Genomic DNA, 288,358 nt, shown 5'->3' with positions numbered 1-288,358 from the left:
AACGTATTAATACAGAATTGTCAAAACTCGTAAACTTTTCAAAAAGACATCAGTTAATCATAAATCCCACTAAAACTCAAATGTTAGTGTTCGGAAAAAACAAAGACGTCATTTCAGAGCAACTATCAGTCTCAATTGATGGTGTTGATGTATTATCTGTTAATGTGGCACGAAATTTAGGTTTAGAATTAGATACAGATCTCAAATTTGGCAGTCATGTGAATAAGTGCATTAAACGGGCTTATACCAATCTAAAAATGCTTTTACCGCATCGTCATATTTTAGATCAAAAGACAAAAATTTTATTGTGTGATACAATGGTTCTCAGTCACTTTAATTATTGTGATACAGTATATGGTCCGTGCCTTGATAATATAGAAACAACACGTATTCAAAGGGCTCAAAACTCTTGTCTCCGGTACATCTACGGTATCAGAAAATTCGAAAGAATTAGCCATAAACTGATTGAAGCTAAATGGTTAAATATGAAGAGTAGAAGAGAGTTACATTTGACCACATTGTATCATAGAATAATATTATATAAGTCTCCACCATATTTATACAATAAAATTAGGTTTCGCAGTAATGTGCACAATATACATACTCGTTTCAGAGGCCAAATATCACCACCTGCTCACCGAACTACTAAATTTCAAGGATCATTCACATAATATGATTTTTAAAATATATAATAGTCCAGGGCGCATCTGTTTTGAGACGGACGTTGAGAGGTGACTCAAATTTTTTTGCAGAAATTGCTTGAAAATAAATCAAATAATAATATTTGAGTTATCCTCCCTCTCAAAAAGGTCCGGAACATTGTTTAAATAATCAAAATGTCAAAAATTGAAGGAAAAATTCGATTTTTTCTTGGTTTTTTGATTATAACTTTAAAAGTATTCATTTCCGAGAAAAGTTGTACTGACATAAAAGTTGCGTAATTAAATTTCCTATAATATAGAATTAGTTAAAAATTTAAAAAATAGTCACCCTAGTTGCAAAATAGCAATAATTGCGAAAAAACCATACAAAAACAAGTATTCGCATTTTACGTTTTTCAACCATTTATGCTACACTTAGGACCTTCATATTTCACCCAGAAAATTTTATGATACAGTAAAACAATACTGTAAATTTCATTAAGATCGGTTCAATAGATTTTGCAAAATAAATTTTGCAATCCAGCTTTCGCAAAAATAATTCATTTTTTCAAAATGTTACAGGACTGAAAATAAAGCAGATAGCAAGTTGATTTTTTTTTGCTTATAGAAGTGTACTGTACCTTTCATTTGCAATTTTCAAAATTAAAACCGATTGATTACCACGGCGTCAGAAAATTTTTGAAATAAACAATAATTTTTGGTGCTACGCGCAGGACAGCGGTGTTCGATTCACACAAGTTGATTCCCACCAAAATTTCTTCCAATCTTTATCTAATATATTATGTTCTTACTCTATATTTTGTTGTATTTTAATATTTGAATTCCACAAAAATCAAACTAATTTTATTATTGTTTGTGAAATATTGTTTAAACAATTGCATATGTTTAAAAATAATAAACTTTTATTATTTAAGTTAAAATATATTAACAAAGAAAGTTTTTGCTAATAAAAGTGTTATTTCAAAGGATAGAGTATGTGTTTTTATTTTGCAATAAACAATTTATTTATTTATATCAAAATGTAATAAAAATTAAAATGTATCAATCATTATCAAAGGTCATTGGAATGCCCAATCAAAACAAACTATCCGCTGTCCTGCGCGTAGCACCAATAATTAATGTTTATTTTAAAAAATTCCTGACGCCGTGGTGTTAATCGATTTTAATTTTGCAAAATTGCAAATGAAATGTACAGTACACTTCTATACGCCAAAAATTTTCAACTTGCTATCTGCTTTTTTTTCAGTCCTGTAACATTTTGAAAAAATGATTTTTTTTACGAAAGCTGGATTGCAAAATTTATTTTGCAAAATCTATTGAACCGATCTTAATGAAATATACAGTATTATTTTACTGTGTCATATAGTTTTTCAGGGTGAAATATGAAGTTCCTAAGTGTAGCATAAAAGGTTGAAAAACGTATAATGCGAATACTTGTTTTTGTATGTTTTTTTCACAATTATTGTTATTTTGCAGCAAGGGTGACTCTTTTTTAAACTTTTAACCAATTCTATATTGTAGGAAATTTAATTACGCAACTTTTATGTCAGTACAACTTTTCTCGAAAATGAATACTTTTAAAGTTGTAATCAAAAATCCAAGAAGAAAATCGAATTTTTCCTTTATTTTTTGACATTTTGATTATTTAAACAATGTTCCGGACCTTTTTGAGAGGGAGGATAACTCAAATATTATTATTTGATTTATTTTCAAGCAATTTCTGCAAAAAAATTTGAGTCACCTCTCAACGTCCAAATGTACTAATATTTTTACAGATGCGCCCTGGTCTATAACCAAGTACCCCAACATCTAAACTATCTACCAATAAGTACGTTTAAGACTAAGTACAAAAGTATTTTACAAGGAAGTAAATAGCAATTCTTTTTCTTTGTATTTTTTTTAATGTCATATATCATTTGTTTTTGTTTATACCTAGTAATAAAGGGATGACACTTCATTGTATCAACCTAGCTGTTTGTCATCTCTTTTTTACAGAAATGTATTATTAAATTTAATATGTAAGTATTATAATGTATTGTTACATATCCTTCTGCAAATAAAAACATATTATTATTATTATTATTACTTACAATCATAAAATATATAAAAAAATAAGAAAAATAAAAACTTGCATTGGGATTCGAACTCGCGTTTATTCGGGTGCTTAGGATTTGAAGTAGAAGCCTCTACTCATTTTGCCACCGACACGTACCTGTCATGTGCGAAGATAGGCCAACTGAACGTTTTACCGTTTGACAGTTCTGAATTTAATCAAATTAGTTTTAATTTTTGTGGAATTAAAATATTAATTAATATACAACAAAACATAGAGTAAGAAAACAATATATTAGAATTAGCGGTTCTCAACTTTGTTGAGTGATGTACCACCTACAATTATTTTTATTATTTTTGGTACCACCTATTTTTTAAATTGTATTATTGATGCTTACTAAGTACTACTATTTTAATTTTTTCTGTGTTTTGTGTACCACCGCCAATAATGATATGTACCACCAGTGGTACATGTACCACAGATTGAGAACCTCTTTATTAGATGAAGTTTGGTAGAAATTATGGTATGTAAATCAAAGCGTTACCTACTAGATAGGTACATATATTTTCCAAATAGGTAAGTACCTATGTAATTTTTTATTATAATACTGAAATATTTACAATAATTACGTACCTGTTGCTTTTTAAAACTATTTAAAAAGTCACTACAATTATTGTAAACTTGCTTTTGTCTGTGTTCTCAACAATTTGCTAAAAAATAATATACACAACATTTGTTTACCCATAACCGACATATTGAAAAATAATAATTGTTGACAGGTTATTGTAATTACCCGATCAAAGCCAGTATAACGTTTGAGCTGCGCTCAGGACCAAGACTTTTGATGAATTCGCGCACATATAAATTTACTCCCAACGCGCCTAAAGAAGTATAACTTCAAAAAACAAAATTAATACAAAGTGTGGCGTCCGCCCTGGTTTATTATGGCTCTGCATCTGTCGTTCATAGACAAAAAAATGAGATTGTTGATAGCATGGCGGGGTACGTTTGCTCATTCTGCTATCAGACGTTCTCGGAAAATAAACTGGGACATCTTGCTTATTAGTGCACCCTAATATGTCTGTGTAGATTTTGGCATTGGATCCGACATCACTTGTAACACCGTTGTCGTATCCTCTATTTTTTCATACTATAACGTTATAATGTTTTGTGATACATATTATATTTGTGTGTGAAATGTATCATTTGTGTATTTTAGGTATATTCTAATATGTTATGTATAGATAGATTTTTACTTAATTATTTTAAATCATTGTGAAGTTTAACTTGCTAGGAACCTTGTTTTATTGTGTAATGTGTTAAAAGTACGTAGTTATGAAACACCAATTAAGTAAAGTTTATTATATTGTTCACCAATTTTGAAAAAATGTGAAAACATTGAATTATCCACGTCCGTCTGTCCGTCCGTCCGTCTTGTCCGTCCGACCGCGAATATAACTCCTCCGTCACTATAGCAGGTAGAATGACCAATGAGGTGTCAAATAAAAGCTTATAATGCAAGGATGGTACTAAAGGTGAGAAATTTAACGTAGGCTGTCTGTCCCTCTGTATGTCCGACCGCGTATATAATTCCTTCGTCACTATTTCAGGTAAAACAACAAATGAGGTGTCAAATAAAAGCTTATAAAATTCCTCACCTTTAGTACCATCCTTGGATTATAAGCTTTCGTTTGGCACCTCATTTGTCATTCTACCTGGTATAGTGAGGAGTTATATTCGCGGTCAGACGGACAGGCGGACAGACAACCTATGTCAAATTTCTCACCTTTAGTACCATCCTTGAATTATAAGCTTTCATTTGACACCTCATTTGTCATTCTACCTGGTATAGTGACGGAGGAGTTATATTCGCGGTCAGACAGACAGACGGACAGACAACCTAGGTCTAATTTCTCACCTTTAGTACTATCCTTGGATTATAAGCTTTCATTTAACACCTCATTTGTCATTATACTTGGTATAGTGACGGATGAGTTATATTTGCGGTCAGACAGACAGACGGACAGACAACCTAGGTCTAATTTCTCACCTTTAGTACTATCCTTGGATTATAAGCTTTCATTTAACACCTCATTTGTCATTCTACTTGGTATAGTGACGGATGAGTTATATTCGCGGTCAGACAGACAGACGGACAGACAACCTAGGTCTAATTTCTCACCTTTAGTACCATCCTTGGATTATAAGCTTTCGTTTGGCACCTCATTTGTCATTCTACCTGGTATAGTGAGGAGTTATATTCGCGGTCAGACAGACAGACGGAAAGACAACCTAGGTCTAATTTCTCACCTTTAGTACTATCCTTGGATTATAAGCTTTCATTTAACACCTCATTTGTCATTCTACTTGGTGTAGTGACGGATGAGTTATATTCGCGGTCAGACAGACAGACGGACAGACAACCTAGGTCTAATTTCTCACCTTTTGTACTATCCTTGGATTATAAGCTTTCATTTAACACCTCATTTGTCATTATACTTGGTATAGTGACGGATGAGTTATATTCGCGGTCAGACAGACAGACGGACAGACAACCTAGGTCTAATTTCTCACCTTTAGTACTATCCTTGGATTATAAGCTTTCATTTAACACCTCATTTGTCATTCTACTTGGTATAGTGACGGATGAGTTATATTCGCGTTCAGACAGACAGACAATCTTGGTCTAATTTCTCGCCTTTAGTACTATCCTTGGATTATAAGCTTTCATTTGACACCTCATTTCTCATTCTACCTAGTATAACGACGGAGAAGTAAACGTTCTTATTCTATTATTCTTGTAGGTACATTTAACATTGATTGAAATTATGAAAAAAATATAAAAACAGTATGGCAACACTGTGACGGACAAACATAAGATTCAGCTGTGCGTTACATAGGGTGCACTAATGTACAAGATGTCCAGAAACTGCATGTATATGTTACTCATATGTGGAGTAATTCTTCGTTGAAGCATGCCCCATACATGCTCGATGGGATTCAGGTCGGGGGATTATGCTGGCCAAGGCAACACATCAATATCTTCGTTGGTAAGCTAGTCTGTCACTGACCGTGCGACATGTGGACGAGGATTATTATGAATGAGGTGGAAGTTTTGACCAATCGTATCAGCAAGCGGACGAAACATAGGCTGTAGAATAGTGTTGAGGTACTGTTGAGCTGGAAGGAAACGATTTCTACAAACGAGATCCGTTCTTCCACCGACTATTATTCCATTCCGTACCATTATTGTACCACGTCTACACGTATAAACGTCCTGGACATGATTTAAGCATCCTATATTTCAAGATCGTCTCCACACTCTTACTCGACGCGAATCGGGATGAAATCCAAATCTAGATTCGTCGGAGAATTAAACTGTAGCCCAATTATTTGCATTCCAATTTTGATATTCTTGACACCACTCTAATCTTGCAGCGCGATTACCTCTGGAGATAGGTAGACATTTGAATATCCTTCGATTGTGAAGATTGGCTTCATGGAGATGATTTCTTACAGTATCACGGCTTATGGTTATCTGGTGTGCTCGCTGCAAATCGCTAACCAATTAAGGTGCTGTAATTGTTTGTTGTCTTCTAGCGGTTAATACTAAAAATCGGTCTTAAACTGCAGTTGTAGCGCTCTCATGTCCTAGATGACGTTTGGCTGGACAGGTAAGCTGAATGGAACTGAACTGATTTTCTGTTGCTCCGCTCTCTATTAAATATACTAAGCAGCAAAATTAACGCACCGCCTTAAAAATGGTCTAAAATTTTATTGTCTCGAATTTCCTGAACCTCTTGTCTGATTTGAGTAATTTTTTAAATATGTTATAGCCTTATTCTTTAACAATATTCCTGTAATAATATTGTTGCTAGACAGATAAGTTGTCATTGTATACCGGGCGTACCAATCACACTGTGTTTTTTTTTTTCTGAAAGTTCGGAACACCCTGTGAAATATTCTAGCATTTATAAAATGTTAAAATTAAAACTCAATTGTAGCCTTAGACTTTCTTAAAATTTTGTTTTTTGATTAATTCGCTTATATTGGAAACTGAAAAAGTTAGGTACTTTACCAACCAGTCATGTTTTTCGTCGATAAATTCTCATTGTCTGCTTAGTTTAATAACCAAGCCTACAGTAAGCCATGAGAAATTAACAATTTGATAAATGTCAAATTGTTAATAGTCAAAAAGTGTCTGATTTGTTGTAAAAATTAGAAGATTAATTATTTAAAGTTTCAATAAGTCTGTATTTTTTTTTTTTTTAGTTGTTGATAAGTGTGTTCAAGTACTACCTTTACATAGCGAAGAACTTCCGCTTACAACGCTTCCATTCACCCCCGTATAATGCCATCCAAGCAAAAATGTTTTGTCACCGGAATAATAACAAACGACACCAATACATGTACCTACAAACTGATGCAAGAATCTTGAAAATCTGAGAACAAATAATAAAGTTTTAGATTGTCAAACTTAAACAAAAATTTTGGGTGGCGGAATTTTGTGCCGGTGAGTGTAGAAAGGCCATCGATGACTTTCAACGGACCTCTTAGGCAAATTTATACGTCAGAAACTAAACGATGAGGGGCAACGTTCATTTCCATACTACAAGGATAATATTCGTGAAAAACATAATCGTAAAATAAATATTATCTCTTAATAGTTTTACAACGTATGAAATATTCAAGGGCTTTATCAGAATATTGATCAAAATTTAATAGCACTAATTTCCGTAGTGGACCAATAACCTACATTTTTATGGTATGTAAAAAAACATTCTACATTTTCCACATTGAGAACAACAAAATTAACGATTCAAAAAGTTCGAATGTTCATATAATAGATTTTACTAGATTTTGAAAGTCAATAAAAAGGCCATGAAATCACTTATTTATGCGTAGTGAATATCACACTGAATAAGTTGATAGATATGGATTGACATTGCAGATATATTAGATTCTTATATTTCTTCTTTGTGTATAAACGTAATACTTTCCATTTAAAGGGTTTATATCCTGGTATTTTTTTGGTGGCTCAGCATGTGATTAACCAGTTCTAAATACTAATGATGATATTTTGTATATCGAAAACGTTCTGTGACTGATGTAGCCCTTAAAGGGGTTTTAACAAATTCTATAGGCATCTTTTATAAAGGATTTTTCAATTAAATTTTTTTGTGATGAATGTATACAGCTAGCTGTAGGCAAATTCTTTCCTTGTGGATTTTTTAATACTTTCCATTTTAATATTAAATTGAAACACTGGTATATTTATAAGAGTAGTTTCATACTTCTTATTCGTGTAAGAGATAGCCGCATGAATTCATCTAAAAAAGAGGATCAAGAACATGCTATTTCTTACTCTGAGTTTTTGACAACTATCAAATAATTATTTACAAATGTCATTCAAACTAAAATTACACAGTCATGCCACCTAAAACTATAAATAACTTAAAATAACTAAATGTGGTTTTATTGAAAATAAACATAGTTTTATTTTTACATCCCCCCCACCAACAGGTATGACAAACCATGAAAGTCTATGGTTGGTCACAAGGCAACAATTTTGAGATGTGAAAATAGTTCATATCGTTCCTTTTGTATCCGATATCTATTTCATATAAAGTATTTGAAATTTGTTTTTTCATTTGAAATGGGCCTAGTCTTACTTCATCAAGTTTTTTTCTATTTAGTTTGGATTTATTTTCTACATATGCCCAATCTCCTTCTTTAAATTCATGGAATTTTCTATTTTTGTCATACAGCTTTTTATTATATTCATGATGTCGTACTGAATTTTTATAAGCTATTTGCTTATCTTTTGATACATTTCTTGTTTCACAAAGTTCCTCGGGAACAATCGGATCCGCTTTTCCAAAAAGCAAATATTCTGGGCTGTATCCGGTTACGGAATGATCTGTTCTATTATATTCATCTATACATTCTTCAGCTATTTTTGTCCATGCTCTACTTCTAGTTTCATTTAGTTTACATCTTATCCTATTAACTAATGTTTGATTAAGTCTTTCATTTAAACCATTCGAAAATGGGCAGTCTACTGCTGTAAAAACCAGTTGAATATTTAATTGTTTCATATTATTTCTAAATATTTTGGAATTAATTCCCGGATACTTGTAACCAGAAAGAAGGAGATTTTCTGTTGGAGTGAATGCACAGAGAGTGATAAACTCCAACAGAAGTAGGAATAAGAAGATCTACTTAATGTAGCCAAAGGAACAACAATGTGGCTTCTGCGTTGAAGAAGCTGAAGTCTAAAATACTACTTTGCAGTAGTACTTGTATGGAAAGATGCCAAGTCGAAGAGTATAGAATTGATATAGGACTGAAGATGAAAATTATGAATAGATAGATGTAACTTGAATAGCTAGCTCAATATTCAAGAGAATGGCCACTTTACACTCAAGGAAGGATTCGGCCAATTTGCACGGCTATTTCTGGCTGGACAATAAATTAAAGGAAATGACAATGATGGCTAGAAAAAAGATATTAAGACAATGTTCACAAAATAGATAGAGTAAATATAGTAATATAATGAAAATAGAATAAATTTTTGGGCGCCAGAAGAAGTATAACTGGGTTAACTCTCTTCCAGGTATTCTACGCTGCTATAGAGTATATTAAATTTGTAATAAAAGTATATTAAATGTACAAATATAGAGGAGTAATATGAGAAAAAAAAATATGCACAATAAATATATATTTATTAAATTTAACTACTAGATGTTCACAATCTCCGAGTTAAGATAAGTAACTAGTCTGTGACTCTAACATGACAAAAAAATGATACTAGTGAAAGTCAATTAAAAAATTATCACACAAATGTGATCTAAGAATAATCTTAATAAGGTTAGAAAATCTGAATAAGGGTACCTCTAAAGCGTCGTTTAAACACAACGACAAGTCACAGCAACTAGTTGTGATGACAAGTTGAAACGCTGTTAAGACGCTGCGATTCAATGCGATACCACCTTCAACCCAACTCCAACTTTGATAAGTTGTGCGATGCACCGTTTACACACAATGATAAGTTGCAACAACTCGATTGACCTTGATAAGTTGTTTGATTTATCGCTGTGTTTAAACGATCCTTAATACAGAAAGTACAACTTACACCTAGATTAGTATGAACCCTTCACCAAATAACACTTGTACGATTTTAATACGTACACCCTAATTGAATACTACCTGATAATAGAATAAGGAAAATACCTAATGTAAATAATATATATTTTACAACTCTCAATGTGTTGACGGGTAACAAGTCCCTAAATGAACCAACTTAGTACTGGATACAAAAGATCCTTTTCTGACTAGTGGTTCTAAATAATAATCGCAAGTAAAACTAGTACCTTCCTGAGGGGATGGGTACTAGGGATTTATTCAAATATAATATAAAAAAAATTAATAGTTAACGTTAAATAATATTTACAAAAATCTAATACAAATTGAAAAATTATGAAATAAGTTGAATTATTTTAAATTTAGGTGAATTGAACTAATATTATTTTTAAATTAACTGAGAAAACAAGTCTAAAATTAATACGAACCAAGGGGAAAGAACATGTATGGGGAGAATCTTCGAGCTCGAAACTTCTACCAAGAATTATATAAATTTGGGGGAACAGTACTAACTGTTAGGCATGGTTATTATAACTAAAATGTACTTAAATTTGTAGAGAAAGAAAAAAATATTTATGTGTAATTAAATTATGAACTTATGTGTATCTAACTTAAATGTCCTGAATATTACAAAAAAAAACAGTATAAGTCTTTAACTAGTATGAATAATTGTCCCCCAAAACAAACCCTTTTTCACGCGTTCCAACACTGATCCTTGGTGTGTGGTACCAAATCCGTGGTACGAAGTTAACACCGAAGTGGTGCAACTGCCCAATAGCTAATGAACCTGTCCCTCGGAGGGTGCAGGATGATGAACCAAAACAAAACAAATGGGACTGTATCCTTAGACTTGTTCCCTGGTTGACTGAATCTTGGAAGTGTCTGCTCTCGGTGTTAGAGAGGGTTTACCAGCGGTAATAATAGATTTCTCCCGAATGGCTAAAAACAAAATATTCCCAGTTTATTCCTAATAAAACATGTCAGAAAAAGAAGTAAAAAAGAGAAGTTAATGACCCAATGACTTTCACTGACCCAAAAAAACCTATCTACCTTGACATTTTAACCATAGGTTTTGATCAGACTTTTAACAACTATGGCCTTGATTCGAATAGACAAGAAAACTTACAATAATAGGTTTTTTTCAAAAGAAGTTGTACATGTATGGTATAAAGAAATAGGTACTGTGAAAATATATGAACATATTAGATATGGGAAAAGAATTATGAAGTCTATGAAGTAAAATTTAGTAGGTTTCAAGAAGTAATGATATAATTGGCAATAGGTTTTCATAACTGGAAATTTTTTTATGAACATAACCCCATATTAAGAATGTTATTAAAGATCTTTTCTGGATACATGATAGACACTGCAACATTCTACATAAAAGCCAATCGATGACTTAATTTAAATTCAATCCATAATGAGAATAATATTATAATTGCCACAATTATGACACCATATTGAAAAAACTATTATAAAAAACATACCGGTGTGAGATCCTTTTTCTTACAGTTTCATTATTCCGTCACTTTAATTCACTCAACTTTCTATAACTTGCAACAACAATAATGGAACTATGCAACTGGAAATAACTTATTTTAATTATATAATTAGAAAACTCACGCCGCCATTCTTATTGACACTCCCAAGACCAATGCTTCCCTCTTCACCGTTCCGGCTTCGTGACAGCTAGCGGCCGGTGTTCAGTACCAACCTCAAGAAATATCAATGTGACCACCATACACCCAGTATGACGTCACCAAGGGAATTTTGTACGAACTGGTTTTTAATATTCTAAGAAAATACTTTTGACAATAATTAAATAAGGTGTTCCCATTAATAATTAATTAAATAAGTGATGGAACGTCACATTCCCCTCCTACTGGAAGAAAAAAAAATTTAATCCAAATTTTTTTTTATGCTCTAAATATTAAACTAAAGTAGTAGTAGTGTATTATTTATCGTTGATTCGCAAGATTACAAATAACCACAACTAAGGATCAAGGGAAAGCACTGCAGCAAATAACCTGAATTGCAGAAGATCACCCGAAGTCCTATTAAAAGCGACTGAGGTTTTGCCGTAAAAGACACACAAACTAAATATGAGACTAAATTTATAATGACAAATAAGTGTCGAATTGGCAGCAAATCCAAAGTTGGACTATCCATGGACATCAGATTTATAATGGGTATATCCAAGGACGAACAACCAGGCAAAGGTGTGAGCCAAATCGTACAATAACGCAAGTAAATATACTAAAGTTACCAAATAAATCAAGAAAATTAGTGAAGAATCGAACACTCAATCCAAAATTGGACCAACAATGGACACCAGATTCGTAATGGCATATCCAGAGAAGAACAATCAGGAAGATTTATGGAACAATTCTTACCAATACCGAATAATACAAATAGTAAACATACCAAAGGAATCCAAAACACATTAACCAAAATAAATGGGGAATCGGACACTCAATCCAAAGTCAGACTATCAATGGACACCAGATTCGCAAAATCATATCCAATGAAGAACGACCAGGAAGATTTATGGACCAATTCACATCAATACTAAATCATATAAATAAATAAGTGAAGAATCGGACACTTCATCCAAAATCGGACTATCAAAGGACACCAGATTCACAAAAGCATATCCAAAGAAGAACGATCAGGAAGGTTTATGGACCAATTCTCACTAATACTAAGTAAATAAACTAAATTAGCTCTACATCTACCCTCATCCGGTAATGTGAGCCTATCTGAACTAAATAATAGAAATAAAGGATGAACTTATAAGTTCTATGACTCTATGGCAACTACAAAATATGACGGGAACAAACTCCCAATTTTTTTTATAAGACTGTATATTCATTTGAACATACATAGGATTATCCAGGAGATATTCCTGAATCTAAGCAACAACTAATGCCTAAGGAAAGAAGGGGAATCTACTAAAAAGAAAATCAATAATTTGTCCCGATGGGTTAATCACTAACATTACGACTCTACGTATATGGATAGTCAAAGCATCAATATACTATGAAATAAGAGACATAAAATAAGCAAACTAAACTTCCCTATTATCGTGTGAAAATGTGTCTGGAATATTTGGACTAATTACACAAGAACGGCTAGGAAATGTTGCGCACCATTTCCCGACCGGAAATATTATCATGCATAAACATCCGCAAACTCAATCATGAAAGACATGGATTACGAAATCGGATAGCAGTGATCAGTTGCTGAATTTCGAACCCACGTATTCACCAACTTTGAGCATTAACAGACTAGTTCATAAGAAGAAATATGAAAGACTCAAGCACTCATCTATAAACCAAAATTCCAAACTCATTCCAAAATTATACTGTGGAGAAAATAAAGACCTGAATTATTGTAAAGTATCTAACATATCCGTGACAAATGTAATAGCGTAACCCAATAACAAATTAAAAACCACATCTTTCCAATATGGCAAATCCAATAACATTATATAAAAATAATATATAAAAAAAATAATAAGTAGGTAATCAAATATCCAACATATAACACATAATCTAAGATATGGTAGTGTAACATAGTTCCATCTATATTCAGCGAGAGTACTAATATGAGCCTACATATCCAAATATCTAAATATATAATAATCAACAGCTCTTTTATTGTAAGAGGTTGAGTAAGCAAACCGAAAATACAAGTGGAGGTTATCAAACTTGGTAATACTACTGCCTGGATTAATACTGAAGAGTATTGATCCCTAATGATTAAACTGCAATTCATAATACAAAAAAAATGATAAACTCGTATAAGCGGTATTACAGAATAATTCTTCGGTACCTAGTACTTAAGAAGTGAGAAGTCATTAAACCATGCCGAAGGATGAAAATTGAACTATGGACTTGCACTATCGAGTGATTAAAAAATTAAACCTAATTCTAATCCATAATTAAAACGGGCTAAAGGCAACCACAGGAAGGGATTAGCTCAACAACCCTGTTAAGCTAATCTTCTTCCGATGAAGTTGAATCAGCATCGTCCATGGTATTGTCAGGCAGTAAATCCTTTACATGAAATTGACCAATTCGCTTATTAGTCGAATTGTCCTTTAATTCATAAATCAAAGGAGATACTACCCTTAATACAGTACACGGAACATATTTCTGGCACAACTTTGCAGAAATGGCATCACCCTTACTGGATTTGACAAAATTGCGCTTTAAGACTCGATCACCAACAAAGAATCGCAGATCTCGTTTCCTCAAATTATAGTGCTGCTGGTTCCTTAGGTAAGAAGATTTTAACTTCTTCCTAATGTCTGAGAAAATATGAGGTAACGTCTGGAGATCATCTAAGCGATGAAGTTTCTCAGATATTTGAGGAAGGTTTTCGGAATTGTCTGAAATTAATCCAAAATAATCACCTGATAACGCAACATTCCTACCAAAATTCAGATATGCTGGGGAGCACTGGGTCACTTCATGGACAGAAGTCCTTATGGCCTGAGCTATGGAATGGATATATTGATCCCAAGCTCGGTGATCCGGGTAGATATAGGACCTTAGAGCTGTGACAATACTGCGATTTACTCTCTCAGTATGATTTGCTTGTGGATGGTAGGCAGCATTGTAAAAGGTCTTTTGAACCTTATATTTAGCTAAAAGATCTTTAAAGGCCTTTGATACAAACTGAGGACCATTGTCACACGACACAATTTGGGGAACACCATACACCAGAAAGACTTGTTCCTCCAAATATTTTAAAATTGCTGGAGTTGTGGCCTGACGAAGAGGACAAACCAAAGGAAATTTAGTGAAATAATCCACAACTACCAGGCAATAGGTATTACCCTTGTAGCTCCGAGGGTACGGTCCAATGAGATCCACTGAGATCATCTGCCAAGGAAAATTGATGTTTCTGAAGGAACCCATAAGTCCAGCTTGTGGTAGGTTACTTGGTTTACAAGTAGCACAAACCATGCATTTAGAAATGTGCCTTTTAATAGACTTCCGCATGCCAGGCCAATAATATAATTCAGCAATGCGGTGATATGTCTTATAAAACCCAAAATGACCAGCTGTAACTTCATCATGAAACATATGCAGAATATTTTCCCTATTTGGCGTAGGCACAACTATTTTCCACTCCGACATGTTGGATAAGGACTCTATCGGACTAAAGGTGTGTTTGTACAGAACATTATTCTCTACCTTAAAATCAGGATATTTTTGTGGGTCTTGAGTAACCCTATCAATCATATTCTGATACCCTATCCGCCCACGTTGGGCGCCAATGTAACCAGAAAGAAGGAGATTTTCTGTTGGAGTGAATGCACAGAGAGTGATAAACTCCAACAGAAGTAGGAATAAGAAGATCTACTTAATGTAGCCAAAGGAACAACAATGTGGCTTCTGCGTTGAAGAAGCTGAAGTCTAAAATACTACTTTGCAGTAGTACTTGTATGGAAAGATGCCAAGTCGAAGAGTATAGAATTGATATAGGACTGAAGATGAAAATTATGAATAGATAGATGTAACTTGAATAGCTAGCTCAATATTCAAGAGAATGGCCACTTTACACTCAAGGAAGGATTCGGCCAATTTGCACGGCTATTTCTGGCTGGACAATAAATTAAAGGAAATGACAATGATGGCTAGAAAAAAGATATTAAGACAATGTTCACAAAATAGATAGAGTAAATATAGTAATATAATGAAAATAGAATAAATTTTTGGGCGCCAGAAGAAGTATAACTGGGTTAACTCTCTTCCAGGTATTCTACGCTGCTATAGAGTATATTAAATTTGTAATAAAAGTATATTAAATGTACAAATATAGAGGAGTAATATGAGAAAAAAAAATATGCACAATAAATATATATTTATTAAATTTAACTACTAGATGTTCACAATCTCCGAGTTAAGATAAGTAACTAGTCTGTGACTCTAACATGACAAAAAAATGATACTAGTGAAAGTCAATTAAAAAATTATCACACAAATGTGATCTAAGAATAATCTTAATAAGGTTAGAAAATCTGAATAAGGGTACCTCTAAAGCGTCGTTTAAACACAACGACAAGTCACAGCAACTAGTTGTGATGACAAGTTGAAACGCTGTTAAGACGCTGCGATTCAATGCGATACCACCTTCAACCCAACTCCAACTTTGATAAGTTGTGCGATGCACCGTTTACACACAATGATAAGTTGCAACAACTCGATTGACCTTGATAAGTTGTTTGATTTATCGCTGTGTTTAAACGATCCTTAATACAGAAAGTACAACTTACACCTAGATTAGTATGAACCCTTCACCAAATAACACTTGTACGATTTTAATACGTACACCCTAATTGAATACTACCTGATAATAGAATAAGGAAAATACCTAATGTAAATAATATATATTTTACAACTCTCAATGTGTTGACGGGTAACAAGTCCCTAAATGAACCAACTTAGTACTGGATACAAAAGATCCTTTTCTGACTAGTGGTTCTAAATAATAATCGCAAGTAAAACTAGTACCTTCCTGAGGGGATGGGTACTAGGGATTTATTCAAATATAATATAAAAAAAATTAATAGTTAACGTTAAATAATATTTACAAAAATCTAATACAAATTGAAAAATTATGAAATAAGTTGAATTATTTTAAATTTAGGTGAATTGAACTAATATTATTTTTAAATTAACTGAGAAAACAAGTCTAAAATTAATACGAACCAAGGGGAACGAACATGTATGGGGAGAATCTTCGAGCTCGAAACTTCTACCAAGAATTATATAAATTTGGGGGAACAGTACTAACTGTTAGGCATGGTTATTATAACTAAAATGTACTTAAATTTGTAGAGAAAGAAAAAAATATTTATGTGTAATTAAATTATGAACTTATGTGTATCTAACTTAAATGTCCTGAATATTACAAAAAAAAACAGTATAAGTCTTTAACTAGTATGAATAATTGTCCCCCAAAACAAACCCTTTTTCACGCGTTCCAACACTGATCCTTGGTGTGTGGTACCAAATCCGTGGTACGAAGTTAACACCGAAGTGGTGCAACTGCCCAATAGCTAATGAACCTGTCCCTCGGAGGGTGCAGGATGATGAACCAAAACAAAACAAATGGGACTGTATCCTTAGACTTGTTCCCTGGTTGACTGAATCTTGGAAGTGTCTGCTCTCGGTGTTAGAGAGGGTTTACCAGCGGTAATAATAGATTTCTCCCGAATGGCTAAAAACAAAATATTCCCAGTTTATTCCTAATAAAACATGTCAGAAAAAGAAGTAAAAAAGAGAAGTTAATGACCCAATGACTTTCACTGACCCAAAAAAACCTATCTACCTTGACATTTTAACCATAGGTTTTGATCAGACTTTTAACAACTATGGCCTTGATTCGAATAGACAAGAAAACTTACAATAATAGGTTTTTTTCAAAAGAAGTTGTACATGTATGGTATAAAGAAATAGGTACTGTGAAAATATATGAACATATTAGATATGGGAAAAGAATTATGAAGTCTATGAAGTAAAATTTAGTAGGTTTCAAGAAGTAATGATATAATTGGCAATAGGTTTTCATAACTGGAAATTTTTTTATGAACATAACCCCATATTAAGAATGTTATTAAAGATCTTTTCTGGATACATGATAGACACTGCAACATTCTACATAAAAGCCAATCGATGACTTAATTTAAATTCAATCCATAATGAGAATAATATTATAATTGCCACAATTATGACACCATATTGAAAAAACTATTATAAAAAACATACCGGTGTGAGATCCTTTTTCTTACAGTTTCATTATTCCGTCACTTTAATTCACTCAACTTTCTATAACTTGCAACAACAATAATGGAACTATGCAACTGGAAATAACTTATTTTAATTATATAATTAGAAAACTCACGCCGCCATTCTTATTGACACTCCCAAGACCAATGCTTCCCTCTTCACCGTTCCGGCTTCGTGACAGCTAGCGGCCGGTGTTCAGTACCAACCTCAAGAAATATCAATGTGACCACCATACACCCAGTATGACGTCACCAAGGGAATTTTGTACGAACTGGTTTTTAATATTCTAAGAAAATACTTTTGACAATAATTAAATAAGGTGTTCCCATTAATAATTAATTAAATAAGTGATGGAACGTCACATTCCCCTCCTACTGGAAGAAAAAAAAATTTAATCCAAATTTTTTTTTATGCTCTAAATATTAAACTAAAGTAGTAGTAGTGTATTATTTATCGTTGATTCGCAAGATTACAAATAACCACAACTAAGGATCAAGGGAAAGCACTGCAGCAAATAACCTGAATTGCAGAAGATCACCCGAAGTCCTATTAAAAGCGACTGAGGTTTTGCCGTAAAAGACACACAAACTAAATATGAGACTAAATTTATAATGACAAATAAGTGTCGAATTGGCAGCAAATCCAAAGTTGGACTATCCATGGACATCAGATTTATAATGGGTATATCCAAGGACGAACAACCAGGCAAAGGTGTGAGCCAAATCGTACAATAACGCAAGTAAATATACTAAAGTTACCAAATAAATCAAGAAAATTAGTGAAGAATCGAACACTCAATCCAAAATTGGACCAACAATGGACACCAGATTCGTAATGGCATATCCAGAGAAGAACAATCAGGAAGATTTATGGAACAATTCTTACCAATACCGAATAATACAAATAGTAAACATACCAAAGGAATCCAAAACACATTAACCAAAATAAATGGGGAATCGGACACTCAATCCAAAGTCAGACTATCAATGGACACCAGATTCGCAAAATCATATCCAATGAAGAACGACCAGGAAGATTTATGGACCAATTCACATCAATACTAAATCATATAAATAAATAAGTGAAGAATCGGACACTTCATCCAAAATCGGACTATCAAAGGACACCAGATTCACAAAAGCATATCCAAAGAAGAACGATCAGGAAGGTTTATGGACCAATTCTCACTAATACTAAGTAAATAAACTAAATTAGCTCTACATCTACCCTCATCCGGTAATGTGAGCCTATCTGAACTAAATAATAGAAATAAAGGATGAACTTATAAGTTCTATGACTCTATGGCAACTACAAAATATGACGGGAACAAACTCCCAATTTTTTTTATAAGACTGTATATTCATTTGAACATACATAGGATTATCCAGGAGATATTCCTGAATCTAAGCAACAACTAATGCCTAAGGAAAGAAGGGGAATCTACTAAAAAGAAAATCAATAATTTGTCCCGATGGGTTAATCACTAACATTACGACTCTACGTATATGGATAGTCAAAGCATCAATATACTATGAAATAAGAGACATAAAATAAGCAAACTAAACTTCCCTATTATCGTGTGAAAATGTGTCTGGAATATTTGGACTAATTACACAAGAACGGCTAGGAAATGTTGCGCACCATTTCCCGACCGGAAATATTATCATGCATAAACATCCGCAAACTCAATCATGAAAGACATGGATTACGAAATCGGATAGCAGTGATCAGTTGCTGAATTTCGAACCCACGTATTCACCAACTTTGAGCATTAACAGACTAGTTCATAAGAAGAAATATGAAAGACTCAAGCACTCATCTATAAACCAAAATTCCAAACTCATTCCAAAATTATACTGTGGAGAAAATAAAGACCTGAATTATTGTAAAGTATCTAACATATCCGTGACAAATGTAATAGCGTAACCCAATAACAAATTAAAAACCACATCTTTCCAATATGGCAAATCCAATAACATTATATAAAAATAATATATAAAAAAAATAATAAGTAGGTAATCAAATATCCAACATATAACACATAATCTAAGATATGGTAGTGTAACATAGTTCCATCTATATTCAGCGAGAGTACTAATATGAGCCTACATATCCAAATATCTAAATATATAATAATCAACAGCTCTTTTATTGTAAGAGGTTGAGTAAGCAAACCGAAAATACAAGTGGAGGTTATCAAACTTGGTAATACTACTGCCTGGATTAATACTGAAGAGTATTGATCCCTAATGATTAAACTGCAATTCATAATACAAAAAAAATGATAAACTCGTATAAGCGGTATTACAGAATAATTCTTCGGTACCTAGTACTTAAGAAGTGAGAAGTCATTAAACCATGCCGAAGGATGAAAATTGAACTATGGACTTGCACTATCGAGTGATTAAAAAATTAAACCTAATTCTAATCCATAATTAAAACGGGCTAAAGGCAACCACAGGAAGGGATTAGCTCAACAACCCTGTTAAGCTAATCTTCTTCCGATGAAGTTGAATCAGCATCGTCCATGGTATTGTCAGGCAGTAAATCCTTTACATGAAATTGACCAATTCGCTTATTAGTCGAATTGTCCTTTAATTCATAAATCAAAGGAGATACTACCCTTAATACAGTACACGGAACATATTTCTGGCACAACTTTGCAGAAATGGCATCACCCTTACTGGATTTGACAAAATTGCGCTTTAAGACTCGATCACCAACAAAGAATCGCAGATCTCGTTTCCTCAAATTATAGTGCTGCTGGTTCCTTAGGTAAGAAGATTTTAACTTCTTCCTAATGTCTGAGAAAATATGAGGTAACGTCTGGAGATCATCTAAGCGATGAAGTTTCTCAGATATTTGAGGAAGGTTTTCGGAATTGTCTGAAATTAATCCAAAATAATCACCTGATAACGCAACATTCCTACCAAAATTCAGATATGCTGGGGAGCACTGGGTCACTTCATGGACAGAAGTCCTTATGGCCTGAGCTATGGAATGGATATATTGATCCCAAGCTCGGTGATCCGGGTAGGTATAGGACCTTAGAGCTGTGACAATACTGCGATTTACTCTCTCAGTATGATTTGCTTGTGGATGGTAGGCAGCATTGTAAAAGGTCTTTTGAACCTTATATTTAGCTAAAAGATCTTTAAAGGCCTTTGATACAAACTGAGGACCATTGTCACACGACACAATTTGGGGAACACCATACACCAGAAAGACTTATTCCTCCAAATATTTTAAAATTGCTGGAGTTGTGGCCTGACGAAGAGGACAAACCAAAGGAAATTTAGTGAAATAATCCACAACTACCAGGCAATAGGTATTACCCTTGTAGCTCCGAGGGTACGGTCCAATGAGATCCACTGAGATCATCTGCCAAGGAAAATTGATGTTTCTGAAGGAACCCATAAGTCCAGCTTGTGGTAGGTTACTTGGTTTACAAGTAGCACAAACCATGCATTTAGAAATGTGCCTTTTAATAGACTTCCGCATGCCAGGCCAATAATATAATTCAGCAATGCGGTGATATGTCTTATAAAACCCAAAATGACCAGCTGTAACTTCATCATGAAACATATGCAGAATATTTTCCCTATTTGGCGTAGGCACAACTATTTTCCACTCCGACATGTTGGATAAGGACTCTATCGGACTAAAGGTGTGTTTGTACAGAACATTATTCTCTACCTTAAAATCAGGATATTTTTGTGGGTCTTGAGTAACCCTATCAATCATATTCTGATACCCTATCCGCCCACGTTGGGCGCCAATGTAACCAGAAAGAAGGAGATTTTCTGTTGGAGTGAATGCACAGAGAGTGATAAACTCCAACAGAAGTAGGAATAAGAAGATCTACTTAATGTAGCCAAAGGAACAACAATGTGGCTTCTGCGTTGAAGAAGCTGAAGTCTAAAATACTACTTTGCAGTAGTACTTGTATGGAAAGATGCCAAGTCGAAGAGTATAGAATTGATATAGGACTGAAGATGAAAATTATGAATAGATAGATGTAACTTGAATAGCTAGCTCAATATTCAAGAGAATGGCCACTTTACACTCAAGGAAGGATTCGGCCAATTTGCACGGCTATTTCTGGCTGGACAATAAATTAAAGGAAATGACAATGATGGCTAGAAAAAAGATATTAAGACAATGTTCACAAAATAGATAGAGTAAATATAGTAATATAATGAAAATAGAATAAATTTTTGGGCGCCAGAAGAAGTATAACTGGGTTAACTCTCTTCCAGGTATTCTACGCTGCTATAGAGTATATTAAATTTGTAATAAAAGTATATTAAATGTACAAATATAGAGGAGTAATATGAGAAAAAAAAATATGCACAATAAATATATATTTATTAAATTTAACTACTAGATGTTCACAATCTCCGAGTTAAGATAAGTAACTAGTCTGTGACTCTAACATGACAAAAAAATGATACTAGTGAAAGTCAATTAAAAAATTATCACACAAATGTGATCTAAGAATAATCTTAATAAGGTTAGAAAATCTGAATAAGGGTACCTCTAATACAGAAAGTACAACTTACACCTAGATTAGTATGAACCCTTCACCAAATAACACTTGTACGATTTTAATACGTACACCCTAATTGAATACTACCTGATAATAGAATAAGGAAAATACCTAATGTAAATAATATATATTTTACAACTCTCAATGTGTTGACGGGTAACAAGTCCCTAAATGAACCAACTTAGTACTGGATACAAAAGATCCTTTTCTGACTAGTGGTTCTAAATAATAATCGCAAGTAAAACTAGTACCTTCCTGAGGGGATGGGTACTAGGGATTTATTCAAATATAATATAAAAAAAATTAATAGTTAACGTTAAATAATATTTACAAAAATCTAATACAAATTGAAAAATTATGAAATAAGTTGAATTATTTTAAATTTAGGTGAATTGAACTAATATTATTTTTAAATTAACTGAGAAAACAAGTCTAAAATTAATACGAACCAAGGGGAAAGAACATGTATGGGGAGAATCTTCGAGCTCGAAACTTCTACCAAGAATTATATAAATTTGGGGGAACAGTACTAACTGTTAGGCATGGTTATTATAACTAAAATGTACTTAAATTTGTAGAGAAAGAAAAAAATATTTATGTGTAATTAAATTATGAACTTATGTGTATCTAACTTAAATGTCCTGAATATTACAAAAAAAAACAGTATAAGTCTTTAACTAGTATGAATAATTGTCCCCCAAAACAAACCCCTTTTCACGCGTTCCAACACTGATCCTTGGTGTGTGGTACCAAATCCGTGGTACGAAGTTAACACCGAAGTGGTGCAACTGCCCAATAGCTAATGAACCTGTCCCTCGGAGGGTGCAGGATGATGAACCAAAACAAATGGGACTGTATCCTTAGACTTGTTCCCTGGTTGACTGAATCTTGGAAGTGTCTGCTCTCGGTGTTAGAGAGGGTTTACCAGCGGTAATAATAGATTTCTCCCGAATGGCTAAAAACAAAATATTCCCAGTTTATTCCTAATAAAACATGTCAGAAAAAGAAGTAAAAAAGAGAAGTTAATGAGGAGAGGTTTTTAGAAAAGAACTACAAAAAACCGACCTTTCACTGACCCAAAAAAACCTATCTACCTTGACATTTTAACCATAGGTTGTGATCAGACTTTTAACAACTATGGCCTTGATTCGAATAGACAAGAAAACTTACAATAATAGGTTTTTTTCAAAAGAAGTTGTACATGTATGGTATAAAGAAATAGGTACTGTGAAAATATATGAACATATTAGATATGGGAAAAGAATTATGAAGTCTATGAAGTAAAATTTAGTAGGTTTCAAGAAGTAATGATATAATTGGCAATAGGTTTTCATAACTGGAAATTTTTTTATGAACATAACCCCATATTAAGAATGTTATTAAAGATCTTTTCTGGATACATGATAGACACTGCAACATTCTACATAAAAGCCAATCGATGACTTAATTTAAATTCAATCCATAATGAGAATAATATTATAATTGCCACAATTATGACACCATATTGAAAAAACTATTATAAAAAACATACCGGTGTGAGATCCTTTTTCTTACAGTTTCATTATTCCGTCACTTTAATTCACTCAACTTTCTATAACTTGCAACAACAATAATGGAACTATGCAACTGGAAATAACTTATTTTAATTATATAATTAGAAAACTCACGCCGCCATTCTTATTGACACTCCCAAGACCAATGCTTCCCTCTTCACCGTTCCGGCTTCGTGACAGCTAGCGGCCGGTGTTCAGTACCAACCTCAAGAAATATCAATGTGACCACCATACACCCAGTATGACGTCACCAAGGGAATTTTGTACGAACTGGTTTTTAATATTCTAAGAAAATACTTTTGACAATAATTAAATAAGGTGTTCCCATTAATAATTAATTAAATAAGTGATGGAACGTCACATACTGATCTGTTAATAATGTTTTTATGGGGTGTTTATCTTGAATTTTAGAGATTAGTTTAATAAAATCACCTGTCATCTGATTTCTGGAAGTAACTACAAATGCATATCTGGTAAAATGATCTACAAGTAAGTGGAGGTATTTTTTTGTTGAACGATTGCCAGCAAATCCTCCTATTGTATCTAGGGACATTATCTGGAAGGGTTCTTTTGCCGGACCTAATTGTGACAAGAGACCATATTTTGGACCTACTCTTGTTTTATTTTTACAGCATATCTCGCATTTCTGGCAGATATCTTTTGCCAGTAAATCCAAATTATTAATGAAGTAAAAATTCCTAATTTTGTTAATTACTTTACCAGCACAAATATGACCATACAATTTGTGAATTTCTGTTATTAACTTCACTCCAAAATCTTTGGATAAAATTATTTTTTTCTGGTTCTTCCTTAATTTATAGAATACATCTTGGTTAAAAATTGTTCCTGTCATTTTATCTATAGCTTGTCGATTATTATTCTGGTCTTGTTTTATCTCAGTTAATGTCACTAGGTTCACTGTTTTTATAAATGTTTCTGCATTTTCTATATTTTCCAAAACTGGGTTTCTAGAAAGGCAGTCTGCTTCTACATTTTCTTTTCCAGGTTCATATTTAATGTCGAAATCAGATTGTGAAAGAAAATGAGTAACATCTCCTAATTCTTCATCTGGTCTTGTACGAAGTTCTCTTCCCTCAAGGGGCTTATGATCAGTAATAACGACAAATTTTCTTCCCATTAGCCAGTATTGCCAAAATTTTAATGCTTCTTTAATTGCCAGGCATTCTAAAAAAATTGCTTTTTTGTTTTTCTGATATGTGTTCAATTTTTTTGAAAAGTAAGCCACAGGTTTCATTTCTCCATCTTCTTGTTTTTGTTTGAGAACTGCACCAACTCCTAAAATACTAGCATCGGTATATATAATTGTAGGAGCATTTCGGTCAAAAATAGCTAGAATAGGTTCAGAGCAGAGGATACTCTTTACCATATCAAAGGCTGTTTGGCAGCTTAAAGACCAGTGAAATTTAATATCTTTTCTAAGTAAATTATGTAATGGCTCTAATAACCTAGCTGAGTCTTTTATATATTTGTGGTAAAAATTTACTTTTCCCAAAAACTGTCGTATTTTTTTTCTGGTATCTGGTGCTGGAAAATTTCTGATCGATATTAAATTATCATGTAAAGGACAAACTGAATTGTTTCCCACAATGTGCCCCAAATATTTTACCTCTTCTCTTGCAAAATTACATTTTAGAAGTTTGAGCCTAAATCCCTCTTCAAGAATGGCTTCTATGAGTCTTTCAATGTGCTCTAAGTGTTCTTCAAATGATACTGAAAATATTAAAATATCATCTATGTAATTTATACAAAATGGATTTAAATTATGTTTTCTGATAATATTACTTAAAATCCTTTGAAATATTGCTGGTGATGTTTTAAGCCCAAATGGTAAGCATTTCCATTGCCAATGACCATCTTGTGTAACAAAAGCTGTCTTATATTTATCTTTATTCCGAACTGGAATACACCAAAAAGCAGAATTTATATCTAAAGTAGTAAAGAATTTAGCATTCCTTGTTTTGGTCAAAATCTCGTCAATTAATGGAAAAGGTTGTGGTTCGGGAACAATTAATTTGTTTAATTCACGAAAATCAATGCATAATCTTGTTTTAGATCCTTCATCTTTTTTAAGAGCCAATGTAACAGGTGCTGCAAAGGGCGAAGATGATTCTTCTATTAAATTTGCTTTTAACAATTGTCCAATTTGAAATTCTATCTCTTTTTGGTCCTCTATTGAGCATCTATATGGCTTCTTTGCGACAAATTTATGTTCTAAAAGTTTAATTTGAGCTTCATAATTTTGAACTTGCCCAATATCAAATTTATGTTTTGCAAAAATATTGTCATATTTATTTAGTAATATTTCTATTTTACTTTTCTGCTCTGGCTGTAAATGTTCTAATTTTGCTTCAAAAAGCTCTGTGGGAATTCCTTCATTAAAGTTTATTGAATATTCTGTCAAATTAACATTGTGATTAAACTTTTCAATCTTCTCTTCAATATCTAGATCTAATCTTTGATAAATTTCTAAATCAAAATCTTGTTTCATTTGAAAATTCAAAATAGAATCCAATCCAAGTAGAATATCATACTCGAAATATTCATCATTAATTACAAAAAGATTAACATTTTTCTCAATTTTATTAATTTTCATTTTTGCAATTAGTTTTCCTGTAAAATTTGTTCTGCCATTTATCGTTTTAAACATATTCCTATCTTCATGAATAACTAATCCCAACTTACCTGCTACCTTCGAATTCAGAAGAGTAACATTCGAACCTGGGTCATAGATTCCACATAATTCTCTATTATTTAGGAATACTTTTAATTTGATCAATGGCAGCACATTCAGTTTTTTTGATCGGTTACCGTTTCATTTAATGTCTCCTGTAGCAATATTATTAACATAATATTGAATATCATTTGATTTGTTTTCTTGTATTGTCCTTCTATCTTTTTGCTTTAAACGACACATTGCCTCTGGATGAAACCTCCCAGGGAATCCTTTTTTATCACAATATTGACAACTATTTTTTTCTTTTGGTATTATTGTATTTAATTTGGTATTTATACAAAATTTGGGTTTGTCTCTGATTTTTTTTTCTTGCTTATAACCGAACTCTCCAACTTTCGTAACTCACCTATCAATTTTTCCATTGTTGTAACCTCAGGCTCTATTAATATTATTTTGTATATGAATTGGCAAATTTGTCACAATTAAATCGATTAATATATCAATAGGAAAATCATTACCACCTACATACTTAAAAGAATAAGCTTTTCTATGATTATCAAAAGCCTGTTTGACAAAAACTATCTAAAAAATTAACTTTCCATACCTCAAAACTGTTATTTAAGCCTAATGTTATTATTTTTGATTCAAACCATTCCTTTGCTATTCCATCAAGAAACAGACGTAGAATCAAAATCTTGTCTTTATCAGCATCCACCACCTCACATCGCGAACATTCTAATTCGAAGGTCTTGAGCCATGAATTCATTGGAACATTTTTACCATCAAAATTTCGAAGTACGAAATCATCTTTTATTTTTTTGTAATTTTTCTTTTCAACTTTAGGTATACTAGTATCACCAAGTTTCTGGAGCAACTCGACTAATGGTGGAGATTGTTCAATCGCTTTTTTCTTCTCATACACTGGTAATAAGGTCTGTTTTAGGTACTCATTTTGATAAACCACATCACCATCTGAATCAAAATAAATCACTTTCAAATTATCATCTAATGAAATGGTACATGTTCTAAAGCATCCTCTTGATTTCATGGATGCTAAAACATTTTTTACTTTTTTCAGACGAAATAGTTCAGAATGATAATCTTGAAGTTGCTTTTCAGCAGGCATTTCATAATAGAAAGGTGACTGTGTTGGCTGCAACCACTTAAATTTACATACATTATTCTTACTATCAGTACTGCTTGCTTCTATAGCAATACAAATTTTCATTGATGTAATATTCATCCTTAATTTGTACAAATAACAGTTTGAAAATCTATTTTTATCACTATTTTGGCTTGGTCAGCTTAAGTTCTTGATTTATAAGAGTAGTTTCATACTTCTTATTCGTGTAAGAGATAGCCGTATGAATTCATCTAAAAAAGAGAATCAAGAACATGCTATTTCTTACTCTGAGTTTTTGACAACTATCAAATAATTATTTACAAATGTCATTCAAACTAAAATTACACAGTCATGCCACCTAAAACTATAAATAACTTAAAATAACTAAATGTGGTTTTATTGAAAATAAACATAGTTTTATTTTTACATATTTAACTCTATTTGGGATTGGGACATTTGTAGGTATTACATATATCTCATTTGTTTGAATGTAGCTCAACCTAAACTTATTCTTCAGAGCATGTTTGGTTATCTCGTGTTAATCTTATTTGTGATAGTCTAGTCGCAACATAGGGGGTCCCGTGGGCACTTTTAGCTCACCGCGATTTGATAGTGATTTTATAGGTTTTTTGGATCGCTGAATCCAATGGAAGTGGTCTGGAAGCCCAAATGTGGTGCGTTTAATTGTTATTAACAAATTATGGTAAAATTAGGTGTTTTTCAGGAATTAGTCTTCTCTGGTGTATTTTTTGGTCGCTGAATCGAATGCGACTAGTCGCAGTTACTCAAAATGTGTTCTTATTTTATTAATAACAAAGTAATTGTTTATTTGTCGAAAAGCTCGAAATGCGTTATCTACCGCAAGTATGTAGTCTTTTTCATAGTATTTTTATACGCTAAATCGATTGTTACTAGTCGTGATAGCATAAACCACGTTCCGACTTTGCTATTAATAAATTATTGCAAAATAACGGTTTATAGTACGTTTACCCGCGGTTTTTGCTCTAAATTTTAAAAAACCACTTGGACTGACATGAAATTTGGCATGCACGTAGCTAACATGTCCAATAAAACAAGTGATATTGTGTCGATGTGTGCTTTTACCCTGGGGGTGAGTTTCACGTCGTTTCGGGGGGTGAAAAAAGAAACCTTTAAAATATGTCCGGAATTGGATAAACTGATTAATTCTAAGTAACTTTTGTTCTATACATTTTTTCACTACGTCCATACTTTTCAAATTATTTGCGAGTGAATATGTTCATTTTTCAACAAAAAAACCAAATATCTCGAAAAGTATTGACTTAGTGAAAAAACTGTATAGAACAAAAGTTGCTTAGAATTAATGAGTTTATCCGCTTCCGGACTTATTAAAGGTTTCTTTTTTCACCCCCGAAAAGTGGTGAAACTCACCTACAGTGTAAAAGCAGACATCGGCACAATACCACCTGTTTTGTTTGACATGTTAGCTACGAGCATGCCAAATTTCATGTCATTCCAAGTGGTTTTTTTTTTAATTTAGAGCAAAAAGTGAGTAAACGTACTATAAACCGTTATTTTTGCAATAATTTATTAATAACAAAGTCGGAACGTGGTTTAAGCTATCACGACTAGTGACAATTGATTTAGCGTATAAAAATACTATGAAAAAGACTACAAACTTGCTGTAGATAACGCATTTCGGGCATTTCAGCGAATAATCAATTATTTTGTTATTAACAATATAAGAACACATTTTGAGTAATCGCAACTAGTCATATTCGATTCAGCGACCAAAAATACACCAGAGAAGACCTTAACACTATCAATTTATTTACAGGGCTTCTAATAATTCCTGAAAAACACCTAATGTTACCATAATTTGTTAATAACAATTAAACGCACAGCATTTGGGCTTCCAAACCACTTCCATTGGATTCAGCGACCAAAAAAAAACCTACAATACCAGCATAAATCGCGGCGAGCTAAAAGTGCCCACGGGACCCCCTATGTTGCGACTAGGACTACACTATGAGGCAAATACACACATTTTCCCACAATTTCTATTAGCTCATTGGGGACGACATTCGTCAACATTTTTGTTTTTCCATAGTTTATCTTGAAGTGAGTATATGTATATAATTGAAGAAAATTTCTCAGTCATTTAAAAGGAGAAAATTCTATTTATATTATAGTCACATAAAACTAAGAACAACTTCATTTCATTCTGGAATAATTCTATAAAGCCAGTATATGAGAGTATTTTGAGTGTAGGCAATTATTTTCCATCCAACGCTAATTTGACAATTGTGGAGTTAAATATTCAGAGAATTGGGAGTTCAGGGTAAATTGAGATTGTTAACTGTGCCATATTTGTGGTGATGAAGTATATAAGAGGGAGGGTAATATAATTATGTATCTGCGTATGAGTGGCTTTCGCAGGCATAATCTGGCGGATACACTGAGGGCTGAGGAAGCGGAACATCCTTTCAAATTCCGGTCTTGGTTCTACAATGGAGAATATAAGTTGCCAGCGTTTCACCCTGATTTTAACTAGCTCTTGTAAATCGGTAACACGGCCCTTAGGAAAATAGCTTCATTTTCAGTCAAAATTATTTCTGAAATTTTATCACATTATTATTACATTTTTATTTAGAATACTTTATTGATAGATACCAGGTATCTTTAACATTTTTACCTGGCATTTTTTACTTCAGTATACTTTTAAACATAACAGTCATTGGCAGGGCTGGTGATAATTTTTTCAGGGGGGCGTTAAATGAAAAACAATGGGAATTAGTGGCACAGGACCGACAAACATGGAAGGCAATAGTAAACGAGGCAAAGACTCACGAAGAGTTGTAACGCCATTGATGATGATGATGATGATGATGATGATGATGATGCGTTAAATGAAAATCAATCATAATCTGGACCGGAGCAAAACAACAATGATGCCAAAATAAACAAACCATCAAATCAAGAGATAGAGAAAATAATAAAGCAGCTGAAGAATAACAAGAGTCTAAGAGAAAATAGTATCCGAGCAGAAATATTCAAGGAACCCGGATAACTATTAATCAAAAAATAACTAACGTCATCAGACCAATTTGCAATAAAAAAATATGAAAAAATATTTTTATGAAACGCTTTTCTTTAGTTACGAGTGACTAAAATTAAACATATTATAAAAAAATCAACTAAAAAGCCAAAAATAAAAAAATTGAAAAAACACATTCGTCAAAGAAAAGCGTGGCGCGTCTTCATCGAATAAACGGTTTTCGCACCGCGCTTTTCTTTAACGAATGTGTTAAGATTTTTTCAATTTTTTTATGTTTTCATGTTTATTAAAATATGTATAAAACATATGATACATACATATGGTACATATGTACAAACATGAAAATTAGTCGGAATGGGCAAAAAATTTGAAACTGTATTGTTTATTTATGAAACATAACGTAAACAATTAAAGTAAAAAGTGAAATTATGTATAGTTCATATAATTAGCTACAATCTGTAAAAGTTTCAAGTTCCTTCATTGTAAAAAACAAGAGAAATTAAGCATTTTCCGTTAAAATCGTTTTTTTTTTAAACAATTAATACATATACAAAAAAATTTGTTTTGACTATTCGTGTATTGTTCCGGAGAATGCATATGTCTGCAAGTTTTTAGTTATTTGCATTGAAGAAAAGGCAGTCAAATTAACGTCCAAAGATTTGACCCAAACGATTGAACTAAAGAAAAGCGTTTAATTAATTAATACGACAAAACGAATTCTAATGTTATTTGGAGTACAAAACGTCTCTGCCGGTGGTTTTTCTAAGACTACGATAAAAACACGAATTTTTTGAATTCGAGGTTTGGTTGAAGTTTTGTTTCGTATCGTATTGAAATTTGATACGAATAAACGCCGATTTATTGTTTAGTTATGAAGCATAACTTAAACAATTAGTGTCCCCATTCACCGTCAATTATTCTCATAATTCCTATTACTTACAACTTCCTCTTTTTCTATCCTACTCTCTCTCTTCTTTAACTTACTCACCCCCCCTTTCAAATTTTCCTCTTTCCTTCACTGCTTCCAAACTCCTTTACACAACTAATCATTACTAACTACATGAACCTTAACCTTAACCTTATTAATTCACCCTACTATCTTCTCACTTCTCTTTCATTTCATTACTTCATTCAGTTTCAATTCCACACCCTATCTTTTCTCAATCCCTCTCTTTCCCTTATTAGACTTGTCTTTCTACCTTACACCACAGTCCTCTACTTTTTGTCTTTGACTGATTCCAAATATTTTTATTTTTATTTCTCCAATTAACATTTCATCACTTAATTTCAGTTCTCACATTCAGACCCATTATTGTTACATTTAAATTATATCAATATTCTTTTTCTTACTTTGGTTTTACTAATATTATTTTATTCAGTACATTTTCAATATTAATTTCATTTTAATTTCATTCTTGTATCAACTGGACTCAGCTATAGTCATACATTTCTTTATCTTCCTTTTCACATACCCTCACTTTGTCACAAGAATTCTCTCAATTTAAAAAAAAACATCTCATAATAATTACAATCCTGTTCATTTGCATATTGCATACTATTAAGTATATTGACTGTATCCTAACTCATATCCATTATTAACAATTTCCATTTACATTTAATAACAATAATTTTCCTTTTACATATACAACCACCAATACAATTTAGATTTAAATAACTTGCCTACCTATTAATTCTTTTGTACAACAATATTCCAACTAATATTTATTCTTTTTTCTCTCTCACCATCATCTGTTTTTATCTTTTGTTTATCATTATTAATAGCAGCTCATACTTCCTGTTTATCAATTTGATCATAAGGGCCCGTTGTTCGAACGCTAATCAACATTGATCACTATCAAATATTTAATTACTGTCACAACTGTCAATGTCAACTTTGGTTGGGTTGCTGAAAACATAGTTAATTATAATTATGAGATTAGTTAGTCAATTAACATAACAATTATTAACATAATTGATTAACTAATTTCATAATTGTCATCAATAATTATGTTTTCGGCAACCCAACCAAAGTTGACATTGACAGTTGTGACAGTAATTAAGTATTTGATAGTGATCAATGTTGATTAGCATTCGAACAACCGGCCCTAAATGTTATAGTATACAGTCAACTTAAAATAATCTTATATTCTAAATAAATTTTGTAAATCACAATTTTCTTTTCAAAAAACAATAGATTTAAAATGTTAGACATTTTCAGATATTAAAATCATTATCATATTATCATTGTTTTGGATCATGACCTTTTGCTAATAACCATTGAAAATCGACTACCTTTTTCTCTACTGTCAATGTCACTCCAAACAGTTCCTTACACACTTTTGACACTTGGTAGTCAGCGTTGGCCTAAGATGGTTGATTAAGTTTCCTGGTAGGGTTTCACCATGTTCCCGGAGGTTATATCTTGTAACATCGGCGGTTAGCCTGTTTAATACTACTTTTAAATAATGTAAATCGAATTATAAATTCAACCATTGTTTGGTTCTGGGGCTATTTAGCAAGTATTCAAGTAAGTAATCTTAACCACACTTTTCTAACTTTCAAAATTTCAACCATGTTTCAATTTTAATAGTGGGATTACTTATTTTATTGTAGATTCACTGATGATGGACCGTTAGGTCTGAAAACGTTCTGAATTGGACACATTTTATTCAATCCATTGGGATTTTTTAGATTTTAATAAATATACCAAATGAATAGAAGTGGTTTTTACTTCATGTCAGAGTTTTTTTAAACAACTAACGTAAAAAGTGAAATTATGAATAGTTCATATCATTAGCTACAATCCGTAAAAGTTTCAAGTTTCTAGATTGTAAAAAACAAGAGAATTTAAGCATTCTCCATTAAATCTTTTTCTTTATTTAAACAATTAATAAACATATTTTTTTATTGACTCTTCGTGTATTGTTCCCGCGAATGCATATGTCTGAAAATTTTCATTCATTTGCATTGAAGAAAAGTCAGTCAAATTAACGTCTATAGATTTATCTAATAATAAATAGTCGGTCGTCATAGTCGCCAAGTAACGGTCGAATCCATCAATTGTCTATAGATTTGATGCAAACTATTGAAGTAAAGAAAAGCGTTTAAAAATAAGAAATTACCACAAGGCTGAAAAAATGTTAAAATTACCTACCAAATTATTTACAAGATAGTGGAAGTAGAATTTAATTTAACCTTATCTTAGAAGCTATACTACGACAAACTGGTATAGAGATACATAGTGTATCATAATAAAAAGTTGTCCATCCCTTTTGAAGATGATATAGCAGTATTGCCACTACCTTTTCATGTTTATCATTTACGTCTGTATTACCAGAATATATCATCCGCTGCCCTTCCATCGTATTTCGCTTAGTCCAACGGTGTCTAACTTGTACTTGTCGATCTCTTGGCTTACTTGCTCCAGCTCCAATTTGCCAGTTTGCTGGTAAAGGCTTCTTTCATTCCATGCTCCTATGAATATGTTCCCTCTTGTGTCTATTTCCGTTTTTTTTTATTCTCGCTGTTTTTCTGTTTTAAATCTTACTCAATTCCTTTTTCTTTGATAATTAGGTCTGTCATCATTTGTGCTTTTATTTGTGAATTTTCATCTTATAGTCCATTCTTTCACGGTTTTTGCTCTAAATTTTAAAGAACCGCTTGGATTGACATGAAATTTGGCATAATCATAGCTAACATGTCAAAGAAAAAAAGTGATATTGTGCCGATGTGTGCTTTTGCCCTGGGGGTGACTTTCATCCCCTCCTGGGGGTGAAAAAATATATGTCCAAAATAAGTCCGGAAATGGGTAAACTGACTAATTTTAAGTAACTTTTGTTCTATAGAGCTTTTTCGCCAAGTCAACACTTTTCGAGTTATTTGCGAGTGAGTATGTTCATTTTTCAACAAAATAACCACATTTTTAGACGGTTTTTCGCAAATAACTCAAAAAGTAAGTATTTTGTCGAAAAAACGTTCTTAGCAAAATATAGCCTATAAAAAAATTTAAAAAATGGTGTACGCGTTAGGTCTCTGGATCTCGTAGAACCAGAGTAGTTATAGCCAATGAAAAATAGATTCATATTCACCAAATTTCAAATAGAATATTTCGACGTAAAACATCCTAAAAATTAAGCACTTTATGGGAAAAGCTCATTATAACATTTTTAAAGTGTTTAAAAAAAGCTTTCTTTTTGTTTTTACAAAAAGTTTCTAGCTTTAAATTTAAGCAAGTTACGTTCAAAATAAAGTTGGTCCCTTTTGTTTTTACAAATAAAAATCGGGAAGACCACCCCCTAATTAGCAACTTAAATGAAATTAATCGTTACCGCTCCACAAATTATTTTAATTATGTTGTGTTTATATGATCTGTAAGTTTCATCCATTTAAAGTGCTTATTTTTGAAAATATTTGGTTTCAAATTAAAATTTTTAAAAATTTAAATTTTGAAAAATATGCTTTTTTTCAAAATAACTTAAAAATTGTTAGAGATACCAAAACTCTCGAAAAACAAAAAAAGTCAGATTTGCTTTTCTGAATATCATGTATTTTTTTGTTTTTCTGTTAGACAAAAATTGATTGAGATTTGGTGTTTCTAAATTTGCATACATTCCTGATCAGTGACTCGTTCAACCCCTTTTAAATACAGCCCTTTCAATAATAAGGACTTTGAACCGATGAAACTTACAGATCATATAAACAATATATACACGAGTCAAGAAATTTGTAAAGTCGTAACGATTAAGTTCATTTAAGATACTAACTAGGGGGTGATTTTCTCGATTTTTTTACGAAAACCAAAAGGGACTAACTTTATTTTGAGCGTAACTTGTTTAATTTTAATGCTAGAATTTTTTCTTATAAAACAAAAATGAAGCTTTTTTTAAACACTTTAAATAAGTTGTAATGAGCTTTCCCCGAAATGTGCTTCATTTTTGGTTATTTCACGTTAAAGTATTCCATTTGGAATTTGACGAATATGAACCTATTTTTCATTAGCTATAACTCTGCTTGTACTAGGTGTAGAGACGTGATATATACACCATTTTTTTTTAATTTCTGACAGGCTATATTTTTGCTAAGAATATTTTTTCGGAAAAATACTTACTATTTGAGTTATTTGCGAAAAACCGTCTAAAAGCGTGGTTATTTTGTTGAAAAAATGAACATATTCACTGCTAAATAACTCGAAAAGTATTGACTTAGTGAAAAAACTCTATACAACAAAAGTTACTTAAAATTAGCCAGTTTATCGATTTCCTGACTTTCTTTGGACGAATATTTTTTCACCCACAAGAGGGGGTGAAAACCACCCCCAGGGCAAAAGCACATATCAGCACAATATCACTTTTTTTCTTTGACTTGTTAGCTAGGTTTATGCCAAATTTCATGTCAATCCAAGCGGTTCTTTAAAATTTAGAGGTTTTGCAATATTTTACCGTTACAGAACGGACTATTATGTTAGTTTTTCGGGTATTCCGGGTTTCCTTCTAACTGGTTAGTGTACTTATAGACCAGGGCATTTAGCACTAAAAACACCGAAATAAATAAATGTTTAAATACAGCACCTAGAGACTTGCAGTTTTTTGCATTATGTTCAGGATGACGCCAGGAAAAAAGTCTACTATTCAAAAATGGGTGGAAATGGATAATTGCACTGTAAAGTGCATAAAACGCATTCAAAATTGCATAAATATAAAAATAAAGTCAAAATCAGTATACTAAGGAACAAAATTTATTATTTGGGGGGTTTTTGGGGTCACTGAATACGATTACGCCATCAGAACTGATCCCCGGATCACCTGGTGCCCAAGGTCACGGCAAGAGACGTCATCTTCTGGAGTTTCGATGGTTTTCGGCATTAAATTGATGCAAACGGATTACTCACGGGTTTTAGGGGTCGCTAAATACGAATATGATATCAGACTTGACCTCCGGAGTACCTGGTGCCCAGGGTTGCTACTAAGGCACGTCATCTTCTGGAATTTCGAGGGATTTCGGCACTAAATTGATGTATCTGGACTACTCGGGGGATTTTTGAGGTGGTTAAACACGAAGATGCCATCAGGACTTAGGACCTTAGGATCAGCTGGTGCCCAAGGCCACTGTAAGGGACGTCATCTTCTGGAGTTTCGAGGGCTTTCGGTATCAAATTGATACAAACGGACTACTTACGGGTTTTTGAGGTCGCTAAACACGAATATGCCATCAACACCGACTCCCTGTGCACCTGGAGTCCAAGCTCACTGCAAGGGCCGTCCTCTTTTGAAGTTTGAGAGATTTCGGCATTAAATTGATAAAAATGGATTACTCGGGGGTTTTTGAGACTTTAAACATGAATATGCCATCAGAACAGACCTCTCGGTCACCTGGTGCCCAAGGTCACTACAAAGGACGTCATCTTCTGGAGTTTCGATGGCTTTCGGTATTAAATTCATGCAAGCGGATTACTTAAGTGTTTTTGGAGTTGCTAAACACGAATATGATATCAGAATTGAACTACGGAGTATCTGGTGACCAGGATCGCTACTAGGGCACGTCATCTTCTGGAGTTTCGAAGGTTTTCGGCATAAAATGGATGCAAATGGATTACTCGGGGGGTTTTGGAGGTCGTTAAACACGAATATGACATTAAAACAGACCCACGGAGCACCTGGTGCCCAGGGTCACTGCAAGTGACCTCATCTTCTGGAGTTTCGAGAAATTTCGGCATTAAATTGATGCAAATGTATTACTAAGGGGTTCTTGAGTTCGCTAAATACGAATATACCATCAGAACCGAACCCCGGAGTACCTGGTGCCCAAGGTTATTGCTAGGGGCGTAATCTTCTGGTGCTTCGAGAGTCTTCGGTACTAAATTGACGCAAACGGATTACTCATAGGTTTTTGGGGTAATGAACGCGAATACGCCATCAGATCTCACCCTCGGAGCACCTGGTACCTAAGGCAGGTCATCTTCTGAAGTTCCGAGGGTTTTCGGCATTCAATTGATACAAACGCATTAATTACTAATGAGATTTTAGAGTTGTTGAAGACGATTGCGTCATCGAAACAGACACCAGAGCACCTGGTACCTAGGGCACGTCATCTTCTGGAGCTTCGACAGTTTTCGGTACTTAATTGATGCAAATGGATTACTCATGGGTTTTTGGGGTTTCTGAACATAAATACACCATCAGAACGGACACCGGAGCACCTGGTGCCTAAGGAACGTTATCTCCTGTAGTTTCGATAGTTTTCGGTACTAAATTAGTGCAAACGGATTACTCTTGAGTTATTGGGGTTGCTGAACATGCATATGCCCTCAGACCCAACCCACGCAGCATCTGGTGCCTAAGACAGGTCATCTTCTGGAATTTCGAGCGTTTCAGTACTAAATTGATGAAAATAGATTACTCATGGGTTTCTGAGATACCTGAACACGAAAACGCCATTAGAACAGATACCGAAGCACCTGGTGCCTAAAGCACGTTATCTTTTGCAGTTTCGAGGGTTTTGGGATTGTTAAACACGAATATGGCTTACATGAGGAATTCTGGAGTATCTTGTGATTGAGGTAATCACTAATAACGTCAACGCATAATAACACTCATATAAAAAAAATAAATAGATCAACATAGTAGAATTCGTATTCCGCAAACCCAAAAACCCATGAGCAATTTGTTTACATAAATTTAGTACCAAAATTTTTCCAAACTCCATAAGATGATATACCTAAGGCACCAGGTGCTCCGGTGTTTGTTCTGATGGGGTGTTCGTGTTCAGCATCCCCAAAAACCTATAAGTAATCTGTTTGCATCAATATAGTACCGAAAACCTCGCCTATCGGATGACACCCCATGCAGTGACCCTAGGTACCAGGTTCTACGATGGTCTGTTTTGTTGGCATGTTAGTGTTTACCGACCTCAAAAACCCTCGAGTAATTTATTTTCATCAAGTTAATGCCAAAATTCCTTAAAACTTCAGAAGATGACGTTCCTTGTAGTGACCTTGGGCCCCAGGTGCAGAGGAGGTCGGTTGTGATGGTATATTCGTGTTTAGCTACCTCAAAAACCCCCCAGTAGTTCATTTGCATCAATTAAATGCCGAAAGCACTCGAAACCCCAGAAGATGACGTGCCCTAGTAGCGACCCTGGGCACCAGGTATTCCGAAGTTCAATTATGATGGCATATTCGTGTTTAGCGACCCCAAAAACCCGTAAGTAATCCATTTGCAACAATTTAGTACCGAAATCTCCCTCGAAACTCCAGAAGATGATGTCCCTTGAAGTGACCTTGGGCACCAGGTGATTCGGTAGTCTGTTCTGGTGGCATATTCGTGTCTAACACCTCAAAAACCCCCGAATTACCCCTTTTTATCAATTTAATGCCAAAATCCCTCAAAACTCCAGAAGAGGACATTCCTTGAAGTGACTTTGGGCTCAGGTGTGCAGGGGTCGGTTCTGATGGCATATTCGTGTTTTGAATTGAAACAGACTGTATGACTTGTACACACTTCTAAATAGGTCAAACCGGCAAACAGGTGTATGTTCTCAAAGAAATTGAAAGTTTGTAAAAAAATTTTAATAATCAGCTAAGTACTTTCAACACATAACGTGCCATCATCAGAGCTTCGTCCTCTTATAAATCCTTCATAAAACAGCAATTGTTAAAATTCACATGATAAATCATGGGTACTGGGCAAAAGCCACAGATATCGGGTATAAAACCCTTAAAATTAAAATTTTGTCACATCTAAATTCTATTTTAGTTTTAAATTACAACATGGCTGCGTCAAACCATTGTGAGTTCACGTGAACAGCTCATTCGTGGACATTCGTGATTAGCGACCTCAAAAACCCTCCAGTAATCCATTTGCATCAATTAAATTAAACTGCACCAGGTACTCCGGAGTACAGTTCTTATATCTAATTCGTGTTTACCGACCCCAAAAACCTGTGAGTAATCCGTTTACATCAACTTAATGCCGAAAACACTCGAAACTCCAGAAGATTACGTGCCTTAGTAGCGATTCTGGGCACCAGGTACTCCGGAATAAATTCAATTCTGATGGTATATTCGTGTTTAGCTACCCCAAAAAACCCGTAGGTAATCCGTTTGCATAAATTTAATACCGAAAGCACTTGAAACTCCAGAAGATGACGTCCCTTGCAGTGACCTTGGGCACCAGGTAATCCGGTGGTCTATTCTGATGGCATATTCGTTTTTGGCGACCTCAAAAATCACCGAGTAATCCGTTTGCACCAATTTAATACCGAAATCCCTCGAAAGTCCAGAAGATGGCGTCCCTTGCAGTGACCTTTTGGGCACCAGGTGATCCAGAGGTCTATTCTGATAGCATAATCGTGTTTAATCACCTCAAAAACACCCCGAATAGTCCAGTTGCATCAATTTAGTGCCGAAATCCCTCGAAACTCAAGAAGATGACGTGCCTTAGTAGCGACCCTGGGCAACAGGTACTCTGGAGGTCAATTCTGATGGCATATTAGTACTTTAGTGACCCCTAAAACCCTCGAGTAATCCGTTTGTATCGATTTAATGCCGAAAACGGCATCGAAACTCCAGAAGATGACGTCTCTTGCACTGATCTTGGGCACCAGGTAATCCGGGGGTCAGTTCTGATTGCGTAATCGTATTCAGTGACCCCAAAAACCCTCCAAATAATAAATTTTATAATATTTCTTAATATACTGATTTTGACTTTATTTTTATATTTATGCAATTTTGGATGCATTTATGCACTTTGCAGTGCAATTATGCATTTCCACCCATTTTTGAATAGTACTTTTTTCCTGACGTCATCCTGAATATAATGCAAAAAACTGCAAGTCTCTAGGTGCTGTATTTAAAAATTTACTTATTTTGTGCTAAATGCCCTCGTCTATTATTCCATTTGTGTATTTTCCATGTATTAGTAATTTGTTGTATTTTATTTTAACAGTTTTGCCCTTATTAATTTCTTCATTGTCGACTTGTTTTATTTTTTTTTGTATTTGTAATTCTTCTTTGGTTATGTCATTACTTCTATACACAGTGTAGTCTTTTATGTGTTTTAGTTTAGCTTTATTTTGTATGACCTTTTTTTCAAGCTTATTCTTATCTTTTGTCTCCCAATTTAATTAATTCTTCTATTTGAACAATGATGCTCATTTCTTTTTTCATGAAGTTTCTTACAACTTATTATTTCTATCGACTGCATTCTATTGGTAAACTTGTTCAAATACTGTCATGACTGTACTTTATTATGACTATTAATTCTCTGTAGATTTTACTATCTTGTTTGTCTCTGTTCTTATATATTTCCCCTTTGGTCCAATATTTTTTATCATTTGTGTTTGTGCTCTATAAGTATCCTGGGTTTTCTTCATTGTTTGTTGTATTACTGTTTCTAATTATATCATGGTTATGTTTTCTTGGTTAGTGTCATTTTTGTATTGTTATGACAGTTCCGTAGACTGATCCTACATAGAAAAAGTCCCTCGATGTGAAAGAAGAAGTAGTCACTTACGAGAATGTTCTGAATGTCATGGAATAACCCAGAAATATCTGATGACGTCTAGAACGTCAGGAATCTATATAAACATATGTGTTTGACATTTTATAGTTTAGTTGTAATTCAGATTTCGAAGTTTGCAGTTATCAGTTTGTTAAAGTATTGTAATATTGTTCGAGATAAATAAAGATCTTTAGAAGAAGTGTAACATTGGCGACAGCGGTGGGATTAAGAAGAAATTAAGTAATATTGAATGGTAAATACAAGATCCACTGAATTCGACAAAGAAATGGATACGTCCGGACCCCCATCATGGTTTATTAAAATGAAACAAGAAGAGAAAGAGGAAAAGGATAAGCGTAGGGAGGTGAAGGAGAAGCATAGACAAGAAGAGGAGGAGAGGTGTAGAAAAGTAGAGGTAGAAATGATAAATAGTTTATCACAAATTAACGAAAATTTTCAGTTAGAGGTAAGTCAAATTAATAATAGAATAGATATATTAGAAGAAAAACAAATCTCTTTAGATAATAAAATAGAACAACAACAAAATTATTTAGATAACAAAATAGAGCAACAACAAAATTATTTCGACAGTAAAATAGAGCAGCAACAAAACGATTTGAAATCTAGTTTAGAAAAACAAATAATCGAGTTAGCAACAAAGATTAATACCCAAGCTTCCTTGCCTAAAATTATTTCAGTGACTAATATCGAATCAGAACAGACAGTTTCATCAAATTCCATAGTTGAACCAGCAATTAGAACAACCAAAATTTTAAAACCACCCACGTTCCATGGCCAAAAAGCGTGGGAAACTTATCGTTTTCAATTCGAAGCTGCAGCTAGATCAAATGGCTGGAATGAAAACGAAATGGCAGCTTCCTTGCTGGTGTCGCTTCGAGGACAAGCAGCGACTGTTTTGCAATTTGTTCCCCAGGGTGCACCCAGTTATACCTCTCTCGTACAAGCATTAGAGACAAGATATGGCCAGCAACATCTAAAACAGGTTTTCTAAAGTCAACTGAAAGTTCGATGTCAAAAACACAATGAAAGCCATCAAGAATTTAAGGCCGATATTAAAAGACTATTGCATTTGGCGTACCCTCAGGCACCTAAAGATTTTCTAGAACAAATCGGGATATAGGCATTCATAGATGGATTAGAGGATGTTGAAATGCAACTAGCTCTGCGATTACAACACCACAAATCGCTAGATAAAGCACTAATCTCCGCCCAGGAGTACGAAGTGGCGAAAAGTATTTCTAAATATCTTCCAAAGTTAAAAGAAATAACAGTTAAAGAAAATGATCAAGTCACTACCGTAGATAAACAACAATTAATTTTATCCCAGATGTTAAGTATACTACAAAATATTTAACAATCTCAAAATCAAAACAGAAGATGTTCTAATTGTGGAAGAACCGGAGATCAGAAGGTCGCTTAGTTCGACATCCAGAAACCTGTCGCAAAGTCCCACTAGAAATGATGGTAGATGGTCACTAAGAAACAGATTTCCTACAACTGACCATAGAAAGGAAGAAAATACACTGGAATTTGAAGTTAGTCATTTGAAGGAGCAACTAGCGATTAGTAAAAATGAAATAGAAAGATTAAGAGAACAGGTGACAATATTGCAAGAAGGGTGTAAGTTAATTCAAAATAATGCAAAAACTACTCAGTCCAATCTAGAAAACAAATGTCAAAAACTGATGAAAGAGAAGAATGTGTTAAATAAACAATTACAAGAATTCCAAAATGCATTAAATGAATTACAAGTTCAAAGCCAACGTCAGCTAGCGCAAAAAGAGAATGTAACCGAAGAAGTTAGTCTGCGGACGACCACGGTTGAACAGGAAGAAGATAATGATCAGACTCCTCTGGAAAAAATTAAGAAGAGTCAAAAGAAAGAGAATGAATTAAGAGTCTTACGAGAATGGGTTAAAAATGGAGTAAGACCTATTTGGCAGGAAATATCCAAATACAGTGGAACTATAAAGGCGTACTGGACTTAATGGGAATCTATATCTTTCGAATGGTCTGTTATATCGGAAGTGGGAAAGTACCGATGGAGTATGTATAGTTCAACAAGTGGTACTGCCAAAATCACACATTAAAAGTGTGTTGCCAGAACTTCATAGCAGCCTGTCTGAAGGATATTTTGGAGTAAAAAGGACACTGGCCAGAATTCGCGACAGATTTTATTGGATACATTGTCGCCGAGATGTAGGAGATTGGTGTAAGGAATGCGATTTATGTAACGGTAGAAAAGGCCCTAAAACAAGAAGTCGTGGTAAAATGGCACAATATCTTTCCGGAGAGCCTTTTGAACGACTTGCAGTTGATATTCTCGGTCCACTTCCAACAACAGAGAGAGGTAACAAGTACTTAATGGTTGCAATGGATTATTTTTCAAAATGGCCTGAAATTGCACCCCTTCCTAATCAAGAAGCGACTACAGTAGCCGAAGCATTTATAACACACGTCGTATCAAGATATGGAGTTCCTTTAGAATTGCATTCTGATCAAGGACGAAATTTTGAAACAGAATTATGGCAAGAATTAATGAAAACCTTGGGTATTAATAAAACTCGCACTACGCCTCTCCATCCACAATCAGACGGAATGATCGAAAAACACATTAGAACTATTTGTCCATATCTTTCTATGCTTGTTGCTGATAATCAAAAAGATTGGGATACTTTAATTCCTCTATTCCTCTTAGCCTACAGAAGTTCTGAACATGAAGCAACTGGTTATTTTCCATCTATGATGATCACCGGTAGAGAAATGAAGCTTCCTCAAGATCTTATTTTCGTAAGATTGCCCCCCTGCGAAGAAGAACGTTCATCCCTGACGTACATCGAAAATTTAAGAGAAAAATTAGAAAAGGTCTACGAATTTGCCCGTAAAAGTTTGAAGCTTCAAAGTGATAAGGCCAAGTTCAGGCTAGATATGCATGCTACGGGGACAAAATTCGAAAGAGGTGACCCAGTATGGTTATACAATCCCACACGTAAGAAAGGACTTTGTCCGAAACTTCAACGAAGCTGGGAAGGCCCGTACACTGTCCTGCAGAAGATAAACGATATTATCTACCGCATCCAGTTTTCAGCTAGAAGTAAACCCAAGGTAGTGAGAGATTAGCCCATATCATGGAACTGATCCACCCTGTTGCCTTCAACCAGACCCTGATAGACCAGTTATTCGAGGCGAATAACTATAAAGGAGGGAGCAGTGTTATGACAGTTCCGTAGACTGATCCTACATAGAAAAAGTCCCTCGGCGTGAAAGAAGAAGTAGTCACGTACGAGAATGTTCTTGATGTCATGGAATAACCCAGAAATGTCTGGTGACGTCTAAAACGTCAGGAATCTATATAAACATATGTGTTTGTCTTTTTATAGTTTAGTTGTAATTCAGAATTCGAAGTTTGCAGTTATCAGTTTGTTAAAGTATTGTAATATTGTTCGAGATAAATAAAGATCTTTAGAAGAAGTGTAACAGTATTCTCACTTTAGGCTATTCTTAATTAACTCCTTAAATATGAAAAAAACTTCATACACAGATGATACAGCTATACTGACAATTCTTCTTCTTCTTTTTTATAGACATGAATCTCTCTGTTTTTTCAATGTGCCTCCAGTAAGTTGTCGTTCCATGATTTTCGTGGTCTTCCTATTGATCGTGTTCCTATTAGAATCGTCTCTAGTTGTCCTTACGACTCTATTTATTATCATTCGGCTTATATGGTCATTCCATTCTACTCTTCTGTTTCGTACCCAGTTATTAATGCTCTCCATCTTGCATCTCCGTCGTATATCTGTACTTCTAGCTCTGTCCCATAGTGTCTTACCATCCATTTTTCGAAGGGTTTTCATCTCCGCTATTTCGAGCAATATTTTTGCCCTCTCTCTGTCAGGTCGTGTTTCTGCCGCGTATGTCAATATTGGTCTGATGACTGTTTTGTAAATTCTGCCTTTCATTTCTTTTCCAATATTTTTTTTATTACTGACAATTAGCAACAATATACAGGGTGTCCAGAAACTCTACCGACAAACGAAGACAGGAGATTCCTAAAAAAAATGCTTCCTAAGGGAGCTAGAGCTCTTTGAAGATGGCGTCTTGTAATTAGTTTTTCTTAAATAACTTCAGAACGCTTCTGTTGAGAAAAACAAAAATTGGTACACATATTTATTTTTCAGAGATAAATCGACTCCATGCATTGCGAATTTCTAGTACCGGTCATAGGCGTCCGTTTTGGGTAGGGCAACAGTTATTTTATCGCATATCTTTTTTATTTTTAATTTTTAGGCATTTTTGATTCTGGATTATTAAATTGTGAGGTATTCTACAACTAAAAGGTACTCTTGTGTTAGGTAGATAGGATACACCGTTTTCTACAAAAATCAATTTGAATTTTTTTTTATTTCCAAAAAAAATTTCAAAAGAAACTATTTTGAAATCGGAAAACTGATACGTTTATTTATATTTCAGAGATGAATCGATTTCATTAATGGCGAATTTCTATTACGGGTCATATGCGTCCGTTTTGGGTAGGTCAACGATTATTTTATCAAATAACATTTTTGTCTTTAATTTTTAAGCTTTTCTGACTCGAGTTTATTAAGTTATGAGGTGTTCTAGTACTAAAAGTTTCTCTTGCTTTAAGTTGGTAAAATACATAAAAAAATAATTTATTTTCAATTTTTATTCAAATTCAGGAAACGAAAAATTTTCAAATCGACTTTTCTAGAAAACCATGTGTCCTACCGACTTAAATCAAGAGTACCTCTTAGTACTAGAATACCTCCCAATTTATTAATCCAGTGTCAAAAAAGTTAAAGACAAAAAAGTTATGTGATAAAATAACCGTTGCCCTACCCAAAACGGATGCCTATGATCGGTACTAGAAATTGGCAATGGATGGAAACGATTTATCTCTGGAAGATAAATATACGTACCGATTTTCGTTTTTCTAAATTGAAGCGTCCTGGAGGTATTTAAGCAAAACTAATGACAAGACGCCATCTTCAAAGAGCTCTAGCAGCTAAATTGTCTTAAAATTATCTGAAGAATCTCCTATCTTCGTTTGTCGGTAGAGTATCTGGACACCCTGTATAAGTAGATATAATCTTCACAGAGGCGGCTCTAGCCCATGTAGCGCCCGTGTGCAGTCGATGCCCTGGGGCCCGTTGTTAGACGCGCAGTCAAAATAGAATAGTCGAATAGGTACCTACCTAGTACTAGTACATTGGGGTATTAGAGGGTCTTCTTCTTCTTCTTCGCCTGGCCATTCACGTCCACATCTGAACATAAGCCTCTTCAAGTCTTCCTTTCCATTGTTTTTTATTGTACGCTACTTGTAGCCAATTTTTCCCGGCAGTCAGTTTCAGATCATCTGTCTATCTCATAGGAGGTCTACCTCTGGGTCTTTTGTGTTGGTATGGTCTCCAGGTAAAGGTCTCCAGGTTGGTATGGTATGGTAAAAAATGAACTTTTTTTATCTATAAGATAAGGTTGAAAATTGGTTGAGGAAATTTGACAGGTTTGAGTACACGTGTAGATAGTACTTTTAGGAAGGTAATTTTTCATTAATCGTTTTAAAGCATATTTTATGTTGAAACAAAGTAAAGGGCCCGCTCTTTGGCGCTCGGCGCCCCCAACATCCCGGCGCCCGTGTGCACCGCACACCCTGCACAATAGGTAAATCCGCCTCTGAATCTTCAAAAAAAAACGAATGGATAAAACAGTGAAAAACAAAAATTAAGACGGCAAATTAATTTTACCTATTTGAAAAATAAGCAAGTAGACAACGTGATATCATGTCACAATTTAGCTAAGTACTTGAACATGAACTTGGATCCTCGTTTAAAGTGAAAGGAAATATTAGGAAAAAAAGGGAAAGGACTTGACCTCCATTTTAAAAAATGTATTGGCTCCTTGAACGAAAATCTAAACTGTCAATATACAATAAGTTCCTAAGTGATGGATTCTTCCTTTGCTCGATGGAAGTTCATTTTATCTAAGAATAAAATACTGAAAACTTTTGTATTCTACACTCCACTAAATTTTATTTATTTTCACTAAAGCCGTTTCGACAGGTGCTTTTCTCATGTATGTATTTCTATTATGCGTCAACACTTTAAGTCATTAATTGAAGCAATTGAGGAGGGGAGAGTTGTTTGTAGATAGATACAGGCTGTTTAGTTTTTGATTAGATATAAGACACTGAAGGAAGCGCTAAAATCGGCAACATTGCTGTATACATACTATAATAATTGTAATCTAATAAACGTAAAATTTGCTTGTAAAAAGTATATTTTAAAAAAATCCGTAAAAAGGGCTGCAACAAGACAACAAACAATAATAGGGTAATACTCTTTAAAGTATTATAATAATTAAAAGCCACTGTGAAATAACTGGAAATGAAATAGTAGATGAATTGGCTAAAAATGCGGTGACACAAAGAGTATAAGTTTTAAACGGTAACTGCTAAACTTTATAAATTAAACAAAAAGAATGTGGATAGGTGAATGTTTCTAACTGTGTAAGAGGCAAAACAAAAAAAAAACTTCTAACAACTACTACAATTCTACTGGGTGTGAAAATTGCTACGAAATTAATAAAAAAACGTAATTAGCTTTTAAACTACCCTGTATAACATTACAAAACCACATATTTTAAAAAAGAAGACATCGAGTAGAATCTAAAAATGTAAAAATATACAGGGTGTCCCATTTAAAAAACGAAATTTTAAGCAACTTCCGGTATAACCGGAAGTGGAAAATTTATGAAAATATTTTCATTAAATAGATCACCCTTCAAAACCCCTTCATTACAATTTTCATGATTCTGTTGCCTTTAGTTCTCTAAATATTTCTAATAGGGCAGTTATCTGCCTCACCCTATATAAAATATTGTAATACCTGAGTACATAGTTAGTGAAAAAATAATGGTATTAATTAAATGAATTAATAATTTAGGCGATTATGCAAGTAACGATTGTCCAAAAAAATTCAAAAACTAAACGAAATAGCCATCTCTATTTTGCGAGTGAAATTGATACTCCACGCCGTCGGCAACTAATACAACTAATAACACTTTTGCTAATGTTTACGTCTCCCGCATAGAGTGTTGCCATTTATAAGGTATATAATATCTAATTTAAATCTAAACAGTCTGTATATTTTCTATGAAGTTATTAAAAACAGAAATTGCATATCGATGATTTACCCTTGTTGGGATGCGTGTTGTCGCCAATTCTTTTTAATGCCTAGTCAGAAGAGATCTTGAAAAAAGCCGTTATGAAAAATATTTATTTTAACGTCATGAGCCCTTGTTTTCTAAAAACCGATCGATCACTTGTGTGACAGTATTATAGTAGCGTTTATCATTTTCGTTACATGATTCAAAACTAACTTTATTTTTAATATGTTTACAGATTTATTTTAATACATATTATATAAATGAATATGTTACCTGACTTTTTAATCATTTGGACGTACCTGAAAAAAAGAATACAAAAATTAGAAATATGGTAATTTCACAATATTTTAACAACATAAAAGAAAATCTACAGTTATTGGTGAGAAATAACATCCTTAAGAAGAAGTGTGTTATTCTTATTTCAATAGGATACGATTAGATTATTGACTATAATAAAGCATTCGACAAAGAAGGACATGAACAATTAATGCATGTAAGGAAATCAAAGAAGATAGAACCATGATTTCAGAATTATATCAAATTTATAGTATAACTAGCAAGCAAAAGTACGTGTTAACGAAAAGCTGTCAAATAATTGAAATTAGACGTGGGGTGAGACAAGGATGCATGTTGTTGCCAATTCTTTTAATGACAACTCGGAAGAGACCCGGAAAAAGCTTTTGAGGGTGAAACAGCTGGAATAAAGGTAAATGAAGTTCCGATTAACAACATTAGATATGCGGATCTTAGACGAAATTATTGAGGATCTTCAGAGGCTGGTGACCAGAATAGCGGAGTTTGGACCAAAATACGGTCTAGCAATAAACTTCAAGAAGACAAAATTTATGAGAATAGCGAAAACTCAAAGAAATAACGAGAATCTCTTTATAAACGGAACCAATATCGAACGAGTAGACCAATATGCATATCTTGGAACAATTATCTGGTGATTACTTCCAGGAAATAAAAGTCAGAATAGAAAAGGCTAGAGCAAATTTTAACAATATGAGAAAAGTGCACTGCACAAGAGATTTTAAGTTGGAGCTAAGACTTGGGTTGGCTAAATGCTACGTTAGCTCGACTTTGAGTTATAGAATGGATGCTTGGACCTTGAATGCGACATCAATGAAAAAACTAGAACCATTCGAGCTGTGGGTGTACAGAAGAATTGTGAAAATATTGTGGATAGAACATGTCACAAAAAAGAGGTTCTGAGAAAGATGAATAAAGAAATGGAAATCTTAAATACCTTCCAAACAAGGAAATCAGAATACCTTGGACATATCACACCTGGAGAGAGAGAGATTTTGCTCCAATTGATTATGCAGGGAAAGATTCAAGGAAAAAAAGCATAGGGAGACGAAGAACATCGTGGCTGCGCAACCAGAGAGAACGGTACCAATGTACATCAAGTGAACTTTTCAGAGCAGCCTTCTCTTATGTACGAATAGCTATGAAGATTGCCAACCTCCGTCGCGTCGTTGAGATGCCACTTAAAGAAGAAAAAGATTCGCCCGTATATAATAATACTGCTGGATTTGATGTAAAACATATCATATCTTAATACCGCGTGAACTAATGCGTGAACTTATTTTCCACTACCCCGTATAAATTAGAATTAAATCAGGGTTAATACTTCCTTATCACGAACTGAAACTGCAGAAACTATATAAGATAAAGCTAATTGTGTGTACAGCAATTTAAGCCGTTATTATTATCGTCAAAGCTGATTATAAAATTGACAACGATATCATTTCCAGAATAGCGTCACGGAAACATTTCAACTATAAAATAAATTACTAAATAGCTGGCCAGGAACCGTTATTTAGTTTGGGAGTTTATGTTTAAACAAGATACAAATCTAAGATCATACATAAAGATCGAATCGCAAATGTATTTTAATGAAAATATGGACGTATAAAGGAACTTACAGTGTGTTGCAATAATATAGACTGTTTGAGCAATGGAAACTTGAGAGATAGAGTTGCCATCAACCGTTCAAGATATGACGTAGCCAGGCCCCGGGCTATAAATGGGCAGACTGGGCATTTTCCCAGGGCGCCAAATTTTTGGGCGAGCAAAATAAAAGAGATAATAAAAATAAATTAGAGAAACAAATTACCCACTAAAAAATATCTGATACAAAAATTTCAAAAATATATAGAACAGAACAAGTAAATATAATACAGGCTACTGGAAATGTAAAATAAAAATAGTAAGAAACATAATAATGGTAAGTTAATAGCAAGCATTATTATTCATATATTAAATAATAATAATATTAGAGCTGGTAACATTGCAATCAGTTAATACGCTGTTGGCAGTACTTGTACCGTTGCGTTGGGTACATGGTACAAAGACGACAAGTACGATAGCCGGAATATCCGAAATTCGGATGAGTTCGCGCATGACGTCACAATGAGAGTGATTTTAAATATTCCCCATTTAAAACATTAGCGCTCGGAACACAATTAGTTTTAAATTGGTCATAAAGAGTCATTTTAATAGATTAATATAATTTCTGTTTAACTATTTCGGATTTATTGAAATGTATGTGTTTTATTATTTTGATTTAAAAAATTAATTAACAATACAATGAACAAAAATAAATTTCTAAAATAAATTTGTGAGTTATATCTAACAATTTTTTTGTATTCGCCGCATTTTAAATAAATTTTACGAGCTTGTTTTTGATTGGCTTGCCTTATTTTGCGCCAGTGTTAAGGAGGGGATCGAGCCATGGGCGTGCATATAAAAATTTGTAGGGGGATAGACGTGAAGATGTTGCACATTACATTTTGTATACTTTGGATGACAATATATATTTTAAAGCACCCGAAAAGCCATGGGGGGCCACGCCCCACCCCTACCCATATGTATGGGCGTCTATGAATCGAGCCTTCATTTAGTTGCACGTAAACAGATAAAAATAATTGATTATTAAGGGTCTGAAACAAAATCACAAAACAAATAAAACACAAGACTTTAAGTTACAATTTTCTTTAATTTTCTCTTATTTCTCATATTTTCTTTAAGTGTTTAATTTCCTAAAATACATGTACGACCGAAAGAACAGGTGTCTGGTTTTGTAATCACATTCATTATTTTCAGACAAAACAATCAGTCTTTGCAAATAATTTTTCCCTGACTTTAACTGAAGTCCAGACCCATTGAAATTATTAAATACAGGGTGTAACAAAAATACAGATCATAAATTAAATCACATATTCTGGGACCAAAAATAGTTCGAATTAACCTAACTTACCTTAGTACCAATATGCACATAAAAAAAGTTACAGCCCTTTGAAGTTATAAAATGAAAATCGATTTTTTCGAATATATCGAAAACTATTAGAGATTTTTTATTGAAAATGGACGTGTGGCACGCTTATGGCAGAAACATCTTAAAGAAAAATTATAGTGAAATTTGTTCACCCCATAAAAATTTTATGGGGGTTTGGTTCCTTAAACCCCCCCAAATTTTGTGTACGTTCCAATTAAATTATTATTGTGAAACCATTAATTAAATTCAATATTTTTAAAACTTTTTTGGCTCTTAGTATTTTTTCGATAAGGCAGTTGTTGCGGCTTCTTTTTTAATATGTTCACATAAAATTTTTATGGGGGTTTTTTTCCTTTAAACCCCCCAAATGTTTGTGTACGTTCCAATTAAACTATTACTGCGATACTATTAGTTAAACACAGTGTTTTTAAAACTTTTTTGCCTCTTTGTATTTTTACGATACCTTTTATCGAGATGTGGCTTCTTTTTTAATATGGTTCAAAACATACCTAGAAATGTAAATCATAAAAATAAATTTTCATATTATTACCAAGTCTCCATAATCGTACTTAACGTATACAAATATGTGGTGGATTTGACAAATATTCAAAATATCTCGATAAAAACTCGACTTTATGAAAAAGTACTAAGAGGCAAAAAAAAAAGTTTTTAAAACATTGTGTTTAACTAATGGTACTACAATAATAATTAAATTGGAACGTACACAAAAGTTTGGGGGGTTTAAAGGATCAAAATCCCCATAAAGATGTTATGGGGTGTCTAAAATTAACTATAGTTTTTTCTTAAGATACTACTGCCATAATAATGCCACATGTTCATTTTCAATAAAATATCTCAAGTAGTTTTCGATATATGGGAAAAAATCGATTTTTATTTTGTAATTCAAAGGGCTGTAACTTTTTTTGTGTGCATATTTGTACTAAGGTAAGTTAGGTTCAATCGAACTATTTTTGGTCCCAGAATATGTGATTAAATTTATGACCTGTATTTTTGTTACACCCTGTATAGTATCCAGTTTATGCATTTTTACCACCAATTCTTCTGGAGGTTTCTTTAGGCTCCCTTCGGAGACTTGGCCAATCCCCGTGTAAGTGGAAGAGTCCGTACTTTCAGGCAAATCTAACTTCTTGCAGATATACCCACTGACATATTCCAATGCATCACATTGTAATTGGTTTAATTCTTCGACGTCTGCATCCACTTCTTCTTTTTCTGCATCGTCAGATAAATCTGAGAAGTATGTTTTGCATAACGAAACTTCACCTAAATTATCGATTGGACCATCCCTGACCTCATCAGCTTCTGTGTTACCACCTTCGGATAAACTCCCTTCATTCCTTCCCAAAATATGGTTTTTTACGCGGTAGCGAAATTCCACCGCATCGAGATGGTCATGTAAGCCACGCCCTCCTCATGTTGCTAAAAAAATTCTCAAGTACATCTTGGTTTAGATTGTACGTAAGAATATATTTTATATCGACTTTGGATTTTATATCCTCAAATAAACCTTGTAATGCGTTGTTGGTTTGAATTATGCCTAAAAGTAACAACGGAATTAAATTTAGTCAAATGGGAAATAACATTAATTTATATTGATTATGAGCTCCAAAAAATAGTTTTACCTAAATGGCAGAACGTATACATGTGGCAGTATCTAAATATTTTAGGTATGGTTCAAGTGGAAATCGGTGGGACTGCGCACTTTACCAATGAAATTGGATATGTCTAAGACACTCCAGAAGCCGCTAAAGATTACATGTTTTAACATCGCATTAATCATTGTAAATTAGTCGACGGATATTAGTACAGTGAAAATAGTAAGACGATAACTGGACAATAATGATTACAAGGAATAAATTTAAAGTTTTCTCTACTCTAATGACCAAAAAAGAAAGCTCATTAGCAGAACTCAATTCAAAATTATTTTGCACATCATATTTGAAACATTATTTGGTTGAAAAATCTCATTTTTGTTGGCAAAAAATATATTAATTTGTCTGGACTAAATTACAGCTCGGTTTATCTTAAAAGGGATATGTTACTATTAACATTCACACAGTGTTGCCAAACTGAATTTTATTATTTTGAGTGTAATTTTTCCCACCGATCTCCGAGGGTACAATACCTTTTTTTTATTGCCCAATGTCAAGCCGGGGTTGAGTCACTGTAAGATGATATTTATTTTTTATCTAATAACGTCCAGTCGGAACTATTGATAACTGATACAAATTTATGTCAGAATTTGGTTTTGCGATAGGGCAAAATTTGATGAATAATTATTACTTTGGTCTTCAATATAAAATACTTACCGCAGCAATTTTGAAATTTGAACTATTTAGCATAGGAAAAATAGTGAGCAAAAGATATATACCGACATATGTAGCGTAAATTGTAATTAAGAACATTGGATATAATTTATATAGTATATCAAATCACCAATGTTATATATAATTATATAGTTATCCATCTTTAAATTTCAATCATTTCTGTTAAATTCAATAATTTGTCGACCGAATGAAATTTCAAAACTAATTTGTACTTTATTTATTTATTAACGGCATCCATTTACAAAAGTTTTAAGAAAGCTATACTTTATTAACAATAAATTTTAAACTATCAAACATCTCAGAATATTAAACTACAACAAACTTATTTTAAGATACCCTTCAGTTGTTTTTAAATAAACTAATTCTGGAGACAATACATTAAGAGGTAAATAATAATTCTTTCACACTAACAAGCTTACTAATCAACTTAAATCTCTCAAAAATCTCCCCAAAAGCTAAAAAATCGATAAAACTCCCATATAAACCTACAGTCCATCTAATTTACTTACCGTTGCACGTCATTATCTACGCCAGAGATCTAAGTTGACATAGTTGCCAAAGTATAAAAAAATCCTGAATCCATTTTAAATCAAATAGATCATATAATTATTTTAAACGCGAATTATACAACAAAACAAATTAATATTCAATGTAAATAAGTAAAAACTTAAGAAAGTAAAAACTTAGAAATAGAGAACAAGAATTAAGTTATAATCTTTTAAGATTTGCAGTGCAAGCGTTTTTGCACTGCATTGTTAATAATTAAAAAACGGATCCGAACTGTTGTCATGAAGCCGGTAGGTTTCTTTGTATATGTCTACAATAACAGATAAGTTGTCAGATATTTACCTCGATTATTCCAAGTCGTGAAAATTAGGTGAAATTTATATTTTTATAGTAGAGGATGTTTTTATAGTAAAGTAAATAATAAAAACAGTACCTAAATATAATAAAACACATACTTATAGTAAAGAATATAAACAAATATGAAGTGTCATCACCGCAACTGTCAAATAAATGTTACCAATTTATTCTAAAATGTCACCTTCGTTCGATTACAGTTACAGTGTGATTCGAGTAAATGTGCTTCATAGAAACGCTTTATAATCCATTTATACAAATTAAATGAAACATATTATTGTGTATTTCTTTAGGTTAACATTAATAGAAATCTGCAAATATTATTTCTACGCGTATATAATAAAATATGTCTAGTGGCTGTAATTCCAGTGTATTCGGCAACGTGATTCTAAAAAGGAACACACGTACCGCCTAAATATTTCGTGTTGGTATCATGCGACGTCACAGGCTATGACGCGGATGACGTGCAACGGTTAGTAAATTAGATGAAGTATATGTATTCCAACAGCGGCTACTCTCATTGTGACGTCGACAGAACGCGATCAGCTGATAGTCGCATGCGCGATATCGTACCTAGCGTCTTTGTACCATACGTTGGGTACAGCCGGTACCGGTGCATCCGTGCATGCGCTCATCTTCCGCTGTCTTACCAACAATCTTGTAACCTTAAACGTTGTTTGTTTATTGTTTGACAAGTGTAGTTATTGTTTGGGACAAAGTGAGTGATAATTTTGTTAAAAAATGAACAAAAAAGTGGTTCTGACAGGGGTTGTGAATTGCATCTTTTAGAATTCCCTCCCTTTGTCTTCACTGCAGCATCCATTTGGCTTGCAAATTTTAGAAGCCTTGGAGGTGTTACCAGGAAAATGGACCAATAAGTATTATTTAAAAATCTTTTAGTAATATTTTTAATCATTTTCAATATTATTAATGTTGCTATTAGGATTGAAAACTTTACCTTTCAATTGCCAGATGACGCTAGTCACCTAATCCATACACGAGTTATATCCATTGACCCCATATAGGCCAATACCCTGAATCCGATGTGTCAGCACCTGAACTATGGTCGACCTTATTTCCAAACTGCAACCTGTGTATTATTGCTTATTTTTAAAATGTGTAATGTATTTCATTTCATTGAATATAATTCAGTCTGATATATTTATTTGTAGAGTAAAGTCGCATTTTTATTTTGTAACTATTAGATCGCAATAAAGTAAATTCTCGCACTTGTATTTTTAAAAATTATTTTTAAAAATCGTTCCGAAAAGGCAGAATCTATCAGTGGCGCAGTCAGTAGGATTTTTCGTCGAATTCCATTGAGGATATTCGTGGGTTTTAACTCTTAAACGAAAAAAGAACCGGGTTTCCGTTTTTCATAAACTTTTAAACTGTCAGTGATTTTGGGCTCCATTCGGACATCCAGAATTCCAGGAACAAGCAGAAGTGCATAAATGTGGTAAGCTAAAAATTTTTTGTTCATTTTTATCAGACTCCTCTTGTCTATTGAATCCTTTTGCGAAAATAATAGTCAAGTGTAGTATTAGTTATTATTTTATTGTATTTTTTGATAGATTATTATATAGGAAAGAAAAGTAATAAATACAGATAGGATGACTTCACCAAGTACTTCAAATACTACTATTATTGTACCTAAATTAGATATTGCCAATTTGGCGATTATTCCTAGTTTTGATGGAAATATAAATAAACTCTACAGATTCATAAATGCAACTGAATCTATCTTAAGGCATTATTTCGATACAAATAACCCTAGTAGTTTTCAAAATTGTTTGCTATTGAACGGAATTTTAAATAAACTAGAAGGAAGAGCTGAAGAAATTATTGCTATTAGCGGCTATACTGATTGGGATGGTATAAAAAATACATTAATTTTAAATTTTGCCGACCAAAGAGATGGAAATTGCCTTAATCAAGATCTTGTTAATTTAAAACAAAAACCAAACGAATCACCTTATCAGTTTCATGAGAAGGTGCTCGATTTATTAAATTCCATATGTAATTATATTTATTTACACCATCTTGGTCAGGAGCGCACATATAAAAGAGAATTTTTTAATAAACAAGCACTAAAAACATTCTTAGCGGGTTTAAGAGAATCTTTAGGGCCCATAATTAGGGCAATGCGGCCGAAATCCATTGAACAAGCTGTTCAATTCATTAAAGAAGAAGATAACATTAAATACTACCAAAAGAGTCAAAATTTCAATAATAATAATAATAGTAACAGATCTAGAAACGCAAACTATAACTTTTATCCAAATTCTCAAACAGATCCTCGCAATGATAGACATTTTCAACCTTCGCAATCAAATCAGTATCAAAGGAACAATACCCAAAACTATCAGTCTAATTTCCAAAATAACACTCCCCAAAACTTTCAGCCTAATTTCCAAAATAATTCTAATAGGCCAGCTCAAAATGTTTGGCGACCAAACCCAAATTTTGTTCCTAACCGACCCACTCCAATGAGTACATCTACTAGAAATAGTACTCCCCAATTCAAAAATAATTTTCAAACCTTTAACAAGCCAGCTCAAAATAATACTTGGCGACCAAATCCCAATTTTGCCCCAAATACATCTACTCCTATGAGTACGAATACTAGAAATAGTACACCAGGATTCAGAAATAATTTCTACAACCCCAGAAATCCAAATCAAAACTTCACATTCGAAGAACTGTATAATACCGAGTACGAATCCATCGATATTGATCAAAATACCCAAAATACCCCTGATCAAGAAGCTTATGATGATGCTAACGAAGAGCATAATCAAAATTTATAAGACAGCCTCTTTCAAAATCAACAGACTTAATAGAATTAAATCTTTCCACAAATAAAAGAGAACTGCCTTATATCCAAATTCACGATCCTCCCTTAAAATTACTGGTAGATACCGGTTCCTCTAAATCTTTCTTAAATCCAGAAAAAGCTAACTTCTTTTATAAAAATTTTATCTATTACGAACCCTTTGTTGTCTCTGCAGTATTTCAGAGTACAAAAAAGGACTTTTGTGCAGAAATCCCCATCTTTTCACAATTCAATCAGGAAGGTAAGATTAAATTCCACCTTTTTGATTTTCATAGAAGTTTTGATGGTCTCTTAGGACTAGATAATATAAAATATCTAAACGCTAAGTTGGATTTCGTAAATTCCCAATTAACTACTCCATATTCCAGTATCCCGATAACATACTATAAATCTGATCTAAAGATAATCTTCAAACAAAAATTGGACCCCTTATCTTGTAGTGTAGCCAAAATTCCAGTTTCCCAAAAATCAGGATGTATATTTATCCCTGAGCAAACAATCCAAAAATGTGTAATCCCTGCATGTCTTTCGAATGCAATAGACGGTTTTGCCCTAGTAGAAATCTTTAACCGAACTCAAGATGAAATTTTTGTCACATTAGGTGCTCCAATCGATACTGTCCCTTTTGACGAAAATTGTACTTAATCCGTACCTCTCATATGAACTCTGAAGAAAAACAAAATATTCTAAGAATTTGCAATAAATACTCTAATCTTTTTCATAGCGAAGATAAACCCCTTACATTTACCAATAGAGTTAAACATGTTATTAAAACTAAGGATGAACTACCTATTTATAGTAAATCGTATAGATATCCTTTTGTTCATAAACCAGAAGTGAATAGTCAAATAAACAAAATGTTGGAACAAGGAATCATTAGACCCAGTAATTCAGCGTACAGTAGTCCCATTTGGGTTGTCCCAAAAAAAGCAGATGCGTCAGGAAAAAAGAAATGGAGAATTGTTGTAGACTATAGGAAGCTGAACGAAAAAACAATTCCAGATAAATATCCGTTACCAAATATCACCGATACACTTGATAAATTAGGCAGATGCAACTATTTTAGTACACTTGATCTAGCTAGTGGCTTTCACCAGATTGAGATGCACCCAGACGATATTCCCAAGACAGCATTCAATGTTGAGAATGGTCATTATGAATATGTTCGTATGCCATTTGGGCTCAAAAATGCTCCTGCAACTTTTCAGAGAGTTATGGACGATATTCTGCGAGGTCTTCAAGATGACATCTGTCTTGTCTACTTAGACGATATAATTATTTTTTCTACCTCACTTCAAGAGCATATTGTAAATTTAGACAAAGTTTTTAAACGTTTGCAAGAAAATAATTTTAAAATACAACTAGATAAGTGTGAATTTCTCAGAAAGGAAGTAGCCTATCTTGGCCACATTGTAACTACAGAAGGTGTGAAGCCAAACCCAGATAAAATTAATGCAATTGTCAAATACCCAATTCCAAAAACTGCACGCGAAATAAAAGGATTTTTAGGATTGCTAGGATATTATAGGAGATTTATAAAAGATTTTGCCAGATTAACTAAACCATTAACGAAATGCTTAAAAAAGGATGCTAAGATAGAACACACTCCAGAATTTGTAAAATGTTTCGAAGATTGTAAAAATCTATTAATTAATGAACCTATACTTCAATATCCAGATTTTGATAAAGATTTTATTTTAACTACAGATGCAAGTAATGTAGCAGTAGGAGCTGTATTATCTCAATTAGTAAATGGTCAAGATAAACCGGTAGCATATGCCTCGAGAACATTAAATGAGTCCGAGCAAAACTACAGTGTTATAGAAAAAGAACTTCTCGCGATAGTATGGGCAACTAAGTATTTTAGACCTTATCTTTTTGGAAGACAGTTTAAAATTATGACAGATCATAAACCCTTACAGTGGCTTATGTCTCTTAAAGAACCAAATTCACGATTAGTGAGATGGCGTTTAAAATTAGAGGAATTTGATTACATAATTGAATACAAGAAAGGAAGTTGCAATGCAAATGCAGACTCCCTATCTCGAATAGAGATTCATTGTAATGAATTTTTAAAATATATGGAAGAAATTAATAAAACTCCGAAAAACGACGATGATGATAGCAATTCGATGGCTGTAAATGTCGACGACAACATTAACGAAGAAAACACAGAACAAGGAAATAACCAAGAAAACAATATTGAAGAAGATGATGATGACGATGATGGAGAAACTGTACATACTAGTCTAGAAGATCCAATACTAGGAATGCTCATTTCTGATAAGCATCTTAATGCTTTTGATCACCAAATTGTAATTGATTTCGTTTTACACTCAGCCGTCAAACCAAAAACTGAAAAAATATTTCCTAACAGAAAAAGATTTTATATCCAAATTTCAAAAAATAATATTGTAGAAGAAACTATAAATATATTTAAAAATTACATTGACCCAAAATACAAATACGCTGTGTACTTCAAGGAAGACACTTTTATACCAGAAATATTAGAAACTTTAAAAAACACTTTTAAAAATTCTGCCTACAAGTTAATAAAATGTAACAGCATCTTAAAAGGTATAGTAAAAATTAATGAACTAAAGTCAATATTAACTCAAATTTTAGAATATCATTCAAGAAACGAACTAATTTATCCAATATCACATCAGACATACATAATTATTATAATATCTTAGAGACAGAAGCGTACTACTCTAACTTGACGATTGTTTTCATTGTCCATGTTCCAATAGCTTATCCCGACGAATGTTCCTACTATCATTATTTATACTCGATTCCTACTGTAAATCATACTACCATAGTGCCCCCTAACACTTATCTGATAATGAATGAAAATTTTTACCAATACACATCTGTACCATGCTCAAACCTGAAGCCCAAATTCTTCTGTCCCGAAAATCCTCTAAGAAGCAAAAGTGAAGAAGACTGTCTATTTCAACTCCTTCAACTAAAATCCAATCCTACGAGATGCCAAAGAATAGAAGTTCACATTTCAAGAAATATGATCCAGCAAATAGATGAGTCCCACTACATCGCTGTTTTGGTAACCAAAACCAAAATCCAAATGAACTGTACTAACACAGACCTTCAATTAATTTCTAGAAATTATCTCATCACAGTTCCTTTCCAATGCCAGTTTAGCACAGAAGATCAAACATTTAGCAATAATTGTCTCATTTCCGAAAGTCAGCCACTATTACTTCCGAATATAGTTATTCCTCATACCCACCAAGAAGAGATTCCCGAAGTCCATATCCAAGATGTTCAACTGGACAAGATTCATTTAATTAAGAAGAAACAAGAAGAAATTAAAACATTAATACTTAAAAACTCAAAAATCACTCATCCCTCATCACTTTTTGGAACCTAACAGTAATATTTTTGATTATAATAATTCTTGCATATTTTGTTATTAAATTTATAAAAAGAAGAACGAAATCACAAAGAAAAGACGATAGTCCCATGGAGAATGTTCACATCCAAGAAGATGATCCTGAAGAAAATCTACCAGAGGCCCAACCTAGGTCATTTTTCAATTCCATGAAAAATTCCAGAAACTAAGGGTGGAGGAGTTATATCCATTGACCCCATATAGGCCAATACCCTGAATCCGATATGTCAGCACCTGAACTATGGTCGACCTTATTTCCAAACTGCAACCTGTGTATTATTGCTTATTTTTCAAATGTGTAATGTATTTCATTTCATTGAATATAATTCAGTCTGATATATTTATTTGTAGAGTAAAGTCGCATTTTTATATTGTAACTATTAGATCGCAATAAAGTAAATTCTCGCATTTGTATTTTTAAAAATTGTTTTTAAAAATCGTTCCGAAAAGGCAGAAACTATCAGTCACGTCAGTTGCAGTGTGGGGATAAATTTTCATGGTTTGGTCACTTCGAGCAGAGAGCAGCAGACCTACGCCTCTCCGATGATGACTCCAATAAGAGTCGAAAATCGTCGATTCAGAGTGCTAGACTGCGCTCCCTGTTCTAAGTGAAAAATAAAATTAATTTGCCGTTGCATTGCAACTGAATAAAAATGGTACACATTTTTATTTTATAACCCAATGAAGTTTATTTTATATTAATGTTCTGTATATACTCTCCAACCACAAGGACAGGAAAGGGACAAAATATTTTAAATCTATTCATGAAAGTGGTTGGCTAATGATTAAGGGAGGTTTTAGTTAATTAAGTTATAACGTTAGGTATCCCCAGATAAATTGACCACGAAAGCATTAAGTTAGAAATGTGTTCTGAACTAATCACATGCTAGCTGCGTGTAATTGAGAAGTTTCAGGCGCCGTCCTCTAATGACTTTATTTACATTTTGACTGTACCTCACTGGCTCAAAATAAAGATCGTGGCTAAATTTTAGGGCTACTGACACATATTAGATTATTTCGCATCTTTATTCTAAATCCCAGGCTAAATGCATAAATAAACGGGTTGCTAGATGTTTATTTACCAGTTTATTTATAGATAAACTTCAAACGACTTTGAGAATAAGGATAAGTTTCGGTATTTAATTATGTTTTAAAAATATATTTTTTTATTTTATATAAAATAAACACAATATAGATTATAAATAGTCATCTTACAACCAACAGAGAGGAAGCCCTGAAAATAGTTGAAGACTTATACAAATTTCTGTACACAAGCCAACACAAAGTAAATAGCAAACAAGATCAAGTACCAGAAATATTAACAAGGAAAAACGGCATTGTCAGAACTACTACCGGAAATCACAATAGAGGAAATAAAACTATATCTAAGAAAAGCTAAGAATAACAAATCTCCAGGAGAAGATTGTGTAATTACTGCTGCAAGACTTGGCACCTGCCTACTTAAGAAAATAAAAAGTTTTTTAACATGTGCCTTTTGGACAGTAATATTTACCCGACAAATGGTACAATGCTGAGGTAATTCTAATGTAGAAAAAAGGAGATCCCCATGAATTAGAAAACTACAGACCTACAGTTGAGTCCGGGAATCTTTACCCGTGCGTCATCATTTAAAGCATACGAAATTAGTCCATGATAAGTCGGAAATTGAAATTTACTAAACGCAACAGCAACTCACTTACTGTCACTTGCTGTTGCGTTTAGTAAATTTCAATTTCCGACTTATCATCGACTTATTTTGTATGCTTTAAATGATGACGCACGGGTAAAGATTCCCAGACTCAACTGTATGTATAAGCCTTCTTAGTCACCTATATGTACCGGGTGTCAATATTTATAACAAAATTTGCCTCAGGAAAAGCCTGGAAATTATTTTCATAATTGTGGGTCCACCGCTAGAGGGCGTAATTGAATATCAAAAATAAAAAAATCTAAATTTTACAAAATTTTCCTAATGAAGGGGCACTGGAAATCCGATTATTGTATTCTTCATCAAATTCTGCGCATATTTGATTTAACAAGTTTAACTCTACCTTTGTAAATAAGAGGTGGGGGTGAGTGGGAACCTTGTTATGAAAAAATGGCTGTAAGTCCGGTTCTGCTAAATCAAGTTTTGAAAACTGGCTCTTGTTGAAGACAGATCTTTTTCTTCAATGTAAGCGTGATAATTTTGAACCATCCTAATAAGTAATAAGCCAGCTGGGAGGCGTTATTTAATTTTTTTCAGAAATCTAGTTTTCTTTGGAAAATATTAAATACAAGTATGCATTTTTAATCATACTTTATAAAATTAGATTAAATTAGCAATAGAATAGCGAAAACCGCATGTCGATACCTTTTTTATATCTCAAAATATCTCGAGAAACGTGTAAATTTTATACATAACTGTTACTATCACCGGTAAACTAAGTTAATAAAAAGTAGTGTGCTGTGGAAAAAAACAAAATAACATTTTCCAGATGTCAACGTATAAAAATATAATTAATTAAAACAACAATATAAAGAGAAACAATACTATTAAAATTAAATATAACACAGAACAAAAAGAACTAGTTAGTGACGACCTAAATATTCAAATTGTTGCCCATCATACACTACTCTAGAATACATTATCCAGAGAATACTAAACGCCATTCAAAGCATATCGAGAGCAGAAATTGTAAGATGAAAGAGCAGAAAGAGTAAATGTTTGCAACGAAAATGATGGGCAAAAATTTGAACGTTTATGTCATCACTAAATAGTTGTTTTTATTTCTTTGTAATAGGGCTTTTCAACGCTTCTCATTTGTTTCGAGCCTCTGTCATATGCCGTATAATCCGTGTATAATATTAATATACGAGATATGAACGAGGCTCCAAACAAATGAGAAGCGTTGAAAAGACCTAATATACGTTGACAGCTGGAAAATGTTTCTTTGTTGTTTCCATAGCACACTACTTTTAATGAATTTCGTTTACCGGTGACAGTAACAGTTATGTTTTTAAATTTACACGTTTTGTAAGATATCTCGAGATAGAAAAAAGGTATTAACATGCGGTTTTCGCTATTCTGTTGCTAATTTTGTCTAATTTTGTAATATGGTATTAAAAATGCATGTTTGTATTTAATATTTTCCCAGGAACACTAGATTTCTGAAAAAAATTAAATAACGCCTTCTAGCTGGCATATTACTCAGTAAGTTGGTTCGAAATCATAACTTTTACATTGACGAAAAAGATCTGTCTTTAACAAGACCAAGTTTGCAAAATTTGATTAAGCAGAACCGGACCCACAGCCAGTTTTTCATAACAAGGTTCCCACTCACCTTCACCTCTTATTTCTAAAGGTAGACCTAAACTTGTCAAATCAAATATGCGTAGAATTTTATGAAGAATACGACGATCGGATTTCCAGTGCCCCTTCATTAGGTAAATTTTGTAAAATTTAGATTTTTTAATTTTTGATATTTAATTACGCCCTCTAGCGGTGGTCCCACAATTATGAAAATAATTTCCAGTCTTTTCCTGAGGCAACTTTTGTTATAAAATTTTTTATTTCAAAGCTCTACTATAAACGGTTCCCGAGATATGGCCGAGAGCCATTCTTATTGGGACACCCGGTACAAACTTCTTAGTAGTAGTTCTAAAATAGTAACGAATCGTCTTAAGAAAAAACTTCATTTCTACCAGCGAATAGAGCAAGCGGGATTTTGTACAGGATTTGGAACAAATGATCACCTACAGAGCATTAAAATGGCAACAGAAAAGACTATCGAATACAGTCGACCACACGTTCTGGCTTTTGTAGTTTTCCATAAAGCTTTTAACACGGTAGAAGTTGACAAAATCCTGGAAGCACTACAAGCATGCCGCATTGACTACCAATACACAAGGTTAATTTACAATACATACAAGAACGCAACTATGTCGGTGAAACTACATAAAAACACGAATCATATCCCAATCCGCAGAGGAGTCCGACAGGGCGATACCTTATTGCCTAAACTGTTTACCGCAGTCTAGAATATGCTTGTAAAAAGCTTAACTGGGAAGAGAAAGGCCTGAACATTGACGGTAGAAGATTAAGAAATTTGAAATTTTCAGACGACATAGTTCTGTTCTCTGACAACCTCAAGGAGATATGTACAAAGCTACATGAACTTCAGTTAGCTTTTGTCAGTGTAGGTCTTAAAATAAACATCTCCAACACAAAATTCATGACAAACCTAGTATCTAGCGGAAATATCAATATTGGAGACAACGAAGTAGAGCTAGTGGAAAAATACATGTACCTTAGACATGGACACGAAATGAAGATCACAAGAGACAACCAAACATACGAACTACGAAGAAGAATAAACCTAGCATGGGCGGCCTATGGAAAACCCAAAGACATCTTTGAAAGCGATATGCCAATTTATTTAAAACATAAAACATTTGACCAATGTGTGTTGCTTGTGATGATCTATGGTGCCTAAACTTTGACATTGATTTGAAATTGAACTGGGGTGGACACGTCGACCGAATCAGTGATGAAAGGTGAACGAAGGTGGAGGCCGAGATTAGACAAAAGAAGTAGAAGAAGACTCGTTGGACTAACGATCTCAAGAAAATGTCAAAAAATTTGATGCAAAGTGCTCAAAATAGAGCACAATGGACAAAAATAAGGGAGGCCTATGTCCAGCAGTGGACGCAAATGGCTGGGGGGATGATGATAATGAAGTTATAAATTCCAATAAACACAACAGAAGCGCTGTCACTGTCACTGAAAATGATAAAACTCAAAATTCTTAAGGTACTAGTACACTTTAGAAGCCCAAAAATAGCTATTTGTATAACAAGGGAGGAAAGTGCTACTTTTCCTCCCTAGAATGAAGTTTACTGCCCGACGCGTAGCGGAGGGCAATAATCATTCAAGGGAGGAAAAGGCATTTTACTCCCATGTTATACATATGATTTTTCCACCTTCCTCAAATAACAAGTCATTTTTTCATTTTCACTTAATTTATTTATGTAACTAACCAACAAAATTTATTAGAACTAAAACTAACAAGTAGGTACAATATAACTGTCAGCTGTCAAATATACCTAAGTCAAAATATTAATGTAAACATTGTTAAATCAAAATAACAATTTACTGATTTTTACCATTCTGCAAAATACAGGGTGTTTTATAAATAAACGTTAAAATGTATAGATACTTACGTAATAGAAAATAGATATTGTACAGGGCGTCAATAAATTATATTTCATGAATGAAATACTATGACGTCACTTCTACTTTTCCTCCCTAGGGAGGAAAAATATTTTCCTCCCTAGGGAGGAAAAGTACAACTTTGCTCCCTATAATCAGGTCCGGAAAAGTATAATTTCGGTAGAGGTAATTGGAAAAAATTATTTTTTTCAAGAATTTTTTTCTCAAAGCCTTTATTACAAATGAACATAAAACTTTTTACATATTAATATCTAACTCTTGAGTACAAAAAATATATCTTTTTTACACACGTACACACTTTTCTATACACGTACAATAATATGATAGAGGGCGCAAAAGTCGAGGCCTCGAAAAGTGATGGCGGACAGTTAATTTCAGGATTGGGACATCTGAAACATGGGACATGCATGAATTTTTTTCTCAAAGCCTTTATTACAAATGAACATAAAACTTTTTACATATTAATATCTAACTCTTGAGTACAAAAAATATATCTTTTTTACACACGTACACACTTTTCTATACACGTACAATAATATGATAGAGGGCGCAAAAGTCGAGGCCTCGAAAAGTGATGGCGGACAATTAATTTCAGGATTGGGACATCTGAAACAAAAAAATCGTACTGCATTTGAAAATGGAAGGTTTCTTACGTGACAATTTACCACAATGTGACCAAAAAATAAAAAATAAATATTTTTTAACCATGAAAAACTGAAGAAAAACGTGCGATTTTTTCACAAAAAATTTTCAAATTTCCGTAAAATCTTTTTTTGTGTAATTTTTCAGTAACGATGGCAAATTATCACGTAAAAAACCTTTGTTTTTCAAATGCCTTACGATTTTTTTGTTTCAGAGGTCCCAATCCTGAGATTAATAATTAATCTCAGGACAATTATTGTCCGCCATCGGAACTACTCTTTTTCGAGGCCTCGACTTTTGCGCCCTCTACAATATTAGTCTACGTGCATAAATGAAAAAAGATATATTTTTTTTATTCTATAAGGCAGGCCGCACATCAAAGAAACATGAAACGTAAATTACGTTTCATGGAAATAAACCACTGCTAAACAAATATATGTCCGGCCATTTATGAAACTCTCCGAAAATAAAAATGTGTCATGAGCATGAATCACACTCGTTTCATTCGTAGGCGGACTTTGAGATTTGTTTAGCAGTGTTTTCTTTTCATGAAACATGTTTTTCGTTTCATGTTTCATGTTTTTCGTTTCATGTTTCTTTGGTGTGCGGCTTGGCTAAGAGTTACATATTAATAAGTAAAAAGTTTTATGTTAATTTTTAATAAATATTCTGAGAAAAAAATCTTGAAAAAATGCTTATTTTTGGTCATCTAAAGTGTACTAGTACCTTAATATAAATAAGGTAAAGAGATGCCGTATTGTTTATCCTTGTTTAACTTATTGTGGTTTCTATGGACCGTCGGCCTAATTTTGCGATACTAGTTTCTGTGAGTAAAAATAAAGACCTAGTATAAAAAGTAATTCGTGAATAATTTCATGCATGTGCAAAGATACAATGGAAGAACTGTAGCAATTAATGCCCATTCAGAAATTAAAATTGTCGTATAAGATTCTTTTAAAGGCATCTGTTTCTGAAATAATGAATTTATGTATGTATATATTTAAAGTCTGTAGCACTCTACACACTATAAAATGATAATAATATTAGTATACTTTATTTAGGCAAGTAGATGTATTTTCCTCTGTATAGATAAAACCCTTACTCTTTAGACCAACGATCTACGGTTTCTTCTTACGAGTAGAGCTTCTATTATTGCTTATACGAGATATGAAAATAATGAACTAGTTCATTTACGATAAGCCTTCGAGAAGAGATCTGAGTACCTGGAATATATTTACTATACGGGCTTACCTTTTTTGGATTATGTACTCCCGGATATATATTGCATAACAAAATTCTTTACCTTTTTCTTATTTTGTTCGTTACCTTTATAGTTTGCTATAGTTATAATATATTACAAGACTTTGAGGTGTATTTTCTTTTGAAAATATTTCGTTGGTTTTTGAAGTCTTTTTTAGAAATCATCTTTATAAATTAGTAACAAATCATACTTTAAAGATATTTTTAAAAATACTACATCAAATATTATACAAACAATGCGAATGGGACATCAGTGGTTCTTAGTTCGGGTTTAGACAAGGTTTGAGAACAAGAAAAGCAATAGTAGCAACACAGGTGCTGGTCCAAAATTGTTACGATCAGAGGAAGGACGTGTTTCTATGCATTTTAGATTACGAAAAAGCGTTTGGTCGTGTCTAACACCACAAGTTAATGCAGATCCTCAAGAAACTTGATATATACTGTTATATAATTTTTATGGGGAAAATTTAGCGAATTCATTTTATATCCAAGACCACAAGATCGTAACTTTTCATCGCCCTGTATATGGCCAAAATTTGTAAATATGTAATATATTTTAGTCGTTAAGCAGTTTTTGGTGGAAACTGAAAAACATTAGTGGTTAAGATTCTACGAACGGATTTAACAATTCAAGAACAATAATAGAACTAAATTACGATCAGTTTTAGAAAGTGGATGTATTTACGGTTGACGTGGAAAATGGAACGTTTCTAAATGCTTCCTAGAAAGTAAAGACGGTAATAAACAAAATTGTTTAGTTTTAGAATATAGGGTTTTTTCTAGCATGCAAGACAAAAATTAATTTTGGTCTCTCCTGGAATTTGACAAGACGGGAAATTTGTATAAAACACTATTTGTTTTCAAGAAAGGAAAGTAGGGATGTAATGTGTAGATAGAATGCTTGCGATTGGCGAGAAGAGATGGATGGAGGGAGAACAGAGTGTTTGAGTCTCAGATTGATGAAGGAAAAAGAGTAACTGTGTAATTAAGATCTGAAGAGAGCAGTCCAGTTCAAAAAGTAGTGATTTTGTGTGAAGTGGTTAAGTTGGTGGTCGTATAAGCAGATTTCTGTTGAGACGAAATCGTGATCGAGTCGAGAAGTAAAATTTCCTCGTGTCCAAATAGATTCCAGTTTCTGTCTGGAACGAGTAGCCGGTTTTTATCAATTTTGCACAAGATATCAAGCTGAGAAAAAAATCTTGGAAGTATAAAGATTTATATTGTTTGTATCGAGTCAGAGACTAAATTGAGGAGAGATTTCGACCGAGTGCTGTTTGTTGGTGAAGCAGTTGGAAGAGAAGGAGCGTCGCAGCATCCGAAGGAACACGTGTATATAAATGTATACAGGGTGTTTCATTGGGAAAGTAACATACGTTAACTGCAGAAAGAGGACACTTAGGCGGTCTCAAAAATACCATACTTAATTGGTCTTACTCCATTAATAACAAAGATACTGAGTGTTTTATCTATTTTGCCATTTTCTTAATTGGTTCATAACTTTTTAACCACACTGTATATTTATTTTATATTTGGCACGGAAACATCGTTTAAGGTGTAAAATAAATTAAATTATTTACAATTGTAAAAAATCCAGGTCCGGATTAAAAAAAATTGGAAAAATTTTCCAACCTAAAAACAACACCCTGTACATTAAATTTTTTTAAAATGGATTTTTCAGTTGAAAAGAGGATGAAAAACTAAATTTAGTGGTATACTTTAAATTTTTGGCAAAATGATTTTTCTGGTCAAATTTTGAATTTAAATTCTGAAATTATGTGAATTTCGAGAGCTCTAAGTAGAAAAAAATTGAAATACAGCTTACAACTTGTCAACTGCTCTGTATATTCATTTTATATTTAACACGCGAATATTCTTTTAGGTGTCTAATCAATTAATTTATTTATAAATAAAAAAAATCCAGGTCCGGATTAAAAAATATTGTATAAATGTTCCGACCCAGAAAAACACCCTGTATATTAAATCTTTTTAAAATGAATTTTGCATTTAAAAAGAGGCTGAAAAACTAAATTTAATGCTGTACTTTGAATTCTCGGCAAAATAACTTTTCTGGTAAAATTTTGAATTTGAATTCTGAAATTATGTGAATTGCGAAGCTCAAAGTAAAAAAAAAATTAAAATATGATTTAATTTTAATTAATACCATTATTTAATCTAAATTGGTAAAATATTAACATTTTGACACATAACAATAATTTTTGATGTTGGTAATTTTGAATAAGTACTTTAGTTTTGAATAGTTATGCTGCACATTTTCTCTGTTTTGTTATAATTTTTAGATACTTTGTTGATTAAAGTGATGCATTCTTTGTTGACTCTTTATTATTTATTCATTATTTAAAGATGAATATTCGCCATAAACTATTTGTTACAGATAATAAAAAACACTGAAATGTTTTAACATTTTACCAATTTAGATTAAATAATGGTATTAATTAAAATTAAGTCGCATTTTAATTTTTTCTACTTAGAGCTCTCGCAATTGACATAATTTCAGAATTCAAATTCAAAATTTTATCAGAAAAATCATTTTGCTGAAAATTCAAAGTATACCACTAAATTTAGTTTTTCACCTTTTTTTCAAATGCAAAATCCATTTTAAAAAAATTTAATATACAGGTCGAAAGGTTTTTGGGTCGAAACATTTTTACAACATTTTTTAATCCAGACCTGGATTTTTTATAATTGTAAATAAAATAATTGATTGGACACCTAAAAGAATATTCCCGTGTTAAATATAAAATAAATATACAGTGCGGTTAACAAGTTGTAAGTTGTATTTATTTTTTTTTCTACTTAGAGCTCTCGCAATTCACATACATAATTTCAGAATTCAAATTCAAAATTTGACCAGAAAAATCATTTTGCCGAAAATTCAACGTATACCACTAAATTCAGTTTTTCATCCTCTTTTTAACTAAAAACTCCATTTTAAAAAAATTGAATATACAGGGTGTTTTTTGGGGTCGGAACATTTTTACAATATTTTTTAATCCAGACCTGGATTTTTTATAATTGTAAATAAAATAATTGATTGGCCACCTAAAAGAATATTCGCGTGTTAAATATAAAATAAATATATAGTGCGGTTAACAAGTTGTAAGTTGTATTTAATTTTTTTTCTACTTAGAGCTCTCGGAATTCACATAATTCAGAATTCAAATTCAAAATTTGACCAGAAAAATCATTTTGCCGAAAATTCAAAGTATACCACTAAATTTAGTTTTCATCCTCTTTTCAATTAAAAATACATTTTAACAAAATTTAATGTACAGGGTGTTGTTTTTGGGTCGGAATATTTTTCTAATATTTTTTAATCCGGGCCTGGATTTTTTACATTTGTAAATAAATTAATTTATTGTACACGTTAAAGGATATTTACGTGCCAAATATAAAATAAATATACGGTGTGGTTAAAAAGTTATGAACCAAATAAAAAAATTGCAAAATAGATATAACACCCAGTATCTCTGTTATTAATGGAGTAAGACCCATTAAGTATGGTATTTTTGAGACCGCCTAAGTGTCGTCTTTCTACAGTTAACGTATGTTACTTTCCCAATGAAACACCCTATATAAATAATATTTGTAGAATTTACATGATTTTGAGTACATTTATTTTATTTGTTTTGTCCTGGATGAAGTGAGCAACGAGAAACACTAGAAACCAAAAAGTAAAGGTAATACACACTTTAAAATCAATTATCCCTGAGAAAAAATTTTATTGGAAAGTTTTATTAAATTTTGGTTTTGTTTCCATGAGTAGTAATTAAAATAATTAATTAATTAATCGAATTAATAAGATGCTGATCAATCTCATAACAGAGAGAAAATAGAGAGCATAATAATACAAGAAATACATAAGATACATTGAAAACTTGTACTAGTTTCAAACGGCACAATTAAAAATAGATAATTCTATATCCAAACCCATACATATAAGAAGGGGTGTTCGACAGGAATGTGTGCTTTTCCCTTTTTTACCCTTTTCCCTTTTTTGACCTGTTCAGAGTTCGATCTTCAAGTGAGACTAAGGTTTACTAAGTGCTACGTATGGTCGGTGCTGTTATATGGTATAGAGGGCTAGACACTCAAAAAAAGGGATATAAACAGATTAGAAGCCTTCTAAATGTGGCTGTATCACCGTATCCTAAAGATACCATGGACGGCGAAAGTCACAAATGTAGATGCTCGTAAGAGAATCAACCAAGAATGTCAACTTTTCGAAACCATCAAGAGAAGAAAAACGGCGTAGCTGGACCACATCATGCGAAATATAAAATACCAGTTCCGTCAACTAATAATCGAGGGTAAAATTGAAGGCAAGAGAGGAATAGGATGGAAGAAAACTTCCTGGATTTGCATCTGAAAAGGAAGAAGCACAAATCCGACATCATGTTTAATACGAAGCGTACGTATACGTTTTTCATATTTAATTTTTAAATATTTAAATTTTACAATAGGGGCGGCCAAAAGCAGGCACTGATGATAATACTTTTTTATAAACGAAAATAAATTCAAATCATTAAATAGTACCTAAAGTGAAAATAAATTCAGATAATTCTAATTCAAAACTCTAATATTCCAAACAATAATTATTATTATTACCGGTTAATACAAAAATGCGTTTCATTTATCATTTATCATTTATAGTGCTTTTTTCGCGAATCTAAATATTTTTCTATTATATTAGATTCTAACGGTCATTTCAAAATTTTGTCATCGAATCCAGAGAGATATCTACAAAAGCTGACATTACAGAAGATTTTCCTATTTCCTCTACCGAAAGAATTAGAAGAAGACAAGTGCATTTTGAGTATGAATGAACTTATGAACCTATTTGATCTCTAGAATTCTCATTTGAAATAAATTTTTATTTTAAGATTTTGGATGTTGCTATAACAGCAATTGAAGAATGGTTCCAATTACTTTAACGACACACAGACATTTTTAGTGTAATATATGGCATAACCAAATTTAAAAACAATCATGAACTTAAAAACCAATTGTGAGAAAGTGTATAAAGCCCTTACAGACATAAACAGCTCAGAGACTGACATTAGTGCAATCGATTTATATGAAGAAATTCAACCATATTTTACCACAGAAAAAAGTCCTAGTGATATTCTTGAATACATTTTCGAGAATAATCTTAAATCAACATTTCCAAACTTAACTATAATGGTACGTATATTCCTAACTCTACCCGTTACAGTAGCTATAGGTGAGCGGTCGTTTTCAAAACTTATGAAAAATTATTTGCGATCCTCAATGAAGCAAGATAGACTTTCTGCTTTAGCAATCTTATCTACCGAACATGAAGTGTGTGCGACATAAAATATTAAAGACAAAGACATTGTCAAAATGTTTCCCGAATTGAAAACCCGAAAAGTTCGTTTTTAGTTTTTTTATGTGTTTATGTTATATTATTCACGGTTTACTTTAATAAAATGGAAGTTTAAATTAGGTGTACATATAATGGGCGTTGGATCATGGATATTAATCTAACTGTTCAAGTATTTATCTATTTACAAATTATTACTGTAATGCATCTTCTGCCCATTTCTTTAAATTCTAGTATGTACATACTTCCTAAGTGTTGGAAGGGGGCGGCAAATATTAAGTTGCACACGGGCGGCCAACACCTTAGCGGCGGCCCTGCAAGTGTATTAATGTTCAGCGAGTCTATACTGAACAATAAACTGTATCTCAAACCACAAACTTGTGTTGTTCTTGTCGAACCGCAGAACTTATTGACCACCTTAGTATAACTGCCGAAAGTTAAGCGAATTTCTAAGTTTTGACATTGCTCATCGTAAACAAAATTGACAACTTTTTGTGGAAAAATGGAAATCCCGCGTGAAAATTTTCCTGCCGTGATTTTATACGTTTTTAAAGTTGGCCTAACTAAAAAAACAATGCATCGATTGACTTGATCTCAGTTTTCGTGATAAAAGACCAGACATAAAGCAGACGGCACGTTACCTATCACGAAAGTCATGCATCAGTTGGCGTGGCATAGGCATGAGTTAAATACAAACAATTGTGCATGACCGTTTAACTGTGAGAAAAATATCCATTCGTTTATCATTTGACTGTTGCCCACTTAGTCCAGTCAAGAAAAAGGCAGCTGACAGAATCTTGTACAGGGTTCTGAAACTCCTAAGAGGTACCTATAATATGAAGGATAGCTGATGACAAGTCGTTGAAGGCGTATTACTAATTTTTTTTTTTTCAAAAAATCATCAAAAGTGAAAAAATAATTTTTGAAGTTATACTTCTTTAGGCGCGATTGAGAGTAAAATTTCATAATTCTGCGCGCATGCGCACACAGACAGTATGGTATAAACGTTATACGGGATCTGATTGGGTGTTAAAATCATCTGTCAATAATTGTTCAATATGGAGATTTTGGATAAACAAATTAATGTTGTGTATATTAGTTTTTATTGTTGTGATGGCAGAGAAAAATGCAGGTTTATAATATTGTAGTGACTTTTTAAATTGTTTTTAAAAGCGACAGGTACGTAATAATTGTAAATGTTTCAGTATCCTAATAAAAAATTTCATAGGTAGGAGCTACCTATTTGGAAAATTTAAAAAGAACCTACTAAAATAGTATGTAACGCTTTGATTTACATAATTTGATTACCATCAAAATTTCTATCAATATTCACCTAATATATTGTTTTCTTACTCTATGTTTTGTTGTATTCTAATATTTCTTTCAATTCTAAATAATTTCAATTCAAAATCAAAATAATTTGGTTAAATTCAGAACCGTCAAAAGCTTAATCCGTTTAGTTAGTTGATCTCCGCACATGATGACACATGGTCTCCGTGGGTAAAAGTTTAAGGTGAATGAATTTCAATACTAACTGCGCTGATAAGCGGGTTCGAACCCCAATGGAAACTTTTATTTTTTTAATTTTTTTTATAGGTACATTTTATGATTGTAAGTTTATTATATAATATTTTTTCAGAAAATACGTATTTAGTTAAAAATTTTTCCTACATTGTTCAGAAATCATTTGTGGCATTTTTCAATGTGTTTGTTTGTGTGTGTTTTATTCTTTTGTTATTTTAATTTTTGGCACTGTCTTAATAAAAATTTTTGAGAAGTAGTAAGTATTAAAATTAGTTTAATATTTAAATAAAATATAAATAAACTGTTTAAAGTATATTAATTTCGTTGAAATCATATAATAGAAGTATAACTTCTTACGAGCGTACAAAGTACACACACATTCTTTTTTTTTGTCTATAAAACGTTACAGTTCTTATCATTTCTCTAGCAGACGATTAAAGATGATGCCAAAGAGGAAAATGACCACACTGATCTATGATCTATTTGGCAAGCACCTTAAAAACGTATTTACCTATGCCATATCCTTCCACATTCTGCGCAGAAGAATCGTGATATCGCTGTTTTAAATGGACTTGCCTTACACAAAATTTACTGCAGACCGAGTAAAACAAACGATAATGAAATAAATCACCAAGTCATCATCATCATTGGCTCTACAACCAATGGTGGGTCTTGGTCTGTTCCAGAATCTGCTTCAATTCCTTCCTATCCTTCGTCTTGGTTTTCCAATGTCGCACTCCAAACACTCGTAAGGCGTCTTCCACCTGGTCCTTAAATCGTGCTCTGGGCCTGCCCCTTCTCCTCACTCTATCCGGTCTCTGGCTATAAATATGTTTCGATGGTTCCGCCCCATTAATTCTCTCTAAGTGGCTTAGAGACCGCAGCCTGTTTATTTTGATAGACCTACTAGTACTAGCAGTGGCGTACTGAGCATGGCTCCGCGGAACCCGGGCCCGGGCCCCGCAGGGGCCCCCTCTAACACGCTTTTTGTTTCTATTTTTGCCAATTTGATGGAGACATTTTGAACTACACAAGTACAAACTGGGAAATGTAGGTATTTATAAATAAAAACGAAGAATACCTATTTGTCAAAAAATTTGAAAACAAAATTTATTAATAAACAAAGGAAAAGCTTTTGTAAGGTTCTGTACTCGTTTAACCTGCCTAAACCGAAGCGTTGGATTCAACACTTGTTTAAAGAATAACCGCCTATACCTACTAATCCAGGCACTTGTAGTTATATCAGCACGATCCATGAATAAGCTGTAAACTATGTATAAAATTGTAAAAATTCGGAAATTAACATATTCAATGTAAGTTTTATACGGAGTGTTATAAAAGTAATCCCAAGACAATAAAATCGACGCTCGATGCTCCTTTTGTTCGTATTTATAGCACCCTCATTCTCCAGACTTTAGTTTCAGGTAATTCTTAACAACTGAAATTATATTCTAATCATAGGCAAAATTAAGTACAACTGAACTAACTGGTACGTATCAGAACTTCCGCCCTCCTGTGTGGAAGCAGTCAGTAAGTTGAATCAGTACGGTTTGAAATATCTATGAGCTAAGACCGTGGTCTAAGACTCTTGAGTCCTCATAAATATATACCTCGTCCAATTTACTTACCGTTGCACGTCATCCGCGCCATAGCCTGTGACACGATACCAACACGAAATATTTAGGCGGTGGGTGTGTTCTTTTTTAGAATCAAAATGATTCTAAAGGGGAACACACCTACCGCCTAGATATTTCGTGTTGGTATCGTGTCACAGGCTATGGCGCGGATGACGTGCAACGGTAAGTAAATTGGACGAGGTATACACTAAGCAGAAAAATTAACGCACCTCCTTAAAAATGCGGAATTTTTGATGTCTCGAATTTCCTAAACCTCTTATCGGGTTTGAGTGATTTGTTTAATATGTTATAACTTTATTCTTTAACAATATCCCTGTAATAATATTGTTGCTAGACCGGTAAGTTGTCATTGTATACCAGGTGTACCAATCATACTGTGTTTTTTTCTAAAAGTTCGGAACACCCTGTGGAATATTATTCTTCTTCTTCTTGCAGTACCGCTTCCAATCGGAGGTTGGCTACCATGACAGCAATCTTAACTTTGTTGGCTGCAGCTCTGAACACTTGTATTGAACTGCACCCGTACCAACTGCACGAGAGTTTTCCTTGGATTATGAGTCTTAGCAGGGAGTACTTTTTCCCTCTCATTATGTGGCCTAGATATTCCGGTTTTTTTGTTTGCATGGTTTGAATGGAATATTCTAGCATTTATAAAATGTTGAAATTAAAATTGAATTGTAGGTTTAGGCTTTCTTAATATCCTTTTGTATAACAAATGAGGTTTGCTAGTTGGTCTTGAACAATATCATTCCAAATCTAGAGAGCTACTGTTTTTACCTCTGGTAAGGTTCTAGGAGGTGGCAAACGCTGTCGTAGTCTTCTGTCAATTATGTCCCACAAATATTTGATTGGGTTAAGATCTGCACTATGCGGTGGCCAATTCAAAAGTCCGAAGATTTACCTGTTGTAAATTTTCGGTTACAGTTGGTGTAAAGTAAGGTCTTGCAGTAACGTGTATTAACAAAAAATGTTACCACTATAAGGAACCGATAGCATGGTAGCTAAGTTCTTCTCTATGTAAGGTCACTGCTTGAACACACTCATTGTGGGTCAAATTGTTATTTTATCATAGCCTACTTTAGGCTTGTTTATTAAACTAAGCAGAAAATAAGGATTTATTACGAAAAACATGGCTAGTTGTTAAAATACCTAACTTTTTTATTTTTCAATATATGCAAAGAAATTAAAAATCAAAGTATTAAGAAAACATGAGGCTATAGTAAGGTTTTAATTTTAGTATTTTACAAATGCTAAAATTCTCCACAGGGTGTTTCAAACTTTGAGAAAACACCATTTTGATCGGTACACCCGGTATACAATGGCGATTTACCTGTCTAGCCACAATATTATTACAGCGATATTGTTAAAGAACCATATTAAAAAAAACACTGAAATCGGACAAGTTTAGGAAATACGAGACATCAAAAATGTACCATTTTTAAGGTGGTGCGTTAATTTTGCTGCTTAGTGTATGATGATTTATATTTAATGTTTATTAAAAATGTTTGATATACAACGTGTTTTTATTGAGCGGGGGGTCCGCATCCTAACTGGAACCAGGGCCCGCAGATCTATCGGTACGCTACTGAATACTAGGCTCACTATAAAGGTGGTAAAGTTCAAAATTATAGCGTCTACGCCATAATCCGTTTTCTTTCACGCCCTTATAAATTTGTCTGAGGATTTTACGTTCAAAACAGACTAACCGGTCTTCATCACTTTTTGTTATCGTCCACGTTTCTGACACGTAACTGAGGACAGGTTTGATTAGAGTTCTGAATATCAATATTTTTGTTCCTTTTGTGACTATGTTAAATGTTAAAAAATCACCAAGTTGTCATCGGAATTTGGCTACGCTGAATAGGCAGGAAGTAAGATGTAAATTATAGATCTCCCCAGGCCTTTTTTTATTTCAGCATTCGATCGGTTTGTAAATAATAGAAACCACGAAGACGTTACCTTACCAGAAAATTGGTCTCAATAAATGTTTTATTAAACGCTTTTCTTTAGTTCAAAAGTTTGCGTCAAATCTTGAGAAGTTAATTTGACTGCCTTTTCTTCAATGCAAATGTAAAACAATACACAAATAGTCAATATTTTTTTTATTAATTGTTTAAATAAAAAAACGATTTTAATGGAAAATGCTTAAATTCTCTTTTTTTTTACAATGAAGAAACTTGAAACTTTTACAGATTGTAGCTAATTATATGAACTATACATAATTTCACTTTTTACGTTAATTGTTTACGTTACAATAAAGTTTCAAATTTTAAACGCTCATATATTTGTTTATATAAAAATCGGCGCTTATTCGTGTCAAATTATATATATGTCAAAATAATACGACACGAAACAAAACTTCAACCAAAACGCGAATTAAAAAAATTCGTGTTTTTATCGTAGTCTTAGAAAAACCACCGGTAGAGACGTTTTGTGCTACAATTAACATTAGAATTCGTTTTGGCGTATTAACTAATTATTATTAAACGCTCTTTTGTTCAATCGTTTGGGTCAATTTGGACGTTAAATTGACTGCCTTTTCTTCAATGCAAACGACTAAAAATTTGCAGATATATTCATTAGCTGGAACAATACACAAATAGTCAATAAATTTTTTTTATGTTTATTAATTGTTTAAATAAAAAACGATTTTAACGGAAAATGCTTAAATTCTCTTGTTTTTCACAATGAAGAAACTTGAAACTTTTACAGATGGTAGCTAATTATATGAACTATACATAATTTCACTTTTTACGTTAATTGTTTACGTTATGCTTCACAAATAAACAATAAAATTTCAAATTTTTTGCCGCCGATTCCGACTACTTTTCATGTTTGTACATCATATGTTTTATACATATTTTAATAAACATGACGATATATTGTAAGAAAAGTGTAAGACTTAAAAATAAAAAATAAAAAAATATGAAAAAAAAAAATTAAGAAACGCTTTTCTTTAAGTACGACTGGTACGAGTGACTAAAATTAAAAATATTATAAAAAAAATTAACTAAAGAGCAAAAAATTTAAAAAAAAAAATGAAAAACTTTAACACATTCGTTAAAGAAAAGCGTGGGGCGAAAACCGTTTATTCGATGAAGACGCGCCACGCTTTTCTTTGACATAGTGTTAGATTTTTTTAATTTTTTTAATTTTTAATATTATTTTTAATTTTATTAAAGTAAAAGTTTGAATTATAAAATAAAGTATTTGAAATTTTTACATTTAAAATCGCTCAATAAATTTAAATTTATGTTTACCATTAGTATAATCTTCATCCTCATATAGCTTTTGTGTATTTGTATGTTTGCATACAACAAATAAACCATAAAAAGGATATATTGAAAGGATATTTCATATAAAACACGCAGAAGTGAGATTTGCCACTGATTTATCACGATAAAGAGGAAGCTGAGAACATGCGAATGGGAGTGTGCTTGGAGTGGGAATATATCATTGAAAACAGTGATCGAAAACGGTGGTTGTGAAAGAATGCAACATCTATTATACGAATTTACGATCAAATTCTTTGTATTGTGTTATTCAAACAACGAATTCAGTTTGTTAGGATTTTATTGCTGCTTTACCATTCTCCCCTAATCAATTTTTTCGGCAACGCTGCTTTCAATCGATGCGTAAAACTATTCTCTTTGCCATATTTGAAAAGCCCAAATGGATGCTACAAATTTATTGCATATTCTATTTCATTTGCGTAGTATAGTCCGTTTCAAGAGCTTCTTTTTATTTAAAATTATTCTTCTATCCACCAGAGGTAATTAGGGATGGTAAAATGTAATATTAAGGCTTTCGCCACACGGGCGTTTTTTTACGGCGCCATAAGAGCAGTAAGCGCCCTAAAATTACGCGGCAGTAAGCGCTGTAAAAAGCATGGCCACACGGGGATGTAAATTACGGTGTGTCGCGAGATAAAAATACAGGTTTTTGGTCGTTGTTGTGGCTAGATACTTGTTGTGGCACTAACATACTGTGGAAAATGAAAACAGGAATAGATGTAAATAAAAATTTTAATTCTCGTAACTGTTTTAAACTCATTCATACATACTTTTAATATTATGATAACTATAACCGCCAGAGTCCTGTTTATAGTACTGGTTGTAATTCAAAAAGTAAAATAATTTCATGAATATTTCTTTATTAAGAACAAGATTACTGATAATTATGTATAAGTAAAATTTTAAAATTTGAAAACAAAATAATTCCGGCGAAATGGGTTTAGTTAATTTTTTAACGAAAATGTAGCTCGCAGTCAAACACGCTTGTCTGACCACGCACTACGCGACGGCCAATAAAATGAATTCGTCCCTTCATTTGTGACACGACGCCAAAGATGGGCCGGTTCGATGTTGCTGCGCGATATTTTACAGCTCAGTCTGGCCATCTACTATTCTCACTGTGGGACCCATTTTCGCGCTTATTTTTACGGCTCTTACGGCGCCGTAAAAAATCGCCCGTGTCGCCAAAGCCTAAACGTTGTTATACGAGATGTGTCCCCAAATTAATGTTTATACCTTTTTCTTCCCAATTCCAATCTTTTAAAAATATCTTCCAGAGCCTGATTGAAAAATTGCGATGATATTTTTGTGACCCTGTCGCAGGCCTCTATTTATTTGTAGTGAGTTTGTTCCTTCATAAACTTTAATTGTTTTTTTTTGGCTTCCTTATATATTGGCCTGTATAGGTATGTATATCTGTGGTCAATTCTGCTGTTAATCAAAGAACTTTTCCCTGCCCAATATTCGACGCTGTCGAAAGCCTTTTCGAAATCTATGAACGCTATATTATATAGAGGAATACCTACTTAATAAATGGTCGCTCGTGGTGAATCTCTTTCTAAAACCGTTGCCAGCTTGTTCTTTCGACTGGTGTCCGCCGAATTTTGTCGTCAGTCGAAATTTTGCGTCTACGCTCTCAAGTAGGATTAAAGTGTTATATATTTTTGGAATCAGTATTTCAAAAGCTTTTAAATGAGGTGTCATATGATGTACTTTCCCATTTAAAAAAAATCAAAGTTATGCCTGTAACCTGAAGAGGGATCGAGCAAAGTTCGAAACATTGATGCTATAATATACTATAATTACTAGAGAGCGGAATATATGCAAAGTGCATATAGATGCATATATTGCATATTTTCAGACAACAAACACAACATTGCATATTTAAGCTAAACACGATTTATTTTGCATATTTTAAAAATAAATTATATAAAACTTTAAAATTTTCCTCTCTTAGTTGGAATTTTATAACTTCGATATGAACGAGCTCGTTATTTATCTATCTATCGCTCATTATTATCTATCTGGACTTTCCCATTACTACCTGAATTTAACAATTATGGGTGTTCCCAGAAAAATATTATTTTATTAGCGTAGCAAGTCGTAGGTACCTACCTGCTTTTAAGGGTCTAATATTTATTTTGTCAGTTTCCGGCCAATATTTGTTTAAAGTAAACGTTGTATCGTATTTAGTGTTTTTGAAGTGATTGGTATATATTAAATTTAAATATGTCTACCATTCAAAAAAGTGCTTGGATAAAGTGTTTTCCCGAGTTAAAGCTAAGTGGAGACAAAGTATTTTGCAAGGCCTGTTCCAAAATCGTAAGTTACATTCATTTTCACATTTCATTTTTTAAATGAGGAACTGACAAACAAAAGCATCATGTCCCACAAAAGAAATTTTTCTGGAAAGAGTGTTTTTATTCGACAAATTCGCTTTAACTTCTATAAAGACGGACATGGATTACAATTAGAAATAAATTAAAAAATGTTTTAGACAAAAATGAGGGCTTCGATTGTTTGAGGACAGTTGTACGTATTTTTGAAGGCAACTTTTCTGAAGATCTTACGACTTGGCAAATTAGTTTACTGCCTAAATTAAAATATTGTCCTATAACATCAGTAGATGTAGAACGAACTTTTTCTGTGTCCAAACACGTTTTTAGTGATAGAAGGCAAAAGTTGCTAGTTGAAAATTTTGAAAAATATTTGATTATAAATTTATACTATAATTTAGATTCTTAATTTAATTATAATATCAGTTTTTGTGTGTCATTTCCTTTGTTTTTATGTGAAAAATAAATATGTATTAAACATAAATGTAGGTTGAATTTTTTAAACATAAATGTTTATATTTAATATATTGTTTTATTTTTGAGTATTTTTAATATGCATTTGCATATTTAGACAAATTTAGAAAAAATACCTGCATATTTGTAGTAAAAGTAATGCATATATATGCGCATATTTTGGTAATGTTGTGTTGCATATATTCCGCTCTCTAATGATTATTTTAAAAATCGACTTTCCGAGCGTTTTGCTTATGTGCTAAAAATAAATAAGTTAATAAGGAGGGTAACACTTATTATAGCGCACTGTATATATCTGGGTCAAATTATAAAACTGAACAAGGAAAACCAAACAGCAGAGATCAAAAGATGAGTTAGACTGGCATTAGCGGCATTTGGTAAACTAAGCTACATCCTTAAAAATAAAGGAAATCCACAACATCTTAAGGCCAAGGTATACTCCAAGGTATAATCAATGCGTAGGGGAGACCGGGGCAAAACGAGGCTCGGGGCAGAACGGAAAATACATCTATGTGCATAACTTATAGTCGTCATAATATCGGCAATAGCGTCATTCGTACAAACGTGGGTTGACACACTTCAGTCATTAGAAAGAAATTTCTAGTCACGTAGTGTGCTTGTTTGCAGATATAAAATCCGTTTTCTTTTCTTTTGTTAAAAATTTTGGTGATATTTATAGAAGTGCTATAAGATGTGCAAGCAAGTTTTATCACGTTTTTCATTAAAATACGATAGATAAGTTACTAAATTTTAATATTGCATGCTATGAACCGTTTTATATCTTTTACGTTAGAAATTCCTAATTTTATTTGAAATGATGTCTGTTGGGGCAAAGCGGTCGGTGAAAGACGGGATATTATCCCATATTGCCACACTTTCCTAAATTTCCACTACTTTACAGCATTTAAACTTTGTAATAAGAATCTGACTAAAACTGAAACTAAGAAAAAAAAATCAAACAAAAGTAAGAAGAAAACGAGATCGGCACTGACTCATCAGAAGATGATGAAGGTTGTGGTTGCATCTACTGTGGATACTTATATTTGCAGTCAACTGAAGGATAGGTAGTGTGTATTGTCTGCTATGGATGGGCTCATAATTTCTGCGCAGGTGTTGAGAATGAAGACGAAGGTGCTCATATTTGTGAACTCTGCCAGCCTGACTAAAATACATTCCAATTTTGCCCCGTAGCATTTCCCATTTTGCCCCGTAACCGGGGCAAAATGGGAAATTCGGTCTGGCAAGTAAAGTTTCTTATAACCAAATAACTAAACAATTTGGATTATAAATAAAGCAAGATGTATGAAGTTTAATAGCAAGTGATCCTGTCTGATTTTGTTACTTTTTAATACACAGTTTAGTTTTCTTTGTATGATTTTTTCTTTCTTAAGTATTCTGTTCTGCCCCGGTCCCCCTACTCCCTGTTCTCACTTATCGTTTCCAAACTTGGACATTTACAAAACATGGACCAAATCATAAAAACTCAAAGAGAAATGGAAAGCCAAATGTTGCACAAAAGACTATTGTATAAACAAATAAACGAATGAATAAGAGAGAAAACAAAAGTTAGGTATGTTAGACAAGAAGTGGCAAAATTGAAATGGAGATTTGTCGGATACAATATAAGACAAAAAGAAGACCGATGGAACAAAATTCTTATAAATTGGAGACCGTGAGAATATAAAAGAAGCAGAGAAAGGCCTCAAATGAGATGGACAGATGATATCAAGAAGCACGTGGGCTCTAGGTAGATGAATGTAGCGACAGACAGAGAAGAATGGAAAAGGATTGGGTAGGCCTATGTTCAAAGATCAAGGGGACCAGGAAGAAGGCTCTTGACTTAAAAACCTACGATAATGAACGAATATGGCATCTACAGGTGCATCAAGTCAAACTAGTTTCAAAAAATTCTTATTTCATAATTCCAAGTTCCGTTTGCTTATTTTCCTTCATGTAAACAATCTATTTTCGTGTTAAACATGCAGGTCCTCAAACCGAGTGGGGTTCGAATTACCACCCTAAGCCTACCTCTTAGCATCATCACACACGACTTCGAGTGTTCAACCCTTAAGGCCAATCCCTATCTAGTTTGCATACATTTCTGAAAATTTTGCATGAGGCACCGAATTCTGTTGTCGCTCACGGTGGTTGTAAGTCACCCGAGTCCATTTTTTGGTTTTTCTTCCTTGTTGAGCTTGCTGTGCTCCTATGTTTCTCTGTTTTCTATTTTTATGATAAGTCCCTCTTTCATATGTTTCATGTTTCTTCATATTTGTATAGTTTCTATATTGATACCTCCTCGTATAATTTTCTCTTTCGTATTTATTTGTATTCTTGTAATTTTTCTTCTTGTTTTCCAATAAGTTCGATCTCGATACGTCCTTGTATCACGACGTCTATGTTCTTTTGTTTTTCTGTACGTTTTTTCATGGTACATCTTCGACTCCTGTGGTCCGTATTGCTTTGAATTTCTGTGATCACGATACGTCCTCGTGTCACGTCTTCCGTTTGCGTTAGCACTATTGTATTTGCTTGTGCATTCCCCTCTTCTTTCAGAGTTATTTTTGTAATTTTCCTGTATTATCTTTTCGCGTTCGTTCCGTCGATCGACGTTTTGGATTGAACTGTATTGTTTTGTGTGTGTATTCTTGTATTCGTGTCCGTTTGGTACAATTTTTCTTCTCCCTTTATACCTACTGCTTCTTCGGATTTTAGAGTTCTCTACGTTTTCTGTTTGGACAAGTGTTTCTTGATCCTTAACGTATGTAGTTGCCCCTGATAAGGAGCTGAAATTTCCTGCCTTTACAATTGTCGTAGTGTTATGATTTGTTTCCTGAGGACGGACTGGATTCTTTTCTTTGTGTCGTTCTTGACACTATCCATCCTAGTCTAGTGTTTTGGCTGAGTAGGCCGTTATTCGGTCTACACCCTCCATAAATATGTGGCTATATTCTTTGACCCCTAAAAGTAAATCTATCTTCCTTACCTTGTAGTATCTTGTGTCTGCCAGTAGTGCATTTTTCTCGTTATAGTCCTGTAGGATTATGTCCTGTTCCGGTAAATCCCTTGTTATTTTTGGTAATACCAGTGCCTCTATTTCCATCTCGAAGTCACTTTGGTAATGAGTTCCGATCAAAAGTTTCATACTCCAGTTGGCTGTCTTTTCCCCTGACGAGCCTATTCCGGATATGGTCGCCTGTATTGGCTGCCTTTTTGTTCCTAGCGCCGTCGCTGCTTGTTCTGTTATAAATGCGCATTGTGGCCCTTGGTCGATCAATGCTCTCATTATGTGAGAATCTCCTTTCGCATCTCTTATGCGTATCACTGCTGTGGCTAGTAATGCTTCACCTTCCTTATGGCTTGCACAGTTAACTGAGTTCTGTCCTCTTTGTTGTGTGTTGTTGCTTCTTTGCCCATTGTTCTCTTGCGTGTTTTCTCGTCTTCCGTTATTTTGTTCTCTGGCGTTGTTGGAATAATTATTTCCTCCTCTGTGCCTGTCCGATTGGTACCCGTTTCTTCTATTGTTCGATTCTCTTACATTTCTTTCTTGTGTTTGTTCTCCTTTTGTTTCATTTGAGCTTCTTCTATTGCCCGTGTTTCCTCTTTCATAATGCAACGTGGTGTGATGCTCTCCGCCAAAATGTTTGCACCTCATCTGGGTAAAACATTGGTTTTCTTTCTAATGAGCTAGGCAAATCACACACCATCTTTTTTCTCTTATTATTCTGTTTCGGTTTCTTATACTGAGTTCCTGAAATTCTCTACAGTATGCTACTCCGTGATCTCCGTTGCATATCACGCAACTTATTCTAGTTTTCCTACCAAATCCTCCTTGTTTCTCTTGTCGCTTTTCTGATTCCAGCAGCTCAAATGTCTGGAATCTTCGCTGTATGAATGTTTGTGTTGATTTGTACGTCGGTATCTCTCTACTGTCTCCGATGTGGTTCTCGTATAGTCTCCTTGTTTCATTATCCCATTTTTTTATGCTTATTCGAGCTATCAATGGGCTCCACGCTTCTGTGTCTGTTCCTAATCCTCCTATGGCTTCCAGACACTCATGTAAGGTGTCATGTAGTGATTTCAGTGCTCTAGCAGAAGATTCCTTTACTTCCTGCGCTAGTAGCATCCTGTCTATTAGTTTAAACAATATCATCCTCGGGTTTTCATATCTTTCTTTTAACATGTTCCATGCCACCTCGTAGTTGGCCTCGGATATGTGTAAGTGTTGTATCATTCTGTTGGCTTCCCCTCTTACTTGAGTTTTTAGGTACTGCATTTTTTCTGAGTTCGATAATTGATCGTTTCCATGTATTACTTTAGTAAACAGATCGTGGAAAGTTCTCCACGTTTCATATCTTCCTTCATACACAGGGGATTTTCACCTGCGGTAATGTCACACCATCTCTCCTCTGTGTGCTGTCTGGCCGTTGCATCCCTGGCCGTATTTTCTATAAAGTTTCCCTGACTTTCCTCCTTAGCTGATTTATTCTCTCTACTTCTCCATTATCTAACACGTCTAGCTCCTCATTTACTGTTGCTTCGATGACGAGTGTATTTATTTTTTCCATGTGTTCTTTTAACCCTACCTGCAGTTCTTCATCCTCCTGCAAGTCTTGTTCATATTCTTGTAATAATTCCTCGATTCTTTGTTTTCTTATCTGTATCTCCTTTACTTTTGGTGCTTTTCCTCTTTTCAGGTTTCTTCCATATTCTTCCAATAGGGTTTTCCCCTCAATGTATGTCTTAAGGACCTGATCGTAGTATTTTATTTTAAAGTATTTGTTTTTCGTTACTCCCGCCTCTAGTAATTTTTCGTGGTTATTCAAAAATCTTGTCCGATAATCCTCCAACCTATCCTGATGCTCTTTAATATATTGTTGATTCTTTCGAGAAGCAGAATCCGTTTTAAGATTCGATACCTGTTTACATATCTCTGCTCCGATCTCTGCCTGCTTGCCGTATACAGTTTCCATGTTTAAATTTACCTACTTTTATCCAGTAGTAAATGTTTTTATTGTATTTTTATAAAAATGTTGTTTATATTTTCAAGTACTATGATTCACGTTACCTGTAATAATGTGATGGGGAAATTTGATTCTGTTTGCCTTGCTGACAAGCCGTCAGTTTTACTGAAGGTCAGTTATAATATGTAGGTGAATGTTATATTATGTTACACAAATATAAATTGAAAACTGTTGGCTACGATGTTTTAGTAAAATTATGCAATATGAATGAACTACAAAATGAAATGTGTAAAATTATCAAAGTATACGTTTTTCTTAATCAAATTTTTAATTAAGGTAAATATGTAATAAATATTTTTTGGGATAAATACCGTTTATTATTATTATATAGAAAAAAAATCTATGTATAAGTTAAATAGTTTAGGGTTAAATGAAAAATATTGTATAGAGTGTACTAAAAAAATATATTTATATCTTTGTATAAGTTAAATAGTTTGGGGTTAAATGAAAAATATTGTATAGAGTGTACTAAAAAAATATATCTTTGTATAAGTTAAATAGTTTGGGGTTAAATGAAAAATATTTCGGTGTACGATACGTAAAAGTTGGAAAAATATTAACTCATTCAAAACTTACGGTTTTTTTTCTTGAGCGTTGAGTCGCTCCTCTGGTTGTGGTTTCTGCTCTGGATGCTCTCCGGCTCTCCTGTTTGTAGTTTCTCTCTGTTTGTCTCTGTTCTCCCGGGCCTAGCCTCGTCTATCTGCTACTGGGTTTGTCTAGTGTGGACTGTTGTCGTAGGTGTATCGAGTCTCGTTTCTACCTCGATGTCTCCTTTTTTCTCGATAAGGACCATGTATAATCCTAGGGCTCAATGGAGGCTGTTCTTCAGATAAGGGAAACACCAATAGCGATAAAAGAATTTATTTATAAAACCGACACTAGGGTAATTACCCCGGGAGAATTTTGAGTAATGACTTGTTACTTGTACACCTTTAGTTGAAGACTCTAATGATACTACATATTGATTGAAGTTAAAGGCACCTCTGGCCTGGTTGAAGTGATTCTTGAGAATGATTCTAAAATGTATTATTTCTTGTTGGCAATATGAATTGTGTCATGGGCCACACGGATTTTACTGTAAAATTCGCCGCTTTCCAGAATCCGAAAAATGATTTTTAGATGGTTTTGGAGGATTTTTCCTATTTTATAAACTTCAGAATAGATCAGATCAAGGTTTTTTAGATTATATATAAATTAAAGTAACTGGGTCCTTTAGAACATTCAAAAATGGGAGAAACTGGTTCAAACACCCAAAAACCTCATAAAAACAGTTTTTCGAATTTTTGAAGGTGACCATCCTTACGTAAAAATCTGAAAAAAATAGAAATATAATGTTTGATGAAATGCACAAAATAAAAAAAAATAGACCAGCAGCCATCTCAAAAAAAATGTATACGCTTTTTTCCAAAAAACAAAATAAATTTTTTTGTGTTTATGTACCTACACTGAATCTACGGGTCTATAAAAACAGGTGTCTTTTGTAAAAGCCTCAACTATGCCTGTAAATTTTTTGAAATCTTAAAACTGATTGCATCCCAGCTAAAAAAATAACGTTTTTGACGATAAATAAACGAAAAATGACGTTTTTTATGGTGGGGCGAGAAAAAGGGGGATGGTGGGATAAAATTGCGCTGAGTTTTATTATTGAATCACATAGAATTTTCTTCTTCTTCTTAAAGTTCCCTCTCCTACATAGGCGTAACCTGGGGGTGGTTTTGGGGGTTATAACCCCCCATTTGGATGTACTTTGAGCTCTATAGGCTTAACACCATTACTATTCCATACCCCCCAGAGACCATCAAGTAGTTGTAACCCCCACCCCTTAGGGTCATCTTGCTTACACCTCTGCTCTCCTATCGTAGGTTGGATATCATAATGCCTATGGTCACTTTGTTGGCTGCTGCTCTGAATAGTTGTAATGAAGTAAAGTTAAACCATTCTCTAAGGTTCCAAAGCCAGGAGATGCGTCTTCTTCCTATGTTTGTTCTTCCTTGGATCCTTCCTTGCATAATAATTCTCAGCAACTCAGTTTTTGCTCCTCTGCTAATGTGGCCCAAATATTCCAGTTTTCTAGTTTTTATACTCTTCATAATTTCTAACTTCCTTATTTATACGTCGTAGCACTTCAACGTTGGCAATCCTTTGAACCCACTGAATTTTCAATATTCCTCTCTAGCACCACATTTCGAACGCTTCAACATTCTTCTTATGTGTTGTCTCTTCAATGTCCAAGCTTCCATTCCGTATAGCAATATAGAAAATATGTAGCATCTTAGAGCCCTCAATCTGAAAGGCAACTGAAGGTCTTTGTTTGTAAGCAGGGTCTTCATTTTTATAAATGCTTGCCTTGCAGTTTCAATTCGGACTTTAATTTTTTTGCTTTAGTCATTTTTGTCATCAACTCAGATTGCCAGATATTTGTATGTCTTAACTTTTTCTATTTGGGTTTGCTCTATCATTAACCTTTCATTTCCATGTTCTGTTTTTGAGACAATCATAAATTCGAGACTGTACAGGTTAAACAGTAGCGGCGACAGAACACAACCCTGTCTTACTCCTCTCTTTATATCAATATTCTCGGATTCTTGTTCTTCTATCTTTATATTGGCCTTTTGATTCCAATACAGATTGATAATAATTCATAAATCTCGTCTGTATATATTTCTGTTTTTCAATAATTCTATTAGTTTTTCATGTCGGACCCTGTCGAACGCTTTTTCGAAGTCGATGAAACAGGAATAAATATCCAGGTTCATATCTAAGCATCTTTGAGAGAGGACATTAAACGCAAACAATGCCTCTCTTGTTCCAAGTCCGTTGCCGAACCCAAATTGGGTATCATCTATATCATATTCTAGCTTTCTGTATAATCTTCCATGAATCACCTTTAGAAATATTTTGAGGGTATGGTTATTAGTGATATTGTCCTATAGTCCGAACAATCTTTGGCATATATTGTTTTTGGTATTGTTACAAAGGTGGACACCAACCATTCCTGAGGGATTTGTCGGTTTTATATACTTCATTAAACAGATCCAGTAGTACCGGTAAAGTTTCATCGTCTAGACATTTAAGTAATTCCGCAGGTATTTCGTCTGGACCTACAGTTTTTCCGTTTTTTGCGTTTCGTATTGCTTGTTCGATTTCCTCCATTATGATCTTTGGTCCCGTCTCGCTGTCGATTTCTTCCGGTTCTTGTCTATTATCCTCAAACAGATCTAATATGTATGTCTTCCACTTTTTTAATTTCTCTTTGACTTCTATAATAATTTTTCCATTTATGTCTTTAAGAAGGCCATCTTCCTTTTTTCGCTGTATATTTGTCATTTCCTTTATTTTCTTGTGAATGTTAAACTATCATACTTTTTAGAATATTCTTCTATTTCACTACATTGATTTTCCAGCCAGGTGGATTTGGCCTCTTTTATTTTCTTTCCTATTAATCTCTAGATTTCCTTGGATTTTGCCTTATAGACCAGGGCATTTAGCACTAAAAACACCAGAATAAATAAATTTTTAAATACAGCACCCAGAGACTTGCAGTTTTTTGCATTATGTTCAGGATGACGTCAGGAAAAAAGTCTACTATTCAAAAATGGGTGGAAATGCATAATTGCACTGTAAAGTGCATAAAATGCGTCCAACATTGCATAAATATAAAAATAAAGCCAAAATCAGTATACTAAGGAACAAAATTTATAATTTGGGGAGTTTTGGGGTCACTGAATACAATTACGCTAGCAAAACCGATCCCGGGATCACCTGGTGCCCAAGGTCACTGCAAGAGACGTCATCTTCTGAAGTTTCGATGGATTTCGGCATTAAATCGATGCAAACGGATTACTCACTCATTTTAGGGGTCGCTAAATACGAACATGATATCAGAATTGACCTCCGGAGTACCTGGTGCCCAGGATCGCTACTAAGGCACGTCATATTCTGGAGTTTCGAGGGATTTCGCACTAAATTGATGTTACTGGACTACTCGGGGGGGATTTTGAGTTGGTTAAACAAGAAGAGGCCATCGGGACAGACCTTAGGATCACCTGGTGCCCAATGCCACTGTAAGGGACGTCATCTTCTGGAGTTTCGAGTGCTATCGGTATCAAATTGATGCAGACGGATTACTTACGGGTTTATGAGGTCGCTAAATATGAATATGCCATTAGAACAGACCCACGGAGCACCTGGTGACCAGGGTCACTGAAAAGGACGTCATCTTCTGGAATTTCGAGAAATTTCGGCATTAAATTGATGCCAATGGATTACTGAAGGGTTCTTGAGGTCGCTAATTACGAATATGCCATCAGAACCGAATCCCGGGAGAACCTGGTGCCCAAGGTTATTGCTAGGGGCGTCATCTTCTGGACCTTCGAGAGTCTTCGGTACTAAATTGATGCAAACGGATTACTTATATGTTTTTGGTATTGCTGAACGCAAACACGCCATCAGATCTCACCCTCGGAGCACCTGGTACCTAAGGCAGGTCATCTTCTGAAGTTCCAAGGGTTTTCGGCATTCAATTGATGCAAACGGATTACCTGCTAATCGGATTTTAGAGTTGTTGAAGACGATTGCGTCATCAGAACAGACACCAGAGCACCAGGGCCTCGATTTTCGATCCTTCAAATAAATAGATCAACATAGTAGAGTTCGTATTCCGCAAATCCAAAAACCCATGAGCAATTCGTTTACATCAATTTAGTACCAAAATTTTTCTAAACTCCATAAGATGATATACCTTAGGCACCAGGTGCTCCGGTGTTTGTTCTGACGGCGTATTTGTCTTCAGCAACCCCAAAAACCCATGAGTAATCCGTTTGAGTCTATTTAATGCCAAAAACCCAGAACTCCTGAGTATAAGGTGCTTTAGGGCCAGGTGCTCCGGTGTCTCTTCTGATGGCGAGTTTGTGTTTAGCAACCCCAAAAACCCGTGAGTAATCTGTTTGCATCAATTGAGTACCAAAACTTTCGAAACTCAAGAAGATGACGTGCCCTAGGCACCAGGTCCTCTGGTGTTTGTTCTGATGGAGTATTCGTGTTCAGCATCCCCAAAAACCTCTAAGTAATCTGTTTGTATCAATATAGTACCGAAAACCTCGCCTAGCGGATGACGCCCGTTGCAGTGACCCTGGGCACCAGGTTCTACGATGGTCTGTTTTGATGGCAAGTTAGTGTTTACCGACCTCAAAAACCCCAAGTAATTTATTTTCATCAATTTAATGCCGAAATTCTTTAAAACTTCAGAAGATGACGTACCTAGTAGCGGCCTTGGGCACCAGGTATTCCGAAGTTCAATTATAATGGCATATTCTTATTTAGCGACCCCAAAAACCCGTAAGTAATCCGTTTGCATCAATTTAATACCGAAGATGATATCCCTAGAGTGAGCTTGGCACTAGGTGATCCGGTGGTCTGTTCTGATGGCATATTCGTGTCTAACACCCCAAAAACCCCCGAGTAATCCATTTTTATCAATTTAATGCGAAAATCCCTCAAAACTCCAGAAGAGGAGTCCCTTGTAGTGACCTTGGGCAAGGTGATTCGGAGATCAGTTCTGATTGCGTAATCGTATTCAGTGACCCCAAAAACCCCCCAAATAATAAATTTTGTTCCTTAGTATACTGATTTTGACTTTATTTTTATATTTATGCAATTTTGGATGCATCTTATGCACTTCAGAGTGCAATTATGCATTTCCACCAATTTTTGAATAGTAGACTTTTTTCCTGACGTCATCCTGAACATAATGCAAAAAACTGCAAATCTCTAGGTGCTGTATCTAAAAATTTATTTATTTTGTGCTAAATGCCCTCGTCTATTAATCTTGCCTTTATGTTTCCTTCTTTCTTCCATTAGCTCTAGGATTTCTGAAGTCATCCATCTCTGTTTTTTATTATTTTTGTGGGTAATATCTTCTTTCCTGCCTCTACTAACGTTTCCTGTATCATGTTCCATTTGTCAATAACATCTGTTTCTATCACGTCTTGTTTGATTTTCTTTAAGTTATCATTTATTTCTTGAATTTTTATATTTCTTCATAGAATTTAAAAAAAAATAATTCTGGGATTGAGTGAGGTACCTTTTAATTTATTTATTCCGTCCATAAGTGGAAAGTTTGATGCGCCACTGTCGACGCACGTGCCACTGAAAAGTGACGGCATAGCACTCATACGTTTTCTTTTAGGCTCTATTATTTAAGTTATAGACTCTTACGGTGCCTAAGATTAGCAAATTTTACCTATCTCGGCTCCTAGCCTATAACTGCCTAGAGTCATTTTAAAGATGTCGGAGAATACTGAACCCTAAACGATGAAAACTGCAATATGATATAATGAAAAGTCCAAAATGGAAGTTTCTCCAGCCGATCGCTTAGCAAATATTTCAAATAAAGCGCTAAGATGAATAGGAATATCATGAATTTATTTTTGTTTAGGTAGACAGCTTTGACGATAAATCACTTTGGCTGTTGAGGACAATTACACATAAATTAAAAATCATTAATTAACTTTCGAAAGAAGTCAGCACAATAAGGAAAAGACAATTTCCAAAAATTAATTTAATCGTATTATCTATAGAATATACGACTCCAACTACACAACACTGACGAAATTAAATAAAGATATCCACCGATCAACCCGAAAAGACAAAAGAGAAAACAATACAAGAGAAATAACCCAAATAATTCAAGAAAACAAAAGTTTAAAAGTTTTGCGGCGAAATACGAATAACATTGGCAACAAAAATATGTACAGAATAAGAAACAAATACAACAACATTGCTACGGATAGAGCCGTAATCCTTAAGGTTGTCGAATCGTTATATCGCGAAATGTATGAAAGCACCAACGCAAGGCAAGATCAGCCCCTGCCCAAAATCACAAACCATGGATCAGAATTAATGCCAGAAGTAACACCATACGAAGTTAAAAAGAGACTTTCAGAAATGAAAAATAATAAATCCCCTGGCGATGACGGAGTAGTGATAGAGGCAATCAAACAAGGAAAAACCCCTTCTCAATGGAACAATGCAGTCATTGTTTTATTGCACAAGAAAGGTGCAATTTATTGCACAGTTCTAAAAAACTACCGTCATATCAGTCTGCTATCACACATAGGTATATTATAAACTTTTCACAAAAATTATCAAAAAAAAACTGGAGGTTAAGTTAGACTTCTGTCATCCTAGAGAACAAGCTGGGCTTAGATCCAGATATAGCACTAACGACCACTTACTGGTAATAAAAAACTTGATAGAGAAGTCGGCGGGATACAACAAACCATTGGCACTGATATTCGTGGACTACGAGAAAGCGTTCGATACCATAAACCCGCAGAAAATGTTTAAAGCATTGACAGAATGCCGAATAGACCATCGCTACACTAACATGATAAAATATTTCTACCACAATGCAACGGATAGCGTAAGACTCTCTGATCAACAAAATAATAAATCCTGTATGCAGCGAGGAGTACGGCAAGGAGACACCATCTCACCAAAGCTGTTCACAACCCTTTTAGAACACACTTTTAAGAAGGCAGATCTGAACGAATATGGAATCAATATAAATGGAGAGAAGCTCGCAGTCATTTGAGATTCGCAGATGACATCGTCGTTATAGCCGATCGTATGGATGATGCAATAATAAGGTTAAACAAGTTATATCACGCTTCCTTAAAGGTCGGACTAAAGATTAACATCAACAAGACGCAAATAGTGACTAATCTGGTGCTAATTCGTAATATTGTTGTTGATGGAATGGATATTGAGCAGATCTTATAAGTACTTGGGACATGAAATTTGGTTGGGAAGAGATAACCAGACCTGCGAGCTCCCACGTCGCATAGGATTAGTCTGGGCAGCTTTTGGTAAACTGGTCTATGTATTTAAATCGGACTTACCCATGTGCCTGAAAATGAAAATCTTTGACCAGTGTGTGTTGCCTGTACTCACTTATGGAGCGGAAACATCAACACTCACAAAAAAGGTAGTTAACAAGATTCACATAACTCAGAGGGCTATGGAGCCCTTTGATATTGTTGGGTGTCTCCCTGAGGGACATGAATATGTTGGGTGTCTCCCTGAGTGACCGAATCTCAAACGAAGAAATACGTCGTAGAACAAAAACAACGGACGCCGTCGAAAGAATCGCGTCGCTCAAATGGAATTGGGCAGGACACGTCGCCAGATTGTCAGACAACCGATGGACAAAACATATTGTCGAGTGGAGGCCACGAGAAGAAGCACTATGGAGCAGAAGACGACCACCAACCAGATGGGCTGACGACCTGAAGCGTATTGTCGGCAACTGAATGCAAGCCGCACAAAACAGAGAAAGATCGAAAGAGCTGAGGGAAACCTATATCCAGCAGTGGACTAGGACGGGTTGATCATGATGATTATCTATAGAGTGGCCGGAAAGTCCCTTTACACTATTAATAATAATAATGTTTCAACACCGCGCCAATGTGTATTTGCGTTCCAGAGCATGCGCATCGTCAAGAACACCTGTATGGTCCACAGATATAATAACCTGTAGATTAGGCTAGCTATGGGCCGCTCTGTGCATCGAGGTGTAACGCCGATATCAAGGACGCCGTTGGTCAATATTCATTTTGAGTGGTCTAGCCATCTTTGTCCGTCATATGAGCGGTATCGCTAAGTAAAAAGAGATAGATAGACCACCAATCGACTGCCGCACGTTACGCTTTTTTACTCAGTATGCCTTGTCTACGGTTAACATGTCTCTCGTCTGGTCAAGGAGATAGACTACGATAGTTGCGACTGAAATATGAAACATGACTGAAACATTTTTTTTTATTACAAAATATGAGGGTATCTAGAATGATATTAAAGTCAAATAAAAAAATCATGAGTTTAAAATTGAAAATAGTTCTGAATTTATTAAATAAAAACATACATTGGGGTCAAAATTTACCCCCTTTGTCATCCGAAGGTTAAAGAAAAGCAGAAGAGAGAGAGAGAGAGAGAGACGAATTTACATTGTTACAGCAAACCTTCATTAGTGGAGTCGGCACTAGAAGAAGAAGAAGAATTCTATCCAGCTCGTGGTGTATAAAGTCCGTATGAAATATTTGCCTTACTTACTTTACATACTTTTAATTTATCCACCAACGGTTGAATCTTGTAGAATCTTTAAAAGGATTTCAAAGTTTTAATGAAACTTTTATCAAACAAACAATTAGCAATCATAATTAATATCTTTTCATTCTTAATTAAACTTTTAAAACTAAATATATTTAACGGCAGTCCATCTTCATTAGTCTAAAATACGATTAATTAAAATATAGAAAGTGAAGTTAAACACTTGTGATTTTACAGTTCAAACTTTTTAGTTCAGAGAAATAAAGATCTTCTCAGGACACTCAAATATTCAGGTAGCTGAGTACTTTTTTTGTTATTGCAGACCTACAGGAAGAAAACCTACCTGTTTGCTGCCTAGAGTTCGCGTCCGTTGTTTGATCATTAACAATTTTGTGCAAAAACCGCGATTTTTTCGATTTTTTGCACCCTATTAAAAAGCTAAATAGTTGATATAAAGTTACAAAAATTGATTTTTTAGAACATTGAAAATTCAAAATGCCGATTTTAAATGTTAAAAAGTCAATTTGTTGCTTCGCAAATTGCAAAATAAATGAAAATCGATATTTGTTAATAGCTGTTACTATAGGGTTAAGATAGCCAAAATGCTCTCACTCCCAGAATTCAATTCTATTAATTTTTTTACGTTCTATGCAACTAAAAAATGAGATAAAGCGGATTTTTAGCTCGCCACTCCCCTTACCCCTCCACCCACAGCCAAAAACGTAGATTTTTAGATTTAATTTTTTTTAGTTGGGTTGCAATTGATTTAAAAAGTTTCAAAAAATTCACACGTGTAGCTGAGACTTTTACAAAACATGTCCATTTTTTATGGACCCATTGGTCGAGTGTAAATAACCTCAATTTTTTTTTAACTTTTTTAAAACCTACAACTTTTTTCGGAGGGGGCTGCAGGTCCAATTTTTTTGAATTTTGTGTATTTTATCGAAAGCTATCTCTCTGATTTTTTCAGATTTTTCCGTCTAGTGCGCCATCTTGAAAAATCAAGAAAACTGTTTTTTTAGGGGGTTTTTGGGGATTTTCTCCATTTTATAGACTGCAACATAGACTCAAGGTTTTGTTAATAGATTATTTATAATTTAAAATAACTGAGTATATTAGGATATTCAAAAATTGGGCGAAACACTTTTAAACCCCCCAAAAACCATGTTTTTTTTAAGTTTTGTAAGGATTTTTGCGGGTCTAATTATATTTTTTGTTGTCGATACAGCCTGTATTTTTTTTTATTTTTGTTACGTTCTATATGATTTTAAAAAATTAGGACTCACCGCAATTTTAGCCCACTTCCTCTATTCCCCCTCCCCCACAGCCAAAAATGTCAATTTTTCGATTTTATTTTTTTTAAGTTGGTTTGCAATTAAATTATGAGTGTTATTCTGAAGCTATTTCTCTGTGGCATTTTTGTAATTAACTATTCTAAATGGTAATTTTTTAGTTAAATTGTGGCTTATTTCCCATTTAGAATAGTTAATAAATATTAAATTATAAATTACAAAAAATTCACACGCACAGCTGAGGCTTTTACAGAATATCTACTTTTATGGACCCAAAGGTTGAGTGTACATATTATTATAACCTCTTTTTTTGTTTTTTAATAGGTACGTATAATTTTTTGGTGATGGATATATGTCTATTTTTTTGTGTTTTGTGTATTTTATCAAAAACTATATTTCTGACTTTTTTCAGGTTTTTCCGTAAGGTGCGCCATCTTCAAAAATCCGCAAGCAAAACTGGTTTGTTCGGTGGTTTTTAGGGATTTTCTCCATGTTATAGACTTTAAAATAGATTAACTCAAGGTTTTTTATAGGTTATGTAGGTATAATCTGAAATAACTGAGTTTTTAGGGATATTTTATATAATTTGCTATTGAATAAACTTAAAAACGACCTGCTAGTTTTCACAATCATAAACTTGTCAGGATGACACGTTCCACAATTAAAATTACGTTTCACAATTAAAACTTCCCCTGTTTCCATACCTACATCAAAGTTTGTCCGACTAGACACCGTTAAAATATTCACATATTTACAGCTTGCTATTAATAAACTTTTTTTGGTACGCGGGATCCAGGCCTAATATTTTTTGAGATCAATACAGCCTGAATATTTTTTTCATTTTTTTACGTTTGATGTGTTAAGCCTTAGACCAATTTTAGCCCTCCTCCCTCTTAACCTGCCCAATAAATCATCATTTTTTCGTTTTAATTTTTTTTCTCAGTATATCTGTTGCTCAGTTTGTCCTCAAGTAAACTACATTAACAAAATAATTTCAAATTTTTGCAATATTTTTATATAAAGTAAAGTAAAGTAAAGTTTTATGAAAGTCATAAAGTGTGGTATCTTCTGGGTAGGATACAAAAAACAAAAATAAAACAGAATAATTAATTTAAGAAAAATACATTATTTTAATATATCCTACTTCTTGTCGTTCTGTGAATCAAAACATTTTATTCTTTTATATTAATATTACCTTCCATTATACATATTCTAATTATTCAAACATGTGCTTGTACCATCTACATAACCTATATCTCTGCTCAGCCTATTATAATGTCATTTTGCTTCACGTTTACTGCCACGAAAAACACCATTAAAAGAATAAGGAAAGTATTACCAAAAATATAGCTCCGTATATACTCGTAGAATATTCGGAGAGTATATTCGTTGGTATTACACTTTACAGTTCTAAAGTCTTCATCGCTTTCTTCGTCTATTACAGGTATAACATCTGTATTGTCAAAGAGTTTTGTAAGATATTCGTCTGGCTTGATGATTTTGTAAAATATCTTCCATGCAATAAATATTATATTATGGCAGCTACATTCGAACAACATCCTATGCCTATGGTTATGTTGCCGTTTGCGCAACTCGCATCTACAACAGTATCTATCGTTTAATGTTTTCCAAACCATCTTCGTTTGGCTCATAATGCAAATAGTCCATGCTGTATGCTTGTCCCCATTAGGTAAATTATTCCGATTCATTTTTCTGCACAAACTTATTCAAAAACAGGTCCTTATAACAAATCCGCATGGTGCCAGGCCATGATACAAAGAATACAGGAGATATAATCATGCGCATGACGGTGAAGTGGGCGTGTTTATATGGTGTGATGTTGTGACGTAAGTGGAGAGTGAAAACGTAATCTGGCTTTAATTTAGCACGCTTATTGCCGTAAGAAGGTGTCATTTGCTTTTATTTTGAATGTTTTCTTGTGTTTTAAGAGGTTTAAATAGTGTAATTGTGTGTTTTTAAAACTTTAGATTATCGAACTAGTATTTATTAGTGAAGTGTAGGTTTACCATTGAATTTTTGTAAGCGAAAGATACTCTTTTCGTTATTTAAAGATGAGGTGTTCAATAGCTCTATGCAATAGTGACAACCAAAGTAAAATGGTTCACAAAAACATTATTGTTATGGATGTATTTTAGAAACTGAATAAAAACTTGCGAGATCAGACAGTCAGCAAAAAAAGAAAAATGTCAAAAATAATATTGTCATTTTTTTTAATAAATAGACGACTTTTTATTTTTTATATTAGCTACATATTTTAATTTACAATCTGCTTCATCGAAGCTATAAGTAAATAGTTTAAGTGATAAATACATGAGGAAGAAGCTGCCCTATGACATCCCTCCTATTTGGAGGGATGTCATAATCCCCTAATTTTTTACATTAGATAGTCTCCTTCTTCTTCTATTAGCTCTATAACTCTGTGAGTTTTTTCCTCTTTAACAATATTCTTCGATTCTGGCCTGTCAGATGCTTTCCTTCGCCACTGCCTAATGTTCATGGTTTTAAGATCTTTCCCTATGTTGTCTATCTATCTTTTATAGGGTCTTCCTCTTGTTCTATTTCCTTGGGCTTCCATTTCTTGATTACTTTTACAGATCGATTATCTAGCATTCTTTCCAAGTGACGAAACTAGTTTACTCTTTGTGACTTTACAAATCTTACAATATCTGGGCTTTGCATTAGTTTATCTAGCTGGTAGTTCATTTTAATTCTCCATGAACCATCGTTGCAATGGGTGGGCCCAAATACATTAGATCATAAATTTAATTGATTAGGTCTGTTGGTCAGTTGCAATCCGGGAAGAGCGTTTAGCAGTATTTCTTCATCATTTGGATGACTTCTCAGTCCATCAAAGTAGTTCTTTGTGATTCTTTGAATTTCTTCCTCTACCAAAGGTGTAGCTGAATCCTTGTGTAGGGTTTTATTGCTTACATACCAGGGCGCGTTGAATATATCATTCTCAATATTTTTGACTGGACTCTTTATTTTATCTTGATATTTGATGGCTTTGAACAACCCCAGAGAACACCATAGGTTCAAATTAGTTGTATCATAGATTTATGCAGATGCAGTTTATATTCAATGGCGAGTTTTGATTTTTGACCAATTTGTTTTCTTCGCTTAAATATTCTTGAAAATTCAATTTTTCCAATTAATAATTTTGCATTTAAAAAACAGCCAAAAGTACTAAATACCTCATTTGTTTTGAAGCACGAAAACATATATTAGTATAACAAGTGACCATATAATTATTGCAGACTTAAAAAAATGTTGTTACATATGTGACAAGGTTTTTGTTACATAGGCTGATTATATGTATCATTATAATCAGTGTTTTTACCCCTCATATTTTTGTGAATTGTATGGACTTATTTTAATAACGTATGTAGGTACCATTTAAAAATATTACGATGTTTAATTTCTAATTTTAAATGTCAATAAAATGTCAATATATGTACATGATACATAAAACTACTTTTATTTATTTGTATTATAATCGAAATAAAATCATGCTGTATCCGCTAATAAAAGAAGTTTTTAATAACCTCAGCAGACTTTTACATTAATTGGTTTTAAATACCAAAGCCTTGATTTAATATTACCAGTTCTGAATGAACGATGGGCTCCCTTGCTATTTAGTTCCCGGCCCCAAAAAATACTTAATCCGGCGTTTAATATCACATTCATCGTAAAAAAAATAATAAAAACATTTAAACTGACGAAATTAAAGCAGTCCTTCCTTGTATTTTAAGAACGCCACTCTCCACTGACGTCACTGCGTAGAACGGGCGAGACTTGGTCACGCTGTTGACCATATCTTCGTCCTCATTGTATCATGGTGCCAGGCAGTACAGCGGTCGAAAAATTGTTAAACAATTTTTTAAACGAATTCAAAAAATCAATTTTTTCATTTAGGACAAATTTGTTGTAGATACTCTGGATCAACCTGAGCAAAAAAGGTCTCTTGTGATTTTTCTATAAAATTACTGTTGTCGAGTTACACGCAATTTAAAATTTGAAAAATGCGAAAATGGCCATTTTTAAGGCTTAATAACTCGATTAAAAATTATTATTATGAAAGTCATAAAGTGACCAACTCAAAGTTTAAAGCCCCCCCCTCTGCAAGAGCCTGAAGAAATTTTTGTTATTATTTTATTACTATTATTTTTAATAATTAAAAATGAGCTCTAAGCACGTATTGAACCGACCGTCCGCGAGAGAGATGTACAATTCATTGGACGTTTTAAAAAATATTGATTGGAACTCAAAAATACGTTTTAAAAAAATAAAAAAGGTATTATTTGAGGTTATATGTATTGTACACTCGACCTACGGGTCTATAAAAAAGAGATATGTTTTGTAAAAGCCTCATAAAATTTTTAAATTAATTGCAACTTAACTAAACCAAAAAAATAGAAAAATTGGCGTTTTTGTGGGGGCTGGGGGAAAGGGTGGTGGGCTAAAAATGCAATTAGTCTTATTTTTTAATCACATATAACGTAAAAAAATGAAAAAAATATTCAGGCTGTATCGATCTCAAAAAATATAATTAGACCCGCAAAAATCCTTACAAAACTTTTAAAAAACATGGTTTTTGGGGGGTTTAAAAGTGTTTCGCCCAATTTTTAAATATCCTAATATACTCAGTTATTTTAAATTATACATAATCTATTAACAAAACCTTAAGTTGATCTATGTTGCAGTCTATAAAATGGAGAAAATCCCCAAAAACCCCTTAAAAAAACAGTTTTCTTGATTTTTCAAGATGGCGCACCTAACGGAAAAATCTGAAAAAATTCAGAGAGATAGCTTTTGATAAAATACACAAAATGCAAAAAAATTGGACCTGCCGCCCTCTCCAAAAAAAGTTATAGGTTTTAAATAGTTAAAAAAAATTTGAGGTTATGTATACTCGACCTATGGGTCCATAAAAAATGGACATGTTTTGTAAAGGCCTCAGCTACACGTGTGAATTTTTTGAAATTTTTAAATCAATTGAAACCTAACTAAAAAAATTAAATCTAAAAATCTACGTTTTTGGCTGTGGGGGGAGGGGTAAGGGGTGGCGAGCTAAAAATTCGCGTTATCTCATTTTTTAGTTGCATAGAACGTAAAAAAATTAATAAAATTGAATTCTGGGAGTGAGGGCATTTTGCCTATCTTAACGGGGGGTACCCTTTAACTAAGAACTTTAGTGTTCCCCCAAAGTTGGGTATTGGAGTACTTAACAAACCATCAACATTTGAGACCTATCCGTTAATTAGTTTAAAAGTTATTCTATTTGTTTATCCGAGAGAACTTTACTTTGCAATAAGATAAGACAGAAAATAATGAAATAGCAATTTTGCGTATGCCAAATAATAGCAGAAGAGTGAGACTTTACTATCAAAATGTATTAAAAAAAGATAAAAAATTATTTAATATTCTCAAAAATCCTAATGCCAAATTTTTGAAATTTTGTAGTTTATAAACATTTAGACAAAGGACATCTTAAACACCTGATAAGGTAGATATTAATTTATAAATGAAGTAAACTTTTGATATCCAGTAGGGCTTACAATACCGGAAAATACGGGATCCCGAATACCGGGATCCCGGACGATTTTTGTCCGGTACCTATTCGATACCGGTATTTTTAATTAAAATACCGGTATTTCGGTATTAGCTTAATTTATAAAATGTGAATTGATGCACAATATATTTTCTTCTAAGATATTTTTTGCTATTACAAGATATTATTTTTGAAGATAAACAACCAATATCATTGTAAAAAATATTTATTAAACACGTTTATTACACATACAAGTCAAGTATAGCGCTTTCTAAAAGCGTGAATGTCGTTAATTGAAGGCGAAGGGTTATATCAGCTTTTACAACCAAATTATTAAATCTCGTCTATACAAATACATAAAATGAGTTATATAAAAATTCTTCAATATTTAAAATTAGACTACTTTATTTTATAAATAAGCCGTAAGATTTATTTAATCAAAACTGTTTTTACATTTTCAGATCTATTTTTCATTTTTTGTGTATTGTGGTGTATAAATTAGGCTCACTTATTTTCTGAATTATTAATAATAATTGAAAATATATAGCGGTCTAAATACAGAGTAATCCATATAAACTATTTGTCACAATAAGTTAATCTTTGTTTTAAATATATTTTAAAGTTAAATTAATTTACAAATAGCAAATTTCATAAGTAAAAGTACTATCCTATTACATATATGCAAAATTTATCCTAGAATCAAATATTATAGTTTTTCTATTTGCACATTTTTTGTATCTATCTCTCCCTACTCTATGTAATGTTATAAATAAACAACATCTACTAATTTCAAAACAAAATTAATAGGTTTCATATATTATTTCATAACAAGTCGATATAACAACTGAGGATAGTATAAATATAACGTGTATATTTTTTATTCATAATACAATACCGGTTTTAATACCGGGATCCCGGTATTTAAAATTTTAAGTATCAAATACCGGTATTGAGATTTTGGCTCGGTATTGTAAGCCCTATTATCAAAGAAGGATGACATCAAGCAAAGAGGAAAGTACCGAGAAAACTTGAGGAGAATTAAAAATATATTAAAGACCGTTCAAGAAACAAAATTAAGTGCCTTTAAAACAAGAAGAAAACAAGGGTGGATCGCTGAAGAAACACTGAGCCTCATGGATGAAAGAACAGAAGTCAGAAATAAAGATAAAAACGAATACAAGATGATCCATGCAATAATCAGGCGGATGATAAGACATACGAACCATTTCATGGCACAGAATATAATGAAATTGAACAATATGAAAATAAACGAGAGATTTCATCTGTACAAGAAATTAAAAGATGTCGCCGGAAACAAACGAAAACAATTATATAAAAATTTAGAAGAGAAAACAACCACACCGGATTAGATCATTAAATAGATCAATGAACAGATAGAAGAATGGAAAAATTACAGTTCTGAATTATTTGAAGATGAGAGATTGGATCAATATACTCTGATTTCTATAACAGGTCCATATATAATAGAAAGTGAGGTTATATGGGCAATACAAACGGCAAAAAGTGGAAAAGCACTTGGTCCCGATGTGATATAAGTATGTACTGAAGTACTACCCACATAACAATGATCTTCGCATCATGTTCAAAGCATATACTACCAACATTCGTCGGAGTATATTCTTTTTAGTATATGCGTAGTACAAGCATAGCATGTACCTTAAGAAACATTCTAAATTTCATGTTCTTTGCATATACTTCAAAGAATATTCTTGTAGCGAATATACTGAGTACATACGTGTACGTAGTATCTCGGAATATTCGTAGAAGTTTATTCTTTATTTTACCTTTATCGAATACTCTTAACACATACTTATAAGTACCACCACCGATGTTGTTATTCCACACTACACAATACATATCCCCGTCTTATTCTGACCATTTCTTACCTGAATGGATCGGGGATAGGAAACTACGGTAAAATATGAAAACGAAAACAGACATTATTTGTATCTATGCAGTGTTAACGATAAAGACGAATGATAAAGTACTAGGACTAAAGAACATACATATCTTCATTTTGTTTGCGGTGCTTCAAAATATCTATTTTGGTAACTCAATATTACTTATATAGTAGGTTGTATCTAGGTAAGTACATATAAGTATATAAATTTTACTTGCTTATACATAGTTTAGTTTAGCTAAATCATCATCATCAGTTTAGCTAAATATTATATAATAATTTATATAAATAACTAAAACTTATAAATAATATGTACTTACTTTTTAAGTCATATTGTAGAATGTAGGTACTACATTCTCATTTGCAATTAAAATATGTAAATATAATGGGTATTTGGTAGAACTAGTAGAACCTAAGATGAGATTAGGTGATGCTGAAAACATACTTCTGATCAATATAGCACTTGATCTCACTTTCTTAGAATATCCTTAAAAATATATATTCTTCCCATACAAAGATGTGCGGTAGTACGTTCTAAGTATATAAATAGAAGGTTTATAGCACGTCCTTGGAATGTTCTAAAAAGTATATTCTTGGTATATACTGAAAAGAAGTGCGGTAGTACATTCTAAGTATATACATAGAACGTTTAAGTACTGTAATGTAGTATATACTCAGTATCTGCTCTGCCCATTCGCAATGGTAATTACACATATTCTCAGTATATGTATACTTTTTCTGAAAAGTATGTTCTATGAATCTACTAAGAACATGAAATTGTTATGTGGGTACAGTATTTGGAAAAAAATGGAATTAAAACACTGTGTGGTCTCTTTAATAGGATTTATGACACTGGAACATTACCAGCTGATTGGCTAAAATCGACATTTTTCACAATATCAAAGAAACATCGTGCAAAGACATGCAGTGATTATCGGACAATAAATCCGATGACTTATGTTTTCATGATCTTTCTACGAGTAATAAACAACAGAATATGCATGATATTAGAAGATAGAAGAATTATCAATACGCAATTTGGATTTAGGAGTCGCTGGGATACGAGAGAAGCCTTAGTCAGTATCCAAGTACTGATACAGAGATACATATTAAAATGTATACAACTGTGCAACCGATTTTGAAAATGCTTTTGTCAATGTCAAAATTGGTTTGGTGGGTATACTACAAGGACAAAGATCTAAACATTCTAGTCAAATGTCATGTCTAGGGAGCGGATTTATATGCGAGCAATTTTGATGAAATATGCGCATACATTAGCAGTAAAAATTACGAAATATGCGCAAGATATGCACAAAAATTTAAAAAAATGCGCATTTTGAGAAACCGAATATTTATCTACAATAAAATGAATGTATCGATTTTCCACTATCTTCTTGATTTTTTTATGGTATCGTTGTAAATTTCTGGTACGTAATTTTTTCAATGAACTTTCAGCGGTCACCCTTTTCTTGCAATATATTTCTAAAAAACCTTTAATCATAGAATTTTCCAGTTTTTTTTTTAAATCCGACTTAAATTTATATTGTTCATTGAATGAAGTCATCAACGATGGTCTACTGTCAATGGGTAACTGATCAAAACTACTTTCGATTTGCTCATCTCCTTGCATTTTGACTTATGTAGTTCTGTCACACATGTTGTGTAATCGAAAATTTTCGCAAAGGTGATATCTACGGCAATAACACATACTTTTTCAAACTGTTTAATCTTAAAATGTTGAGGAATCAGCCAAATATTATTTATTAAAGAAAAAAGAGGAAGTAAGCAATCTTAAACTCACCATTCTATTACATGCTTTGCAGAATAATTTCCATTGGTGTAAAGAAGCTGGGGATAGATTCTGATCTGGGAATAAACCAGGCTAGAATCTTTCGGCATATTGCACTATTCACAAACAAAAGTACTTTTAAACAAAAACTAAACATTCGCATTGACTGACTTCTTCTTCTTGTAGTTCCTTCTCCTATCGGAGGTTGGCTATCATCACAGCTATCCGTACCTTATTGGCGGCTGCTCTGAAAAGGTCTACTGAGCTGCAACTATGCCACTCTCTTAAGTTTCTCAGCCAGGAAATTCTTCTTCTACCTATAGATCTTTTACCCTTTATTTTACCTTGCATTATGAGCCTTAATTATGAGTAACTATGAGTAAGTAATGAGTAAGTTCTGAAAATTAATCGACTATTTAATTAATTTCCGTATATTGTCCATTTTTACGATAAGGATATACCATTTATTTACATCTATATTTTATTTAATTCGAGAACAAAAACAAGTCCTGATAAGAACTGTCGCTGACAGGGCAAACGCCAAAATACAGAGGCGGCTCCAGAATTATTCGAAATAAAGAAAAGTGAGAAAGAAGCAAGGTAAGCTAGCTCTCGTACGGGTTGGGGCTGGATTGAGCAGGTCTTTAACACGAACTGTACGGGAGACGCGGAACTTGTGGAAACTCTCACTAAGAAGAAATGGAGGAATTTATAAAGGAACTGCGGGAAAAACTAGATAGAATGGAAGATAGAGGAATGAGAATAGAAGAAAAATTAGATGGGATCCAAAGTGAGCTGGAACAACTAAAAAATACGAATCAGGAACTTAAAAATGAAAATGAACTTCTCAAACAAGAGCTGCATCAACATAAAAATAGAATAGAACAAATAGAAAGGGATATGAAGAGAAAAAACCTGATAATACACGGCATTGAAGAAACAAGCGATGAGGACACACAAATACTGGTAAACAAAGTACAAGACATCATCAACAAAATGGAAATACCTTGCAAAGCCAACCAAGAGGTCACAGAAATTAGAAGAATAGGAGACAAAACTAGAAATCCTGAAAGACCAGTCCTGGTAGAGCTAAGAAGTGGGAATACAAGAACGGAAATTCTTAAAGCTTCATGGAAATTAAAAGGCTCGAAATGGTTTGTTAACGAAGACTATCCAAAAACCGTAATCGAACAACGCAAAACACTTATAAAACACATGAAAGAGGCAAGGATGAAAGGGTACAACGCAAAGATAAAATATAATAAGTTAATAATTAACGGAGACGAGTACGATATAGACCAGGTCAAAAGATGGAACAGCGATTCCGAAGATTTGAGAGATGATAATATGACAGAAACTACAAAGAATAAAACTGGAACGAGAACAGTGAGTGAAAGATCACCAAACGGAGACACAGAACTAGATCCAAGAGAAAAAATAAAGAAAGTAGACGAAAATCAAACATTAAAAAACTAGAATTGGAACGGAAACACATTATGACGACAATGGCACGAAAAATGGACAAGGCAATGATACAAAAGGATATGAGAACAAGCAAGATTAGCAAAAAGAAAGAAAGAAAGGGTAATACAAAAAAGAAAAAAAGAGAGGGAGGTGTTATAAGAATAGCGTCATGGAATATAAGAACATTACTTAGAGGAGGAAAACTGGAAGAAATTACATCAGTTCTGATACAGTATAAGGTGGAAATAGCAGCACTGCAGAAAATTAGATGGAAAGGGAAAGGACAAATAGATCAACAGAATAGTACCTTCATATACTCAGGGGAAGAAAAGCAAGGACAACATGGGGTAGGATTCATAGTAATTGGAAATATGAGAGACAAAATAATGGAAGTCCGACTAATAAACAAAAGAATAGCTTACTTAAGGATTGAAGCTAAACAGGCAAACATATCCCTACTAAATGTTTATGCACCGACAGAAAATGCGAAAGAGGAGGAAAAAGATCATTTCTACGACACTATGGAAGAAGAGCTAGAAAAAATACCAAAAGAAGATGTGATATTAATATTGGGCGATTTTAATGCACAAATAGGAAAGGAGGATTATATACAGCAAATAGCAGGCAAACATACAATACATGAGAAAACGAATGACAACGGGCACAGAATATGCAATATGGCGACAGGAAATAATATGTCTATCACCAGTACAATGTTCAAGCATCAAAGAAAACACAAAGTCACATGGGTTTCTCCAGACCAAAAAACAGAGTCACAAATAGACCACATATTAATATCGAAAAGAAGACAATCAAGTATAATGGATGTGAGAAGCTACAGAGGTGCATGCGGAGACTCAGACCATTTCCTGGTGGTAGCAAAGCTGAGACAAAAGATGAAAGTAATGAGAAGGCAGAAAGAGAGGAACAAGAGGTGGAATATCGAAAAATTGAAGGAAGCAAAAGAGATACAAAAGTATGAACATGAAATAGGTAAAAGAATTGCCGCACTGAATAAGGAAAGAGATGATGTCGAAGAAATATGGGGTGATATTAAAAAAGCAATTAACCACACGGCTGAGACTACATTAGGGACGAAGCAAATTACAAGAAAGAAGGACTGGTTCAATACAGAATGTAAAGAAGCAGTTGAAGAAAAAGTAAAAGCACGAAATCAGTGGATGCGGACTCACAAAAATGAACATAGAGACATGTACGAGCAAAAAAGAAAGGCAAGCAACAAAGTAATAAGAGAACAAAAGAGAAAATTCATGGATAGTCAGTTGGAGGAAATTGAGGCGGAAAGTAAGACTCAGAACACCAAGAAATTCTACACAAAAATCAGAGAACAGAACAGAGGTTTCAAACCAAAAGTAAATGGAGTTAAAAATAAACAAGGGCAAATAGTAACACAAGATCAACCATATATGAAAGTCTGGATGGAACACTTCAAGGAGTTACTGGCAGAAAATGAAACAGAAGAGATTACAGAAATGGAGGAAGAGTGGGAAAATAATGGAATGAAGGAGCCAACACTCGAAGAAGTAATTGAAATAATTAAAAATAACAAAAACGGAAGAGCACCAGGAAAAGATAACATAAACAGCGAACTCATAAAACTAGGAGGGAAACCGTTGCATAGGGAAATACACAAACTGATAGTAAACATCTGGAAAGAAGAAAAAATGCCAAAAGAATGGCAAACAGGCCAAATAATAACGATACATAAAAAGGGAAACCAACAAGAATGTCAAAATTACAGGGGAATAACATTACTGAGTACAGTATATAAGGTATTGTCAACCATAATACAAAGAAGATTACAAGAAGCAGCAGAGAATAAGATTGGTCAATATCAGTGTGGATTCAGGAAAGGAAAATCCACAATAGATGCGATATACATACTAAAACAAATAAGGGAGAAGGCGAACGAAGCTAACATAAACTTAGAAATACTTTTCGTAGATTTTAAACAAGCTTTTGATTCCATCAAACGAAACCAACTATTGGAAATATTAAAAATGCTACAGGTACCGCTTAAATTAAGAAAACTTATAAAAATGACGATGAGCCATACCAGAGCGAGTGTAAAAACGCAAATAGGGGAAACAGAAGAGTTTGAAACAAACAAAGGAGTGAGGCAGGGTGATGGTTTATCCACAACACTATTCAACATGGCAATAGAATATATTACCAGAAAAATGAACAAAGGTACACTCAGAAATAGAGGAGGTCAAATTGTAGCATATGCCGATGACGTTGTGATAATGGCAAAGAGAAGAGATATATTAACGCAAATGGTAGAGGAACTCATTCAAGAAGGAAAAACAGTGGGTCTGAGTATTAACGAAAACAAAACAAAAATTTTAAGATTAGGGAAAAATCCTACTAATAGAGAGGTTAAAGTGGGAAGATACAAATTTGAAGAAGTAAGTAAATATAAGTACCTGGGAGTCATGCTGTCAAGTGATGGAACAAGAGAAAACGAAATAAAAGAGAAAACATTGGCAATAAATAGAGCATTCCAAGCCAACAAAAAAATGATAAAAAGCAAAATATTAACAAAAACTACTAAATTAAGGCTCTATGAAACGTTAATTAGACCGACATTAATGTATGGAGCAGAAGTGATGACAATGACCAAGACAGACGAAGAAAATTTGAGAAGAACTGAGAGAAAAATAATTCGGGCAATATTAGGACCAATAAAAACAGCAGAGGGTGAATACAGGAGTCGAAGAAATAACGAAATAAATGAGGAATTGAAGGGACAAGATATAGTCAGGAGAATAAAGAGACAAAGATTGAGATGGCTTGGGCATGTATGGAGAGCAGGAGAAGAAGCGATAATAAACATAGTGACAAAGTGGTCTCCGGCCGGAAGGAGACGAAGAGGAAGACCGAGGTCCAAATGGCTGGAAGAGGTGAAGCGAGATCTAGAGGGCATGGGTATTAGAAATGCAGAAGAAAAAGCAAGAGACAGAAGGAGCTGGAACCGGATATGTAATGCAGTTTAAGAAAGAGAAGAACGGAGGACTGATCCACCTCGAAAACATGGATCTAGAGAGCCTGTAAAGGCGGCGCTACCCCCACGGGGGTGTTTTAGCCACTATATATATTATGAGCCTTAATATCTCATATTTCGCACCTCTGGTAATGTGTCCTAAATATTATAGCTTTCTTGTTTTGATGTTCTTTATCACCTCGCAATCCTTTTGCAGCCTTCTTAACACTTCTGCATTTGTAACTCGTTGGATCCATTGTATTTTCAAAATCCTTCTATAGCACCACATCTCAAAAGCTTCCAACTTCTTTATATTTTCTACTTTTAGTGTCCAGCTTTCCACTCCATACAACAAAGTCGAAAACACGTAGCATCTTAAGGCTCTTATCCTCAGCTCCAGAGGAAGGTCTCGATTAACAAACATCTTTTTCATTTTTATAAATGCTTGTCTTGCAATTTCAATGCGTGTCCTGATCTGTCTACCCTGGTCATTGTTTTCATTTACCCAGGTTCCCATATATTTGTAGTTATTGACCCTTTCTACTTGTTTTCCCTCGATATCCAACCTTCCTACTCTATGTTGCTTAGAAATAATCATGAACTTGGTTTTCTTAACGTTCATTTGTAGTCCATAGTCCATACTGACTTGATGTAATCTATTTATTAATAGTTGCAGTGCCTATAGACCGTCTGCAAAAATAGCGGTGTCGTCTGCGAATCTTATGTTGTTCAAGATTTTTCCGTTTATTGATATACCCTGTTCTTCCTCTGATATTGCTTCCTTAAAAATAGCTTCGCTTTACAGATTGAATAACAATGGAGACAACAAGCAACCCTGTCTAACACCTCTCTTGATTTTTATGGCCTCTGTTTCGACATTTTCTGACATTGACTGACTAAAGATGACTAATTATACTGATTTACGGGATCTGATTTAAATCATATTTAAATTTCCGTTAGAGAATCGTAAAACGATGTTTAGAGGTGTAAATATTCTCTTAACAATAGGGTATTTAACATCCTACAATCATTTTATGACAGCGTACTAGACACACATTGTGGAAAAATGCGGTGTCATATTATGCGTTTTGACCGGATGAGGTGGAAACGCATCCGTTTCCACCTTAAAGCAATAAAGAAGACTTACGTTAAACCTTACCTTTACAACAAAATCTACGTAGAACTATATCTCCTATTCTGCTCGTCTGCATCAGCATCCATTACTCGTAGACAGACGCTGCTCTGCATCCTTTCAACGATAATTCGCTAGAATCACTCCGGATATCTTCTGATCCCGGCGGCGACCAACTCATTCTGACATTCTGGCATTCTGACAGATACACGCCATCACAAAACAGTTTCTTTTAGTTGTCCATTAAGTTGTCTAAAGAAAGAATTTTTGATGATTCCTAATCAATACTTCTCGTCGCTTAAGACGCAAAAGCTCACAACCCACAAATGGATTTTTGTACAGGAAAGTAACAAAACATGCTCTGCATGCGAAAATCGCTAAACCTAACTAATAGAGAATTATTGATTCAATAAAAGGTAATACTAATACCATTTGATTTTAAATCAACAACTCTCCATTTAGGTCTAATGACTTTCGCATGCAGAGCATGTTTTGTTACTTTCCTGTACAAAAACCCATTTGTGGGTCCCGAGCTTTTGTAATCTTCTTGCATTTTAGCGGTTGCATTGCTCGACTCCTCTTCGTTTATCTTTTTATTCCACTTCATTTCTACTTCGTTCTTCGTATAAAAATTCCTATTTTAGACAACTCTTTGGATTTACCTTGGTCAGCCTCGAACAACTTACCCTGGTCCTTACTGTTGACCGATCGTAAACTTCGCTGAGGGCCTCGATGAGGTAATTCTCTTATAAAATCTTTAAAGTCTTTTAAGTTTACGTACGGTCAACAATAGCGCCTCCGAAGATTAGTTACGCTTATTGACCCAGAACCTGTCTAATGATCCCATTTACCAATATCAAAATTGTACTCAACTCATACTCTGTGTGGAGCCCCTATATTTATTAAATATTTCAATATTTGATCTTAAACAATTATTATATTAGTAATTTTGTAAATAAATATTTGAATATTTGATCCTAAATAATTATATTACTGATTTTGTATTTAATAATTTTATAGATATTATTTAAACTTTTATACAGTGCGCTGGAATAAGTGTTACGCCCCCCTTCCCTTTAATAACTCATTTATTTCTAAGACATAAGCAATCGTTAGGATAAAACGATTAATGGTGACAAACGACGGATTATTGGTTTTTATTTTGTTAACTGGAATATTGTATTATACATATCTAAATTAATTTTTTTAGGGTTTTGTTAATTTTTTTTTCTAAATCTTAATTATTTTTAAATTCAATGAAAAAATTGGCTGCGTTGGGAAAGTAGACAGCAAATATAAACCGATATATTAATTATTAGTGATGTTGTGCCGTTCTTCTTTTTGGTGTCGGCGCACCTTGCGAACGGAGCATTTCCGGACAAGTCAAATTTGGGGTCACTTGCGGACAAGACAAAATATGCGAGATGCTGAGGTAAATAAATTATTAGGGAATAGAGGCATTTCCGTACAATGTTTTCGACTGCAATAATCAGTCAATATCAACAGGGCCTATTTTACCACTAGGCCCGTGAGGCCCCTGCCTCGAGCCCGCATTTTAATGGGGCCCGAAAAGATCACTAAAAGAATATTTCTATTGAAAAAACAAAATAAATTTTCAAAATTATTTCATTTTACGAACAGGAAATGATAGATGATAACAAATTAGGTTAAAGTTATATTCACAAACCATAGACCGTTCTTAAATAAATGCATAAATCATAAAACTGCAATAAAATTGAATAGGTTGCTTTGTCGATATCAATAACAATAACATTAAACACAATTTAGACACCACTCCGAAGGATTATTCTAGGTAGGATTATCAAGAGGTATCGGCACGTATTTTCATAATATTTATTGGAAATGCACTTTTTAATTTAATATTGAATTTGATGGTTAAACGCGTTTTCTGTAAGGTATTGCATTTTATTAAATCTATTTTAACACTTTTTTTCTTAACTAAGTAATCGTTTCGTTATTATCATGAGTTAAATATTTAAGTGGCAGTGAAAAACGAAAAAGGCAAAAATAGCCCGTCTGATACCCTTCAATAATATTTTCTGCTGGTGGTTGGAGCAGCTGGTTTATAATATACTTACGTGAGGACTTTATATGCTGTACCTACATAGTAGAGAAATTCCACGGTAGTTGTTGCACTTTCAGCAGTTAAACAATGTTTAATTGTTTAAATATAAATTTTATTTATTTTTAATAAAAATTTAAATTTCTGGTGCAACTGTATTCCTATTAAATAATTAATACATTTAAAAAAGTTATTATTATTACTAGATATTAAATTTTTGTTAGGGGCCCGAAAATTATGTAGTGCCTCGGGCCTGATTTGAAGTAAAATAGGCTCTGAAAATCAATAAAAAATAAAGAAATCGCGAGAATAAACTTCCCTTCACATTTTTCCAAGGCTTAGGACTGGCAATCTATAAAATATTTTTTTTATATGGTACAAAGAAACTAACTTATATATTGGGGTGTTTCGGCCATGTATTAGTCCCTTTGGATCTTTGTCAACGAAAAATCCATTCGATCAATTGTTCGTCGACGAATTGTACGAGTACATTCGATGAATTTTGCATTCGACCTACTGTTTGTCGACCAAATGTTGTCGACTAATTTTCCGTCGACGAAGTGCTCTCGACCAACTTTCCGACACCGAAGTACATCATGTGATAGCTCATTTAAACGCTCAAAATTTCGATTAAATTGTTTTTAAACGCATTCATTTTTTCGCATCCTGAGACAATTAGTAAGTAGTTTTTAAAAATTTAAACGCAGAATAAAAGATTACATTATTACCGAGGGCTGAAAGTCCCTTATAATAAACAAAAAATTCTTTTATTTGAAATTAAAATTCCGACTAAATTTTCTTTTTTTTTTTCACCCCTGTGACTTATTAAAATAATCAATAGAAGTTCTCATGGACTTTTGACCCTCGATAATACTGTAATATTTCATTCTGCGTTTAAAATTTTCAAAAATACTTACTAGTTTTCTCAGGATTCGAAAAAAATGAATACATTTCAAAATAATTCGACCGAAATTTTGCGCCTACGGTCTCAAAAAAGATTAAAGTATTATACATTTTTGTAATTAGTCTTAGTCTTTTAAAAGCTTTTAAATGAGGTGTCACATGATGTACTTTCCCTTTTAAAAAAATCAAAGTTATCACTTTCACCTGAAGATGGACCGCGTAAAGTTCGAAACATTGATGCTATAATATACTATGATTATTTTAAAAATCGACCTATCCGAGTGTTTTGCTTATGTGCTAAAAATAAATAAGTTATTAAGGAGGGATAACACTTACTCCAGCGCACTGTATACCTATTACTTATCTCATATCTCCACCAGACAATATACTCCTACCTTTACCGATAATAGCGACCCGACATTAACGACACGGCACTTGATGCTGTAACAAAGAGAGAAGATTTGTTAGAATATGGATATTTGCATTACTTGAATTTAAAAAATTTGGAGATGTGCATCCGTCATACATCTAAGACTTAAAAATGAGTAATACAAAAAATGGGTAGATCTTCATAAACAGAGATATTCTTATAGCCCGTGGTTCATAAAGTGAGTAATAAAAGATACAGAAAACTAATTCAAATAGTAAAATAGGAAGAGCAAAGAGAACTATTGAACTAAAAGATTCTAAAGGTAGAGCTTTGCTTTGTAAAGACAAAATAAATCATAAAAAAAAGAAAAATTGTTTAAAAAATTTTTTTAAACAAATTCACAAAAATAATTTTTTTATTTTGAACAATTTTTTTAGATAATTTGGGTCAATCTGAACAAAAAAACTATCTTGTTAATTTTCTATAAAATTGATTGTTGTCGAGTTATACGCGATTTAAAATTTGAAAAATGCAAAAATGGCCATTTTCAAGGCTTAATAACTCAATTAAAAATTATTATTATGAAAGACAAAAAGTGACCAAATCAAAATTTAAAACCATTAAAATCTTGGCCATTATTTTATTACAAAGCTGTTATTTTTAATTATGAACAATTAGCGCTATAGTCCAGATTGTATCGTCGCCCCCGTTAGGTAAATTATTCCGATTCGATTTTTTTGCACAAACGTTCTCAAAGAGAGGTCCTTATAACAAATCCACAGGGTGCCACCCGGTACCGTGGTCGAAAAATTCTTTAAACAATTTTTTTTAAACAAATTCACAAAAATAATTTTTTCACTTTAAAATTTTTTTTTGGATTTTTTGGGTTATTTTGAGCAAAAAAGGTATCTTGTGGTTTTTCTCTAAAATTGACTATTGTCGAGTAATACGCGGTTTTATGCAAAAGATGCGCAATAGCTACCTCTTAAAACCCACCAAATTTCATTTGCATATCTCAACCGGTTTTAGAGCAATAAATAAGACGTCAGTTTGTAAGAAAAATTTCAACACTTCGTATCTCGGAAACGAAGCATTTGAGGACATACGTTTATCAAGCAAACTGTCATTATTTTTTCATGCTGAATTGCCCCTTAAAGTTTGCAATACTTATTTAAAAAACATTCTGTATTGATGAAAAATAAGGCTAGTTGTTAAAGTAACTAACTTTTTTATTATCAATCATAAGCAAATGAATAAAAAAACAAAATGTTAAGAAAACATGAGGCTATAGTTGGGTTTTACTTTCAGTATTTTATAAATGCTAGAATATTCCACAGAGTGACACGAATTTTGAAAAAAAAATCACAGTTTGTTTGGTACACCCGGTATGTATACAATGACAATTTACCTGTCTACCAGAAATATTATTACAGCGATATTGTTAAAGAATAAGGTTATAACATATTAAAAAATCAATCACTTAAATCAGACAACAGGTTTAGGAAATTCGAGACATCAAAAATGACACATTTTTAAGGTGGTGCGTTAATTTCTTGGAGAAGTGTATAAAATATTACTTTTCAACCATCAAAACTAGACAAACGAACGAATAACTCTTCAAGAGGAACAACAAAGTTTTCCTACAGGAAGATCATGCACGGATGCAGTTTTTGAAATATGACAAATAAAAGAAAAGTCGCTGGAATACAACAAACCAGCATATATGTGCCTGATAGGTTTGAAACAAGCATTTGATAGAGTGAGAATTCGGGAAGCGATACATTTATTATACAAAAAGGGAATATCACTGGATTTAATAAAAACCATTAAGAATATAAAGATATCATAGCTATGGTAAGATGTAAGGGAAAACTATCGCAACCTGTCAAAGTATGAAACTGGCATTAGACAAGGAGATTCGTTGAGCCTTGAGCCCATTAGATAATATTTAATCTGATAATGGATTAAATCATAAAGAAAGTTAAGCAAGGAAGAGGATATAGAATGGAAGAAAAGGAAATACAGATAATCTGCTACGCCGACTACGCCATAATAACAGCCGAAAATGAAGATGACCTACAAAGATTAATTAAAGAATTCGAAGACACGGCGCTCATGTACAACATCGTGATCTCAACAGAGAAAACTAAATCGATAGTAATATTAGCCGAACCGAGACGATGTAAACTGGTCGTAAATAACAAAATAATAGAACAGGTGATGGAAACGGAATACTTGGGAATCAAACTTTCAAGCTACGAAAAAGTGGAAGAATAGGCGTAACCACACCGAGAGAACAATTTCTTTTCTCCTAAAACACCGATTTCTTTGAGCAATATTTCTTAAAAGTTAAAATATCCTATTAACTTAAACATACCGGTTCACATATAAAGGAACGAGTTTTTTAAACACAACTCAATAATTTCTTACAGATAATTTCTTCAATACCAAGAAATGCATTAATGGTTACATTTAATTTTCTTATCCTAAAGTTTTTATTTCTTAAATTGAAAACTACAAATATTTTGCAGTATAAGAAATATAATGTTAAGTTAATCCATATTTATATTTGTGAACAAGAAATTTTCTTGCAATCAAATAAATATTTTAAACCACAAGAAATAATTCTTCAGAAATACCCTCTGTAGTAACTGTGGTTATATAATAAAAACTTTGTCATTAATGCCAAAATGTTACTTGCAAAGAGATTTTCTTCCACAAAAGAATTGCGCAGATTAACTATTTACGATTTAGTCGTCAGTGTTTGTCAAGATGGCGTGATATTATGTTCATGTTCATATAGATGGATTTTGGATTTATTGGTGTACTTTAAAAATTAACGGATATTTTGAAGGTACGTACATATATAGGCATTAAATAAAAGTAAATTGAGTAATTTAAGATGTAATAATAATATTGTTGCGTATCCGAATGGTTAAAAAAAAACATAATAGTATCTTTATATGCTTTTTAGGTATAATGATGGACGACTCTGAAATAAAGGAGCTTATTATTCTAACTGGGAAATATGCCACAATTTAAAGCTGGGATAGAATGATATAATATATAGCTTCAGAACAATATTAAAAAAGGAGTTATTAACCAACTGCGGGGCCTTCCAGAAATGGTAGAACTTCATACATGTAAATACCTTTTTAAAAATGTGTATACTTATGTACCTATCAACTATAATAGGTTTCTTGAATGTATCGTCTTCTATAAAAATATACAATACAACGCTATATCAAACATGGTGGGTGCAACGCTGAGGATGTGTTCTGTTAATTTATTTGAGATAAAGAAATCAGTTAGTCTAAAAGAAATATATGTTTATGGTTAAGAAATGTTATTGCCGAAAACCGTGAATTAGTTAATATGTATTAAATGACTTAGATGTAAACTAATAATACTTTCCCGTAATAAAATTTCTTAATGATTAGGTATGCTGTCTCTTTTAGATTATAAAAATTAAGAAAATTATATATTATTATGTCTGCTTCAATGTTTTACATTGGTTGTATTTTTCCTCTTGTTTTAGCTAAACAATGTTTATTGTGTGAGTTAATATTATACAGATAAATAATTAATATTGCATTAACAAAAAGAAAAAAATAAACAAAGATGTGTAGGTTAAATAATGCCATGTTTGAACTAAATATGATTGATTATTATTAGTATTATTAGTTCTTATGTGGGGCCGTGTATTTGTTTTTTTTTTGTATTTCCTAAATTTGTCAAAATAAATATCTATATCTTTATAAAAAAATTTTTATTAAAGTAAGTTTACTCTTTCTACATAACGATTTTGTTTTAGTGAATTGCTGATATACAAAGTGCTATTAACAAAAGAAGGAAATTTTGAGGAAGTTGGATTTGCCTCTCCATCCTTTTATTGTTGTGTAGAAGCCAGTGGTTTAAGAGTGGAGAAATTATTTTTATGTAATAATAACGTTTTATATCTTGTTTTATTAATAAATAATGATTTTACCTTAACACAATGATTTATTTCGCCGTATGTAATATCACTTTATTTTCAAGAAATATTAACTTAACTCTAAATATACGTTTATCTCTGCGAAATATATTTCTTAACATTAAATAAATTAATTATTAATAGTAAAATAATAATATTCCTTACTAAGAAATATTATTGCTCAGAAAGAATAGTTTTCTAATGTGTAGAAAATATATTTTTATGACTAATAAAATTAATTAACATCAAGTGTAATTTCTTTCCCCCCCTTTCAGGTAGTTGTAACCCCTCCCCCCTTTAGAATGATCCTGGTTACGCCTATGAGAAGAAGTACAAAAGCAAGTGAACATGGCGAACAGAGCAGCAGAATGCCTCAACAACACAATCTGGAGAAACAAATACCTCACAATGGAAACGAAAACCAGGATATATAAATAAACAATAAGACCGATAATGACGTACACAGCGGAAACAAGATATACGGCGAAAACACAAAGACTGCTGGAAACAGCAGAATTGAAAGTCTTACGAAAAATAAGTTAATAGTAAAATAAGTCTTACAGAAAATAGAATAGTACGAATAGCAAGAGACAAATCTCCAAATGGAAGAAGATCATTGGGACGACCGAGGAAAAGATGGTCAGACAATGTCAGTTGAGGCTAAAAACCGAAGTAAAACAGGCAATTAGCCTATTTATAAAGTAGGAAGAAGAAGAAGAAGAAATCTAGACATATTTAGTAACAAACATAGGTAGAGATTTTTGTTTCAATAATAAATAGTGGTAAAGATAAATAAAAGCATACATGCAACTTACCATTTTGTATTCGTTTGTCTGTAGAAGAGGAACAGCCTGTATATTTCACCATAAATGTTCCGTTATTATCATTTTTCTTTAACTAAAAAGAGAAAAACAGAAAGAGATTAAGCCAGAACGCCAAGATCACAACTACAAAACGTCATAAAAAGTTTAACATAGTAGGTACCGATATTATGTCAATTGTCAGATTATTGGAATGAAACGAAAAAATAGAAATATTACAATTAAATAGAAGATTTGGATCTGATTAACACTATGGCAATCCCTGCAGTAACAATAAGAATTCAATATATTAAGCTTCAATAACTGGTTGAATAGTGATGAGATGTAATACCTATCTTACCAGACAGAATACCTTTGACAGAATATAAACTGGTCCATTATTTAAGCGGACAACGCTAACAAACTACTACTTTTTAGATGCAATTTTTCAAAAAATAATTAACTACAACTGCAAAAATATTGCATCAAAATGTTTATAAACATCTTGAATAACTTGAATTACCTGAATACTATTATGTTGATAATGTGGACCAGTCAAAATCTATTTGCAATAATTGCAAATATAAAATTCCAAAATCACTCCAATACAATATATGTTTGTATTATTTCAAATTTAGATTCAAAATGTTAAAGTAATCTAAACTCTATAACGTTAAAATATCAAAAATACCTCAAATATACCATTAGATGTATTTGTTTTCACTAATATTTAACTACTAAACACATAATATTATTCGATATTTTATTGAAAAGTTAAAAGAAACCGATGCGTTACCAGACATTATATTTTTATGAAAAAATGTCAAACCCGTTAGACTGCTTGCTAGATCCGCGAGGCCCTTTCACTCGCACAGAACATTAAAGTCGGGTTTGCATATATGATTTCCTAGAACACAAGAAAGAGTCATGACTGGTTTCAATTAAAATTATTTTTTAAATAAGATTTCAAATGATTTTATTAAAGTGAGATTAAAAGAAACTTTGTAAATTTATTATTTGATATAATATGATGGTTATTGGTTCTGTTAATCCTTTTTACTATAAACACCTATAAATTAAATTAATGGAAGGTATCAACTCACAAGTGTTGGCTGTGTTCACATACGGCCGTAGTAGACCAGGACGCATCTGTAAAAATATTAGTACATTTGGACGTTGAGAGGTGACTCAAATTTTTTTTGCAGAAATTTCCTGAAATTAACTCAAATAATAATATTTGAGTTATCCTCCCTCTCAGAAAGGTCCGGAACATTGTTTAAATAATCAAAATGTCAAAAAATGAAAGAAAAATTCGATGTTTTTCTTCGTTTTTTGATTATAACTTTAAAAGTATCCATTTCCGAGAAAAGTTGTACTGACATAAAAGTTGTGTAATTAAATTTCGTACAATATAGAATTAGTTGAAAATTTAAAAAATATTCACCCTTTTTGCAAAATTGCAATAATTGCGAAAAAACCATACAAAAACAAGTATTCGCATTTTACGTTTTTCAACCATTTATGCTTCACATAGGACCTTCATGTTTTACCCAGAAAAACTTTATGATACAATAAAACAACACTGTAAATTTTGTTAAGATCGGTTCAATAGATTTTGCAAAATAAATTTTACAATCCAGCTTTCGCGAAAAAATTCATTTTTTCAAAATATTACAGGACTGAAAATAAAGCAGATAGCAAGTTGAAATTTTTTTTGCTCTTAGAAGTGTACTGTACCTCTCATTTGCAACTTGCAAAACTAAAATCGAGATTAACTACCACGGCGTCAGGAATTTTTTTAAATAAACATTAATTATTGGTGCTACGCGCAGGACAGCGGATAGTTTGCTCTGATTGGGCATTCCAATGACCTTTGATAATGATTGATACATTTTAATTTTTATTACATTTCGATATAAATAAATAAATTTGTTTATTGCAAAATAAAAACACATACTCTATCTTTTGAAATAACAATTTTTTAGCAAAAACTTTCTCTGTTCATATATTTTAACTTAGAGAATAAAATTTTATTATTTTTAAACATATGCAATTGTTTAAACAATAATTCACAAACAATAATATAATTAGTTTGATTTTTGTGGAATTAAAATATTAAAATACAACTAACAAAATATTGAGTAAGAAAATAATATATTAGATAAAGGTTGGAAGAAATTTTGGTGGAAATCAACTTATGTGAATCGAACACAGCTGTCTTGCGCGTAACACCAAAAATTATTTTTTATTTTAAAAATTTCCTGACGCCGTGGTAATTAATCGATTTTAATTTTGCAAATTGCAAATGAAAGGTACAGTACAGTTCTATAAGCAAAAAAAAATAAACTTGCTGTCTGCTTTATTTTCAGCCCTGCAACATTTTAAAAAAATGAATTTTTTTGCGAAAGCTGAATTGCAAAATTTATTTTGCAAAATCTATTAAGCCGGTCTTAATGAAATTGACAGTGTTGTTTTAATATATCATATAGTTTTTCTGGGTAAAATATGAAGGTTCTAAGTGTAGCATAAATGGTTGAAAAATAAAATGCGAATATTTGTTTTTGTATGGTTTTTGTCGCAATTATTGCTATTTTGCAACAAGGGTGACTATTTTTTTAATTTTGAACTAATTCTATATTGTAGGAAATTTAATTACGCAATTTTTATATCTGTACAACTTTTCACAGAAATGAAAAGAAATCAAAAAACCAATAAAAAAATCGAATTTTTCCTTCATATTTTGACATTTTGATTATTTAAACAATGTTCCAGACCATTTTGAGTGGGAGGATAACTAAAATATTATTATTTGAGTTAGTTTCAAGCAATTTCTGCAAAAAAATTTGAGTCACCTCTCAACGTCCATCTCAAAACAGATGCGTCCTGGACTATAGTACTTGATTTCGTTTGACGTTTTGATTTTCGGAGAGTGTTGCCGGATTTTCAGGATGGTAGGGAATATAAAGAATAATGAATTATTATTATAAACTCATGTAATAATTAAACGAGATGAATGTAAAACACAAGTATTAAGTTTGTTACTGAAGGGGAGCTATAATATGTATTATATCTCACATTATTACATCTCATATCGCTCACTATAGTCTATAGTAATCAGTGAGCCTGCAAACACGGAACCATAATATACACACATCATAAAAGTCTATGAATTTTTTTATAATATAATAAAATTAATAAAAATAAATACATGAGGTCGTTTAATTTCAATTGAATTTGTATAATTGCTCATCCAATAGATTGTTGTGAGTAAAACATAATTACAAAAGTGATAACGAATATTTTATAAAGCTTTTTACAGTACTTAGAGGTTAAAAATATAAGTTTTATACTGAAGTAAATATTCTGATAGTTTCGATTTTGTTCATGCTATAAAGTCCTAGTTTACTTCTATCAAATTAGCCTACTTTCACTTTGGACCATCTTTGAACATTGCCTCCCCAATCCTTTTTCATTCTTCTCTGTCTGTTGCTACAGTTATCCATCTAAATCTAGAGTCCAAGTGCTAATTGATATATCTACCCATCTCATTTGGGACCTTCCTCTGCTTCGTTTATATACCCACGGTCTCCAATTTGTAAGAATTTTGTTCCATCGGTCTTCTTTTTGTCTTATATTGTGTTCGGCAACTCTCCACTTCAATTTTGCAACTTCTTGTCTAACATCCTTAAATTTAGTTCTCTCTCTTCCATTCGTCTCTCTTTTTATCCATTAGTCTTAAGGCGGAGACAGATATCCGCGCCGCGAACTCCGCGCCGTGTGAGCCCCGCGCGTTCGTGGCACGGTTAATGTTCGTTAAATTTTTTCATTTTGACGAACCTTCCGCGATCCAGAGGAAACTTACGAACGTTTATTAATTGTAGATAATCATGTCTCTGTCCTGTACTTCTACTACATATTATTTTGGTATTATTCTGAAACTATTTTCTTGTGTCATCTTATGCAATTTACTATTTTATGTGGAATAAGCCACAGTTTGCGAACATTTCGGGAACTACCTTTTTCGCTTCCCGGCGACACAATTATAATGGTAGGGGAGCCCAAGCGGGGATTTTTGCAGTTACTCGAGCGCGTCAGATTATCATATGGGGAGAAACGTTGTACCCTGCAGATGTACCTCCACCATATATTGGCTCTTAACACAGGGGGGTTTGTTCAGGGGGCCCGAAAAAAAATCTATCCTTAAAAATACTCGAAATTGTCAGATTAAGATTAGGTAAGTTAAATACATGCAAAAGAGTCTATATTTCAAAAATATGACGATTTGTGCGGGGCGTACGGAAATGGGTGAGTCAAAAAGTTTCACAAAACAAAAACCAATATTTTGCGAAATGAACGTCAGATTGAAAAACTAAAAACTACGTGTTCAATGTTTTTTAAAAATCTATCGAAAAATACCAAACATGACCCCCACGGAGGGAGGGGGGGTAAATTTAAAATTTTAAATACAAATCCCGCGATCTTTCGCAAAATAAACATTATATCGAAAAACTGCAAAATATATTTAATCAATATTTTTGATTAACAAGCAGAAACAAAATTAGAGAACTATAGGTTCTTCCAAGTTGTGCGTTACCTTTTTCGTTTTCCGGTGACACAATAATTGTAATGTATCTGCTTGTTTCAACTGCGTAGCTTCACCAGAAACGAAATTAGAAAACTATAGGTTCTTCCAAGCCCTGTGTTAACTTTTTCGCTTTCCGGTGACCCAATTAACTTTCAATAATATATCTGCTTGTTCCAACTCAGTTGCTTCACCAGAAGCGGAGTTAGAAAACTATAGGCTCTTCCAAGTTGTGCGTTACCTTTTTCGTTTTCCGGTGACCCAATTATAATATATCTGCTTTTTCCAACTCCGTTGCTTCACCAGAAGCGAAGTTAGGAAACTATGAGCTCTTCCAAGTTGTGCTTTACCTTTTTCGTTTTCTGGTGACCCAATTATAATATATCTGCTTGTTCCAACTCCGTTGCTTCACCAGAAGCGAAGTTAGGAAACTATAGGCTCTTCCAAGTTGTGCGGTACCTTTCTCGTTTTCCGGTGACCCAATTATAATGTATCTGCTTGTTCCAACTCCGTTGCTTCACCAGAAGCGAAGTTAGGAAACTATAGGCTCTTCCAAGTTGTGCCTTACCTTTTTCGCTTTCCGGTGACACAATTATAATATATCTGCCTGTTTCAACTGCGTTGCTTCACCAGACATGAAGTTAGAAAACTATAGGTTCTCCAAGTTGTGCCTTACCTATTTCGATTTCCGGTGACACAATTATAGCTTGTTTCAACTGCGTTGCTTCACCAGACATGAAGTTAGAAAACTATAGGTTCTCCAAGTTGTGCGTTACCTATTTCGCTTTCCGGTGACGCATAATATCTGCTTATGAATGTGTTTTTGATATTGATAACTATTCCGAAGTGAAAGTCGAAAGGTCAAGTAAACTTGATTTCAAACTCGAATTGTGGCTTATGCCCAAATAAAATAGTAAATCTTATTTTTAATACAACATGTTATTTTTAGTACAACAATGAACTAACCCTTTTTACATTGGTCCGCATGTATATTTTTTATTTCAGCTTCTATTTCCGTTCAGATCGGATTTAAGTTGTTTCTTTAAATTAAATGGTTCTTTATTGAGGATCCCACAATAATGATTTTCCACGGTAAACATCAATAAGTTAGATATTTCCTTCCGACAGTTCCGACCATTCCATTACTAACAAATATTCAACTCAGACGCGCCAAAACCAACAAACCACTCGCAAACCCGTCCAAATACGTACTGCGAACCATCAAAGCGTTTGTTGAAAAACCGACAGAAGTTAGATCGTGGTGCGCCGTGTGCCTGCCGTTTGTGCGTCACTTGAAAACACGTACTAATCTGACGAATACGCTGCGCGCGAGCGGCTCGCACACCGAGCAGAGCGCATATGTATATCCGCCTTTATGTGCAACATTTGCGTTTCCATTGCTCTTTGCGTTTTTATGATTTTGTCCATGTTTGCTTTTGTAAACGGCCACGTTTGGGAACCATAAGTGTGGACAGGAAGTACGCATTGATTGTATACTTTGCTCTTAAGATATTGTGGATATCTTTTGGTTTTAAGGATCTAGCTTAGTTTGCCAAATGCCGCCCATGCCAGTCTAACTCGTCTTTTGATCTCTACTGTTTGGTTTTCCTTGTTCAGTTTTATAATTTGACCCAGATATATATAATCGTGAAATTGTTCTATTTCATCTTGTCCGATCCTCCTTGTGATGTCCTCATCTGTATTTGTTAAGATTTTGGTCTTAATTCGCATTTTTAGCTGTAATTCATATTAATGCCTATCTTTCCAGCTTATATGTCCAATTCTTTCATCATTTCAAACAATTCTTCTTTTTTATTGGTTACCAATACGATGTCATCAGCGTACCTTAGGTGTTTCAAGCGTTGTCCATAAATTTTTATACCCTTTTCTTCCCATTCTAAAAAAATATCTTCCAGAGCCTGATTGAAATGTTTCGGTGTTATTGTGTCAACCTGACTCACGCCTCTATTTATTTGTATTGTTTGGGTTCCTTCATATATTTTAATTGTTGTTTTGGCTTCCTTATCTATATATTGGCTATTAGGTCTGTATATCTGTGGTCAGTTCTGCTGTTAATCAAAGAACTTTTCACTGCCCTATGTTCGACATTGTTGAAAGCCTTTTCGAAATATATGAACGCTATATATAGAGGAATGTGGTATTTATTCGTTCTATAAGGATTTTCACACTTAATAAATGGTCATTTGTGCTAAATCCCTTTCTAAAACCAGCTTGTTCTTTCGACTGTTTCCATCGAATTTTGTCGTCAACCTATTGGTTAAAACTTTTATCAGGATTGTCTTTGTTTACTCAGTCATCATCATCATCACACAGCCAAATTTTTCCACTATCGAACATAGGCCTCCTCAAGATGTATCCATCCTTTTCTGTCCTGAGCAGCTGCAATCCAGTTTGTCGCCATTCTTTTAATGTCGTCGGTCCATCTGGTAGGTGTTCTTCCACGACTTCGCTTGTCTGCCCTTGGCCGCCACTCTAAAATCTTCTTTGTCCATCTGTTGTCTCTTTGTCTTGCAACGTGTCCTGACCATTTCCACTTCAACTTCGTAATGCATTTTATGATGTATTCCACTCCAGTTCTTCGTCGTAACTTATCATTTCGTATTCTGTCTTTCAAAGTTAGGCCAAGCATGGATCTTTTCATTTTTCGTTGTGCTTTTCTTTTTAGCTTGTGGGATGTTTACCTTGAACAACGTCACCTTGAACGTCATTTATCTTTGGATGAGATAAATAGGGCTGTAGGCCTTATTCAATGTGGCATACGTCAAACTAATGTATCTGAGCGCCTAGGAGTCTCCTAAAGTGTAACAAGTCAATTGTGGCGGCATTTTTGTGACACTAGAAGTCCAGCTAGCTGAACGTCATCTAGGACGTAAGTGAGCTAAAACTGCTGCTCAAGGCCAATTTTTAAAGATAACAAACAATTACGGCACCTGAATGGTTAGCGACTTGCAGCGAGCACACCAGATAACCATAGACCGTGATACTGTAAAAAATCGTCAGTAATCGTATTGCTGAATAGAGAATTGAATAACCTTTCAAATGAGCTAGCACACGCTCCCTATTTTCATTTAAAAAATCATCGATTACGTCATCACGCCCAGATGAATGACGTCACTAGTACGTAGTATGTCAAAAAATCATAATTTAAAATTAAAAATCTACAGGTTTCAGGATTTTTCTTTAAAGTCGTTGGCACCATACTGTATATGAGTTATATAGTTCAGAGAAATACTTAAAATTTAGAAATGATATTACAAAAATTTCACAAAATATAGTTTAACAAGTCAATTTTGTCAGTTATTTCGCGAATTTATGATTTGAATTTAAAATTTTAAGGAAGTGTCTTATATCTATCTATCTACACGAAAATATAAAAATAAATTAGAATTAAGCTAAAAGCCCAACTCAGCAGGATTTTTAATTTACATATTTTTCAGGTCCGCCATTGGTAAGTTTCGCCATGACATCTTCTGGCTCTGGGTTTAACTCCCTCCCAGAGAGCGAAACTCTGCCTTCACTACCCATGGGACCACCTGCAATTCCACAAAATCGCTTCGATCCCTACTTCGATGCAATGACTCCTAGTAACGTCACTGCTCTCGTTGGGAAATCAGCCTATCTCAGTTGCCGAGTTAGAAATTTAGGGAATAAAACGGTAAGGAATTGTTTTATTTATTGAAAACCTTTAAGTTGGGGGAAATAAAAATACTGAGTGGGCAATATATACTAGCTTTATTTTTTATTGTTACTTTAATCGACAAATCATCAGACAAATGAAAGATGGAATGGCACCGGGACTTGATGAGATCCCTGCAGCACTGCTGAAACCATTAGATGCGGAACAAATAAAGGTAATAGCTAAAATATTTAATGACATATACAAGGCCGGAAAAATACCAGCAGATTGGCTTAAATCTGATTCGTACCGTTGCCCAAAAAACCAGGAGCAAAAGTTTGTGAAGACTGGACCATAAGCCTAATGAGCAGGGGCGGCTCGTGATAGTACAAGATGGTGAGGCACACTACACTTGAGGACTATTATTATTGCGGTTAGATTCTCTTTAATGAGCGAAAGGTCAATTTTGTGACGTCATAACGTGAGGCCGTCTACAGAACATTGCTGTATTTATTTTAACCCTTGCAAATTATATTAAATAAATATTTTATTGGCAAAAATAGCAACGAAAGCTCGGATACCATTTTACGTGGCAGACTGGTATTTAGAGAGAGACAAATTATTTTCTGGTCAAGTCTGTGATAGGTTCATACTCATAGTAGCAGTTTTTTTAGCTAATAATAATTACTAATAACACATATCAAAACAGTATGCATCAGAAAGAGACAGCTGACATGGTTCGGTCACGTTAAAAGAATGAATTAGTCTCGCTGGCCGAGAAAAATATTAGAATGGATCCCACCGGAGAGAAGAAGAAGAGGACGACCACGGAGAAGCTGGAGGGACAATATTCAGGAGGCAATGGATTCGAGGCAATTAGATGAAGATATGTGTTACGATAGAAAAAATTGGAAGCTGGGTATGGAGAGGCGGCGACAGCCGTAGAGATCCATTATATATATATATATATATATATATATATATATATATATATATATATATATATATATATATATATATATATATATATATATATATATATATATATATATATATATATATATATATATGAATTATTTGCAAACAATCTACCTACTTGTTTTGGTAATGAAACCTGTATGGCCTTCCACTTTGAAGGCACTAGATGGCGCCCGGTATTTAAAATAAAATACCTAGAACGCCGAAAACAAGAGGCAATAATTGCTGCTTTCTACTTTAACAAAAGTATGAAAATAATGTGTAAATAATATACGAAATTAATATTCACACCTCCGTCTCTCCTACCATTCGTAGACCGGTTTCTGCATTATTGCGTCATCAGTACGACTTTATAGGAAAGACGAAGATGAGAACATTCCTTTCGTATATCTGAGGCCGCGATGCAGCCAAAAAGTCATTCAAAGACTGGTGCAATCTGAATTATTTGCAAACAATCTACCTACTTGTTTTGGTAATGAAACCTGTATGGCCTTCCACTTTGAAGGCACTAGATGGCGCCCGGTATTTAAAATAAAATACCTAGAACGCCGAAAACAAGAGGCAATAATTGCTGCTTTCTACTTTAACAAAAGTATGAAAATAATGTGTAAATAAGTCTACGAAGTAGTAGTAGACTAGTAGTAGAAGAGTAAATAAGTCTAAGTAGGTCTACGAATGGTAGGAGAGACGGAGGTGTGAATATTAATTTCGTATATTATTTACATATATATATATATATATATATATATATATATATTAATTAAACGAAAAGATTTCTCTGGTATACAGAAGAAATCTTTTCCGTAGCGGACGCGAAAATGTAAATTTCAAAGTCTTCATAAAAGACGATGAACGACAAAGGACACCTCTTTGTGTCACAGATTTGTCTACAAAGCCACGTTATTCGCTACACATTCGTCAATAACGGAGAAGAACCGTGATATGAAAGGAAACGGCAATTGCATTTTATTTCACTTCGACCACCACCGATATTCTATACGACGTGTTTCGAGCTCATGGCTACGGAAAAGATTTCTTCTGTATACCAGAGAAATCTTTTCGTTTAATTAATATAGATGTCGTACCAAGTGTACTGAAGTCTGGTTATTTTATTATTACCAGAAAGGCCAAAAGCATTTTCTTACACCTCGACCATCCACCTAGATGTTCCTGACGAGAGCTTGACATGAGCTCGAAACACGTCGTGTAGAATATCGGTGGTGGTCGAAGTGAAATAAAATGCAATTGCCGTTTCCTTTCATATATATATATATATATATATATATATATATATATATATATATATATATATATATATATGTTATATGTGAAAATAGTCACCTTGAACCACTCAAGGGTTACCGACTCTTTGGTTTCGCAATATCAGTTCCTATTTCATCATCCTTCCAGCAAGCGTTCCCATAGAGATAGCTGACCATGCATGGACGTCAACCTCTGGCCAAAGCTGGCCTTTCGTGGGAAATGCCGACACCACAGTTTGTAGGAAGATTATAAATTTAGTACTTTAACATTATTGTATCACTCGTCATTTTAGTTTCTCGCTAGTAACATATTTGCATTATATAATTTTATTTACTTCAATTTATCATAGAACAAAGTATAAGTGTAATTTGTGAAATAAATCTTTTTTAAAAAGTCAATTAAGAAGTTAGTGATTTAACATTTGGCGCAGTCAGTAGGATCCGGTCAACGTTGTTAGAACAAGGAAACTCACTAGCAACGGCGGATCCTTATCCCTCAACGGAAAAAGAACCTAGAGTCGTCCTCATTCAACTGGATACTACGGAAGGAACACCTGGTGAAGCCCCTGGTAGCAGATCCCGTTAGAAAACAAGACGTCCTCGATGTTTCTGTTAATGTAAGTTATTGAATCATCTCGTTTTAATATTTTAACATTTGCAAGCATACCGTACATACATCAAACTATTTTTTTTTTTCAATTTTAATCTTGACTATACAGTAAGTCAAGCCAAGTTGATTATCTAATAAGGAAATATTTTTTATTACATACTTTTATTATTTTACCATTTTTATTTACGCATTTAATTGATTTCATATTATATTTTCGCCGATATTTTACTTTATTTTACCTGATTTTACCATATTTTACTTGATTTTTACTATATTTTACATGATTTTTACCATATCTACTTGATTTTACCATATTTTACTATATTTTACCTTATTTTATTTTACCATATTTTACTTTCCGTATTTTGTATATTTTGTTTTTATACTTCCACTGACATATTATTATCAAAATGCCTGAAACACGTTCACAAACCCAAGCTGAAATTGAACCCTACAAACTTTCAGAAATATTTTCCATAATTCCTGAATTCGAAGGAGACCCAATCTCTCTCCCCACATTTTTAGACGCATGTGATTGCGCAATTAGAATGGCTTCGGGAGACCAACGTATCTTATTAACGATTCACATTAAAAATAAACTAAGAGGTAAAGCAGCTCAATTAATAAACTCTAGAAAACCAAGTTCTTATACAGACATAAAAAATTTACTAAACCTTCATTTCGGAGATAGTAGAGATCTCACTTCTTTAATCCATGATCTACAAAGACTTCGACAGTTATCAAATGAATCACCCTTAACCTTTTTCAACAGACTACAAGTTCTAAATGCAAAAATGCACGCTTCAATCCAAAAATCAGACCTAACACAAGACCAAAAGAAAGCCCAATGCACTTTAATTGACTCTATGGCTTTGAATACTCTTTTAACTGGACTAGAACCCCGCTTAGGACAAATAATTAGGGCTAGCAACCCTCCTGATCTTATTGCAGCCAGTAACCGTATCAAACGTGAACTTCAGTTATCGTATTTCGAAACACAAAAATCAAATAAAGATAACCAAAATAATCCAAAACCTTCTCAACCGATGAGAAGAACCTCATCTAATTTTTCTAAATGCACAATTTGTGGACGAATTGGCCATCTAAGTAGCGAATGCCGCTCCTCACGTTTTCCTTCTTACCAAAATCAATATAATGGTAGACCACAAAACTACCAAAATAATCAAAATCAATACTCTTCTAACCAATATAACAATAGACCACAAAACTATCAAGGTAATCCAAACCAATACTCTTCCAATCAACAAAATTTAAACCCACAGAGATCGACTTTCCCTTCTCAAAATCAACCGCAAAATCGCCCCACTGTTATTCAGAGAAATCCAAATTTTCAAAATTTTCAGCAAAGAGCCCACGTCTTTAATGAATACCCTGATGATCTCGTAGAAGCTTATGGAGATTATTATACAGGAAATGATCTCCAAACTGACTATTTTTACGATTATACCAATGATACACCTGATTATACAAATGATACCCCTTATTACACCAATGATACACCTGATACAGAAAATTATCAGGATTTTCTTTCGCTACCCAATCAGAACCATCCTCCAGTACATACGAATCTTTCAACCGATATCATGAACGTACAACAACAAATCCAAGCCCTCAATTTGGACAATTTCGATCCAAATGTGAATTTCCCCGAACAGAAATTCCTGTAAGCCCCTTTCACACAATGAGCTCTAAAAACTTATATTATATCAATGACGCTACGAATACTTTTAAACTCCTAATTGACACCGGTGCAGGAATTACAGTTTTCAAAGAGAATACTGCACGGAACTATCATAACCGATCCCCAGAAAATGTTACCATTCAAGGCATAACCGACGAAAAACTCTTAATTACAGAATCTGTCCTTATTCCCTTTACCGATGATAATCCCCACAAAGTTTTCATTTTTAACTTAGACATTGACTTTGACGGAATAATAGGCCTAGATTTCCTAGACCATTACGAATGTGTAATAGACCTTAAAACCAGACAACTTCATACAAACTTCAAAACCATTACCCTGCATAAAGTTGGACAAGACACACATAAGCCCACAGAAAATACTCCGGTGACATTTCCTACAGAGATAATACCTCCAAATAATTTTCAAACATATCCGAAATTAAACACAAACATTAAAGCTCAACAAAAAAGTAACTCACTTCACGAAAACGCTCATGATCAACAAAAACACATCCCAAGACCAGAGAAAAAACGAATAAAAGAAAAAATAAACCAAATTTCGATTGATAGCCGAACAGAACAAATATTCAAATTAAACTGCAACCTATCGAATACAGACGCAATACTGTCATCCCAAGAAATCGAAAAAGTTCGAATTCCGCATGCACTAGTCCATGTAGACGAAAATGGAGACTTTTTAACTTCTGTCATTAATGCTAATGCAATGCCAAAGGTAATCGAATTTTCAAATATTTCCATCGAACCTATAGCAAACTTGGAGACAATCTTCACCTACGACGAAAATCACTTCGAACATCCAATTATAGACAGAGAACAAATAATTAGAGAACAACTGAGAATTGACCATTTAAACTCAGAAGAAAAGGAAGAAATTCTAAACATTTGTACGGAATTTTCAGATATATTTTACGTAGAAGGTGACAAGCTGACATTCACGAACGAAATTAAACATGCAATCGAAACGAACAACGCGAAACCGATATACACGAAATCTTACAGATATCCGCAGGTTCACAAAGAAGAAGTCAAGACACAAACCAAAAAAATGCTAGAACAAGGAATAATTCGGCATTCAGTAAGTGCCTGGTCGAGTCCAGTGTGGGTGGTACCCAAAAAACTTGACGCATCTGGCAAACAGAAATGGAGAGTCGTTATTGACTATCGTAAACTCAATGAAGTTACAACAGAAGACCGTTATCCGCTTCCACAAATTTCAGAATTGTTGGACCAACTTGGAAAATGTCAGTACTTTACAACATTAGATTTGGCGTCCGGATTCCACCAAATTGAAATTGATCCAAAAGATATCCAAAAAACAGCCTTTTCAGTTGACAACGGACATTACGAATTTGTTCGTATGCCTTTCGGATTAAGGAATGCTCCTTCCACATTTCAACGAGTAATGGATAACATCCTCTTAGGAATTCAGAACGAAAGATGTTTAGTATATATGGACGATATAATCATCTATTCAGCCACCATTCACGAGCACATATCACGACTGACAGAAGTATTTAAAAGATTAAGGAAGGCAAATCTGAAGATACAACCAGATAAATGTGAATTCTTAAGAAAAGAAGTCGCATACTTAGGACACATCGTAACAGAACATGGAGTAAAAACAAATCCTGACAAAGTATCATGCATAAAAAGTTTCCCAGAACCCAAGACAACTAAAGAAATTAAATCATTTTTAGGCTTAGTAGGCTACTACCGTAGATTTATACCGAATTTTGCCAAAATTTCGAAACCACTGACTAAATTACTTCAAAAAGATGTCCCTTTTGTTTTTAATACCGAATGTAAAGAAGCATTCAACGACCTAAAAAATATTCTAATGACAGACCCAATTCTCATATATCCAAATTTTGAAGAACCCTTTTTACTCACTACTGACGCTAGTGCTTTCGCAATTGGAGCCGTTTTGTCACAAGGCCCATTAGGAAAAGATCTGCCAATCGCTTATGCTTCACGAACATTATGCAGTGCAGAAACCAAATATTCCACAATAGAGAGAGAATTATTAGCTATAGTATGGGCAGTAAAACATTTCAGACCATACCTTTTCGGTCGAAAATTTACTCTTATCACTGATCATCGACCTCTTACATGGCTATTTTCAATTAAAGACCCAGGAAGTCGCCTAGCACGTTGGCGCCTAAAGCTTGAAGAATATAACTACAAGATAGAGCACCGTTCAGGAAAAATCAACAGAAATGCAGATGCACTCTCGCGAATAAAAATAAACCATTTTAAGGACTGTGCAGACTTTCAATCAAAACTTGCCCTGCACGCATCTAACAAAGATGAAACAGAGACCCAAGAAGACGAAGAAGAAAAAGAGGACACAGAAGAAGGAATAGAAAAGATGTCCGAAGAATTCGAAAAGTTTCTTGAATTATATAGAACAAAATCCATTATCGATTACTCCAAAATAGAAACGTCAAATGCAGAATTGTTAGACAAATCTCACAAGAATATCGTTACCTTTTTCTGGCAGAACAAACTTGAGGACCTGCACGAAAAAATAATGAGTGACATATTCGAGGAAAATATAGAATACAGTAATCGAAGGATCAATATCGTATCTAGTAAAACCGTAAAAGATCGAAAATATTTCATTATCCCATTACCTTTCGATCCACAAAAAGTAATGTCATACTTATTTCTCATACTTTATGCGAACAAGAACAATTTGACGAATCAAAGACCTATTGCATAGAAAATAATCTCGAACTTCCCATCTTAGAAATATTTTCCTATATATTTGCGGACAAAGAACTTAAATTAAAAATCTGCCAAAATGTAATTAAACAGGCAAGTGAAGACGAAACCCCACAAATCCTAGAACATTACCATTGTGGCAAGAATAACTTGCACAGAGGAATAAATGAAACTGTTAGACGTATAAAAGAAAAATATAATTGGAAGAACTTAGCAAAAGATGTCGAAAAATATATAAAAGCCTGTGAAATTTGCCAAAAGGTTAAAATTTACAGAAAAAATCTAAGTGGACCGTTAGTTATAACGGAAACTCCGAAAACGCCATTTGAAAGGATCAACATAGACATATTTGAATATCCCACTAGAAACTATGCATTAACCATTAGAGATGAACTAACTAAATTTACTCAAGCATACCCTTTAACCGATAAAAAAGCAGTTACCGTAGCAAGTACACTCCTTCTATTTTTCCAACATTACGGAACACCTTTAAGAATACATTGTGACTGTGGTCGAGAATTCGAAAATGCCATAATTAAAGATCTATGCAACCTCTATGATATAAAATTAACATTTTCTAGTGTAAGTCATCCACAATCCAATGGATCTGTAGAAAGATTCCATGCCACACTATCAGAAATGATCCGAGCAAATAAATCCGAAAATCCCAATGATCACCCATTCGTGATCCTCCCTTATGCAGTGATATGTTACAATAATACAAAAAACAAGACACACGGTTTCACGCCGTACGAACTAGTCTTTGGACACACTGCAGGACGACCACCAGAAACCCTATATAATCAAAAAAGCCTAATTAGCAAATATGTTAGAGACCTTAATAACCGTATGGAATACTTTTATAAAGTAGCCCGAGAGAAAACAGAAAGAGCAAAAGAAAAAGCTAAAGTAAGATTTGATGAAAATATTTCAACACAACGCCCCGATTTTAAAATTGGTGACAAGGTATATGTAAAAGAATCACAAATAAAATCAAAATCTGAAAATTTATTTAATGGACCTTTTCAAATTCAAGAATTATTTACAAATTCTGCCATTATCCTAAATCCCCAAACGAATCAAACTTCTAAAGTAAATTTTGACAGACTTAAACCATACTTTGAATAAATTTCTTCTTTACAGATTCTATGGACTACTTTCAGTCGCCTACTCCCAATTTCACCTCTCTCCCATAAATAATACAGTCGGAATCTTCTATCACGAAGAAGGTACCATTCGAATATCTAATGATAAATGGACATTACTTGTTTACAAGGAATTGCTCCCTATAAAAACTGCTATATCCAACAACGACAAAATCTTAGAAAACTTGCTAGATAAATTTACTAATGCCGATACACCAAGAAAACTTGCATTTCAATCCGAGGTACAAACACATATCAGTTTGATAAGACAAATTTCAAATTCCGTAAATTTAAAATATAGAGAAGTAATTGCCGATACACGAGCCTATAATCCACGCCAAAAACGAGGATTAATCAATGGTATTGGAACCTTATGGAAATCTATTAGTGGAAATTTAGACGCATCAGACGGTGAATATTTCAATCAATGTATAAATAGGATCACTAGAGATGAAAATCAAATAGAAGCACTCTTAAAAAATCAAATCTCTGTTACAACTTCTGTCATAAAATCTTTTAACACCACTATCCAAAAATTACAAATAGACGAACAAACTTTTAACAAAGACCTACACGATATCGAAACTACTCTTATAGACATTGCTGACGACATCTCATTTTACCGTGCACAATTACAAACCTTAAATTTGTGTGAATCGTTAATGGAAAGCTACATATTTTTAGAAAATTATCTCAATGACATTTTGAATGCCATCACTTTTTCTCGATTGCAAATTTTACACAGTTCAATTATTTCTCCCAATGATTTACTAGATTCATTGAAGATTATCTCACAATCTTTACAAAATAATGTATTACCATTGCCCATCTATACCTCAAATATAGCCCAGTATATTGATATAATAAAGCTTCAAGCATATCAACTGGATTCAAAAATTGTATTCGTCCTAGAAATCCCACTAGTCGACCCCGAAATCTATACCTTATACCACTTATATTCGATACCAATATTAGATAATCAAACTGGTCTTTTTCATACACTTTCTACAATACATAAGTATATAGCGCGAGATGATGATTCAATTTCGTATGTATTACCCCGAAACACAGAAGAATGCAAATCAATTAGTCCCAACCAAAAAATGTGCACAGATATTCTTCCCTATCCAATAGACAGCGATACTATCTGTGAAGCCCAGTTATTGAAACCAGTTAGCGTCCTACCAAAAACTTGTCAGATGTCAACGTTTTTAGCACAAGATTACAATGTGCAGGAAATTGACCGAAATTTATGGTTAATAACAGTATCCGATCCATTACCAATTACGATTAAGTGTGCAAGAAAAGACATCAGTACACAGACAATCAGAGTAAACACAATTCTAAGATTACTACCCGAATGTACAGCATTTATTGGAAGTACCAGAGTTCACGCCAGAGATCAAATCGATAAATATCCAAATATAACCTACAGAAGTCATCCAGTTAATGTCCCATACAGATGTTGTGACCATTTCGAAGGAAGAAACCACATACCAAATTTGAAACCATTAAAACTTAATAAGATCAATACAGACGATTTAAACATTGCACAACACAAGCTGGACCAATATTCAGAAGAACTCGACCGAATCATGAACCAACCATTCATCGAAGAACATTTGCCTTGGTTCACTATATTGTCTTTATCATTAATTATCATTCTAGTTTTTGCATACATCTTCTGCAAATGTAGACGCAAAAGATTTCCAAGACTTGCCATGAACTATCCGCAGGACTCACCTCCACCTTCACCACATCGCAGCAGTTCGATTAAAGAAAAACTTAAAGGATTAACCTTTAAAAGAAGACCAGATGTAAGCCCAGAAAATGAAGAAATATCAGAAACCCCAATTGAACTTTAAAAATCGAAGCAAGGCATCGACTTTTCACTAATGAGGGGAGCTGTTATATGTGAAAATAGTCACCTTGAACCACTCAAGGGTTACCGACTCTTTGGTTTCGCAATATCAGTTCCTATTTCATCATCCTTCCAGCAAGCGTTCCCATAGAGATAGCTGACCATGCATGGACGTCAACCTCTGGCCAAAGCTGGCCTTTCGTGGGAAATGCCGACACCACAGTTTGTAGGAAGATTATAAATTTAGTACTTTAACATTATTGTATCACTCGTCATTTTAGTTTCTCGCTAGTAACATATTTGCATTATATAATTTTATTTACTTCAATTTATCATAGAACAAAGTATAAGTGTAATTTGTGAAATAAATCTTTTTTAAAAAGTCAATTAAGAAGTTAGTGATTTAACATATATATATATATATATATATATATATATATATATATATATATATATATATATATATATATATATATATATATAAGCATCAGATATTTCGTCCTTCCTGGGTCTCATCAGCGTTGTACAGCCATATTAAGCAAAATTTATATCAGAAACTACATGAGAACAACGGACAACAACTGATTTTGTTTAGTCAGTTGCCAAAATGAAATTATTGTACGCAAACAATATACATACCTACAAACACGTGATAATTTAATTTTAGAATCAATCTTATATTGTAAATCCTATACAATCCTAACAATCAAGAAACAAATTACTGTTATATTATAAGATTGATTTTTATGTTAAATAAACTAAGGGTTAAATTTTGTTTTTTTATGTAAAAAGCGTAAAAGAAAATTAATTATTATGAAATTATAATAATATTATAATGAAAATAAATAAAATAAATTTATTTTTACGAAATAAAAGGTGGATATCGAGCAATGAGTTTTATTCAATCTTGTCCAAGTATACTTTCGCTCATAGAGCATCTACAGGGGCAGTTCGGCAAAAAAAGGAAGGTATCCTCGGATGTCATTAACTGTCTGAAGTGGTGGCAACTTAAATTAACATATATCTGACAAATATTTAACGTACACTACACGAAGGACGAACAGATAAATTTGAGTGCAGGTAATTTTGGTACTTATACATTTTGAAGATGGAGGTACAAACAGATAAATGTATCTGTTTGTACATTACAGTGTTGTGTAAGTTAAGTATTTGTTAGATATGTTAATTTAAGTTGCCACAACTTCAGACAATTAATGACATTCGAGGATCCCTTCCTTTTTTGACGAAATGCCCCTGAAGACGCTCTAGGAGCGAAAGGATACTTGAGCAAGATTAAATAAAACTCACTGCTTGATATCTGCCTTTTATTTCGTAAAATTCATATATTCGAACCACTTCCTATTTTGAAGTTATTTTAGTAAAAAACTTCATAAAATATAAATGGCAAATAGAAAACTGAGTTCTAAATTATTTTTTTTTTATTAATTAAAGAAACTTTGCGAGACTTCTGTTCTGAAAAATGATCTATTACCTCGTCTATAAAAGCGTTCTCATCCTGTCCTTTTATAAATGATTTTTCAATTGATATTTTTACCATATTACTCAATCGTGTCTATGCAGTTGTATTTCTGATATAATTTTTAACAACACAAATGTATAATATTTTAAAAACTGGCATACAAAGTTTTAAATCATTATCGCCAAAAAAGTCTCTCCCTATCGTGAAAAAACGCTATAGTAAAGGATCCGATATAAGATCGAACTGCACCGATCTGCTTAATGGATAAAAATTATTGGATAATGTCCATATATTATATTATGTAATTTAGTGGGTATGTTAATATTTATAAAAGACAAGTCGTGCGTATCTCATTTTGTTCTGACATAAGTAATTAATCAACATTTAAAAATGACTTTAAATGAATTAAATTAAAAAGAAATTTCGGCCTGGGCAGATATTATTTTAGATTTTTTGGATCATTCGAAACAAAAAAGGACTTTCGTAATTTTTCTCTAAGTTGATCGTTTTCAAGTTATAAACAGTTTAAAACTGAATAAATAACGAAAGATGGCGATTTTCATGGCTCAAAATAAAGAGTAAATAATATTAATTTTGTAATCATCGAATACCTAAATTCAAGTTCAAACCTTCTTATATCAGGTCCCGGTAAAAATTTTTGCCATGCTCTATTCTAAAATGTATTTCTTAAATTGTTAATGAGGAAGGTTCCTTGTTGGAAGACGGGAGATAGGGATGCATTAACAACTGAAACCAATGCTTTAAAATGAAATAACTCCAAAATACTTATCAAAAACTGATAGACTAATGTTTGAACTTGAATTTAGGTACTTTGTATTTTCAAAAACGATATTTTTTTCTTGTTTTCGAGCGTTGAAAATTTTAGTTTTAAATTATTAACTCGAAAACGATCAACTTAAGAGAAAAATTACAAAAGACGACGTTTTTGTTTAAAATGATCCAAAAAATCTAAAATAATATCTGCCTGGGCCGAAATGTTTTTTAATTTATAGAAAAAGTAATTTTTTAATAATTAAATGCTTACTATTAATTATTATAGTCAGGAGAAAATGAGATCGGACACCTCTTGCTTTTTTGCTTTTTATAATAATTATTGTTAGCATATCTACCAAATTACATATCCAATAATTTTTATCCATTAAACAGATCGGTTCAGTTCGACCCTATACGCTTATATATCGTATTTTACACTACTGAGGCATGCTTCAGGTAGGATATTTGAATCAGCGTTCGAAATTGTTTTCAGAGGTTGAATTTTGTTGCTGCTCGGTCTAGTCCCTTTTACGAAACCGTAAGCTAGATATAGAACCGATGAAAGGCTGGCCCAGGCATGCCTTTCCTGTAACCATTATTTGAGAAAGTGAAAATGAGATGCTTACTCGCACGTGGACTACAGAGGTCAGGGCCTTTCCTATTTTTGGGCCTAAATTGTATTTAATGAATTGGTGATGGGATAAAGAAATAACGTAAATAGTGGATTTATATACTGGTAAGGCACTGCCTCACTTACCTCATAGGACCAACCGCCAGTGCTAATGAGCCATCTGCTGAAGCCGTTTTTAAAAGTCATCCACAATAGAATCAGTTTGGATTTGTGAACGCCGTTGGTACGAGGGAGGCTTTATTTAGCGTGCAGGTGTTGTTTCAGAAATGTAGAGATGTCAGATGTGATGTTTTTGTATGCCAGCTTGAATACAAAAAGGCTTTCCATGAACAAATGATGGAAGTGCTGAAGAGAGCATGGATTGACTGAAGAGATCTGAAAATAATAGCTAACCTGTACTGGAATCAATCAACAGTGCTCCGAATAGATGGAGAATATACAGATCAGGTCAAAATCTTAAGGGGAGTGAGACAGGGATGCATAATTTCACCGCTGAGTTTCAATGTATACTCAGAGCACATTTTTTAAGAGGCTCTAAAAGATGTTGATGGAGGCATCTCAATAAATGAAGTCAAGCTCAGTATCGTCTGCGGTATGCAGACGATACAATAGTGTTTTCCAAAACCATCGAAGGGCTGCAAAACTTAATGAAAAAAATAACGGAAACAAGTAGAACATATGGACTAGATATAAAGACCAGCAATACCAAGCTCATGATCATCAGCAAGCAAAACATAACTGTAACAAATTTGTATGTCACCCAAATGAGAATTGAACGTATCTCACAAACTCACAATGCAACTACTTGGGAACTATAATCAATGAGTCATGGAACAATACTCAAGGGATTAGATGTCGCATCGGAAAGACAAACCTATACTCAGTGTATACGTCTACTCAGTGCTTCTATACGGGGTAGAAACGTGGACATTGAAGGCAGAAACTCTATCGAAACTTCAGGCTTCTGAGCTATGGTTGTACAGAAGGATCTTGAAGATACCATGGACAGACAAAGTCACCAATTAAGAAGTACTACGGAGGATAAACACAAGCGCAGATTTAGTCAACATCGTGAAGGCAGTAAGCTGCACTACTTCAGTACTTGGAACATATAATGAGAAATCAAGGTAGATACGAACTACTCCAATGCATTGTACAGGGTAAAATTGAAGGGTAAAGGGCCCCAGGACGAAGAAGAATATCCTGGCTTGCTAACCTGAGATCATGGTATAGAAAGACCTTATCAAAACTATTCCGTCTAGCAACCAACAAAGTTATCATAGCCAGAATGACCGCCAACGTTCGGAACAGACAGCCACTATAAGAAGAAGACTTTAGTCGAAGATTAGCATCACCTGAGAGAGGGTTTTATGTAGGTTTTAGAGAGAATTTAAAGAGTTCTATACAAACTTACAAATTAATACAAACAAAAAATAACAAATTGGTACCTATTTAATTACAGTGTTACAAAGAGGTTGCGCACTATCAATTATTTTTACTATATCATTTCTGTTTATTGACGTCAAAAGTGTTTAGTATATTGTACTTGCTTTAATTCTTCTACCTCCCCACCCAGAGAGTGTCCTTCTTTCCAGTTAAATCGTATCCTTGGGGCCAGTTCTTTGTGATCTCATTTGCGCAGGTCAATGATGGCACTCCTGCCTTAAATTAAAATAATCTTTCAAAGTGAGGAATACTCACTGTCCGAAGGAACGCATAAAGTGCTTTTAGCAACTTGATTTGTACGAAGTCTGCCTATTTTTGGTTCAAGGTGGACTTGGAACGGCGTTGGTGGATCACCGCCATTCTGATGCTCGTTGCTGCTTCGCTGTAGCTCACCTCTTTTAGAAGTCTTGATTTTCTTAGTTCCTCCAAGTCCCCTTTTCCATTTTCCTTTCCTTGGTCAGTTTCCTCCTCTAAGCCTCCAAAGCCTTTTGGTCTTGAGTCCGATTTTGCTAATCATCTCAGACAATTGCGCAGAAGCCTGGCTCTCCTCTGCTTCTTGTTTATCGGCAGGCTCTATGAGTTCCGTCTCCCTAAGTGTTGAAGCCGAGGAAACTGTGCCTGAGTGTTGAGGAATGTTTACTGGTTTTTCCCTCCTCTGTATTGGTGAAAAGTTTGTCAGTGATCTCAGACTACCTTTTCTCTTGGCCTCGTTTCTGTTGTTTCGTGTACATTTAATGTCCATGAGTAGCTAGCGAAATAGTTTCTACAGAGCCCTGGATACAGAAGTATAGCTGTACGAAATGGGGTTTCTTTCTGTTCCCCACTGAATTCGCTATTATACACAAAAGTATCATTTATCAAGTACATAATTTTGATTTAAAATTTCCCAATAAACTCATTGTAAATAGAGGAACATCCCAACACAACTTTTGGACAGCTATATGTTTCGCTTCAGGTTGTGTTGATCAGGCTTAATAAAATACTTTGTTCCACTTAATTTGTTCTTATTCGTCATGATAAACTTCCATTGTATTGATAGTTATTTTTGGTGTCCGTTTTCACTGATATTTTTGGTTTTCATCCATTGTACACAGGCCCGCCGAGAGGGGGGTACAGCCGGTACATTTTACCGGGGTCCGACGATGTAAGGGGCCCGGCGTCAACCAGAACAAAGACGAAATTTTTTCCGTTTTTTTTTGCTCCTCACTTTACGTGTGCATAATACGTTTAATTAATACTCAGCTATATTTAATATGACGTTTACCTCTATTTTGAAATATAGGGCCTATGATTGAGGCGACTGATAATTTTGAGCCCGACGCGATATTTCGCTCTGAAATATTTAATAGTGTCATAGATTGTACAGGGTGTAACAAAAATACAGGCCATAAATTAAATCACCTATTTTGGGACCAAAAATAGTAGGAATGAACCTAACTTACCTTAGTACAAATATGCACATAAAAAAAGTTACAGCCCTTTGAAGTTACAAAATGAAAATCGATTTTTTTTAATATATCGAAAACTATTAGAGATTTTTTATTGAAAATTGACATGTGGCATTTCTATGGCAGGAATATCTTAAAGAAAAATTATAGTGAAATTTGTGCACCCCATAAAAATTTTATGGGGGTTTTGTTCCCTTAAACCCCCCAAACTTTTGTGTACGTTCCAATTAAATTTTTATTGTGATACCGTTAGTTAAATTCAATATTTTTAAAACTTTTTTGGGACTTAGTATTTTTTCTACAAGGCAGTTTTTATCGAGTTGCGGCTTCTTTTCTAATATGTTTACATAAAGATTTTATGGGGGTTTTGTTCCTTTAAACCCCCCAAATGGTTGTGTACGTTCCAATTAAACTATTACTGCGATACCATTAGTTAAACACAGTGTTTTTAAAACTTTTTTGGTTCTTTGTATTTTTTCGATAAGGCACCTTTTATCGAGATGTGGCTTCTTTTTTAATATGGTTCAAAATACACCTAAAAATGTAAATCATAAATTATTTTCCTATTATTATCAAGTCTCCATATAGTCTAGGCGCCAGAGGGGTCACCGTGTCCTTTTCAATTCTGATGGACAAACTCAACGGTTTCTTATGGATTTTTGGCTGCTGATTACGAATTTCGAGGGTGGATTTCGATCCCAGTGGTCAAAAAATTGTTATAAACAATTTAATTGTTTATAAATTGTTTATAAGCCTCTGGCTCATAAACTAATAGAGATAAAAAGAATGTTTCAAATAAAATTTGTTAATTAATAAAAAACGAAGAAAAAACGTTTACTAAACTTAAATCCAATAATTACAACTCAAGATATTGTAAAATTAGTGCACAATGCAAATTGCAAATTGCAAAATAAGTATTTTTCGAAGCTTAATCGATCGTAACTCGACTTTTGCGAATGCAAATGAGCCTTAGAAGGTCTCATTTTAAAGTTTCATTAATAGGCTTCCAAACAGAGCTTGTTAAATTACTTGATCTTCATTTGTTTTAAAATTATACCCGTTTGAAGTTACAATTTTCTTTAAAAAATTGTACATTAATTTGTTTATAAGGGTTTCAAGTAAATTTGACCTGTAAACATTTACACTTTAACTACTAATAATGATAGAAGAACTCAAATGAAATAATTTGAGCTTAAGAAAATGTTCGTAAGTTTATTTTTGGTCAAGATATCGATATTCTAATGGCGCGCTATAAGGCGCGACATCACACAGTCAACTATTTTTCGACGCTTTATCAATCGTAACTCGGCTTCTACGCATGCAAATGATCCAATATGTGATATCCATATAAAAATGGATCGAGATATTTACCAGCATCATCATTGCATATAAAACGAGCATTTATGTTGTGGCGGCATACACACAATTGACGTGCCTTGATGATGCCTCAAAAGAACTAGATCCACTTTATATGGATACTATCCACTATCCACTGGATATCAATATGATATAGATTATATCTATATCAAATAGATAATTAGACTCTGAAGCACCAGAAAGTTTTAGTTTTACTGCGTACAAGAACAGACTTAGTACCACCCTGTAACTGTAAAAATTGCTCTAAGAACTTATGCAGATGTAAAAAAGCTGAGATTCCCTGTATATCTCGATTCAGATGCATGAAACAAAAAGTTTCTAAAAATAGTATTAATAAATAGTATCAACTAACTTTTTATTTCTATTTCTGAAATATTAGTTTTTAATGTTTTTTTCGCATTTACTACAAAAAATAGAAGACAAAGTAAATAGACTGAAAGGTGATACGAGGTTACAGTATGACGATTTAATTATAAGAATTATAGGATAAAATTTTATTAGGATCTTCAAATATGAAAAATGAAGATAACGTATATATACATACAAATTATAATTTGCATTGAGAAGTGAACTTTACGCGTTGAGCCGATTTTGCGCCTCAGAGCGCACTATTAAAATATCGATATCTTGACCAAAAATAAATTTAGAAACATTTTCTTAAGCTCAAAATGTTCCTTTTGAGTTTTTCTATCATTATTGTTAATTAAAGTATAAATGTTTATGGCTTAAATTTGCTTGAATCCCTTATAAACAAATTAATGTACAACTTTAAAACAAATGAAGATCAAGTAATTTAACAAACTCTGTTTGGAAACCTATTACTGAAGCTTTCAAATGAGACCTATTTATCTAATTATCTATTTGATATAGATATAATCTATATCATATAGATATCCAGTGGATAGTGGATAGTATCCATATAAAGTGGATCTAGTTCTTTTGAGGCATCATCAAGGCACGTCAATTGTGTGTATGCCGCCACAACATAAATGCTCGTTTTATATGCAATGATGATGCTGCTAAATATCTCGATCAATTTTTATATGGATATCACATATTGGATCATTTGCATGCGTAGAAGCCGAGTTACGATCGATAAAGCGTCGGAAAATAGTTGACTGTGTGATGTCGCGCCTCATAACGCGCCATTAGAATATCGATATCTTGACCAAAAATAAACTTACGAACATTTTCTGAAGCTGAAATTGTTTCTTTTGAGTTCTTCTATCATTATTGGTAATTAAAGTATAAATGTTTACTGCTCAAATTTACTTGAAACCCTTATAAACAAATTAATGTACAATTTTTTTAAGAAAATTGTAATTTCAAACGGGTATAATTTTAAAAGGAATGAAAACTAAGTAATTTAACAAACTCTGTTTGGAAGCCTATTAACGAAGCTTTAAAATGAGACCTTCTAGGGCTCATTTGCATGCGTAGAAGTCGAGTTACGATCGATAAAGCTTCGAAAAATACTTATTTTGCAATTTGCAATTTGCATTGTGCACTAATTTTACAATATCTTGAGTTATAATTGTTGGATTTAAGTTTGGTAAACGCGTTTTTCTTCGTTTTTTATTAGCGAACAAATTTTATTTGAAACATTCTTTTTTATCTCTTTTAGTTTATGAGCCAGAGCCTTATAAACAATTTATAAACAATTAAATTGTTTATAACAATTTTTTGACCACTCGGATTGAAATCCACCCTCGAAATTCGTAATCAGCAGTCAAAAATCCATAAGAAACCGTTGAGTTTGTCCATCAGAATTGAAAAGGATACGGTGATCTCTATTTGGCGCCTAGACTAATAATCGTACTTAGCCATATACAAATATGTGGTGGATTTGACAAATATGCAAAATATCTCGATAAACACTGGCTTATCGAAAAAGTATTAAGAGGTAAAAAAGTTTTAAAAACATTGTGTTTACTAATGGTGCCACAACAATAATTTAATTGGAACGTACACAAAAGTTTGGGGGGGGGGGGTTTAAGAGAACAAAACCCCCATCAAATTTTTATGGGGTGCACAAATTTCACTTTGTTTGTTGCTGCCATAAGAATGCCCCATGTCCATTTTCAATAAAAAATCTCTAATAGTTTTCGATATATGAAAATAAATCGATTTTCATTTTGTAACTTCACAGGCTATAACTTTTTTTATGTGCACATTTGTACTAAGGTAAGTTAGGTTCATCGAACTATTTTTGGTACCAGAATATGTGATTAAATTTATGACCTGTATTTTTGTTATACCCTGTATAATAAGCAACTTAACCATAAGATTTAATGCGGCAATTGAAATTCATTCGCTATTTAACATTTCATGGATATCCTGAGATGAAGTTAACGCAAATATGAAAAAAAAAATGATATATTGCGCGATTTTTTTAAAGCATACGATATAGCGATATACAATAGGGTGGGCCGTTCAGTAATGTGTTTTTATTTTGTTTTTTAATTAAGTTTCCTGATCCCAGAAAAGATGTATGATAAGATAACTTACTTCACAGTGTTTTGTTTTATAATTAATTTTATTTTTTTCCACTGCCACAGAGCTGTATAAGAATGAGATTTTTTCGAAAAAATCTAATCATCTAATAAATGTCAAATTCGTTTTTTTTTTAATTTATTATGGTCGCCTGAGCCAAAAAACCTGTTTGATAAGATAACTGCCATCATAGTATGTATTTTGGCCGAGAAATAATTTTTTACACTACGACAGAGCTATATAAAACTAAGGATTTTTCAAAAAAACTATATTTTTTTGTATGGTAGATTTTTTTGCATACAAAAAAAATAAATTGAGCTAAAGCTGACTTTGGTTTGAACACAAAAGGTAAACGAAAATACACAACCGCTTGTGTGTGACAATGGCAATACATATGCCAAAAGACTGGTGTCGGGATTGTCAACAACTTCCCTTAGTTGGTCTTTTGATAGCTTCGTAGCTACACAAGGCTCTGCTCATAAAACTTTCTGACAGTCGATAATCTCAAAGTATTCCTTAGCGCAAAAAAATAATTCTGCTACTATGAAATATCGCTTATCTTCGTAATTTAATTATTTCCTCTTAAAAATTGTTTAAAATCCCAGTTGTCTTATGTTTTTACGTTCACCAAATAATAGCATAATCAAAATAATATTCTCTGGACTGCCAAAGTATCCCTTTCCTTAAATATTTTTGTAGACCATACCTTTTAATTCTGGTATTAAGAAAAGGTCTGCTCGCAGAATCGTATTGTCTTCAATAGATGTCTTGCACCATAAAGTCATGATGGTTGAGTCTTAATGCAAAACCACATGGGCGCATACACTTTTATTCTAAAATGGCTTAGTATTTGTAAATTTTCCGAGAGGTTTCCGATTGCTACATATAACCGAAAGATGCGGGAACCAGTGGTAAACCAGCAAGAATGAACCATTTTCCCAGGGTGTCTCTTAGAAAGTTATTCTGAACAAACACCACTTTCTGTTTTAACAAAAATATCGTACAGAAATTCTTGATCTGTACTAAGATCGTCACTGCGGAAATCGTCAGCAGATGATTCTACTTTTGAAAATGAAGATAAGATAGAGTTTCGCAAACATACAGTCGTTCTCCAAGAGGCCCGAAAATGCACGTGGTGCACTGGTACTGCTATCCAGTTGTTCAAATAGATGTATTATAGGCAACTTGTTGGCAGCCAAACCATTGCAGGGACCTTTCGATTTTATTCTCCAGTAGGTAACAATATAATGCCTCCTTTACGCCTGTATTTATGACAGTACCGTTCAGTACAGAAGCGTTGACGTCCAAAGTTACGTTATTTTAGAAGTGAAATAACGATTGGTAATGTTAACTTTTTTACAATATCGTATATTTTATTTGAGTATATCAGAACATTTTTTGAAGTAGGTTTCTAAATTAATTTTTGTCTATTTATTATTTAGTGGCGAAGTATACGTTATTATATAACCATAACGTATACATGAACCAGCCACAACAATATAGATTTTATTTAAAGTTTTTTTGGGGTACAAAATAAATAACCCTTATGTTTCAAAAATTAGATAATAAAAAAATATGAAGATCTGTGTTTGAAAAAGTTAATTTTTTTTATTTTTTCCACTGCCACAAAGACGTTTTATATTAAAATAATATAGAGCCTTTGTGGCAGTGGAGAAAAATGTTTTTCCACCTACCTCTACCGAAAGTATACTTTTCCGGACCTGATTGTAGGGAGCAAAGTTGTACTTTTCCTCCCTAGAGAGTCATGGTATTTCATTCATGAAATATAACTTATTGACGCCCTGTACAATATCTATTTTCTATTACGTAACTATCTATACATTTTAACGTTTATTAAAAAACACTCAATGTTTACATTAATAATTTGACTTATATTTGACGGTTGACAGTTATATTGTACCTACTTGTTAGTTATAGTTCTAATAAATTTTGTTGGTTAGTTACATAAATCAATTAAGTAAAAATGAAAAAATGACTTGTTATTTGAGGAAGGTGGAAAAACCATATGTATAACATGGGAGTAAAGTGCCTTTTCCTCCCTTGAATGATTACTGCCCTCCGCTACGCGTCGGGCAGTATACTTCATTATCGGGAGGAAAAGTAGCACTTTCCCCCCTTGTTATACAAATAGCGATTTAGCTACTCATTTTGTGCTTAAAATTTGTGTTTTAGTACAACGCAACTTTTTTGACCTCAGGTGTTGTTATTTTACAGAAAAAAATTTTTCGGCCCACCCTAATATACAAGGAGAATATTTGTGAATCTCCTATTTGTGTTGCAACCGGAGTATTGTTTTAAAGTCGTCGAAATAGTACAAGCGATACATTATTCGGCACGCCTTAGCAAGATGTGAACAAATATTAACTTCCGGTATTCATAGTCATATTATAGTCACAGAAATATTACTTGTGATATATTAATCAATCAATCAATCAATCAATTGAAAAGTCGAGCTCGAACACTTAGTTCTAATTTTAAAGTTATTTTCAGTTAAAAAGTTATGACCGGAAGTTTGGCAAAATGACTCAAAATTAGTGAAATCGTCTATCAATCAATGCAAAGTTACTCGAAGAATTCAAATATCGACTTACGGTTTAACTTCTGGTCCCGTTGTACGAAAACCTAGGACAACGCTAGGACTTAGAAAATCCAATTGCTTGTTTAAACAGTCTTTTTTATATTGACATTTAGTTTGATTACAATAAAGATTTAAAATTGTGAATACCACCATCTTTCTAGTCTTATTTAGCTTTATGAAAAAACAAAAGATGTAGATCTTTGAAACACACTCAGTGATCAAAAGATCCACAGGTACTGGTTTGGACGACCACTCGTACGAAAACAAACAAATGAAATAGAGAATGCGGAAAAATCCCCTTACGAACAATTCACACATCCACTACTGCGGGCTGGGAAAAATTTTTTGAGTAGAATCGAAGATCCAAACACCAGCTCTTAGAAATGTGTTTCGCCCTCTTCAACCTCTATGGGCTCATCGGTGAAGATGAGAGGTTGAATATCTTCAGACACATTCCAATCAAAAAACAACATTCGAGACCTAGCCCGAAGTAGTGGATGTGTGAATTGTTCGTAAGGGGATTTTTCCGCATTCTCTATTTCATTTGTTTGTTTTCGTACGAGTGGTCGTCCAAACCAGTACCTGTGGATCTTTTGATCACTGAGTGTGTTTCAAAGATCTACATCTTTTGTTTTTTCATAAACATTATCTTATTTACTCTAAAGTAATTAGGGAATTAAAACTTGAGAATGGCATTGTCAGGTTGGGCGTAGATTTACGTTCCTGCTATGTCTAGGTCTCGAATGTTGTTTTTTGATTGGAATGTGTCTGAAGATATTCAACCTCTCATCTTCACCGATGAGCCCATAGAGGTTGAAGAGGGCGAAACACATTTCTAAGAGCTGGTGTTTGGATCTTCGATTTTATTCAAAAAATTTTTCCCAGCCCGAAGTAGTGGATGTGTGAATTGTTCGTAAGGGGATTTTTCCGCATTCTCTATTTCATTTGTTTGTTATTTAGCTTTGCCTATCCTAAAAGTTTTACAAAAATGAAAAATAAACAACCAAATGCACCGTAGCTAGCTCAATCCAACACTGTACGCAACCCATTAGTGTTCGTAATTTTGTATGCTGCGACTTGGAAATTGAGGTGCATCTCATGCTCACTCAAAGGTTTTGTGTTTTAAAGTACGCTAGTAGCTGTCGTTCATCTCAAACATTAAATGCATAAAACTCTATCAAATTTATGCCAAACATAACAAAAAAAGAAATCGAATTGATAGCCCGGAAAAATATATTAGAGCAACAAAACAATCCAAAATAGATGATTACTGGTTAAACTCACCAATATCGACCTCCAACAAATTCTCAGTATTACAAAAAGAACAAAACGATGCAAATCAGGCTACAGCTACAGAAGAACAAAACGATGCAATTCAGGATACAACTACAGAAGAAAATCAGAGCCAATATACAAATACAACTACTAAAACGCCACCAATATTTGTCTACAGTGTTAAAAATATTACTCCGCTTACCAAACTACTACAAACGATTGCAAAAGATGCTTATGTATTAAAATCTCTCTCTAATGACCAAGTAAAAATAATGCCTCAAAAGAATGAAGTCTACTCTGTCATAACAAAAGCACTAGAAGACAAAAGTACTGAATTTCATACCTACCAACTCAAAGAAGATCGCTCATTCAGAGTTGTACTAAGAAATGTACATCCATCTACAGATATCAACGAAATTAAGGCGGAAATCCAAAGCGTACGGCACGAAGCCATAAATATCAATAACATTCGTCAATCAGGTGCTAAAAAGCCATTACCACTGTTCTACGTTGAACTAAAACAAGCCGAGAATATCAAAGATATATATGAGATCGCAGATATGCAGATATGCAGACGATGTAGTAGTCATAGCATCAAGTTTTGAAGAACTACAAACCATGCTAACCGAACTAGCAAATGAATCCGAACAAATAGGTCTAAAAATGAATTTTGCCAAAACAAGAACAATGACAAACACACAAGACAATAGAAACGTAATACTAAACGACACCACAATAGAAGCGGTTAATGATTATATATATTTGGGAGAGATGATAAAAATAAATAAGGAAAACCAAACAGCGGAGGTAAAAAGAAGTGTCAGATTGGCCTGGGCAGGATTTGGAAAATTAAAATGGGTCCTAAAGAATAAAAAAATACAACAATACTTAAAAACAAGAGTGTTTGACCAGTGCATACTCCCAATTCTCACATACGCATGCCAAACATGGACCTTGACAAAGGCAAACATGGATAAAATAATGAAGACACAAAGAGCCATGGAGAGAGCAATGTTAGGAGTAAAATTGACAGACAAAAAGCAAAACAACTGGGCCAGAAATAAAACAAAAGTCAAAGACACAGGCCAACATATAGCCAGGCTAAAATGGAGCTTCGCAGGAGGTCATAACGCTAGACAAACGGACAATAGGTGGAATAGCACGATACAACAATGGAGACCATGGACAGGAAAGAGAGCAAGAGGACGACCCCAGATGAGATGGGGAGACGACATTAAAAAGATAGGAGGAACGCACTGGAAACAGAAAGCACTAAACAGAAGCGAATGGAGGAAACTGGGGGAAGCCTATGTTCAAAATGGGACGAATTAAAGGGCAAAAGAAGAAGAATATGAGATCGATTCATTGTTGAACTATAAAGTAATTTTTGAACCTCCACATAAAAAGCGTGTAGTACCTCAGTGCATAAAATGCCAACGCTACGGCCACACCAAAAATTTTTACTACCTTTCTCCAAGATGTGTTAAATGCGCGGGTAACCACCGATCTGATCAGTGCTCTTACAAAGAAAGAAACAACCAGGTGAAATGCGTGCTGTGTGAAGGAAATCACCTAGCAAACTATCGTGGGTGCTTAGTCCGCAAAGAGCTGCAAAAAAGAGCATTTCCACAACTGAAAAGCAAACCAACAAGTCAACCTGTCCAATCAAACCAACACTTAGTGGTCCCGAATGTAACGTATGCTCAGGTAGCAACCGCTGGTAATCAAATGCCATCAAATACAGCTCCCAGGCTTCAACAATCCACTGACATGCTCGAACTTAAAAATATGATCAAACAATTGGTAGAACAAATGAGCGCAATGTTAAACCTCTTAACCGCTCTCGTTGCTAAAAAACCCTAAGATGGAGGCGTTTCTAAAACTAGCTTCATGGAACGCCAATGGCTTATCACAACATACACAGAAAATCAAATACTTTCTACACCTTCATAAAATAGATATATTGCTAGTATCCGAAACTCACTTTACACAAAAAGTTACCTTAAAATTCCAAACTATACTATATATACTACTAATTATCCAGATGGATCAGCACATGGAGGCTCTGCTATTATAGTTAGAAATACAATAAAACATCATAATGCTGGCGAGTACCAAACAAATCATATTCAAGCGACCAATATTGTGGTTGAAGACTGGAATGGACCACTTACAGTATCTGCGCTGTATTGCCCCCCACGACACTCTATCACAAATGAACAATTTAAAGATTATTCCAATTCTCTTGGGAGCCGCTTCAGAGCAGCAGGGGACTATAATGCCAAACATACCAGGTGGGGATCAAGACTAATCACTCCGAGAGGTAGAGTTCTCTTAAATATCATAGAGTCAAATAATATGGATTATTCATCAACCGGCGAACCAACATACTGGCCCTCGGACAGAAATAAAATCCCCGATTTGGTCTAGGTCCCTAGGTCTAATATAAAACCTACTTCATGCTACGAATTATCTTCTGATCACTCGCCTATACTATTCACAGTTGGAACCCAGGTACTTATTAAAGAAATATCCCCCTCACTTCATAACAGACGCACACACTGGCCAAAATTCAGATCTATCCTGGAGAACAAAGTGTCTCTAGACATTCCACTAAAAACCAAAGAGGACCTTTTTCTTGCTGTGGAACAACTAACTACAAATATCTAATCAGCTGCCTGGCAAGCAACGCCAACAATACAAAATAAATGCATAATAAATGACTGCCCACAAGTTGTCAAAGAAAAAATTTTGTTAAGAGAAGATTGAGGAAAAGATGGCAACAGACCAGAGATCCTGCTGATAAGCGTAGATTCAATAGTGCATCAAGGGAATTAAAAAAGCTCTTCGAACATCTCAAAAACCAATCACTTCAGTACTACTTGGAAAATTTAGATTCCACTAAAGATAGCGATTATTCGCTATGAAAAGCCACGAGAAAACTGAAGCAACCCCAGAAACCGTCACCTCCAATCAGAAAATCAGACAGAGAATGGGCTCGTAGTGCACAAGAAAAATCAAGTTATTTTGCAGAGTATTTCTCCGAAGTATTTACTCCCAATCAAATGAATTCACCTGTGGAAGTAGACGTATTCTCATTTCTTCAAAGTCCATATCAAATGAGTTTGCCTATTCCGAAATTTAAATCGTCCGAAGTCATCTTAGCTATTAATAATTTAAACGATAGAAAATCTCCAGGGTACAATTTCATCAGTGGAAAAGTGTTGAAAGAATTAACTATCAAATGCATAAAACTCATAACGTTTATATTCAATGCCATATTAAACTTAGGTTACTTTCCTGATCAGTGGAAAATGTCTCAGATAATAACCATTCTAAAACCGGGGAAACCTCAAAACGAAACTACATCGTACAGGCCAATCAGCCTCTTGCCAATCACGTCTAAAGTTTTCGAAAAACTATTAGTTAAAAAACTCGAACCCTGGATCAAAAATCTAATTCCAGACCACCAGTTTGGATTTCGGTCCCATCATTCAACAATCCAACAAGTTCACAGAGTGGTAAAACATATAAATGCTGATTTTGAGGCCAAAAGGTACTGCTCAGCGGCATTTCTTGACGTTAGGCAGGCATTTGACAAGGTATGGCATGAAGGCCTCCTATACAAGCTAAAAAGGACATTACCGCACAGCTTTTACATTCTTCTATTACATTACTAATATACAAGGAGAATATTTGTGAATCTCCTATTTGTGTTGCAACCGGAGTACTGTTTTAAAGTCGTCGAAATAGTACAAGCGATACATTATTCGGCACGCCTTAGCAAGATGTGAACAAATATTAACTTCCGGTATTCATAGTCATATTATAGTCACAGAAATATTACTTGTGATATATTAATCCATCAATCAATCAATTGAAAAGTCGACCTCGAACATTTAGTTCTAATTTTGATGTTATTTTCAGTTAAAAAGTTATGACCGGAAGTTTGGCAAAATGACTCAAAATTAGTGAAATCGTATATCAATCAATGCAAAGTTACTCGAAGAGTTCAAATATCGACTTGCGGTTTAACTTCTGGTCCCGTTGTATGAAAACCTAGGACAACGCTAGGACTTAGAAAATCCAATTGCTTGTTTAAACAGTCTTTTTTATATTGACATTTAGTTTGATTACAATAAAGATTTAAAATTGTGAATACCGCCATCTTTCTAGTCTTATTTAGCTTTGCCTATCCTAAAAGTTTTACAAAAATTAAAAATAAACAACCAAATGCACCGTAGCTAGCTCAATCCAACACTGTACGCAACCCATTAGTGTTCGTAATTTTGTATGCTGCGACTTGGAAATTGAGGTGCATCTCATGCCCACTCAAAGGTTTTGTGTTTCAAAGTACGTTAGTAGCTGTCGTTCATCTCAAACATTAAATGCATAAAACTCTATCAAATTTATGCATAGCGACTTAGTCGATGATTTCAAAACTTTTCCATATTAGGTCAGAAATCGATTTACAGGAACAAATTGTTTTTTCTGAATTTTTTTTGTTGAAAGAAGAGTGAGTCATTTTCTTCGTGCATATTATTTGCGTGTTGCATACGAATAGTTACATCGTATTTTAGTCTTCAGAAAATCTCCGAAAAGTCCTCAGAAAATTGAAGAAGTGCGATAGAAAATGTGCTGCTAGAGCGACTTAAGAATTATCAAGTCTTCATGAATGCTTCACATTTTTATCCAATACCAGCATAGCTGCAGTTCCGCCTTATCTTCAGAAAAATACTGAACAGTGGCTGATCTACTTGGGGGTAGGGGAATTCTCCCCGTAACAAGGTCCAGAATCAAAGAAAAAATTTTTGGACCTAAAAAATACATTAACTGACATAAAACTTAAACTATAGACAGACAAGTTCAACTAATAAACTCGATAGTTAGGAAAATTAAGATAACTTATTGCATATAAGTTATTATCTGGTTTATCTATTTTATGTCTTCTAGTTGGTGTCTTATTGGAAGTCCTCCCCGGTCCCCCATGGCAAATGGAGGCAAATGTTCCGCCACTGCTACTGAAGTACCTTCAGAAAACTAAGGAACAACTACAACAAGTACTGCTCAAGCGGCACAAGGCATCTCTGGTTTTCACGCATGCAGAATAGAGTGCGTCTAAAAAATATTAAAAATATACCAACGAAGCAGAAATTTTTTCAAATAGCTAAGATGGTTTGCAACGAACAAGGTCCCGCATATCAGATATAAGTAGAGAATATGGACTTGATCTCAATACGAAAAAAAACAAAGTACGTGGTAGTCTTGTCTTGTGCAGCATTTGTTAGAATATAATAGAATAGAAATATGCTTTATTGTCATGAAAAATTGTACAATTTTATCGACAAAGGTTATAAAAAATCAAGAAAACAAAACAATAACAATCCAATTTACTAAAATTACATAAATCGTCAATATATTTACAATAATAACAATAATAATGAAGTTAAACAGAAATAATCAATTGCAAAATTAAAGTAAATTGCAAATGCATAGTCTACCTAGTAATTAATAAGTTTAAAAGTTAAGCTGCTGCATATGACACCCAAATATAGACAAAAAATGATAATAAAAATACTACTTGTGCAAAGGGTACTGTAATTTCTTAGTTATTGATTAAGAAAATCTTCTACTGAATAATATGGTCTTTCAGATAGGTAGGCTTTTGTCAGTTTACGGAATTTGGGGAAAGATGCTGCAGATTTAAGTTGTAGAGGGAGATGGTTGTAAAGTTTTTTTGCGGAATATAATATAGATTCATTTACTAACTCAGAGGACGGGGTCGGCATATAAACGTCAAACGTAGAATTCTTCGTGAAGTAGTCATGATTAATTCTTGGTGGAAAGACATGTAGATCTTTACGAATTAAGCAAACAGTTTCTAAAATATACAAAAATGGAAGGGTTAAAATTCCGTGATCTTTGAAGTAACTTCTGCAATGTGTTGTTCTTCTGAGGCCAAACAGATATCTAATTGCTCTTTTTTGTAATTTGAAAATAACATCGAATTGGGCAGCTGTACCAGAACCCCAAAAAGGAAGACCATAACGAAGATGTGACTCGAACAAAGAAAAATATGTTATTTTGGAAGATGCTAAAATGAGTTCATTCGAAACAGATCTTATAGCATAACAAGCTGAGGATAGTTTCTTCCTTAACAATCGATATGGTGGGACCATTTAAGGTTGCTGTCTAAAAAAATACCAAGAAATTTTACAGAATCAACGGTACTGACCTGGCTGTTATTAAGAGGTAAGTGTTGAAGAGCTCCTTTATAAGACAATGCTACTGTTTTATCTACGTTAAACGAGAGTAAATTAGAGTCAGACCAGGTTTTTATTGTAAGTAGATCAGAAGTTATAGTAGCATGAAGAGTTGCAATATTTGAGTTGCTCCAAGTGATACTGGTATCATCAGCAAAAAGAAAGATTTTTCCATCGATTTTTAAATTAGTGGTGTCATTAATAAAGATAAGGAAAAGTAGAGGACCCAATACTGAACCTTGAGGTACCCCACATACAATGTTTTTGAGACTAGAGTCTGTATCATTTGTCCTAACCAGTTGTTTCCTATCATCCAAGAAAGATTGGAACCAATCTAAAGAAATAAAAATCCACTAGGAAGAATTTCCTGTAGCTGGCTGTATACCATTAATTACAAGTAAAATTTAATAAAAAATTTTGGTCTTGGTAAAAGGTATATTATTTTAAAAAGCCCTATAGGGCTACAAACATCGAACAGAACGTTTTCGCTCTAAAAAGAGCATCATCAGTGTTGCCTAAAATAAGTATAACCATATTAATTATCAAAATGTTGAACTTAAAGTGATGACCAAGGTAGAATCAAAGTTTGGTTATACTTACAAGAACATGGTGAGCCAACCAAAAAAATACGAAGGTCAAAGCCTTTCAAAAATGGACTAAAAGTCACATCAAAATGCTAACATAGCAAATTCCAAAGGATGGATATAATCCCTAAGGATATGGCCCTAGGATAACATATGACTCCCACATGTTGTAAGTGGGTCAAAGGTAACAAATTAGGTCATTATGTTACAAGAGCTGACAGGCAACTAAGATGTGAGATATCAAAAGCGAATCTGTCTGATGTCAAGACAACAATTGTCAATGGAACTTGAAGTATCATGAAAAATTGGTTACACAGCTACTAAATTTATAGTTGTTTATAGTACAAGCAATGATAACAGCTAACATCAGTGTGTTGGAATTATAAAAATAAAGAGTTAGTGAGAATAGATTATCTAGATGTAAAATAGAAGGGGGGAATTTGAGTACCCACAATCATCAATGAAGTGTACGTAAATTGATGAAGAAAGGTAGGCAAAACAACATACAGATAATGTAATGTATGGTTTATGTTTTGAAATTAGATAATTTATATTTGTGAACTAACACAAATGATGGCTGAGAGACTGGCTGAAAAACTAGAGACAAAATAGGGGTCGTGATATCAAATGCTGAAAAAGTTGTAAATGCAAAATCTTATTTATAAATTAATAAAATATAGATGGGTTCATCAACACAAATTTACAAGACTGAAAAGGTTGTATTACAAGCTTAGTCCAAATTTCTTTATTATGTCCTTTTATGTTAAATAACATCTAGGGCAAAGAAAAATTAATAACTTGGATAAAAGTGTCTAAGCTACAACTAAAGTGGGGTCAGATGAAGATAAGTGTTGAGTAAGATTATTGAGTATATGAGAAAATTAAAAATTGTGTTTATTTCAGATAGATGAGTTTGTGGTATATAAAGTAAATTTGACATCACTATTGAGACTAATGAACATTATTGAGAGACTGGGGACTCCAGAGACCAGGCAACCAAACAAACCAAATGATGAATGAAAGGTTGGCTGAATGGAATAACTACTAGATGTGTGAAACTTGAAAGATATATTGTACAGTATTATTGGTTGATTTAGTTTAGAATGAAATAGTTATGATTGGACACTAAACGAAAAACGGTTTGAAAAGATGATGTGGAGAGAATGGGATATATATTGAATAGATATAGTTGTGTACAAGTTGTGACAAATGGATGTTGCGGATATAGTTGAAATTGCTTTGTTTGGGAGAAGAAAAATTTTTTGAAGAAAGGATTAGATGATTATCGAAAATTGAGTGAACATGTGGATGTGTGTGAATAAGAAGAGAAAAGAAAGAAATAGAACAATATTGGTAGATGCGAATAATTAGGAGAAATAAAGTAATATAAGAAACAGATTTATAATGTAATTTATGAGAAAAGTTGACGATGTAACGGTTGAAAGTCACGATTGAAAGACACATGGCGATTAACACAATTTGGACTTCTCTATTTCTCTTTGACTATTTCAAGATCCTCGTTTAGGTCCAATCTCAGAAAGTTTTTATCGGGAATGTTATGTATTAGGGATACGTTATCAGGGATATTGAGAGTATGGTTGTTTTGTTTAAGATGTTGAGAGAAGGTTGATGTATTCTCTCTTTTAGTATGTTCAAGTGAACGGGAGGCAAGTGACCTACAAGTTCTCCCTATATATGTGGCATCACAATCAGAGCATTGCAATTTATAGACACCGCTACGATTCATGTAGTTAATAGGGTCTTTGGAGTTGGAAAGGCACTGTCCTAAATTACTTGATACCTTAAATGAAATTTGAATGTTATCAACTGATCTTTTAATAATATCTCTAATATCTCCAGACAAACGTTCATGATGATATGGTAAGGAAGTGTAAATGGGTTTGGTGGTCGAATCTCTGGGGAACGCAGCCTCTCTCAAGACTCTCAGTTGTCTCTTATGGATAAACTTGTCTATGATGTTAGGTTCGTAACCATTATTGAAGGCTATTTGTTTGAGAATGTTCAATTCTTTGTTGTAATTGGATTGTGATAGAGGGGTAGTTTCTAAACGGTGTATGAAACTGTGAAATGCTGAATATTTGTGTGAAATGGGGTGATTAGATGATAGGGGTATGACATGGTCCGTCTGTGTTGGTTTCCTATAGATACTGAAATCGAAATGGTCATTTAATCTGGTGATAGTGAGGTCAAGAAAGTTAATGGATTGGGATGATTCTAGTTCCATGGTGAACTTAATATTAGGATGGATTTGGTTGATTTTAGAAAGAAGTGAATCAGCTAAATTAGAATTCCCGGCTATGAATAACAAACAGTCATCCACATAACGAAACCAGTGTAGAATCTCCGGATTTTTCATGATCTGTGTGGATTCTAGATGATCCATGAAAATATCAGCTAAGAGAGGGGATAGGCAACTACCCATGGCTAAGCCATCAGGTTGTCTGTAAAATTTGTTATTGAAAACAAAAAAGTCTTGAGCTAGACAAAATTGTAATAATTGGATGATGGAATCTGTAGTAGACATGGTGATTGAACTGGCTCTAAGAAGAGAGTGTACCAGATTAATAGTTTCTTGTTTAGGGACAGAAGTGAAAAGATTGCTAACATCAAATGAAAGCATAGTAATGTTAGGACGAAGATTTATTTGTTGGAGTTTATTGACTAGATGACTAGTGTTTTTGACTGAAAAACGAGGGGTGAAGTTCGTCAAAGTATTAATGAGGTTCAATATAAATTTGGAAAGAATAGAAACAGGAGTGTTAATGAAGCTCACAACTGGACGAATAGGAATGCCCTCTTTATGTATCTTAGGTAAACCATACAGTCTAGGTGTCAACGGGTTACTTGGTATTTTGTAATAAGGAGCAAACTGTTCTGAAAAAAATTCTGTAAAAGGCTTCAAGTTGTCTTTAAGTTTATTGATGAACTTTTTAGTGGGATCTTCAGACAGCAGTGTGAAGTTGTTGTTAGAGAGGAAGGTAATGACTTTGTCATTATAGAGTGTGTGGTCCATAATGACCAAGCAGTTTCCTTTATCTGCCTTGCTGATGATCAGATTGTTGGATTTAATTTTGTTTTTAATGGATTTGAGTGTGTTAAGATGATCAGAACGTTTCTTGTCTGAAAAATTAGGGAAAGAAATTGTAGATGATGTATTTTGAGAAGAAGATGGGAGATTAATAGAAGATATATTGTTAGATAGATTTAGTGAAAATTGGGAATTGGAAAGGTTAATTGAAGAAGATGATGAGTTGTGTTTATTTTTGAATTTATTAATGGTATTAAAACATGAATTTCTGATAGAAGTTTTTTGATTCAGAGGGACAGAAAGGTTTTGTATTATGATATCTAGCTCAATGGAGAGACTCTGAAGGTCCTTTACAGAAACCTTCTTAGGGATGGAGTATTTGAGGCCTAGATTTAAGAGATCAATTTCTTTCTTGTTAAATACAACTGAAGATAGGTTTTTTAGTCTAGGGTGAAAAACAAAGTTAGAAAAAGTGGTGTTACTGTTATTATTGTGTAAAATGACTTTGTTTCTGATGAGATTATTAAGTTTTGATTTGAGTCTGTTAAATTTAATAGAAGTTACATTGTCCAATTTGTCCTGAACATCATTCAAAAAGCTACTTAAATTGTCAAAACCAATAGTATCTAATAATGAGTCATATATTGCCTTGAGCCAGTGTAACAAAAATGAAAAGAAAACTTCTGTTGGAGTGAAAGTAAAAAGATAGATATACTCCAACAGAAGTAAGTAAAAAAAAATAGACTAAGTAATAAAAAGGAAGAGAGAGTGGGATGTAGTAAGAAAAGGGTGAAGTGGCTTCAGCGTTGAAGCCGAAGTAGGAAAAATACTACTAAAGTGCAGTAGTACTGAAGAAAGGGGAATTAGAAGGGATAGAAGTAGAAGTGGGAAGAGACAGAGGCAAACTGAATAGAGTTGGCTAGCAAGAGATGCAAGAAAACCACTTGACACTCAAGGATGGATACGGCTCGTTTGCATGCCTGTCGAAGAACAGTAGCTCTATATAAATAGTAATGATGACTAGAAGATGAAATAATAAAATAAGAATAATATACTGAAAATGAATGGAGATGAATAATGACTAAAAACGAACAAAATAAATAAGACTAACTAATCATGGGCGCCATGAAAATGATCTTCGATCATTTTCCCAGGTATCTTACACTGCTTTCAAATATTAAATATATTAAATCTGTAATAATGAACATAAAGGAGTAATAAAATAATTGATATACAAAATAAATAAATATTTATTAAAAATAACTACTAGATTTTTGACAATCTCTGAGTTACACAAAGTGTATATCATGTGACTCTAAAATGACATAAGTTATACAGAAGTTAAGTTAAACCTGATATATCATATAACAACAGTCCTGCTATATGTATGTACAAAAAATATACCTCTTACTTACATATAGGGTACAAAATTACATAAGTCTTCTACCAAATGTTTATAGTACGCCTGCTACGTACAACCAAATGAAACCGATGAATATTAAAAGTAATATAAATAAATAGGCCCAAGCCTCACTAAGGGAAAATACAATAATGAAGGAAGCATGTTAAATTTACAAGGAATGAAATAGAAATGAAGTTGAGATAAATACCTACGATGACCTAAATTAACCGAACAAATGGAATAAAGCGAATAACAATAAAATATTTGGGAAACAAGCAAGTAATATTACAAAATAAATTTACCCGAATTACATAAACCAATATCAAAGCAATAATAAAGTACAAAACCTAATTTTCTAGGCTTATTACCTTGTGCACAAGAAGTTACCGTAGATACAAAGTTTGGGAACCAAATAATCTAATATACAAATATGTCATATTAAAAAAAAAACCAGAGGTAAACTAAATCTGGAAAAAAAACATGGTGTATTTAATCAAATGTCTGAAATATAAAAAAACCCAATAGTTACTAAACACCTCACTGAATGTTCCCAAACGAGGTTGCGGTTGCATCCTAGAAAATGATGCACCAGGATGGTGCGACTAGGCCCAGGTGCCAAGACGAAAATTGAGCTGGAACGCTCCCATAGCTTGTTCCCAAAATTACTACCCAATGATGACTTGACTGTGGCTGTAGTGGTTTCCCAAGGTGGTCAAATAAGGTCTAGGACTTCATGGTAGGGTTTCTCCCAAATGGCTAAAAACATTCCCAGTTTTATTTCCCATTTTAAACATTAGCAAAAAGTAAAGGGAAGAAGAAATAATTGAGGAAACTTTTTAGAAGCATTAACATAGAAAAACCGATCATTAAGATGGAACAAAAACTAATCTCAGGTAACCTTGAACTGTTTTGAGTGTGAATACATGGACAAATGACATTGAAATGATTTATTTGAGGAAATATCTGTAAAAATATATTGAATTTATAAACTATTGGATGTTGAATAATTTAAAACCTACAGAGAAATGGTAATTATTTTCAATATTAATTTGAGGACTTCAAAAATGTTTGGTTATGTAAAACCAAAAACCACATTAATATAAAAGATCGAGATAAAGATAATATAAAGATCGAAATAATCTACATCCTTCCCTTAATAGATTGACTAAGAAAGTTTAAAAATGGGACTAATATTTTAAATATTCCACAACAAAAAACACATGACAATGGCTAATTAAAAATTATTACAAAAAAATAAATCTCACCGAATGATTCCTATTTATACTCCAACAGGAGTTGTCACCCACATGTCTCCTCACTCCAGACAATCCCTGGTGGTAACTTTTTACTTTACGTTAAATTTCTTATGTGATAAAATAAGTTGGAGGAAATCATCCGCCATTCTATATGGTACCTCTATTCGACACAACAGCCAACAGTCAAGTAAAGAACGAGAGGCGTTTCTCCGCCAAGGTAAACGTCAAATTCTCTCAGAACCCGAATAATTCTCGATAGGTAGAGTACGTTCCATCACCGAGGTATGACGTCACCTCAGTGGTCCTATACGAGAATTTAAATGAGAGACCGAGGGAAAATAATAATAATAATTATTAAAGAGCTACTTTCGTAACGTGACCGTTACAATCCCCTTCTACTTGGGAAAAAAAAATTTTATCCATAAAATTTTTTTTTCTAAACTTCAAAATAATAACAACTAACTTTGCAATACATAGTCTAACAATCCACGTTGATTCGCAAGATTACCACTAAGCATAAACTAAGGTTCAAGGAAAAATAAATACATATATAACTCAAACTCATGCTAAAATGTTACTATGTTACTCTCTGCTACCAAATATTAACATAATATTGCTTAAAAGCCAAACAAAATTAATATTGCACTAAAGTTCATAATAATGCTAAGTGTCGAATTGGGCACCAAACCAAAATTGAACCATCCATGGACATCAGATTTATAAAGGGTATATCCAAGGACGGAACAACCAGGAAAAGGTGTGAGCCAATTCGCACAATATCACAAGTAAATGTATCAAAGTGAATAAAAAAAAATCAGTAACTAAAATAAGTAAAGAATTGAACACTTAATCCAAAATTGGACTAACAATGGACACCAGATTCATAATAGTATATCCAGAGAAGAACAATCAGGAAGATTTATGGAACAATTCTCACTAATGCCAAATAATACTAATAATAAACATACCAAAGGAATCCAAAATCCAATAACCAAAATAAATGTGGAATCGGACACTCAATCCAAAGTCGAACTATCAGTGGACACCAGATTCATAAAAGGCATATCCAAAGAGGAACGACCAGGCAAATTTATGGACCAATTCACACCAATACTAAACCACATAAACAGATCAGGTCTACGTACACCCACATCCGGTGATACGAACCTATCCAACTAAATACACCAAATAAATGAAGAATCGGACACTTATCCAGAATCGGACTATCAATGGACACCAGATTTATATAAGAGTATATCCAAAGAAGAACGATCAGGCAAATTTATGGACCAATTCTTACTAATACTAAATAAACTAAATTATTGGATCCAATGGTAACTAATACTGAACAAAATAAATAAATTAGGTCTACATACACCCTCATCCGGTAATATGAACCTATCCAAACTAAGTAATCAAAATAAGTCAGAATAAATATTGCTAACAGACTAAGTAACAGAGAGGTAACCAAATTAAATCAAAGGTAAGATAAATACCTAAAAGTCTATTGACTAAAGTGGTCTAGAAACTTAATAAACTTAATTCGTGCTGGTATTCACTTATAGCATGTGGCTCATGGCATATGACTCATTATTAGATACTATTGGTTTTGACAATTTAAGTAGCTTTTTGAATGATGTTCAGGACAAATTGGACAATGTAACTTCTATTAAATTTAACAGACTCAAATCAAAACTTAATAATCTCATCAGAAACAAAGTCATTTTACACAATAATAACAGTAACACCACTTTTTCTAACTTTGTTTTTCACCCTAGACTAAAAAACCTATCTTCAGTTGTATTTAACAAGAAAGAAATTGATCTCTTAAATCTAGGCCTCAAATACTCCATCCCTAAGAAGGTTTCTGTAAAGGACCTTCAGAGTCTCTCCATTGAGCTAGATATCATAATACAAAACCTTTCTGTCCCTCTGAATCAAAAAACTTCTATCAGAAATTCATGTTTTAATACCATTAATAAATTCAAAAATAAACACAACTCATCATCTTCTTCAATTAACCTTTCCAATTCCCAATTTTCACTAAATCTATCTAACAATATATCTTCTATTAATCTCCCATCTTCTTCTCAAAATACATCATCTACAATTTCTTTCCCTAATTTTTCAGACAAGAAACGTTCTGATCATCTTAACACACTCAAATCCATTAAAAACAAAATTAAATCCAACAATCTGATCATCAGCAAGGCAGATAAAGGAAACTGCTTGGTCATTATGGACCACACACTCTATAATGACAAAGTCATTACCTTCCTCTCTAACAACAACTTCACACTGCTGTCTGAAGATCCCACTAAAAAGTTCATCAATAAACTTAAAGACAACTTGAAGCCTTTTACAGAATTTTTTTCAGAACAGTTTGCTCCTTATTACAAAATACCAAGTAACCCGTTGACACCTAGACTGTATGGTTTACCTAAGATACATAAAGAGGGCATTCCTATTCGTCCAGTTGTGAGCTTCATTAACACTCCTGTTTCTATTCTTTCCAAATTTATATTGAACCTCATTAATACTTTGACGAACTTCACCCCTCGTTTTTCAGTCAAAAACACTAGTCATCTAGTCAATAAACTCCAACAAATAAATCTTCGTCCTAACATTACTATGCTTTCATTTGATGTTAGCAATCTTTTCACTTCTGTCCCTAAACAAGAAACTATTAATCTGGTACACTCTCTTCTTAGAGCCAGTTCAATCACCATGTCTACTACAGATTCCATCATCCAATTATTACAATTTTGTCTAGCTCAAGACTTTTTTGTTTTCAATAACAAATTTTACAGACAACCTGATGGCTTAGCCATGGGTAGTTGCCTATCCCCTCTCTTAGCTGATATTTTCATGGATCATCTAGAATCCACACAGATCATGAAAAATCCGGAGATTCTACACTGGTTTCGTTATGTGGATGACTGTTTGTTATTCATAGCCGGGAATTCTAATTTAGCTGATTCACTTCTTTCTAAAATCAACCAAATCCATCCTAATATTAAGTTCACCATGGAACTAGAATCATCCCAATCCATTAACTTTCTTGACCTCACTATCACCAGATTAAATGACCATTTCGATTTCAGTATCTATAGGAAACCAACACAGACGGACCATGTCATACCCCTATCATCTAATCACCCCATTTCACACAAATATTCAGCATTTCACAGTTTCATACACCGTTTAGAAACTACCCCTCTATCACAATCCAATTACAACAAAGAATTGAACATTCTCAAACAAATAGCCTTCAATAATGGTTACGAACCTAACATCATAGACAAGTTTATCCATAAGAGACAACTGAGAGTCTTGAGAGAGGCTGCGTTCCCCAGAGATTCGACCACCAAACCCATTTACACTTCCTTACCATATCATCATGAACGTTTGTCTGGAGATATTAGAGATATTATTAAAAGATAAGTTGATAACATTCAAATTTCATTTAAGGTATCAAGTAATTTAGGACAGTGCCTTTCCAACTCCAAAGACCCTATTAACTACATGAATCGTAGCGGTGTCTATAAATTGCAATGCTCTGATTGTGATGCCACATATATAGGGAGAACTTGTAGGTCACTTGCCTCCCGTTCACTTGAACATACTAAAAGAGAGAATACATCAACCTTCTCTCAACATCTTAAACAAAACAACCATACTCTCAATATCCCGGATAACGTATCCCTAATACATAACATTCCCGATAAAAACTTTCTGAGATTGGACCTATACGAGGATCTTGAAATAGTCAAAGAGAAACAGAGAAGTCCAAATTGTGTTAATCGCCATGTGTCTTTCAATCGTGACTTTCAACCGTTACATCGTCAACTTTTCTCATAAATTACATTATAAATCTGTTTCTTATATTACTTTATTTCTCCTAATTATTCGCATCTACCAATATTGTTCTATTTCTTTCTTTTCTCTTCCTATTCACACACATCCACATGTTCACTCAATTTTCGATAATCATCTAATCCTTTCTTCAAAAAATTTTTCTTCTCCCAAACAAAGCAATTTCAACTATATCCGCAACATCCATTTGTCACAACTTGTACACAACTATATCTATTCAATATATATCCCATTCTCTCCACATCATCTTTTCAAACCGTTTTTCGTTTAGTGTCCAATCATAACTATTTCATTCTAAACTAAATCAACCAATAATACTGTACAATATATCTTTCAAGTTTCACACATCTAGTAGCTATTCCATTCAGCCAACCTTTCATTCATCATTTGGTTTGTTTGGTTGCCTGGTCTCTGGAGTCCCCAGTCTCTCAATAATGTTCATTAGTCTCAATAGTGATGTCAAATTTACTTTATATACCACAAACTCATCTATCTGAAATAAACACAATTTTTAATTTTCTCATATACTCAATAATCTTACTCAACACTTATCTTCATCTGACCCCACTTTAGTTGTAGCTTTGACACTTTTATCCAAGTTATTAATTTTTCTTTGCCCTAGATGTTATTTAACATAAAAGGACATAATAAAGAAATTTGGACTAAGCTTGTAATACAACCTTTTCAGTCTTGTAAATTTGTGTTGATGAACCCATCTATATTTTATTAATTCATAAATAAGATTTTGCATTTACAACTTTTTCAGCATTTGATATCACGACCCCTATTTTGTCTCTAGTTTTTCAGCCAGTCTCTCAGCCATCATTTGTGTTGGTTCACAAATATAAATTATCTAATTTCAAAACATAAACCATACATTACATTATCTGTATGTTGTTTTGCCTACCTTTCTTCATCAATTTACGTACACTTCATTGATGATTGTGGGTACTCAAATTCCCCCCTTCTATTTTACATCTAGATAATCTATTCTCACTAACTCTTTATTTTTATAATTCCAACACACTGATGTTAGCTGTTATCATTGCTTGTACTATAAACAACTATAAATTTAGTAGCTGTGTAACCAATTTTTCATGATACTTCAAGTTCCATTGACAATTGTTGTCTTGACATCAGACAGATTCGCTTTTGATATCTCACATCTTAGTTGCCTGTCAGCTCTTGTAACATAATGACCTAATTTGTTACCTTTGACCCACTTACAACGTGTGGGAGTCATATGTTATCCTAGGGCCATATCCTTAGGGATTATATCCATCCTTTGGAATTTGCTATGTTAGCATTTTGATGTGACTTTTAGTCCATTTTTGAAAGGCTTTGACCTTCGTATTTTTTTGGTTGGCTCACCATGTTCTTGTAAGTATAACCAAACTTTGATTCTACCTTGGTCATCACTTTAAGTTCAACATTTTGATAATTAATATGGTTATACTTATTTTAGGCAACACTGATGATGCTCTTTTTAGAGCGAAAACGTTCTGTTCGATGTTTGTAGCCCTATAGGGCTTTTTAAAATAATATACCTTTTACCAAGACCAAAATTTTTTATTAAATTTTACTTAAAGAAATAACTCGAATTCCGTAGAAATTTAGTTTTTTTATCAAAATGTTATGATTTACACAATCAAAAGCTTTGGCGTAGTCACAAAAAACGGTGGCAGTGTGAAGATTATTGTTCAGTGCTTGATAAACCTCATGTAGTACAGAAAATATCGCATCAGTGGTGCATTTATTATTTAAAAAGCCGAACTGATTTTGTGATAAAATGTTGTTTTCAACTAGAAAGGACATAAGTCGGGCTTTTATGAGTCTCTTAATAATTTTGGAGAGTACCGGTAGTAGTGCAATAGGTCTATAATTGCAGGTGGAACCCACCTTATGAAGAGGAATAATGATGGCTGTCTTCGGGCACTCTGGAAATTTACCTTTCTCAAAGGAATCATTAATTAGTGAGATGAGGACTTCTAACACATTTTCTGGGAGATTAGAAAAAATTTTTATCGATAGGCCATCCATACTACATGAATATTTGCTTTTGATACTATTGATTGTTTGGATCAGTTCAGATTTATCGACTGGTTTTATAAAGAATGAATTCGAGACCGTTCTTGAATTAGGGAGATAGGCAATGCGATCTTGTTGTGGCAAAATATTTGATGTAATATTTTTACTCACATTAACAAATTATTCATTTTTAGATTTTCAGGGTCTGGAAGGAAAATTGTTTGAGCAGTGTGGGTTTTATTTCGAAGATCGTTTATTATGGACCAAGTTTCTTTTGCAACACTCCTTGAGCTTCCCAGACGGTTATGGTAGTAGTCTTTTTTAGCTGATTTTATAAGTTTAAGATAGGTTGCCCTGTACTTGGTGATATATTCAGTGATAGAGACGTTGGTATTAAATTTCCTGATATAAAGAAGAGAACGCATATTCTTGGAAGATATTCGGATACCTTTAGTAGTCCAGGGTTTGCGATGTTTTGGCTTAATTGCAATTAAAGGAAATGCTTTATTGAAGATACAGACAAGCTTATCTAAAAAAGCACTGAAATTATTATCTACGTCCATAGCAGGAAAGCGCCACTCAGAGGTTAAGCATAAATTTTGGAAATTACGAAAGTTCCGGGTGGAAAAAATCCTGCCTAAACGTCGGGTTTTCGAGGAGGGTTTGCTTAAGATATTAAACTTCGTATAAACTGCTTCATGATCAGATAGTCCAGCATTAATAATTGTAGAGTGGACATCAAGGGGTGAAAAATCTGAGACAGTATAATCAATTATGGTAGATGAAATTTTTGTAATCCTTGTAGGAGAATGAACGTGCATTGTTAGACCATACGATTCAAATATGTTGACCAAGGATATTTGTGTAGCACTAGCAGCAGCATAATCAATGTTAAAGTCCCCGCATAAAATTTTTCTACTTTTATGGGGCAGGTCATCTAACAAATTTAGCAGGTTCTGAAAAAATAGTTCCACGGAAGAGTTAGGTGATCTATAAATGCAAATAATATAAAGTTTAAGATTCTTATTGTAAATTAACGAAAACTCAAAGAAGGCTTCACTTAGCAGAAAGTCATATTTTGTTACCGAAGAAAAATCATTGCTCGTAGACGGAATTAGGGTGCCTCCGTAAGCTGAGCTTGGACGATCATACCTAGCAATTGTGGTGTATTTTTCTACAAAAAAAGGCTCGTTGACTTCAAGCCAGTGCTCTGTAACCGCAACTACCGGGGGAAATCCTAATTCCTCTGGGAACAAAAATAATTCATCAGTTTTGTATCTTATAGAACGAATATTAATCAGAACCATGCTAAAGTTGTTATCACTAAATCAATTTGAGGATTCTAGTCCCTCAGAATACGTCGTGATGTTTAAAAATTTCATTTGGAGAGGCAGCGGGATAGTAATTTCGATGACATGCCCTTGATTTTTGCAGGTGTATAATTCTTTCAAAAGTGAGAAACGATCTGTAATCATCAAGATCAGCTTCCACCTCATCTGGACCAATCCCATAGGCATTGTTAAATTCCAGCAGAATTCGTCGTAGATCTTCAGTCTTAGTGGGAAGTCCCTCGGAAGCCAAAAAGAGTTTAACGCTTGTGTTGGTAAATCCATCGTAAAACACTGAAGCTGGTTGGTCGTGTAGATAAGCAAGATGAAGTTTAATGGCTTTTAAGATATTCGGTTCCCTTAATCTGGCTAGAAGATATCGACTATTCGAGTTATTAGTTAATCTAACTCTTGGTGGGGTCAAAGGATCAATATTTATCGAAGGTTCTAAAGTATCCTTCTTAATGAAATTTATAGGCGAATGGAACGGATTCTTAGATTTACAAACTTCGATGGCCTCCTTGTCTGTACGTATGTTTGTGTTTTCTACTTCATCTTTGTTCTTGAGAGAATTGGTAATTGGATTTTCCAAGGTGACAGGACTTCTGAGATTCTTCGGATTCTTATGTGACTAAGATGAAAGCGTTGGTTCAGAATTGGAAGATTCTATAGACCATTTAATGTTAACACCAGGTGGCCAAGTTTCCTTATTAAATAATAGGTTAATAGATGTTCTAGATTTTATACCTATTTTGAACGAAGAGCCAGTTGTTGTGTCGGCACCTGTAAGGAGTGCGTAACATCTAATATATTCCTTAATGCCTAGCTTCTCTTTGATATAGTGAACAACTTGTATAGGGGTGCCCGTTGGGGTCAAGTTACTAATAACTACAAAGTGACATTTATCTTCTGTAATTTTTGGCTTTTGCTCTGGACTTGGTTCGAGATGTCGGGGCTCTTCAGTTTGGGTACTTGCGGTGGCATAAGATGTATTTTTCTTCAATATCTCTTTTTTAGTTGGTATAGTAGATAGATTTTTTGTAAGACTGCTCATTTGATTTGAAATTTCACCGATATTTAAAGAGAGCCTTTCTAATCCCAACTTAATCTCAGTTGAATTTGTGTCTTGGATTTTAACCTTGATAGTCTCATCTGAAGAAGAGCCGAAAAAACTGACGATATATTAAAAATGTCGTGTTCCATCTGCCTTACAGATTTTAAAACCTTTTCAGGATTCAGCAGGTTGTTTAGTTTTTGGATCTCGTCAATTTTTTTCGTAAGGTAATCCAGTTTGCCGTCATTTTTAGTTAATAGGTCATAGGTCTCGATGAAAACAGGCAAATTGTTATTTAGTTTTTTAGTAACTTGAATTAAGGCCTCAAAGTTCTCTAAAGGTATTTGATTTTTTGATAAATTTGTAATTTTTCATTTAAATATCTCAAGCTTGGAGAGTCACATACGGTACAAAAGAATCTAAGATGAGAAGACTTTTGGTCCAATAGGGCTTTAGTGATGGTCTTGTTTAATCTCGTACATTCCATACAGAAGTTTCTTTGGCGATCTCCATTACATCTTAACTGGTTGTATTTATCCGAGTCAGAATATTGTGTAAGACAATGTTCACAAGTATACGTCATTTTCAAGGTTAGATATGCAAAAATTAACTAGGTCGATGTGATGATGGTAACAAAAATTGAAACACTTACAGCTAGTATTCACAACACATAAATTGTCCAATTCTTCTTCTTTGCTATCAAACCATAAACTCGCCTCATCTTTAATATGGTTCCTTATCGTTTCTTTGGCTGTTTCGAAGTTACCGATGTATTGTACTTTCTTTTTTAAATTATTTATGAAAATTACTGGGTGTAATTTTTTTACATCCCCGCCAAATCTTATTTTTACATCCTCTGTACTATGGATAATCGTTTCCCTTCTTTCTCCGAAATTCTGTTGCGTCTTGTTTTCGGTGACTTGTTTTTCTATTTCTGTGATTGTTTTTTCCACTTCTCCTCTGTCTACTTGAATAGCATTTTCCAACTTATTTTCCAAATTTTCTAGTTTCTTTTTCTGGCAATTTGTTAACTCCTCCATTTTATTTTGAATTTTCATTTCTTGTTCTTTCATGTGATCCTTCATTCTCATTTCTTGTTCTTGCATGTGATCTTTAATTTTCATTTCTTGTTGTTCTATCTCGTTTTCCATTGTTGTCGAACATCCTTTTATTTCCTTTTCATACTTTTCTATGCGTTCCTCTATTTTCTTATTGTTCTCTTCTATTGCTTGTTTTGTTTCCTGTTGATTGTCATCCATTTTTTGTTGTGTTTCCTTCATGGCTCGTTTTGTTTCTTCCTGATTTTTATCCATTTTTTGTTGTGATTCATCCATTTTTTTACCCATATTTTGTTGTGTTTCATCCATTTTTCGTTGTGTTTCCCTTTGATTTTCTTCCATTTTTTGTGACTGGCGTTGCATCAGTTGTAATAATTTATCTATTCCTGATAATTCCTGTTTTCCTGATGCCATGATTGTTGTTTCGAAAATGTCTTCTTGTTCTATATGTTCTTCTTGTTCTAAATGTTCTTCTTGTTTCAAATGTTCCTCTTGTTTTTTGTTTTCTTTGCTTTTGCTTCTGGTGGTCTGCATGTAGTTAAATTTTATCCCCGCCTGATACGAAATTCGAAAATACCCTGTATGCTGTAGATACGAAAATTTTTCTCTCCCCAAATGTAATCAATTTATCACACAAATTTTTATATTTATCAAAATTTAAATCAATCAAAAATAAAATAAATATGTAAAATTGTACCTAGATAAAAAAATAACTCAAACAAATATTTTACAAATTTTAAAAATATCAACCTTTTCCGACGGGCAAATAAATTTTCCTTCACCTGTTTTTCCGTTTCCTATCCTGTCAAATTCACAACCAGAGATACTTTAATGCCACACGTTGGCTCGCCATGTTGTTATGATCTGCTTTCTATTACTTTTATAACAATTAGTATTTATTTGATTAATTCTTTAATTAACGCAAATCATACATAAAAAATTAAGAAAAAATCTCAGGGTGCCTTTTGCCATAAAAAATTTAATTAATTTCTCTTAGGTTATACTTATCCTTTCTCGTGGCTTCAGTATCTCTTAGTTGATCCTTATCGGGATAAAATAGGAAATGGAAATAAATAGAAAAATCATAAATAAGCATATACAATTACCTTTATTATCAAAAGCAATGTTCTGTAAATTTATCAATTAAGTTCTGTGGGCATAACTGTCCAAAAGAAACTTTTACCATATAAATTAATCTAATTCAAACAAATATTTTTCGCTTTGTTCTTGATACCATTAATAAAACCAGCTAAATAAACAAATTTGGTATTCGCAAAATTAATTATACTTCCTATTAAATTTTTGAAATGTTGGAATCTTAAATTCATATGCTTTTACGTAAAAAAATTATCTTCTGATTATACAAAAAATCTATCACATATGTTATTGACTGACCTTTTTGATTCACACACAATGATGTCTCCTCTTGACCCAAACAGCTCCTCCTTGTTGCTTATGCTAGGCTACCAATCAAAGCCCTCTCCGTTCTCAGCAAACAATCTAGCAGGATACCAGCAACTCTTTCTCCAAAAACACAAGCCAGGCCTCTTTTTTGCCAGTACTCGTTCAATAAACTCCAAAACTCTCTCCTCTCTTTCTCTCAGCAATAATCTCCTGAGACCCAAGTATCTTTTTACTTGGTGTCACAAATAATTTTAATAATGATAATTCTTGTAACTTACTCTCTTGGACTTTACAGAATCAAAGAGGTATTTCTTCTCGATTTGATTTGTCTCTCGTTCCACTTTTTAGCTACTCTCACTATCAAAACAAAACACTAGTACTTGCTTCTGAACTACTCACGAAAACTTTTGACTGCTCCTTTCGGATGCCGGTAACACAATGATCACCTTTTTCCAAACTATCTGAAAATTCAACCTTCTCTCCTTCCCATTCCAAATTGCCAAACCAATCACAGACATTTCTTCTTCCCCATTCTTTTTTTCATTCGAAACACCCACTCATACTTTCAAAAATATTCCTACCATCATAATAATTACTTTCGGGAAATTCTACAAAATTTACTCGGGGTTAAACAAAAAGAGATTAAAATTCCAAACTTTCTTTACCTTAATTTTCTAAGAACTAATTACCTATGGCTTCTACCTTTCCCGTAATAAACAATCGGTTTAAAATAATAATCCTAAATAACTTTCACTTCACTTTTATTTACAAATGTTTTTAATATTCTTCATGGAAAAATTCATTAAGGAGAAACCACCTTGCGTGAAAGCTAACTTCTAATAAATATTTACAAATCAATATACAGGGTGTATCAAATTTATGTGCCCGCGTTATATTAAAAAAAATAAAAAATTTTATTCTATCTTTGATTGATAAATTGAAACACAACAATATATATAAACTGCGCGTCATAGAAAACGGGCACCCTAAAAAATGGGTCATTTTTGATGTCGCGTATCTCCTAAACCTGTTGTCCGATTTAAGTATTTTTTTTAATATGTTATAGCCCTATTCTTTTTCAATATCCCTGTATTAATATTTTTGCAAAACAGGTAAATTTTCATTATATACCGGGTGTACGAATCAAACTGTGTTTTTTCTCAAAGTTCGCAACACCCTGTGGCATATTCTAGCATTTATAAAATACTGAAATTAAAACCCAACTATAGCCTCAGGTTTTCTTAACATTCTGTTTTTTGGTTCATTCATTTATGATGGATAATAAAAAAGTTATGTACTTTAACAACTAGGCATGCTCTTTATCAGTACAGGGTGTTTCTAAAGAAGTACGACAAACTTTAAGGGTAATTCTGCATGAAAACATAATGACCGGTTGCTTCATAAACATATGTCCGCAAATGCTTCGTTTCCGACATACAGGATGTTGAATTTTTGCTTAAAAACTGACGATTTATTTATTGCCCTAAAACCGGTTGAGATATGCAAATGAAATTTGGTGGGTTTTAAGACGTAATTTTTGAACATTTTTTGATATACAATTAAGAATTTTTTATTCACCATTGGCGTACATACGAATAATATGATCGGTCATATTACCCGCATGCGCTCCAATAGTGAATATAAAATTCTTAGTTGAATGTCAAAAAATACGCAATAACTATTTCTTAAAACCTACCAAATTTCATTTGCATATCTCAACTGGTTTTAAAGCAATAAATAAATCATCAGTTTGTAAGAAAAAATTTAACATCCCGTATCTCGGAAGCGAAGCTTTTGCGGATATATGATTATAAAGCAAACTGTCATTATTTTTAATGAAGAATTACCCCTTAAAGTTTGTCGAACTTATTTAGTCCCTAAAACACTTTAGACTTATAACACCCTGTACTGATGAAGAACATGGCTAGTTGTTAAAGTACATAACTTTTGTATTATCCAACATAAGCGAATGAATCAAAAAACAGAATATTAAGAAAATCTGAGGCTATAGTTGAATTTTAATTTCAGTATTTTATAAATGCTAGAATAATCCACAGGGCGTTGCGAACTTTGAGAAAAAAACACAGTTTGATTCGTACACCCGGTATACAATGAAAATTTACCTGTTTTCCAGAAATATTAGTTCAAAGATATTAACAAAGAATAGGGCTATAATATATTCAAAAAATCATTTAAATCGGACAACAGGTTTAGGAGATACGCGACATCAAAAATGACCCATTTTTTAGGGTGCCCGTTTTCTATGACGCGCAGTTTATATATATATATATATATATATATATATATGTATATATATATATATATATATATATATATATATATATATATATATATACAGAACTGGATTCGAAATCCGATGTATTTATCGACCGTGCAAGTATATTCTATAACACTATAAAACAGTGTTGAAATTATCGGGAATTGCGGTCTGTGGCTTAGATTAAAACTACATTTAATTCTGTTGAATTCGATATTTCGATGAGTATTTATTAATTTTTCATCTTCATCAGGAACAAACTACAAAATTAACTAACAGTTAGGTACAACATAATATTACAATGATATAACTTACGAATTATTGTAGGTATGTTATATAAAGCAATTTAACTTAAAGCTATGCATGTCGTTTCACGAGAACGTCGAGGGCGGCACTGAGTCAGGTATCTTTTCTCACATGTGTTAAGGGTCAAAAGTTCCAATATCGAGCCATCTGTTTAATATTCTGCTATTTTTCGAATTTTAAAACATTGCAGTAAATTTCGCTTAATCTACTTGTGTCTGATTTGTAATTAATTGAACGTTTATTACTGTTTATGTGGTACATCTCGAGGAACAATCTTTTCTTATAATTGCTTTCTGAATCTAAGATCTTGATATCTGACAAATTAAATTGGTGTCCTGTTGTTATGGAATGGTGTGCTGCTGCACAAGTATTTTTGTGTGTTTTACAATCACTTTTGTGCTGCGTTATTCTTTGTTTCAGCCATTGCGATGTTTGTCCTATATACTGCCCATCACATTCGAGACAAGAAAGTTGATAGTGTCTGGTCTTTAAGCTTCGAGAATAAGCTGTAGTGGGATATGCTATTGTATTTCTCTATTTTGATTTTAGGAATTCCGTTCATCAGCTTGATTATATTGTTGGTTAAGCCATTTATGAAGGGCAACTTTTTGTAAATCACGGGATCTGATGGTCTGTTGTCACGTTGCCCGTCATATAAGTCTGAGTTATATATCAGTTGCTTAAGAATTTTACTTGGATAGCCGTTGTTCAAGAATATGTTGTAGAGTGTTTTTAAATTCTTTTGTGTGAACAGGTCATTGCTGATGTGTAAAATTCTGTTTTTCATTGCCACAACAGTGTTGTGTTTTTGGAACTTTTGACCCTTAACACATGTGAGAAAAGATACCTGACTCAGTGCCGCCCTCGACGTTCTCGTGAAACGACATGCATAGCTTTAAGTTAAATTCCTTTATATAACATACCTACAACAATTCGTAAGTTATATCACTGTAATATTATGTTTGTACCTAACTGTTAGTTAATTTTGTAGTTTGTTCCTGATGAAGATGAAAAATTAATAAATACTCATCGAAATATCGAATTCAACAGAATTAAATGTAGTTTCAATCTAAGCCACAGACCGCAATTCCCGATAATTTCAATATATATATATATATATATATATATATATATATATATATATATATATATATACAGCGTGTCTACTTGAGTTGGAAACATATGGGAAACTTTTTTATTATTAATTTTACGAAAAAAAGTTATTCTTTATAAAAAGTTCTGCATGCCCCAAAACCTAAGATTCAATTATCAGATATCAAATTTTCTCAATATTATACGAGGTATGTCAAAAAATATGAATTTCGGCTAAGGGTAAAGTACCTTTATTTCTCTCAATATCGAAAATTCTTATTATGAAAAGTTGTTTGGAAATAAAAACCAAGCTCAAATATGTAATTACATGCTTCTAATTGGAAAAAAATATTTTCCAAATTTTTCTCAAATTTATTGATACTAACTTCGTTTTTATTCATTACACATACGATAACTCTGTTATTATTAGTTTTACGAAAAAAACGTATTCTTTATAAAAATCTCTGTATGTCCTAAGACCGAAGATTCAACCAACAGATATGACATTTTATTAATTTTATACGAGTTATGTCAAAAAATATGAATTTCACTCAAGAGTAAAGTACCTTTATTTTTCACAATATTGAAAACGGTTATTAAAAAAGCTGTTTAGAATTAAAAACTATGTGTCAATATGCAATTACATCCTTCTAATTGAAATACTGTGAAATATAAAGGTGCTATAATATTGAGCGAATTTCATATTTTTTGACACACCTCGTATAAAATTAATAAAAGTTGATATATTATGGTTGTATCTTAGATTTTAGACCATGCAAAGTTTTTTATGAAGAATAACTTTTTTTCGTAAAATGAATAATAAACGAGTTATGATATTTGTAATAATTAAAAACGATGTTGGGTATCCATAAATTTGAGAAAAATATTTTTTTTTCAATAAGAAGCATGTAATTGCATATTTCATCTTAGTTTTTAATTCCAAACAACTTTTTATCATAAGAATTTTCGATCTTGAGAGAAATAAAGGTACTTTACCCTTAGCCGAAATTCATATTTTTTGACATACCTCTTATAATATTGAGAAAATTTGATATCTGATAATTGAATCTTAGGTTTTGGGGCATGCAGAACTTTTTATAAAGAATAACTTTTTTTCGTAAAATTAATAATAAAAAAGTTTCCCATATGTTTCCCACTCAAGTAGACACGCTGTATATATATATACTTTCAATATATATATTGTTATATTTCTATTTGATATGAAAATTAAATTTTGATAATTATAAACAGAATTCAATTTAATATAAAATATTTTCAATTTTCTCAACCACGGGCATATAAATTTAGAACAACCTGTATACAACAAATTGTTATATTTAATTTTAAGAAGTGATTAGGAGAAGCATACGAAACTCGGGACAATGCGCTTAGAATAAACAAAGTGAATGGCGCGTACCATTATCGTTGTTCGCGGAAGGTTCGACCATTAGGCTATGCTAAATAAGACTCATTTGAAATAGATAATAGTTCATTATCGTTGTTCGCGGAAGGTTCGATCATTAGCCTATGCTAAATAAGACTCAGTTGAAGTAGATAATAGGTCATTAAATTTTGTAAATAGTAGAAAGTAATTTTAGAATGGGAATTAACTATTTTTTTTTGGAAATCCATTAAGCATATTTAGAAAGATTAAAAATGGGTTTTGAGGAATACTGCGAATGAGAGTTGGTGGTGGAAGGTTGATTTGTGAATCTGGAAGGGATATTTAGAAAGTAGGTGAATGACTGAAAAGAGAGATCAGAATGTTTTGAGCTGTCGAGAAGTGAAGTCCAGTAGTAGACGGTAGTGTACGGAGAGTGAGAAAGCCGGTGTAGTTCCGTGAGTGTGGAGTATTTTATCGTGGAACGAGAGGTAGGCCAGGTTGAGAGTAAAGAACCTCCTTGAGCCAAGAGTGTCCCGGTAGCTGATTGGAGTTTCGAAAAAGGTAGAACACAGCATCACGACAGAAGCAGGAACGAGAGCTATACGAGCTAGTTTTCAAAGGAGAACATTACTGAAAGCCAGGACGAGGTTTGATCGCAGCCAAGGATAGCAGGAAGCGGGTCTTGTGTGAAGACATTCTCAGTTCACCAGAAAAAGGTCAGTCTCATTTGTTTGGACATGAATGCATGGGTTTTTCGTATTAAATACCACATTATAAATTGAAGAACATAAACAATAATATCAGAAAAGCTTCATCAAACTTAAATAGAATTGTTGCTAATAAATCCTAATAGTTAAATGTTAATAAAAACTTTCAATTGGAAACCAAAAGGAAATAAGATTCCCATTTGTAAATGTTATGTTTAAGAATAATAAGATCTAGCAAATATTAAGCAGTGATTGCCATTTAAATAAAATAAACAATATTTTGATTATAATTGTAACCCATATGTGTGTATTATTTTACTCTTTTCTTTCCTATCCCGATTAGGAACCATTGAGAAATACTTAGAAGCTACGTAAGTAAGTAATTAAATTTATAAAAAGCCCTGAGATTGAAAACATATTGATATGTGATCTGGTAAATTAATTAGATTATTATTAATGCATTGATTAAATTAAATGACATATAAGAATATTATCTCATATCAATAATCAAGATCACATCAATATATATATATATATATAATATATATATATATATATATATATATATATATATATATAGCTTCCGCGTTATATAACTCAAGTCGTCATGATCCTGAGCAATCAGAATTTGGTCATCAGCGAAACATAAAGTGTATAGTGTTATTCGTCATTAAAAGGGATTCCCATGCCATTACATTTTCTTTTTCACAGCTTGAGTGCTTGTTCCAGATAAATTTAATTTTTTTTTAAAGTTGTCGCAATATAAGGGATCAAAGTCACATTATTAAAATACAGATGAATGTCTTGATGTAATGAAAGAATACTGTTTTGATAAATAATAAGTACCTATTCATGTTTACAAATACAACAAAGTTACAAATAAGTTAAAACTTAATACATGTTTCACGTTTCTCTAGTTTCCTGTATATGCGGGAGCAATTCGGTCTCACGGATAAGGTGTAAGCCTTCGAGACTGCTGCCACCTTATCCTACATAACTTTACAAATAATTTGCACTTGTAGAGGCACTAAACTATTCCAAGATTAAATACTACTATAAGTTGGGAGCATAGCTATTTGGGGTGGTTTTGCTAAAATATTTATTTATTTTTATTTGGATTTTCCAAGAACAGATACAGATTAAAATTCATAATATTTGGGATTATTTTATTTGGGTTATGATTGTGAAAGCATAGTAGGTAAATACCAATGTGAGTTTCGCAAAGAAAAGTCTATTATCCATCAAGTATTCCTTCTAAGACAAGCTTTGGAAAAAACATATGAGTATGGAATTGCACCATTTATTTTTAGATTTTAGATGTGCCTTTGATAGTGTAGACAGAAACGCATACAAAGCCATTGCAGAAAGAGAATCCACATACCTATATATATATATATATATATATATATATATATATATATATATATATATATATATATATATATATATATATATATATAAGAGTAGTTTCATACTTCTTATTCGTGTAAGAGATAGCCGTATGAATTCATCTAAAAAAGAGTTTATTTACAATATGTACAATAAAGATTATAAACATTAATACAACAATACTAAAATAACTTAAAAATACAAACCTAAAAAAGAGAATCAAGAACATGCTATTTCTTACTCTGAGTTTTTGACAACTGTCAAATAATTATTTACAAATGTCATTCAAACTAAAATTCCACAGTCATGCCACCTAAAACTATAAATAACTTAAAATAAGTAAATGTGGTTTTATTGAAAATAAACATAGTTTTATTTTTACATCCCCCCACCAACAGGTATGACAAACCATGAAAGTCTATGGTTGGTCACAAGGCAACAATTTTGAGATGTGAAAATAGTTCATATCGTTCCTTTTGTATCCGATATCTATTTCATATAAAGTATTTGAAATTTGTTTTTTTATTTGAAATGGACCTAGTCTTACTTCATCAAGTTTTTTTCTATTTAGTTTGGATTTATTTTCTACATATGCCCAATCTCCTTCTTTAAATTCATGGAATTTTCTATTTTTGTCATACAGCTTTTTATTATATTCATGATGTCGTACTGAATTTTTATAAGCCATTTGCTTATCTTTTGATACATTTCTTGTTTCACAAAGTTCCTCGGGAACAATCGGATCCGCTTTTCCAAAAAGCAAATATTCTGGGCTGTATCCGGTTACGGAATGATCTGTTCTATTATATTCATCTATACATTCTTCAGCTATTTTTGTCCATGCTCTACTTCTAGTTTCATTTAGTTTACATCTTATCCTATTAACTAATGTTTGATTAAGTCTTTCATTTAAACCATTCGAAAATGGGCAGTCTACTGCTGTAAAAACCAGTTGAATATTTAACTCTTTCATATTATTTCTAAATATTTTGGAATTAATTCCCGGATACTGATCTGTTAATAATGTTTTTATGGGGTGTTTATCTTGAATTTTAGAGATTAGTTTAATAACATCACCTGTCATCTGATTTTTGGAAGTAACTGCAAATGCATATCTGGTAAAATGATTTACAAATAAGTGGAGGTATTTTTTTGTTGACCGATTGCCAGCAAATCCTCCTACTGTATCTAGGGACATTATCTCGAAGGGTTCTTTTGCCGGACCTAATTGTGACAAGAGACCATATTTTGGACCTACTCTTGTTTTATTTTTACAGCAGATCTCGCATTTCTGGCAGATATCTTTTGCCAGTAAATCCAAATTATTAATGTAGTAAAAATTCCTAATTTTGTTAATTACTTTACCAGCACAAATATGACCATAAAATTTGTGAATTTTTGTTATTAACTTCACTCCAAAATCTTTGGATAAAATTATTTTTTTCTGGTTCTTCCTTAATTTATAGAATACATCTTGGTTAAAAATTGTTCCTATCATTTTATCTATAGCTTGTCGATTATTATTCTGGTCTTGTTTTATCTCAGTTAATGTCACTAGGTTCACTGTTTTTATAAATGTTTCTGCATTTTCTATATTTTCCAAAACTGGGTTTCTAGAAAGGCAGTCTGCTTCTACATTTTCTTTTTCAGGTTCATATTTAATGTCGAAATCAAATTGTGAAAGAAAATGAGTCATATCTCCTAATTCTTCATCTGGCCTTGTACGAAGTTCTCTTCCCTCAAGGGGCTTATGATCAGTAATAACGACAAATTTCTTTCCCATTAGCCAGTATTGCCAAAATTTTAATGCTTCTTTAATTGCCAGGCATTCTAAAAAAATTGCTTTTTTGTTTTTCTGATATTTGTTCAATTTTTTTGAAAAGTAAACAGGTTTCATTTCTCCATCTTCTTGTTTTTGTTTGAGAACTGCACCAACTCCTAAAATACTAGCATCGGTATATATAATTGTAGGAGAATTTGGGTCCAAAATAGCGAGAATAGGTTCAGAGCACAGGATACTCTTTACCATATCAAAGGCTGTTTGGCAGCTTAAAGACCAGTGAAATTTAATATCTTTTCTAAGTAAATTATGTAATGGCTCTAATAACCTAGCTGAGTCTTTTATATATTTGTGGTAAAAATTTACTTTTCCCAAAAACTGTCGTATTTTTTTTCTTGTATCTGGTGCTGGAAAATTTCTGATCGATATTAAATTATCATGTAAAGGACGAACTGAATCGTTTCCCACAATGTGCCCCAAATATTTTACCTCTTCTCTTGCAAAATTACATTTTAGAAGTTTGAGCCTAAATCCCTCTTCAAGAATGGCTTCCATGAGTCTTTCGATGTGCTCTAAGTGTTCTTCAAATGATACTGAAAATATTAAAATATCATCTATGTAATTTATACAAAATGGATTTAAATTATGTTTTCTGATAATATTACTTAAAATCCTTTGAAATATTGCTGGTGATGTTTTAAGCCCAAAAGGTAAGCATTTCCATTGCCAATGACCATCTTGTGTAACAAAAGCTGTCTTATATTTATCTTTATTCCGAACTGGAATACACCAAAAAGCAGAATTTATATCTAAAGTAGTAAAGAATTTAGCATTCCTTGTTTTGGTCAAAATCTCGTCAATTAATGGAAAGGTTGTGGTTCGGGAACAATTAATTTGTTTAATTCACGAAAATCAATGCATAATCTTGTTTTAGATCCTTCATCTTTTTTAAGAGCCAATGTAACAGGTGCTGCAAAGGGCGAAGATGATTCTTCTATTAAATTTGCTTTTAACAATTGTCCAATTTGAAATTCTATCTCTTTTTGGTCCTCTATTGAGCATCTATATGGCTTCCTTGCGACAAATTTATGTTCTAAAAGTTTAATTTGAGCTTCATTATTTTGAACTTGCCCAATATCAAATTTATGTTTTGCAAAAATATTGTCATATTTATTTAGTAATATTTCTATTTTACTTTTCTGCTCTGGCTGTAAATGTTCTAATTTTGCTTCAAAAAGCTCTGTGGGAATTCCTTCATTAAAGTTTATTGAATATTCTGTCAAATTAACATTGTGATTAAACTTTTCAATCTTCTCTTCAATATCTAGATCTAATCTTTGATAAATTTCTAAATCAAAATCTTGTTTCATTTGAAAATTCAAAATAGAATCCAATCCAAGTAGAATATCATACTCGAAATATTCATCATTAATTACAAAAAGATTAACATTTTTCTCAATTTTATTAATTTTCATTTTTGCAATTAGTTTTCCTGTAAAATTTGTTCTGCCATTTATCGTTTTAAACATATTCCTATCTTCATGAATAACTAATCCCAACTTACCTGCTACCTTCGAATTCAGAAGAGTAACATTCGAACCTGGGTCATAGATTCCACATAATTCTCTATTATTTAGGAATACTTTTAATTTGATCAATGGCAGCAAATTCAGTTTTTTTGGTCGGTTACCGTTTCATTTAATGTCTCCTGTATAGCAATATTATTAACATATTGAATATCATTTGATTTGTTTTCTTGTATTGTCCTTCTATCTTTTTGCTTTAAACGACACATTGCCTCTGGATGAAACCTCCCAGGGAATCCTTTTTTATCACAATATTGACAACTATTTTTTTCTTTTGGTATTATTGTATTTAATTTGGTAGGTATTTGTACAAAATTTGGGTTTGTCTCTGATTTTTTTTGCTTATAACTGAACTCTCCAACTTTCGTAACTCACCTATCAATTTTTCCATTGTTGTAACCTCAGCTCTATTAATATTATTTTGTATATGAATTGGCAAATTTGTCACAATTAAATCGATTAATATATCAATAGGAAAATCATTTTTGATATTTAGCAATAAATTTTCTTTGCGAAATGCATAATCAACAAGACTACCACCTACATACTTAAAAGAATAAGCTTTTCTATGATTATCCCAACCTGTTTGACAAAAACTATCTAAAAAATTAACTTTCCATACCTCAAAACTGTTATCTAAGCCTAATGTTATTATTTTTGATTCAAACCATTCCTTTGCTATTCCATCAAGAAACAGACGTAGAATCAAAATCTTGTCTTTATCAGCATCCACCTCACATCGCGAACATTCTGATTCGAAGGTCTTGAGCCATGAATTCATTGGAACATTTTTACCATCAAAATTTCGAAGTACGAAATCATCTTTTATTTTTTTGTAATTTTTCTTTTCAAATTTAGGTATACTAGTATCACCAAGTTTCTGGAGCAACTCGACTAATGATGGAGATTGTTCAATCGCTTCTTTCTCCTCATACACTGGTAATAAGATCTGTTGTAGGTACTCATTTTGATAAACCGCATCACCATCTGAATCAAAATAAATCACTTTCAAATTATCATCTAATGAAATGGTACATGTTCTAAAGCATCCTCTTGATTTCATGGATGCTAAAACATTTTTTACTTTTTTCAGACGAAATAGTTCAGAATGATAATCTTGAAGTTGCTTTTCAGCAGGCATTTCATAATAGAAAGGTGACTGTGTTGGCTGCAACCACTTAAATTTACATACATTATTCTTACTATCAGTACTGCTTGCTTCTATAGCAATACAAATTTTCATTGATGTAATATTCATCCTTAATTTGTACAAATAACGGTTTGAAAATCTATTTTTATCACTATTTTGGCTTGGTCAGCTTAAGTTCTTGATTTATAAGAGTAGTTTCATACTTCTTATTCGTGTAAGAGATAGCCGTATGAATTCATCTAAAAAAGAGTTTATTTACAATATGTACAATAAAGATTATAAACATTAATACAACAATACTAAAATAACTTAAAAATACAAACCTAAAAAAGAGAATCAGGAACATGCTATTTCTTACTCTGAGTTTTTGACAACTGTCAAATAATTATTTACAAATGTCATTCAAACTAAAATTACACAGTCATGCCACCTAAAACTATAAATAACTTAAAATAACTAAATGTGGTTTTATTGAAAATAAACATAATTTTATTTTTACATATATTATACATACATATAGGTATATGGATTTACATTCAATGTTCTGATAAGGAGCCTTGCCTGTCTGCCCAAGACAGTATGTACAAGGTCACAAACACATCAGAACTGGCTCTTTCTCTTGTTGACTCAAAATTTGTGTTTTCAGGTGTCGTGGATCAGACACAGAGACATTCATATCCTCACAGTGTCCAGCTACACCTATACCAGCGATCAGCGTTTTCAAGCAAACCACCATCCTGAAACGGACGACTGGACCTTGCAGATCAAATGGGCTCAAAAGAGAGACGCTGGTACTTATGAATGTCAGATTAGTACTCAACCAGTAAAAAGTTATTTCGTCGTCTTAAATGTAGTCGGTAAGTTGCTATTAAATTTTATTAAAAATTTTCTTATAGCTATTTCTTCGTCAATGGTCATGATTCAGATCATTTTCTTGTACAAACCACAGAAGGGAGTTTTTCCACCAAAATAAAAAGTAACCAAATATTTATTTCATTAAACACGTGAATGAACAATGGTAACCTAATAATAAGTTTAAAAAATATATAAGAGGACCAAAGTGCGGAAATTACTAGAAGAGTGAGACTGAAATGGACAGTATTTAGAAAACTCAGTCACTAACCAAAGGAAATATGAAAAAACTAACCACAACAGAAAGAGCAATGAAAAGGGCAATAATGTTAGTTATACGACTGTCAGATATAAAAAGGAACGACTGCGCAAGATCAAAAAGAAAATTCGAAGGTATCACAGCAAAAATTGCCAAACTCGAATGGAGCTTTGCAAGTCACACTGCTAGGCAAAAAGACCAACATTCAAATGCCGCAACGCAGACATTATAGAGACCTTACAAAGGTAGTTAACCAAAAAAAAAGATCACAGATGAGATAGGTAGATGAGATCAAGGATATAGCCGGAACAAATTGGAAGTATGTTTCTGACGATAAAGATCCCATGGGAGGAATTGGGTTAGGCCTATATCCAAAAATTTACGATAGAAGGCTAAGAAGAAGAAGATATATGTGAGCATCCAATATTAAAGTAAAACCTCTAGGAATAATTAAAACGATCGATAACGTCAACCAGAACAAAGCAGTAAAAGTAAAAGTAGAGGATGAACTAACTGTCCCAATTGAAGCTGGCAATGTGATAAGACAGGGAGATTCCTTGAGTCCTTTTCTGTTCAACCTGATCATGGATGAAATAATAAAAAAATTAAGAACTAAAAAAGGATACCAAATGGGAGAAAAACAACTTAAAATAATCTACTATGCAGACGATACAATACTACTCTCTCAAAGTGAAGATGATTTACAACGTATGATGCACCAATTTAGTATAACCGCCAGAAAATTTAACATATTCTTTTTCCCAAAAAGACAAAATGCTTGATTATAACAGCAAATCCAATTAGATGTAAATTGGAGTGGAGAGTCAGATAATAGAACAAGTGATGGAGTTTAAATATATAGGCATCACACTATCTAGCTACGGAAGGTTCGAAACATCAAGTGGAAGATCAAGTGAATAGTGCAAACAGAGCTGAATGACACAATATGGAGAAATAAAAATGTCGGAAAAGAAATGTAAAGCAGAATTTACAAAACAATCATCACACCAATAATGGCTTATGAAGCAGAAATACGACCTGACACAGACAGGACAAAAAGATTGCTCAAAACAGCGGAGATGAAAATCCTTCGAAATATCGATGGTAAGACACTGTGGGACAGAGCTAGAAGTATGTACAGATATAAGAAGGAGATGCAAGGTGGAGAACATTAATAACTGGGTAAGAAACAGAAGAGTAGAATGGAATGACGACATAAGCCGAATGACAACAAATAGAGTAGTAAGGACAGCGAGAGACGGTTCCCCAATAGGAAGACGATCAGTGGGAAGACCACGAAAACGATGGAACCAAAGTTATTGAAGGCACATTGAAAAACAGAGTAATGTCTATACAAGAAGAAGAATCGGAAGAAGAAGATTTCTATCTTTCTATATGAAGATACGCCTAATTAGTCCTTGGATTCGTTTATTTCTGTTTTTAAATTTTAAACTAAATTAGGAAAATCTAGATGAACTATTGAAAACATTTATTACAACCAAAATAGCTAATAGGCCTGGATCCCGCGTACCAAAAAGAAGTTTACTAATAGAAGCTGAAAATTTGTTAATAGCGTAAGGCGGCACACATAGTGGAAGCGGGTTCCTGCTTACGGGCAAACCGCGCGGTTCTCGCGCGGTATGGTAACATAGTGAAGTCGGGTAAAAGCGAGAGAGATCGTTCAAATTTGTTAGTTGCCTCTACTACTTGTGGCAAAATGTCGTCTTCCGATGACGATATAATTGCTTTAGATTCTATTTTGACTAAACTGAAAAGAAAGAGAGTTGGTGTACATCCTATTAATCGAGAAAGATTACTTTATGGAGAATATCATCATCTAGTTCAAAAATTAAAAGAAGATAATGAACGATTATTCCAGTATATGAGAATGACTCAAGAGACTTTTAATTATATTTTGGAGAAAGTGGAGTATCGTTTAACTAAAAACTGATGTAATTTACATAAATACATATTTACATTACATATTCATTGCAAAATCAATGAACTCGCGCGACAAAAAGAGGGAATAAACATTCTCATTCGAGTAAACATTAAAACCGCGCGGAAAAAACTAAATTCTCATTCTAGTAAAAGCGGTCAGGCGGGTTGAAGCGGTTGGCCCGCGCGGACCTGCTTTGACTATGTTCGTGTACATTTAAAGACGTGCATTCTTTTTGAAAACGTTAAAAAGCAGGTCCGCGCGGTTTAACCGTAAGCGGAAACCGCCTCCACTGTGTTTGCCGACTTAGTCGGCGCACACAGTGGAGGCGGTTTCCGCTAGCGGGCAACGCTAGCGGGACCCGCTTTTAAACGTTTTCAAAAAGAATGCACGTCTTTAAATGTACACGAACATAGTCAAAGCAGGTCCGCGCGGGCCAACCGCCTCAACCCGCCTGACCGCTTTTGCTAGAATGAGAATTTAGTTTTCTCCGCGCGGTTTTAATGTTTACTGCAATGATAATTTAGTTTATTCGCTCTTTTATAATAAGAATTAATAGTTCTCCATGGATTAATTTTATAAATAATTGTACATTATAATAAACAAAAGTAATAAAGTCAATCTTATTGAAACCGTAATTTTGTGTGACTTAGGTATTTCTAAAACCATTCCAGTGTTAACTATTAACTAAATCAGTATTTGAAAAATAAATTTACAACAAAACTATGTACTTATCTCAATGTTATAACAAGCCTTTCTTCCGGAAGAATAGCCTGCTTATGTAAATTACACCAGTTTTTAATTAAACGATACTCCTTCTTCTTCTTAAAGTGCCTATCCGTTCCGGATGTTGGCGATCATCATGGCTATCTTGACTTTGTCTACCGCAGCGCGGAACAGTTCAGTGGTAGTGGTATTATACCACTTTTGTAAATTTTGAAGCCAGGAAATGCGTCTTCTTCCCGGTCCTCTTTCACCATTTACATACCTTCCCTTGGAGAATCAGTTGGAGAAGGCCGTAACGTTCTTGATTTCTCATTACATGTCCTAGATATTCTAATTTTTTTGTTTTGATGGTTATGAGAAATTCACACTCTTTCCCTATTCTATGCAGGAATTCCACGTTAGTAATTCGGTCAACGCAGGATATACGTAAGATGCTCCTATAACACCACATTTCGAAAGCTTCGAGCCGATTCATAGATGTAACAGTTAGTGTCCAAGCTTCCATTCCGTAGAGCAGAACTGTGAATATATAGCATTTCAACAGACGGTATTTTGTTTTTAATGATATGTCTCGACTGTTGAAAATGGGTCTCATTCTAAAGTATGCTGCTTTCGCTTTTATTATTCGCTGTTTAATTTCTGAGTAGTCCCATTCGCTATTTAAATTCGTACCCAGATATGTATCTTCTCAACTCTTTCGATATTCTGTTGGTTGACTGTAAGTTGAGCGTTTAATATTGTTTTTAACGATACTCCACTTTCTCCAAAATATATTTAAAAGTCTCTTTAGTCATTCTCATATACTGGAAGAATCTTTCATTATCTTTTAATTTTTGAAATAGATGATGATATTCTCCATAAATTAATCTTTCTCGATTAATAGGATGTACATCAACTCTCTTTCTTTTCAGTTTAGTCAAAACAGAATCTAAAGCAATTATATCATCATCGGAAGACGACATTTTGCTACAAGTAGTAGACGCAACTGCCAGATTTGAACGACCTCTGTCGCTTTTACCCGTCTTCACTGTGTTACCATACCTGCGCGCGAGAACCGCGTGGTTTGCCGGCTAGCGGAAACCGCTTTCACTATGTGTGCCGCCTCAGTCGGCGCACACAGTGGAGGCGGTTTCCGCTAGCGGGCAACGCTAGCGGGACCCGCTTTTAAACGTTTTCAAAAAGAATGCACGTCTTTAAATGTACACGAACATAGTCAAAGCAGGTCCGCGCGGGCCAACCGCCTCAACCCGCCTGACCGCTTTTGCTAGAATGAGAATTTAGTTTTTTCCGCGCGGTTTTAATGTTTACTGCAATGATAATTTAGTTTATTCACTCTTTTATAATAAGAATTAATAATTCTCCATGGATTAATTTTATAAATAATTGTACATTATAATAAACAAAAGTAATAAAGTCAATCTTATTGAAACCGTAATTTTGTGTGACTTAGGTATTTCTAAAACCATTCCAGTATTAACTATTAACTAAATCAGTATTTGAAAAATAAATTTACAACAAAACTATGTACTTACCTCAATGTTATAACAAGCCTTTCTTCCGGAAGGGTAGCCTGCTTATGTAAATTACACCAGTTTTTAATTAAACGATACTCCTTCTTCTTCTTAAAGTGCCTATCCGTTCCGGATGTTGGCGATCATCATGGCTATCTTGACTTTGTCTACCGCAACGCGGAACAGTTCAGTGGTAGTGGTATTACACCACTTTTGTAAATTTTGAAGCCAGGAAATGCGTCTTCTTTCCGGTCCTCTTTCACCATTTACATACCTTCCCTTGGAGAATCAGTTGGAGAAGGCCGTAACGTTCTTGATTTCTCATTACATGTCCTAGATATTCTAATTTTTTTGTTTTGATGGTTATGAGAAATTCACAATCTTTCCCCATTCTATGCAGGAATTCCACGTTAGTAATTCGGTCAACGCAGGATATACGTAAGATGCTCCTATAACACCACATTTCGAAAGCTTCGAGCCGATTCATAGATGTAACAGTTAGTGTCCAAGCTTCCATTCCGTAGAGCAGAACTGTGAATATATAGCATTTCAACAGACGGTATTTTGTTTTTAATGATATGTCTCGACTGTTGAAAATGGGTCTCATTCTAAAGTATGCTGCTTTCGCTTTTATTAGTCGCTGTTTAATTTCTGAGTAGTCCCATTCGCTATTTAAATTCGTACCCAGATATGTATATTCTCAACACTTTCGATATTCTGTTGGTTGACTGTAAGTTGAGCGTTTAATATTGTTTTTAACGATACTCCACTTTCTCCAAAATATATTTAAAAGTCTCTTGAGTCATTCTCATATACTGGAAGAATCTTTCATTATCTTTTAATTTTTGAAATAGATGATGATATTCTCCATAAATTAATCTTTCTCGAATAATAGGATGTACATCAACTCTCTTTCTTTTCAGTTTAGTCAAAACAGAATCTAAAGCAATTATATCATCATCGGAAGACGACATTTTGCTACAAGTAGTAGACGCAACTGCCAGATTTGAACGACCTCTGTCGCTTTTACCCGTCTTCACTGTGTTACCATACCCGCGCGCGAGAACCGCGCGGTTTGCCCGCTAGCGGAAACCGCTTTTACTATGTGTGCCGCCTTACGGTCTCTAGTCGGTCAGTATAATATTGATTGGTATATTTCTTCTATGCAGTAAGTGTAAGACGTCTTCGACTTGGATCCGATCGAATATCTTTGTCAGGTCTATAAAACATTGATATGCTGGTTTATTTTACTAGATGGCTTTTCTGTGATTTGTCTTAGTACAAATACAGCGTCTATGCAGGATCTTCCGGATCTGAATCGTTGTTGTTCATCTGATAAAGTTTATTGATTTTGTCGGGTAGGAATTTTATGGTTAGCTTAAGTGCGGTGTTCAATAGATTTATACCTATACGTCGGACCCCGACGGAACCTAAGATGGCCGTTAAGCTATTAACAAATTTTCAGCTTACTATGAATAAACTTTTTTTTTGGTACGCGGGATCCAATCCTATAAATGTAATAGCAGAAACTACTACATAAATAAAATAGTTCTACACAAAAATCGACAGAAACCTGTCTGGGTAAACAGAGAGAAAAATTGGCCGTTGAGCTTCAGATTTAATGATACAATTTATTTTTGATGTTTTATACAACACTTTGTGTTGCGATTTAAAGAGGATATAAAAGAAAAATATATTTCGAATCAGCGATCAAAGACATAACATATTGGGAAACTGTGAGTCGAATTAGAAATTTTCGGAAATACGTAGCAACATTTTTCTACGTTATTCATTTATTTTTATAAGAGTATGTGAATGATTTACACAAAATGGACCTGATAAGGTTCCTACTGTATTGCTAAAGCTCTTAAATGATGAATAAATAGGTATAATATTGCACTTATTTAACACAATATACAATACTGGTAGGTAATCTCAATAGTGGATGTTGTCTACATTCGCTACACTGCCAAAGAAATTCAATGTAAAAGAATGTTCAGAGCATCAAACAATATTTTTAATGAGCCATCTACTAAAGATATTTCTAAAAATCATTCACAACCGAGTTTATCAAAAGTTGGAGTCAGATATTAGTAATACACAGATGGGGTTCAGAAAAGGACTAGGTACTCGAGAAGCTCTCTTCGATGTTCTTACACAAAGATGCCTAGACGTTAACTAAGAAGTACATGCATGTTTTATCGATTTTGGAAAAGTATTTGACAGAGTATGCCATGATAAAGTAAGAAACATTCTTGGAAGAAAAGACATAGATAATAAAAATCTGCGAATAATTCTCAATCTATATTGGAATCAGAAAGTAAACATCAAACTAGAAAATGAGACGTCACAAGCAATAGAAATACGTAGAGGAGTACGACAGGGATGCATTTTGTCACCACTGCTGTTTAATGTATAATATATGCAGTGAAAGCATCTGCCAGCAAGCCATTTTACAAACAAACGAAGGAATCGTAATCAATGGAGAGGTTGTAAATAATATTCGAAACGCGAACGACACTGTACTAGTTGCAAGAACCGTAGCTTAAATAAATACTGCTTGCAACAATTATGGCATAAATATCAATATAAAAAAAAACAAGTAGGTATATGGTCTTCAGTAAAAACATGACACCACCAGCACATATTAGTATAAACGGCATACAAACTGAAAAAGTATCAAGTTACAAATACTTGGGAACTTTAATAAACGAAACTGGAGACCAAAACAATGAAAAAAAAAGACGTATTGAAATTGCCAGGGCCATCTGCATAAAGATGAGAAACTTCGTCTACAACAGAAATATAAGCATCCCTCTACGATTAAGAATACTAAGAGGCTACGTATTTAACACGCTATTATACGGTGTAGATGTTTTGGCTTTTAGGAAAACCAAATGGAAAAAATTTAATAATAATAACTTACCGAGATTTTCTTAGATTTTCTTCGTGTTGTTAAATGTTGAAGCACTATTTTCGGTGGCATTAAGGAAAATGAAGGATGGGATAAAAGAAGGGAACTTACCGAAAATATGTTGTCTGGTATCGTCAATTTGTCTCACGGAAAACACACACAAAATCAAATTAAAATTGTCAAAGTGTACTATACGTTCCGACCGTGTGTCTGTTAACGACTGACTGACTTAACATAAAGGACAGAAGATTATGCTTACTTAGAACTGTGTTGCCAAGACGTTCCCGAATTAAAATAAATGAAATATATATTCATATTGGCGCAAACATAGCCCCCCGCCCTGAAAAACCCATTTTTCAGCCAAATCTGTATGCAATTTGTGCCGAAAACACAATAAAAAAAACTAGTCCCAAATAAATACTCAAAGGACCAGGCATAAATTAATATACCAAAATTTTCAGAGTTAATTACCGTAACTCAAAAAAAATAATCGAAAAAAAATAAATAAATTCTAATGAAAAATACCTATAACTATATACAAAAGATATTACTGTAAATTTATTGATTAGGAAGAGGGCATAACTTCAAAACTGGTCGTGTAAATGTCCCTTTCGAAGTTTTTACAGTAACATTTCTAACAACTCCGTCTTTACCCGGATGAACCTCAGTAACAATGGCCAACGGCCAACAAAGTGTAGGTACATTGTCTACCTTTAAAATAACAACCGTTCCGATTTTAACATTAGGCAAATCTATATTCCATTTTTCTCTAGTTTGTAAGGTAGACAAATATTCCAAACGCCACCTTTTCCAGAAATCTTGCACCATTCGATCGATTAACTGGAACCTATCTAACCGGTTTATATTTAAATCTGTTAAATCGTCGGCCGGCAAACTTCCTAACGGTGTTAAATTTAAAAAATGTGATGGAGTTAATACCGATATTTGAGATGAATCAGTTGGTCGACGACAAAGAGGTCTCGAATTTAAGATTGCCTCTATTTGAATTAATAGAGTATTTAACTCTTCATATGTTAACAACTGATCCCCTATGACCTTATAGAGATGCGACTTAGCGCTCTTTACATTACTTTCCCAAAGACCCCCGTGACTCGGACTTTGTGGACTTATAAATTTCCATTCCACACCGTTCAAATTTAATTCACATAACAGTGCATTTTGATATTCTTCCGAACTAGCAAACCGATTAATTTCACTTAAAACCGTTTTCGCAGAAACAAAAGATGATCCCTGATCAGAATACAAAACCTTGCATGGGCCCCTTCTTGCTAAAAGTCTTTTAAATGCTTGCATAAAATGTGGTGTGCTTAATGAACTCACCAATTCTAAATGAACCGCTTTTGTGCTTAAACAAACCGCTAATAAACAATACGATTTATGAACCGCCGCATTACGTTTTTTACCTAATGTAATATTTATTGGCCCAAAATAGTCAACCCCTACGTGTAAAAAGGGTTTAGTAGCAGTAACCCTCGATACCGGTAAATCTGCCATGAGCGGTGTCAAAATTTTCGGTTTATTTCTAAAACAACGATTGCATTTAAAAACCCGATTTCTTATAAGATTTCTTGCCCCAAGAATCCAATACTTTTGACGCAATAAAGCTTCAAGCAAATATGCCCCCGTATGCATATAAATTATATGATAAAAATCAACAATCCGTTCAACTAACGTTTCTTTTCGCGGTAAAATTAGTGGATGTTTTCCCGAAAAACTAAGGGATGAATTATTAAGTCGTCCCCCCACCATAAGTAAACCGTCTTGTAAAAATGGCCGTAATTTCTTAAGCTGTGTTTTACATTGTTTGTTTTCTTTTATCATTTTTATTTCAGTTTCAAAATGTTTTAACTGAATTAACTGAATTAAATAACATTCTGCTGTTCTTAGCGCAGTAGCCGTAATTAATTTTTGCACAGGAATTAATTTTAACAACATTAAAACCCGAACCGTAATCCGTAAAATTTTATGCCAGCTAGAATGACGTTCAACCAATTCAAGTAAGGGATGAATTTTTTCACCCTGCTTCTCCTCCTCAATAACCAAAACCTTAACCTCCGAAGTATCCGATTCTAATATTGAAGAAGGCCAGTCCGATTCCCGTAATTTTATCCAACTAGGACCTTGTAACCAAAGTTCATGATTTATTAATTGTGAGGGTGTCAACCCTCTTGACAAGCAGTCCGCGGGATTATTTTTACCTTCAATATGTTGCCATGAAATATTAGGAAGGTTTTCTTTAATTTGCTGCACTCGATTAGCTACAAAAATATCTTTGGTATTTGCCGAAGTTAACCAACTCACCACCGTGGTCGAATCAGAATACGCAACTAGTTGTGAAATATGAGTAAGTTTGCTATAATTTTCAAATATTAATTTCAGCAAAGATGATAACAACAAAGCCGCGCATAATTCTAGCTTCGGAATGGTCATGGTCTTTTTTAAAGGTGCACATCTCGATTTTGCAGCAACCAGTCTCACACTCACTTCACCGCTAGAATTTACAACCCTTAAATAAACTACCCCACCGTAACCGTCTTGACTTGCATCCGCAAACCCCAAAATCATAATCGGAACATCCCTCATGGCTCCTACATGTCTAGGGACCTCAAATTTTGAAAAGTCTTGCCATTCATTGCATACCTTTTCCCATGATTTTTTAATCGTATCCGGGGGTGAGTCATCCCAACCCAATTTTAGTTGCCATAACTCCCTGATCATTAACTTTAAATGCAAAATAAATGAAGCAATCAGACCAATAGGATCATAACATTTTGCAGTAAGAGATAAAATCTTACGTTTTGTACAATTTTTATCGGGGGTGGTTAACCTATAGTTCAAAACATCCCTCTGCGGATCCCATTGCATCCCTAAAACTTTAGTCTCCGATTTAAATGTAACCGAATTTTGTAAACGTTTTTCCAGCGGAATTTCTGATAACAAATTGTCCAAATTAGTCGACCATTTAACTAAGTCAAAACAACCACCTTTGAAGAGCTTTACCGATTGATTATATAATTCTTTAGCTTCAATTTCGTCCGGAACACTCGTTAAAAAATCATCCATATATAGCCCCGAAGAAATATATTTTTTAGCTAAAGGATAATCTTTGCCATCTTCATTTATCAATTGCTGAACCGTCCGTAGCGCTAAAAAAGGTGACGACCTTAAACCGAACGCAACCACCGTAAATTCATACGTTTTTATTTCCTCGTTTGGATCAAATCTCCAAAATATTCTTTGAAACCGCCAGTGATCTTGTACTAATTTTATTTGTAAAAACATCTTTTTTAAATCCGAACTCAATGCTACTGGAAAAAGCCGAAAATTTATTAATAAAGTGCATATGTCCGCCTGCAGTTTAGGCCCGCTATGCAATAAATCATTCAAGGAGACATCACTGTCTGAAGGGCAAGATGCATCCAATACGATACGTATAGGTGTACTTAAACTCTCTAATTTTATTACAGGGTGATGACTAATATAATAGGATAAGTCACAATCTTCTTTTTCCAATAATTTTAAGTATCCTTGATCCAAAAAATCCTGCATAATTTTATTGTAATCCGCACGCAAGCTGTCCGATTTTGTTAACCGTTTTTCCAAGGTTTTTAACCGATTTTCCGCCGAAACCCTTGAATTTCCCAAATTTTTTGGTGAACTTTTAAAAGGTAATGCAACAGTAAACCGGCCCGATATATCCCTGGAAACCGTGGTTTTATAAATATTTTCACATTCTATAGCGTCTAAATCCGGAATTTCCCGTTTTGGAACCTGCTCTAATTCCCAAAATTTTGTCAAAATTTGTTCAATCGATGTTTCTTCCCTTAAAGTGAGCAAGTTTATGGGAGTGGAATATTCCGTATCCACCTGACCCATAATAACATACCCGAACGTTGTTTCTAAAGCCGCCCCTAAACCTGAAGAACTCAAAATCCGATTACCGCCGAAAAGAATAGGAAAAAACTGCGCACCGATTATGCCATCGATTGATTTAGGTTCAAAAAACTTATCGTCCGCTAATTGTAAATTTTTAAATTCCGATAAAGTTTGCAAATTTAATTTCGTTTTTGGCAATTTATCTGTAATATGATCAATAACTAAAGCTTGAACATCGTATTTTTTAGTCTGATCAAAACGCGAAGCGATAATAATGTCCGTTACTCCCCTTACCGACTGAGAGTTTTGTCCCAAACCTTGTACCGAAGAATTAATTTTTGTATATCTAAGACCTAGTTTTTTACAACATTCCGTGGTCAAAAGATTACACTGACTACCGTTGTCCAAAATAAACCGCGCCGTTGCATTTTGTAAAGGACTATTTAACACACATGCCGTTACCGTTGCTAATAGAACCGTTTTTTCCTGATTTCTACTCAAAAAACTAGAATTTTGAAACGCACAATTAACTGAACCCGAATTGTGGTTATTGGAACCCGTTTCTGGAATACCGACACCAGAATTTGGTTGATTATTTTGATTATTTTCCTTCGCACCCCTTATTTCCGGTTTTCCTGCGCATAAAAGAAAATGATGATTCTTGGCACACTGGGCACACGGTCTTTTTAAGCACTGTCTTACACCATGTGACTGGGAAAAACACAGAAAGCATAAATTATTAATTTTTACCAAATCGTACCTTTGTGTAGGATTCATAGCCTTAAATTTATCACACCTACCCAAAAAATGTGACGATTTTTTACATAAAACACAAAAAGGCATTCTGTTATTGTTTTTATTCTCATGCTGGCTTACAAAAAATGATTTCGAATTTTTATTTTTATGATAGCCACCGGAGCTAGCCTCTTGTGAGTCACTATTATGCAAAATTTTTGTTTGATCCTTAACAAATTTAATTAAATCCGTGTAAGTAGGAATAACCGTTCCGCGCATGTGATTTTCAAAAGATTTTACCATTTCCCTGTCCAGTTTTGAGAGTGCATGATAAAGTAAAATAAAATCCGTTAAATCCGGGACATCCAACTTTTTTAAGGCATTAACCGAGGCGTCAAAGATTTCTAAAAAACTGTTTAGATTTTTTTCAGATTCCGATTGCAAGGATTTAAAATTAAAAATTTGTTGTAAATAAGTGTTTGCTAACAACCTTTTATTATGATATTTTTCTAAAAGTGCTTTCCATAACGTGTCATAATTATCCCCAGAAGTAGCTATTCCCGCACAAATACTAAGGGCCGATCCCTTTAAATGTGAAACCAAAAGCCGAGCCTTATCTGCATCCGTCAGCTGGAAATTATCGTGTACCAATGGTTTGTAAATCGAATAAAAGTTTCCCATTCCTTTGGTTCTCCGTGGAAATCTGGAATAGTGATTTTTGGCAAAAGACTGTGTACATTACACTGTTGTTGTGTACTTTGCTGTAAAGTTGGATTTACAATATTGGTGCTTGGTTTTAATTTTGTATAAGCCGCCCTTGCTTCACAACACATTTCGTTAATAACAGACATCACCTGAAAATCTGGTTTATAGTTTTCATCAACGTCAAACCCGACTGCGTTGATTTCATCCAAAATTTTGAGAATTTCTGTCCTTGTCGAATCCATCGACTGATACAAGTTTGTGAATTTTTTAATGGTTTTATCCGTAGTTAAGTTTTTCGATAAGTCATATAAAGTCTGAATGATTGTATAAAGCGTTTCTTTTTTAGCCGTTAATATTTTAAATTGCCTTTCGTAAGTAGTCATTGTCACTGAAATCAATCCGCAAAATCAGAAAAAAAACAAAGTCTACTTTAAGAAAACTGTAGCATATAACAAACCAGGTCTGAGTATAAATTTTGAATAAAATTAATTAATTATAGAGATTTGTTAAAAAACAAGCCTTCCGGGCAGTTATTATGCAAACTCTTTATTTTGTTTAGAACCGTGAATCAAATTTAGTATTTGTTTACAAAATAATTTTTATTCATACATCCGAATTTTTCCGTAACCGATTGAGTCGAAAAATATTCACGTTTGACAACACCGCAAATATTTAAAAACCTAACTTCTTTCACGCCCGAAGCCCAAGTTGTTCCGAGAAACAAAAACGATACAAATACAAAAATCAGCAAAAAGTTATCACAGAGTTTTTTTTTTCCGATACGTGCCGACATTAAATTTTACCGAACAATTTGTTTCTAAATAAGAATATTATTATTTAATAATACAAAACTAAGCAAAGCAAACTGTAAACCTACGCTGAATATCCGAGCTCGAAATTGACCAATTATGTTTTGGCTTTTAGGAAAACCAAATGGAAAAAATTTAATAATAATAACTTACCGAGATTTTCTTAGATTTTCTTCGTGTTGTTAAATGTTGAAGAACTATTTTCGGTGGCATTAAGGAAAATGAAGGATGGGATAAAAGAAGGGAAAACACACACAAAATCAAATTAAAATTGTCAAAGTGTACTATACGTTCCGACCGTATGTCTGTTAACGACTGACTGACTTAACATAAAGGACAGAAGATTATGCTTACTTAGAACTGTGTTGCCAAGATGTTCCCGAATTAAAATAAATGAAATATATATTCATATTGGCGCAAACAGTAGAGACCTGGACTCTCAAACAGAACAACATCAAAAATATTGAAAATTTAGAGATGTGGTGCTCTCCTGCTGGAAAGTATGTAATACGAAAGATACGAAAAGACCCAGAAATTTTGTTAACGATAAAACGAAGAAAACTCGAATATTTGGGTCATCTGATGAGAGGACATAAACAAGCATTACTTCAAAATATAATGCGAGGAAAATAGAAGGAAAACGGAATCCAGGCTGTAGAAAAATGTCGTGGTTGCAGAATTTGGGAGAGTGGTTTGGCTCCACCACTAATGAAATCTTTAGGTTAGCTGTAAACACGGTCAAGATAGCCTTGATGTTTCCAATCTCTGATAGAAGTGGCACAAAAAGAAGAAGAAGAAACTATTTTTGCGTACAACTTAAAATCAATTGCCAAATAAAAGAAATAGCTTCAGAACAATGCCAAGTAAAAATCAACATTTTCAACAAAATGAAATTATAGTCTGTAAGTATAATAATATACTTACCTACTAGTATACTAATGTATAGTACACACATCGAAAAAATCTGTAAGAAATCGTCTCCACGATGCCAGTCTCCACAGTCGAAAGCCATTGAGATGTCCACCTATCTACAGAGGCAATAACGCTGCAATATTAGAGTGGTGTCAAGAATATCAAAACTGGGATGCAAATGATTGAGGATTGAGCTACAGTTTTATTCTCCGACGAATCTAGATTTGGATTTCATCCAGATTTCCGTCGAGTATATAAGAGTGTGGAGACTATCTGGAAATTTAAAACGCTTAAAATATGTCTAGGACGTTTATACATACAGAAGTGGTACAATAATGGTATGGAATTGGATAATAGTCGGTGGCAGAACGGAACTCGTTTTTCCAAACCACTTCCTTACAGCTCAGCAGTACCTTGACACAATTCTACGACCTGTCCGTTTGCTGATGCGGTTGATCAAAACTTTCACTTCGTGCACAACGGCGGATCCAGCAACCTTGCAAGGTGGGGGCAATGAAATACAAATTTTCTCGTGACTGGCGTACGCAGGATTTTTTTTCGGGATGGGCTGTTATTTTCTTATTCTTCATGTACCATGTCCCTTCAGAACGTTGGTTACCATCATAGGTATCTTAATTTTATTTATTGCCACCCTAAATTAACCATGAAGTTCTTCTTCGTTCTGGACTGCGTTTGCCTGCTATTTCCACTTGAGTAATATTTTGTAGCAACCTATATTTAGGACCTCTCATTAAACGTCAGAAATAATCCAGCTATCTCTTCTTGATGCTTTCTATAATCGCAGTAGTCTTGCTGAGACATTCTAGTATTGTGGTTTCGAATCTTCTCCATCCAAAAAGCTCTTAAAATTCTTCTATTGCACCACATTTCGAGAGCCTCAAGACCATTTAGATCGATTTTATTCACAGTCCAAAACTCGACACCATACAGTAAGACCGAGAACACGTAGCAGCGAAGTAGTCGGATCCTTAATGCCAATTTTAGGTCTCTGTTAGATAATACTTTGGACATCCTACTAAAATCGGCTCTTATTCGGGGGGTTTTAGCACTAGCAATTACTATTTTTATCTAGTCTCTGGCATTGAATTGAATAAATGGCAATAAACAGATTTATCAACAGCAATAACAATTGAATAGATAGCAATAACAGATTTTTTCATTTATTATGTTCCAAAGACTTTTATAATTTTCGATTTCAAGGAATTCTGGCATATTTATGTTTCAGTTATCAACAGGACACAAAATTTACTATTTTTGTTCAATCGTAATTTCTTTCTTAAAAACTGTGTCAGTAGACACCAGGCGAGGTCTCAAGGAGGGGGCAATCGACTCTGTTGACCCCCCCTTGGATCCGCGTCTGTTCATGCATGATAATGCTCGTCCAAATGTCGCACGCCCAATGACAGACTGACTTACCAACGAAGGTATTGATGTGCTGCCTTGGCTAGCAGAATCCCCCGACCTGAATCCCATCGACCATGTATGAAAGATGCTTCAACGAATAATTACTCCCTATACACGTCGTTTTGTTTCCGAAAACGTCTGATAGAAGGATGGGCAAAACAGAATATCGACAATCTTATTTTATATATGAAAGACAGATGTAGAGCCGTAATAAACCAGGGTGGACTCCATACTCCGTATTAACTTTGTTTTTTTTATTAGGATCATATTTTGTGAGGACCTATTTTTCTTAATTGTAGTTCTCGATATTTTTGACATTTATGAAAGGTATTCTCATTATTTTTGACATTTTAACAAATTTTGTTGTATATTAAACACTACTGGTCATTAAAAATCGGTTATTATTTATTAAAAACAATAATTAAAGAAGAAATTTGTCTATTTTTATAATATCCCTAGACTTTTCTAATTTTGTATTATATGACTTATTTTTATCCATACTTCACAAATTAAAACTAAAAATGACAATAGTAAAAATTAAAAAATCCTACATAGAATTTATTACTTTATAAATTCATCTGTTAAAAAAACCACTGTACAATACAAACCTTCAATAATATACTCACGTCCAATAAATTCTTAATGAATCATAAGGTTGTTGTACCTTTTTACAAAGTGTGACAAATCAAATATAAAGTAAAAAGGATGTACTTAAAAATCAATTAGTAAGTAACAAACCAGTCCCACCGTCTTTAACAAACGAATTAAAATAATAGTACAGTACTCCTAGTGGGATGATACTATTAGTACCGCCTTTATGATTGATTTCGTCTATTACTGCCAATTTAGTATAATATAAAGAACTGAAAAAATTTATGATTTTTAACAAATCATAAATTCGGTAATCATACTGATGATGAAATAGGTACTATGTTAGAGGGCGAAGACTATGACGGAACTATTAGTGAAGACGATCTATGAACACCATTCACATCAAAATAAATGCCACTTATGCGAAAACGGAACTTCGAGGATCAACAAATGTCTCAAAATTCATAAGAGTCGAATGATTGAAATAATATCAAACAAAACAGTACAAAACCCGTACAAACATAAACAGTGCAAAATTTCATATTCCAATTTATTATTTTTAAATTCTTTGGTTTTTACAGTACCCACCGCTCAAATTCTGGGAGGACCAGATTTACATGTAGATAAAGGTAGTACCATCAACTTAACCTGCTCCATAAGATTTAGTCCTGAGCCACCAGCCTATATTTTTTGGTACCATCATGATGATGTAAGTATAAACATTGGATTTTTGACCATTGCCCCTATAGCTTTAGAATGTTGTGACAGTTTTAAAAAAATATGGGTTACAATAATCAAACCTGTCATTAATCTAAACTTTAAGTTTAGTATCGTGTAACTATGGTATTATGTGCAAAAACTCTACCAACAAACGAAGACAGGAGATTCGTTAGATAATTTTGAGACAATTTAACCCAATTCACATAGTCCGAAAATGCTTCGAGCTATTTGAAGATGGCGTCTGGTAATTAGTTTTTCTTAAATATCTCTAAAACGCTTCTATTCAGAAAAACGAAAATTGGTACACTTATTTATCTTCCAAAGATAAATCGATTTCGTCCATTGCAAATTTCTAGTACCTGTCATAGGTGTCCGTTTTGGATAGGGCAACAGATATATTATTGCATAACTTTTTTGTTTTTAATTTTTAAGCATTTTTTAGTCTGGATTATTAAAATGTAAGGTATTATAGTAATAAAAGGTACTTTTACTTTAAGTCGATAGAATACACCGTTTTCGAGAAAAATCGATTTGAAAATTTTTCGTCTTCTAAAAATAAAAAAAAATTTTTAAAAAAACAACTATTTAAAAAAACGAAAACTGGTACGTTTATTTATATTCCAGAGGTGAATCGATTTAATTATTTCATTAATTACGAATTTCCACTACCGGTCATATGCGTCCGTTTTGGGTAGGTCAACGGTTACTTTATCACATAACTTTTTGCCTTTATAGTCCAGGGTCGAAAAATAACAACGGGAAAAAAATCAATACAGGTATTTGAAGGTGCTAAATCGTAGGGGGGATATAGTTAATTAAAATATATACAGAATTACTCCTAACTCGACCTCATTTTTTTATAAACAAATGCCAAAGTCAGAAAATATTGTTTTTTGCCCATAGCATTTTTAGTGTCATATTTACAGCAAAAGTTGTTTTACAAAAGTTGTGTATCATCAAAAAACAATTAATTTGAATTTTTATAAGTGAAAATCCATAAAGAATTAACCGAGATAATTGCAAAAAAACCACGTTTTTGCACTATTTTGTAAATGTTAATAACTTTTAAAAAATAGGCCGTAAGGAACTTATTATATCTTGATCATAAGGTAATTAGGTGCCTTTATTAGTGTACAAAATTTCATTAAGATCTGTTTGTTAGTTTATGAGTTATGTTAAATGTTTATCCCAGATATCGAATGTTTAAACAATCATTGTTGCCCTAGGAGTATTTTCAGAGCTTTTTGGCAAAGTACAATGGATTCTTAAAAAGTAAAATTACTAAGAAAGTTAAAAAAATAATAAATTTGTTTTTGAAATGTTGTTAAACAAGTCGATAAAAAAATGGTGAGTTTTTTCCTTATAAACAATTAGAATATCTTTGTTATTTTTTCTGATAAATAATTATAATTGATTGTATCAAAAAGCTGGTAAAAGAACACACATTAAAAAAAGAAAAAACAACTTTCTAGGACCGATAATAGCCAAGTTATACTTTTTTTTTTAAATCACATCTCGATTGTTTATAAATATTAAGAGTTGAAATTTTTACAAAATGATAATAAATATCTATATATGATATTTCAATTGATAAGTACGGAATATCTTCTATTTAAAACGAGTAATATCCCTTTAAAGTGAAGTTACTCACGCTGACTGAGCTGGTACCATGCGATTGGGAAGATTGCCGGAGTCCAGTTTCGCGCGTCGAGATTTTGTTATGAAAGTTCAATTTGGAGCGCTTGAAAAATTTTATAATATCTTAGCTTCCAGAAAACGTAGAGCCTTCATTTTTTTTTAATTAGGGTAACTCGACGAAGGAATAACAACTAGCTAATTTTCATTTACCGGAAAATTCTGGAAAATGGACTTTTTATTCAACATTCATTTTTCATTTACAATATTAACAATAATATATTTTGATAAATATTTTCATAAAATAATATAAATTTGTGAATAAATATTAAAATACAATTATAATATATATCTATTTATATACAGGGTGGTTCATTTTATCCGCCTCGGTGTCTGTACGGAAAACGAATTGATTTAAAAAAATTTCTTTTAAGACATATACAGGGCAATTAATACTACAATTTAAAGATAATGTGAATTAATTTTTAAATTGCCTTAAAAAATAAGCTAGACTATACCTAAGTACAGGTATTTTGAATTATTTCAATTTTTACAAAAATATAAAATTTTAGAAAAAAATAAATATTTACGAATCTAAGAATCGGTGACAAATTTTTTCTTAGATCTTCATAATAGACTATTCAGCATTTTTAAACAGATGTTGTTTGTAACAAAATTTATAATTAGTTAATCGTACATTTTTAGATTTAAAAACTAATTGAAAACAAAAAATATTCTCAAATTTGAAAAAAAAAGTGTGTATTGATTATAATTATTGATCTTCGTTAACTCTACACAGTTTATGTACAGGTTCATTAATTTTTTATTTCTTCAACATTATCCCTCATTTTTTGAAACAAATCTTCTTCAACTTCACTTTTGTCATCTATAATAACTGTCAAAAGGTTGTAGCATTTTTTTCGTCAGTGGCATCTTTGCAATTTATGCAACGCTCGGTACAATTCATTTTTTTCAAGAAATTATGGATAATGTGGAAGAAATTAATGAACCTGTACAAAAACTGTGTATAATTTACGAAGATCAATGATTGTTATAATTTATACATACATTTTTTTTAATTTGAGAACGTTTTTGTTTTCAATTAATTTTTAAATCTGAAAATGTACGATTAAGTAATTATAAATTTTGTTAGAATAAACATCTGTTTAAGTAGGATGCTCCATAAAAAAATATATCTTTCTTTTTTGAAGCACCCTGTATAATTTACATTATTTTTAGATTGTAGTGTTAATGGCCCGGAATATTTCTATCAAAATTTTTTTTTAAATCAAGTCGTTTTCCGTACAGACACCGAGGCGAATAAAATGAAACACCCTGTATATAAATAGATACATACTATAATTTTATTTTAATATTTATTCACAAATTTGTAATATTTTATAAAAATATTTATGAAATTATATATGTGTTAACGTTGTAAATGAATGTTGAAAAAAAAAGTCTATTTTTCAGAATTTTCCGATTTTTCCGGTAAATGAAAATTAGCTAGTTGCTATTCTTTCATCGATTTACTCCAAATAAAAAAAAATTGAAGGCTCTACGTTCTCTGGAAGCTGAGATATTTTAAATTTTTCAAGCGCTCCAAATTGAACTTTCTATAGCAAAATCTCGACTGGCGAAACTGGACTCCGACAATCTTCTCCATCACACGGTACCAGCTCAGTCAGCGTGTGTAACTTCACTTTAAAAGGTTATTACTCATTTTAAATAGAAGATATTCTGTACTTATCAATTGCAATGTAAAATATAGATATTTATTTTTATTTTTTAAAAATTTCAACTCTTAATATTTATAAACAATACAGATGTGATTTAAAATAAAAAGTATAACTTGGCTATTATTGGTCCTAGAAAGTTATTTTTTATTTTTTAATGTGTGTTTTTTACCGGCTTTTTGATACAGCCAATTATAATTATGTATCAGAAAAAATAACAAAGATATTCTAATTTTGTATAAGGAAAAATCTCACCATTTTTTTATCGACTTGTTTAACAACATTTAAAAAAACAAATATATTGTTTTTTAACTTTCTTAGTACTTTGAGTCTTTAAGAACCCATTGCACTTTGCCAAAAAGCTCTGAAAATACTCCTAGGGCAACAATGATTGTTTAAACATCCTATGTCTGGGATAAACATTTAACATAGGGTAACGGGTACAGTTGTTGGCCGGTCACTAGTGATTGGCCACTTTCACAAAAATCCGAAATATTAAGATTTTTAGAAAGTATAAGGAAATAAATGTATTTGCATTGCAATTCGGCAACATTGCTATATATTTGGTCTAGCCATTATCTCTCTGAGTTAATATTGTCTATTTGTGACAGCGTGTGTTGTTCGAAGCTTAACAGGAGCATCCAGTTTTAAGAGTTTTTTAAAGAATTTGTTAAGGAAGGCCATTCATGAGGTGAGTTATCTTGGCTAATAATATTGTGTATCTGCTTATATTAATGTTTTGTGATGATTTAGTGGGGTACATCTTACGTTATCGGTGGTTTTAATAGTAAGGTTATAATTTTTTGGCGGTAAATTTTAGTGGCCAAGCACTGTATCTTAAATATGTCCGCATTATTATGATTGGCCTACCGGCCAATTACTGTACCTACTTTAAATTAAAACATTTATTATAATTTAGGCTCTTTTAGCTCAGTTTGGCCCAACACAACATATTTCAAGCATTTTTTCTTATTTTTTAAGGCAATAACTAGTGGTTGGCCGACTGCCAATCACTAAACCACAGGGTGGCCAATAACTGTAATGTGTAATAAGAATATATTTTTTGTCCGGATTCGTTTTTATAAAATTACAATTATTTTAGTTATAGAATTAATGCCAATGCGGGCAATCTGAATCAAATTTGAAACGTCCGTATTGTAGATAACATTATTAGATACTATTAAGTGATTTTATTTTTAGAATAAAAAATGCCAAATATCCGGAAAGATAAAACGTATCACAAAAAATATACAGAACAAGATCTTCAGTCTGCTTTTCAGGCCATAGAAAATGGCATGAGCCAACGGAAAGCCGCTGAACAATTTAATGTGCCAAGAGCAACACTGCAGTTTAGAGCAAGCGAAAAATTTAATGAAAAAACTAACCTTGGTCCCAATCCTATTCTTTCTTTGGAGGAAGAGAATCGTTTAAAGAATTGGATCGTAACATGCCAAGACAAAGGTTTTCCAGTAAGAGTGGAAAATATACAAGACTCGATTAAAGGTTTTCTTGATGCAAATCCACGTGCTAATCCTTTTACTGACAATCGGCCCGGAAGAGGTTGGTATAGATCCTTCTTAAAGAGACATCCAGATTTAAGCGAGCGAACTCCAGAAGCGGTAACAGCAGCAAGTTCAGTTGTGTCTGAAAAAGATATAAGAAAATGGTTCACCGGTGTTCAAGAATATTTACACCGTAAACGTTACATTGATATTCTTCAAGACACTTCACGTGTTTTTAATGGGGATGAAACCTGCTTCCTCTTGTGCGCCAAAAATAAACGAGTGTTGGCTGTAAAGGGAAGCAAAAATGTATATCAAATAGAACATCACTCCAAAGTTAATTTGACGGTTATGTTTAGGTTTGCAGCATCTGAAGAAATAACAGCACCGATGATTATTTACCCATACAAACGACTTCCTAGCAATGTTATAAATTCAGTTCCTCGAGAATGGGGCATAGGCTGTAGCGATACGGGATGGATGAAGAAATAAAACTTCTATGAATACATAGGAAACGTCTTATATAAGTACCTAGTTGCAAAAAAACACTAAATTTCCAGTCATTTTGTTCGTTGATGGACATAAAACTCAGTTAACCATTCAAACCAGTGAATTATGCTCAAAGTTACAAATTATTTTAGTGGCATTATATCCCAATGCGCCCAGAATTATACAGCCTGCAGATGTTGCTGCATTTAAACCGTTAAAGGCAAATTGGAACCGGGCAGTATTAAAGTTTAGACGAGAAAACCCAAACAAAAAGATACTATTGTCACAGAAGATACAATGACTTTAGATATTCAATCGACATCCGATAATCTGCCTTTAGTAAATCAAGATAACTCATTATGTAAAGAAATTGACACCTCAATTGACAAATTCTTTTTTGGCCAAAAACCCCAGAAAGAAAGGGTAAAAAGCAAACAGAACGGTTGCCTTTCGTGCTCACTTTTTCAGATCGTCAAAATGCAGAGAGGCGTAAAATTGAAGAGAAAGACGAACAAGAAAAAATAAAATTAGAACGAAAACAAAAGCGAATAGACGCAAAAGCAAACAATAAAGGTAAACAAAATAAAGAAACCAAGAAGAAAGTAATAAAAAAAATTGCCACAAGAGCCAATTCCGAGAGCAAGAAATGTCAAAATGTTGTGAAGAATAAAGAAAATGTTACACTAAATACAGGTGATATTGTAGATACAAATACTTTTAAATCAGACACACTTCTTGATCATACAATTAAAAGCACTACTTTGAGAAGTGGAGTTAGAGTACATATACCAGAAGTAATTAACGCCAAAGAAAACCACGAACTGCTACGGAACCAATTTTCTGATTCTGTAGAGGAAAACGCTATTCTGTCCTCAATTGATAACGTATCTTTTGATGTCTCTAACAATAAGAATTCATCAAATTTGAGGAATACTTCCCAAAGCAAATGTACAAATTTGGAAACCAGCAAAGAAAAACGTGCTGGTGAGTCGGCTAAAAGAAAGTTGTTTTTAGAAACAGAGGGATATCCAGAACATGAAGAAATACAAATTCTCTCAGATATATTGGTGAGACAACCAGACAACACCAACATACCTGTAAATAATAGTCTTTTGTATACAGGATTGTGCTATTCTTGTCCCTAAAATATTTCTAAATCAAAAGTTGGAATAAAATGTTTATTTTGTGTCAGAGGCTCCCATATTGGTAGTTGTGTTAAAAAACAACAAGAAATTGAAAATCTAAATAGTTTTGTTTGCCCTAACTGCACAAACAAAAAAAGAAAATTAGGAATTTTATGAGTGGCCAATAACTGTAATTCTATATGCCAATAACTATGTTTGCATGGCCAATAACTGTGTAATTTTGTATGTTTTTAAATTTGTGTTAATTTTTTATGTACATTATTATTTTTACTAAAATAACCTGAGTTTTTATAAAATTTGATGTTTCATTGTTATTAAAAAACCCTTACCAAATATTTCACATTAAAATATACCAATTTACAATTTTAATTCAATTTGAAATCCCTTAAGTGGCCAATCACTGTACCCGTTACCCTAACTGGTAAATTAACAAACAGATGTTCTTGAAATTTTGTACCCTAATAAAGGCACTTAATTGCCTCATGATCAAGATATAATAAGTTCCTTACGGCCTATTTGCTAAAAGGTATTAACATTTACAAAATAGTGCAAAAAACTTGGTTTTTTGCAATTATCTCAGTTTTTTTTATGAATTCACTTATTTACTTATAAGAATTCAAATTAATTGTTCTTTCATGATATACAACTTTTGTAAAACAACTTTTGCTGTAAATATGATACTAAAAATGCTATGGGCAAAAAACAATATTTTCTGACTTTGGCCTTTGTTTATAAAAAAATGAGGTCGATGTACGAGTACATCTGTATATATTTTTAATTAACTATATCCCCCCTACGATTTAGCACCTTCAAATACCTGTATTGATTTTTACCCTGAAATCGCTCATATTTATTTTTCTACCCTGGTCTATTAATCTTTAAGAATTTTTGACACTAGATTATTAAATTATGAGGCATTCTAGCACTAAAAGTTACTCTTGCTTTAAGTTGGTAGATTACACCGTTTTTTTTTTGAAAATTTTTTTAAATTTTTTTTATTCAGGAAACGAACAATTTTCAAATTGATTTTTCTAGAAAACGGTGTGTCCTACCGACTTAAAGCAAGAGCACCTTTTAGTACTGTAATACCTCACAATTTGATAATGCAGTATCAAAAATGCTAAAAGCTAAAGACAAAAAAGTTATGCGGTAAAATAACCTTTGCCCCACCCAAAACGGACGCCTATGACTGGTACTAGAAATTCATAATAGATGAAATCGATTAAACTCTGGAAGATGAATACGTGTATCAATTTTTGTTTTTCTAACTAGAAGCGTTCTGGAGGTATTTAAGAAAAACTAGTTAAAAGACGCTATCTTCAAAGAGCTTTCTAGCTCCCTTAGGAAGCATTTTCGAACTAGGTGAATTTGGTTAAATTGTCTTAAAATTATCTCAGAAATCCCCTGCCTTCGTTTGGTGGAGTTTCTGGACACTCTGTATAATGATGATATGGTATTTTAGCCCATGTGCCTTTTACATTTTCTCCCATTGTTACCGAGTTTGTCTAAAAAATTTTCTTCTAAGCTTTTTTTGTACAACCGTTTTATAATCTGGTCTTCAGAGACTCTATGTTTAGTTTTTAGAGTATTTGGAGGGTTTTTCCTTAATTACTGGCATTTTTACTTAAAAATTTTCCGGTACTAGGTTATGTTTGAAGGGTGTCGGGAGAAAATCATGGATGTCATCAAGAAATGATTTTGAGAAAAACGAATTTTAAAGTTATAAGTAGGGAGCGGATTTTATGCTAAATGCATATTGCATGCATATTTCGCATATTTAAGAACTTTACTAAATTTTGCATATTTTTAAAGAAACATGCATATTTTGTGCATATTTAAAAACATTTAAGTCCAAAAAAAATTTTAATTTTTTAATTCGACACAAAATATTTTCCCGCACAGGCTGTCATATTTATTCTTCGAGAACTACCTGAAGAGAGACGGTACATTCACTGCCTTTTCATTTTTTCTTAGAAAATATAGATCAGGAAGGATCTGCGAAAAAACGTCTATTTTTGCATGTGAGAGGTGGCATTCGGATTTTTGCAGATAAAGTTAGGTGACCTTTCAGTAATAATAATTGACTTATGCTCCTTCTCAAATATGCCCGGAACATTAATAAAAAAATTAAAATATTTAAAAATTTCGAAAAACATCGATTTTTTTCTGATTTCTTTGCTTATAACTTTAAAACGATTCGTTTTGGAACAAAGTCGTAGAGAAATAAAATAAAGATAATTGAATTTTGTATGATATACGACTGGTAAAAAATGTCTTAAGGTATTACCTTTTCTGCAATATAGCAATAAATACAAAATAAGGGGGCAAAATAAGTCTGTTGTTATTCAATATTTTTTAACCACTTTGGTGGCACTTAGAACCTTAGTAATTCACTTAGGAAATTCTTTGTAACATACTTAAATCGTGTACCAAATTTCATTAAAATTGACCTAATAAATTTTGCATAATAAATTTGCAATCTAAATGTTTTTAAAAAAGTTCAAATTTTTTAAAATCTTTCTGAACAAAAAGTAGACCATTTAGAAGTTGGCTATTTTTTTATATATAAAGAGGTGCTTTACCTATCTAATACACTTTACAGAATTAAAATGGGATTATTTAAGGGGCCCCAGCAATGTTTTAAATTTATAAACAATTTTTTGGCTTATAAAAAATAGCTTTGTTTAATAATAAAAAAATTAATTTTTAGCAATGCAAATAATTAAAACCGGTATAATTTGACTTAAACTTTCAGATGCTGTCAGCAGAATTGCTATTTTATTTTTGAATCAAACGTTATTCGCGTTCAAAAATTGCAATTTCTCGATTTTTTTTTAAAGTTCCACCGCGATTATCTCGAAAACTATGCATCCTACGAAAAAACTTGTAAGAACATTTTTTGCTTAGGATTACCCAAGAAATACAAAAAAAATACAAAATGTTTTATTTTGCGAAAAATCGATGTTATGTAATTCCTCAAGTTCTTTGTTTATAACAATCTTATCGACATCCGGATCAACTGTTACCCAAAAAATTCGTGTTCTACGGGTCAAAATACATAAAAAACTTGGGTGAGTCCATCTAAATAAAGGAGCCCATAGCACCCCCTCCTGGCCACAGCACTAATTTGTTTATAAGCCAAAAAATTGTTTATAACTTTAAAACATTGCTGAGGCTGCTTAAATAATCCGATTTCAATTCTGTAAAGTGCATTAGATAGGTGGAGTACTTCTTTATATGTAAAAAATTGATAAATTTTTGTATGTTCTAGTTTTTGTTGTGCAAGATTTTAAAAATTTTAATCTTTTAAAAAAAGTTTAGATTGCAAAATTATTATGCAAAATCTAGTAAGTCAATTTTAATGAAATTTGGTGTACAGTTTTAGCACATTATAAAATTTTCTAAGCGAATTAGGAAGGTTCCAAGTGTAACTTAAGTGATGAAAAATCATTGAATAAAGACAGGCTTGTTTTGCCCCCTTATTTTATATTTATTGCTATTTTGAAGCAAGGGTGATAAATGAAGACATTTTTAACCAATCGCATCTGATAGAAAATATAATTATCTTTGTTTTATTCCTATAGGACTTTGTTGTAAAATGAATAGTTTTTAAGTTATAAGCAAAAAAAGTAGAAAAAAAACGAAATTTTTTGAAATTTTTAAATATTTTATTTTTTTTTATTAATGTTCCGGGCATATTTGAGAAGGAGCATAAATCAATTATTATTAACGAAGTTATCACCTAACTTTATCCGCAAAAATCTGAATGCCACCTCTCATATCCACCTAAAAACAGATCCTTACTCGTCTAATACCCGATCTTTACACAAAGTACTTATAGGTGCTTATTTTTTATAGTACGCCGTTATAAAATGATTGTAGGATGTTAAAATGATGAAGGATGGTTTACCGGAAAATCCGAATTTTATTTACTTTTATTATATTTAGTTAAATTTGTATCCCAATTTAGTAGGTACCTATAATTCTGGTGATTCTTTTAAATCCCCTATTGTTAAGAGCATTTACACCTTTAACCATTACGATTTTCTAACGGAAATTGAAATATTCATGCTTTAGATCAGATCCCGTCTTTAAACGGCTTTAAAACTTTGGAGGACATATGCGAAATTTTTAATGGAAATTTTGAAATTGATTTTGGTGCAGAATTTTCGGCTTTAACAAGTTATTTTAAATACGCCCCAATTACTTCTGTTGATGTTGAAGAAAGAAATTATAAAAATATTTTATCTGATCAAAGAAAATGTTTCCTCGTAAAAAATTTGGAAAAATATATTGTAGTGAATTATAATCGAAGATATAATAGTGATTTGTTGTTTTATTTTAAATAGGTAACTATTGGTATCAATTTTTGTAGAAAATGTGAATAAATTGCATATTATAAAAAATAATGATTTTATTTGAAAGATAATAAATAAGATTGCCGCCCCGCCCCTATAAAAGAACCCCTTAGAATAGAATTGAACATAAAATTTGTGGTTTCTCGAAATGTGCATTTTTTTGAATTTTTGTGCATATCTTGCGCATATTTCGTAATTTTTTACTGCATATATATGCGCATATTTCATCAAAATTTATCGCATATAAATCCGCTCCCTAGCTATAAGACTATTTACGAAAAAAAAATCAGTTGGGTGGTATTAAAGATGAACATATTGATAGAAAAATTGATTGATAATACGAACTAATGTAAACAAAGAACAAAAGTCAAATTGTTTTTAAAAAAATAAAAAATTAGTGGCGTAATGTCCACTTTTTAACGAAGAAAACAATGGATGTCACCAAAAGCAGGTGTTTAGTCACAGTATTGTTCCTGCTTTGTTTTTGTTTCTGATTTGTTTTTTGATTCTCTGTTTTTCATCAAAAACAGAATAAAACATTTTAGTTAAAAAATTGGTTTTAGCAATAAAATATTTTAGTTTTATTTGATTTTCTGCTTCCTTTAGTTGTGTTACATTTTCTTAGAGACTTCATTACTGAAGGGCCTGGCGTTAGTTGGTCTCCATTTTCTTCTTTTGAAAATTAATATTTTTTTGATATCGTAAAGCATAATTTTATAAAAATGCATCATGTGTTGCCTTGTTTTTGCCAATCATATTTTTTACATGGCGTCTTTTCATGAGAATTTGAAACATACATCTCTTTTGCATCTCGAGACTCGCAGAACTTAATCTTTATGTTTTTCATTGTTGAAATACGACTGGTTAGGCAAATGGAATTCCGATTCTTTAAGACTTTAAAATTTTTTTGACTGAGCGGAAGAATGAATTGTATCTTCAAGCCTTTACCCATGATATGCATCTCAATGCAACATAGTGAGGGAGTTAGAACTGATGCACAATATTTCCTTTATCTTTTGTATTACGACAAAGCATTTTTTCAGATATCTATTAGTAAAAAATTTGGTCCACTCTTTAACAAGATCTTGTAAACTGAGATGACAAACAATGGGAATGGTGTTACGCGAGAATTGGATATATTTTCTTCCCAATCTGAAGGGATTTCCGTTCTATTTTTGAGGTTGATCAGTCCCATATTTTTGTCCCTCTCATAGATTAAGTTACGGCAATGGACCGCAAACGTTTAACAATAGTTACCATGTAGTGAATAAATCTTATAACGGTATAGTTTTTATTTTGTCCACCAGCTCCATCACAATAAATATGCCAAAGAATATGCACGCGGCGCGCAGTGCTTGGGTGACAATCATTGTTTTCACCCAATTACGCGTGGACAGATATCGTTTTCTCCCGACATGTTCAATTTAAAAGGCTTAAAATCTCTGAACATTCATCTTTTTCTACCGATTTAAAGGAATGGTGCAATAGTATTTGTTAAAATCTATAAGACTACGTATTTAACTAAATTTCACCCATTTAGTGACATCCACGGTTTTCTCCCAACCCTCTTCGTTTTAAGCCCATGGCAATGTTAAAAGTCTTTGGTAATATTTGGAATTTAAGCTGATTAAAGTAATATTATGTGAGTTTCTGTTTTCCACAGTGAAGGTGGTTTTCAGGATTCTGCGGATTGGGTATCTTCCATGTCTTCCACTCATGAGCTTGCATAAACTTCTTTGTCCTTTTAATATTCGGTACAATACTTTTTCATTTCTTCCACGTTTCTGAGAGTACACATCTTTTGATCTCTTTTTGTCCACGGTTTAGTATTCCAGCATGCTAATCTTAACTCGGCTTAGATAGCATATTTAACAAATAGAGGATTTGAGAAACTTTGGGATTGAAGAAACTTTTAACATCAAACATAGCAACAAAAAGAAAAACTATTGATATGCAGAACTCTAATCCAGCCTGTCGTCACTTATGCATCAGAAACGTGGACGATGACAAAATTGATCCTCAGAAAGAATGTATAAAGGCCTGCAAGAAAACGTATTATGGCGTAGACCCTATAATATTGAGCTTGCCCGCCTTTATAGCGAGACCAGTAATGGTAGGTCTATCAAAATACACAGACTGCAGTGGCTAGGCCACTTCTAAACCCGTTTATAACCAAAGACCGGATGGAATGAGAAGAAGAGGCAGGCCCAGGGCACGATTTAAGGACCAGATGGAAGACGACTTGCGAGTGTTAGGAGTGCGGAATTGGAAAACCAAGGCGAAGGATAGGAAGGAATGGAAGCTAATTCTAGAACAGGCTAAGACCCTCCATCAGTTGTAGACCCAAAGATGATGATAAACCTTAATTCGGTATTCTTTCTCGTAATCTTTACATTAAAGTCTTATTATAAAATGTCTCCTTTGTTCGAAGCTTTTCCTTAGATTCTAACCCAGTCGAACTTTGGGGGCCTAAAGATACACCATGATCAGTGCTCCTTTATCATACCCTGCAATCAGGATAAGCTGCTCTATGAATACCTAGTAATCATATTTGTCTAACAGGTTATCAGCTATGATTCTAGCCGAGGTGGAGTAAGCGTAATCACCGAAAAAGGCGATGTGACTACAAGTTTCTTACTAATCCAGAATGCTGACCTATCGGATTCTGGAAAATATTCCTGCAGCCCTTCAAATGCTGACGTCGCAAGTATACGAGTTTTTGTATTAAATGGTAAGTTTTTAATTTTCTGACTTCCAACTTTTTAACTAAAATGCTTACTTACTTATCCTTTGGGACTAACAGGATAAACAGATCATTCTGTTGAAATACCAACTATAGTAGACGTGCTCAAAATAGTCATTCCTTGGTCAAAATGTAGGTATTGGTTTAAACACAGATGAAGCAAAAGCTGTGTCAGGAAAATTGACAGGACTATAGGAAAGATAAAGAAGATTGCTGTTAAATACTGAAATGTTCATTGAGTAATCTACTGAGAAATATTAACTTCTAAAGGCATGCCTGAAAATCCCCTGCTCAAAAAAAGGATATTAGGTTCCTACGGGAGATCTACAGCCAACTACCAATATACATCAATAAATTTTTGTCGATAATAAGCAAATCATCCATAATTCTAAATGCAAGCTTCAGGATGTAGGCTACACTATCTAATAGTGTGTCAGAATTACAATATAAGAACAACAATTACAACGAGATAATTGTCAGATATAATTGACTTGGAGAAAGCATATGATGGCGTGTCCAGGAAACAACTGTGGGAAGCAATGAGAAGAATGCACGTTAAAGATAAATGGGTAGAGATTAATATAAGTATTTAGTTATTTATACAGGGCGTCCAAAATTTATTTGAAATTTATTGACATAATAAGAAGAATGTATGTAATTTATTTAATTCAAAATACATTTTACTGCTCTCAGAAAACAGAAAAAAATGTTTATTTGTTAAATAAACATTTTTTTTTCTGTTTTCTGAGAGCAGTAAAATGTATTTTGAATTAAATAAATTACATACATTCTTCTTATGTCAATAAATTTAATTCAAAAAAAATTTTTCGACACCCTGTATAAATAATTATGTCAATGTTTATACAACTGCATAGAGAATTTAATTGCCTTCCAAATGAGCTATCACACGACTCCTATTATCATTTAAAAAAATCATCGATGACGTCATCAAGCCCAGATGGGTGACGTCACTAGTATGATATATATGCCAAAAAGTCGTAATTTAAAAATAAAAATTGACCTGTTTCCGGATTTTTTTCCAAAATCGTCCATTCTCGAGAAAATGAATTTATTCCAATCTTTACTTGCTCACTGTATGATAAAGCAATTAAAGGAAGAGATAAATATGTGTAAGACCAAATACTTCGGTATTGGATCCGAGGTTGCAGAGATGGTACTTGCATGAAAGATATAGAAATGAAAGGACGGCGAAAACAATCCACGAAAGCACTCCATGAAGTGATACTCTAACCAAACAAAACAAAAAAAGGATCGTTCAGAGTATAATGATGAATAGTACCCTACATGGAGCGGAAGTACAGCCAACGACAACAACAATACGAAATAAAATACATACAGTTGAATTGAACTTTATGAGAAGTCTACAAATCATTAGAGAGGACATAATTAGAACAGAGGAAATATGGAACAAACTAAACTATATATTGGCTGAATTGGCAATACCACACAAGCTAATAAGACTCATTAAAGCCACAATGGATGAAACTCAGGCATGTGTACGAATACAAAACCACCGGAGAGACTTTTTCAAACTTTCGCAGGGATTAAAGCAGGGAGAGAGGCTGGCCACAACATCGTTTAACCTGGCACTGGACTATGCGGTTAGGCAAATGCACACTGGACGAGGAAACTTACTGACCAACCGAAGGGTTCAACGCGCCACTTATGCCGATGATATTAATATTATGAGTAAAACATCAACAGGAGCACAGGAAACATATGCAGAGTTAAAAACACAAACAAAATGCTAGGTCTGGAAATTAACACAGAAAAAACAAAAATAATGATTCAGACGAGAAGAAATATAGTCCCACAAAACATTATGCATGAGGATGACATTGAAACGGTTGGAAAGTTTACATACCTGGGAGTAGAAATATATGCCGACTGATCAGAAGACGGAGAAATACGGAAGATAATAACGCAGGCAAACAGAGCTTATTTTGCCTTCTCCCATATATTTCTGTCTAAAAGTGTCCACCGAAATACAAAGATGAGAATATATAAAACCTTAATTCGACCAATAACATGCTATGGCAGTGAAGCCTGGGTCCTGAAAGAAACGTCCAAAAACAAAGTCGATACATTCGAAAGGAAAGTACTGAGGAGAATACTAAGACCTGTGAGGGAAACCGGAATCTTTAGAAGTCGATACAACAACGAACTTCATCAACTTTATAAGGAAGCACCCCTGTCAGACTTCATTAGAATATAAAGATTTCAATGGGCCGGACATGTGATAAGAATGGGAGAGGATAGGCTACCAAAAAAAGCACTGAATGCTAGAATTCAGGGAAAGACACCGGTTGGAAAGCCAAGAAAGCGCTGGGAAGACACAGTAAACAGCGACGCACAAGCCCTTTTAGGAGTCCGTGTATGGAGAAGAGCAGCCAAAGATCAATCAAGGGTGGAGGCAAAAAATAAAGGAGGCTAAGCTCAATTTGGGCTGTAGTGCCGTAGAAAAAGAAGAAGAAGAAATATGGAACACAATGGAAGTGAAATGCTTAATTACAAAAAATTTGGAAAACAGCCCTGCAGAGGTACGATCATGTGCAAAGAATGCCAGATCACAGGTGGCCGAAAAGAATATTGGACTAGGAACCGCCAAGAAGAATACGGAAAGGAAGACTTTCTATGAGATGGAAAATTTACATAGGAAATAATGCTATAATGGCTGAGAGAATAAAGTGCTCTGAAGGACGAAAACGGCAAACTCATAATGGGAAAAGTCGAAGAAGAAGAAGAAGAAGAAAAACTACAAAAATGCAATATAGTTACTAAAAGAAATAAATTATTAATTTAAGAGTATTTATACAAACACATATTTTTCTAGGTGAAATGCCAGCTGCAATGCAAACAGGTTCTGATGGATTGTCCAATAGCTCATTCAACATCTTCGCTCTCATCATAGTTTCTTACCTATACACATCCTACTATTTCAGCAATCTTGACCTGAACCAAGGAAGTTGGAGGTAGCTATGTTTTGGAAGTATGGATTTGTAAACTACATATTTGGTAGTGGTCTAACTGTTAGTTAAGTCATGGTTGATGTAATCTATTTTTTTTTTTTCGGAATGTCTCTTAAGTGAAATATTAGTGGGTATATTTTAGGGGATTCTTGTTAACAGGGTAAACGTTGTTGTACGTAAATACAAACATTTGATTAATTCTAAAATATTCTTATTTAACACGTTGAAGGCATAAGAATTTTTTTTACAAATACAAAAGACACCGCACACATCTTACGGAAAATGTAATACAATACAATTTACATGAATAGATTTGTCGCGAAATTACAGTCATTTCATATCATTGCGACAACTCTGAACTTTGATCAATAACGGCGTAAATTGATATAAATAAATCTAAATGGGTATGTACCTACATAAGATAGAGAAGAAAAAGATTGTGAAAAGGCACTTCATCAATCTTTCTGCAGGTATTAAGGTCTCTTATCTTCTTCCACTTCTTTTTCCTTCTTGTATGTAGGCAGCCAAAATACCAGGCAACTAATGCAGAAAAGAAGAGAAATGAGAAGCGACACGGAAATTAAAGCTGACGAACTACAAAAATTAAATTAGACACTCGAAAATACAACCAAGAACAAATCGAACATACCATTGAGAACAATAGAAGTATGAAAGTATTGAAAAGAAGACTAAGAACGGGAACAAGGCAGATAATAAATATTAAAGATAGAAATGGTCATCTTACAACCAACAGAGAGGAAACCCTTAAAATAGTTGAAGACTTCTACAAATTGCTGTACACAAGCCAACACAAAGTAAATAGCAAAGAAGATAAAGTACCAGAAATATTAACAAGGAAAAAAGGGCATTGTCAACCAAGGATCAGAACTGCTACCGGAAATCACAATAGACGAAATAAAACTAGCCCTAAGAAATGCTAAGAATAACAAATCTCCAGTTGCAGATGCAATCAAAATCGGAGGCACTTATCTTCTTAAGAAAATAAAAAACCTTTTTAACATGTGCCTTTTGGATAGTAATATACCCGACAAATGGCACAATGCTGAAGTAATTCTAGTGTACAAAAAAGGAGATCCCTATGAATTAGAAAACTACAGACCTATAAGCCTTCTTAGTCACTTATACAAAGTCGTTACAAGAAAAATAACGAATCGTCTTCAGAAAAAACTTGATTTCTACCAGCCAATGGAGCAAGCGGGATTTCGTACCGGATTTGAAACAAATGATCACCTACAGAGCATTACAACGGTAATAGAAAAGACTATCGAATACAATCGACCGCTCGTTTTGGCTTTTGTAGATTTCCATAAAGCCTTTGACACAATAGAATTTGACAGAATTCTGGAAGCACTACAAGCATGCCACATTGACTACCGGTACACAAGGGTAATTTACAATACATACAAGAACACAACTATGTCGGTGAAACTACATAAAAACACGGACCTTATCCCAATATATCCCAATCGGCAGAGGAGTCCGACAGGGCGATACCTTATCGCATAAACTGTTTACCGCAGTACTAGGACTGCTTGTAAAAAACTTAACTGGGAAGAGCGAGGCCTGAATATTGACGGTAGAAGATTAACAAATTTGAAATTCGCAGACGACATAGTTTTATTCTCTGACAACCTCAAGGAGATATGTACCGGATGTCCCAATAAGAATGGCTCTCGGCCATATCTCAGGAACCGTTTATACTACAGCTTTAGGAAAAAAAATTTATAACAAAAGTTTCTCCGAGAAAAGCCTGGAAATTATTTTCATAATTGTAAGTCCACCGCTAGAGGGCGTAATTGAATATCAAAAATTAAAAAATCAAAATTTTACAAAATTTGCCCAATGAAGGGGCACTGGAAATCAAATCATCGTATTCTTCATACAATTCTGTGCATATTTTATTTCACAAGTTTAAGTCTACCTGTGCAAATAAGAGGTGGGGGTGAGTGGGAACCTTGTTATGAAATAATCGCTGTAAGTCCGGTTCTGCTTAATCGATTTTTACAAACTTGGTCTTTTTGAAAACAGCTCTTTTTCGTCAATGTAATAATTATAATTTGGAAACAGCCTATTACGTAATATGCCGGCTAGAAGGCGCTATTTATTTATTTTTAGAAATCTACTTTTCTTTGGAAAATATTAAATACAAGTATGATTTTTTTCCTTTATTACAAAATTAGACCAAATTAGAAACAGAATACCGAAAACCGCATGTCGATACCTTTTTTCTATCTCGAGATATCTTAAGAAACGTGTAAATTTTACACATAAATGTTGCTGTCATATAAGTGGAAATATATATAGAAGCACGTAGTGTGCTATAGACAAAAACAAAGGAACATTATCCAGATGTCACCGTATATAATGAATCAAAACAACAATTAGACAAATAACACTATAAAATATAACAAAAAAAGAGTGTGTGCTTTGTACGCCAGGAAGAAGTTATACTTCTATTATTATGATTTTAACAAAATAAATATATTTTAAACAGTTTAATTTTATTTTTATTTAAATATTACACTAATTTTCATTTGCTTTTCTCTCGATGAATCGTAGAAAATGTAAAAACGTCAGATTTTCTACATAAATTTTTAATTTTTATTTCATTATATTTTAATATCAATTATCCTATTCCCAACTAAGATAAATACATAAATGTTATTGTCACCGGTAAACTAAGTTAAGGAAGTCAAAGTGGAAACAAGTAGTGTGCTATGGAAAAAATAGAACTATTAGAAGTATTAACTTCAAAAAGTTATCATCTGTCAAATTATGTATCAAATCAGCAAATCATAAAAATTTGTTCATTGATGGTTTGTTGCGGTTTGTTTCAATTAAATTTTATATAAAATTTATACAGAGTGAAATTCAAGATGATTCTTACAAACTAAGAAGCATTTGACGTGATAGCCACATTCTTTGAATGCATAAGAAATGCAACTGTTGCGGCTAGAATATATGCAATGAAATATCTCCAAAGACGTCACCCCAGTAGTAGAGTTTTTCATATTTTGTTTTGATTTATTATATACGGTGACATCTGGAAGATGTTTCTTTGTTTTTTTCCAAAGCACACTACTTGCTTCTATATATTTCCACTTATATGACAGCAACAGTTATGTTTAAAATTTACACGTTTCTTAAGATATCTCGAGATAGGAAAAGGTATAGACATGCGGTTTTCGGTATTCTGTTGCTAATTTGGTCTAATTTTGTAATACAGGAAAAAAAATCATACTTGTATTTAATATTTTCCAAAGAAAACTAGATTTCTAAAAAGAAAATAAATAGCGCCTCCTAGCCGGCATATTACGTAATAGGCTGTTTCCAAATTATAACTATAACATTGACGAAAAAGAGCTGAGGTGGGATTACGAACACTCGATACGAATCGTATCCGCCATGTTTTACCATAGCGTCTTATGGTAAAACATGGTGAATACGATTCGTATCGAGTGTTCGTAATCCCTATGCTGTTTTCAACAAGACCAAGTTTGCAAAAATCGATTAAGCAGAACCGGACTTGCAGCGATTTTTTAATAACAAGGTTCCCACTCGCCCCCACCTCTTATTTGCACAGGTAGACTTAAACTTGTGAAATAAAATATGCGCAGAATTTTATGAAGAATACGATAATCGGATTTCCAGTGCCCTTTCATTAGGCAAATTTTGTAAAACTTCGATTTTTTAATTTTTGATATTCAATTACGCCCTCTAGCGGTGGACTTACAATTATGAAAATAATTTCCAGGCTTTTCTCGAGGCAACTTTTGTTATAAAATTTATTTTCCCAAAGCTGTACTATAAACGATTCCTGAGATATTCCTGAGAAATTCATGAAAAACCTAGTACCTAACGGAAATATCAATATTGGAGACAACGAAGTAGAGCTAGTGGAAAAATACATATACCTTGGACACGAAATAAAGATCACAAGAGACAACCAAACATGAGAACTACGAAGAAGAATAAACCTACCTTGGACACGAAATAAAGATCCCAAGAGACAACCAAACATGCAAACTACGAAGAAGAATAAACCTAGCATGGACAGCCTATAGAAAACTCAAAGACATCTTTAAAAGCGATATACCAATTTCTTTAAAACGTAAAACATTTGACCAATGTGTGTTGGACTGAGGCTGGATGATGATGATGTAGGCTTTAAAGTGTGTTTCTTCTTCAATTTTAGCCTCCTAAATTGTTTAAATTATCGCACCATCTTTTTCTTGGTAATTTCTTCTGGTCAATACTTCTTCGTCCATTTGGTGACTTATCTCGTTCTATTCGTACTATCTTATCCTCTGCCATTCTATTAATGTATTCGTTTCACTCCTGTTTCTGTTTTATCACCCATCCATTTATGTCTTCTACATTGCATGTTCTTCTTATGTTTTCGGTTCTCTCCCTATCCAACAGACTTTTCTCTGATATTCGTCGAAGTATTTTCATCTCTGTTGTTTCTGGTACATGTCTCGTTTTAGAGGTGTCAGGACTTGTCTCCGCCGTGTATATCAATATAGGTCTAATTGCTGCTTTATACAACAAATGACCATCTGCAGGCAGTCAAGTTACTAATTGAGAAGTCAATAGAATATAATAAACCCCTTGTCGTAGCATTCGTGGATTTTCATAAAGCCTTTGACACGATAGAGCTGGATAGCATTTTAGAAGCTCTAAATGAATGCCGCATTGACTACCGTTACAGTACACTCATCTATAATATTTATAAAGAGGCAACAATGAGTGTTAAGTTACATGATAAAACCAAACAAATAAGCATAGAACGCGGCGTAAGACAAGGCGACACACTCTCGCCAAAACTATTCATAACTGTTCTGGAATATGCCTTTAAGATGCTCAACTGGGACAATAAAGGGATCAAAATAGATGGAGAAAAGTTAAATCATCTTCGTTTTGCAGATGACATAGTCCTTATAACTGATGACCTAGGAGAAGTAAAGAAAATGCTAAATGAGTTAGACGCTATCTGCTGGAAAATAGGCCTGAAAATGAACTTTTCTAAAACTAAATTTATGACTAATCTGATTCCTAGCGGGCAGCTGATTATACGCGAACAAGAAGTAGAACTAGTGGAAAAGTACATTTACTTGGGTCATGAAATTAGAATTGGCAGAGATAACCAAACATGCGAAATAAAAAGAAGATTAACTCTTGCTTGGGCAGCCTACGGAGCTCTGAGAGACATATTTAGGAGCAGTATACCGATCGGTTTAAAAAGACAAGTGTTTGACCAATCTGTGCTACCGGTAATGACATATGGAGCAGAGACACTGACTCTAACCAAGGCAACAGCGTCGAAAATGCGGGTTGCTCAAAGGCGCATGGAAAGATCCATGCTGGGCGTAACTCTACGGGATAAAATAAGAAATGAAGATCTCAGACAAACAACCGGTATCGCAGATGTTATAGAACGTATCACCAGGCTCAAATGGAACTGGGCAGGACACGTCGCCAGGCTGAAAGATTCAAGATGGGCACGAAAGCTGATGGAGTGGAGACCAAGAGAAGATAAACGAAGTAGAGGAAGGCCGCCTACACGATGGACAGATGATATCAGGCGGATTAGTAAAAACTGGCAAAAATCAGCACAAAATCGTGAAGTGTGGAAACAATTGGGGGAGACCTATGTCCAGCAGTTGATGTGAATTGGTTGGATGATGATGATGATGATGATGCTGCTTTATAGATTCTTGTTTTTGTGTCTTGTCTTAGGTGTTTGTTCTTCCAGATTGTGTCATTAAGAGACACCGCCGCTTTACTTGCTTTTAAGCTTTGTTGTACTTCTTCTTCAACATCTCCGTAACTAGTTATATCTATTCTGAGATATCTAAACCTTGGTGCCTGCTTTATTATTTTCCCATCAATTTCGATTTTACATCGTAGTGGGTATGAAAATGTTGTCATACATTTGGTTTTTTCGGCTGATATTATCATATTGTATTTCTTGGCTGTTGTATTAAAGATGTGTGTTAATTTTTAGAGATCGTTATGCCACATTTATACTCAGCTATTGCCACTGCTGCTGCCGTTGACGGAAATATTGCCCGAAATTCGATATCAACGCGAGTGAGGTGTTCACATCAGTTCCTCGCCAATGCCCCCACAACTCATTACCGAACGACTCACAAGAAAGGAATGTGACAACAACATCGTCTTGCTCCCTTACTCACTTGCCGCTTTGCCGGCGGCAAACCCGCCTTTGACTTCTCTCCTTTGACTTCCGCCACTATAACCGACTCTTTGGGCATGTAGGTGCAATGGCAGTAGCATGACGAGTAACAGCGCGAGTGAGCTATTTACACATTCACGCTGCCCACTTCCCTGTCCAATTCCCTGTCGAACAGGGCTGAGTATAAATCCGGTATTATCTTATAGATAATAAATGATGCACGGCAAAATAAGGTTACGCTGGGTTAAGCTGTTTATAATAGAGATAATATATTTTATACTAATAGTATTTATGACAGTTTTATGGACTTCAAATATGTTATCTCGATATGATTTCATGACAATTTACTCCATTATTAATCAAAATTCAGAGTTAGAGCAATGATATGAAATGATAGCATAAATGATGTGTTAAGAATATTTTAGAAATGTTCATTTTACTGTATAAACATACTTATATTTTGTTGTTGAGGGACCCTCTGTATGAAATTTTTTGTAGGTATGTCATTGTATCGAAATTTTTATCGATAATTTTCAGTGAAATCTATGTATCAACTTAAAGTATGATAAACTCAAATTAATATGTAATAAATGTTGATTGTTAATGTTTAAGATTTTTATATGTATACAAGGTGGTCCTTAGGTAATTGTACAAAAAGGAACAGTAGATTGTATATTTTAAAATATCAGGATTTAAGCCAACTTGATTTAATAAAATATTGATAAAAGACACAGGGTGTTTTTTTTTCGTTATAACTTAATGTGATGTAGAATCTACTGTATCATTTTTTACAATTACTTAAGAACCACCCTGTATACATAAATATGTGTACATACATAAATATATAGGCATATTTATATACAGTAAGCACCACACTAGTAGACTTATGGGTACCTAATTTCTATCTATGGGCTAATCCGGCCCGTTCTGATTAATACTATTGTTACTCAGCTTTAAAAAAAATTTATTCAAACACTATACTAACAATATACTAACAATATTACAATACTTTGTAAGTTCTACAACTTTAATATAATGACAACTATAAATTTCAAATATAACTGTAAACTGTCAACTTTCTATGTTTATATTGATTTTTATAAATTTTCTGACGTTTAGACGTCACTAGACATAAAAATAAACAGTGAAGCAAGTTAAGGGTCCAGACTGTATTACCTCAATGTACACGTGTGTCTAGTAGCGTGGCGCTTACTGTTTATATGTATATATATAGAAGAAATTGTTTGGCTAATTTTCTTTTGGGAATTTTATTGTGGTCAATAATAACCAATGGATCTAAGTCAGTACACTATTATAGAGACATAAAATGCATGTCAATAAAAATCTTCGTAACATCACAATTTTTGGCCAACATATATTAAATGCTAAAAATAAGAAAAATGAAATAATTAAGTAGGTAAACTTTACTCAAACAATATAGCCAAGTATGCAGTTAAAAAAAATAACAATATTTTTCAACAGCTCTAAAGGAACACTGTTTACACTTACCTTATAAATAATCTCAGGCAGTGTTTAGGAGCAAACCTATAGGTTTTATTTGTATATAAGTACCTCTACTACCAAAATCACTTATTACCTTTTAGAATTGGTGTCCTATCGAAAACTTGATATCCCTGAACTTATGCAATTGGTCCATTGTCGACAACCTATAGTTGAGACGCAATAAAAACCTATGTCCAACAGTTCTGATGTTCTTAACACTTTTATTGCAATTTTTGTTACTGTGTCCATTATGCTTGGGCACCGTGCACTCAATGCTTTTTATTAAACGTTTTTATTTAGTTCAATAGTTGGCGTCAGATTTTTAGACGTTAATTTGACTGCCTTTTCTCCAATGCAAATGAATGAACATTTGAAGACATATGCATTCGCGGGAACAATACACGAATAATCATTAAAAAAATTTTTATGTTTATTAATTGTTTAAATAAAAAAACGATTTTAATGGAAAATGCTTAAATTCTCTTGTTTTTTACAATGTAAAAACTTGAAACTTTTACGGATTGTAGCTAATGATATGAGCTATACATAATTCCACCTTTTACGTTAATTGTTTACGTTATTATGCTTCATAAATCATAGGCGTAACCAGGATGATCCTAAGGGGGGGGGGTTACATCTACCTGAAAGGGGGGGGTTACAACTACTGGAAATATCTGAGGGATATGATGTTAAGCGTATAGAGCTGAAAGTACATCCCAATGGGGGGGGGGGGTTACAACCCCCAAAACCCCCCCCTGGTTACGCCTATGTCATAAATAAACAATAAAGTTTCAAATTGTTTGCCGATTCCGACTACTTTTCATGTTAGTACCTACATCATATGTTTTATACATATTTTAATAAACATGACAATATATTTTAATGTTTGAAAAGTGTAAAACTAAAAAGTAAAAAATAAAAAATATGAAAAAAAATTTTTAAGAAACGCTTTTCTTTAGTTACGAGTGACTAAAATTTAAAATATTATAAAAAATCAACTAAAAGCAAAAAATAAAAAAAAATTGAACAAATCTAACACATTCGTTAAAGAAAAGCGTGGGGCGAAAACCGTTTATTCGATGAAGACGCGCCACGCTGTTCTTTGACGAATGTGTTAGATTTTTTCACTTTTTTTTATTTTATGCTTTTTAGTTGATTTTTTTATAATATTTTTATTTTAGTCACTCGTAACTAAAGAAAAGCGTTTCTTAAAAAAAATTTTTCATATTTTTTATTTCATGTTGACGACTCTTGTTACATCTTTTGTACATAAGCTGAAGGAGATAAAAGTGTTAAAAAGCTGGTCAATCATATACTGGATTTAGTGCCCCTAGTTATTGCTAACCAATGCCCAAAAGAAAATATAATGTAAAATAATACACTCACGGACAAAAATATTGAATATTTTGAAATTAACGTCTGAAATAAAACTATTTGTGCTGCCCCCAGTGTCATAGAAATAGGATTTCTTTTCCGAATGCGATGTTTTATTGTATCATATAAATAGTATAATCGGATTTAAATTTAATAATATGGGCTTTATGGTGGCCAATATAATTTTTAAATTGAATCTCATCAAGGTAAGTATTCACTATTCTACCGATATGAAGACCTGCGCCATGGTGCATTAACACGAATTTGTTATCCAATATGGCTGGCAAATAGCAAAACATGATCTTCGAAAATGTTTTAATGTATTACAGTAACGATCATTGAACAGTTTACACGCTTAAGTATCTACACTAGGTTCGCTTACAAGATGCAGTAAAAATAAACAAACCAAGACACGTTAAATGCCACTAGGAGCACAATTGAATCATAATTTACAATGTATATACATTGTGAATCTCAAATCATGATTTCCAAAGTTTATACATTGTAAATTATGATTTGGGAGTGCTCCTAGTAGCATTTAACGTGTCTTGGGATTTTTCTAACGTGTCTTAAATGGGATTTACTTTTTCGCACTGTTTTTTGGCACACTTTCATATAATCAAATATCCTTAACTTTCGCGTTGTCATGGTGATGACATAATGAGCAATAAATTACAACAAATGTTTTGACAGTTTTGTGGTTTGAAAGAAGTTAAAATTTTTAAATGTCAAAATTCTAAAAATTGTAGAATAAAAATGAATTCCAGTGACGAAGAGTTAAAGTTTTTTTATTTGTTTATCGTAGATAAAATATTGTATGAAACTGTGCGTGAAGTACTTTTTGCGAACTTACGCGATGTCTAAACATCGCGTGCGTTCGCAAAAAGCATACTTCACGAACTGTTTCATAAATAACTATTACAAAATTTAACAAAATGGGATAGTATAGAAAGAAGTTTTTTTAATAAAATGGATTATGGTCTTAATAGGTAACGAAAATAGGGAAGTATGGTTTCAAAATATCCATTTTATTTTAAATCTATTTCATATTAAATTATGATAAACAATGTTAAATAATAAACAATAATTTGTGTAATTCTTCTACGTGCAATGCAAATACTGACCAAAAACGCCGTCTCTTCGTTAGCTTTTTGGGCTCTGGCAAAAGGAGATTCTCTAAAATATTCACTAACAACTCATCATGTTGATCTCTGAAGATCTTTTGTCCTCTTGAACCGCCCAACCTTGCTATAGAGTGATAATTATCCCATCTTTCTTTGATTTTCCATATTATGCACATCACATATTATGGCTTACATAAAAATCTGTAGCAACTCTCCTTAGTGAACAACAGTCTTCGAGTTTGGCAATTGCTCTTGCTTTTTGCATATCACTCAAATGCATTCTAACCATTTTGGAGGAGTCTGATCGTTTTATTTTATTTTATTTTATTTTTCAACACTAGCGAAATTTTTGACAAGCATTGACTTTTTGAAATTTTTTGACTTTGACATTTATCAAATCCGTACGACACTGCAATTGTAGAGTATTACAATATAAACAATAAGGTGTAAACTATTCTGTGATCGTAACTGTATATATCAGCTGTCATTCGCCCAATCACTTCCACAAGTTCGGTATCTTCTTTCCAAAAATACCACTGCATAGCACTATGCCGCCACCACCAAAATTAACACTTTGTATGAGGTTAAATCTGGCATACCGTTCACCATATGGAAGCAAGATTTAAAAAACTTCGTCTAAAGAAGAGTTGACGAACAGTATGTCAGTTACAATCTCACAATTAGTTTTGGTGGTGGCGGCATAGTGCTACGCTACAGAGGACAGAGCGGTATTGCTTTGAAAGGACATACCGAACACGTGAAGGTGATTATGCGAAGCCAACTGATATGTACATTAAAAACATTTTAGAAGATTATGTTTTGCCACTTGAAAGCCATATTGGATATGACATATTGGTGCTAATGCACGTCTTCTTGTCGCTAGCATAGTGAATACTTGCCTTGATGACATTCAATTTAAAAATTATACTGGCCAGTATATAGCTCAGATCAGATTTAAATCAGGTTATACCATTTATGTGATAGGACTTACTTTAAAACATCGCATTCGGAAAATAAATCCTATTCCTATGATACAGGGGAGATAAGGATAGCAGCACAAGAAGTTTTATTCCACATGCAAATGCAATATTTTTGTTCGTGAGTATACAGGGTGTTTGGTAAAGAATGGGCCGTAGCTTAACCCTAGATTCCTGAGGTTAAAATAAGTCGGTTTAAGCTAACTTACCTTAGTACGAAAGTTGATAATAATCGAAATACAGGGTGTCAAAGTTAAACTTTTGTTTTATTTATTCTTCTGACAGGCATAGGATAACAACACGAAATTTCGTAAGCGGAGGTTATTAGGGATGAGAAGTCTAAATTCGCCACCAAAAATGATGTATTACCCAGAGGGCGCCACATACGCCTTTCAGCGCTCATTTAATAGATTCAATTTTTTTATTATCCACCCTATATACTTTTTGAATTGAAACTTGCATTCTCTTAATATTTTTACTTAAAAAAGGTATAATATATTAATTTCGCTAAACTCAACCATTTTAAGATAAACGCATTTTAAAACTGCGAGGCACCATAATTTTTTGCATAATATCATTGTAGTTGCAACCGAAAAATATCTTAAAACTATAAAATTTTACAAAAATGTATGGCAAATTTCTTCAAATGGAATTTGCGATGCAATGACAAATATGGCAACTGGCACAGTGATTATGGTTTTAAGTTTATTTTTCGGGTCTAACTACAATGATATTATGCAAAAAATTATGTTGTATCGCAGATTTAAAATGCGTTAATCTCGAAAACTGTTGAGTTTAGCGAGATGAATGTAGTATACCTTTGTTAAGTAAAAATATTAAAGGAATAAAAATTTTGCTTCAAAAAGTATGTAGAGGGGGAGATAAAAAAAATGAACGAATTAAATGACCGCTGAAAGACGTATGTGACGCCCTCTGAGCAACATATCATTTTTGGTGGCGAACTTAGATTTCTCATCCCTAAAAACCTCCGCTTACCAAATTTCGTGTTATTATCCTATGCCTGTCAGGAAATATTCAAGAATAAATAAAATAAAAGTTTAACTTTGACACCCTGTGTTTCGATTATTATCAACTTTCGTACTAAGGTAAGTTAGCTTAAATCGACTTATTCTAACTTCGGGAATCTAAGGTTAAGCTATGGCCCATTCTTTACCAAACAACCCGTATATATAATTAAGTACTAATGTAATTTAACTTACATTTATATTGAATGATGTTTAGGTAATAAAGTCAATCACATTTTGTACATGTTCCTTAAACTGATGGTAATATTGAAAGCGTTGCAATTAAAGTAAATAAGAACCTTTTTTGTATATTTGGTACTATAACTGTAAGTTTACGTCTAGAGGATATGAAGACAGTTCTATCGATACCATACAGTTCTTCAACTATATCAAGCGTCGTTATTCTATTGGCTGAGCTTTCGACGTTCTCTCTGACGTCATCTTCAGGGTTTCTGGGGTCTCAGTCTCCTGAGTGCCCGGACAGTACTGAACTGTACACTGGATGATGCAATACATCTTTAAGTACTAACACACCATCTCACAGATAGTATCACACCGCTGGATTTAGAATATTTTCCTGCCTCATTAATTCTCACCGTGTTGCGCTTCTGTAATTTCATCAGCAGGTACCGTCTACTAGACGGGGTCGTAGCGTCAACATTAATTTTGGATTTATTTGCATACCATACATGAAGAACCCCATTTTCCAAGACCAGTAAGTATGACGACAAAACTTTTGGACCAGACGATCTTCTAAAGTGATTTGAAGAGGCTGACGGTGATATACAATCAGAATGTGATGACGTTTTGTTACGGAGATTGATCACGACAGAATTTACGTTTCAAGTTAATAAATATTTCTAAATTTCATCAATAATTTGTGTTTAGATTTGCTTTTTACATATAGATTCTAACTAACTGTGTTAGAATAGAAAAGACCAGAAGTGTATTCAATAATATGAAACAAATTTACATTTTTATAATTATTTTCAATATTTCTACTTCTCTTTGCTTCACTGAGAGAAGAAGGCAAATCCAAATAGTAGCACATATAATAACAACGATATGTTTCCAACAAGATATATTTTGAACCTTGGAATGGGCAAATAAAGGAGACGGCGAAAACATAAACCATCTGAGATTTACCGATGATGTTACGCTAATAGCAAAAGACAGAAAAGAATTGCTGGAAATGCTATTAGACCTAAATACCAAATCAAAAGAAATAAGATTAAAAATAAATCTAGCAAAAACTAAATATCTAACCAACGAATGTCTAAATATAACTGAGAAAGTAACTCTTGACAATAATAACATAGAAAGGGTTGAGGCGTATTTATACTAAGGTCAAAAAATGGGGCCTTCTGCAGAAGGTCCCGGCGGAATACCAAATGAATTGATAAAGAGCGGATCGGAAAAGCTATTCCGCATGATACACAAAATGTTTGAGAGAGTACTGAATGGAGAAGACTTACCGGCAGAATGGACTCAAGCATATATGACATCAATATATAAGAAAGGAAATAGAAAAAACTGCGAAAACTATCGAGGAATCAGCATTATATCATCTATAGGCAGACTGTATGGAAAGGCAATAAAGGAAAAATTAGAAATATATATACAGGATAAAATCGGAGAAGACCAGGCAGGATTCACAGCGGGGAAAGCATGCTTGGATCACATCTATACGGTCGAACAACTAATAGAAAAACGAATGGCCAAAAATAGATCCGTCCATCTGGCATTTGTAGACCTTAAGAAGGCGTATGACTCGATACCTAGAACCAAGCTATGGGAAGCAATGGAAGACATCGAAATCCCACGAAGATTAATAAAAGCAGTAAAGGCACTCTACAAAAATAACACGGTAGCTATCAAAATGGGCAATCGAATATGCAGTCCATTTAAGACGACAAAGGTACTACTACAGGGCTGCTCCACGTCCCCTACCCCATTCAAAATATTCCTGGAAAAGACCCTGAAACCATGGAAAAGAAAGTGCGAAGGAATGGGTATACCAGTAAGGAATGAGTATCTATATACCCTAAGTTTTGCTGACGACCAAATAGTGATCGCACAAGACGAAGATGACCTCAGTTTTATGATGAGGAAACTGGAACAGGAATATACAAAGAATGGGATGGAAATAAACCTAAAGAAAACTGAATACCTAACAAAGGAGAATACAGAAATAAAACAACTGGAAATAGACGAAGGTAAACAAATCAGAGGAACAGATCAGTACAAGCATTTAGGTTTTATAATATCAAACAAAGGAACAACTGAGGAAGATATAAAAAATAGACTAGGACAAACAAGAGACTGCATACGAAAATTTAACCCGATACTGTGGGATAAGAACATCAGCATAAAAACAAAAAGAAGAATATATAATACCATGACAAGAAGTATCCTCACTTATGGGTGTGAAAATTGGACAATAAATAAGAAAACCAAAAATAAAATAAGAGCGACAGTGATGGACTTTCTAAGGAGAAGCTGCAGAGTAACAAGGAGAGATAGAATAAATAACATAGAGATTAAGCGAAGAATGGGAGTGAACTCAGACATAATAGACTACATCGAACAGAATAGATTAACCTGGTACGGACATGTTAGAAGAGCAGACCAAAATCGGTGGATAAACCGAATAACAGAGTGGAGCCCGATAGGAAAAAGGAAGAGAGGCAGACCCCGAAGATCCTTTAGAGATGAAGTAAACGAAGCAATGGAGAGAAGAAATCTAGAGGAAGGGGACTGGCAAGACAGAAAGAGCTGGAGAGAACGGTTGAGTGAAGGAATACAGTGAAAACTGTGGAAATCCTTAGTATATATATAGGTATACAAAAAACGGAACTGTCAAAGCTCTAAAGGTTAATTTAAATAGAAGATGTTTCTTAACATGGGCAGAATTTGGTCGTTTGCAAACAGTATTTAAATCAAACTTACCAAATAATTTAAAGTCAAAAACCTTCGATCAGTACCTACGTATTGCCGGTTCTGACATATGGAATGGCACATAGACTTTTAGTAGTAGTGAACAGCTTAGTCCACAAACTTCAAGTGATTTAGAAAGCTATAGAATGGAGAATAAGAAACAGGAGACACAGAAGAATGGAAGACAACCGTTGGACGAAGCGAATTCTCGAACGGCGCCCAAGGGCAAGCTACAAACCAAATTTAGATGCAGAGTTAACAGGGAAAGAAACCAAAGAAAACAAAGGACAAACAAACTGGACCTGGAAAAACTGAAGATCCAGGAATGTAAAGAGAAGTTCGAACAAGAAGTCGCAAATGAGTTAAGGACGCTAGAACTGCACTCCATGGAGGGCAAATGGAGTAATATCAAAACAGCAGTACTGACAGCAGCAACGTCCACCCTGGGAAACAAGAAAAAGGAGAGAAGGGGAGCATGGTTTGATGACGAGTGCAGACAAGCAATAGAGAAAAGAAATGAAGTACACAAAATGTACATAACAGGAAGAACACGGGGAAGACGAACATCATTTGAAGTCGCAAGACGGAAAGCAGACAACATATGTAGAAAGAAAAAGAGAGCCTACGCAAATAGACAAATAGAAAAAATGGAAGAAAATTTCAAAATCAACGAAATTAGAGGGGCTTACGAACATCTAGAAGAGATAAAAAGTGGGTATAAACCTCAAACAAGTCTATGTAAAGATGAAAGTGGACAAATAATCAGTGACCAACAGAAAGTCACAGAAACCTGGAAGCATTATTTTCAGACCCTACTTGGAACACAAGTAGACATGGAAGATGAAATGGGTCTGAACTACGCAGAAGAGAATGGAGTAGAAGCTTCAACTATAGAGGAAGTTCTCGAAGCTATTAAGGCTCAGAAAAACAATAAAGCTCCGGGAGTGGACGAAACACTAGCAGAACTGTATAAGGTAGGTGGCGACCACCTAGCAAGTCTCATCAAAGAGATATGGCAAGAAGGGAAAATACCCGACGACTGGAAGAAAAGTATAGTATGCCCGATCTATAAAAAAGGAGACAAACTCCAGTGCAAACACTACCGTGGAATCTCTCTACTATGTACAGCATATAAAGTCCTCACGTATATTATAAACCAGCGGCTCCAACCAATAGCAGAAGATATTATTGGAGAGTATCAGACGGGCTTCCGACGGGGAAGATCGACACTGGATCAATTATTTACAGTCAAACAGATCTTGAGCAAATCATGGGAACACGATATTGATGTTCACAACGTGGTTATAGACTTCAAACAGGCATACGACTCAGTCAAAATGAACAAACTGTACTAAATATATTGGCTGAAATGGCAATACCACACAAGCTAATAAGACTCATTAAAGCCACAATGGATGAAACTCAGGCATGTGTACGAATACAAAACCACCGGACAGACTTTTTCAAAATTTCGCAGGGACTAAAGCAGGGACAATGATGGGCTGGCATCAACATTGTTTAAACCTGGCACTGGAGTATGCGGTTAGGCAAATTCAAACTGGACGAGGAAACCTACTGACCAACCTAACGGTTCAACTGGCCGCTTATACCAATGATATTCATATTATGAGTAGAACATCAACAGGAGCACAGGAAACATACTCAGAGTTAAAAGCACAAACAAAAATGGAAATTATCACAGAAAAAACAAAAATAATGACTCGGACCAGAAGAAATATAGTCCCACAAAACATTATACATGAAGATGACATTGAAACGGTTGGAAAGTTTACATACCTGGGAATAGAAATATATGCCGACGGATCAGAAGATGGGGAAATACGGAAGAAAATTATTGCAGGCAAACACAGCTTATTTTGCCTTCTCTTATATATTTCGGCCTAAAAGTGTCCACCGAAATACAAAGATGAGAATATATAAAATTTTAATTCGACCAATAACATGCTATGGCAGTGAAGCCTGGGTCCTGAAAGAAACTTCCAAAAACATACTCGACACATTCGAAAGTAAAATACTGAGGAGAATACTAGGACCTGTGAGGGAAAACGGAATCTTCAGAAGTCGATACAACAACGAACTTTATCAACTTTATAGGGAAGCAGCCCTGGCAGACTTCATTAGAGTACAAAAATTGCAATGGGCCGGACATGTGATAAGAATGGGAGAGGATAGGCTACCAAAAAGAGCACTGAATGCTAGAATGCAGCGAAGAGACCGGTTGGAAAGCCAAGAAAGCGCTAGATAGACACAGTAAACAGCGACGCACAAGCTCTTTTAGGAGTCCGTGTATGGAGAAGAGCAGTCACAGACAAACAAGGGTAGAGGCAAAAAATAAAGGAGGCCAAGGCTCAATTTGGACTGTAGTGCCGTAGAAGAAGAATAGCAAGGGTAAGCAAAAGAATTAGAGGCAGATCTCAAACCAGATGGACTGATGACACCAAGCGAATGGATGCAAAAACAGCAAACAGAAATGAATGGACAATGGACATATGCACCTCAAAGGAGGCTTACATCCGACTAAGATGGAATAGGCATTGATGATGATCATAATAATAACAGATACTAACAAAGTCGAGGTACATTGAAGTAGCTTCTGGGTAATATCTAAAAAAAATAATTGGCTCCAAATTTTGGAGAATTTTTTGTGAGAGTTCAAATTTTTAAACGGCATCGAAAAAGAATTTCTCTAATTTTAAGCTTCGAGTATTCCATCAGTTTGAGTATTTATTGCTAATTTAGTTATATGTAAGTATATCATTCTAAAAACTTTTTAGATAATAAATTTTAGTGGAGCAGTGATTGTACTACTTAAAGTGGCGATATGTGATAGAAATGGTCATGGACTTGTTTTTATTTAAGTTATGTACAATTGACACTAGTTATAAAATATTTATAAACCAATAATGGCTTAGTCTAAATGGAAGTGTATAGTGTAACACCAATATACAATACATCCTTTTTAGAAGTATTATTTTTAAAATGATCTATCCTCTAAAAATAAATTGAGTCAAGCTCAGTAACCTGCGGTATGCAGATGATACAATAGTGTTTTCCAATACCATAGAAGGCCTGCAAAACTTAATGAACAAAATAACGGAAACAAGTAGAACATAAATATGGACTGGATATAAACACTAGTAAAACCAAGCTAATGATCATCAGAAAGGAAATCATAACTGGAGCAAATCTGTATGTGAATCAAATGAGAATTGAACGTGTCACATAATACAACTACATGTCTACCTCGATATAACGGACTAATTGGGGGAACGGGATGTCCGTTAAAGCCGAAAGTCCGTTGTATAAAAATATGTTTAAAATGAATACATTTTTTTAAAATTATATAAGTATCTACTGTATTTAGATACAGTGTACAGTACAAATCTGTAAGTTAAAAAAGGAATAAAGTTTTGTTCGCTACTTTTTTACTTTTCTACTTCATCAAAAAACTTTCTGTAATATACCTACTCATTACACACCAAAAGATGCAATTAAAGTTGCCATCTTCTGAATTTAAAATACTTTCAGGGGGATTAGCAGGAGCTTTGTCTAAGATCAATAAACATTTCACCTCTTTAGGCGGTATTACCAGTTTCTTCTCTTGAAATTTTCTCACTGCAGGTGCAAATCCTTTAAAAACCAATTTTTAAAAATATCTCTGGTGAACCATGCCCTACTAGAGCTATAATATGAAACGGGCAGATGATGCATTTTGATGATTATATATCTTTGACAACACTAGGTTTACGAGATTTACCAACAATTATAGTAGTCAATCCTTGCGATCCATCTGCGTTAGCACAAAGCAATGCCGAGATCCTGTCCTTGTTCGTTTTCCCTCTAGAATTCGATTTTTCATAATTTTTTGCATTCAATTTTTTTACATTTAATCTGATTTTTTGTCCGTCATATCCGAAGTCCTTTAAATAGAGGTCCGTTCTATCGAGGTTTTACTGTACTTGGAAACTATAATCAATTAATCGTGGTCAATACCCAAGAGATGGTCTCATCTAGAGATGAATGTCTCATCGGAAAGGCAAAAAGTGCATTCTTGGCTATGAGCTCTGTGTTCAAGAGCCATGATCTCACTCTAGAAACAAAAATAAGGCTCCTTAAATGTTACGTGTACTCAGTACTTCTATACGAAGTAGAAACGTGGACATTAAAGGCGGAAACTCTATCGAAACTTCAGGCTTTTGAGCTATGGTCTGTGCTCCAGATGTAAGTACTGGTAGGACACATTGGTCATACACTTTTGTGCGGAGGTGTTGGGCATATTTCTGGTTTTTCAGGATATATTCAAATATGTGGTTACCATCAAATGTTTCCCAATGCTTAAAAATATTCGCGCATTCTCCATATTTGCACATTTTAGCTGTTATTTCATCCTTACCTATATTATAGGCTCTTATTTTTCTATAGTTTATCTTATTTCTTTTTTATTATGCGGTCTTTTCTCTGTTCGTTCTTGGTATAGGTATGTTCTTCCAATTCTCCATCGTTTTCATATTCTGTTGTGGATATTTCATTTAAAAGCTTGTCGAAGTAGTATTTCATTCCATCTGAGTAGTATTTGCTCCTCATTTACTCAATTCCTTCTATTTTTGCATTTGCAGTGTCCAGGTTATCTTTTGTAACCCTTTTTCTCATTTTTACCCGTTGACGTAAATTTCTAATTTCTATATTTTTAAATGTTTCTTTCATGAATTTAAATTTACCTTCATTTTATTATCGTTTCTTCGATCTTATGATTCCTTTGTCTCGTTTCCTTTGTTCGTTGCATTTTATCTCTAACTCTGGTGTTTCTTCTTGCATTATTTTGGATCTTAATTTATTTAGTTAATTTATTTCTAGTTTACATTGCTCATTGAATCATTCTATGCATTCGTCCTTTATACTTCTATCACCAAAGAACAAAGACCACACTGTGGTTGTTGTTCTCTGCTATTGCTAGCTTGCGCTACTTTGGCCATACCGGTATTTACATCCATGTTTATTCAATGTTTCCATTTTCTGTAATATGTATTATCTAATTCTCTGATATTCTTTCATACTATATAGTTTGGATAAAGGATGGTTTACATAGTGAGGTATTTTCTTCTTTAATTGCCATCTCCTAATCGGTGATTGGATATCATCATCACTATCTTTACTCTATCTACCGCTGCTCTAAAGAGTTATATAGAACTGCCTTTAAACCAGTCCCTTAAATTCTTCAACCATGACACTCTCCTTCTTCCTATACTCCTTCCGCCTCTTATCTTTCCCTGTAGTATCAGTCTTAGCATTTCATTTCGCTGTCTCATTATGTGTCCCAGATACAGGGTGTTAGTAAATAAGTATGAACAATTTTAAGGGCTAGTTCTACATAAAAAAATAATGCCGGTTTGCTCTATAAACATATGTCCGCAAATGCTTCGTTTGGGAGATACGGGGTGTTGAAATTTTTATTTCAAACTGCCAATTTATTTATTACTCTAAAACCAGTTGAGGTATGAAAATAAAATTTGGTGTGTTTTAGGAGGTAGCTATTGCACATTTTTTGACATACAATTAAGAATTTTGTATTCATCATTGGCGCGCATACGGGTAATAGGCTGAATTATTTTAAAGAAAAAAATAGTACGTCACTGGAATATTTCAAATTAAAAATTATTTTTAAATTCCACGTTTAATTTTTCATAAAAAAATTCATAATGCACCGTTTCTATACAGAAAAAAACATCTTGGCGCTTATTTTTCATTTCTTAATACATCATCAAGAACTATCCAATATAATAATACTAAACTACAACAATAACAGAAAATATTACTAATAAGATTTCAACTAGGTGAAAAGCTGCAAAAAATTTTTAAAATGATCTTTACCTTTACAGGTAACAGAAGAATTTTATATTCATCATTGGCGCGCGTACGGGTAATGGTCTGAATTTTTTGAAGAAAAAAATAGTACGCCATTGAGATATGTCAAACTAAAAATAATTTTTGAATTCCTCGTTCAATTTACGACAAAAATCTTTCTTACCTTTTTTTCATACGAGGCGCCGTTTTTATACAAAAAATAAAACCTCTTAACACTTACAAAGTATTTGAGGTAGTTTCCATATGCAAAAAAACTTAGTTCAAATACTTTGTAAACGTTAAGATGTTTTATTTTTTTACATAAAAACGGCGCCGCATATGAAAAAAAGGCAAGAAAGATTTTTTGTCGTAAATTGGACCAGCAATTCAAAAATGATTTTTAGTTTGACATATATCAGTGGCGTACTATTTTTCTCTTAAAAAAATTCAGACCATTACTTGTATGCGCGCCAATGATGAATATAAAATTCTTCTATAACCTCTAAAGGAGGTATTTTTTAACATATTTGTTGTAGCTCTGCAGCTAGTTAAAATCCTATTGGTAATATTTTCTGTTATTGTTTCAGTTTAGTATTATTATTGGATATTTCTTAATAATGTATTCAAAAAATGAAAAATACGCGTCAAGATGTTTTATTTTTCTGCATAAAAACGGTGCACCATATGCAAAAAAAGCGAGAAAGTTTTTTAATCATAAATTAGACGTGGAAACTGAAAATAATTTTTAATTCGAAATATCTCAGTGGCGTACTATTTTTTTCTTTAAAAAAATACAAAATACTTAATTGTATGTCAAAAAATGCGTAATAACTACATACCTCCTAAAATTCACCAAATTTCATTTTCATAGCTCAACTGGTCTTAGAGCAATAAGTAAATTGGCAGTTTGAAATAAAAATTTCAACACCCGTATCTCGGAAACTAAGCATTTGCGGACATATATCTATAAAGCAAACCGGCATTAATTTTGCATGTAGAATTAGCCCTTAAAATTTTTCATACTTATTTACTAACACCCTGTATTGTAACTTTCATATTTTTGTTGTGTTTATTATTTCGCATTCTTTGCCCATTTCTCGCAATACTTTCGTGTTCGTTTTCTTCTGTGTCCATGCTATTCTAAGCATCCTTCTGTAACACTACATTTCAAATAACTGTAGTTTATTTATGTGTTCTTGCTTCAATGTCCAATGTCCAGCTTTCAAGTCCATATTGCAGTATCGAGTAAGGTCTTTATTGCAAAGAATTGTTTTTATTTTTACAAACGCATTTCTTGCATTTCTATCCTAGTCCTTATTTCTGTTGTTTGATCATTTTTATCTAAAATCTGGGTTCCTAGGTATTTGTATTTATCAGCCCTTTCTATCGGTACATTTCCCAAAAGTGCTTATTTGTATGTTGTTTTCTTAGTTATTATTAGGTATTTGGTCTTTTTTATATTCACTTTTAGTCCAATTTCTTCACATAAGCCGTTGTTAATTGTTTATTAGTAATTGGAGTTGTTCAGCAGAGTTTGCCATAATCACGGTGTCATCTGCATATCTTATGTTGTGAATAGATCTTCGGTTAATTATTATTCCTTCACTTTGAGACAGTACCTAATGCTTCTTCAAAAATAGCTTCACTATATGCATTAAAGAGTTATGGGAGACATAATACATCCCTGCCTAACATAGTGAGGTATAGAGTTAAAAAAAAAAAGAAAAAATGTTGGATTATTTTATTATTTATTAAAATAAATACTACCAAGAGATAAATACAAGAAAGAGTACAACAGAGTACAAGAGTACAGATAAATACAGATAAAGTACAATTATATTTAAAATAATTACAAAAGGAGTAACATAATATCACACATTTCGGTTCACAACGGTTCTCAATCTGTGGCACATGTACCACTGGTGGTACATATCATTATTTGCGGTGGTACACAAAACGCAAAAACAGTCAAAATCAGAACCATTATTATACTTAATTAGTCAAAATCGTTGAGAACCGCTGCTTTAGAACATTTAGAATATTTTTAGAACTATGCTTAAATGTCTAAATAAACATATTAGGTATGTCAGCTATCGAAGTTTGATTCGCAGGTGAGTTTAATAATGTTGAATATAAAATGATAAAGATTTCTGATTATCTAGCGAATGATACAGATATTTGAAACAAACACCAGTGTCTACTTCTCTTTATATCAGATAGATGTGATATAGCATTCATTATTAGAGGTCAATTCCAAGTTTAGTATTGAAGTTAACACACCTCTGAGTTTTAATCTAAATTTGATTTCACAATGAGAGTAAACTAGATAACCAGAAGCTGTTATTGTCAAACGAGTTCAAGATAACCAGTTAGTGCCTATTGATACCGAACCAATTCCTGAACTTAATGTGGTTACCAGAGAAAGCAACAACTGAGAAAATTAAAAATTTCAGTATCAATTTTTTGAACTTCGAAATCTTAAATCAATCGGTAGCAATCGTGGAAAAAATGTTCAATAGTGAACCAAATATTAAATGTTTGATATTTTTGTTAGTATGTACATATATTTATTTTAAACTTTTCAACATTGAACTGGCAATGGACATTGTACCACCAGAACAGAGTTTAATTCGGTATCGCTTTACATATGAAATTCAAAATATTTGGAACATTATTCTAAGTGGAAAATAAGCCACAATTAACTAAAAAAAAAAATGATTTTATTAACGTTTCGACGTCCAAATCGGATGTCGTTGTCAAAATACAAAATATTAATTTCCCGCTTAGAAGAGTTGATTACAAAAATGCCACAAGGAAATAGTTTCAGAACAACATTTGAAACATTGTTAAAATATTTAAACAAGTTTAAAAATAATGATATACGGAGTTACAAAAGATTTGACAAGTTTTAATGTATGGTGTATTCCACGAATATACGACTGTTTTGGATTATTGCGACAACGAATATTTTAGTGTGCAACATAAGTAGTACGAAAGTAATTTGCTCTAACAATTACTCCAATAAACAACAATATAATTTGCAATTTACTTTCGGTCTTCATATTTTGCACAGTAAAATATTCGTTGTCGCGATAATCCAAGAGGGTCGTATATTCGTGGAATGGGGTATATATCTTACACATACAGCACACATAGTCTTACACATACTACACATTTCATAGTCTATGAACCTTTAACAGGGGTTTTGCTTCTTCCAGTATTTTCTAACATTATAGAAATTCAGATTTGGGTCGGATTTCGTTATGATCTTCACTGGAGGTTTCTTATTGACGTGCCGAATTAGACCATAGCATACCTGAAAATAAATAACGAGTTTTAGCATTGCGCATTGATTGGATTTGATTCAAGATTCAATAGATTTATCAGTGATTCATTCACTATATACATGGTAGGGAGAGGCTAAAAATCAATTTTTTATTTATCACCATATAAATTTTCCATTAATGTATGAAAGAAACACTAAAATAATTAACAGCAAAAGTGATAACAAAGAAACTGAATGAAACTATGACACTAGCAGAAGAACAACAAGGTCCTTAGTCGGTTCTTAAGCCTCGGTTTCCTCGAAAGTGGCACCGACAAACTGCGAACGTAACACTGCGATGAATGACGTCATAAAAAAATGTACCACGCAAAATAATAGCGGTGGTTTCCAAGGATGCGTTGGAAGCTACCGCTTGCTGAGTTTACACATTCCATTGCCGCAGTGAAGAACCTTGAATTTTTCACTGTAGTCTGACGTAATTCATCGCAGTGTTACGGTCGCATGTTGTCGGTGCCGCTTTCGAGGAAAGCCAGACTTTAGTCATGAGACGAAGCTATATTTATAATGAGGCAAGTTCAAGGGAAATGATAAGAATACAACGAACCGGCATATTTATGTTTTGTGAGCCTTACAAACGCACTAAACAGGGTCAAATTGAAGGATATTATCCACTTATTGTACGCAAGAGAAATATAGACCAGGGCGCATCTGTAAAAATATTAGTACATTTGGACGTTGAGAGGTGACTCAAATTTTTTTGCAGAAATTGCTTGAAAATAACTCAAATAATAATATTTGAGTTATCCTCCCTCTCAAAAAGGTCCGGAACATTGTTTAAATAATCAAAATGTCAAAAAATGAAGGAAAAATTCGATTTTTTTCTTCGTTTTTTGATTATAACTTTAAAAGTATTCATTTTCGAGAAAAGTTGTACTGACATAAAAGTTGCGTAATTAAATTTCCTACAATATAGAACTAGCTAAAATTTTAAGAAATAGTCACCCTTGTTGCAAAATAGCAATAATTGCGAAAAAAAAACATACAAAAACAAGTATTTGCATTTTACGTTTTTCAACCATGTATGCTACACTTATGACCTTCATATTTCACCCAGAAAAACTTTATGATACAGTACAACAATACTGTAAATTTCATTAAGATCGGTTTAACAGATTTTACAAAATAAATTTTGCTATCCAGCTTTCGCAAAAAAAATTCATTTTTCCAAATGTTACAGGACTGAAAATAAGGCAGATAGTAAGTTGAAATTTCTTTTGCTTATAGAAGTGTACTGTACCTTTCATTTTGGATTTGCAAAACTAAAATCGATTAACTACCACGGCGTCAGGAATTTTTTTAAATAAACATTAATTATTGGTGCTATGCGCAGGACAGCTGATAGTTTGCTCTGATTGGGCATTCCAATGACCTTTGATAATGATTGATACATTTTAATTTTTATTACAATTCGATATAAATAAATAAATTTGTTTATTTTAAAATAAAAACACATACTCTATCCTTTGAAATAACACTTTTTTTAGCAAAAACCTTCTTTGTTCATATATTTTAACTTAGAGAATAAAAGTTTATTATTTTTAAACATATGCAATTGTTTAAACAATATTTCACAAACAATAATAAAATTAGTTTAATTTTTGTGGAATTAAAATATTAAAATACAACAAAATCTAGAGTAAGAAAATAATATATTAGATAAAGATTGGAAGAAATTTTGGTGGAAATCAACTTATGTGAATCGAACACCGCTGTCCTGCGCGTAGCACCAAAAATTAATGTTTATTTAAAAAATTTCCTGACGCCGTGGTAATTAATAGATTTTAATTTTGCAAATTGCCAATGAAAGGTACAGTACACTTCTATAAGCAAAAAAAAATTCAACTTGCAATCTGCTTTATTTTCAGTCCTGCAACATTTAAAAAAATGAATTTTTTTTGCGAAAGCTGGATTGCAAAATTTATTTTGCAAAATATGTTAAACCGATCTTAATGAAATTTACAGTGTTGTTTTATTATATCAAAGTTTTTCTGGGTAAAATATGAAGGTCCCAAGTGTAGCATAAATGGTTGAAAAACGTAAAAGGCGAATACTTGTTTTTGTATGGTTTTTTTCGCAATTGTTGCTATTTTGCAACGAGGGTGACCATTTTTTAGATTTTTAACCAACAGCTTTAAGGTTATAATCAAAAAACCAATAAAAAAATCGAATTTTTCCTTTATATTTTGACATTTTGATTATTTAAACAATGTTCCGGACTATTTTGAGTGGGAGGATAACTCAAATATTATTATTTGAGTTATTTTCAAGCAATTTCTGCAAAAAAATTTGAGTTACCTCTCAACGTCCATCTCAAAACAGTTGCGGCCCTGGACTAATACCTCGAGAAATAATCTAAACGATCAGAATCAAGATGTAAATTAGAGGTGGAGTGTCATATAATAGAACAAGTGATAGAGTTTAAATATCTAGGGATCACACTATCTAGTTACGGAAAGTCGGAACAGAAGTGGAATATCAAGTAAATAGAGCAAACTTAGCCGCAGGTTACCTCAAAAGATCTATAATATGGAGAAACAAAAATATCGGACAACAAATTTACGGCGAAATTTACAAAATAGTCATCAGACCAATATGACATAATATACGGCAGAAAAACGACCTGACACAAAGGGGAAAAATAGAATGCTAGAAAGAGCAGAGATGAAAACTCTTCGAAACATCGATGGTAAGACACTATCGGACAGAGCTATAAGTACAGATATACAGAGTAGGAAGCATATTTATACAGAAGTACAAATGATGCAACGCGAAGCTAGACAAATAATCCCCGGACAAAAAAATCGCCACAAAAATCCCGGACAAATAATCCCCACAAATTGTTTTGGACAAAATATCCCCACAAAATATCCCGGACAAAAAATCCCCAAGAAATATTTGCTGCCGAATAGTTCTCTAAGTATTTTTACGAAATTTTACTAAATTTCGAATTCGAAGATGTGAGTTTTTTCAACAATCGTGGAAGATATGGGGAATGAGCTAAGGCCCCGTTCTAATGACAGTCCCGATCAATCCGACTTATCGACCTATCGAGGTTCCACTGTACCTACATTTTACTTAAGACCGTTCACATGCCAACGCGCGTTTTAATTATCTAAAACGCGAGTTAGCATGTGAACGGTCTTCAGTAAAATGTATGTAGTTGTAAACGCGCGTTAAGCGCCTGTCATGAGAACGGAGCCTTAGCTCATTCCCCATATCTTCCACGATTTTTGAAAAAACTCACTCTTTTGTCATGTAAAATTTGAAGTTTTTAGCATGGAATTGGAATTCTAAATTTGGTAAAATTTCGGGAAAACTTTTAGAGAACTATTCGGCAGCAAATATTTCTTGGGGATTTTTTGTTCGGGATTTTTTGTGGGGATTTTTTGCCAAAAAAAATTGTGGGGATTTTTTGTCCTGGGATTATTTGTCCGGAGATTTTTTCTCCGGGGATTATTTGGCCGGACCCCACTTCTTGGTATCAGGACAAAATAATTAATATCAGTTATTGACTATACATGGACTATACACTATACATATTGTATACAGTGCATTCGAAAAGTGTGGAAACGGTCTATTATCTCATGACTTAATTAAAGCTCGAATTTTTAGAGTTAAAGCTCTGACAGGTCGATTTTTATTTTTAAATTATGATTTTTTGACGTATACTGCATAATAGTGACGTCATCGATGATTTTTTTTTTAAATGGGAATAGGGGTCGTGTGGTAGCTCATTTGATATGTGATTCAATTCTCTATTCAGTAATATAAACTTTAACATCATGATTTATACAGGGTGTCCAAAAAATAATTTTGAATTAAAATAATTCACGCAAAAAGAATAATGTATGTAATTTATTCAACTCAAAATACATTTACCTAATACCACAAATAATAAAAAAAAATTTTATTTCATAAATAAATGTTTATTTCATAAATAATAAATTAAATGTCAAACAGCGACACACCTGTCTCTTGGCAGTTTGAACATTTAATTTAAGCGAAAAGCAGTGTTTATTTGTCAAATAAACATTTTTTTTCTCTTTTCTGATAGCAGTAAAATTGAGTTAAATAAAATACATGTATTCATTTTTTACGCCAATTAATTTAATTCAAAAATAATTTTTTGCCCACCCGGTATAAATAATGTTGTTAATGTTTATATTACTGAATAGATAATTGAATCACCTTTCAAATGAGCTACCACACGAACCCTTTTCCCATTTAAAAAATCATCGATGACTTCATCATGCCCAAATCTATGACGTCACTATTATCGAATATAAGTCAAAAAATCGTAATTTAAAAATAAAAATCGACCTGTCAGCTTTAACTCTGAAAATAATGAAGTCATGAGATAATAGACCGTTTCCACACTTTTCGAATGCATACTGTTTATCAGAATTAAAAATACCTACAAGACCGAGTATAGGCCGAAGGGTAGGTATGGGCAGATTGCAATTGCGCGCAGCGGTCAAAAAGGAGAGAGACATAACCCTTCGGTCCAAACCTAACTTACGGGTATTAGAGTGAGAGAACCGCATGAGGTATTTGACCGCTGCGCGCAATCACAACCCACCCGTAGGTATATAATGGAATGTTCAGGAAGAACTGGTAGAAGATATGATAAGACAAAAAATAGAAATACTAGGAATAACAGAAACGAAGATGAAAGGAAAAGGTCTTAAGAAAATACACAAAGGATATTGGATACCTTGGGTAGGAGCGGATACAAAAGAGAGAGCAAGAGAAGGAGTCGGGATAATAATTGCACCGAATAGACTACAACACGTTATAGAAGAAACATATGTTAACCAGAGAATATTATCGGTAAAAATGAAACTGAAGGACGAAGAAATATGGACAATAATAACAGCCTACGGAGTAAATGAAGATGCAAGAAAGGAAGAGAAAGATAAATTTTTCGAGGAGCTCCAAATGCAAATTGATAATGGGGAAGAAAACATAATTGTAATGGGAGATCTAAACGGTAGAGTCGGAAACAACAACAGCGGAATAGAGGAGTGCATGGGAAAAGAAGGAGAAGAAATGCTAAACACAAATGGTGAAAGAATAATAGAAATATGTATGGAGAACAAACTAGTTATAACAAATACAAAATTTAAACATAAAGAAGTACACAAATACACGAGAGTACAAGACAGCAGACAAGAAAAATCAATCATAGATTACTTTTTGGTAAGCAGCAACAAATGAAAAAGAGTACAGGATACGAAAGTGAAAAGAGGCTCGAAGATTGGCAGTGACCACCATCTAGTAATAATGAGAATAAGAACAACAGAGGAAAAAGAAGAAAAGAGAAGAAAGGTAGTAAATGAAAAAATAAAAAGTTACAAATTAAAAGAGGAAATATATAAGAAGAAATTCCAAGAAAAATTAGATAATACTTTGAAAGGTAGGGCAAAAAATACAAATATAAAAAAAAAATGGGAATATCTAAAAACCAGCATAATCAAAGCAGCTGAGGAAAGTTGCGGGAAAGCAAAAATAGCAAATACTAACATGAGGAGAACAGAATGGTGGACGGAAGAAATAAGAGAGAAAATAAAGAACAAAAAAGACAAATGGAAGAGATACCTAAGCACAAAACACCCGGAAGATTACGAAGCATATAAAGAAAAAAGGAAAGAGGTTAAAATAGCGGTGAAAGCAGGAAATGAAAGGTTATGGGAGTTGGACAAAAAATGACAAAAATTATAGGGAAAACCAAAAACTTTTCTACGGTGCATTAAAACAACTCAGACAAAAGAAAGAGCACATTATGCCGAATATAAAAGACAAGAACGGAAACGTACTAACAGAAGAAAAACAAATAATGGAAAGATGGAGAGAACATTTCAAAGAGCTAACTCATGTAGATAAGGACAACATAGGGGAGATACAAGAAAGGAATGAAGAACAACAAGTGGAATCCATAACAAGAGAGGAATTAGAGAAAGCAATAGAAAAAGTAAAACTGGGCAAAGCACCAGGCAAGGATCATATCACCCCGGAAATGATAAAATTCATGGGGACAGAGGGAATGGATAGCATGAAAGAACTAATGAATGATATCATAAATAGAGCAGAATTACCAAAGGACTGGAAGAAAGACATTATATTACCAATACACAAAAAGGGAGACAAGAGAAACTGTAATAATTACCGAGGTCTCACCATATCAAGTATCCCTGGGAAGGTGCAAGAATAATAGAGACAAGATTAAAAACCCAAATAGAAACAACTATGGAAGACACACAGTGTGGATTCAGGAAGGACAGAAGCACGCAAGACCTAATATTCACATTAAGACAAGTAAGTGAGAAGGTAATCAAGAAGAATAGAGAGATATATATGTGCTTCATTGACCTGGAAAAGGCGTTTGACAGAATCCGAAGAAAGGACGTTTGGAAGACACTAACAGAAAGGGGAGTCGACAGACACATAATAGAAGTACCTAATAAAGGATATGTACAAAAATAATACAAATACAGTAAGAACCAATAACGAGGAATCCAGAGAATTTTCTACAAGTCAAGGCGTCAAACAGGGATGCGTGCTGAGTCCACTGCTATTCTCAGTGGTACGGGATGAAGCGATAAAGAAAGCCAAGAGAAGAATGAGAAAACTAACATTATGATACTGGCAAATGAAACAGACTCAACTATCCGAGCTACTATTTGCAGACGACATGGTATTGATAGAGACAGATTAACAGAGAAGACTTGCAGAACAATCTTGAAATCCTAGAAGAAGAACTATCAAACATAAATATGAAAATTAATACAGAGAAAACAAAAACAATGATAATTTCGAATACGAGGAAGACACACGCAATAGAATTAGACGGGAAACAACTAGAGCAAGTGGAATATTTTAAATACCTAGGAGTAATAATCGAATCAAATGGTAAACAAGACATGGAAATAAACGAGAGAATGGGACGAACAGGAAGCTTATTTAACACTATGAAAACAACATTTTTTGGGAAAAAAGAGATACCGGAAAAAGTAAAAACGGCAGTCGTTAAATCAGTAGTTAGACCAACAATCATGTATAGCAGCGAGACATGGACATTGACGGGGAGACAAAAATCCAGAGTCAATGCTATGGAAATGAGGTTCCTGAGGAAAATAGCAAACAGAAAGAGGACAGACAAAATACGAGGCGAAACAATTAGACAAAACCTAAAACTAGAACCAATCAATGAAAAAATAGTAGAAAGACAACTTAGATGGTTAGGGCACGTGTGTAGAATGTCGAACGAGAGGCTAACAAAACGAGTGTTCGAAACGAGAGTGCAGGGGAAAAACAAAAGAGGGAGACCAAGAGTTATGTGGGTAGATGAAATCAGGAAAGAAGTCGAGAAGAAGGATTGACATTGGAAAGTGCAAGAAAGCTAACGCAAGATCGAAAAGCATGGAGACTACAATGCCACACTCAACTCGACCAGCGTTACACCTAAAGGTAGAAAGGCTTAGGACTAAGTAAGTAATTTAATTCAGATATAATTTTTTGCCCACCCGGTATATATAATGTTGTTAATTTTTATATTACCGAATAGATAATTGAATCACCTTTCAAATGAGCTACCACACGAACCCTTTTCCCATTTAAAAAATCATCGATGACGTCATCACGTCCAAATCTATGACGTCACTATTATCGAATATACGTCAAAAAATCGTAATTTAAAAATAAAAATCGACCTGTCAGAGCTTTAACTATGAAAATAATGAAGTCATGAGATAATAGACCGTTTCCACACTTTTCGCATGCATACTGTTTATCAGAATTAAAAATACCTACAAGACCGAGTATAGGCCGAAGGGTAGGTATATAATGTGGATCAGATAATTACTTACTGAAATCTCTAGCTCAAATTTCCTATAATATAAACAGCTAACGAGATCATTGCAAATGTGTCTACGGAACTAACTCAAACTAATTGTATTATAACTTTTATTAGTTAGTAAAACAAAGCTTAAAAGAGGGGATATGGCTAGTTTAAACAATGAGCACATTGATATTAAATTGAGCGTTAGCATTGAGAGTGTACCAAGCATACCAATATGTCTTAAAAGTAAAATCTTTAATCAGTGTTGCCAGTGTTAAGTTACGGAGAGGAAACGTTGACCATGACAAGAAAAACAAGTGCAAAAGAACCGTGTGGCTCAAAGGCAGAGCGTGCTATGTTGAGCGTTTCACTACGAGACAAGATCCCAAACCGCTAGCTACGACAAAGATTAGGAGTGACTGATGCAGTAGAGAGAATAGCAACGTGGCTCGAATGACAGATAACAGATGACCAAAGCAAATACTGGAATGGAGACCAAGAGATGATGCTTACCGAAACAGAGGTCGTCCACCAACACGTTGGAATGATGAACTAAAACGTTGTCATAGGAATGGGTTGCAGGAGGCACAAGATCGAAACAGATGGAAAATTATGAGGGAGATCCATGTCCAGCAGTGGACAAGCCAAGATTGAATGATGATGATTGAGTGATGATGATGGTTAACTAAATTTAATATGTAATGAATGTAATGAATAACAAATGTTGAGGTCCTCAGAAAGATGAAAAAGAAAAGAAAACCATGAATACGATAAGATAAGAAAGTTACAATATCTCGGCCATGTTATGAGAGGGGATAAATATATGTTGCTGCAATCCATAATGCAGGGAAAAATACAGGGAAAACGAAGTATTGGAAGAAGACGCACCTACTGGCTCAACAATCTGAGAAGGTGGTATAATTGCAGCTCCATCGACTCGTTCAGAGCTGCAATCTCAAAAGTGAAAATAGCTGTGATGATTACCAACTTCCTTAGAGGAGACGGTACCTAAAGAAGAAGAAGAATATCAACTACTTACCATGGGGGTAGTATCCTGAGTTTGTTCTTGGTTTTTCCTGATGATTTGCAATGGAACTGAGAGAATTTTACTGCCATAATTGGTTGTAGTTTTCACTTGGAGACGAAATGCCTTGGCCTAGGCGGCATTTTTTAAACATTGTGTCTGGCGCTTAACGTGTATAGGACAAATGATATGATATAATATTTTTCTCTCAGGTATTATCCAGTTAAAGATGTATGTAATCTAATAAAATATCTTCCAATAAACTCGTTCCAGTAACGACAATCTAAAATCAGAATATCATTTTAAAGTCATCTTTAAATAAACATAACAAAAAGGCAGGCCATAAATTAAATAACATATTCTGCAACATACATGGTTCGATTAAAAGTAACTTACCTTAGTTCAGATGTGCACATAAAAAAATTACAGCCCTTTGAAGTTATTGAAAATGGACATGTGGCTTTTCTTATGGCAGGAACGTCTTAAAAAATATTACAATGAAATTTGTGCACACCATAAAAATTTTATGGGGGTTTTGTTCCCTCAAACCCCCCAAATTTTTGTGTGCGTTCCAATTAAATTATTATTATGGTACAATTAGTACAACACAATGTTTTTAAAACTTTTTGCCTCTTAGTACTTTTTCAATAAGCCAGTTTTTATCGAGGCATTTTAAACATTTGTAAAATGCTACCCCATATTAATTTGTAAATGGTTAAGATTATATTATTTTCACAATATTATTACCAAGTCTCTATAATCTTACAGGCATATACAAAATAATATGTGGTGGAATTTTAAAAATTTTTCAAAATCTCTCGATAAAAACTTACTTATCGAAAAAGTACTGAGACGCAAAAGATTTAAAAACACCGTGGTTAGCTAAAGGCTGATTCACATAATAGCTCAGGTCACGCTCCGCTCACGGTCAGCTCAAGCCACGATCAAAATATTCTCTCGGAAAAACCACGCAGTCAAAAAAAAGGGACGGAACTTGACTGTCGTGTTTAGTGCGGATAGCATGATTAAGATGCGTGTAAGAATAGTTGACCGAACCTTGAGCTGAGCGTGAGCGGACCGTGACCTGAGCTATAATGTGAATCAGCCTTAAGGGTACCGAAATAATAATTTAATTGGAACCTACACAAAAGTTTGAGGGGGTTTAAAGTTACAAAACCATCATAAAATTTTTATGGGGTGTATACATTTCAAATTGTGTTCAGAAATGTAAACATTTTAGCCCTACGCCTACAAGGCCTGTTGCGCTTAATAATAAAAAAAAATATATATAAATTTCACTGTTATTTTTTTAAAGATGTTTCGGCTATAAGAATATCACATGTCTACTTTCAGTAAAAAACTGGCTAGTAGTTTTCGATATATTCTAAAAAATCGATTTTCATTTTGTAACTTCAAAGGGCTGTACCTTATTTTTATGTGCACATTTGTATTAAGGTAAATTAGGTTCAATCGAGCCATTTGTGGTTCCAGAATGATTTAATTTATTACCAGCCTTTTTGCTACACGCTCTGTATAATATACAGGGTGTCCAGAAACTCTACCGACAAACGAAGACAGGAGATTCTTCAGATAATTTTAAGACAATTTAGCTCAATTCACCTAGTCCGAAAATGCTTCCTAAGGGAGCTAGAGCTCTTTGAAAATGGCGACTTGTAATTAGTCTTTCTTAAATACCTTCAGAACACTTCAATTTAGAAAAACGAAAATCGGTACGTATATTTATCTTCCAGAGATAAATCGATTTCATCCATTGAGAATTTCTAGTACTGATCATAGGCGTCCGTTTCGGGTAGGGTAACGGTTAATTTATTACAAAACATTTTTGCCTTTAACTTTTATGCATTTTCGACACTGTATTATTAAATTGTGAGGTATTCTAGTACTAAAAGGTACTCTTGTTTTAAGTCGGTATAACACACGGTTTTCTAGAAAAATAAAATTTTTCGTTTTTTGAATTTGAAAAAAAAATTTGAAAAATTTTTCAAAAAAAAAAGATATATTTTACCAACTTAAAGCAAGACAGAGTAACTTTTGGTACTAGATTACCACATAACGCGATATCGTTATGCGATAAAATAACCGTTGACGTACCCAAAACGGACGCATATGACGCGTACTAGAAATTCGCAATTAATAAAATCGATTGATCTCTGAAATATAAATAAACGTACCAGTTTTCGGATTTCTAAATAGTTTTTTTTTGAATCTTTTTTGAAAATTCAAAATTTGAAAAATTTTCAAATCGATTTTTTCTAAAAAACAGTGTATTCTATCGACTTAAAACAGCAGTACCTTTTAGTGGTAGAATACCTCACACATTTTAATGATCCAGAATCAACAATGCTTAAAAATTAAAGATAAAAAAGTTATGCGATAAAATAACTATTGCCCTATCCAAAACGGACGCCTATGACCGGTACTACAAATTCGCAATGATGGAATCGATTTATCTCTGCAAGATTAATACAAAATATACCTTTTACAAAGATAAAATCTCTGGGCGGTGGGGTCGCCACATCCCGACGCCACATCATTAATGGTTTATTTTTATAATAAGCTGGATATTTTCAAATAGATTTGCTCTTAAATCCATTTGACAATGGCTATTTATAGCTGAATGGCTGAAATAAAACAAAAGTCTAAGACACAGGACAACATAGAGCCAGGCTAAAAAATGGAGCTTCGCAGGTCACAACGCCAGACAAACGGACAATAGGTGGAATACGACGATACAACAATGGACGCCAAGAATGAAACAGGACGGGAAGAAATGAGAAAAGATAAGATATCAGAAGAAGTAGAAAGGTTTTATAAAGAACTATACACCTCAAAGAAAGACGCAAACCTCAACACTCAGGGATATATTAAGAAAAGAATCACGAATTTAAATTCAGAAACATTACCAAAAATAGAAAATTATGAAATATAAGCAGCACTATCACAATTAAAGAACAACAAAGCACCAAGACCAGATGGAATCCTTGCTGAAATGTTGAAAGAAGGGAAAGAAGAAATCTTACAAACATTAAGAAATCTATTTGATCAGTGTCTACATAAAGAAGAAATACCCGACGAATGGAACGAATGTCTTACAATCCTGCTATTTAAAAAAGGCGACAGAAAGAACATAAAAAATTAGAGACCCATCTCACTGCTCTCACAAACGTATAAACTATTCATGAGGATTATTATCAACAGGCTAACACACAACTTGGGACTCATATCAACCAATAGAGCAGGCAGGATTTTGAAAAGGATATAGCACCACTGACCATCTTCTAACAATTAGGACATTAATAGAGAAAGCTAACGAATGCCATATAGATCTGCACTTAGCGTTCGTTGACTAGGAAAAAGCATTTGACAGCATGCAAATGTGGGCAATAGGAAAAGATATAAACAACTGTAGAATATATTCCAGGTATAGAATGCTAATACATAATATACATAAGAAAGCAACAATGACAGTACAAATGGAAGAAACCACAAAACCCATACCAATTAACAAAGGAGTGCGACAAGGAGATGTTATTTCTCCTAAACTATTTATATTAGCACTGGAAGATGTTTTCAAAACAATGGAATGGACAAACATGGGAATAAACATAAATGGAAAGAAACTAAACCACCTAAGATATGCAGACGATGTAGTAGTAGTAGCATCGAGTTTTGAAGAACTACAAACCATGCTAACCGAACTAGCAAATGAATCCGAACAAATAGGTCTAAAAATGAATTTTGTCAAAACTAACACAATGACAAACACACAAGATAATACAATCGTAAAAACGTAATACTGAACGAAACCACAATAGAAACGGTTAATAATTATATGTTATATTTGGGACAGATAATAAAAGTAAATAAGGAAACTCAAACAGCGGAGGTAAAAAGCAGGGTCAGATTAGCCTCAATATGAATTTAGGTAATTAAAATGGGCCTTGAAGAATAAAAAACTACATTACTTAAAAACAAGAGTATTTGACCAGTGCATACTCCCAATTCTCACATACACATGCCAAACATGGACCTTGACCAAAGCAAACATAGATAAAATAATGAAGAGACAAAGATCCATGGAGAGAGCAATGTTAGGAGTAAAATTAACAGACAAAAGGCAAAACAACTGGGTAATAAATAAAACAAAAGTCCAAGATGCAGGACAACATATATCCAGGCTAAAATGGAGCTTCACAGGTCATAACGCTAGACAAACGGACAATAGGTGAAATACCACGATACAACAATGGAGACTATGGACAGGAAAGAGAGCAAGGGGACGACCCCAGATGAGATGGGGAGACGACATTAAAAAGATAGGAGAAACGCACTGAAAACAGAAAGCACTAAACAGAAGCGAATTGAGGAAACTGGGGGAAGCTTATGTTCAAAATTGGACGAATTAAAGGGCAAAGAAGAAGAAGATTTATAAACTAATCTTCATCGAATTAAATTAGAGAGTAATTATTATTGTTTTTAGCTTTTTCTAAAATTTAACAATCATTGCTTTTAACTTTGTAGTTTGCAGATGTGTACGATGAATCATTTTAGTAGTGACATTAGAAGACGGTAGTGACATTACCGCCATCTTACTTTGATTGATGGATTTTTGTAGTCAATTTAACAAGATAACTGAAATTATGCATTTTTTGAGTTGTGTCACGTTTATGTCAAAAGATTAATAAAAAAAAGTTAGTACATATTAATTACCTTTTTTCCTTCGTTACATCGTTGAAGAGCCATTGTATCACCAGTACGACAATCGCTGTAGAGTTATTTGAAGAATTGGACGCCATTTTGCCAAGTCAAATAATCAGGCTTTTCCTAGTTCCACTTTGTTGCTTTTCCATATAAAAAATTAATATTTGCAACTATGGATGCAGTGTTGCTTTGCAGAAGGTGATTCATCTAAAAAATATATAATATCAATATTCAACATCTAACCTTCTCGTCCTCGTTAACTTCATGATTAGTAGTAAATACTAACCAGCAATTTTAGTACTAGGGAAATTAGTATACGGGAAGACGACAAAAAGACGATATCCAGAGAGATGAGGAGATGCAAAAAATTGCAAATACGAGGCATACATTAGGACTTCTACAACAACTCATATTACCGAACACTATATCAGAATTAGCTACATAATATGTTAAACATCTAGACTAGCGGTATGTACTCGTGGTACATATCATTATTTGCGGTGGTACACGAAATGCAAAAAGAGCCAAAATCAGCACCACTATTATAGTTAATTAGGTTACCTAACTTGATAGGTATTTTAGTTCTTCTTCTTCTTTAGCCTATTTCTATCCAACTTTGGACATATGCCTTCCCCAAATATTTCCTGATTAGGGGAAGGCAATCTTTCCAGAATTTCAGTTAGGTGGTACCAAAAATAATAAAAATATTGAGAACCACTGATCTAGAAGAAATGATACAGACAACCTAGAAGAGATGATTAAAAAAAATAAGTTTAATGAATAACTAAACGACAGAACCCCAGGAACACGAGAAGAATATGTCAAAGAATATACAACAAGTGATGCAAAGAATAAGGCTCAAAAACAACGAATACTGGGAGAGAATGTGCAGAGCCATAGACAATACGATTGGGTATAACACAAATCAGTGGAAACATGGAATAAAATTAAAAACATCAGAAGTAATAAATGAAATAAAAATATGATACAGATAATTACTTCAAAGGAGAAAGCATTTCACAAAATTATTGCAGGAGAATAGAGAAGAGTATATCTCACAAGTCCCTGTGATAATAATAACGAAGCAAGCCGAAATCACAGACGAAGATATAAGTAAAGCACTAAAGAAGGACAAAAACAACAAAACACCAGGACCAGGATAAAATAAAAACAGATTTAATTGGAAGTCAAAGTTTTCAACCTAATAGAAATATTAAAAATATTGAAAAATATTATGCTGATGCGAAGAAGACAAGAGGGAATTCAAAAATTTACAATTTACGACCCCGTCTGTTCAGCTGGTAAATTCCAACGGAAAATGGACCTAGTTACTCAAAGGAGTAAAACTAATATAAAATAAAATAAAAATGTATTTTTCATTCAGTTGCAATGCGAAGGCAAAACTGTCTTATTTTTCACTTATAACAGAGAGCGCAAACCAGCACTGTAAATCGACGATTTTCGATTCTAATTGGAGTCATCATCAGAGAGGCGTAGGTTTGCTGCTCTCTGCGCCATGTTACGTAACTCCGAGAGCTTATCCCCGCATTGCAACTGACGTTTATGGAGTAGGTGTCTGGCAACATCTAGCAACTGAAAGTCAAAGTTTTCAACCTAATAGAAAGCATCCATCTGGCTTGCAGTTTTTAGAAGCCATGGAGGTGTTACCAGGAAAATGGTCCAATAAGTTTTCAAATAAATATCTTTTAGGAATATTTTTAATATTCTTTAATATTTTTAATATTCCTATTAGATTGAAAACTTTGAAAATCTTGAATGGGTTGCATGTGAGAGTTCATTTTAAATGAAGTAAAAGTCAGACTTACTCTCAATCTTTATTATAACTTCCGACGACCGGTTTCGCTCTTTAAACTTTGTAGACCTTTGACCTGAAGATGCTCTACAAAGTTTAAAGAGCGAAACCGGTCGTCACAAGTTATAATAAAGATTGAGAGTAAGTCTGACTTTTACTTCATTTGAAAACTTTGACTTTCAGTTACCAGATGTTGCTAGACACCTACTCCATAAACGTCAGATGCAATGCGGGGATAAGATATCGGAGTTTCATCACTTGAGGCAGAGAGTAGCAAACCTACGCCACTCTGATGATGACTCCAATTAGAGTCGAAAATCGTCCATTTAGAGTACTGGTTTGCGCTCTCTGTTATAAGTGAAAAATAAGACAGTTTTGCCTTCGCATTGCAACTGAATAAAAATGGTATACATTTTTATTTTAGATTTAATAGGACTTTATGATTAAGATTAAGATTTTCCTAAGAATACTTCACAACAGAATTAGACGAAAATGCGAAGAAGATCTCGAAGATACCCAATTTGGTTTTAGAAATGCTATGGGTACCAGGGAGGCACTTCTTGCGCTTAATTACAAAAATGCCGTGATCAAAGAAAAGATGTATTTGCATGTTTCGTGGACTTCGAAAAGGCATTCGATAAAGTACAGCATGTAAAATTAATGCAAATACTGAAAAATATCGGAATAGATGACAAAGACATTCGTGTCATTAAAAATTTGTACTGTAATCAAACTGCTACGGTCAAAATTGGAGATAACTACACCGATGAAATCTCCATACAACGAGGCGTCAGACAAGGTTGCATTTTGTCACCAACATTGTTTAATGTTTACTCGGACCAGTTATTTAAAAAGGCACGTGAGAGACAGCCATATGGAATAAAAATCAACGGAGGACTACTTAATGTGATAAGATATGCAGACCATACAGTAATTCTCTCAGATAATATTGAAGGTCTCCAAATTCTGCTTGATCGTATTCACGAGGTAGGAGAGGAAATGGGCATTAAAATAAACTCAAACAAAACCAAATTTTTAGTGTTTAGTCGTGACCCACATCCCGATGCAAAGCTTCAATTAAACGGAGTCCAAGTTGAGAAAGTTCACAAAATGACATATCTGGGAACTGTGATAACGGACCAGCTAGATCCAGACATAGAAATAAAACGTAGAATAGCAATGACTAAAACTACTTGTACCAAAATGAAGTCATTTCTTTGCAATAATCATCTCAGTTTAGAACTAAGACAAAGAATGGTCAAGTGCTATGTTTGGTCCGTACTTTTATATAGTGCAAAAGTGTCGACGCTAAAAGTATCGATTATGAACAGGATTGAAGCATTGGAAATGTGGATTCATAGACGAATGCTGAAGATACCCTGGACAGCAAGAAAAACTAATGAAGAAGTACTAAGGAAGGTCAACAAAGATAGAGAACTGCTAAAGACTGTCAAACATCGAAAAATGTCTTATCTGGGACATATAGTGAGGGGAAGTCGATATAAAATATTACAACTGATCCTTAAAGGCAAAATAGAGGGCCGTAGAGGTGTAGGAAGAAAACAAGTTTCTTGGTTAAAAAACATTCGTGAATGGACTCAGATATCAAATGCAGGACAACTATTCCATATTGCAGAAGATCGAGAAGCCTTCGCAATGGTGATCGCCAACGTCGGATAATTCTGATATGGCACGTGAAGAAGAAGAAGGACTTTATGAGATGTCCACAAATCACCACAGAAGACAGAATAAGAACAGAATGGAGGTAAAATTCTCAATTAAAAAAATTGGAGTCCTGCATTGATCCAGGCCTGTACAAAGATTTCCAGAGCACAGGTGGCCAAAAAGAATATTCGAATGGGATTCACCGAGAAAAAGACGAAGAGAAAGACTTGCTATAAAATGAAATATGTACATAATAAATGCTATGATAGATAGAGACCTCAGAGAAAGTGACTTGGTAAAATAGAGTGCTGTGGAAGACTAAATTGGCGAACTCATAATGGGAAAAAGCCCAACAAGAAAACAGTGAATAAAAATTAGGCTCTACCAAAAAAGCAATTATAGAAAACTAGAAACACACCAGAACCGAATACTAAGGAATATTGGGACAGCTTGTATATTAGTGCACCCTAAATATTTTGGCATTGGATCCGAGCTTGACATGTAACACCGTTGCCATATGCTCTATTTTTTCATTACATAAAGTTACATTATAAAATAGTTTTAAAACACCAATTAAGTAAAGTTTTTTAATAGAAAGAGCTTAAAAGAGACATTTTAAATCAAAGTTGTCTTAAAATGGTTATACAGTGCGCTGGAATAAATGTTACCCCCCCCCCCCCCCCTTATTAACTTATTTATTTTTAGCACATGAACAAAACGCTCGGATAGGTCGATTCTTAAAATAATCATAGTATATTATAGCATCAATGTTTTGAACTTTACGCAGTCCCTCTTCAGGTGACAGGCATAACTTTAACTTTTTTAAATGGGAAAGTACATCATGTGACACCTTATTTAAAAGCTTTTGAAATGCTGATTTTAAAAATGTATAAATACTTTACTCCTATTTGAGAGTGTAGACGCAAAATTTTGGTCGCATTATTTTTAAACCCATTAAGTTTTTTCGAATTCTGAGAAAACTAACAAGTATTTTTGAAAAATTTAAACGCAAAATGAAAGATTACATTAGTATGTATTAGTTTTCTCAGCATTCGAAAAAAATGAATGCATTTAAAAATAATTCGACCGAAATTTTGCGCCTACGCTCTCAAATAGGATTACAGTATTATACATTTGTGTAATCAGTATTTTAAAAGCTTTTAAATGAGGTGTCACATGATGTACTTTCCCATTAAAAAAAATTAAAGTTATGGGTATGAAGGGGTATTGCGTTAAGTTCGAAACATTGATGCTATAGTGTACTATGATTATTTTAAAAATCGACCTGTCCGAGCGTTCTGCTTATGTGCTAAAAATAAATAAGTTAATTAGGGGAGGGTAACACTTATTCCAGCGCACTGTATAAATGTTTTTGAATAAAAGATATTTTAAATTGTTATAGAAAAAGTAGATAAATAGATAAATCAAACAGATGAATGATTATAATAAATTAAAAAATAATTTCGAAACACCAATAAAGTAAAGTTTTTTAATACAAAAAGCTCAAAAGGTGCATTTAAAATCAAAGTTAATTAAAATTGTTATAACAAAGAAGATCAACTGATAAATAAAAAGATCAATGAAGATAAACTATATAAATGTTTTTAAATCAAAGATAATTTAAATTGTGAATATAAAAAATACAAAAGTAGATAAATAGATAAATCAAACAGATGAATAATAATAAATAATTCTTATAATAATAAATCTTGAAAAATTCTTATAAAATTATTCTATTATTCTTGTATTATACATTTAACATTGATTGAAATTATGAAAGAAATAAACAAAAAAATTATGGCAACACTGGGACGCACAAACATAAGATTCAGATGTAGGGTGCGTAGGGTGCAATAATATACAACCTGTCCAAAAATTATTGTAAGTTCTTACCTTATTCGAAACATCCTTTTTCTTGATATTCTTGCATTCGTTCAACAAAATTTACAGAATGGCTCTTAATTCCAACAAGCTCAGGAGTGCTATGACGGCATGGTAATATCGTATGGTAAGGTGTGTACAAACCCTGATTATTCCGGTTTTGTGGGCGGCTGTCAATTTACTTGGGTTTTAGTGTAATTGAGATATTAGATATTATACTTCTTTCCAGTTGCTGCCAAAACGTGTAATATTCTTCTTTTGAGTTTGAAGTTTATTGTGTAAAGATCAATTTTCCCCAAACTAAATTTCTAAAATAGCTTAGTCGTATGTGTGTATGAGTATGTGACCAAACCTTTTGGTGTCCCGTTGTCCGGACAGTGTTTTTCTCAACCCACCTTCAAATTTGACTTTTGGAGTGATTGGAATTGGCAAATATGCAAACAGAGGGAAAGTGCTAGTAAGTTTACTTTTTTCCGAAGCTATACGTGTAAGTATTTTAGTTAAGAAAAATAAGAGTTGCCTAGTCCAAGGACTATATAGCAGGAGAAAGTTGCAGGATCCCCAGTTACCCAGGCAGCACAAGATTGATCACGTACATTGGTGTCTTCAACACTAAAACTGGAATGGAAATTGGAGAAGTGTGCTATATTTAAAGGAAAGTAGTATATGTAAAATCAGATGATTAACGATTAACGAATTCGTGTACTTAGAGGGCGAAGAAGACAAGCAAGAACGGAAACTGACAGATTTGTTCACAAATATAAAGGAGGAAGGGTGATGTTCTGGGGAAGAATTATGATCGGAAAAAAATCCATGTATTTGAAACCTGCAGCATTTTGAAGATATAGGTGTAAGTATTTCAGTTGAAACGATAAGAAGAAGAGTTCATGTTCACAAGAACTATATAGCAGGAGAAAGTTATGGGATCCCGAGTTATTTAGCCAGCACAAGATTGATCACGTAAATTGATGTCTTCAACACTAAAACTGGAATGGAAATTGGAGAAGTGTGCTATATTTAAAGGAAAGTAGTATATGTAAAATCAGATGATTAACGATTAACGAATTCGTGTACTTAGAGGGCGAAGAAGACAAGCAAGAACGGAAACTGACAGATTTGTTCACAAATATAAAGGAGGAAGGGTGATGTTCTGGGGAAGAATTATGATCGGTAAAAAAAAATTCTTTAATTCTCAATTCTAGATACAAGACCAGACTATCCTGCCATCCAAATCCGCACGCCACGGACCTGCTCAACATGTTTCATGAAAGAAGATTAAAAAGACCTGACCCTTTGGACCTCTAGTACATCTGGAGAAAGAAAGTGTAGTGTTATAGTGCGGTGAAATAATCATGTTTTAGTTTCAGTGATTTTTTAAACGTCTCTCGTATTTTTATTCATGTTTCTTAGACTTTTAATAATCATATTTATTGTCTGAACTGTCCACTATACTAAATTTTATCTATGTATTATGTTCTAAGTAATTGATATGTCTTATTTTAAAATTATAATCTTATATGTCTTATTGGGGGCTCGCCACTGAGCGAGCTTCCCTCTATGTTATTTTTCATTAATTATATGTATTGCTTATTGGTTGTAATGAGACAGATTGCAATAAACATTGGACGTTATAAAAAAAATTCTCATCCAACAAACTTTAATAGCTCGTAGGTATGTTGATTTGGTTCTTTAAGCTGTAGTTAGGCTCCTGAGAGATACGATGAAAAAAAATGATCTCTATATTTTCCCATCTGTTAACTTTTTTTGGGTTTTTTATGCACGGCAATAGTCACACCTCGTTTTGTTCTTAATGATTTTTCAACTCCACTGTATAAATGAATGTAGTCGTTCTTCATTTTATTTCCCTTTCCTTTCGTTTTTGTTCTGTAAGGACTAATATGTCTATGTGGTCGTGCTAATTCTTGAAAACCGTCAGTTTCCTTGGTTCTTAGACCTTGTACATTCCATGTGGCCAATCTCATAGTCCGTTTTCGTAGCAGTCGTCTTCTTTTGTTTCCGTCCGTATTCCGAAGCTTTTGATCGAAATTTTTAGTTACAACTATTTTCTCCAAGAAAGGGGGCTGGTCCATCTTCAAACCACCAGACTTAGAGGATCAGGATTTTTTTTACTTTCTCTGGTCTAGACAGTTTTGGTCCGCGGGTGGAATGTATTTTCCACCTACCCGCACCGACATGGTCGGTGCGGGCGTTCCTCCATCCTCCACCTGACGCGTCCGATGGGAGACTGACAACTCCACACAGAAGGTCGGTAATGCGAAACGCGTGCGTCATTCGCTCACGAGGCGGCATCTGTCACGCCTGTAACGGCATTCTTGAGCAAGGGAGTGACGTTTCGTTGCGTTGTGCCGTTCATCGGTTTCGTGGTTCCGATAAGGCTTGCCTTTCGGATACTCGGCTAACGTTAGTGTGCTTAAGGCCAGCTCAGCGAGGACAGAAACCTCGCGTAGAGCAAAAGGGCAAAAGCTGGCTTGATCCTGATATTCAGTATGCATAGGAAATGGGAAAGCACGACCTATCGATTTTTTTGGCTTGAAGAGTTTTCAGCAAGAGGTGTCAAAAAAGTTACCACAGGGATAACTGACTTGTGGCGGCCAAGCGTTTATAGCGACGTCGCTTTTTGATCCTTCGATGTCGGCTCTTCCTTCATTGCGAAGCCGAATTCACCAAGCGTTGGATTGTTCACCCATAGACAGGGAACGTGAGCTGGGTTTAGACCGTCGCGTCGTGAGACAGGTTAGTTTTACCCTACTGATGACTCGTTGCCATAGTAATCCTGCTCAGTACGAGAGGAACCGCAGGTTCGGACATTTGGTTGACGCACTTACGGGTAATGGTGAGCGTAATTTTGAATTGATAATTACATTCTTTCTTTTGAAAAATAATCATAGGTACCTATATCAGATCATAAGATTTTTCGAATCTCCTATACTTTTGAAATTGGTACTAAACTTTGACAAAATTAATTAATATCACTAATATTTAACATTAACTTTTCTGCTTTTTGAAAACATAAATTTCCTTATTTTCTTATCATAGATTTTGATTCAATTCCTTATAAACACCTATATACTATTACCATAGTTTTATTTAGTTTTTGTCAGCCATGTATTTATGATAAACTAAACTTTTTAAAAGTCAATCAAATTTAGATCATTACTTCAAAATTTAACCAATTTTTATCCTTTGTTAAGTGTTTTTGCTAAGAATTTTTATTGTTTTTTATGATATTCAAAATGTACAACAGCCGTTTACCATTGATATTTTTAATCTTATGTATAGTAACCAACATTTTTTTATAATCTAAATTCTGGTAAGTTACTCATTACTATTTGTTCTTTGATACATATTCTAATAATATTTTTTTATCTTATTGCATTGTAGACATTCTTGAAAAAGGAAATAAACATTTCCAAAAGCTCGAATATTAGACAATAGTATACTTTAAAGCCCCAATTTGACTTCAATACCCAAATAATTTGTGAAATTCGTGTATATATATGTATATATATATATATATATATATATATATATATATATATATATATATATATATATATATATATATATATATAGGGTGTCTGCGTAACTTTGCACCATATGGGAAACTTTTTTAATATCAATTTTACGAAAAAAAAGTCATTCTTTATAAAGTGCTCTGCATAGTCTAAAACCTAAGATGCAATCATCAGACATCAAATTTTGTCAACAGTATACGAGGTATGTCAAAAAATATTAATTTCGCTCAAGTGCAAACTACCTTTATACTTCAAAATATCAAAAAATTTTATTATGAAAAGTTATTTGCAATTAAAAACATATTCAAATATGCAATAACAGCCTTCTACGTGAAAAAAAAATTCTGAGATTTTCCTAAATTACCGATTCCGAACATCATTTTTATTTATTAGACATGTAATAACTCTTTTATTAATAATTTTAGGAAAAAAACTTATTCTTCATAAAAATCTGTGCATGGTCTAAACCTCAAGACAAAACCATCAGTTTTCCAAGTTTGTTAATTTTATACGAGGTGTGTCAAATAATATGAATTTAGAAAGAATATAGAAAGAATTCTTTCTAAATTCATATTATTTGATACACCTCGTATAAAATTAACAAACTTGGATAACTGATGGTTGCATCTTGAGGTTTAGACCATGCACAGATTTTTATGAAGAATACCTTTTTTCCTAAAATTATTAATAAAAGAGTTATTACAGGTCTAATAAATAAAAAAATGATGTTCGGAATCAGTAATTTAGGAAAATCTCAGAAATTTTTTTTCTCATAGATGGCTGTTATTGCACATTTGAATATGGTTTTTAATTACAAATAACTTTTCATAATAATTTTTTTGATATTTTGAAATATAAAGGTAGTTTGCTCTTGAGCGAAATTAATATTTTTTGACATACCTCGTATACTGTTGACAAAATTTGATATCTGATGATTGCACTTTAGGTTTTAGACTATGCAGAGCACTTTATAAAGAATGACTTTTTTTCTTAAAATTGATATTAAAAAAGTTTCCCATATGGTGCAAAGTTACGCAGACACCCTGTATATATATATATATATATATATATATATATATATATATATATATATATATATATATATATATATATATATATATATATGAATTAAAACGCCATAATACATGGAATTGGAGCACAGATTCGTCAAACCTTCCGCGATTTAACTGGTACCAATACACTGATATATCGATATTTCAAGGTCTCCCTCTCATCAGTCAGTCGAGCTGGTACTACAAATTAAATCACGGAAGGCTCTCAGAACGTCTCCAAAAATTTCGCCACTCTAGTGGAAGCTTACAGAGGCGCCATCTCTTTTGATGGCAGGGAACGAAGACGATTTAATAATATCGTCTCCTATCCTCTGAGCTATCGGAATATGCAAAAAGCTTGCTATTGCTTTTATGAATTAAAACGCCATAATACGCCATAATTTTTGGAGACGTTCTGAGAGCCTTCCGTGGTTTAATTTGTAGTACCAGCTCGACTGACTGATGAGAGAGAGACCTTGAAATATCGATATATCAGTCTATTGGTACCAGTTAAATCGCGGAAGGTTTGACGAATTTGTGCTCCAATGCCCACTTTTTTTTCTAAAAAAAAACAGTGTTTGCTATCAGTACATGTCTACGAAAAAGTCTTACATTGATTGACTAAGTGAGGTCCGTATTCTGGACCTCACTTTGTATAGGACCTCACTTCAACCGCAGTTTCTTTTGATATGTGGCTCACTTCATACGCTGGGAGTAAATATATATATATATATATATATATATATATATATATATATATATATATATATATATATATATATATATATATATATATACTATGTTCAATTTGATCCAAAGTACGAGGACTGTATGTGCCACCTTTATATTTTTCCTGTAATTGCCCAGTCATTCAGTTCAACGTAATAATAATAATAATATCGTATGGCATTTTTGCCGGGGAGATCCTTTCGGATAGTTCCAGCGCCAATTACATCTTTAACCCTGTTTCAAGTAACTAGTGTCGATGTACACTAGCCCAGGGGGACCGACGGCTTAACGTACTCTCCGAGGCACGGTGAGACGCCTCGTGTCATTATTGGAAATGAAAATGGTTTGTCTTTGGCAGGGATCGAACCCACGTCTACTGGCGTATGAGGCCAGCGTTTATGCCGTTACCCACGGCCGCTCACAGTAAAACGTAAAAAGTGATTCTAGTGACTGAACGAAAAGTAAGGGTTTACGGCAAAAGATATATATATATATATATATATATATATATATATATATATATATATATATATATATATATATATATATATATATATATATATATATATATATATACATATATATATATATATATTACTATGTTCAATTTGATCCAAAGTACGAGGACTGTATGTGCCACCTTTATATTTTTCCTGTAATTGCCCAGTCATTCTGTTCAACGTAAAAAGTGATTCTAGTGACTGAACGAAAAGTAAGGGTTTACGGCAAAAGGTATGTGTATTTAGAAGTAAGCGTTTTTCTCGGGTAATGGAGAACATGGCAACTGACCACAGAACGAAACATTATTTGATTTTTCCACAGAGAAGTGCACTGTTTTCCAGCACCAGGGCAACTGGTCCATCTTCCAGCCCCCAGATTTGGAGGACCAGCATTTTTTTTACCTTCTCTGGTCGGTTTTGGTCCGCGGGTGGAATATATTTTCCACCTACCCTACCGACATGGTCGGTGCGGGCGTGCCCCTATCCGCCACCTGGGTCGCGTCCGATAGGAGACCTGACAACTCCACACGGAAGGTTAGCAAATGAATGAATACATAGTTTTCTAAATTGAGTAATTACTGAAGCACTAAAAATCAAGTACGCTTTTGCGCATTAAGTTTTAACTGAGATTCCCTGCCTGATGAGATACTCATCGATATTCACGTCATCTTCGGAAGATGTTTCTATTAGCATAAGTTCTAGCACTAAATATGGATTGTGGAGTAGATCTTGTTCTATATTTAAAACCAATGAGTAGAGGTTTTTCCGTTCAACCATCTCTTTGAATTTATCACAGTGTTGGACACTCCAGTTTGTGTCTTTCGGTCTGATTCCTGACATTTTGGCTTTTAAAGCTTGATAGGGTAACGTCAGGAACTCCACGTCTAGAGGGAGCAATTGTTGTAACGTCAGGTTGCTGTAGTATCCAAAATCATAGTAAAATATCGATATGGATCCGTCATGGATCACTTTCATCACGGTTGTTCTATACCAATTTCCGTCGTCATATCTGAAGGCATATATAGTTCCAGGTTCAATTTGATCCAAAGTAAGTGGACTGTAGGTGACATCTTTGTATTTTTCTTGCAGTTGCTCCATCATTTTGTTTAACTTAGATAGCTAATCTAGAGGCTGAACGAAGAAATTGTAAAGGTTTACGGCAAAACGTATGTGTATTTCAAAGAAAGCGTTTTTCTCGGGTAATGGAGAACATGGCAACTGGCCACAGAACGAAACATTATTTGATTTTTCCACAGAGAAGTGCACTGTTTTCCAGCACCAGGGCATCTGGTCCATCTTCCAGCCCCCAGATTTGGAGGACCAGCATTTTTTACCTTCTCTGGTCGGTTTTGGTCCGCGGGTGGAATATATTTTCCACCTACCCTACCGACATGGTCGGTGCGGGCGTGCCCCTATCCGCCACCTGGGTCGCGTCCGATAGGAGACCTGACAACTCCACACGGAAGGTTAGCAAATGAATGAATACATAGTTTTCTAAATTGAGTAATTACTGAAACACTAAAAATCAAGTACGCTTTGGCGCATTAAGTTTTAACTGCGATCCCTTTACTGATGATATACTCATCTATATTGACGTCATCTTCAGAAGATCTATCTATCAGCATAAGTTCAAGCACTAAATCTGAATCATAGAGTTGGTCTTGTTCTATATTTAAAATTAATGAGTAGAGGTTTTTTCGTTCAACCATCTCTTTGAATTTATCACAGTGTTGGACAGTCCAGTTTGTGTCTTTCGGTCTGATTCCTGACATTTTGGCTTTTAAAGCTTGATGGGGTAACGTCAGGAACTCCACGTCTAGAGGGAACAATTGTTGTAACGTCAGGTTGCTGTAGTATCCAAAATCACAGTAAAATACCGATATGGATGCGTCATGGATCACTTTGATCACGGTTGTTCTATACCAATTTCCGTCGTCAAATCTGGAGGCATATATATTTCCAGGTTCAATTTGATCCAAAGTAATTGGACTGTACGTGACATCTTTGTATGTTTCCTGAAGTTGCTCCATCATTTTGTTTAACTTAGATAGGGACTCTAGAGGCTGAACGAAGACATTATATGGGTTCACAGCGACAGGTATATGGATTTCGAAGTAAGCGTTTTATTCTGGTAATGGGGGACTTGCCAACTGGACATCAGAAGGAACATTCTTTGATTTTTCATCAGAGAAGTGCACATTTTTATTAATTGTTGAAGTATTTTCCACTACAGTCAAATTCTTTAATATCCGGTTACTACTATATATCACTTTTTAATGAAATCACTTCACATTTAACACTACGTAAATTTTGTGTTTGTTATTATAATAATAATAAAATTTTATATTATTACCTACTACTAAAACGTTACTTTTTGAATTTGTCATTTCGCATGTTATAATACTTCAACTTTGTCTTGGGTATAATTCCTTAAAATATCTGAGGAAGAGGCTAATTTTAAATTAACCTATCTGTTTACACTTGCTTCTTCTTTTTCTTTTGTATGTTCTAATAATTGAAATTGCATATTCTTGATAAAGAAATTAAAGAAATAGGCATCTATGTGACATAAAGCGAAAGTATTGAAGAATGTGAAGACAAGAGAAGCTTCTGTTAAGCCCTGCACATGTGCAAATAGTGATGGTGGTGAACGTTTAAACTCTATAACCAGAGACTTATTAAATAGTGACTGTAAAAGAGAGAGAAAGAGAATACTCTGATAGACAGATAAGGCCGTTTCACCGAAACCATCCTAACTAACGATGGAAATGAGACTGAAAGTGCCAATGTTCTACTAAATGAGAGTACCATTGATGGTTAACATATAAATGTTCAGATCGCCTGATCCTTCTTCTGATTTTACAAGCTATATTTTGATACATGACACAATAGTGATACCGACTGTACTCTGGACAAATCTGGAAAACGTAAGAGCAGAATAAATGCAATGGAGATGAGACATTTAAGAATAGTTGGAAAGACAAAATGGGATAGACTAAGCAACCAGACTATTAAGAGAATGGCCAACCAAGAACCAATAATGAATAAACTAAAAAAGAGGCAAATTATTGGTATGGGCATTTGATGAGGATGCAACCCAACAGAATTACAAGAAAAGTCCACGAAGCAAATAACATCGTAAAAAGAGAAAGAGGCAGACCAAGAAAAAATGGATACAGCAAATAGTAGAGGCGGGGAAAGTTAAAGGAAAATCACTCGAGGAATTAAAAATAATGGCAGAAAACAGAAAATAATGAAAGAGATGGGTGAATGTAAATTAAAATAGCGATCCCAAATCCGGCAACCTAACAGGTTAAAAGGAAGGGGAGAAAGAAAGAAAGAAAGAAAGAAAGAAAGACGCAAGGATATGCTCAAGAAGCACAGAAGAAGGTTTTTGATGAGTTTTTGTTATTCGGTCTTAATCTGGAAATAAACTAAGATGTTCTCTAAGAAAATATAGGAGTAAGCATAGATCTTTTTAGAATATTAATAAAAGTGGTAGTTGATACCGAACATGGTTAGAGTGTCCTTTATTCATCTGTCAGCCCAGAAATTCTTATACGGTGTTAATATTAGGTATGGTTGGCAATACTGGCTCTAAATATCGGGTGCTTCACGCTGTTAGAAAAATTATTATCAACATCTTGGTCCCGTCTATCAGAGTATTCTCTTTCTAGAATCACATCAAACTTTTGTAGAAGTGTTCGTAGATTACAATAATAAATATGTAAGTTTATTCTTGAATTATGGACCAAATTCTTTTATCAGGGACCGATATTTAGACATTGTTCTATTCCAAATGTTCATTAATTGACCAGAATGTATTAGATTTTTAGTAATATTTATATATACCAAAAGGTAAAGTTGAAGGTGCTCGAAGAAAAAAAGTTTAAAAAGAAAAGCTCAATGAAGAGCTACATTGTTATGAAATACCTCACGTCACTTTCGTCCCCACCATTTCCAACTATCAACAGAATTATCAGAACTATTCACATTCGATAGTTAAAATTGATATTATACAGATTGTTACGACAGTTCCGTAAATTGATCCTAAATGCAAAAAGTCCGAGAATATTCGAGATGTGATGGAGTAACCCAGAAATGTCTAGTGACATCTAGAATATAAAAAGATCTATAAAAACGTGTCCTTCGACATTTTGGAGGTTACAAGATTTAACTGCGATCCCTTGTATCTATGAGCATAAGCGCTAGCACTAAAACTAATGAGTAGAGGTTTTAAGACAAACAAGGCTGGAGGCAAAAAATAAAGAAGGCTAAGGCTCAATTTGGGTTGTAGTGCCGTAGAAGAAGAAGAAGAAGAAGAAGAAGAAGAAGAAGAGGTTTTAAGTTACATATTAGTTATTGTTAGATTTGTTAGAATTGAATAAAGCTAAATTATAAGAATCCTGAGAAGAATTGGTACAGAACGACAACTGCTTAGCACAATTATTAAACAGAGAAAAACGGCATACCTGGGGCAGCTAATTAGAAACGAAATATACCAGTTTCTGCAAACCTTAATTGAATTTAGGATCGAAGGACGAAGGGGAGTGAGCAGGAAGAAAAAGTCATGGCTCCGTAATGTCGAACAACGGACAGGGCTAAGAAACATAGGAGATCGAATACATACTGCAGGGGATAGAGAAAAATGGTCAAACGTGATCGCGAACATCCATTAGTGGATTGCATAAGAAGACGAAGAAATTATAAGAAATTCACTATTTCAAAGAGAGGCGTTATCTAGGACATATTTTTTCAGCAGAAGGAATTAAAACTGAGCCAGAGAAGATTTCAGTTATTAAAGATTGGCCTAAACCAGGAAATAAAAAAGAAATTAGAAGTTTTCTAGGACTCTGTTAAAAACCGAAAATTTATTAAAGAATTTGGCTGTAGTGGAAAATACTTCAACAATTAATAAAAATGTGCACTTCTCTGATGAAAAATCAAAGAAAGTTCTTCTGATATCCAGTTGTCAAGTCCCCCATTACCAGAATAAAACGCTTACTTCGAAATCCATATACCTGTCGCTGTGAACCCATATAATTTCTTTGTTCAGCCTCTATAATCGCTATCTAAGTTAAACAAAATGATGGAGCAACTGCAAAAAAAATACAAAGATGTCACATACAGCCCTCTTACTTTGGATCAAATTGAACCTGGAAATATATATGCCTCCAGATTTGACGACGGAAATTGGTATAGGACAACCGTAATCAAAGTGATCCATGACGGATCCATATCGGTATTTTACTGTGATTTTGGATACTACAGCAACCTGACGTTACAACAATTGTTCCCTCTAGACGTGAAGTTCCTGACGTTACCCTATCAAGCTTTAAAAGCCAAAATGTCAGGAATCAGACCGAAAGACACAAACTGGACAGTCAAACATTGTGATAAATTCAAAGAGATGGTTGAACGAAAAAACCTCTACTCATTAATTTTAAATATAGAACAAGACCAACTCTATGATTCAGATTTAGTGCTTGAACTTATGCTGATAGAAAGATCTTCTGAAGATGACGTCAATATAGATGAGTATCTCATCAGTAAAGGGATCGCAGTTAAAGCTTAATTCCCCTAAGCTCACATGGTTTTTAGTATTTAAGTGAATACACCGTTTTAAAAAACTATGCATTCGTTTGCTAACCTTACTTTTTTTTTTATTGATGTATTGCCAGATTCCAGTAAAAGCCTAAAAAGGTATCCATCGAAATCTGGCAAGCAGCCAGAGGTGGGCGGAAATCTTTTTTAGACATACACGGGGTGTCCCATAATTAATTGGACATTAGCTAATTGGTGATAGAAGACATCAAAATATTAAGATTTAACCAAAATCGCTTGATTAAAACATGGCTCCTTACAGGGTGTTTTATTTAAAAATTTAAAAACTATTTTTGCTCAGTATTTTAAAACTGTTCGACGTATCCTCTTCATACGAAATATCCTTTTTCGAAATATGTATTTGAAATTAAAAATTAACCGGCACAATACATTAATTAAAATATATGTGCCGTTTAACTTCAAATATCTCGAAAACTATTGACTTTATCGTTACGAGTGAAGAGTACGTTATTTACATAGAGAGTATTGGGGAAATCGAAGAATGACGGTAATATGGCAATTCCGCAAATGGCGTAGAATTTGGAAAGGGTCAGCCATTCGCTGTCCCCTATCGTATGCCACTGGTAGTAGCTAGAAAAGTTTATCATAATTTCATAGGGTGTATAATGTGTAAAATAGTGAGCAAGAATAGTTAAAATTCTTAAATAAAACACCCTGTGACTGTAAGGAGCGATTGTGGTTAAATCTTAATATTTTGATGTCTTCTATCACCCATTAGCTAATGTCTAATTAATTATGGGACACCCTGTATAATGTCACGGAACAAGACGTAGTGCCGGATTAACCGTATTCCGACTAAAACCTAACCACCGATCCAAACGGACTTTTTCCAAAAATGGAACAGTGTACGGAACTGTCGTAACTATATTCATAGTTGGAAATGGTAGGGACGCAAGTCGAGACGTGAGATATTTTATAACAATGTATCTATTAATTTTCTTTTGACTCGTACTCATGATAATAAACGCTCTAGAAGCCAGATGGAAAGAGCCGAGGGATACCTAGGTCCAGCAGTGGACGCGCACGGGTTGATGATGAAGCCACTGCCGCAAAAAGAATGTCAACCATGGCAAGCGCAGTTCTTCAACTGAATTGCTCGCGCATGTATCATAGTATTGTCTACTTCAGCGGTTCTCAATCTGTGGTACATGTACCACTGGTGTTACATAATATCATTATTTAAGGTGGTACACAAATGGTCACAAATGTTACACAATTATTTAAGGTGGTCCAGATGAAATACCTTCGGAATTACTGAAATGTCTAGATTCTAGATGATGAAACTCTATCTGTACTACTGGATCTGTTTAATGAAATATACAAAACCGGAAAAATCCCTCAGGAATGGTTGGTGTCCGCCTTTGTAACAATACCAAAAACAATATAAATATGCCAAAGATTGTTCGGACTATAGGATACTATCACTAAGAAGCAATACCCTCAAAATATTTCTAAAGGTGATCCATGTAAGATTATACAGAAAGCTAGAAGGTGATATGGTATGATACCCAATTTGGCTTCCGCAAAGGACTTGGAACAAGAGAGGCATTGTTTGCGTTTAATGTCCTCTCACAAAGATGCTTATATATTAACCTGGTTATTTATTCCTGTTTCATCGACTTCGAAAAAGCTACAGTATATAACTCCCTTAATCGAAGCATCAACCTTTTAACAACTGCGTACCATTTGAAATATTTTGAAGATTTTGGCGTACCACTAAACACCGGTGGCATGGAATTTAAGGAAGCCCTCCCCCCCCCCCCCCCCCCAATTCCTAATTTTTTTAGTAAAATATTTACACTAGTCTATATTTCTGTATTTATTTTTATATACAATAGTTCAGAAAAACCAGTCTCACATAAGTAACTAGTGACAAGTAGCATTAACAACAGCGTAGCTTGCCGGAAGAGCATTGGATACTCGGATCTGCACCCGATCCAGAAGTCTATTAAGGATTAATCTTTAAATTGTCCTTCATAGAATTGTCTTCTCTTAGATCGATGAATATTTCCTATTCCAACTCATTTGGTGAGGCTTCTGCAAAAGGATTTCTGATCCTGTCAAGCTTGAAATAATCTTCAGAGAAACATTTATTACAACTTTCTTGAAAAGATTCCAAGTGAAGAATTATATCAGCAACCAAATCTGGTATTGCAGATATTTTGTTTTCTTCAAAAAACGATGACAGCCTAGGAAATGCAGAAACATTATTTCCCTGTTTTTAAGAACATAAAAGAACCAAGTTTTTCTTGAAAATTTATTTTCTCATTGGATGTGAAGGGTATTGTGTTTGCTCCCTAAAAACCCATGTTCAACGTGTTGAGTCTGTCAAAATTGTCAGCTAGATACGCGAATCTTGACAATCATTCTACATCACAGAACAAGTTTTTCATGTCATTATTTTTTTCAGTTCAAAGCATTAAAACTTCCGACGTCAGTTGGAAGAGACCGGTGAAAATTTTCCCTCGAGATAACCATCTCACTTCAACATGCAACAGAAGAGTTTTGAACTTGCCACACATATCTTCACACATCAAGGAGAATATCCTTGAAGTAAGAGCCTTAGCCTTTATGAGGTTAATAACTTTCATAGCATGTGATTAAACGGAGATCATATTCTCCGGCATACCTTTAGCAGCTAATTATTCTCGCTGTATGACGCAATGTGTACTTTGGCATTCAGGAGCAACTTTCTTTATTTTTGCTGCTAGCCCTGTCAATTTTTCTGACATAGCTTTTGCTCCATCTGTACATACACCAATACACTTTGACCAAGGAACGCCTATTTTGATCATATATACTCATTTATTGATTATTATTGATTTATACAAAAACTCTTGTATAACTTCTTCATGAAAATCAAATCGTACAAATACGAGTAGTTGCGTAGCAGCGTAATCGCTTGTTTCACCCACGTGACGCGTACCACCTGAAACCTTCCCGCGTACCACCAGTGGTACGCGTACCACCGGTTGGGAACCCCTGTGCTAGTGTGTATGAGTACTGTCATTCGTACAACTAATCGTAGAAAATTATTTGAAACTCCTAAAAAGTAATGACAAGACAATAGTATAGAATTATTAATATATCTAGATATAATATGTTGTTGCATCTACTTCGAAAAAGTATTCGACAGGGTCCGACATGAAAAACTAATTGAATTATCGAAAAACAGAGATATAGACAGACGAGATTTACGAATTATCATCAATCTGTCTTGGAATCAAAAGGCCAATATAAATATAGAAGGAACAAGAGTCCGAGAATATTGATATAAGAGAGGAGTAAGACAGGGTTGTGTTCTGTCGGCGCTACTGTTTAATGTGTACAGTGAAGCCATATTTCAGGAAGCGACAGCGCAACCTCAGATTCGCTGATGACACCGTTATAATGGCAGACACCCTGGAATCGCTACAAGAACTGTTAAATAGAATTAACGATTATTGAATTCGATATGGACTAAAAATAAACAAGAAAAAAATTAAATTTACGATTGTCTCAAAAACACAACATGAAAATAAAAGGTTAATGATAGAGCAAACCCAAATATAAAAGTAAAGACATACAAATATCTGGGAACCTGGAATAATGACAAAATGACCAAAGCAAAGAAATTAAGTCCGAGTTGAAACTGCAACGCAAGCATTTATAAAAATGAAGACAATGTTTACAAACAAAGACTTTCAGTTGCCTCTCAGATTGAGGGCTCTAAATTGTTACATATTTTCTATATTACTATACCGAATGGAAGCTTGGACATTGAAGAGACAACACAAGAAACATGGAAGCGTTCGAAATGTGGTGTTACAGAAGAATACTGAAAATTCAGTGGGTTCAAAGGATTGCTAAAGTTGAAGTGCTACGACGTTTAAATAAGGAGTTAGAAATTATGAAGAGTATAAAAACTAGAAAACTGGAATATTTGGGTCACATTACCAGAGTAGAAAAATATGAGTTGCTGTGAATTATTATGCAAGGAAGGATCCAAGGAAAAAGAAGCATAGTCCAGTAAAGTCCAGTAAAATTATGTCTTGGAGTTGGGTTGTCTAGTCACCATATTTCATTATTTTTTCCGCAATAATCAGTACTTACTTTTGGAAATCAAACAAAGAGTTTGTCATAAGGCATATATGTCCACTAAAGACAGGTCTTTGTAATCAATAATTATCCCATATGGTAATCTGTGACTATACCTAGGAGGTGGCTGTAAAAAAAATGTTACATTCAGAAAGCGCTGATAAAAGTGCAAATTTTTATAGGTAGATGTGGAAAACGCGTTCTAGATTGAAATACTTAATTTATTTTTATTTTCCAGTGATTCGAAATTTACAAAACACTGCATAACTTTAAGAAATATCTAAGTCTAAAAAAAACCAAAGCGGGTTGATGACAAAAATGACCATAGCAAATAAATTAAAGTCCGAATTGAAATGCAAGGCAAGCATTTATAAAAATGAAGACACTGTTTACAAAGAAAGACCTTCAGTTGCCTCTCAGATTAAGGGCTCTAAGATGCTACATACTTTCTCTATTACTATACGGAATGGAAGCTTGGACATTGAAGAGACAACACACAAGAAAAAAGCAACGTTCGAAATGTGGTTTTACAGAAGAATATTGAAAATTCAGTGGGTTCATAGGATTACCAATGTTGAAGTGCTACGACGTAATTAGGAGTTAGAAATTATGAACAGTATAAAAACAAGAAAAAATATTTGGGTCACATTACCAGAGGAGAAAAATATGAGTTGCTGAGAATTATCATTCAAGGAAGGATCCAAGGAAGAAGAAGCATAGGAAGAAGACGCATCTCCTGGCTGAGGAACCTTAGAGAATGGTTTAACTGTAGTTCATTACAACTGTTCAGAGCAGCAGCCAACAAAGTGACCATAGCCATTATGATATAGCCTCCGATAGGAGGTGGAACTTTAGGAAGAAAGACGACTCAAAAATATTGAGAACCGCTGGTCTAGTTTCTTCCTATTGTCGAAGTTGATACAGCGTTTGGCTTTTCCTGTGTACAGGTGATTGAACTCTGAATATGCAAAAGTCAGTAATTCTCTACAGGAGGAAAAAACCAAATTTAAAGTTTTCTTGAAGCAACAATTACAACGATTGGCCAGAGATTTTTCCGTTTAAGTTAAGTTGTACCCATTCAGGGGCGGATGGGCCCACCGGGATACCGGGAATTTTCCCGGTGGGCCGTCGTTTGTGGGCTGCCACGCGCGGACCTAAACCCTTAATTTTTCAACTGCATGAATCTTGATTTTTATAAATCGATGTAAAAATACTGATACGGTTGCACCTAGACCTAGCAAATACCTAGACTAGACTATAAAAGTAAGAAAAGAACCAAAAATTATGTTCAACAAAAGTAAACAGGATGTATACTTTCTTTAAAGACTGGTCCAGCGCTGTTCTTTATTATGTTATTTTCTAAGCTCCCTCAAACAGCGTATACCTGCTAAATGCTACCTGCTATTTTTTTAAGCTATTATTGTATTAAAATTTACCCAGCAAGAAACACGAAAATAAACTTAAGTCAAGCGTCCACAGACCCGCATCGTACGCATCGTACGCAACGGATTTTAGTTTGACAATCGATAATGCGATCCGTACGATGCGGATCAGTGGACGCGGTTACATAAGTTTCTGTACAAGGCAAACTAAAATCCGTTGCGTACGATGCGTCCGATGCGTACGATGCGGGTCTGTGGACGCTTGCCTTGTACGATGCGGGTCTGTGGACGCTTGACTTAAGTTTATTTTCGTGTTTCTTGCTGGGTAAATTTTAATACCAATGTGTGTCTGGCACTGGCCTATGTTAAAAACATCTGCGGACAATATGCACTCCCGGCTTACAGTTTGTATCAGTCATCGTAGTTATTGTTTTCTTAAGGCAAGCGTCCACAGACCCGCATCGTACGCATCGGACGCATCGTACGCAACGGATTTTAGTTTGCCTTGTACAGAAACTTATGTAACCGCGTCCACTGATCCGCATCGTACGGATCGCATTATCGATTGTCAAACTAAAATCCGTTGCGTACGATGCGTACGATGTGGGTCTGTGGACGCTTGGCTTTAGTAAAGGAAGCCCCTTGACCTTGAGACCCTAAGGATTATTTTTCGTTTTACAGTTTGTTTATTACTGTCGACGACTGTCGTTATTTGAGACAGCGGTTGTGCGAGTGTGCAAATTCTACGTCCGTCGCGTCGCCAGAAATCTTTTGGATTAACTAACGCCTTATCACTTAGTTCCGGTTCCGAAAGACACGAATTATTATGTGACGTGCGCTTTTACTTCGGGATTAGTTGAATAGTGGCGTAGAAGGATAATAATAAACATTTACCTACTTCTAAATTAACCAATAACGTTATATTACTTAAGCCGATTTATTAGAGTGGAAGTTTAAGGTAGGAAATAATTATTTAAAATAATTTTTACTATACAGGGTGTTTCAACACTATACACCGTGTCCGGAAAGTCGCGGATAAACAGTACAAGGTGTTATTCTGTACTAAAAGTTCGTATTTTTTTTAAATAAACACATTAATAAATTAGGCAGGTGCAAGCTTTCTGTTTAAATCATTCGATTAAAATAAATTCTCGTACACTCTGTTTCATCTTCTTTCCCAAACAAAAAATTTACTTACTCTTAGTGTTTTGTAGTATTGTTAAGTTCTGTAAAAAACTATAAAATTTGTAAAAATCTATTGCTTTCAAGTGTTTTTTTACGTCTAATTCGCAAACAAATCGTTTTTGGGCGTTTGTTTATAAAGCAAGAATGTTGGTTGTGATGTCTCCTAGCACGTTTAAAGGTTTGTAGGTATAGTTATGAAATACTCTGTATAAACATGCTCAAAAAGCGCCTATTCTAGCTGTTCAATAATTATGAAATTTGTTACGTTAGGACGAAAACTGCTTGTATGATAGCCGTCAGAACCAATATACTAAGTGAATAAAAAATCAAATACCAATGCCACCAAAACGAAAAGGAGGACAAGAAAAAAAACTAGAAAGGGAGAAGAAAAAAAGATGTGAAATAGCAAAAAAATGTCACTCTTTGGATAATTTGCTCAATAGTTATTCTGTTCCTTCAACTTCAGGGGTAGAAAGTGATATTAACACGGAAAAACAAGAGCAAGAGCAAAAATCCGAAGAAAATTTACCGGTTTCAGAAACTAAATTTGAAACTGAGTTAAAGCTGTCAGATGACTCGGACGACGACATAGAGACAAGTGATGAAAGCGATAGTGAAGCTAATGTAAAAAAGGCACTTAAAGACGAAGAGGCGCTACTAAAGCTGGGACAGCCGGAAGAGACAGAATCTGGCAATTTCTTCGACCGTCCCGATCCCAATAAATTACAGCTATTTTTTGAATTCCATCCAAAGGTACCTGTCGCACAAAAAGATGTACCTTTCAATGTGGAAAAAGCGTTTACGCGTAATAATAAAACAAAAAGGAAATGGTTGAGCTATAGTGAAGAAAGAAAGGCACTTTTCTGCACAATTTGTCTTGCTTATTCAGTTGAGAGTAATAAAGATCAAAGTTCTGCTTTTGCAAGAGGTATGTCTGATTGGAAACATGTATATCAGCGAATAAATGAGCATGAAAGTTCAATCAGTCATGGAAAAAACTGCGAAACATATTTCATGTATATTAAAAATCAAACAATTGAAAAAATACTTTTTGGAAACGTTGTTGAAATGAGAAATAAAAAAGTTGCAAGCAATCGGCACGTTTTGGATGTTATTATTGATGTTATAAAACTAATTGGCAAACGAGGACTTTCTTATCGAGGCACAGCAAATGAAGCTGCATACAATCTAGAAAATGAAAACCTAGATCATGGTAATTTTTTGGAAATAATCTTACTTTTATCGAAATTTGATGTTATTTTGAAGAAACATTTGGACGCCATTGTTAAAGAAAGCAAAAGTTATCCCAATAGAAAAATCAAACGTCGAGCTGGAAATTTCTACACATTTTTGTCAAAAACTACTGTAAATTCAATCATTGTCATAATCACAGAAATTATTCTAAAGAAGATTTCTTCAGAGATACAGACTGCCACTATGTTCTCTATAGAAATAGACAGCACTCAAGATATTTCAGTAACAGACCAATGTTCAGTTGTAACAAGGTATGTTAAATTGTAAGTATAATAAAATCTTCACCTTTGCTTATTTTATTTTATTTCAGGTATGTTTACAACGGAACAATTCACGAACGCCTTCTTGCAGTTGTTCCTTGTCACAATTCAACAGGGAAGGGATTTCATACCATGATTCATGACATACTGGTAAAAAATGGTTTGGATGAAAAAAATTGTATTGCTGACTCTACTGATGGGGCGGCTAATATGCAAGGGAGATATTCGGGATTCTCCAGTTTCATGGTCCAGGAAAATTCAAATCATGTTCATGTTTGGTGTTATGCGCATATTTTAAATCTTGTTCTGACAGACATTTTTAAATCCCACATTAAGGCCGCATCATTTTTTTCATTACTGAATTGTATAGCAGCATTTTTTAAAGAATCTCATCAACGCATGGGTTACTGGTTGGACATTGGCAACAATGCTAGATCACAGAAACTTCAGTTGATAGGAGAAACTCGTTGGTGGTCAAAGGAAGCAGCGCTCAGTAAAATTTTTGGTAATTTTAATGAACCTAATAAAGCACTGTACGTTGATTTAATTGACATTCTTAATACAATTGAAAATTCACAAAAAATTAAGCCAGATGCAAGAGCGACTGCTGCAAATTACAAAGCACAATTACTGAAATACGAAAATATTTTAATTGGGCACATATTCTTAAAACTGTTCTCTATAACAGGCCCTTTATCAAGATATATTCAGACAACAGGGTTAGATTTATTAAAATGTAACTTTATGGTTAATGATTCTATACTGAGTTTAAAAAAAATGCAACGAAATTTTCCAGACATTGAAGCATCTGCAGATAAATTTGTAGGGTGGGCTAAACTCTCTTTTGAAAGGAGAGACTTCGAATTTTTTGTTGAAGAACAATTGCCCGAGTTTCGATCAAAAAAGAAAAAGAAATTCTTTGATGAGAAAACTTCTGATGAAATCCCAGTAAGCCCAAAAGAAAATTTTAGAATTGTTTTTTTTAACGTTATTGCGGATACTGCAGTAGAATCAATCAGTAGAAGATTTGCAAACAACGCTGAATTATGTAGGGATCTGAACATTTTAGATCCAAATAATTTTGAAGAAATCGCCAAAGGTGAGCTACCTGAGAATTCTCTAAAAATATTGTCAGAAAAATTAATACAGTTTGATTCTTCTGCAACTCCTGCAAAGTTGAAAGAAGAGTTAGCAAGCTTTGCAAGCAACTGGAAACATATTAAATTAACAATTGAAGATTCATATGAAATAAATTATGCTAGACTTGATGTGGGGTTAGACGACTCTTCTTCTGCACAGTCAGATGTAGACGAAGATGACTGTATAACAAAACAGAGTACAAAATCAAGGGTGTGCATCGAATCTAACAAATGTCAGAACTGTGTCATTTGTTGCTACGGTTCAATTTTAAAATATAATTTGTTTAAGGGGGCTTATTCCACGCTGGTATTGGCTTATCAATATATACTTTCATTGCCCATCTCGCAAGTGGCATGTGAACGATCGTTTTCAACTTTAAAATTTATCAAAAATAGATTAAGAAACTCCTTGTCTGATAATAGACTCGAGTCGTTCATGCTGATGAATATTGAAAATGATATACTGAGCGATATCAACAATGATGAAATTATTAATCGTTTGGGTCAAACAACCAAATTAATGAAGGACGCTTTAATGTATTAATATAATAAATAATAGGTAACCATTTAGTGATAGCTATATATGTAAAACGATATTTCATTCACCTATAGTTTATAACACATTAATTTGTTATTTATATATCTTAAATATCTTAATATAGAATTTTCTAGAGCAAACTTTGTATTTTAGATTCCAAGTTTCTATACTTTAAAAAAATCAAAAAAACTCCCATGTATATATATATATATATATATATATATATATATATATATATATATATATATATATATATATATATATATATTAAATTTTGGGCCGCCGTCGTTTATTCTCCCGGTAGAATTTTACTTGCCCATCCGCCCCTGTACCCATTTTTGGGGTAATTTGAAAGCGTATGGGGAAATTTTTATAAGCAGAACTGGTTGGGAGATTTTTTGGGGGAAAATTATGAAGGATTTTAACGGTTATGGTAAATTAAATTTGCGAATGTACATAGAATAATTGTATATTATTCTACTCTCAAATAATCGAAGACGATATGAATGAATTTATGAACTATGAATTATTTCAGCGCCATCTGTTGATAAGTAGTATAATTTTGGTTTACTGTTCTCTATATTTGACTACTAATGTATTAAAATGCGGCAAAAATTTAAATTTGGGGGATTTGAGCTTCGATTTGGGGGAAATTCAATTTCTAAGTGGGGGATTTAGAAAATCGTATCTGGCAAGTCTTTGACAATACTTTTATACATGAGCCAGCAATTCAGTTGAAAAACTGTGCTTGCTGTGGTTGACATCTTTACTGCGGGAGTGGCTTATACACAGGGCCGGCGATAACGGGCCTGCAAGGGATGCAGTGCAGATGGGCGCCCATGCTAGTTTTGTAGGCGGGCACCTTATACTCCGGTAGCGCCGGTACTTCTTATACAGCTTTTATTATCATGAGTCAAAAGAAAAAAAGAAGG

At 33.5% G+C, this 288,358-nt stretch overlaps 3 protein-coding genes and 1 long non-coding RNA gene across 5 annotated transcripts; 3 read left to right on the top strand and 1 right to left on the bottom strand.

Moving 5' to 3' along the window:
- Window positions 1–16,737: 16,737 nt before the first annotated feature.
- Window positions 16,738–24,119, bottom strand: LOC126878698 (uncharacterized). 2 transcript variants are annotated; one of them, XR_007695737.1, is made up of 2 exons: window positions 23,741–24,119; window positions 16,738–17,091 (listed from the first exon to the last, which is right to left on the bottom strand). It is a non-coding gene; the product is annotated as an uncharacterized LOC126878698 (long non-coding RNA). The 2 variants fall into 2 exon arrangements; XR_007695736.1 differs by lacking the exon at window positions 16,738–17,091 and adding an exon at window positions 22,294–23,164.
- A 49,058-nt stretch (window positions 24,120–73,177) lies between these two features.
- Window positions 73,178–222,849, top strand: LOC114341892 (hemicentin-2-like). Its single transcript, XM_050662965.1, has 6 exons — window positions 73,178–73,412; window positions 129,269–129,486; window positions 188,896–189,106; window positions 206,106–206,233; window positions 219,672–219,840; window positions 222,707–222,849. The coding sequence occupies exons 1-6, from the start codon at window positions 73,178–73,180 to the stop codon at window positions 222,847–222,849; spliced, it is 1,104 nt and encodes a 367-aa protein (XP_050518922.1).
- Window positions 222,850–277,042: 54,193 nt separating this feature from the next.
- LOC114341890 (tudor domain-containing protein 1-like) lies at window positions 277,043–278,385 on the top strand. The gene has a single exon (XM_028292698.2). The coding sequence runs from the start codon at window positions 277,053–277,055 to the stop codon at window positions 277,539–277,541; it is 489 nt and encodes a 162-aa protein (XP_028148499.1). The 5' UTR covers window positions 277,043–277,052; the 3' UTR covers window positions 277,542–278,385.
- Window positions 278,386–284,571: 6,186 nt separating this feature from the next.
- LOC114341891 (uncharacterized) lies at window positions 284,572–287,432 on the top strand. Its single transcript, XM_028292699.2, has 2 exons — window positions 284,572–285,740; window positions 285,800–287,432. The coding sequence occupies exons 1-2, from the start codon at window positions 284,572–284,574 to the stop codon at window positions 287,430–287,432; spliced, it is 2,802 nt and encodes a 933-aa protein (XP_028148500.2).
- The last annotated feature ends 926 nt before the right edge of the window (window positions 287,433–288,358 follow it).

This window comes from Diabrotica virgifera, chromosome 10 (genome assembly GCF_917563875.1).
Source record: "Diabrotica virgifera virgifera chromosome 10, PGI_DIABVI_V3a".
Classification (NCBI taxonomy): Eukaryota; Metazoa; Arthropoda; class Insecta; order Coleoptera; family Chrysomelidae; genus Diabrotica; species Diabrotica virgifera.
Note: the sequence above shows the minus strand (reverse complement) of the source record. Positions and strands in the feature narration are given on the sequence as shown.

What these genes read in the sequence shown, in the direction of transcription:
- LOC114341892 (XM_050662965.1), top strand. Translation starts at nt 73,178, where the DNA reads ATGAACTTAAAAACCAATTGTGAGAAAGTGTATAAAGCCCTTACAGAC. An exon ending in GAAATTTAGGGAATAAAACG is followed by an intron (nt 129,487 to 188,895) that starts GTAAGGAATTGT and finishes TTGTGTTTTCAG; the next exon opens with GTGTCGTGGATCAGACACAG. An exon ending in ACGAGTTTTTGTATTAAATG is followed by an intron (nt 219,841 to 222,706) that starts GTAAGTTTTTAA and finishes ATATTTTTCTAG; the next exon opens with GTGAAATGCCAGCTGCAATG.
- LOC114341891 (XM_028292699.2), top strand. Translation starts at nt 284,572, where the DNA reads ATGCCACCAAAACGAAAAGGAGGACAAGAAAAAAAACTAGAAAGGGAG. An exon ending in CAATGTTCAGTTGTAACAAG is followed by an intron (nt 285,741 to 285,799) that starts GTATGTTAAATT and finishes ATTTTATTTCAG; the next exon opens with GTATGTTTACAACGGAACAA.
- LOC114341890 (XM_028292698.2), top strand. Translation starts at nt 277,053, where the DNA reads ATGATGGAGCAACTGCAAAAAAAATACAAAGATGTCACATACAGCCCT.